The 288,358-nt window shown below is 40.2% G+C and overlaps 1 protein-coding gene and 1 pseudogene across 1 annotated transcript; one reads left to right on the forward strand and one right to left on the reverse strand.

Moving 5' to 3' along the window:
• The first annotated feature begins 8,736 nt into the window (after positions 1 to 8,736).
• On the forward strand, positions 8,737 to 212,088 carry STK33 (serine/threonine kinase 33). Its single transcript, XM_056116336.1, has 13 exons — positions 8,737 to 8,803; positions 144,448 to 144,823; positions 145,943 to 146,053; positions 153,188 to 153,301; positions 161,897 to 162,001; positions 175,352 to 175,490; positions 177,677 to 177,765; positions 179,990 to 180,074; positions 193,338 to 193,413; positions 198,073 to 198,185; positions 198,628 to 198,713; positions 211,279 to 211,476; positions 212,077 to 212,088. The coding sequence occupies exons 2-13, from the start codon at positions 144,602 to 144,604 to the stop codon at positions 212,086 to 212,088; spliced, it is 1,350 nt and encodes a 449-aa protein (XP_055972311.1). The 5' UTR covers positions 8,737 to 8,803; positions 144,448 to 144,601.
• LOC130025650 (uncharacterized) lies at positions 174,270 to 174,365 on the reverse strand (annotated as a pseudogene).
• Positions 212,089 to 288,358: the final 76,270 nt, after the last annotated feature.

Genomic DNA, 288,358 nt, shown 5'->3' on the forward strand with positions numbered 1-288,358 from the left:
ATCAAGAGCTTTTTTTTTTTCTTTTTGCTTTTTTTTTTTCTTTTTGGGTCACACTCGGCGATGCTCAGGGGGACCATATGGGATGCTGGGGATCGAACCTGTGTCAGTCATGTTGGTTGCGTGCAAGGCAAACGCCCTACCCACTGTGCTATCGCTCCAGCCCCTGCTTTTTGCTTTTTAATGCTCAGGGGTTACTCCTCGTTCTGTGCTCAGAAATTACTCCTGGTGGTGCTTGGGGAACCATATGGGACACTGGGGATCAAACCTGGGTCGGCCGTGTGCAAGGCAAATGCCCTTTCTGCTATACTAACTCTCAGACCCCAAGAGCTTTTATTTTTTTAAATAGTATTTTAATATAAGTAGATAATCTGAGGGTAATGCATAACTTGATATAAGTGCATTTGTAAGGGTCAAGTAAGACACAACAGTTTATCTTTGGTTTCATTATGGGTTTTGGGCCAAACCCAATGGTGTTTGGGGGGATACTTTTAGAGGTGCTTGGGGGATCAAACTGAAGTCAGTTGCTTGCAGGCAAGTGTTTTAACCCCTGTAATGTCTCTTCCATCCAAACAAACTGGGAAAATATTTTACAATCTGCCTTAACTGAAGATTAAACAGGTGAGGGGCAGGAGAAAGAGCTCACACATGCCTACATGTAGGAGGCCCTGGGTCCATGGCCTCACCTGAGCTCCCTAGGGGATAGCACTGGTGCTCCCCACGCCCAGTGCTGAGCTGTTGGGTCCCATGAATCCCCTTTCCCAACACTTCTGGGCGTTTCCCCTTAGTAAAAGCAAAGAAAAACACAAGCTAGTGGTTCCCAACATAGCTTTGTATTAAACTCACTCAAAAATCTTTTAAAACTGGTTTTGTGGAATTTGTTTAATCAAAATTTCTGGAAGCATAATCTGTGTATCTATATTTAAACTGAAAACAGAGAGCTCCCCAGATGTCTCTATACAGTCAGGATCAGAACTCACTGACCCGGAGATTACAGAGAAAAGGGCTCATGTGTGAGCCCTTAAAAATAATTCCTAACTGCAGTTTCTCAGCCAGGTTTTTCATAAGCATTAAGAAGAGGGCAGTTTAGTTATTTCTTGGTAAGGATTTGGAATGTTAGCCTTTGTACCTCCTCATTAAAGGCGGAACCATATACTTCACAGTTCAATGAAGCAGATGGCAGAGTTTATCTCCTTTTATTTCATTTTTTGATATTGTGACATCAGTGCTTGGATTCAGGCGGGGTGGGAGGGGGGCAGAAAGAAAATTCTTGTAGGTTATTCCAAACCTTTGTGAAAATGAAATGTTTTATACTTCCTTAGAGCAAAGTCTGGCTGAGACTCCAAAGTTCTACAGTACAGAATATGGTGGGGTTATGTGTACTTGGAAAATTTGCAAAACTGAAGATACAGATGCCTGCTGTGGCCATATTGAGGTAGACTGACCAGTTGCCAAACCGTATGTTCGTCTTGAAGTAATAAGCTGAATGGGCCTCTGTGTCACGTTGTCAACTCTTAATCAAATATATTTTATACTTTCGAGGACATTTGCTTGATATAATAACTACACAAATAGTAGGGGTGTTGAATTTCTTCCCCATAGCTGCTGGAAAGCGTGATCCAGTCCACCCAAGTCATGTCATGTTCAGATCAAAGAAATACCCGGGGGTGGGGGTAGGAGATGGGGGATGGGAGTAGGAGATGGGGGGTGGAACAGAGTTGGAAGTGATGGGTGGGTAGAGACCCTAGTTCCCTCCTAGGTGCCCAGAGCACATCATGGAGGCCCTGTGCTCTTCCCGAGGACGAGACGCTTCTATTCAGAGGGTTCCACAGAAGTGGCCGAAATAGATTTTAATTTATTTCTTTGGTTTTGAGGCCACATCAGGCAGGGCTCAGGACTTATAGCTCTGCACTCAGGGATTATTACTCCGGGCAAGGGTATGGGGCATCAGGTAGGGGTCGGCCACGTGCAAGGCAAGTGCTAGTAGTCCCCGCTGTACTACCCGCTCTGTCCCCCAAATCTATTTCTGGGGATGTTGTGTTAGAAGGCTTGCCCATCCAGGAGGACAAACACCCTCGGGGGCCTCCGGGCAGCACGCGGCCTGCTCGGTCCTCCCTGCCTGCTCCGCGGTGCCAGCGCACGACTGGCTCTCCGTCTGAACGCGCGGGGGGCCACCAGGCGCCGTGCCAGGCGGGTCAGCACGCTCTAACTGTCCCGGAGCACGTCCCTTGAGCTCCAGCAAAGACAGTCTTCGCGGGGGGCCCCCTCTCCGCCGCCACCCGCCCCGACCCCGGGGGGAGCAAGGCCGTCGCAGGGGTCGTGGCGCTTTGTGCTGGAGCGGCCACCGTCCAGCGCACCTCGCCGCTGTGGCTTCACCTGCCCCCCAAAGTTTCCCCAGGGGCGGAATCCAGAGGTCCGCGACGGCGACGGCCAACGCCCAGGCTGCGCGCCTTGAGGGGGGGGGGGCGTGGGGAGCGCGGGAGGGGGGCGCCCGGGCCCTGGGCGGCGGCGGCTGCGGCGGCGGGCCCCGTCGTTGCTATGGCAACGTGCGGCCAAACCGGCCTCCGGGCCTTCCGCCGCCTCGTGAGCTGGCGGCCCCCAGCCGCCGCCGAGGGACGGCCGGGCCCGTCTCTTCCTAGAGCCTCCTGGGGCCGAGACGTTGGGACCCCCCGCCTCTTCCCCCTGGTCTGCTGCCCCGGGTGGTCGCGGGCTGCTGGGCCTCGCCTACACTGGCTCACCTCCACCCCCGTTTGGGACGAGGACCTTTCTGAACATTGACAGCGAGTTTATTACATAGGGTAAGTGGGGTTTGGGAGACGTTCACACGCCCTTCAACGACCTTCGCTGGCGTTTCTGTGTCTGCCCCCTCCCCACCCCACGTTTCCTTCTTAGCCCCCCTGCAGTGCGGCACAGAGTCGCCCTTGGTTCCAGCCCCTGGTGGTGCCCCACCTTGGGCACTTGGCGTTTGGGTCTGGGCCCGGAGGGTTAGAACAGCCCTTTCCTGGCCCTGCTGTCCCGGCCCTTCAGCTGGAAATGCAAAGAAATCCTGGTTTCTCTCGAGGATGCGGGTAGGAAGGAACTGGCCCGTGAAAGTGTTTTGCAGACGGTTCCTGTGAAGCACTTGGGACTTAGGTATGCGGGCTGGTTGCCTGCTGTGCCTGGTTTGTTTCCTGTTGTCGCACAGCCCCACACCCCTAGTTTCCCAGGTCTGTCTTCTGTTCTTTTTTTTTTTGTCCCCCAAACGGTGCCAGTGTCCAACCTGAACATGATGTGGGTCCCGGAGCGGGTAGGGCGTTTGCCTTGCATGCGGCCAACCCGGGTTCCATCCCGGCACCCAATATGGTCTCCCATATGGCACTTCTGAGAGTAATTCTTGAGTGCAGAGCCAGGAATATCCCATGAGCATGACGGGTGTGACCCCAACTCTCCAACTCTATCCCCTCCCCCCCAAAAAAGAAAATGTGTGTGGTCAATGCATTGAAAGAGGGTTCTCAATGTAAGGAAATGCCAACACAATTTGAACCTAAACTTTCTCTCCTTGTTTTAAACACTTCCCCGGGCCCATGGTTTTAAATTACACTCGATTTGCAGAGGGCTGGAGCTATAGCACAGCGGGTAGGGCATTTGCCTTGCAAGCCGACCTGAGTTTGATTCCTCTGCCCCTCTCAGAGAGCCGGGTAAGCTACTGAGAGTATCTCGCCCGCATGGCAGAGCCTGGCAAGCCACCCTGATGTATTCGATATGCCAAACACAGTAACAAGTCCCACATTGGAGATGTTACTGGTGCCGGCTTGAGCAAATCTAAGAACAACGGGAGGACAGTGACAAATCCCTTATGGTTCTGTAAATCAATGTTAGTTACTGCCACACAACAACAACGACAACTACAGCAACAGAAGGAGCCCATGTAATTCTCTCCTGCTCCTATCTTAAGGAGTTGCACTGCCATCCATTGGTTTGCAAGCCGGAAATCCCAGACTTCTCCTTGATAGCAGCCACTCCCACTCTTTTCACACACAAGTCATCCTCCAAGTCTCTTGCTTTTATCTTCAAACTAATCTCAAATCCGTCCACTTATTTTGTCCCTTACACCACAACCCTAACCAAGTGACCATTTCTTGCTTTAGCTCCGTTGTAGTGTTCTTCCTGATCTGCAGATTCATTCCCCTTATCTTTTTAACGTACCCATCCTTTCTTTGCACTATGATGGCAGTACTATTTTGATGATTAAATTTCATCCTGATTTCTAGGGCTAGAGATGATAGTACAGAGATTAAGGTGCTTGTCTGGCTCATGATTGGCCCAGGTTTGATCCTGGGCACTGCAAATGGTCCCTTGAGCACCTCCAGGTATGACCCCCTCCATCAAAACTAGTGAAAATAAGATTCAGAATGATATTTATTGCTCATTGGATCAAGATTCATAAAGATACAAGTCTAAGGAACACGATCTAGATAAGGCTTTAGAGTCTATAAATTGAATGGTGACAGAATTTGTTATGCAGACCAAGATACTTGGGAGAGTAATCTAGTACTTTGAAGTACCCCAGAACATAAGCCTTACCCTGATCTCATTCATTAGGCAAACAGGGCAAATGGTTAAGAACCCTAGAGGTCTCCAAGGCCCTACCTTTTCTCCAGCCTTATCTTTGCACTGGGCTCCCTCGTTTTCCAGTTACATTGGTTCCATTTCAGTCTTTTGTCGCCATTTGCTTCCTACCACAATATATGGACATGTTTTTCTTTCTGCTAGGTCTGTCATACTTACTTCCCTTTACTCTAATTCAATGGTCTTCAACCATGAATTGATAGATAGGTGCTGGTCTGCAGGAGTGGGAAGGTTCAAAACCACTGTCTTGTGCTTTGAACATCACTGCTGGTCTGATCCACTGGTGTCAGATGGTTGAAGAGCGCAGCTCTTGTGAACTCATCAACACAGCAGATCAAGTGTTTCCTCAGAAAACTGCCTCTGACCACTGTGTCTAGAACAAATCCCCTTAAGGTTGAGGCACTACTGACATAAGTTATCTCCTCTTACTGACACTAGTCACACTTGTAATTTTTATTTTTTGGAGTATCTACTACATGTTGCTCAGTTAATAAATACTTGAATGTTTGAGTTACATTCCTTTCATTAAATAGTATCTGAAAATAATCACGTGGTGGTTAAGAATATGGACAATAGAGTCAGACAGTTGTTCACATTTGAATTTTAGCTCTACTACGATTCCTTTTCTGAAACTTGTAGGTTTAGTTATATTTTAAAAACAAAAATGTTTTAGATTATAGAAAGATAACATGACATAGTTACTAATTACTATGAAAGGGGTCTAGGGCAACCACCTTATCAGATACAATCATTTTTCTTTTTCTTTTTAATGAATCACCGTGAGATAGTTACAGACTTACAAACTTTCATGATTACGTTTCAGCCATACAATGATTGAATACCCATCCCTCCACCAGTGCCCTTTCTCCACCAGCAATGTTTCCAGTATCCCTCCTGCCACCCCCCCAGCCCCATACAGTCATTTTTCTGTAGCAGGATCATTTCATATCAATTCAGTTTTGTCATCAAATGGCTTGTTGCAAATTTATGGAACACTTGAATTTTAGAACTTCAGATAAATTCCTCTGTCCCAGTGTAAAGAAAATAGAAATAATAGTGGCACACAAGTTCCATTCCTTTTGTTGCAAATGAGTCAATGAATTAATACATGTTCTCTCCTTAGAACAGTGAATGTTCTTAGTCCTTGTTATGGGAGTCACCTCTTTTATCATTTTTATTAGATCCATAGTAATCCATTACTGTGGAGAAACTATAATGTATTTGCAATTTACTCATTATTGGGTATTTGTATTTCAGGTACAAAAACTATAGTGATGGTTGTCTAGATTTTTTTTATTACTAAAGATCATTTTCTAAAAATGAGATTATAGTCAAAAGGCAGGATCATTGTGAATGCTTTTGAAACGTATTGCAATTTTATAGCATATTGCCATCAGTTCTGAAAATTATGTCAGCATTATTATTTTAAACAAATCTGTGCTAACTCATAGAGAAAAACAAAACCTTCTTAATTTACTTTCATCTTTCATTAGTGTTTAAGGGTTAAAAAAAATCATATTGTTAGCCATTAGATATTCCTTTTTTCTGATTTGTACCCATAAACTTTGAGGGGCTTTATTTTGGATTCCTGTTTCTTTTTATTTTTTATTTTTTTTAATTTTATCAGTTGTTGACTTGTATTTCAGCCTTGCCCAGCTCTTGCAAGACCAGTATGCTGGGCTTTGGTAGGATTTAGTTGGATAAAGTAACATTAGAGGCTGAGGTGAGTTGTTACTTGCCTGTATGCAGTGGAGCAATGGGAGGACAGTTTTGAAGAAAATTGTATTTGGGTAAAATCTGAAATGAAAGTTGTATTTGGGGAGAAATCTGAAATGAAGACCAGGATGACTATTCAGCCTAACAGGGCTTGGAAGAAGAGGGCATTCAGGTAGGAAGCGAAGAACTAAGAGCTGCATGGTAGATTGGAAAGCTGGGAGATAAATTGCAACCTGTCTCTGTCTCTGTCTCTGTCTCTCTCTCTCAGGAAGTCTTGTGACTTCTCGAAAGACAGAAGTGCTCAGGGCACCCCGTCTAGGCCAGACACTGATTTGTGTGCAAATAGAGAAGAGGGATTAACCATTGCTTGGTGGGGTTTTCCCCACAGTTGCCTTTTCATTTAGTTTATGATAGATATTTCACTGTCACTGTCCTCCCGTTGTTCATCGATTTGCTGAGCAGGCCCAGTAACGTCTCCATTGGAGACTTTGTTGTTACTATGTTTGGCATATCGAATACATCACGGGGAGCTTGCCAGGCTTTGCCATGCGGGCGAGATACTCCCGGTAGCTTGCCGGGCTCTCCGAGAGGGGCGGAGGAATCGAACTCGGGTCGGCCATGTTGGCTGCGTGCAAGGCAAACGCCCTACCGCTGTGCTATTGCTCTAGCCCTGATAGATATTTACTTATAAAAATTAAAATAATTTTATGTTGTCTACATACGAGTTCTACCTCCTTTTTGAATCATTGTTTTTATGCGTAGAAAGTTCTTTCTGGGTAAAGACTTAATATATAACTGGGTTTTCTTTTTAAAAAACTGGTATTTTGAGATGTACAAGTCAAGAATTAATTAAACTAAGTAAAAGAGAGTTGAGTAGAATGAGTTCCATTAAAAAAAAAAACCCTAGGATATGATGCTGTAAAAGTGCTATTTGTGTCATCTTCATGTCTCCCTGCAGGTAGTGTAATAGTTTATGTCACCCGAAGGGTCTGCCACACACTGAGGATTTGTAGAGTCTTATCCTTAGAGACATTATCCGGAAGAATGAGAAGATACGATCTCTGAAGAGATTTTTCTACGTCTTTTATTTAACTGATGATCCTGTATAGTATTTGAAGCACCTATAGTTGCTGTATATGGAGAAAAAATTTCCTTGTTTTAAAAAGAGACTTAAAAAAAAGGAAAATAAGGGGCTAGAGAGATTGTACAGCAGGTGGGGCATTTGTCTTGCACAAGGCTGACCAGATTCTAGCCCCTGTGCCACATATGGTTCACTTGCCCCACGAGGAGTGTTGCCTGAGCTTACTTAGAGCCAGGAGTAAGCTCTAAGCCCCTCCAGGTGTGGCTCCAAATCAGAAACAAAAAACAAAACAAAAAAGAAAAAGGAAAATGTAAAGTTAATTGCTCACCTTTTTGGCATTGTTAAACTAGTTACTTTTAGATGTGCTTGCAAAAAGCATCTCCCTTTTAGTTAAACTCTAGTAAGGATCAGTAAGAAGAATTATTTTATTTAGGTCTGTCTCATGGTTCCAGAATGTGGAATGAACATTTATTTATTGTTAAGCTATATTAATATATCTTGTTTTGGTGTAGTAACTAAAATAAATCATAGGATGCTTTATTGTTTTATTTCAACAGGTTTGTAAGGTGATGGGTGGTAACTTTATAATTAATCAGAATATCCTTTCTACTTATAACAGTAATTACTTTTATTAATAACCATTGTCTGGTGAGTTTGAATATCATTGAGGATGTGGTATTAGGAATAAAATGAAGAAAAACACCTGTAATTATGAAGATAGTTGACTTAGAAATATTTTTATAATTTTTAATATTAATTGCTTAGTATAAATCAATTAATTTAATAAATATTTATTAACCTTACCAAGTTTCAGATATAGTTCTAGAATACTGTGTTGTAGCACAGCAGTAGGGCGTTTGCCTTGCACGCAGCCAACATGGCCGACCCGAGTTCGATTCCTCCGCCCCTCTCGGAGAGCCCGGCAAGCTCCCGAGAGTATTCGATATGCCAGACACAGTAACAACAAAGTCTCCAATGGAGACGTTACTGGGCCCGCTCGAGCAAATTGATGGACAACGGGAGGACAGTGACAGTGACTGTACTGCAGTGTCCTCCCGTTGTTCATCGAGTTGCTCGAGCAGGCCCAGTAACGTCTCCATTGTGAGACTTGTTTTACTTTTACATTGAGTAAAAGTATGTTTGCTTTTGATTCAGTATTCTTAGCATGAGCTGTATATTTTTGGAAAGCTGGTGATTTGGACTCACACATATTCATCAGGGAATAAGAGAAGCCTTACAGAAAATGTTCACTCAGTCTCTGAGGTTGAGATGCTGGTAATTGAAAGTTCTCTCTGTTATTTTGTAGTTATCAAGGTGGAATGATCATCTGCAGTGACAGAGCCGGCTGGGAGAGAATCCATTTACCATTTACCAAAGGCAGCGAGCACATCTAAGACTCAGGTTCTTATACTTAAATTCTTTCAAGGCTATTTGTTAGCAAATCTAGCAAAGGCTCCTGTGTCTGCTGTAGGAGCTCGGCTTCTAACTACATGAGATTCTGGGAAAAAAGCAAAAATTTATCCTTGGAAGTTTTTCATGGAAATCAAGTTATTTTTTCTTCTCACTTTATGACAATAAAATTCAGAACTTTTCATATTTGTTATCATGAAGGTAAACATCATGTCCAGCAGTGATTTTCTTCTATTTTTTTATTGAATCACTGTGAAATTGTTACAAAGCTTTCATGTTTGAGTTTCAGTCATACAATGATCGAACACCCATCCCTCCACCAGTGCACATTTTCCACCACCAGTGTCCCCAGTATACCCCCCACCCCCACCCTCAGCCCAACCCTCTCCCTGCCTCTATGGCAGACAGTTTTCTCCATAGTCTCTCTCTACTTTGGGGCCATTATGGTTTGCAATACAGATACCGAGAGGCTATCACGTTTGGTCCTTTATCTACTTTCAGCACACATCCCGTCCCGAACCATCCCTCCAACCATCATTGACTTAGTGGTCCCTTCTCTGTTCCAGCTGCCTTCTCCCCTAACTCATGAGGCAGGCTACCAACCATGGAGCAATATTCCTGTTCCTGTCTCTATTGTCTTTGGGAGTCAGTCTCATATTATGTTATTTTATATTCCACAAATGAGTGCAGTCCTTTTATATCTGCCCTTCTCCTTCTGACTCTTTTAACGTAGCATGATACTCCATGTCCTTCCACTTATAAGCAGTTCTCATGACTACATCTTTTATAACAGCTGCATAGTTTTCCATTGTGTAGATGTACCAAAGTTTCTTTAACCAGTCATCAGTTCTAGGGCACTTGGATTGTTTCCAGATTCTGGCTATTGTGAATAGTGCTGCAATGAACATATAGGTGCAGATGTCATTTCTCCTGTGCTTTTCTGCACCCTCAGGATATATTCCCAAAAGTGGTATTGCGGCATCATATGGAAGCTCAATTTCTATTTTTTAAGAAATGCCCATATTGTTTTCCAAAAAGGCTGGACCAGTCAGCATTCCCACCAACAATGAAAAAGAGTCCTTTTCTCCCCACAGTCGTGGCGCACTTGTCCAGCAGTGATTTTCATCTGAGTTTTATTGCTTCTTTCCCAGATCTCTCTGATTGTATGTACATATGTTATAATATAGGCACATGGCTCCTCTTTAAACTTGTACCTCACTTTTTAAATTGAGATATGATTAAATGTTTTAATGTCTGTAGATGTCATAAAATCACCTTTTATTTTTTAATTTTTAAATTTTTTTTCTATTTTCAGGCCTGTCTTTTTTCATTTCATTTCATTTTATTTTCATTACGTTGTTCACAATAATTTATTATATTTAATATTCAGACACCCATCCCACCACCACTGCATCTTCCCATCACCATATTTCAAATGTTTTCACCGCAACCTCCAAATCCTGGCCCCAAAGCAGGACCTAAATAATTTATTTTATATTGCTTGTTATGAATAATCCACTAAAAATGATCCAAAAAAGTTTCCGTAGAGGAAAGTGTGTGAAGATTGTTATATTACACCCTGGAGCCATTCAAGCCATTCTATAGGAGATTACTAACATGTTAAATGTTAAAAGTCGCCTTTCTAAAGTGTACAGTTTTTAATATATCAAAAGGTTTTGCAACCACTTCCATTAATTCCAGAATGCCTCATCTCTGTGCCACAGAAATCTTGTACCTATTAGCTGCCACTTTCAGTGTATCCCACCCCCTGGCAAACACTCTGTGAATTTGCCCATTTTGTGCATTTCATCCTTTTGCATTTTTATTTCTTAATTTGGCATGATGTTCTCAAATATCATTTCTGTTGTAGTTTGTATCAGTATTTCTTTTATTTTTTTGACCAAATAAGATTCCATTTTATGGATTTACCACATTTTGCTTATCTGGTCATCAGTAGATAGCTATTTGAGTTGTTTTATTTATTTTTTAGGAATAATATTATTAGGAATATTTTATACAAGTTTTTATGTGAATATAGGTTTTCATTTTTCTTGAGTTTATACCTAGGAGTGGAGTTGCTGCTCAGATAGTAACTCAGTGTTGAAATTTTGAACAGTTGTCCAACTGTTTTCCAAAGCCATTGCACTTTTATATAGTTCCACAAGAAATGTTAATGGATTCCTATTTCTCCACATTCTCATCTATCTTTATTATTGTTAGTGATTTTAATTATATGCATCCAAGTTATGTGTGAAGTTATAATTCATTAAAGTTTTGATTTGCGTTTCTCTAATGACTGACAATGTTGTAGATCTTTTCATGTATTTGTTGCATGTTTGTGTATCTTTCTCGAGACATGTCCATTTAAATTCTTTTTAAAAATGGATATGTCTCGAAAGAAAGTTCTTTTTATTAGGACTTTTTTAAATTGTTTAATTGTGAGAGTTATTTTTATTTATTCTGGATACTATGCCCTTATCTGACCTATTATTTGTAATTAATTTCTCCCATTTCCTAGGCTGTCTTTTCCCTTTCTTCATAATGCCCCCTGGGAAACAAAAGCTTTTGATTTAATGAAGTACAGAGTATCTAATTTTTCACTGATTGACTTTAAGTGTCATATCTAAAAGATGTCTTGTGGCCTAGTAAAGGTAACAGGATTTACCTAGATCTCTTCTCATAAGAGTTTTGTAGTTCTCCTTTTCATATTTTTTTAAATCTAGCTTGAGTTAATTTTTGTATATAGTGTGAGGGAGATGTCCAAATTTTTCTTTTGCATATGAATATCACTGTCCAGCACCCTTTGTTGTATACCTTACTCTGAATCAACCTGTAAATCATGTCTTGGGAAAGAAAAATTTGTCTAACTCCTTCTCACCTCTGTTAGCTGCCAGCAAGGAAACATCTGTATCACCAGCAATGACTTTGGTTCCAAATATCTGTTGGCTTATAATTTATAAATGGCTTGTAGGGGCTGTACAGTTCAGATCTGCTTCCTTCTCTTAAATCATAGCCTCTAAGTGGACTCTTTTGGTTTCTTGGGGAGGTAAGGAAATGCCATATAAAGGGGAAAAGGAATTTGGGGCTGGCCCAAAGGGCGAGAGGTGGGAAAGAGTGGAAGTCTTTAAGGAAGTTATTATGGGAGAGTGCATGGAATAATCTGGACAGTGACTAGAAGACTAGCAATGTCTAGCTTACAAAGTGCCTGTTTTGCTGGACTGAGATTTGATATCAATTTTGATGGAGAAGACAGAAGCATAAATTTGTAGTTAAGAAATAACATCTGTGTGCTAAAAGTGGATAAAGGACCAATAGTGATAGCCTCTCAGTATCTATTTTGCAAACCATATGCCCCAAAGTAGAGAGAGAGTATGGGGGAAATTGTCTACCATAAAGGCAGGGGGAGAGGGTTGTGATGAGGAGTGATACTGGAGACATTGGTGGTGGAAAATATGCACTGGTGGAGGGATGGGTGTTCAATCATTGTATGACTGAAACTCAAACATGGAAGCTTTATAACTGTATCTCACAGTGATTCAGTTTAAAAAAAATAAAGAAATAACATCGGGAGACTGGATTGATAGTACAGCAGGTAAGGCACTTACCTTGCATGTGACTGATCTGGTTCAATCTCTGGCACCTTGAAAACAACCAAGAGTGGCTCTTAGCACAGAACCGGGTGTGGACCCTACTTCCCCCAACCCCACCCACACCCTTCCACCCTCCCCAAAGAATTAATGTTAATGTCTGTTTGGGATTTATCTTATTTTAAACCTAGCTTTATAAAACCCATTTCTTTGTTTACAGCATTTTCTCCAAGCATCTGCTACTTTTGGGTTTTCGCTTCCCCAATTTTCTTCATTAGGATCTTGATACTTTAGTATTTTCTGGGATACTTGCCTCTCTAGGAATTTGGAGGGGCAGGAATGATATAGTACAGAGAGTAAGGTGCTTGCTTTGCATGCAGCCAACCTTGTTCGATCCCAGTACCACATATGACCTGCAGGCCACCAGAAATGATTCCTGGTAAGCCTTGAGCTGCGCAGGTTGTGGCCTCCCTCCAAAAAAGCCCCTAGTAGTTATGGAAAGCTTCCTCTGTCACTCTATACTTTTCCCCGGAAGGTAGGTTCTATATCTTTTCCCCAAAGTCTAGTTAGTAACAAAAAAGACCTGTAGTTTTGCTTGGTGTTTGGGGGCAGGCTGAGGAAGGGGGGTAGAAAGTGGGGAGAAAGATAGATACGGAGAGATACACAGGAACTAAGGTGACCATATATATATATATACATATATATATATATTTTTGCTTTTTGGGTCACACCTGGTGATGCACAGGGGTTGTTCCTGGCTCTGCACTCAGGAATTACTCCTGGTGATGCTCAAGGGGCCATAGGGATGCTGCGAATTGAACCTGGGTCGGCCACCTGCAAGGTAGACACCCTACTTGCTGTACTATCACGCCAGCCCCTATATATTTATATTTTATTTACTCATTGAGAGCCTGTAATTTACAATACTGTCAAATGATGGTTTCTCATGTACGTAGTTCCAGCACTACACCACCACCAGTGCATCCACATACCTCCCAGAAGAACCCCCACACTCATCTCTTTCAACACCAACCACCCCCTCCCCAACCCACATCAAATCAATTGCATGGATCAGTTCTCCCATTACATGTTGCAAGATGACACTTTAGACAAGAGAGAATATGAATTTCCAGACCTGTTATGTAGGGTTTTGTTCTGAGATCCTCTGTACACTGAAGGAACTGGCTTTGAAAAGATCTGTTAGGAGTAGGGATGGAGGGGAATCACAGCTGGTTTCAAATATTTGAAGGGTTGCCAAGTATAGCAGACAAAGTAATAGATTTTAGTTTTGAATTCTGGCCCTGCCTCTTACTAGCTTTTTTCTTCATCTATATTCTCTCTAACCTAAAAAATTCTATGGTTCAATAAATATAGCAGACAGTGACTACACCGATTAGATCTGGATTCTTGAGGCAGATTGAATGGCAGTATTTAAGCTTTTTGAGTTCAGCCACTAGTGAATTGAAATTTTAATAGTTGTATTTATTATATTCAGAATTGAATGAATTATTAATAAGCCATTCCTTAGTACCATATTATCTCTGTTTTACAGACTAATTTTTTTCAATAGGATTTACTTAATTGTATCAAATGTTTCATTCCTAGAACTCCTAACATAACATATCTGATTGGTATAATCTCTAGGGAAACTAATAGTGTTAATTACATCTTAGTATTTTTATTTCATTTTATTCTTTAGATGAGATTAAAGGTAATTTATTTAAAAGGCTATGATTACTCTTTATATATCAATGCTTATTTAAAATTTTCAAAGTTTGCCTATATTACACTCACTGGCAAAACAAGTATCTCAGATAATTTAGGTTTTAGGTTAGTTTAGAGCATGGTTAACAGCTTTCAGAATGAATCGCTTGACCACTCAAGGTTGTTTTTTTTTTAATTGACTTCCCTCCATTTTCCTCATTATTCTCATTGGATAACATTGATTCATATTTGTTGTTTATCTGGCCATTTCCATAGTACATGTACACTTTGCTTACAAAGATGCAAAGTGTTCATTGGTTCAACTCACAAACCAAATAGGTGGAGGATTGCTAAGGGAATTGGGGATTAAGGAGGATAACTAGCCTCTAGGAAATATGTCCAAAGAAATTATGTCCATTTTTTTATTTAGAAGAAAGAGACAAGTTGAAGAAGGACCAGGCATCAGTAAGAAGGACATGATGTATAAGAATACTTACAGAAGATTTTGCTGCAGTATATAGGAAAGGATTGTTTTTGGTGTCTGGTAACATGAGTTTCTTAGGGAAGTGAAGAATGGGATCCCTGGCATTGGAGAGCTTTGGACAATATCCGTGTCAGCACCAACCTAGTCAGTCTATGAGAGAAACTTCCATGGTGTACCAGGCGTCCTTTAATGTCCTTATTAATTCGTGGATTTTGCGGTTGCCTCTCCACTCTGGTACTATGTGTTTTTTTTTCTCTATCTGAGGTTTTTCTTTTGTGATCTATATAATCGATTTTATATTGCTAGGTCCTGAAGGCCTTCGGCTGCCGGAGCCCCGGTCGGGGTGGGGAGGAAAGCTCAACCCGCTCCCCTCCAAGGGGTCCCGGCGAGGGACACCCAGACGCGGGGGCAAAAGACTGCAGCGTTCTCGTCCGGGATCTGCATTTTATAGTCTCTGAGTCTGGGCCGCTGATGGGATTACACGGCGCCAGGGGGCCAGGTGGTGGGTGTGACCCCTGCCTGCTGGAATTTGGAGGATCTGGATGGAAGATGCTCGACTCCAATCCGAGTAGGCTTGGAGGTCTCGGCCCCGAGCCACCACCATGCTGAGACCACTCTCCGCACACATGAAGGTACTGGCAGAGGGACAAAGCCACGCGGGTTCCGGGGCCGAGACCTCCAAGCCTACTCGGATTGGAGTCGAGCATCTTCCATCCAGATCCTCCAAATTCCAGCAGGCGGGGGTCACACCCACCACCTGGCCCCCTGGCGCCGTGTAATCCCATCAGCGGCCCAGACTCAGAGACTATAAAATGCAGATCCCGGACGAGAACGCTGCAGTCTTATCAAAACTTTTTTTTATGATATCTTATTATCTCATTCCTACTTTGGACAAACTTGCAGGCTATCGAATGTAGCCTGCTCACAGGGCAGAGTCTGGCAAACTCCCCGTGGCGTACCAAATATGCCAAATACCAGTAACAATGATGGGTCTCATTCTCCTAAAGGGCCTTGAATATAACCTCAGGGCTAGGATGAAAGAGACGTTACTGGGGCCTGCTCGAGGCAATCGACGATTAACAGGATGATGAAAATGAAAAAAAAATGAAAAAAAATATTGCTAGGTTACCATAACCTAGAAGACTGTAATGTAGTGGATAAAAGCCACTTGATAGGAAGCCCAGGGGTAACTCTATGGTAGAACCACCTACTCCATAGACATCACGAATCAATCACGACCATCCTGTTATTCGTCGATTGCCTCGAGCAGGCCCCAGTAACGTCTCCTTCATCCTAGCCCTGAGATTTTTAAGAAAGTGCTATATTCAAGGCTCTTTAGGAGAATGAGACCCATCATTGTTACTGGTATTTGGCATATTGGGTACGCCACGGGGAGTTTGCCAGATTCTGCCGTGTGGACAGGTTACATTCGGTAGCCTGCCAGTTTGTCCAAACTAGGAATGAGATAATAAGATGTCATAATAAGATGTCGCGCGGCCGCAAATGAGGCCGCGCGGTTCCAGGAGCTGGGTTTTATAGTCTCTGAGTCTTGGCCGTTGATGGGATTACACAGTGCCAGGGGGCCAGTTGGTGGGTGTGACCCCCGCCTACTGGAATTCGGAGGATCTGGGTGGAGGATGCTCAGCCCTGATCCGAGTAGGCTTGGAGATCTCAGCCCCGGGACCCGCTTGCCTTTTGTCCTCTGCCGGTATCTTCAGGTGTGTGGAGAGTGGTCTCAGCATGGTGCTGGCTGGTCCTGGAGGTCTTCGGCTGCCGGAGCCCTGGTCGGGGAGGGGAGGAAAGCTCAACCCGCTCCCCTCCAAGGGGCCCCGGCGAGAACAGCCAGGTGCGGGGGCAGGAGACTCTGCGCTGTTCTCTTCCGGGAGCTGGGTTTTATAGTCTCTGAGTCTTGGCTGTTGATGGGATTACATGGCATGAAGCTGTGAATTCTACCACCGTCACTCTGCCACATTCTGAGTCTGATCCTGGCAGCACTGCTATTTGCGATCCCCAGCATAACAGCAAAGTATATGACTTCATATACACTGAAGCCCAAAAGTGTGCAAGAAGCATAGCCAAGTATGCCCTCTCCGATGAGTACTTTAAAGAATATACAAGCATCACAACTCATGTGTTCGCCCCACTGTGAACAACTTAAAAGTACCTGGTGTTGCAACCATGTTTATGACCCCCAATGAACACCTCAATCAAGTGTGTGAGTCCAACAACCAGGGATGTGTAGCTGCCAGTCACTGAAGTAGCAGCAACAACAACTTCAACAATAAAGGGAAGGAGGAGAAAGTAAAATGTTTATTGGGGAAAAAAACCCCAACAGAAACAAACAAACAAACAAAAAACAAACAAAAAAACCCCAACAGTCAGCCTGACTGTAGTTTTTGGGTAGATATTCAATATATTTATACAACCTGTGCATATACTTCTCCATATACATCTTTCATTTGTATAATTAATCATGCTTTATTTAGAATAAACTTTAATAATTTTGTCTTCTTTTTTTATAAAATGATATAACTATATGCTCTAGTGACCTTTGAAACATAAATGTTTGTTACTGTGAACATTTATCAAGTTGATTTAAAAAAATCCAGCTCTGTTAAATCTTTTTAAGACAGGCAACACAGAGCTTTTATGAAGTAAGAATTATAAACTAGTGATTTTATTGTGAGATTATTTGAAAAAGATCTATCAATAAAATAGTATGGACATTCAATTAGCACCTTAGATATTTGAGAATAGGAAGTAGAAGCATTATAGTCATTTTGGAAAATTGTGTTTTCAGACTTACTTACTAATTGGATTGTTGAGTGCAGTATTAGTGGTTTCAAATGGCCTCACAATTCATTGCAGTTCTGACCTGGTTTAATAGATATAGAGATAAAATGAAATCCATCTTCCTGAAGAACTGCTAGTTTTATGAAATGATTAAATCTGCTTTTAAAATAAAACATTAAGTGCAAACCAATAAGAGTTCAAGAAATACTTTCAGGTCCCAAGGAAGAAGATTGAGTGCATTTAGCTTTCAAATGGTTTGCTCATTGAGGATGAAATGCTTTAAATTGATGCAAGTTATTGTGCCAATAAATTAATAAAATAGAGGATGTTACACATCTTCTTTTTGGAATGGGCTAATTCTCCAGGGACAGATGGTTTTCTTCTCAAACAGACTTTCTTCTGAAGTTGGTAAGGCTACATCTGACTTCTGAGTTTCTTTTCCTAAGTCATCAGTAACTTTTTTTCCTGGGATGAACCTAAGCCCAAAGTGGGTGCTATTAAAGCCTTCCTTCATCTAATTTTGATGTCATGGTGTGGGGAAAATTTCACTGGTGAGGACCTAAGTTGCATAGTATATTTAAAATTATAACATTTTAAAGGGTCATGCATATGTGATTATGGTGGATTACATCTCTTTTCCACAAAATCTAGAACCCAGGCCATTGATATTAAGAATATAGGAAAAATTCTTACATTCATTAAGTACTTGGTAATCAACTTAGCAAAAGAAGTGAAAGACTTACATAAAGAACACTATAAATCACTGCAAAAAGAAATAAATAGACACGAGGAGATGAAAGCACATTCCTTGTTCATGGATTGGAGGGATTACTATTGTCAAAATGACAATCTTGGGGCTGGAGTGATAGCACAGTGGGTAGGGCGTTTGCCTTGTACGTGGCCAGCCCGGGTTCGATTCCCAGCATCCCATATGGCACCGCCAGGAGTAATACCTGAGTGTCTGAACCAGGAGTAACCCCTGTGCATCGCTGGGTGTAACCCAAAAAGCAAAAAAAAAAAAAAAGACAATCTTGCCCAGAGCATCATACAGATTCAATGCAGTTTCTGTAAAATACCCATGACCTTATTTAAAGGCATTGATCAGAAACTGTTGAACTTTATATGAGGTAATACCCCCCTTCCCTCACCACATATAGCCAAAGCAATTCTAGGAAAAATGAAGATGGGAAACTTCTCTTTCCTCTACTTAAAATTGTTTATAAAGCTGTAGCAATCAGAACAGTGAGGCACTGGAATCAGGACAGGCTCTCTGACCAATGGAATTGAATGATGTCTCTCATATGAGTCTAGAGACAAATTCTCAATATATTGAAAGGTAATCTGAAATATATTGAAGGGACTAAGAGAATGAAGTGGAGCAAGAAAAGCTCCAACAAATAGTCCTGGGAAAACTGGTTGGTCACATGAAAAAGACCATCCCCCCTCAGAATCCAGACCCCTCTCTAACATCATCATGTACCAAGACAAGTAAAAATGGATTAAAGACCTAAGTATCAGGCCTGAATCCTTAAATTATATTGAGGAAAACATTGGTAGAACACTTTATGACATTAAAGTTAAAAGTATCTTCAATGATTCAATGCCATTGATCAAGCAAATGGAAGTGAAGATAAGCAAATGGGATTACAGAAAAAAGTAAGAAGTTTTGAACTTCAAAGGAAATGATGGCTAGAACAAAAAGACACTCCACAGATTGGAAGAGAATATTTACCCACCACTCACCTGATAAAAGGTTAATTTCCAAGATATATAAAGCACTGGTGGAGAAAAAAACAAGAAAAAAAACAAACCCCATCAAAAAATAAGAGTAAACATTAAAAGAAACTTCCTCAAAGAAAGCATATAGATGACCAAGAGGTATATGTAAAAATGCTGTGCATCACTTATCATCAGCAAATGCAAATTAAAACAACAGCGAGAATCTTATCTCAACAGTGAGACTGGCACACACCGTAAAAAAAAAAAAAACCTAGTGTGGATGTGGATGTGGGGCAAAAGAACCCTCAATCACTGTTGGTGGGAATGTTGACTGGTCCAGCCTTTTGGGAAAATAATATGGACACCTTTTAAAAAATTAGGAATTAGACTTTCAGATGATCCAGCAATTCCATTCTTGGTGTCTACTCCACGGGCCTAAAATATCTGTTTAGAAAAGAAATTTGCATTTTTATGTTCATGCAATACTATTCACAATAGTCGAAATCTGGAAATGACCCAAGTATCCAAGAATAGATGACTGGAAAAAGAAAATATAGTACATGTACACAATGTACATTCGGATATAAGAATTGATGGAATTGGGGCTAAAGAGATAGTATAATGAGTCAGGTGCTTACCTTGAACACAATTTACCAGAGTTTGATCCTCAGCACCCCATTTGTTACCACTGGGACCCTCCAGTAAGTTATCCCTGAGAGCAGATAGAGAAGTAATTACTGGGCACAGCCAAAAATAAAATAAACAAAAGATGAGATAATGCAGTTTGCACTGCATGAATGGATTTGGAGAGTAATGTGCTGAGTGAAGTGAGTCAGAAGAAGAGGGACAGACACAGTGATCTCTCTCATATATGGTACTTAAGGAAACTTAGTAGGAGAATAACAAATGGCTAAAGGCAACAGAAACTGAGAACTGGTCTTCAGTAGAAAGCTTACCACGGTGGGGGGTAAGAAAGCTTTCAGTAGAAAGCTTACCACAGTGGGGGGTGGGGATAATAAGATGGGGATGGGGCTATTGGGACAATAATGGAGGGAAGGGGGACACTCTTGTACAGAGCATGGTGCTGGGTTGTTTTAAGCATGAAACCTTACCATTAACAATGTTGAAAACTGTGGTGCTTAAAATAATAAAAAATAAGATAGAATATAAGATAATATAAGATAGAATACCACTCAGCTATAAGAAAAGATGGAGTCCTGCAATTCACTGCAATGCTGATGGAACTAGAGGGTGTCATGCTGAGTGAAATCAGTCAGAGGGAGAGGGACAAATACCAGATGACCTCTCTCATATGTTGAGTATAAAGAAAGATAGTAAGGGAATAATTGTGGGCCAACGGTAATATTTATCATTATCATCATCCAGAAGATTACCTATAGTACCGAGTTTACCAGGAAGGTTGAAGGGGATCGATTTTAAGGGGGTGGAGGGGCACAGACACTCTGGTGGCAGGCATGGTGTTGGAACGTTGTTTGTCTGAAACTATTACCAACAGTATTGGAAATTATCGTTCCGGGAGGCAAGGGTTAAAATGTGAGTCCATGCAAGATAATATGGTAGTGAATAAGCTAAATTTGAAGTACTTGTAAGTAATCCTCAGTAGATTCTTTTTATGTGGACCTGAAAGCTGAGGAGAGAGATCCTGACTAAATATAAGCCTCAATATATAACCTAGGTAGAACAGGCACTTTTATTAGTATATGAAATATCACAAGTGTTTGTAGAACTGTTTATTTGTGAAACTAGAAGAATCCAAACTGCATATACATTGCTGACTTAGGGAGAATTTGTTCCATGGACTATGACTACATCTTTTGAAGTTGTAACTTGTTAGGTTATGTTAGGTTTGAAGTTGTAACTTGTTAGGTTTATGTGTGACATAAACACGAAGACAGTATTTTCAAAAAAGTTTTAAAAAAGAAAAATGAAAGTAGAAAAAGTTGATGGTGTTTTAAAGATGCATAATCACTGTCACTGTCATCCTGTTGTTCATCGATTTCCTCGAGCAGGCACCAGTAACGTCTCCATTCATTCTAGCCCTGAGATTTTAGCAAGTGCCACATTGGAGGCTCTTTCCGGGTCAGGGGAATGAGACCCATTATTGTTACTGGGTTTTGGCATATCGAATACACCATGGGGAGCTTGCCAGACTCTGCAGTGTGGGCAGGATACACTCGGTAGCCTGCCGGGTTCTCCAGGAGCTGGGTTTTATAGTCCCTGGGTCTTGGCTGTTGATGGGATAACACGGCACTGGGGGCAGTTGGTGGGTGTAACGCCTACCTACTGGAAGATGGGGGGGGAGGATCTGGGTGGAGGAGGCCCAGTCCCAATCCGAGCAGGCTTGGAGATCTCAGCCCCGGGTCCCACTTGCTTGGGTTCCTCTGCCGATTCCTTCATGCATGAGGCTCTTCCGAACATGTGGAGAGTGGTCTTAAACATGGCTGTTGTTGGTTCCGGAGGTCTTCAGCTGCCAGGGCTCTGCTCAGGGCAGGGAGGGAAAAATGCATAAATTCCCTTAAAAAGTAGTCAACATGGCCAGGGAGATAGCTCAAGCGTATGGAGTGCGTGTTTCGTATGCCACGGCCCTGGTTTCAATCTCTGGCACTACACATCCCCCTGAGCACTAACAAGAGAGCCCCCTGAGAACTACACCAGAAGAGCCCATAAGCACTGCTGGTGGGGTTCACTTGCACCCCCAAATTAGTCAACAAAGATTTATTATATGTAGCAGTATACTTTATTTGAGGTTATATGCAAATTCAGAAAAATAGAAAAACATTTTTTTCCCACATCAAATGGGTAATGCCTAACAAGATTTAAGAGAAACATTATTTCTTATTCTTAACTTTTCAAGCTTTAAAGGTTCAGTTCAGGTGAGAAGAACATGAGTATGTATGCAAAAATATTATGGAATGAGAAGATGAGAATTTATAGCATTGTAGACATTGTCTGAATAAAGGTTGCTAAAGATAGAGCCTGAACTAAGGCTTTATGTGAGATGCAGGTTAGATGAAGTCTTGCTTGGAGGTGAAAACTGTGACATGGCAGAGAGTAAGGGCAATCACCCATGGAGGAGCTTAGAGAGAGAGATCAATGAGCCAACAGTTATGTTTGCTTCACTGAAGCTGGGAGCCTGAACTGCCAAATGGAAGAAAGGACAATGGGTAATGGATAATGGGAGAAAGGGTTGGATGGTGATGATTGAAGTGCTTTGCCCACAGTAGAATAACTTGTGTAGACATTTGGTAGCAGATAACAGTTAGAGGGGAGGGTTGGGGGAGATAGAGGGAGAGAGAGAGAGAGAGACAGAGACAGAGAGAGAGAGACAGAGAGAGACAGAAAGAGAGGGGGGAGGAAGAGGGAGGAAAAGGGGGAGGAGGGGTAGGGAAAGGGGGAGGAGGGGGGAGGGAGAGACTCTTGTGGCCAAGGGATCCAACATAGTTTCTGTGAAACAGTCTTGTTTTACATAAGAAATTTTAGATGAGAGAATATGAGTATGCTTAGTGATTTCCTGATAATAATGGACACTTACTGGTAAAGAGTATGGGTGAAATGAGCAATGAAATGAGAAGGTCTGATTTAGGCTTTTCAAATCTTCCTGTCAAGCACAAGACCTTACAAGTCACTGTTTCTTTGACTTCTTTTATTAAAATGAAAACAAAATCTATTCTTCTTTTCTTGGGTATTTGGGATTGTTTCCAAATCATGATTACTGTGAATAGTGCTACAGTGGACATAGGTAGGAGTGCAAATACCTTTACAAAATACCATTTTAGGGGCTTTTAGGGTAGATGCCACTAATAGAATGAGTCATATAGAAGCCTTTTTCTTAATTTTTTGAGAATTAAAAATTTCATGCTGTTTTCCAAAGAAACTAAACCAGACAGTAGTCCCAGCAGCAGTGGTTAAAGGTTCCATTTCCTTCACATCCTTGCCAGCATTTATTATTTTTGTTTCGGTTTTGTTTTTGGTTTGGGAACCATACCTGGCTGTGCTCAGGACTTACTCCTGGCTCTGTGTTAAGGGGTTATACTTGGTAGACTTGGGGGACCGTTTTGGGTGCTGGAGATCAAACGTGGGTCAGCTGTGTGCAAGTCAAGCCCTTGACTCACTGTACTATTTCCTCATAGGGAATTCCCTCATGTCTTGGCCCATGTTTTAATTTTTAAAATTTTTTGATCTATGTTATTCTTGCTGGTTTGAGGTTATATCTCACTATTATTTTGTTTATATTTTCCTGATGATAAGTGATATTTTATTATTTCTTTTTTAAAGTGAGTTTCTTTTTTGTGTTTTTGGTCACACTCGGCATTGCTCCTGGCTTTGCACTCAGGAATTACTCCTGGCAGGTCTCAGGGGACCATATAGGATGCTGAGGATCAAATCCAGGTAGGCTGTGTCAAGGCAGGAACCCTAACTGCTAGTAATATTTCTCCATTCCCTGTGATATTATATTTCTGATTATTTTTCATATGAGTGGATAAGGTTATGGTATATAAACATGGTGGAATACTACTCAGCTGTAAGAAAAAATGAAATAATGCAGTTTGTTGCCACATGAATGGAAATAGAGGATATCATGCTGATCTTATGGGAAATATAATGAAGCATAGTAAGAGAATAACAAATGGTCAATGTAATGGACCCTGAGTCAGCCTACAGAATTGAGTTTGCCAAGGGGTGGTAGGTGTGAGAGGGATCTAGGGACAGGGGTGTAGGGACATAAATATCTTAGTGGTGTTGGAACATTGTATGCCTGAAATGTTGTATTTACTTAGGCTCTTCACGGTGTCTAAATAAAAATGAAAAAAAAAACCTCATTTATAGATGTTAAGACAATAATAGACAATAAAACAATTATAGACCTTTATCCAGACTTAAACAATAATTTCAATTTTAGTTTAGTAGGTTGTCCTTCAATTAAAAATGTTCATCTACAAAAGGGGAATAAAAATATCTGCTCTTCTTGCCTAATAGTTGTTGAAAAATTTAAGGTGTCTTTTAATAGATTTTCTATTTCTGAGGTTCTTATTCCAGGAATTGAGCTAAACTGTTTGAAAATGGTCTATACATGGCAAAGTAAGTACATAAATAAAAATTGGCAGATTTTGTATTGGTAGAAACTAAGTAGATGTATTACTATATAGTGGCATTGAGGGTTGTACTAATGGATTTAATTTGATATAAAACCCATACCAGATGTGTAATGATTCCTAATTGCCTTCTTATAAAATTTGAATACTTTAACTGATTCTTTGGGTCTGGATCTATCTTTAGTGGTTATAAAATGGACATAAATGTTTGGATGAGAGAAGTTAGCAAAATTTTTTCACTAAGAATAAGGAAAAGTGGGGTCAGAGAAATAGTACAGAGGTTAAGGTGCTTGCCTTGTGTGTGGCTAACCCCAGTTTGATTCCCAGTACTACATATAATCCCCCAAGCACCTCCAGTAGTGATCTCTGAGCATAGAGCCAGGAGTAAGCCTGAACACTGTTGCGATTGGCCCCCAAAGCAAAATAAAACGAAAACAAGCAAACAACTTCCCACTCTCAAGGGAATGTATTCTGATGACTCTAACTCTGTGATTTGCAAGTTGCAGTATCATTTAACATTTAACAGTCATTAAAATACTCTTTAGGCACCATGTTAAATGATTTTATACTTGTTTTGATTTAATTGACATAGAAACTTTGATTTTCCCCAATTTACAGATGAGAGAACTGGTACTTAGAGGCCTTGCCTAAGTTCACACATTGGTGAATGGCAGCACTGGCATTAATACCTAGGCCTTCTTATCTATAGAGTTTCTGCATGTAACTGACACTATACATATAGTGTATAGTGTATATAACTGACACAGCGGGTAGAGCGTTTGCCTTGCATGTAGCCAACATGGCTGACCTGAGTTCAATTCCTCCGCCCCTCGAGGAGAGCCCAGCAAGCTACCAGGAGTATCTTGCCCTCACGGCAAAAGCCTGGCAAGCTACCCGTGATGTATTTGATATGCCAAACACAGTAACAACAACTCTCACAATTTGTTTTGAGACGTTACTGGTGCCTGTTCGAGCAAATAGATATACATATACATATATCCTTAATATATGTATATATATATAAGCAATAAGAGCTTAAAGTATAAAAAAGAGAAGAGATAAGGTTATGCATAGTGGGACTGAATCAGTATGAGATATTATCTGAATATCAGCAATTATTCAACAAAATGAAGCTTCCTTTTTTTTCATTTAAAAATTAAAAACAATTGTATTAACGTACCGTGATTTACAAAGTTATTTGTAGTTAAGTCTTAGACATACAGTATTCCAGCACTTACCCACTACCAGTGTCAACTTCCCTCCATCAGTGCTCTCAGGTTCTTTTTTCCCCCACCCCTACCTCCAAGCCTGCCATCTTGACAGACACCTTGTTAAAGTTTGGATCTCATGTTTTCAGTGTTGTTAACTCTGGTCTGGATATTAACTATGCCACTCCTTTATACCACTGTTGTACCTGAATTCCTTTGACCCCTGTCCCCTATTGCTTCCCGCTTGTCTCTTCCCATTTCCTCCCATTTATTTTCCTTCTCTGCTCTTCTCTTTCCTATACTCTGGGACCAAGGATGATCTAGGCATCCTGCCTTCAAAACATTGCATTCCCTTGTCCAATTATTCTAAATACCACATATAAGTGTGATTATCCAGTGTTTTCCCTTCTTCTGGCTTATTTTATTTAACGTGATATCTTTAGCTGCATCCACGTGATTTCATCATTCCTTACAGCTGCATAATATTCCATAATATATCTTCACAATCCATTTATGTATCATGAAGACATCTAGATTGATTCCATATATAAGCAATTTTACTAAGTGCTGTAATGAGTAATGGTGTGCATATGTCCTTTCGAATGAATGTTTTTGTGTCCTATGGGTAGATACCCAGAAGTGGAATTGCTCAATTCTTAGTTTACTGAGAAATCTCGGTATGTTTTCCATAAAGGTTGAACCAGATAATATTTCCACCAGCAACAGGTGAGAGTTCCTTTCTCACCACACTCCTGCCAACACAGATTGCTCCCAGTAGTTTTTATATGTGCCATTTTCATTGTTTATAGTATATAGAATACTTTATATATCTTTGAATATAGGATACTTTATATATTTTTGTGCATTATATATTATGTATATATAAACATGCACATGAAGAATATAATGTGTTGAATGCACATATTTTCTATCATTCAGAGACACTTAAATTTTTGATATTTGTCTTATTTTTAGCCTATATTTCTTTTGCTGTGCAGGAACTCTTTAATTCAATGTGATCCCATTTGTTTATTTTTGATTCTGTTTCCTTTGCCAATAGCATCGGGTCATTGAAGACACCTTTGAGGTCCAGATTTTGGAGCATTCTGTCTATATTTTCTGTGGTGTACTTTATAGGTTCTGGTATGATCTCAAGATCTTTGATGCAGTCAGAATTGCCTTTTGTGTAAAGTATGAGATATGAATACAGTTTTAATTATTGTTTTGTGGATATCCAGTTTTCCCAGCACCATTTGTTGAAGAGGCTGTCTTTATTCCAACAGAATAAAACTTTCTTAAAGAAAAATGACACATGGGACTAGATAGAGTGCAAAGTTATAATAGTGATAGTTAAGATACTTACATGCAGCCAACCCTGGTTTGATTTTCTGCACTGCATGGTCTTCTGATTACCACTGAGGAGCAAACCTCAACCTCTGAGCATGGAACTAGGAGTAGCCACCAGGCATTGCCTGAGTGTGACCCCAAAACCATTACACACACATACACATACTCACACACAGATTCATTACTACATGGAACAACTTCATGGAGAGGCATTGATTGTTTGTCCTTTCTTAGTGTAAATGTTAAGATTCTTGCTCAAGAAAAGTTACCATCTTGAACTAGCTATGACTGTTACCAATGAGAATATCCAGAAATTGGGGAAAGGAAATTTTCTTCGGCCATACCCAGAGGTGCTCAGGGCTTAACTCCTGGAATAGTGCTCAGTAATCACTCCTGGTGGGGCTCAGGGTACCATTTGGTATGCTAGAGATCAAACCCAGGTTGGTTGTGTGTAAGACAAGTGCCCTATCTACTGTAGTATGACCCTGGTGAAGAAAAGGAATTTTTAAGTCTTATAAGTAAATTGGTAGGTTAGGGAAATGAGATCCACATTATGAATGTGGAAAGGTCGGACTACAGCTGAATCTTACGAAGACAATGTTTATGAGAAACAGCCTTGTTCCTGACGCTCTATTCGCTCTCAACAGAACCACCATTTCCGAATGCAACAGTTATATATACCTAGGTCGAGAAATCAACATGATGAATGACCTGGCACCTGAGTTGCGCAGGAGGAAGAGAGCGGCTTGGAATGCCTTCAAGAGCATTGAAGAAATAACTAAAAGGACAAAGAACCTCCAGCTACGAGCACATCTCTTTGATTCCACTATTCTTCCTGCATTAACATATGCCTTAGAGACCTGGACCCTACGAAAACAGGATGAGAACGCTATTCGGGTCTCTCAAAGAGGAATCGAAAGAACTATGCTTGGAATATCACGATTCACTCGAATGAGAGATAGAATCCGGAGTTCTGATCTTCGTCAACGCTCAAGAATCAGGGACACTGTCTCATTTGCCAAGACATCAAAAATCAGATGGGCTGGACACGTAATGAGGTTTACAGACAACCGCTGGACTAGAGCCATTACTGATTGGATTCCACGGGACATCAAAAGATCACGTGGACGCCCACCTATAAGATGGTCAGACTTCTTCGTCAAGACCTTAAATAATCGGTTTGAGGCTCTGCATGTTCCTAGAACGAACAGATACCATTGGGCTACGCTAGCACGCAACCGGGATGAATGGAGACGTTACTGGCACCCGCTCAAATAAATCGATGAATAACGGGGATTAAGTGATTAAGTGATAAGTGATAAGTAAATTGACAGAAACCAGAAGTAACATGTCTTAAAACCTGCAGAACTATAAGAAGGAATGGATGAGGCAGTTTAATCTACTCACATATGCATAGCTTCTGCATTGATGGGGTATAAAGTGAGTATGAGATAAATGCTGTTAGAGCGTACTTTGTTTTAGTGAGTGGGAAATTACTAGTTTCAGGAGTGGTTTTATTTATTTTTTTTTGTGAAATAAGAAAGTTGTTATTAAAATTTATTGTGAAAGATGTGAGGGAAAAAGGGAAGAAGTACATGTTTAGGAGAAAACACAGGCTTCTCCAGAATGGAAATAAGCAAGCATGGAGATAATCAAATGAGATACATGTTCAGTGGAGAATAGGGATTGAAGCATGAGCTGATTCTAAGTATTTTCTTTTTAAAGTTTTATTTATTTATTTTTTAATTTTTTAATGAATCACCGTGAAGTACAGTTACAGACTTATAAACTTTCATGCTTACGTTTCAGTCATACAATGATCGAGTACCCATTCCTCTACCAGTGCCCATTCTCCACCACCAAATTTCTCAGTATCCCTCCCATCTCCCCCATTCCCCCCCCCCCCCCCCATTACTCCCTTCACTGCCTCTGTGGCAGGTGCATTCCCTTTTACTCTCTTTCTCCTTTAGGGTGTTGTGATCTGTAATGCAAGTATTGAGTGACCTTCATGTTCGGTCTATAGTCTACTTTTGGCACACATCTTCCATCCCGAGCGGGCCCTCTAAACACCATTTTCTTGGTGGTCCCTTCTCAGCTACCTTTTCCCCCAGCGTGTGAGGCCAGCTTCTAAGCTGCGGAGCAAACCTCCTGGTACTTATCTCTACTATTCTTGGGTGTTACTCTCCATTCTGTTACTTTATATTCCACAAATGAGTGCAATCTTTCTATGTCTGTCCCTCTCTTTCTGACTCATTTCGCTTAACATGATACTTTCCATGTTGATCCACTTATATGCAAATTTCATGAATTCTAAGTATTTTAAATGACATGAAGAGTATAGAAAAATAAAATTTATATACCCTGATAAATGTGGTAGAATTAAGAAACATTTATATTTTTTCTTGTTATAATACATTGTATAAATGGTCAATAGTAATTAAAGCTTGTGAAAAGTTATTTAGACCTTTAAAATTAGAATAATTACTCAGTTATATTTTCTCTCCGAATATTTTCATTTGTTATATATTCTTGGAATATCTTTGCTATTTTTTATTTCTCTTTTGTTTCTTAGTTATTAGATCTAGAATCTATAGTTAATCAACTCAAGAATACATACTAAAGTCACATTAATTAATGAAAACATTTAAAACTCTTTTCCAGAAGTGTAACTCCTTAGTTTATTTGTGTTATATTTGGAAAGTAATAATTGAATATAATGAGACATACTTTGGTAATTATATAATTTGAAGTTATTAGAGTACTTTCTATTTAACTCCATACTAGACTTAATTCTGGGCTGGAGAGATAGCACAGCGGGCACGGCGTCTGCCTTGCATGTGGCTGACCCGGGTTTGATTCCCCCGCCCCTCTCGGAGAGCCTGGCAAGCTACCCGTGACGTATTCAATATGTCCAAAACAGTAACAACAAGTCTCACAATTTGTCGTGAGATGTTACTGGTGCCCGCTTGAGCAAATCGAACAACAGGAGGACAGTGACAGTGACAGACATATTCTAGACTTCTGTATTTCTCTTGCTTTCCTCATAAATGAATCTTTTCCCCTCACAACCTCTGTTCTGACATTTGAGTTCCTGATGTTGCTAACTGTTCACTTTCAATGTCTGGTTGGACCAGCGTTGACTAATTTGTGCATAGACCTTCTAGCAGTTTGTATTGGTGTTTCTTGCCTGATAAAGGTTAAATGATCACATATCACCTCTTTAAATTTTTTTCTCTAATTTGTTTTGCTTCTCCTCAAGGATCACTCTTGACTGAAAGACAATATGGGGTGCTGGGAATTGAACTCCAGTTGACCACATACAAGGCAAACCTTGTACTCTCCAACCCCCTTATATTCTCTTGCACTTGTATACCACTGTGTAAGAACTTTTTTGTCACACTTTTTCAGTTTCCTGATACTGCCCTTGGGATTACATTTGCACCTTTCCACCATCTGGTCCTTCTGATGGCTATGTTCTTTTTCAGTTTTGCTTTGTCTGTGTCTTCACTTATCTTTGTGTATCTTCTCATTTTGTATGTCCTTCACATTCTTTTTGCTGGATAAGGAAGAAACTAACAAAAGTTAAAAACTTGTAAGATTTGATCATATTTACAGATTATTACTATTCCTATATTTGATTAGTTGTAACATTCTTATGGAATGCTTTCATTTTCATTGAGTCTTATAATACAAATTATTTCATTTATAAAAATGAAACCAACCATTATTATAAATTATTCTCATATTTGAGTCATTAGTTTTTCCATGTTCTAATAATGTTCTGATGATGTTCACCCATGTATTTAGATGCAAAATGGAAACAGTATGATTCTGGGAAACATTTTGATATTTTTGGAAGCTGGGCTTGGACAAGAACTTTTGGAATATATTGGGTTTTGATATCTTAGAGCTGGCATTCCCGGGAACTAGTTGGTAGATACCAATTATGATTCTCATAGCGTAGAAGATTGAAGTGCAAAAGCAGAAGTTTGTTCTGTAACAAAATAGTATGACAGTATATATAACAAAACAGTAACAAAAAGTATAGGAGGATTTAGATCAGAATACTAGTTTACCTGTGGGGTCATGCTTCTTGATATTCTGTGATGAAATAGTTCTAGGACTTTTCTATGTTATAATCATGAGGTTACTTATTGTTTAATCTAAGACAATTAATAGATTACAGTGATATGTAAAAATTGTAATCTTAAATTATGCTATGTGGTATATTTTACTTTATTTATAATAAAATTGTCAAAATGGAATGAGAACTCTTTTTTTTTTAAGAAAAAAAAACACTGTGTGTGGGGGACAGGGGAGGGTGCTGGGGAGATAGCTTATGGGTTAGTGTACGTGCTCTGCATACCAGAGGCCTGGGTTCAATTTCTGGCACCACATACATGGTCTCCTGAGCATTGTTGTTGTGGCCCCCAAACCCAAACAAAACAGACCAAATAAAAAAGCAAAAAAGGGGGAGATGTTTGGCTTATTTATATCTTCATTGCTACTTAGAGTGAAGAGTTCTGAGTAGTAACTTTTGCATTCTGAAACTTGGGAAACATTTTAGTTAATTAATTTTCATTTAAAAATTTTAAATTGAATCATACTGAGATACACAGTTACAAAGTTGTCCAATGACTGAGTTTCAGTCATATCAAGTTCCAGCACCTGTCCTTTTAGCAGTGTACATTTTACACCACCACTGTCCCTAGTTTTTCTCCCTCCCTTTCTGTGCCCCACCTCTCCCCTTCCCCCCCCCCCCCCGAACCTCTATGGCATGCACTTCCTTCTTTTCTTTGTCTCTGTCTCTCTCTCTCCTTCTGGATATTATGGTTTGCAATACAGACGTTGAAAGGTTATCATGTATATTCCTTTGCCTACTTTTAACACTCAGTTTTTGTCTGGAGTGATCATTTCCAACTGTTATTGCTGTACTGGTCCCTTCTCTATCCTAACTGACCTCCATTCCCACCCCCCACCCCCCCAGCACACACACATACACAAACAACACACACACACACTTGTGGCAGCTTATTGGGAAACATTTTATTTTATCCTTTTTTTAAAAAAATTTTGTTCCCTCTTTATGTCATTATGATGACTGGAGATTGTGGTCCTTGTGTGTTTAGTTGTGGTGTTTTCTGGGGGGAGGGGTGTCACACATCAGGTTGTGGTGCTTTCACATTAGACAAAGATGCACATAGGGGTAGGAAACCAGAGTTTGTAGTCAGGAGTTGGGTTGCTCTTTTATTGCTCTTCTCACACACAGATAGTTGCAGTGAGGCTGGAAATGGCCAGCTGGAAATGTCAGACCAGAGCTACCAGCCACAAACAGCAGCACTGCTAGCTCTGTAGCTGCGTGCAACTCACTCAATTGCAGTGCAATGGCACTGGGATTGAGCACACAGCCTTGCAAAGCAGGTGCCTTAGTGAGTTATCAACTCCCATCCCCAAGTCCCTCCCTCCACACTTCCACTGTAAATGGACATCTTTAAATTTTCTAGTTTCAAAAAAGGTGTTTCCCCACCAGAGAACATATTATTACTGTTTTATTATAAACTAGCTACATACAGAAATCCTGAGATTCTTATTGATTGTGTTTACATAGTACATTTGATGCTTCATTTCAACAATACATTTGGTGCTTCATTTCACTTTGCTGCTGAGTCATATCCCCAGCCTGAGGTAACTCAGTGTTTTGTTTTGTTTGTTTTTGGGTGGCACTCACAACCGTGGTTAAGGCTTACTCCTGGCTCTGTGCTCAAGAATCTCTCGTGGCAGGCCCAGGAGACCATCTATAGTGCTAGAGATTGAGTTTGGGTCTTCCACATGCAAGACAAGTACCCCACCCACTATACTATTATTTTGACCCCAGTAACTCTTTTGCAAGAGTCTTGTAGTTTATTTATTTGAGGACACCCAAGTAATGTGAAGAAGTTATGGGGGTTACTTCCGGTGATATTTGCTGACCCAGGTCGAATGGCTCAATGCTCAGTTTTTGTGATATGCCCAGACATTCTGGGGCCACTGGGGCCAGCCTCGTGAGGGTAAGGAGAAATTCAGGGTCACTTCTGACAGTGTTCTGTGAAGTAGTGTTGGGGATTGAAGCACTGGATATTGTGCCCTTGGCTCTACTAGTTCTTAAATTAAACTTGTGGATTAATGCATGAAATTTGTTGGAAGTTATTTTGTTGTAACAACTTAAAGATTCCTAAGTAAATATCTGACATTTACCTAATGTTAGGAAATAAACCCACTTTTCTTTGAAATGATTGTTAGAATCACACAACAGTTGTAAGATATAAAGAGTGGATTGTTCATTCAGTTTCCACCAGTGGTAATGTAATTTATCTAACTATATAAACTATATATTTATAGTTTATCTAACTACATGACAACATCACAACTGGAACCTTGACATAAACACAATTGTCCCTTAGTCCGATGTCACCATTTACATCTTTGATTTAGTGTGAATGTGAATCTGTATGAAAAATCCCTCCTGAAAGAAACCTTTTTTTTCATCATTTAACCCCTGGTAACCACTGATTCACTGACTTTTTTTTATCTTTTCCCTTCCTATATATGGTGTTCGAAAAAAAAGGGAAAACAACAAGAAACAGAGCTAGCAATTCTTAATTTCTTTATGATTAGATGTTCTGAAGTTAATTTTCTAGGTAAATTATTTTTCCTGAACATAAATTATAGTTTCATATACTAAAATGTTGAACTACTAAATCTTTATAGTTGACACATTAAAAAATGCTTGTAATTTGGCTTTCTATGTAAATATATCACCTTTTCAGAAAGACTCTTGATTACTCAAACTAAATTAGGTCTGAGTTACTCTGAATCTCATTGTTTATTTTCATTAAAGCACATAGATATTTTATGGTGTATTTGTATGCCTTTTCCTCTTCATCCTCTTGAAATATAAGTTCAAGAGAGTAGGAACCTTTTTTTTTGTTTTGTATTTCCAGTGCCCATCTATTTTTTATTTTGTATTTCCAGTGACCAGAATGGTTCCTATAAATAAAATGCCATTATTGAATGAAATACTTTTCATAGAATAGAAAGGTTCTGAAAAATATCTTTTAAATGCTAGAATTCTGTATGATAAGTTTTAATTTTTCTGGTGGTTGAATTGTGCTGGCATTTTGGTATATAAGCATTAGAACATTTGAATCATTTTATTATAAGTTAGTCACCATGTCTTATAGTTACCATGTCTTGATTGAAACAATTGTCATGGGTAAGGTAAAGGTAAAGGTAAAGGCCCTCCCGTTGATCGTCGATTTGCTCGAGCAGGCCCAGTAACATCTCCATTGGAGACTTTGTTGTTACCGTGTCTGGCATATCGAATACTCTCGGTAGCTTGCCGGGCTCTCCGAGAGGGGCAGAGGAATCGAACTCCGGTCAGCCATGTTGGCCGCGTGTAAGGCGAATGCCCTACCCGCTGTGCTATCGCTCCAGCATTGTCATGGGTAGGCAGGCAAAATGAATAATTCTTACAAATTCTATCAGGGTTGTTTAAATCAGTAGTCTTTTGTGAATTAATACATGTATCCCTTGCTTCATTTTATAGTATTACAGATCTCTAAGGGTTTGAAGTCTATCTTATCATTTATTAGTTGTTTGCCTTGTTAAGTTGCCCAACCTCTGTGTATCTTGGTTTCATAATCTGTAAAATGGGAATAAAATAGAACCTATTTAAGAGAACCATTATAAGAATTAAGTGAGACAATATTCCCAAAGTACATAGACCAGTTTCTGACATATCAGAGATATTTAATAAGTGTTAGCTATTATTATTCAGTATGGGAGAGTTAGTATCTGTTATAGTCATACATCAAATAGTTGAAATAACACAATTTACAGCATTCGTATAATCAGATAGTAATATATCATAAGAATTTTATCTACAATCTGAAAATGGATTTCAGGTTTATTTGTTTCCTCTTATTACATTAGATGGTTTTATGAACATCAAATAGTTCTGAAAGTGCTAAACGGAAGTGAAATCTTAAAGGCTAGAAACACACTCTTGATTGTTGGTTATAATTCTTTCTTCAAATGAGATAGGTCATCTCAGAGCCCAGACTGTTCTTTTGTGTATATGCAAATCATGACCACTCATATGAATTTCCCAGACTTTGGTTAAATGCTGATTGTGAGAGGCCAGCATGGGGAGTGTTCTGTTTGTTTTCAGTTCCCCAATCAATCTCCCTCTTCAGCTTTTTCCTCATTCCCTTTCTCTCATGCCTGGTTTCTCCTTGCTGCCCTCTAGCACACCATCTTACAAATATTTTCCATCCTATTTGCAAATGTCAGTTTGTTATTTATTGATGAGCTCTTTAAATTGAATTAGTTTCTTTAATATCTTCCCTCCCCATGCCTGGTGGGGTCTCCTTAGCTCCTTTAAAGCTTGGCTTAGCATCTGCCGCCAAGTCTGCATCTTTTCAGATGATTGTATGGGTTTTCCTCTTTAATCGATTCTGATGGTGATTGATTTTTCAGATACTAAGCAAATCATATGTTCCAAGATGAGCTCTACTTAGTCATGATGAATCATTCCTGCTTTTCGTGTGGTGAAAGAGAAAATGAAATAACTAAATTAGCCACTTTACCCATTTCAGTGTACAATTCAGTAGCATTAATCACATTCACATTGTACATCCATCATCACTCTCAGGTTCCAAAAAATTTTTATCACCCAAAATGGCAACTCTGTAATAGTAAGCACAGCAATTCTCTATTCCCTGTTCCTACCCTTGGTGGCCCCTAATCTATTTTCCGTCTTTATGAAAGACAGAAAGAATCTTCAAACTCTTTTATTCTTTTACAAAATAGTGATTATACTGTTTTCCATTTACATTAATCTATTTAAAATATTTTCTATAAGTAAAATTGTATATTATCCTCTTATGTCTGACCAATTTCACTCAGTATAATATTCTCAGGATTTATTCATGCATCAGAACTTTGTTCCTTTTCATGGGTAAATACATTTCATTGTATATTTATACACATGTTGTTGACCCATTGAATTGTTGATTAGACACTTGTTTGCATCATTTGGCTATTGTGAATCGTACTCTAGTTAGCACCCGTGTACAGGGGTCTGTTTGAATCCCTACTTTCAATACTGTTGGTGAGTATATACCTGTGAGTGAAATTGCTGATTATGTGGAAGTTTTATGTTAAACTATTTTCCACAATGGCTGTACTATTTTACACATTTACTGGCAATGTATGCGGGTTCTAATTTCTCTATGGCTTCACCAATGTTATTTTTCTTAAATTGAAGCTATTATGTGCTAAAATTCTATAAAGAAATTTTTTATCCAGTTTCATGTGGAATGTTGGTCATTTTTATGTAATGTTTTCTTTTGTTTTGGTAATAGGTTAGGAAATAGTTTCTTTTGGAGTCTCCCAAACAGTGCCCGAGGGGGCTGGTGATACTGGCCTACCTGGGTCACATGATGCAATGCTGTGGTTCAAGGATGGGCCATACCTGGTGGTGTTTGGGTGCTCCAAAGTATTCAAGGGGTCAGGTGCCAGGGTTCAGGCTTGGGTCCTGGTGCATATAAAACATGTACTTTGGACCTCTGATATATTTCCCCAACTTCAGAAAATGTTATTTTTTATTTTCTGGGAGTGTTTGTATGGAATTTATATTCATATTTCTTTCTTAAATGTTTGGTAGAACTTACCAATAGGGCTCTCTGATCCTGAAAATTATTTTAGAAAATTTAAATTTATATTTATGGTTACAGTATTATTCTTTTTTATCTTTTAAAACTTTTTATTTTGAAATAATTGAAAATTTACAAGTACATACTAACAAATATACAGGGGGTTCCCTGTATTTTTTACCCATTCTCCTCCTCCCCCAATATGAACATCTTGTATAACTGTGGTATATATTATCAGTATCAGGAAAGTTAAATCCACTGAGCTTATTTCTATATGGTCTTTTACATGTGTGTTCCTATGACTTATTTTGTCATACATGGAGCTTTGTGTAACCATCAATACAGTCTGGATAATGAACTGTGCCATCATTGCAAGGCTCTCCCATGCTTCTCCTTGATTGCTGCACCCACCTTCCACTTATTTATTTAAATTTTCCCCCTGCTTTATTTAAACACCATAGTTTACAGAATTGTTCATGATGATTTGTTACGGGCATTCAGTATTCCAACACCAATCCCACCCCCGCTGTCACTGTCCCTTCACCGTTGTCTCCATTTCCCCAACTGCCCCTTAAATCTGCCCCCGTAGCAGACCTACAGTAATTTATTTTATATTGCTTGTTACCACTAAATGACTAATGGAATAATCAAAAAATATTTTAGTAAAAAAAACATTTTGTGGAAATTGTTGAGCTCACCATGGGAACATTAAGTTCTTGTCTGAGGGTTTACTAAGCTGTTGTTGCAAGTTCAGCCTGCTGTGTTAATGTTTTTGTTACTGGAGTTTGGTTGGCTTCTATGTTATACTCTGATCGAATCTGTTCTGCTAATACTGGGATGTCAGTATTATAGAGTTTGGAGATGTTGCTCCAGAAAATGCAGAATATTGAGCTGGGCTGTCTGGCCAGAAGTATGGCGGCAGCTGCTGAGTGTGGGTATGGCTGCTGGGCCTTGGTAGGGAGGCCTCTCCTTTCTGTCCGGAAGTGTTCTAACCCTGTATGAACTCTGTAAGTTCTGTGATTTCTTCGCAAGATGATCTTCTTCCTGCCCACCTTACTTCAAGTCTTGGGTAGGATTTTTAAATATTCTTTTGTGACGTCAAGTATATCAGACATAAAGCATACAATTAAGTGGTATATACCACTTACACCAACTTGTATAACTTTCACCATTTTCTTTTTACAAAACATTTCCTGTCACTCAAGAAACTGTAACCGTTAAACTATGACTTCTACTCTCTCTGCTCATCCTCCTCCTCCCTTCACCCCCCACCCCCCCAGTTATTAACCTTTACTCCACTTTGTCTAGGTCTCGCATATGAGGGCAACTATACAGCCTTTTCACTTTTGTATAGGGCCTGTTTTACCTAACTTAGTGTGTTCAAGGTTCATCCTCTTTAGTGCTGTTGGCCTCATACACCTGTGCATGTCAACTCTTAGCCAGCAATCCCAGGAACCCTTCTGAACCTCTTGAGTTCTCATTCCCTGTGAGTTCTCTCCTTCTGCTAACCTGAAATCTTGGCTCTTATCTTTTTCATTTTCGTTTCTTCCCTTCCCTTGTTAGTGGTAGCAAGCAATATAAAATTGGACTCCCTTCCTTCCTTCCTTCCTTCCTTCCTTCCTTCCTTCCTTCCTTCCTTCCTTCCTTCCTTCCTTTCTTCCTTTCTTCCTGGATAGTGTGTGTGTCTGCCTCCCCTATAGCAATTCTTTTTATTGCTATAAAGTATCAATATCAATATCAATATAAAAATATTACCCCAACGATTGCTTTGATAATTTTTGATTTTGGAAAATAATCTCAGATTCTCAGAAAAGGCACAAAGATGGTAGATATACTATTCCTCATAACTTTTCCCCATTGTGTCCTGTTGTTAGCCCCTTATGTGAACATTACGGATGTTGCCAAAGCTCAGCTATCACACAGGCATGTAACTGTTAACTCAACACCAGATAAGGCTAGTCCCCCTTTTGATTCTAAGTATATTAAAACCAGTATTTGATTGCTGAAGAGTCACAGAACTCACATGTTTATTTTCAGTCTCCCGGGTTTCAGAATCCTGTTATATCCTGTTGTGTCGTATCTGAAAACTGTTATATTCTATATTTTGTCCAGGTTAAGGCAAAAGAGTAAATCTGCCCTGTTATTCCATCTCATTTAAATAGAATGGGTGTATGTATATTTTAACAGTTTATCAATACAAGTTACATACAATATATGCTTCAATTGAAGAGTTTATAAATATGTATATTGTGAAACTATTAAATATCAAGGTAATGAATGTGTATGTCTATCACTCCCTGAAGTTCTCTCTTGTCCATTTAAAATTTCCCTCCTGCCTCTCCTTTCCACTTCCATCCCCTGGAAAACCCTGATAACGCTTTGTCACTAACAGATTAGCTTGAATTTTCTAGATTTTTACTTTGATGTTTGTCAGTATTGTGTATATTTACAATTAATTAACATTGCTGAATAGCATTCCAAAGTATGGATATGCCACAGTCTCATCACCCATTAACCTGTTGATAGACATTTGAGTTGTTACCAGTTTTTGTCCACCAAAAAAAGCTACTATCAGCATACTTGTTTAGGACTTCTGTGGACATGGAATTCATATTTCTTTCATATCTGTTACCTATGATATGCCAAATTGGAATGATCCGTTCTTAGGATAGTTGCTATGAACTTTACAAAAAATTTGTCAAACTGTTTCCTGAAGTGATCTATCATTTTATATTCTCTGTAACAACATGAGAAAGTTCCTCCTCAAAGCTTTGTTTTGTTAGAACTTAACTTTTTGAGATGTGTATAGGGGTATCTCATTGTGATTTTAAGTTACTGCCCAGTAAATATGCATTATAGCACTGTAACACTGTCCTCCCATTGTTCATCGATTTGCTCAAGTGGGCACCAGTAACGTCTCCATTGTCAGTCTTGTTGTTACTGTTTTTGGCATATCGAATACACCATGGGGAGCTTGCCAGGCTCTACCATACAGGCAGGATATCTTAGTAGCTTGCCGGACTCTCTGAGTGGGATGGAGGAATCGAATCTGGTCGGCTGCGTGCAAGGCAAATGCCCTGCCCACTGTGCTATTGCTCCAACCCAGTAAATATGATTTAATGTATTTTTTCACTCATCCATTGTAATATATATCAATGTGTACTTTATTGTTCTTGGATTTTAGGAGGGTTTTAAAATATCTGGTTATAGAATTTGTTATGCTTGTTAAATATAAAATTATTACCGTGTTTATATTACCCACCAGTAGTTACACACTTGACTGTGATGCCTCTGCATACTTTTGGTTGCAGGGCTCACTGGAGGTTTCACACTAGTTGTGGTGCTTTTATACACTTGGTTGTAGTGCCGTGAGGATGACACTGTTTGTTTGTGACACTGTGATTCCAAATAGGAGCTACTAGGATAGAACTAAGGCATGTGGGTGGCACTGGGGATTGGACTCAGGACCTCATCACCCTCACATTGGCAAGACAGATGCTTTATAACTGAGCTATCCATGTTCCCTGTATGCATTATTATCATAGGTGACTTTTGAGAAGCAGAAGTTTTAAACATTGATCAAAACACACAAACAAACCCAGACACACTGTCCTCCCATTGTTCATTGATTTGCTCGAGCGGGCTCAGTAACATCTCCATTATGAGACTTGTTGTTACTGTTTTTGGCATATTGAATACGTCACGGGTAGCTTGCCAGGCTTTGCTGTGCGGGCGAGATACTCTTGGTAGCTGGCTGGGCTCTCCGAGAGGGGCAGAGGAATCAAACCCGGCTCGGCCAGGCTGGCTGCGTGCAAGGCAAACGCCTTACCACTGTGCTATTGCTCTAGTGAAACATTGATCAAATCTAATTTATTTATTTACTCTTATGGTTTTCTATATTTTAAGAAATTTTCTATGTTTTATTTCTATATTTTTGTATTTCTATATTTTATTTCTTATTTTTTATATTTCCTATATTATCCTATTTTTATTTCTATATTTCTATATTTTAAGAAATCCTGAACTATTCTGATCTGAAAGTCATGAAAATACTCAGTATTGAATTCTACATTTTTTAAAAAAATTTGTTTTGGGGCCATACTCAGTGGTGCTCAGGGGTTACTCTTGGCTTTGCACTGAGGATCATTCCTGGTGGGCTTGGGGAACCATATGTCGTGCCAGGGATTGAACCCAGGTTGACCACCCGAGAGACAAGTACCCTGCTTACTGTACTGGCCACTTTTCTAAAATATTTTTTAGTTTTTGTTTTTCATACTGATATTCCATTTCAAGTCAGTGTGTGTGAGGCTAAGATGGGAAATGAAGTTCAGTTGATTTTTTTAGTGTTCATGTGCAGTTGTCAGCATCAGTTGTTAAAAATATGTGTCTAAGTCCTAGAATTACTTTGTCATTTTGTTGAAAATCCATTGATTGCTGTTCTTTCCCATCAGATTATTTGCCCTGGTCACAGAACCATGGATTTGTGATTACAACATCTTTATAGTGAGTTATGGAGTCAGATTCTATAACTCCAACTTTTTTTTTTCAAGATGGTTTTGCCTTTCCTGGGACCTTTCCTTTACAAACACAGTCTATAATCATTTTGTCAGTTTATATAATATTTATCGCAAAGTTGAGAATCACAGGAAAGACACTACCAAATCGGTATGTTCTGGTACAGTTTAAGTTTCATGTGGACCACTCTAGAAAATATTCCTTTGAGGAACTTTGTTTATTCCATTTAAAGTTATATATCCTTTACTTTTTAAAAAAATTTTATTATTGAATAACTGTGATAGATCTTTGCAAAGCTATTCATAATTTGGGTTCAGTCATACAGTGTTCCAACACCCATTTCTCTGCCAGTGTACATTTCCCAGTACCAGTGTCCCTAGTTTCCCTTCCATCACCTCTCCAGACCCACCAGCCTGCCTCTATAGCAGGCACTTTTCTTCTCCATTTCACTTTCTCACTCACTCTCTCTCTCTCTCTCTCTCTTTACTTTTTAACAATGAAGAATTAGGTACTTTCTTTCAGGTCCTTGCTCAGAATCATAGTTACCTTGTCTATTTTAGTGCCTTTGGTAGAAGCAACACTGGTTATTACTTTAATCTTAAGAAATTAATAGTTGATTTAGTACAAAAAACCCCAAAATGACAGCACGTCTTTGAGTAAGTTTATCTGCAAATAATATTGAAGAGAATGAGATTTTTCCTCTCTAATATTGGAATTGATCTTTTTTTTCTTGCTACTTTATAGTTTCTGAACAGGTATCAGTGAAATATTCATAGACAGTTTTTATGACACCATACTTCACAAAATATAAAACCCTATAATAAAGTTGCTTTATTGCTTTTATATTTCCAAATAAATGTGTTTTCAAAAAATTCAAAAAGCTTATTTTTTTGCTGTTATCTTGTAATATATGATTTAATAATGTTACTTTTCTTGAAGACTTTACATTGTAGAGAGAATTATAGTAAGCTTGTATTTTTAGAATTTACCTAACCATGTTACAGTATTCATTTTTAATTATTTTTGAGCTGGGGTTTGTATATATGAAACATTATCCACAGTTTGTGATTTCAGTTACATAAAGTTGTCCTTATTTGTCTCTTAAGAGTACGTACATGAAAATTTTATGAATAAAATCTTGCAGGAACTTTTATGTCATGTTAATTGGTTTATGTTTGAATTGAATGACACAACTTTAATTTTTAATTTCAATTTGGAGTGTTTCCAGAATAAAAAGTGTGAATTAACTGAAATGAATTAGGGCATCTCAGGTTAGTGATGGAAAAAACTAAGAACCATATTCATTTTATTAGAGTGATCATATTGTTTTATGAGAAAAACAAGCCATTTTGCTCTGGGATGACAATTATTTTGTGGTAAAGAAGTACCTTGGAATTATAGATAATTTTTCAATGTTATAGGCATTTCTGTCAGTTGAAAATAATTGTTGATTTGGACTTTCCTTGTAAAAAGGGATAAAATTATATCACTAACTTCAGAAGAAGGCATATTTTAGTTATTAATCAAATATATTGCTCCTGATTCAGTGAAATGTTGTTTTTAAGTTTAAAATTCTGTAACATAAGCCCCAACAAAGACCAAGTCAGCTATAAAAGGTTGTAACGTGTGTGCTTGAGAGAATGTGACAATGATAGAATGTGTACAGCAAGATATGTATGTACCGTAGACAAAAAGTAGAGAAGGAGCTTAACGTCTGATGGATTTAGGTGGGCTGTAATTATAGTTTGCTTTTGGTTTGAAAGATAAGAGTATCTATTGTTCTTTATTGTACCAACACAGGGAAGACAAGGATCATTTTTACAAAACATTAGTCACCTAAGGGAGTTACCTCCCCCTTCGTCGCCCCCATTACCACACACAACAGTTTCTGTAGTATATACTGGTGTAGCTCATATACATACTTCTGGAAGTATGAGGACTATTTGAATTGGAGATATTTTAGTTTGTTCTAGCTGGGTCCCTAAAGAAATGTGTTCTTCCTTTTTCAAGCCCTCTGAAATTATGATTTTTCTTCCAACCACAATCTCTTCCTATTCTAGATAATAACCAATACTTTTATTTACCACAAAGTTTAGCTACTCAGTGGACCCTTGTGCCAATCCTTTGAGATAGGTAATATTTTTTTACCCACTTTACAGAGTGGGAAACTGAGACAAAAATTACAGTTAAAAAGTGACAGAAATGAGCTCTGACCCAGAATCTCTATTCTTAATCCTACTCTGGTCTGCCTAACTGAGATGAAGAAATTCAAGTAAATGATGTCACCCATGTTTTAAACATATTTATGAAATTAAAAATATTTTATTAAAGCACCAAGATCCACAACAGAACTTTAAACATTATTTTAACTGCCCAGAGACCACTCCAAGAAACTTGTTCAATAATTTCTTCATTTCTCACTAGAGGTCAGTCTATTACCTGCCAATGTATGTATTGTCTCTTTTCTGTTCTAGGAAGTGCAAAATTTCAAGTGTACTGAATTACAGAATTATGCTGTGAAAGAGATGGGTAGCAGAATAATTTTTGAATTAGAAATATAATCAAAGAGTAATATTTATAGTAGTTCAAGCATGCAGTACTATTACAAGTCCTAATAGTGATTTAATAGGTTAAATTGTAAGATTTAACCAAAATGCCCTGTGAGTTGATATCTGACACAGAAAAGACAAATGATCTTGACATTTCTTTATTACTTCTAAACTAACAGCACATTAAGACTTAAACCAGTTTTGAACTACTGGTACTCCAAATCCCGTTTCGTGATCCATTTAATTCAATCATGATCATATAACCTACCCTGAGACTAATGAAATGGAATGATTACTTAGTGTTCACTAATAGATACCCTGGCAATTTTAAGGCACTGTGGGTCTAAGAATGTTTTAATGTATTTTCTGATAATTTTTAATGAGTTTTCAGGTTTTAGACATAGGGTATTGAAATAAGATGCAGGAACCACAAGCATCCTTTAGAAATAATATTTTGAGGTAGCTTCTGAAAGTCCTATTTTGGATGAGTCATACATTGTTATTTAGAGAATATAGTATGATTCTGAATAAAATATTATTAATTGACCAATTATTTATTGATATGACACATGATATCAGTTGTATTTAAGCAATGGTTTTGGCTGCTGTAGGTTGAATAAAACCTTTTAGGCATTCTTCAAACTAATAGAAACAATCTGACTTGACTTCAGATTTGTTACACTAGAAATGAATGTCAGTATGTAGAAGAATGAAGGCCAGAGAGAGAAGTCGGACAGGAAAAGTGTATCGGTAGAATTTGTAGATATGGTAGGTAATTAATAAGTCCAGGAGACTGTGGTAGAGTAAAACTAAAAATGTACTGTAGATAGAGATAGATTTTTTTTAAAAAAAAAAAGACAGGATAGAGGGATCCAGGTAGATAAGTTCATTTAAGACCTGAGAGTTCTTTAAAGGAGTCAGTGAAAAACAAATGACCATGAAGGTCATGATTTTTAATTCTAGCGCTACCTTTCTCATTGTATTCTTATTATGTTCTCTATACCCGATAATGTGCTAAGAACATATAAAGACAGATTCTAGGTCTCCATTACAAGCAAGATGGCCGAGGTTCCAAAATGTTTCAGTAGTTCCTCACATGAAGTCATATAACTTGTAAATGGCAGAACTGAGATTTAAAACCGGGACTTTGTGACTTCAGCCATGAAACTAATTGCTTCCTGATATAGAAGACATTTCTGTTCCAGTTTTTTTTTTTCTCTCTTAAATTCTTGGGTCATACCCAGTGATGCTCAGAAGTTACTCCTGGCTCTGCACTAGGAATTATTACTCCTGGAGGTGCTCGGGGGACCACATGGGATGCTGGAGATGTCAACTCAGTCAACTCAGGTTGACTGCATGCAAGGCAAATGCCTTACCCCGTGTGCTATTGCTCTGGCCCCCTCTGCCCCAGTTTTACGCTGCTTTCACTATAGGGATGGTCATACGCTTATGTCGAGTGGGAAATTAACCCCATAGGTAAACCCCAGTTACTACAAAAGTAGAGGGTTATAGCTTCCAGGGAGGTGGAGGCAGTGGTATTTTTGTTATAAATGTGAAGTTTCTTAACCTTTACCTATAAATCACAGCAAAGGCCTATATTCTCCATGTGGCAGTGATTAGATGGTGGTGAATCTGTCCCTTGTAGTTCTTACTACTTTGTTGTTTTTTTTCCCCTTTCTCCTAAAATCCACTAATTATCTTCCCAGGTGTTCTCTCTGTTGGCTTGGATTTTTATAAACGACACTCCTGGAGGTGCCCTCTCAAGGACTTTCTAGAGCCTTAATAGGAAGAGTAGTGGGACAACCTAAAAGGAAGTTTAGGGATCACTAATTTGGTCTGTCAGTATACTTTTGTCACTTTATTTTTACACCTGCAGGCAGCAGTGCTTCTGAGACCTTTTAGTCCTTTAAAGATAGCTTTGATCCTAGATCTCTTTCTGCTTGGGATATGTTTTTGAAGGGATGAGGACAGAATGTCAGCTTTCTTCTCCCAAAGGCACCCGTTGCTGAATTTCCCCTATAATCTAGGGCTTTCATCATTTCCTCCATGTTGATGGTGGCACTAGACCTGGGGAATAGCATTTATCTTTTGTTTTTTGACCTAAGTGACTGGTTAATGGTGAAAGGGCCATCAGCTAAGAATGCTTTTAATAAGGCCCTCTTTTTTTGTGTTCTATCCAGGGTCTATCTATGGTCAACTGCAAAAAGTGTTTTCCAAGTTCTCTCACTTTTTTCATCTGAAGTTGCTTGAAGGTGATCCTTAGGAAGAGTACATCCATGCTGTACAAGGGCAAGCAAATGGAAAGTTCTTCTCTTCATATAGCCTTTAATCTCGTGGGTAAAACTTTGATTTATTTTGACACAATAGTATAGATTCTTAACCTGGCAGTATAATGTAACACTGAATCCTCAAGTGCCTGAATTCTGTAAGATGAAAGTGCCCAGTTTCTTCTATGAGGCTTTTGGAATTACATTTGCTCATCGCTATTGTTCATCCATGAATTCCCAACTTCAACTCTTACTTGCTATTTTAGAGAGAAAGGAGACATTTCATGGGCAATATATAGAATAAAGTCTAGACCTATTTGTACCTTCCACTCTTCCTAACTGGCTTTCCCAATCATATCCAGATTTTTACATTCTACAACTGAAGTTATATTTTTACAAATGTAAATCTGGTTATGTTATCCATTTTTTTGTGGTGCAGTTTTCCCCAGTGGTGCTCAGGGGGCTCCTCCTACTGATTCCAAGTAGACTGGCAGTTCAGTATGGAGCCCAGGATGCAATGCTTTTTAGACATCATAGTGCTTGTGACCACTGGAGCCACTGTGGCAGTGCTTGGGGACCACTGTGCATATAACTGGAAATATTGTGGGGAACATGTGGTTCTGGGGATCAAATCAGGGCCAGCTATATATAGAGTATTTGCTTCAATCCCTGTGCTGATTCTCTGACCCCTCATCATGTCATCCTTAAAATATATTTATTAGTTTCTGTTATTCTTTGTATAAGCTTCAAATCCTAAAGGTTTGTTTGGAGGTTCTAGCCAGCTACTCAATACCCTCCACCAAAGAAGAGTCTGTATTTACTCAGGGAAGGTCATCTCTGACCAAGCATGCAACTTCAGGAGGGATACACATGGAGCAGTGAGAGAGGAAGGGGACTCCTGGTTAGCAGCCAGATCAGCCAAATAAGCCCTGCTGACCAATGGGGTGAGCCACACCACCAGCTTCAGATCTTATTATTTTATTGAGACACTGAATTTGCAACAGCATCAATATCTTTGGAATACAGTGTCATTGTACTGCACCCTGAACCACTGTCTTTTTTAAAAAAATTTTTAATTTTTATTAGTGAAACACCATGAGGTATAGTTGTAAACTTACAAATTTTTGTGCTTGGGTTTCAGTTATACAATGTTTGAGTACCCATCCATCCACCGGTGCCCATTCCCAACCTCCAGTGCTCCCAGCATCCCTCCCCCCCCCATCCCACCCAGCCCCTGTGGCAGGGCATTCCCTTTTGATCTATCTCTCCTTTTGGGTGCTGTGGTTTGCAAAAGAGGCATTGAGTGGCTATCATGTTCGGTCTATAGTCGATTTTCAGCATGCATCTCTCATCCTGGGAGGGTCCTCCCAACACTCTTTACTTGGTGCTTCCTTCTCTATCTGAGTTGCCTTCTCCCTCAGCATGTGCGGCTGGCCTCCAAGCCATGGAATGAACCTCCTGGTACTTATCTCGGCTATTCTTGGGTGTTAGTCTCCCAATTTGTTACTTTATATTCCCCAGATGAATGCAATAGATATCCTTTCCCGTTCTGTCGATTGTCTTTGTATTCTGGTTATTGTTTCTTTTATATTATTCAACCCTTTTGGAAAACAGTATGGATGATTCTCAAAAAATTAGAAATTGAGCTCCCATTTGACCAAGCAATACCACTCCTGGGAATATACCCTGGAGAGGCAAAAAAGTATAGTCAAAGTGACATCTGCACTTCTTTGTTCATTGCAGCACTGTTTATGATAGCTAGAATATGGAAAAAACCTGAGTGCCCGAGAACAGATGACTGGTTAAAGAAACTTTGGTACATCTATGGTACAATGGAGTACTATGTAGCTGTTAGAAAAAATGAAGTCATGAAATTTACATACAAGTGGTACTACATGGAAAATATCATGCTAAGCAAAATGAGCCAGAAAGAGAGGAACAGACATAGAAAGATTGCATTCATCTGGGTAACATAAAGTAACAAAATAAGAGACTAACACCTGAGAACAGCTGTGATAAATACCAGGAGGTTCACTCCATGGCTTCGAGGCCAGCCGCACACTCTAGGGGTAAAGGCAGCTCAGATAGAGAAGGGAGCACCAAATAGAGGGTGCTGGGAAGATCCTCCCAGGATGGGAGATGCATGCTGAAAGTAGACTATAGATCGAACTTGATTGCCACCCAATGCCTCTTCTGCAAACCGCAGCACCCAAAAGGAGAGAGAGGACAAAAGGGAGTGCCCTGCCCCAGAGACAGGGTGGGATGGGGGGGTGAGGGGGTGGGAGGGATTGGTGGGGGTGGAGAATGGGCACTGGTGGTGGGATGGGTACTCGATCATTGCATAACTGAAACCCAAGCACAAAAACTTGTAAGTCTACAACTGTACCTCATGGTGTTTCACTAATAAAAAAAACTTTAAAAATAAAATTAACTTTGTGTATGAGATAGGGGTCCAGATTCATTTTTTAATGTGACTAAGTAGTTTCCCCAGTACCATTTGTTAAAGAAGCTTTTTTGTTCCACCTCCTATATATAGCTTGAGTATGGTTTACCAACTCAAAAAACTCCTGTCCAGTAAATACTCTTTTGATAACATTTACATCTTTGTTTTGTTTTGCTTTGCTTTGGGGCCCTATTTGGTGCTGTGTGAGATTATTCTTGGCTCTGTGTTCAGAAGTGACCCCTGGTAGTGCTCAAGGGATCATAGGTGGTGACTGGTATTGAACAAGGTTTCCTCTACTCTCTCTGGCCCCATATGTAACCTTTCTTGCAATAAGATTTTAGTTAGACTATGTCAGGTTTAACACAACAAGATTCCCTAAATTTGTGTCCCAGGGGATATTCCCAAAAAGACCTTTGGGCTTTGAATTCTTAGGAAAAAGATATTTTTAGGTTGCACACTCAATAATGGTCCTATTATACCCAGATATAGGATATCTACTCATTTGCAACGTGTCACTAAGGGAGGCAACTTAAGCGACTCTGCACAAATAAAGAAAATTAGTTTCAAGGAGACCTTCACCTTTCCTCATACTGTGAATCAACTCAAGAGATTTTATAGCTAAAGTAATTTAATCCATACCTCTTATGCACTTTAGTCTCTGCTTTAACAACCACCTTTTAGCTTACCTATTGAATTATCCTTGTGAGTATTTGTTTACATGTCTTTTTCTGTACTATCATACACACTTGACGAGGATAAGGAGCTGTTTCTTTTTGTTTGCTTATTTTTGGGGGCCATACCTGGCAGTGCTTAGGACTTACTCTTGAATCTGTGCTCAAAGATCACTCCTTGGTGGTGTTGAGGGTACCATTTGTGGTACTAGGCATTGAACCTTCGTTGACTGCATGCAAGGCCTAGTCTCTCCCTGCTGTACTATTTCTGACCCAGGGTAGGAACTCTTTCTGCTTCTTCATTGATAAGTTTCCAGCGCCTCACACATAGGTAACACAATATGCATATTTGATGGAAAAATGTATATTTTCCAAAGTAGTATTTTAATAACAGTATTCTAAGAATTTAAAAGATATTATGAAAATAAAGGCATATTACTTATAGTTGATGACTTAACTAGTTGACATTCAGTTTATAGAATAAGGAAAACAAAAATTTAATAAAACTAAGAAATGATTAAGTTCTAAGCTATATCCTGGTGGGCTGGAGCGATAGCACAGTGGTAGGGCGTTTGCCTTGCACACAGCAAGCCCGGCCGAGCCAGGTTCGATTCCTCCGCCCCTCTTGGAGAGCCCAGCAAGCTACCTAGAGTATCTCCCCGTGACAGCAAAGCCTGGCAAGCTACCCGTGACATATTCAATATGCCAAACACAGTAACAACAAGTCTTAAAATGAAGACGTTACTGGAACTGCTCGAGCAAATTGATGAACAACGGGAGGACAGTGACAGTGACTATATCCTGGTACATAAGAAATAGTGAAATATAACTCAAAGCAAGGGAGTTGCTAAAAGCTGCTATACATTTTTTTTTTTACTGTAAACACTGTGAATTTTATTGAAATAAAAGAAGGGTTTTGAGTGCTCTTTGAAGTTTATGAGTTTATTTAAACAGGCTCATGTGAAAGTTGAGAAATATCTAAGGTAGCTTCTTTCTTACTTCAGAATTGAGGAAGAGATGAATGTAAGTGAATTTTTATTGTTGTTGTTGTTCTGTTTTGGGGCCACACTTGGTGGTGCTCAGGACTCACTTCTGGCTTGCACTAAGGGATCACTCCTGGAGATCCAGAGATCATAGAGGTTACCAGGGATCGCAACCAGATTGGCCACATACAAAACAAGTGCCCTACTCATTGTATCTTTTTATACTTTAAATCTAACCTATAATGAAGTGAAAGAGAAGAAATAATAAGAAATGGCATTGGAGAAGTTGACCAGAATCAAATGAATAGAAATGATTAAGCAATAAAATAACAAAACTTTTATTGGCTAAACTGAATTTGAGTTTGTGCTTGTCCAGTGACTATGCTCCAGTATTTTGGATGCATCTGAAGAACAGATTAGTGTTACATAAAAGTGGAACTCTTCCTTTTCATCTTCCTTGAACCTAGACTCAAATGTGTTTTGCTGGGCTGGGTGGAAATCAGTCTGGTAGGTCTGACTTTGCTTCTGTGAACCTGGTGGATTGGTTTCTCTTGGTTTGGCAAGACACTTGGAGACCCCACACAGAGCAGCAGAAGCTGGACTGTCAAATTTGGCTTTAAAAACAGATTCACGCAGGCACCTTTTGATAGCCAGCAAACTTCTGTATGAAGCATCAAGCAACGGAATTCTTCATCATTTAAATACAATGTCGTCAGCCAAACAATGCCATTAAATGAATTGCTTCCAATTTTGCTGATTGCATTAATACATAATATAATTATTTATGTAGATATTCAATAAGTTTTTTAGTAGTAATGAATGTTAGTATATAGTGAATACATATGGGAGGAACCATTAATATACAAATACAAGAAAACCCTTGCAGTGCTCTATTCTCACTGGAATCCCACCAGTAGCAAGTGACAAGATAGTACTTAGAGGATTTCTTTTTCTTTAAAAACATCCAACATATGAAATATTGATTAACTTTTAGTATCAGTTTGCCAATTTTGATCAAATAATTATTCTTAGCAAGTTTTCTTTTTTGAGTCAGATGCATGCTAAAAGTGAGTCTTCATTTTGTGGCAAAGTTGACTCAGTAAGCTGGATAGAAAATTTAGATGTTTTTAAATACTAAAATAATGAGTCTTCAATCTTTTGAACCTTCCCTTCTATTCTTCTTTGCACTATATTATTGCTCTGAGAAATTTTCTTGATAATATAAACACTGATTTGTGTAGAATAGTGCATATTTTCTCTCTTCTAGGAAGTAGAATTAGTTATTCACTAATAATATGTGGTTTTCCTGATAAGCAACCAGTAACAAAAATGTAAGAAGCATGCAGTCCTTCATAATCTTATTTGGATGCTGTTCAAAAGAGTTTTGTCAATATCAGCTGACTCATTTTTCTTTAAGTGCTTGAACAGATAAACCCTTTATCTTGCTTATCACCATGAACTTTTGTCAAATGTTCATATAATCTTGAAGGCTTCATCACTTTTTTTGAGAAAACTTTTTGGCAAATCAGGCACAAACTTTTGACAAATCAGAGTATTAATAAAGTCATACTTCAAATATTTAGTGCTCTGCTACATTTTTCCTTAGGTTGAGTCATGATCTTAAAAAAATAAACAATATGTTTTATCATACTAAAGGTAAAGTTGATTGCCCTCCCGTTGATCGTCGACTTGCTCGAGCGGGCCCAGTAACGTTTCCATTGGAGACTTTGGTGTTACTGTGTCTGGCATATCGAATACTCTCGGTAGCTTGCCGGGCTCTCCGAGAGGGGCGGAGGAATCGAACTCGGGTCGACCATGTTGGCCGCTTGTAAGGCGAACGCCCTACCGCTGTGCTATCGCTCCAGCCTATTTAACTATCAAAAGACCTAACTATGTAATTGAAAAAGTATAATTTCTCTTTCTGGAATAAAATGTTTTCACAGTAGATGTGCTATTAAAATTAGTAATCATGACATCAAGGGTACAGTAATTTTTGCATCGAACATAAAAATAAACTAAAATACAAATGATGCCAATAAAATAAGTTTTAATTCAGCATTAACTATATGTATTGATACTAAATTGTCAAATATCAAGCAACATTTATCAATAATTAAGAATATACACACTAAAATCAGTTAATAGTTTTAATTTAGCTTTCCCTTACTTAATTATTAGCAATTAATACTATTTATTTACCATTTAATACAGATAAGCCAGTGATAAAAATAAAAGTTAATAGTTAGCAGTTTCTTATTATTTAATTCCCATGTTTACATTAATAATGCAATAAAAATATGACAAATAAATTGGATGTACACTTCAAATAATAGTGTGCTGATAAAAAAATATAAAACTATAGTATTGGATAAGATGTTTTATGTTAAAACATATTATTGTGGACTATATGTTCATAATTTGCTTTGTGTGTGATTCATAAAGATAGAAAGTACTGAATATAAATTAAAAATTTTAAATAATTATTGTACCCACACTACTGTTAACTGCTTGTCACAGAATTCTGAAGTAATCTAAATTAGATTCCATACATGTTGCTTGTTTGTAGCATTGTAAACAAGTCTTTACACACATATTCCTGCTGATGCATTCAGGGCTTGCTTGCCAACACTTGCTTGTTAAGACCTGTTAGTGAACTTGATCACTGATTGGTTAAAACTTACATTTTCTTTGTTTGTTTGGAAAATTAAGCAATCACAATGACTTTAACTATCTTACACCACAGATAAAAAATGTACAGATAGTTTTGAAAAATTTCTTCTCTTTTTATACTTCCAACACCCTCTTAATTTGACTCGACACCCTTCAAGGCTTCCTCCCCCAGTTGAACCTAGGGTTATTACTGCTCTTCCTGCTCCCACTGGTTTATTTCAGCACCCTGCAGGGGGTAGTATCACTACTTTGGGAAGCCCTGGTGGCCCCTGCACATTGTTGGCCAAGCACAGCTGGGAGTGCCCTTCCCCCACCAGAAGAATCTTAATAGGCTTTCAGCCAGAAAAAGGAAGTTAACCAAAAGGGAGGAAATAAATAAGACTGCTCTCAGACATCTTGGTAATGGTGAAAGTCAGAAGGAAGTGGAATAGTATCTCTGGAGGTTTGGTATGGCATACGCGGGTAGACTAGATACCTTTTTGTGCCATGGTTTATGTGTGTAAAGAAAATAAACAGTATTCTCAAATATTCGAAGACCCATCTCATTAAAAATTGCCTTCTGAATTAGAATTATTCAAAAGACTGAGAAAGGTTTTGGCAGGTTTTGAAGGACATATAGAGTCCATTTAACTACAGAGCAAAGTTTAATCTAAATGATTGCCATATTATGAAAACAGACAAAATGTAAAGGCTGTACAACTAGTGATAAAAGAACTATAGCAAAAATATAAGGTGGTGGAAGATAGAAAATGTAGAGAGATATGTGTGAATGCCTCTGTTTTCTTCAGTGGAGAGTCAGTGGATATAGCCTTAATTTAATGAATTTACTGATCATAATTTACTGATCAAGATATCAGATAAATTTAAGTTCACCTCTAGTCATAGAATCTTTATCAGTATCATGGAGATAATAACACTATTACCTAAGTTGTTGTAAAGACTACATGCAATAAAGTATAAAAAGTACTCAGAAAAAGTGCCTGGTCCAGAGTAAGCATTCAATAAGAAATTCTTTTTTCTAATTTTAAGGATAAAACAAGTCAGGTAAAACATAGTTTTCTGTCTCAGGACAGAGAAGTCTAAGTAAAACTGAACGTGTACCAGAAAAGAAAAGATTCATAATTCATAAGAGTTGAAATCTCATGGGCTAGAGGTAGATTTTGGCAGGTAGGGCATTTGCCTCCCACACGGAGGTTCTATTCCTGGCACCACGCATGGTCCCCTGAACCCCATCATGTGTGATCCTGATGTACGCAGGTAGATAGGGAAAGGCCCTTGGCAATGAAACTTGGATTAACAGTTTCATCAGGAGATGAATTCTAGGAATGACCCACCTTGTGGATACAGAAAACAAAGACCTGATAAGACCATCCACAGACCCTGAGGATATAGGCCTCCTCCCCACAAAGTTCTTCTTTTTGGACCTCCCTTTTAATCCGATTAACTTTAGTGATTCAGCCCAAAGAAGACCATCACCACTCCCATCCTCCCTGGTAACCTCCTTAGCAACGGACTTTACCTGGGAAGAAGCCCCTCGTGGGGGCAGGTTGGAGAAACCCTATAAAGACCACCTGGAACAAAGGAAGGGCGCGCATATGCTGCCTGAGCTCATGTGCTGCTCTAGCCCACGTGGCTGAGCACATGTGGTGCCAGAGCACATGTGTCTCTCGCTTCTCCCCTCTTGAGATGTGTACTTTCATGCTTTTGTGTCTAATGCTGGGATGTGTGTAGGGGCTCTCTCTGCCCTCGGAGAAGCCCGTGTTCTCTCTTGAGTACGTTACTCTCTCCCTCTCTCTCCCTCCATACCTAAAAATCCTCCAAATGAAATCTATTTACTTCACTGCTTGTCCACTCCTGAAATTCCTTTCTGCGAGGCGAGACAAGAACCCAGTAACCTGGGTCCTGGGTGGCAGAGGCAGCTGGGGAGAAAGTGACCATCCTTCTCCTCCCCACTTCACATAAGTCACCTGTGGGGCCCACCGACATCAATCCCTGAGAGCAGAGGCAAGTGTAAGTCATAAACACTGCTGAGTGTGTCCCCCCTCCCCCTGCAGCACAAAAGAAAAACATGTATTGAAAGCTTTTGCATGGCAAAGTCAGTGAAGAAATATCCAAATAAGGAATAATCATTTCAGTATAATTGATCAAGAAGAAATGATATTATTGATATTCAGGGATCATTGATAAGTCAATGATAAAAAGAATAGCATATGTTTTACAGAAAAATTAAAATAATAAAAACTTGAAAAATACTCTTGTAACCAAGAACTAGAAATTAAAATGAATCACTATTTATTTATTTATTTATTTATAATGAATCACTATTTAAATGTTTCAAGTTAACAAAGATTAAAATGTTTGAAAATATCTGATGTTAAAAATTGGAGATGGGAAATGGGTATTATTATATCCTTTCTTGAGGGCAGTTTAGCAAAGCTACAAATGCCATACATTTTATCTTTGAATGCAACTTTAAAAAATATAGTCTATAGCCAGGAAAATGGGCTGGGAGGACTGGTCAATGGTTGAACTCTACCACAAGTGTGTGTGAGGCTGAAGTTAGGTAAGATAGAGAAGGGATGAGTATGACAATAATAGTTGAAAAAGATCATGCTGGACAAGAACTGAGTGTTAAAAGTAGGTCTAAAGGGACAACCTTTCAGTATCTATTGCAAACCACAGTGCCCAAAAGGAGGGAGGGAAGGAGGGCAGAGAAGGAGGGAAGAAGAGAGGGAGTGAAGGGGGGAAGAGAGAAAGAAAGAGAGAGAGGAAGAAGAGAGAAGAGAAGAGAGAAGAGAAGAGAAGAGAAGAGAAGAGAAGAGAAGAGAAGAGAAGAGAAGAGAAGAGAAGAGAAGTATTGGGGGTGAGGGGAGGGGAAACTGGGGACATTTGGTGCTGGGAAATGTACTCTGGTGGAGGGATGGATGTTGGAACATTGTATGACTAAAACCTAATTATGTACAGCTTTGTAAGGGTCTATCATAGTTATTCAATAAAAAAGTCTTGGGAAAAAAGAATATATTTTATATATTTACATTAGTATACAAAGACATGTAAAATATTTTTTTCATAGCATTGTTTATAATAGAAACAATTTAGAAGTGATTTACTTGGCTTGATATAAGTTCAATAAATCATGGAATATATATAGTCACGGTCATGGTCACGGTCCTCCCGCTGTTCATCGATTTGCTCCAGCGGACCCAGTAACGTCTCCATTGGAGACTTTGTTGTTACTGTGTCTGGCATATCGAATACGTCATGGGGAGCTTGCCAGGCTCTGCCGTGCGGGCGAGATACTCTCGGTAGCTTACCGGGCTCTCCGAGAGGGGCGGAGGAATCAAACTCGGATCGGCCATGTTGGCTGCGTGCAAGGCCAATGCCCTACCACTGTGCTATCACTCCAGCCCTTATTATATTATCACTCCAGCCCTTATTATATTATCATTATTATATAGTCATCAAAACTAAAATTATGAAAGTATATATTGTGATAATGGAAAATGTCTAGGCTATAACATTTTGGAGAAAAATGAGCTACTTAAAATAAGCATATAGTGTTTATAATATTCATCACTAAAATGATGGATGCATAATTTATTCAGATATAACCATATGAAATTTATAGAATATTAGCATAAGAACATTTAAGACATGGAGATAAAGAATGATAAAGATACTATAAACTTTTGTTTCTATTTTATTCCCTCTGAACTCTTCAGACTTCTATTTTATCAGTTGTATTTTAATGTTATGACAGTTTAAAATAAAAATAAACATTGGTGGTGATGTTGCTTTTGAACATTGATTTTACTATTTGGAGAATTAAATAGCTTTGGATAAATAACATTACCAAGAAAGTGGTTTTACTAATGTTTATTAAAATAATGTAGTAAGCTCTTACTTTGTATGAATCACTACACTTCATTTTTGGGGGGCTTCCCAAGTGATGGTCAGGAGGTCAGGGAGCCCCACCACAATTCTCAGCCAGCGGGTCTTTGGTTTAATGTGAGTGCCTGAAAATGAAGTGTTTCTTGGAGCCTGCAGTGCAGGTACCAGGATACGCAGGTCTCCTCTGGGACTAAGGGCTTCAGAGCCCACCTGTGGTCCTGGGGATGGCAAGGCTCTACTTGGACAATGTGGTGCACATAGGGCATGAGCTCTGACTGCTTTCCTGTCTCCCACTGAGAGTTCCTTTTTTTTTTTTTGCCACATTCTCTCTTTTTTTTAAATTTTAGTTTATTTTTATAAAGTTGTTCACAATAATTTATTACATCCAGTACTCCAATACCAATCCCATCACCATTATACCTTCCCACCACCTTTATTTTGAATTTTCCCAACCACCACCCAAGCCTGCCCTAATAGCAGATCCTAAGTAATTTTATTGCTTGTTATGAATAATTCACTAAAAATTATCAAAATAGGTTCCTTAGAAGAAAGTGCGTGAAGATTGTTATGTCTCATTCTGGAGCCATTAAGCCCTTGTATAAGAGATTACCTACCTGTTGTTATAGGTTGAGCCTTGTGTACATTATAATATGTTTTTAAAACCAAGATTGGTTGCCTTCTACTTTATATCCCATCCTGGTACATCAGTGATATAGAGTATGACACGTCCAGGAATTCTAAAATTTAAAATAGGGTGATACAGCTGAAGGTTGTTTTTTTTTTTTTCTTTTTGGGTCACACTTGGCAATGCACAGGGGTTACTCCTGGCTTTGCTTTGCACTCATGAATTATTTCTGTTGGTGCTCAGGGGACCATATGGGACCATATGGGATCATATAGGATACTGGGAATCGAATCCTGGTCGGCCAAGTGCAAGGCAAGTGCCCTACCCACTGTACTATCGCTCCAGCCCCCTGGAGTTAAATTCTTAAACGGATAGTGACTTTGGGGTCTGGATTTTGCACACTCTTGCTAGCACTTACCTTTTCTGGATTTTTTGATATAGACCTTGCTGGTGTGAGGTAATATGTCAATCTCATTTTGATTAGCATTACCTTGGTAATCAGTAATGATGAATATTTTTTTAACGTGCCTATTGGCTTTCTTTAAGTGATCTTTGAAAAATTGTTTATCTCCTCATTTAAAAAATATTGTCAGTGCTGAGCGATAGCACAGTGGGTAGCCTTGCATAGGGCTGACCCGGGTTCGATTCCCAGCATCCCAGATGGTCCCCCGAGCACCGCCAGGAGAAATTCCTGAGTACAGAACCAGGAGTAACCCCTGTGCACCTCCAGGTGTGACCCTAAAAGCAAAATAAATAAATAAATTTAAAAGCAAAATAAATAAATAAAATTTAAAAAAATATTGCCTATTTTTTGTTTTGTTGTTGAGCCTTGTGAGTGCTTTATATATTTTGGGTATTAGCCCTTTTAACAGCTTTCTTTACTCCCTGTTTAGTGCTTTTACATTAAAATGCTGTTTTCAATGCTGTTTCTTATCCATTCAATTAATAGTTGCATTTTAAATTGTTTCTGTAAAAATATGAGAAAAAGGGTATATTTGGTCCATATGTTTGGTTTCAGGTTGTGTGTGTGTGTGTGTGTGTGTATGTGTGTGTGAGTGTATGTGAAATAACATAGTTTTTATTGGAAGAAATTTACTTAGATGTGAGGGGAAAGTGAGGAATATGTATCCAAGAGAGAATAGGAGCTTCTGCAGAGTGGAAAAATGCCTCAGAGAGAAATAGATACATGTTCAAGGGAGAACAGGACTTGAAAGCAAGCACCTAATAGCTTTTGGAGAGGAAGTTAGATACAATTTCTCCAAATGGTCTTGACTGGACTTCTCTGCATACATAAAAATTAATCCAAGCGTTGTCATAGGGAAAACCCTTGAACTGTTATTGGTCTTTTCATAATCTCATCATGAACTTTTGATTCTTTTATCACTTCCCCTTTTCTGAGTGGTCCACCCTTCTCACAGTAGGGCATTGGATTCCTGCCTCTGGGTGATGCCTTAATTTCTCTACCTGCAAAGAACTCAGGTTTTGCATCTCAATGAGATGTGGTTTTTATGCCTTTGGGCTACTTCAGGGCTAGTGGATTTCTTCTTAAACTTCATTATTTCCCAGATGCTCATTACCAGGGCCCCCTACCAATATTCTTGCAACACTTACCCCTCTAGAGATTTCACTGCCTCAAATCTTTTAGGGGTACTCGGGTGAAGGTCTGTCTTCTGTAACTTCATGCTGATAGTTGTTCACAGACCCTGCCTATGTGGGAAAGTGAAATCTTATGCTAACAGTACTAAATGGGACCCAGGCAATGGTTTATTGGGTTTCAGAGTTGTCAGTCTGAAAGACAAATCAGATAGATTAGACAACTTTAGGTTCTTGGGAAAAGCTTTAAGCCCTGAAGAAGAAAAACATTAGGCCCTGGAGGAGAAAAGTTTTTCCTGGCCCAGGAATTGCATTCCTGCCCACCTCCACCCCCCTTTGCCAGTACAGTAGTAATTTATAATCTGTTCATTATTTTGTTCTTCATAGAACGAATATCTTTTAAATGCTGCTCTGTGTTGCTCTGCTTTATGCTCTGGGAAAACACAGTGATGACTAGAAACAGTTTATCTTTCCCCTCATAATCTAGAGGAGAGGTAGATGTAATCAATAGTGATCAAAATATATCATTATAAATTGTGATGTATGCTATGAAAAAAAGAAAAAAAGCACAAGTTCCTTTGAAAGAGAAAAAACAGGGTGACCTAATTTGTATAAGTGATTAGAAAAAAGTCCTTTCTGAGGAAGTGACATTTAAACTGAAACCTACAGTATAAGGAATTTACTGGAAAGGAAAGGGGTGGAAGGATTTCCAGGCAAAGGCAAGAGGTTTTGTGGTATCATTTTATAGTACTTATGACCTTTTTAGATGCTTATATAATTAGGTACTAGTCTGTGAGCAAGGCAGTTTATAGAGCTGTGTTACTGAAAAGATGCATATAAATTACATTTTTATAAATGAATTCCTGAATTCCTGCAGGCTTACATTATACTCACTGTGCTGTATCATCTGCATTTGATTGATGTTCAGTTACTTCAATTACTGCTAGATTGATTTTTCTAAAGCACAACTTTGATGATGCTTTTTCCTGTTCAGAAATCTTTACCAGCTCCCCAATTATGCTATAAAGCCTAAACTTCTCTGTCTTATGGTCAAGCCCTTCCAAATTAGTCTTAATCTCAATATCATACTTCATTTTTAATTACTGCTCTTTCTACAGTACTCTGTTAGCCAGCAGAATTTCTGGATGAGCATGAATGCTTTCGCGTACATCCTCTTCACTTGCATTCTTTCTCTTTGCTTACAATCTGTTGCCTCCTTCTAAGATTTTCCAAGTCCCATGTATAATTTCAGGTCCATCTCAGATGTTGCCATCTAATCTCTGGGTTTCCTCTGATCACGTCACTGAAAGCCACTTCTTTTTTCCCCTTCTTACTTCTTATGACATTTTATTTGTACAGATCATTAGGCATTTCTCCCATTTAATTTTGAGTTATTTCTAGATGCTTATCTTTCCAATTGAACTTTCAAGCTTGTTGAGATCAAAGCCTGTGAGAAATCTTTGCTTTTCTTTCTCTGCATTCTCTCTGCATATGGTATGCACTCAATAAAAATTGAAGGGAGGGACTTTATAAGTTCTTTTTTGGTTGCTGGATTGCTTTTAACAGGTATTGACAGGTAATGAACACATTGCAGGACTGAATCATTAAAAATTTCTTTTCAATATTAGTGTTCCTAAATCCAGATTTTTTCAAAACTCTTTTGGGATGTTTATGTCTCCTTTTTTGCCCAATTTTAGTGACATTGACTCACAGAGATTATTTTAGATTCAGAAATGGTGCTGTCATTTCCATTTTTGCCTTTCTTTTGAAGGTTTGCATGCTCATTTAGTTGTAAAAAAGAATGAAAAGAACAAACCAACACCCTCACTGGTAGTTGATACCCAGCAGGGAGAAGTGGATTTGAAAGCATTTCTAGGTAATGTACTTATTTTGATTGTTTTCTGTTTTCTAAGGGCATGTGGCTTTAGATGAGTTTTGAATAATCCCACAAAGAATTTCCTTATTCATTGGTTCATTTGTACCTGTATCACTGGTAGAAAACTCACTAAGTTTTTATTAAAAACCATTTCTCTTTGAGAAGTTGTGTCCTTCACCACTGAAAACATTTGAGTATCTTTTATATTGCTCTTCAGTTTATGATTGTAGAACCAAGACATGGCTTTAGTTGATGTAATCCTCTTAAATTGAAATAACATCTCATAATATTTAAATATACAGGACAATGAGATATTTCTCATAGAAACATTAGTCTACTTGAACAACTAAAACAAAATTAGTTGTAGAATGTGTAACTGTTTATGATTGATTTAGTATTTGTAGTTCATTTAACATTATAGTTTTGGCTAGAAGCATTCTTTATTAACTTTTTTCATTTATATTCACATTTTCCTTTATATAAGTGATAGATTCCTTAAAAATATCATTTAGAAATTTCATGTCTTTGTAACTTCCTCTATTATTTTTAAAATTTAAACCTGTATTATATGATTCCATCTAAATTAGTGAGTATATGTGAATTACAGTTCTTTTTCTTTGAATATATCATTTGCTTTTCTTACAAAATTATGTACATAATAAAAATGTTTAAACAGTTAAAAGAAGAATGAGACAATCATTCATGATTATTTATTTTATTATTTGGGGGCTTCCCAGGCAGTGTTCATGGATCCCGGGACTACTCCTGGCCACAGCTGGCTAACTGGGCCAGATACTTCATAGTATGTGGAATTACCTGGGGTGCCATAAAGGCCACAGCTCATGGTGATTTCCACAAACCTCCACTGTTACACCAGTGGTCCTTGTGGGGTTACGAAGTGCTGGGCTTTGGACTAGAGCCCTTGTGCATTCAGAGTGTGTGACCCCGACCACTGAACTTTCTACCTGATCCTATAGTTCTTCCTTTCACACTCATATTACTATGTATTTGCTAATAAAAGTAATCTCCTGCTGGATAAAATATAAAGATACATGAAAATATGAATTAAAAACAAAATCCTGGGGAGATAGCTAAAGTCCCAAAGCTATGCCTAGCATGACTGAGCTCCTGAATTTAACTCCCAGCATCAGATGGCCCCTAAGCACTACCATGCAGCTCAGGCATACCTGGAGCTTCCTCTGGCCGGAGCTCTCCGCATTTGGTCAAGCACATAGTTGGGATGCCCCCTTATAGGAAACCAAAGCAAAACAAATTTCTGATTTCGATTCCATAAGCAGTTTTAATATTAGGTTTAAATTTGGGATACTGTTCAATGATATATTGAGCTAGAAATTGTGGTTTGTTATTAAGGAAACTCATATATCCCCTTTAACCTTTTTGAGTTATGGTAAACATTTTCTAGAGACATTTTTTGTTATTTACTCTTTCATATACTTATCTATATATTTAATTATATATTTAGTTGTGTAATTGAAATACCTTGGCTTATTGACAAATGTTGCCAAATAATATTGTGTTGCAGTTGTAAAATTAATGTACATCATGTGAACTGTAGTTTATAGTGCTCTATTATATATTTGAAACTTGCTGACAGAGCTGATCTTAAGTTGAAAGAATCTGTTTTGTAAGTTAATATGATGATGGATGTTAGTAACTTATTATGATCATTATTCAATATGTACAAATATGAATGATTATATTATAAACATCGGTTTATGGCAGTTATATCTCAATAAATTATTTCCTATAGTTAAAAGGGTTTTTGAGCTTTTCATCACTGAAGGCATTTGAAAATGCTTTTATTTGTTAATTTGAGTGACTACTAGATGGTCAATATAGTGACTTTTTTTTTGGATTTATTAGAACCATATTGAATAAGGTTCTTTACGGACATGTGGTTTCTCATTTGGTCACATATAACTCAATACACATATCCTATGAATGAGTTGATAAAGCTCTTGAGAATAGAAATAGAGTCTAGTCAGCAGTATTTATGTTGGGTGTAGTAAGAAGCTATACAAGATGGAAATAACATTTTTGTTTATTGGCAAAACTTTTAGATAGATACAAAACCAATGTATTGTGGTAAAGGGATATTGGGATTTTGGTAATGGATATAGTGTGGAAACATTGTACCTCTAAAACATAAATATTCATGCTCATAAACTAATATTACCTCAATAAAAATAAAAATAGGATCAAATATTCATGTGTTCAGCATTTTTGTCGTGGAAGATTCTGACCATGATTTTTAATTATTTCGTGTCACTGTCACTGTCCTCCCGTTGCTCATCAATTTGCTTGAGTGGGCCCAGTAACGTCTCCATTGGAGACTTTGTTGTTACTGTGTTTGGCATATCGAATACATCACGAATAGCTTGCCAGTCTCTGCCGTGTGGGCGAGATACTCTCAGTAGCTTGCCGGGCTCTCCGAGAGGGGCGGAAGAATCGAACTCAGGTCGGCTATGTTGGCTGTGTGCAAGGCAAACGCCCTACCCCTGCGCTATCGCTCTCTCTCTCTCTCTCTCTCTATATATATATATATATATGTATATATATTGTTTTTTAGGGTCACACCCATCAATGCACAGAGGTTACTCCTGGCTCTGCACTCAGGGATCACTCCTGGTGATGCTCAGGGGACCAAATGGGATGCTGTGGATTGAACCCAGGTGGGCCGTGTCCCAATGCGAGTGCCCTCCCCGCTAAGCTATCGCTCGGGCCCTGGTTCAGCAAATTTTTATTCATTGTTTAAGCACAAGTGATCATGTGATTAGCATTATTTTAGATCATGGTTTCTTAACCTTGACTCTGTTGACAAAGGCTGGCTGTTCTTTGAACTCTCTGATGCATTGTAGATATTTAGCTGCATCCTTATTTTCTGCCCTCTAGCTGAAAGTGACACGTTTGTAGTTGTGACAAGTAAAACTGTCTCCAGACATTTTCAGTGTCCCTTGGGGGCAAAATCATCGTTGGCTGAGAATCACTGTTTTAGATGAACATTTTAAAGCAACAAATTTTTATGGTTTTTTTTTCAGTTTCCTTATTTCAGATGTTGTAGATGTTCCAGGTGATTTGATCTTTCATTAGTTCTCTATCTGAAAAAAATGATTTATATTTTAGAATATAATATAGAATCAGCCATACAAACTTCTGGAAATACTGAAATAACTTTATATTTTAAAAATTAATACTTGATTTAATCATGATTCTATAGCATTTTTGACAGCTTGGATCAAAAAAATCTATTACCTTTTGATCTGTAGAAAAAGTACTTTGTACCTAAGAACAAATTCCTACAAAGAAACCTTCTAATGCTTGTTATTTTTTCTCCTTTAAAAATGATCCTATTCATCTTTTGTTTTAAAGGCTTTGCAACTTATTGGTACTGCATAAAAATTCCATTATTATAGGGACTGTTCTCTTTGCTTCTTTTGCTGCATCCTTTTCTGAAGTTATGAGAAATGTGAAACATTCTGAAAAATCATTCAAAGCTTTAAAACTTATTATATCCAAGAGAGACAGATTTAAGATTGCTCAGGTTTTTGGTTGAAGTACTTTAAGCAGAAATCCATACTCCATTAGATTCTCTAACATTGTGACCTTAATTTTCCAGATATTTTGCCCTTTAAATTGAAAGCAGTATTTTAATACTATTTAAGCCTTCTGGAAAGGTTTGTAATACCACAGACTTATATTGTAAAACATTTGTGTCTAGTGAAAAGTAAGATAGCAACTGACTTAGGACTGTATAATTTTATATATTTTTATTTCAAAATATATGATTACATAAAACTATACATGAAGCATAGTCAATGCACTGGAATTATTTTAAAAAGATAGCTAATTCTGCTCATACTGTACTTGAGCAGAATTTCTAATTTCTTTGATGGGGTTCTTTCTTGGCATAGACTAAGGGGTTTCTCATTAGTAGTAGTTGTTAAGTTTTCTGAAGTTAGGAGATTTTCTTTGTATAAAGTTATGATCTGGATGTAATGAAAACCTACTTGGACAAAGGCTACTGTGTTCTCATGCTTCACCAGATAAAGTGGGAAATAGAAAACTGTTTTATACTATTGAGTTGTGAAACCAGTAACTTTTTTTTTAAAAAAAAACATAGAAAAGGAGAGATAAAAATGTCCTGTTCTTATTAGTGAATATTGTTGTTTTTAAAATGTATATATTTTTCAAGTAATATAATTTAATCCAATTTCTATCTTAAGGCATAAGAATTGATTCTGTAGGGGTCCTTAGTTGCATCACCTGTTTTCCATTGTAAATGCTGTTTAGAACCAAAGGTGATCTTTATTTTGTGAATTACTAAAAAATTGTACATACAGTTAATTTCTTATTAAGCCACTTTAATCCTTTTTAAAAATTACTTACAGAGGTGTCATAAGTTACAGAAGCATTAATATTAATGTTTAAGACACTCCTACAAACAGAAGGCCAATATACTTTCCTGTCTTGAGTTCCTAGCCTGTTGGCAGTGACAGCACTGTTGACAGAATATCAGGTTTGTTTCAGTTGGCCACTGTCTGTTCTCTTGCTTTGTTTATTCACTCAACACATAAATGATATTATCTGGTATTTATTTTTTTCTTGAATTCCACTTTGCTTAGCATGACACCCACAGTTCTATTCAAGTTGTAATGAAATGCAAGATTTATTTTCATATAGCTGAATAGTATTCCATTGGGTATACATACAACAATTTCTCTATCCACTCATCAGTTTTTGGGTATTTGGGTTGTTTCTAAATCTTTGCTTTTATAAATAGTGCTTTAGTGAACATAGCCATGAATGTATCTTTATGTTTTGTGTTTTGGGGAAAGATGTCAAGAAACAGAATTTCTGGTCATTTAGTAGTTCTTTAAAAAAGTTTTTTGAGAAGTCTCCATGCTGTTTTTACAGAGACTGAACCAGAAGACAGTCCCACCAAAAGTAAATGAGGGTTCTTTTTTCACTGCATCTTCACCAGCTTTGGTTGTTTCAAGGTACTTTGATAACTTTCTTATTCACAGGTGTGAAGTGCTATCTTGTTTTGATTCACACTTCCCAGTTATGATGAAGGTTTTCTCATAAACCTGTTGGCCATTTGTATGTCTCTTTGACAAAGTATCTGTGGAACCTCTCTGCTAAGTTTTTGATCGGGTTATTTTTTTGGTTGAATTTTTTTAGTGCTGTCTGTATCTTGAATATTAGTTTTTTTGTCAGATGTTTGTTGTGAAACTGTCCTCCCTTTTAGCAAGTGTCTTAAAAGTTTTAGTTACTATTTCACAGTACTTTTGAAATTGATATAGCCTTTTTTATTTTCACTGCTGTTTTCTTAGCCAATGGCAATGGATCAATGAAGACATCTCTAAAATCAATGTCATGGAGAATTCTGCTTGTTTTTTTCTTGATATGTCTTATGAATTTGAGTGTAATATTGAATTGCCATATAAAGTTCACCCCACTTTAATCCAATTTGAGTGAACTTTTCTATATGGTATAGATGGATATTTTTCCAATTTTATTTTATTGGAACTATTTGTTCTGTGTTGGGCTTTCAGAAAATTATTTCTTGAAGAGGCCTTCTTGTTTCCATTCAATGCCCCTGAAACAATTCCTATAAATTAACTGTCCACATACATCTGAGGATTTGCCTCTGGGTTCTCAGATCCATTCGTCTATTTTGCATGTATTATAGTTACCATACAGTTTTGCTTACTATAGCTTTATAGTATAGTGTAAAGTCGGGTAATGTGATGCCTTCCATCTTTTTTCTTACGTTGCTTTGGCTGTTTGGGGGTTTAATGGTTCTATACAAATTCTAGCAGTATTTGTTATATGTTTTTGAATAATTCCATGGGAATGTTGATGGTGATTGCATTGAATATGTTTAATAATTTGGGTAGGATGGTCATTTTAATGATGTCATTTCTTTCAATTCACGTATAAGGAATATGTTTCTATATTCTCACTTTATTTTGCGCGCCTTCCAAATAGTGCTCAGGGGACTCAAGGGGCTCAGGGAGTACTCTAAATGATATTTAGCCAATCAGGGTAGGTGATTTTTTTTGTTGTTGTTCTGTTAGTTTTGGGGGATGCTTTCACTATTATATTCTTGAGCAAGCATTCCATGTTTTTGTCATTTTGTGTTTAGTCCCTTTATTATGTTTTTTAAATTTTTTTTTATTAGTGAGACACCATGAGGTACAGTTGTAGACTTACAAATTTTGTGCTTGGGTTTCAATTATATAATGATCAATTACCCATCCCTCCACCAGTGCCCATTTCTCACCACCACGGATCCCAGTATCCCTTCCACCCCCATCCCCCCTCCCCCATCCCTTTATTATGTTTTTTAATGTGCCTACTTAGTTTTCCAGTTCAGCATTTACTGATTTTAAGTTTTATCTTATTTTTCACTTTCCTTGTGATTTATAATAATTTTTTCATCTATCATTCTTCCCAATTCAGTAAACATTCTTACCATGTCTCTTTGAAGTCTTCATCAGGGAATTTAGAGAGCTCTTATATGCTTAAGGTCCCACTCAGGCCTTTATTTTTATCCATTAATGCAGATTGAAATTCCTCTTTTCATTGTGTTTGGTGTATTGTGAAGCATACATGGCTTTGTGAGGTCTAAAGTGAGGATCTAGTTTTGTGAAAACCTAGGTAGCCGTGTATGCTTCCTGTTTGCAGATTCTAGTCAGAGACTGGTGCTGATTTGTATAGATCTGGTGTGACTTTATCATCACAAATTTACTGGGTCAGCTGTAACTCTTGAATGTAAAGACCACTGCTGCTTGATACCTGATCATGACTGTTAGGGCAGCAGATGTGATGTGGTGCTAAATAGTGTCCACACTGCCTGACACCTCCAAGCAGGCCCAATTTTCACCAGGTTGCCTTTGTATGCTCAGACTCACCTACCCATCAAACTTAAGCCAATTGAGAAGGATCTGTGTCCCAATTCTCCCCAAAATGCTGACCCTGGACTCCATATTGAGGCACCGGTTGACTCGTCCGATACCTCTCCTGAGCAAAGCTCATTACCCAGGATTGTACTCCTTAACTGTGATTTTGGCAGCTGCTTCTCCATAACCCATGGTGGAGAATCTGCTAGAGTTGGTGGCTGGTCTCCGTAATATAGTGTGTGTGATCTGTTTTCTCCTGTGTCATTTGTTCAGGGGATCAGGAAAGAGCTCTCACTTTTCTCTCTTTTCTGCTGTTTTTCTAAATTATTCTTTGTTGATCTGTAAATGCTTTAAATTTATATTAGCCTCTTTGTGTATTACTTTATGAATTAGCTATCAAGAAGATATGGTGACCTCATTAATTTCCTTTGCACTTACTAATGTTAGTAAAATGCCTGATTATCATGTGTTTTTTTTTGTTAGTTGTGAGTAATTCTTGTAGGGACATGGAGAGATATTTTAGGGTCTAAGGCATTTGCTTTGAATGTGACCAACTCTTATTAAATCGTTGGCACTGCTTATAGTCCCCAAATCACTTCCAGGAGTCATTCCTGAGTACAGTGTCAATACTAAGCACTGAGCATCACTGGTTGTGCCCCTTCTAATAATATTTATTGAGGAAGCACTGGTTTATGAAAGTATAAATGTTTATATAATTTAGAGGTGAACTTTGCTGGAGCGATAGCACAGCGGGTAGGGCATTCGCCTTACAAGCGGCCAACATGGCTGACCCGAGTTCAATTCCTCCGCCCCTCTCAGAGAGCCCGGCAAGCTACCGAGAGTATTCGATATGCCAAACACAGTAACAACAAAGTCTCCAATGGAGACGTTACTGGGCCCGCTCGAGCAAATCGATGATCAACGGGAGGGCCTTTACCTTTTTACCTTAGAGGTGAACTTTACAATGCCCAACATCAAATTGCCAATATCTCTCCATTACAATCTACTGGACCTTTCCAGGCTACTTTACCACTCCCCCAGTAGCCCCCATTTTAAAAAATAATTTAATATTTAATTTAAATTATTTAAAAAATTTAGTCACTGAGGATTACAAAGTTTTTTGTGACTGTGTTTAAGGCATGCATTGTTTCAGCCCAATCCCTTCACCAGCTCCATTTCCATCCACCATTTCATCCATAATATTTTACCATCTTTCAGCAGGCTCCCTCCCCTTGTTGAACACTTCCCTCCACCATTGTAGTGTTCTCTGCCCCATCACTCTTCTGACCCTCATTTCTGTTATCAGAGTCAAAAGAATTTTTTTCCCCCTTTGGCCATAGTCTTTGCTTATGTTGCTTTAGATCTACACACGATGATATCAACTGACACCTCTCTCCTGGTTTGTCTCACTTAGCATGACTCCTTCCTGTTCCACATGTGTAGAAAAAGGCAAGGTTTGATCATTCTTTAGGAATTAGTAGTTTTCCATTATGTATATATACATTACATTCTCTTTACTCATCTAGTGTTGAGATCATGACTATTACAGTTCTACATTGAACTTAGATGTACGCATATCTTTTAAGTAACTGTTTTTGTGTTTTGGATAGACACTTAGGAGTGAACTGCTGGATCACAGGATCACATGGTATCTCTATTTTTAATTATTGCAAAAATATCCTTATCATTTTCCATAGACTCTGAACCAGTGTGCATTATCACTAATAGTGATAAAGAATTCCTTTTTTCCCCCCACATTCATGCCAACACTTGCTGGTTTTGTTTTAATATTAGTATATTAGATCTTTCTCATTGTTGTGAGGTAATAGAGGTAGTATCTCATTATCATTATCATCAGCACCTCCCTGATTATTAGTGATGATGAGCACTTTATCATATGCCTGTTAGTATCTGCATATATTCTTTGGAGAAGTGTCTATTCAGCTTTTATCTCCATTTGCATTTTTTATTGTTTTGTGAGTGCTTTTTTTTATCTTGAATATTAACCCTTCGTCAATGAATGATGTGTGAATGTTTTCTCCCATTTAGTAGATATCTTTTTGTTTAAGTAGTAATTCCTTTGTAGTGCAGTAACATTTTAATTTAATATAATCCTCTTTATTTTTACTTGTGTTTTGCTAGCCCGTGTAGTCTGATTACCGAAAACATCTCTGAAGCCTCTAGAATGACTCGCCTATTTTTTTAAAAAAATTTTTATTTATTGAGTTTGTTTGTTTCTTTGGTGCTCAGGGGCTACTCCCAGCTCTGTACTTAGGTCCCACTCCAGAGAATTCTTCCAATACCAAGTAGTGCTGAGCATTCAGCTAGCCTCCTGTATGAAAGCTGGTGTCACGGTCCTTTGAGCGAACTCTCAGGCCAGTTAGTACTAATTTTTATTTATTTATTTAATTTTTTATGGTATTAATTTTTATTTATTTATTTTTGTTATATTTATTTATTGAGTCACTGTGGGAAATGTTACAAAGCTTTCAGGTTTAAATCTCGGTCATACAATGATCAAACACCCTTCCCTTCACCAGTACTTATTTTTCACCACCAAGAACCCCAATATACCCCTGCTCCCACCCCTCCTGATACCTGTGAGGCAGATGATTTCTACTTAACTCTCTCTCTACTTTGATTACATTCATTATTTCTACAAAAGGTGCACAATTATTGTTTAGAATTTCCCCCCAACAATAAGAACTGCTGAAAAGGCATTGTGAAATAATTTGTTTTCTATAGCTGGTTATGAGAACCAAATGATTTTGGATTTCTGATATTTTGTTAATTAAGTCTGGAGGGATTTCTGCCAAGAGCCAGATAATTACAAGATTGGTTTCTGTGCATCTGGAGCTATGATTGTGCTGGAGAGCCACTCATGGGGGGCAACTCGTGACCTTGGTAGGGCGTGAAGGATGAGCCGGTACCGCCCCCATCCCATGAGGCTGCAGTTGCCCCGTCACTGCCGGCTCATACCTGGCTTTCCAATAAGCTCTGAGGTGATGGCCACCTTGCTGCCCAGGGGGAGGAGAAAAGGGGGAAGGCGGAAGGGACAGACACCCTTTCCCTCCTGGGGAGGCATGGCGCCATAGTTTAACTCATAGTCCATTCACTTTTCTGCCGCAAGCTGCTGGACTCTGCATTAAGTCCTTGTGCCTCTGGAACCATGGCTGTGCTGGAGAGCCACTCATGGGGGGCAACTTGTGACCTCAGTAGGGCGTGAAGGACGAGCCGGTACTGCCCCCATCCCATGAGGCTGCAGTGATTTGCCTATGTTTTCTTAATGTGTTTTGTGAATTTTATCTCTCATCTAAACCTTTAATCAACTTTAGCTTTTATGCATGATGTGAAATAGCGATTCAATTCAATTCTGCTGTGGCTGTCCAGTTTTCCCAGCACCATTTGTTAAGAAGACTTTTCTTTTACCATTTTATGCTCTGGGCTCCTATATTAAAAATCATCTGTCCACATATCTCAGAGTTTATTTCTGGGTTCTCAGTTCTGTTCTTTTGGTTTGAATATCTGCTCTTATTTCAATTCCACACTGTTTTGATTCATTAACTATACAGCACAGCTTAACGTCAGGGAATAAGATGCCTCCCATCCTTTTTCCCCCTCAGGATTTATTTTGCTATGGTATTGATATGAATTGCCTTTCTATATAATGCTTTTCACAGTATGGTCATTTTAATGTTAATTCTAAAATATTAACATATTTCTGTTTCCCTGTGTCTTCTTTTTCCTTTAATAGTAAATTCCAGTTTTTGATGTAAAAGTTTCTTACCTCCTTAATTAATTTGATTTCTAGGTACTTGACTCATTTTGGTGCAGTTGTAAAAGTGATTGATTTCTTTATTTCTTTTTGTTCTACTTTGTTGTTTGCATACAGAAATAGAGCAGATTTATGTATATTGCTTTGGTAGCCTGCCACTTTACTATATTGGTTTGTTTTTAATGTATTTTGTGGAGGCTTTAGGGTTTTCTATTTGTACTATGTTATTTTCAAATAGTGATAGTTTAACTTTCTTTCCAATTGGTTACATTTTCTTTTCTGCATATACTTTGTGATTAGAACTTCCAGTATTATATGGAATAATGGCGGTAAGATTAGTCATGTCTTACACCTAATCTTAGAAGAAAAGCTAAACTATTTCTTTTTCTATACGTAAGTATGATATTGGTGAAGAGGTTATCATGTATGACCTTTCTTCTGGTAGAGTGTGATTCCTTCTATCTTAATTTGTTGAGATAGTTTCTTCCCTATTTTCTGGTTTTGTAATTAGACCCAGATATGCTTAGGGATTATTCCTGATTATGTGCTTAGAGGTCACTCAAGTAGTGCTTGGGGAACCATATGTGATACTAGAGTTTGAATGAGGATTGGCTGTATGCAGGACATTTATATGAGACAAGTGCCTTACCTCATGTACTTTCCAGTCCTGAGAATTGTTTTAAAATCATAGATATTTAATCGTCAGAATTTTTCTCTGCATCTATTGATGTTATGTTATTTTTATTTTCTATTCTTGATGTGGTATGTTGTTGAATCATCCTTGCATGTTTGGAATAAATCCCTTTTGGACATGATTCTATTAATGTTGTTGAATTTAGATCACTAATACTTTTTGAGGAATTTTCACCTGTGTTAATTAGGGAGTTGGTTATAGTTCCCTTTTAAAATTTTTCTTTATTGGAGAGAGAGAACACAGGGGATTGCCCTGCCACAGAGGCAGGGGGGGATGGGGGGATGGGGGTGGGGGGATATTATCCATGGTGGTGGAAAATGGGCACTGGTGGAGGGATGGGTATCTGATCATTGTATAATCGAAACCCAAGCACAAAAAATTGTAAATCTACAACTGTAATAAAAAAAAAGAAAAAAAATTTTTTCTTTATTAAAACACTGTGATTTACACAGTTGTTCATAAAACAGTTTCAGCCATTTAGTGTTTCAATTTCAACACCACCAGTGTCACCTTTTCTCCATCAATGTCCCCAGTTTACTTTCCAACCCCAAACCTGCCCCCTTAGACACATAACAAATTTACTTTCTATTGCTTGCTTCAAAAAACTTAAAGAAATGACAAATAGAATGATTAGAACACAGAGCAGTCAGAACCAGTTTTTGGTTGCTATATGATTTTAACCTATGTAAATAAGGTAATTAAAGCCATTTAATGCAATATAATAAAATGTCTCTTCTCATTTACAAAAGTAAGTTTTCAACTCTGGAATCTAGATCATATTTCATAAAATTTTATTTTATACTTGGATCTCATTATGGTAGTAACTTGTCATTAATAAAACATTAAAAATTTTGTGCTAATATATTTTGGAGTTTACATGAAATAAGTAAGACCTACATATATAAAAATTCCTCCTTACACTTTATTTAACCACTGTGGTTTATAGTGTTGTTCATGATGATTTGTTATTCAATATTCCAACACTAATCCCACCACCGTTATCGTCTTCTTTCCACCACTCTCTCCAATTTTCCCAACCACTCCTCAAGTCTGCCTCCATAGCAGGCCCAAAATAATTCATTTTACATTGAGATAATTACCAATAAATTGCTAACAGAAAATAGTTCCTTAGAAGAAAATTAGTGTAAATCATTATACGCCCATGGAGACATTAAGTGCTCGTATGAGGGATTACCAAGATATTGTTAAAAGCTAAGCTTTCTATGTTGATGTTTTGTTAGTGGAGTTTGGTTGCCTTCTAAGTTACATCCCATCCATTTTGGTATGCTACTACTGGATTGATTATCAGTGTTGTAGAATTTGAAGATACTGCTCCAAGATGTCCAGAATTTTTAAGTGGGATGTACAGGTGGCTTTGGAATGTGGACATGACTGCTAGGGCTTATGGAAGTACAGGACAGCGGGGGTAGGGAGGTAGCCAGTCCTGATTCTGAGAAAGCCTTGGAATTTAAGTCACAGAAACCCACATACCTGAGTTCTTGGGAGGTTAATTTCTCTGTGAGTCTTGATCCTGAGACAATGGAGTCCAGCCGGCGGCATGACAGTGACTTTAGACTGTGAGAGTGAGCAGCTGTCAGGCCTTTATTTGGGTGGGTGCTGACCTGCCCCCATCTGGAGAGCTCCAAGTGTCTCAGCAAAGAATGGGCATCTGAAAAAGTTTTGTGACTAGTTGATCTCTTTAGAGATTTATTGAAGAGTATCTGGAGCAAGGCTGTTAGATGAGCTTACATAGTGCTGGGGGTAGCTTGTGGGCGTGACTGCTGGGACTACTGAAAGTACAAGGAAGTGGGCTGTAGTTTCCTTTTTTGAGATGCTTCTATTTGCGTTTGCTATATGTATAATGTTGACCACATAGAAACTAGAATAATTCTTGTTTCTTTAAATTTTTGTAAGATCTTCAAATTTGGTGGAACTGCACCAGTAAAACCATCTGTACCTGGATTTTATTTTTCAGAAGACTTTATTTTTGCTTCAATTTCCTTGCTTATAATTGGCACAGTCAGGTTTTTCTTTTCCTCATGGTTTAGCCTTAATGGTTGTAGGATTCTAAAAATGACTCAAGTCTAGGTTTTTCTGTATAGAGGTACAAAGTTGTTCATAGTAGTCTTTGTAATAATATTTATGTAGTGCTGTTGTAATTTCTCCTGTTTTGTTTCTGATCCTTTTTCCCCTTTATGAGCCTATCATCAATCTTGTTTGTTCCTTTAGAAAAATACTTCTTGGTTTCATTGATCTTCTGTATTGTCTTTTTTATGTCTCTTTGTTTATTTCCACTCTAGAGTTTTATTATTTCTCTTCTTGTACTGACTTTGGGCTCTATTTACTAGTTCCTTAAGATAGGAAACTAGATTGTTTATTGTAGCTTTATTCTTGTTTCCTGATGTAAAACTGTATCACTATGAACTATCATCTTAGTACTTCTTTGCTATTTCACAAGTGTTCAGATAGTTTATGTCTTCTTTCTTGCTCAGAAAATTTTCAGGAATTGTCCTTATTCATTGATTTCCTCATTTAACCAGTATTTATTTAATAATCTATTGTTTAGTCCGAATGTTTGAATTTTTTGCAGCTTTCTTTCATAATTGATTTTAAATCTAGTATTGTGATCTGTTGAGGGAATTATACTAGAGACCAAGCCCTCGTAGGAAGTGACCAAGCTCCTAGAACACAGGACCCAGGCACTGTTTCTGACTCCGTGAGAACTGGTATCCAGAGGCCCATCTCGACTTCTACTTCTCAAAGCAGGGCACACCGAGGTCCCTGTCCCTATGGCATGGCAAAGCCTGGCAAGCTCCTCATGATGTATTCGATATGCCAAAAACAGTAACAAGAAGTCTCACAATTTCTTGTGAGTCGTTACTGGTGCCCACTCAAGCAAATCGATGAACAATGGGAGGACAGTGCTACAGTGCTACAATGCTATTGTGATCTGAGGATACTTAATATTATTTTAGTTTTTGTATCCCAATACAAGTTTATCCTTAAGACTTGATTTAATAGCTCATTGTTGTTTGATTTGAACTTCCCTGATTATAAGTGATGAAAAGGTTTTTTTTTTAAGCATCTATTGCCCATCTGTATGTATTCTTTGAGAAAGGGTATGTTGATCTCTGCTCCCCATTTTTTTTGAGTGGGTCCTTTGTTTTTTGTTGCTAAGTTTTACATATATTGGATATTAACCCTTTGTCAGATGAATAATAGGAAGGAAGAATGTGTTTTAGAAAAGAAGTATTTGTCTTTTCTGTAGGAAGGGAGTCGGAGAGCCAAATGTAGGTTTGTTTCCTTTTGGATTTTCTTTCTGCTTGATCTGTCCAATATTGTGTGAGTGTTATAGTCTTCCTAAATTTAATACTAGTATTGTATTTCTGTAGATGCATTGCTTCTTGTCTGTTCTATTTGTAAATGATTATCAATTCCTCTTGATATACTGAGTCCTTAATTATTATACAATGTCTATAAATCCCTCGTTACCCTTTTTAACCTGAAATCTGTTTTCTATGCTATCAATATGTTCATATCTGCCATTGTTTAGGCTGCCATTTACCTTTGTGATTGTTTTCCAGTGTTTTGCTTGGCAAATTCTCTATTGTGTTTTTCCTGTTCAATGCATAGCACCATTGAACTTAATATCAGACCCATAGTGTCTGGTTGTCCTGTGTTTAGTCAGGGTAATATGGATTAGTGGTTTCAGATTCCATCAGACTGGCACTTCTCTTGTCAAGTTCCTCTACCAACATATCTTCATTCATAGTTATTCAGTATTATGATAATTGATATGGATTGTTTTTTGTGAATTTTTCTGTGAATTGTGTGGTATCATTTCATTTGGAATCCATATTCTTTGGATAAATAGATCATGCTAATTTATTTTTTAAAAAATACTTTATTGTCTTTCATTTTCTCACTTCTTCCCTTGGGCTCATTATTTAAATGTTGTCACTTCAAACTGATCCTTTAATTTTATCATTAATTCAACCTCATTCTCCATCTTTTGGGTCATTGTTGTTTACTTACTAAGACTTTCCCACATTTAATGTCTAATTAATTTACTTGAATTGCTTTTGTTTTCACATTTGACTCCCACTGGTAAAAGTCTGCCCTTTTTTGTACCTTCTTATTTCATATTTTATAATATCTTTTGGCTCTTGAAGAATAATTTTCATATAATTGGTGTAATTTTCCTTGCCTTCCCCATTTTTTCCCTAATTTTATTTATTATTTTTCCTTCTTATATTTATTTATTGAAACACTGTGGGAAAAGTTACAAAACTTTCAGGTTTAAGTCTCGGTCATACAATGATCAAATACCTTTCCCTTCACCAGTATTCATTTTTCACCAACAAGAGCCCCAATATACCCCCTCTCCCACCCCTCTCAATGCCTGTGAGGCAGATGATTTCTACTTAACTTTTCTCTACATTGATTACATTCATTATTTTGACAAAAGAAACACCATTATTATTTAGAATTTCCCCCCAATAATCAAAATTGCTGAAAAGGTATTGTGAAATACTTTGTTTTCTATAGCTGGTTTTGAGAATCATATAATGATTTTGGATTTCTGCAAAGAGCCAGATAATTACGAGATTGGTTTCTGTGCATCAGAGAGCCACTCGTGGGGGGCAACTTGTGACCTTGGTAGGGCATGAAGGATGAGCCAGTACCGTCCCCCTCCTTCCCATGAGACTGCAGTTGCCCTGTCACCACCGACTTATACCTGGCTTTCCTATAAGCTCGGAGGCAGCAGCCACCTTGTTCCCCGGGGCTGGGGGGGGGGGATGGGGAAGTGGAAGGGAGCAACACTCTTTCCCTACCGGGGAGTCATGGCGCTGTAGTTTAACGCATGGTCCATTCACTTTTTTGCCACAAGCTGCTGGGCTCTGGATTAAGTCCTTTTGCTTCTGGAGCCACGGCCGTGCTGGAGAGCCGCTTATGGGGGCAACTCATGACCTCGGTAGGGCGTGAAGAACGAGCCGGTACTGTCCCCCTTCCCATGAGACTGAAGTTGCCCTGTCATCGTCGGCTCATACCTGGCTTTCCAATAAGCTCTGAGGCGGCAGCCACGGCCATCCTGCTGCCGGGGAAGCAGAGGGGAGGCGGAAGGGAGCAACACCCTTTCCGTCCCAGGGAGGCATGGCGCTGTAGTTTAATGCATGGTCCATTCACTTTTCAAGCTGCTGGGCTCTGGATTAAGTCCTTTTGCCTCTGGAGCCATGGCTGTGCTGGAGAGCCGCTTGTGGGGGGCAACTCGTGACCTTGGTAGGGCGTGAAGGACGAGTCTGTACCGTCCCCCTTCCCATGAGACTGTAGTTGTCCCGTCACCGCTGGCTCATACCTGGCTTTCCTATAAACTCTGAAGCGGTGGCCACCTTGTATGTGGTCCAGATGCGTTTCTGCCAAAAGCCGCTGGGTTTCGAGATTTGTTTCTGAGTCTTTAGGATCATGGCTGTTAATCAGCTTTATCAGGAGCCAGAGAGGCTGTTTGTAGGCGGCGACTCGGGGTCTTGTTGGGATGGGGAGGAAAGGGCCGGTTCCACCCCCATCTGGTGAGGCCTCACCTGTCTCGTCACTGTAGGCCCAAACCTGACTGTCCAGTGGCCTCTGGAGGATGGCAGTCATGAAACCTATTCCCACCTGGAGTGGCCAAGTGCCACGAAACCTATTCCCATCTGGAGTGGCCCAGCGCCAGTAACTTACTGCAGGAACAGGACGCATTTCTGCCAAAAACCTTTGGGTTCTGAGATTTGTTTCTGAGTCTCTGGGATCATGGCCATTAAGGAGTTCGATCAGGAACCAGAGAGGCCATGCTTCCAATTATATAGCTGAGCCAGTGGTGGTTTGTGGGTGTGTCTCCCACATTCCTAACTTTTGGCCGTTTACTTTCTTGGTAAATTTTGCCCTAAGTTTTTGGGGTCTGGCCAAAGGCACAGCAGCAATTTGGGGTATCTGAAAGTCTGATGGTGCCATCAGGCTGCTGATGCACTCGCCTCACAGGTACAGATTGACCTGCTGGTGGCACCATACCCCCGACCTTCCCCATGTTTTCTTGGCATACCTTTCCCCCCATTTTGCTTCTGTTCTACTTTTCACCTTACAATAAATTGTCTATTTATCCTTATCTATACATTTCTATTTAATCTCAGTATATTAAAATTATACAAGTTCTGTGTCAACCAGTAAGGGCTTGCCTGCTAATGCTCATAAGTACTATTTTTTTAAACATTTTTTTAAAAAGATTTTTTAAAAGATTTTTTAAAAAAGATTTAAAAAAAATTTTATTAGTGAAACACCATGAGGTACAGTTGTAGACTTACAAATTTTTGTGCTTGGGTTTCAGTTATACAATGATTGAGTACCCATCCCTCCACCAGTGCTCATTCCCCACCTCCAATGCTCCCGGCATCCCTCCCATTCCCCCATCCCCCATCCCATCCCACCCCTGTGGCAGAGCATTCCATTTTGTTCCCTGTCTCCTTTTGGGTGCTGTGGTTTGCAAATGAGGCATTGAGTGGCAGTCATGTCCGGTTTATAGTCTGCTTTCAGCATGCATCTCTCATCCTGGGAGGATCCTTTCAACACCCTTTACTTAGTGCTCCCCTCTCTATCTGAGCTGCCTTCTCCCATAGCATGTGCGGCAGGCCTCCAAGCCATAGAGTGAACCTCCTGGTATTTATCTCGGCTATTCTTGGTTGTTAGTCTCCCATTTTGTTACTTTATATTCCCCAGATGAATGCAGTCTTTCTATGTCTGTCTCTCTCTTTCTGACTCATTTCACTTAGCATGATACTTTCCATGTAGTATCACTTGTATGTAAATTTTATGACTTCTTCTAAAAAAGATTTTTTAATTGAATCACTGTGAGATAGATCCTTACAAAACTGTTCATGATTAGGTTTCAGTAATACAGTGTTCCAACACCCATTTCTTCACCAGAAGGTTATCATGTACCTAGTTTTTTTTTTCTTAGTTTACCTAGTTTTAACACTCAGTTCTTGCCCAGCATGATCATTTTCAACTATTATTGTCATACTGGTCCCTTCTATATCTTACCTACCTTTAGGTACTGCTTTGATAACTATGTGGAGAGGAAGGAATCATTGTATGTCAGTATCTATACATCATTTTTGTATGTGTCACGCAGTTTCTTCAGTGAGGAAGCTCTAGTCCTCTGCCAATGGGTTTTAAATATGACTCTTAACATTCTGCAAGGCAAGTAGGGAAAGAAAAATGGGTAATCTAAGAATGGTGCTTCACTTTACATCTCAGATATAGTTGAATCGCAAGCTAGAAATCATTAAATAAAACCTGAAAAGTGCTTTAGTAAATTTGGGTGAATCATGTGTCATTTAAACAGTAAAATGCCAACTGGGTCACCTAATTATTTTCAAAAGATGATGGTTTGATATGTTACAAAGTTGCATCTAGCCACTTTTCATACCTCACAGCATTGGCTTTGAAACTTTCAATTTTTTTTATTATGTTTTTTGTAGGGGGCACAATAAGCAGTGCTTAGTTGTGCCGGGAACTTGAACCAGGGTCATGGCCACTGCAATGACCTACCTCCAGTTACTCTCTCTATAGCCCCAGTTGTAGTTTAGATGAAACCCCAGCAAGTCAGTGTCTGGAACATTTTTGTTTATTGCTTTGTGAAGACAATACAAGAGAGGACAGTATGGGATGGGTAGCTCTTTTGACTAAAGTATAATAACATATTTACCAGGTTATTTTGTTTCTTTAATTTCTCCCTAAAACTCATTATTGTATCACATTTAGGTATGAGTTTCTGTATTCTTCTTTCCCTAATATCTTTCTAAGATATTTCTATGTCCCAGGAAAATATTGTATTCTTCTCATTCTTAAACATTTTATTCAGTATTTTATATTTCTTTAGAAACACTGAACTGTATGCAGGTTCTTTCAGAAATAACCTCTTCATAGTCCCTTGTCTACAAGAATCTTGTAGTGATATACTTTCATTTATGAATATAGCAGATTATGGTTCTTTAATAATAGAAATTTTATTTTGGGTGGATCATGTGTCATTCAAACAGTAGAATGCCCACTGGAACCACAGAACACCTAATTATTTTCAATGGATGATGATTTAATATGTTACAAAGTTGTACGTAGCCACATTTTATACCTTAGAGCAGTGACTATCAAACATTTTGATCCAGACTTCATATGAAAAATTTAACCTACAGCTCTCTCTCTCACACACACACATCTGAATTCGATTTGAAGAAATAATACCATTTTACAAGTGCTAACTCTCATATTTTCCACACAAATGAACTACAATGTGTAAATCACTGCAGTTGCAAGTCTTAATATTTGGAAGGTAAAATAGGCTGTGGATACATTGACGAGAGTATGGGAACCTCTTTGAAGAAAAGTGTACTACACACACATTTTTAAGTATCCTTTAGGAAAAAATGAAAAAAGAGAAGTGTCTGGCACAGAAGCAGGCTGCAGGGAGAAGGAAAACTAGGGATACTGGTGGAAGGAAGTGGACACTGTTAAAGGAATGGGTGCTTGAACATTGTAGACAAAAACTCAATCATGGATAACTTTGTAACTTTGCATGTCCTTACTGCTGGATAGTATTTTATTGTGTAACTACACCACATCTTCATGATCCACTGTATCTGTAGTTGGACATCTATGTTGATTCCAAGTCTTAGCTACTGTACTGAGAGCTACAACGAATAATGGCGTGCATGTCTTTCTGAATGAATGTTTTTCTGTCCTAGGGAATACTGTATGGCAAAAACCCAACTATGAATGGCTTTTAACTCACAGTGCTTCAATAAAACGCAATTTGAAAACAAAAAGAAAAGAAAAAAATCCTCAAGTACCGAAATGGGGGAGATTTTGAATCTTCTTGGCTCTGTGTGCTCCCGGCAGGAACATGAAAGATCCTCGGATATTAAATAAAAATAAATAAATAAATAAACAAAGAAATTAGATATTTATTCATATCCCGTATGGAGGTTGAATAGAGTCACAGCTTTGGTGTACGAATTTCAGCCTTCCCTTCCTTGCACCTTTTATCCCTTCTGCCCTTCCTTCCACAAATATTTGAGTTCTTTTTAGGTTCCACATTTTGTTAGTGTAAAGAGTAATAAGTGTCTGCGTGGGTCTGACCAACCTTTTTTGGGCTCTCTTTCCTGTGCTTAGCTCTTGTCTGCCACCATCAGTGGATTCTGAGTGTAGCCCTGCACTTTGCTTCTTACTTTCATGGGATTTGGTTTGTAACTTTCTTTCTTTTTTTAAAATTTTTATTAGTGAAACACCATGAAGTACAGTTGTAGACTTACAAATTTTTGTGCTTCGGTTTCAGTTATACAATGATCAAGTACCCATCCCTCCACCAGTGCCCATTTTCCACCACCACGGGTCCCAGTATCCCTCCCACCCCCCATTCCCCCCATCCCACCTTGCCTCTGTGGCAGGGCATTTCCCTTTGTTCTCTCTCTCTTATTGGGTGTTGTGGTTTGCAAAAGAGGCATTGAGTGGCAATCATGTTTGGTCTATAGTCTACTTTCAGCATGCTTCTCTCATCCTGGGAGGACCCTCCCAACACCCTTTATTTGGTGCTCCCTTCTCTATCTGAGCTCCCTTTTTCCCTAGCATGTGTGGCTGGCCTCCAAGTGGGAATGTCGACTGGTTCAGCCCTTCTGGAAAACAATATGGACGATTCTCAAAAAGTCAGAAATTGAGCTCACATTTGACCCAGCAATACCACTCTTGGGAATATATTCCAGAGAGGCAAAAAGGTATAGTCGAAGTGACATCTGCACTTGTTTGTTCATTGAAGTACTCTTTACGATAGCCAGAATATGGTTTGTAACTTTCTTGCATGAGAAATTTTCATCTGCAATTTTCTTCTGGCTAAAGCAACAAACAGATATGTTTATTTTCTTATGAAATATGTATATATGTATTTTTTTTGTGTGTGTGATGCTCTCTGTATTCTAATCTCCATGGTTGCAAAGTCTCCCTTCCATCCTATGAGGTGAATAGAAATTAACATACCTGTTCAATGCCTGCTCACTCCAGCTTATCTGAAGCCAGGGAGACCAAATTGTCCATACAAAAACACACTGTTAGGGTGGGGTGGGGCAGACTATGTGGCAACTTCTGATTGCTGCCATAACAAATTACCTCAAAGTTAGTGACTTAAAGAACATGAATTTATTATCTTATTGTTATGGAGGCCAAAAGTATGAAATCAGAAATCAGTTTCTCTGGAGTGTCAGCCGGTTTGTATTTCTCTTGGGGTTCTGAGGAGAATGTTTCTCCATTTTCCAGTTTCTAGAGGCTGTCATTGTCCTTGACTTGTAAGCCTTCACTGCCTTCCATAAGTCTTTCTCATACTTCATCATTATAACATTTTTCCTTTGACATTATCTCTTATCCACTTGCCTCCTAATAAGAAACCATGTGATCCTTGAGGGACCATTGGATAATCTAGGGTAATGTTTCTATAATATAATATAATATATAATAATAATTATCTCTATTATTATTTTAAATGTTTTATAGTTTAGAAAATTACAATAGTGTCAAGATTATGGTGTTGATATGCAAACATAAACTTACTACTCCAGCCACCAAAGTGCTATGACTATCTACATCTCTTCTAGTCTGATGCGCACCACCCCCCATCCTCCTCCATCTGTTTGGTAATTGATTCTTTTAACCCACACACATCAACAAAGTCCCTTTTGCTACCTTAAGATAACATTTTAATAGTTTTTGGGAATTTGGATGTGAATATATCTTGGGAGAAAGCATTATTTTTTTTTATTGTATTATTTATTATTTTCAGGATCAAGCTTTTCCTAAAAACAGTGAATACTGATTCTTATCCCCTGTTTTATTTGCATCTGATTCCCTCAAGTATCATTTGACTTAGCAGAGAAAAGTCTTGTGCCAGATTTCTCTGAGATCACAAAGGATCTGAGGTCCTGTTTATACCTTCTATGTTCTGCCTGCCTACTAGCTCCAAACAGGGAATTAATTGAATTGAAGTCAGAAGGGGCAGCAATTATGTTTTCAGTATAACATTATCCTAGACTCTTTCCCCCTGTACCATAAGTAAATATTTATTGAATAAATGGCCATTTATATTAAGCATTGCTAGACTAGCAGAAAAGGTAGTAGTTTAGTAAAAGACTTCTGGAATCAGACTGTTGGGATTCAAATGCTAGTCTCATTACTACCTGTGTGACCTTATGCAGGTCACAGCTACACTATCATCTTGTTTCTACATCTGAAATAGGGATGATGATGATAAAGCTTCTTTATTATTTTTATTTTTTTAAATTTTTATTAGTGAAACACCATGAGGTACAGTTGTAGACTTACAAATTTTTGTGCTTCGGTTTCAGTTATAGAATGATCAAGTACCCATCCCTCCACCATGCCCATTCTCCACCATCAATGATCCCAGTATCCCTCCCACCCCCTCCACCCCCATCCCACCTGGCCTCTGTGGCAGGGCATTCCCTTTTGTTCTCTCTCTCCTTTTGGGTATTGTGGTTTGCAAAAGAGGCATTGAGTGGTAATCATGTTTGGCCTATAGTCTACTTTCAGCATACATCTCCTATCTTGGGAGAATCCTCCCAACACCCTTTATTTGGTGCTCCCTTTTCTATCTGAGGTGCCTTTCCCCTAGCATGTGCAGCTGGCCTCCAAGCCATGGAGTCACCTCCTGGTACTTATCTTGGCTATTCTTGGGCGTTAGTCTCCTATTTTGTTACTTTTTATTCACCAGATGAATGCAATCTTTTTATGTCTGTCCCTCTCTTTCTGACTCATTTTGCTTAGCATGATACTTTCCATGTAGTACCAATTGTATGTAAATTTCATGACTTCATCTTTTCTAACCACTGCATGGTACTCCATTGTGTAGATGTACCAAAGTTTTTTTAATCAGTCATCTGTTCTTGGGCACTCGGGTTTTTTTTTTCCAGATTTTTGCTACTGTGAACAGTGCAGCAATGAACATAGAAGTGCAGATGTCACTTGGACTGTACTTTTTTGCCTCGCTAGGATATATTCACTTAATCACTTGATCACTTAACTTCCCATTAGTCATCGATTTGCTCGAGCAGGTGCCAGTAATATCTCCATTTGTCCCTGTCGCATGCTAGTGTAGCCCAATGGCATCTGTTCGCTCTGGGAACATGAAGAGCCTCAAACCGATCATTCATGATCTTGATGAAGAAGATAAGCGGAACTCTCTTATCTAAACGTTGGACATGGGAGTCTCCCGGTGGACGATTCCACAACGAAATAGACCACATCATATTCTATCGATGGTTTTGCTTGACCTATGTCGCTGTTGTCCCAAAATTCCAAACAGGATCAGACCACCGTCTCCTTCGTGCAAAATTCTACTTCACAGAGCGGGGAGAAAGGGCTGCAAAGTTTAAAAAGAGAACTCCCAGAACGACCACCAACTGGGAGCTCTTTGTCACTATTGCGGCAACATGGGAAGATGCCATTGTTGACAACATTGACGAGGAATACGATCGACTGGTTCAACACCTCCATGATTGTGCGAGGAACACCAAGAGAGAGATAGCCACAAATAAACGCCTATCTTCGAAAACTCTTGAGCTTATTCGCCAACGTGGTTTGGCGCATGCCTCAGGCAACCGCAAGCTAACGTCCGAACTCGCAAAGCAGTGCAGAGATGCGATCAAGGAAGACCTCAAAGAGAGAAGAGCAGAAGTGCTGGTAGATGCGGCAGAAGCCAGGAAAAGTATTCGTAACGCCCGCCTGTCCTTCGCCAACTACAAGACCAAGATGACTGCCCTCCAACGTCCTGATGGATCTATCACATCTTCCAGAAGGGCAATGGAGAAGATTATCCATAACTTCTACTCAAATCTCTTCGATAGGCATGTCCACTTGCCGACATACCAAATTCCACAGGATGGATATGTCGTTCCCAACGTTCTCCCTTCCGAAATCCGACACGCCATTTCCTCAGTAAATAAACGAACAGCACCCGGCCCAGACAAGGTCAGACCTGAACACCTGAAGAACCTGCCATCAGTACTCATCAATACGCTGGCTCGGCTCTTCACACGCTACCTGTCTGAATGCAAGGTTCCGTCCCAGTGGAAAACCAGCAGGACCATACTACTGTTCAAGAAGGGAGACATCCATGACATTGGCAACTATCGCCCGATCTGCCTATTGTCTGTCATCTACAAGTTGTTTACTCAAATCATCCTATATAGGATTGGCAGAACACTAGATGAAGGACAACCATGCGAGCAAGCTGGGTTCCGCAAAGGATTCAGCACCATGGACCATATCCACACGATAACCAAGCTCATTGAGGTTTCTCTGGAGTTCAAGATGCCGCTCTGTTTAACATTCATTGATTTAAAGAAGGCCTCTGATTCTGTTGAGATGGAAGCGGTCATTGAAGCCCTAGCCAATCAGGGCATTCAAGCCCAATACATCAAGATCCTCCGTGAACTGTATTGCGGATTCACTACCAGGATCTCACCATTCTACAAAGAAGTAATCATTGATGTCAAGAGAGGGGTTCAGCAGGGTGATACCATTTCACTGAAACTCTTCAGTGCCACCCTTGAGAACATCATGCGATGACTGGAATGGGAAGGAATGGGAGTGAAGATAGATGGTCTGCAACTACACCACCTCCGCTTTGCTGATGAAATTGTTTTAATAACACCAAAGATCAGCCAAGCGGCACAAATGCTGGCCGACTTTGACCGTGAGTGTGGAAAGGTAGGACTACAGCTGAATCTTACGAAGACAATGTTTATGAGAAACAGCCTCGTTACTGATGTCCCATTCGCTCTCAACGGAACGACCATCTCCGAATGCAACAGCTATGTGTACCTAGGTCAAGAAGTCAACATGACAAATGACCTGGCACCCGAGCTGCACAGGAGGGAGAGAGCAGCTTGGAACGCCTTCAAGAACGTCGAAGAAATAGCTAAGAGGACGAAGAACCTCCGGCTCTGGGCACATCTCTTTGATTCCACTGTTCTTCCTGTAGAGGAATTGAAAGAGATATGCTTGGAATATCACGTTTCACTCAAATGAGAGAAAGAATCCGGAGTTCCGACATCCGTCGACGATCAAGAATCAGGGACACTGTCTCGTTTGCCAAGGTGTCAAAAATCAGATGGACTGGCCACATAATGAGATTTAAAGATGACCGCTGGACTAGAGCTGTTACCGACTGGATCCCACAGGATGTCAAAAGACCGCATGGCCGCCCACCTACCAGATGGTCAGACTTCTTCTTCATATTCCCAGGAGTGTTATTTATTGCTGGGTCAAATGGGAGCTCAACTTCTAATTTTTTGAGAATCGTCCATACTGTTTTCCAAAAGGGCTGAACCAGTCGGCATTCCTATCAGCAGTGAAGGAGGGTCCCTTTCTCACCACATCTGCACCAACACCGGTTGCTTTTGTTCTTTTGGATGTGGGCCAGTCTCTGTGGTGTGTGAGATGATATCTCATTGTGGTTTTGATCTGCATCTCCCTGATGATTAATGATGTAGAGCTTCTTCTCATGTGCCTTTTTGCCATTGAGATTTCTTCTTTGTGTAAGTTTCTGTTCATTTCCTTGCCCCATTTTTTGATATGGTTGTATGTTTTCTTCTTGTGGACTTCAACCGGTACTTTGTATATCCTTGATGTCAACCCCTTGTTTGATGGGTATTGGGTGAATATCCTTTCCCATTCTGTAGACTATCTTTGTATTTTGGTCACTTTTTCTTTTAAGGTACAGAAGCTTCTTAGTGTAAGATAGTCCCATTTGTCTATCTGTTTTCATTTGCTTGGCCAGTGGCATGTCATCTTTGAAGATTCCGTTAGCTTCAATGTCGTGGAGGGTTTTGCCAACCTTGTCTTCAGTGTACCTTATGGATTCCGGTCTGATGTTGAGGTCTTTAATTCATCTTAATCTTACTTTTGTATATGGTGTTAGGCAGAGATCTGAGCCCATTTTTTTTACGTGTAGCTGTCCAGTTTTGCCAACACAGTTTGTTAAAGAGGCTTTCCTTGCTCCACTTCACATTTCTTGCTACCTTATCAAAGATTAAATGATCATATATTTGGGGGGAGATGTCAGTATATTCAACCCTGTTCCATTGGTCTGCAGCTCTGCCTTTGTTCTAGTACCATGCTTTTTTAATCATTAGCACAGCGGGTAGGGCGTTCGCCTTACAAGCGGCCAACATGGCCGACCCGAGTTCGATTCCTCCGCCCCTCTCGGAGAGCCCGGCAAGCTACCGAGAGTATTCGATATGCCAGATACAGTAACAACAAAGTCTCCAATGGAGACGTTACTGGGCCCGCTCGAGCAAATCGACGATCAACGGGAGGGCCTTTACCTTTACCTTTACCTTTACTGCTTTGTAGTAGAGTTTGAAATTAGGGAGGTTGATTCCTCCCATTTTCTTTTTTTCAAGAATTGCTTTAGCTAGTCGTGAGGGCTTATTGTTCCATATGAATTTCAGGAGTGTTTGCTCCATTTCTTTGAAGAATGTCATGGGTATCCTTATAGGGATCACATTAAATTTGTACAATGCTTTGGGGAGTATTGCCATTTTGACAATGTTAATTCTTCTGATCCATGAGCAGGGGATATATTTCCATTTTCTCGTGTCCTCTTTTATTTCCTGAAGTAGCGTTTTGTAGTTTTCTTTGTACAGGTCCTTTACTTCCTTAGTTAAACTGATTCCTAGGTACTTGATTTTTTTGGGCACAATTGTGAATGGGATTTTTTTCATGTCACTTTCTTCTCTCTTACTATTCGCATATAGGAAAGCCAGAGACTTTTGGGTATTGATTTTATAGCCTGCAACATTACTATACAAGTCTATTGTTTCTAGGAGTTTCTTGGTAGAGGTTTTAGGGTTCTCTTAGTATCATCTCATCTGAGAATAGTGAGAGCATGATTTCTTCCTTCCTGAATGCCCTTAATATCTTTTTCTTGCCTGAACACTATTGCAAGTACTTCCAGTACTATATTGAACAGCAGTGGAGAGAGTGGGCATCCTTGTCTTGTCCCTGATCTTAGAGGGAAGGCTCTCAGTTTTTCCCCATCGAGGATGATGCTTGCTGTAGGCTTGTGGTAGATGGCTTTAATTATATTGAGGAAAGTCCCTTCTATACCCATTTTGGCGAGGGTTTTCATCATAAATGGGTGCTGGATCTTGTCAATGCTTTCTCTGCATCTCTTGATATGATCATATGGTTTTTATCTTTTCTTTTGTTGATATGATGGATTATGTTGATTGATTTCCAAATGTTAAGCCATCCTTGCATCCCCGGGATGAATCCCACTTGGTCATGGTGAATGATCTTTTTGATGAGTTGTTGAATTCTATTTGCTAGTATTTTGTTAAGAATCTTCTCATCCATGTTCATCAGGGATATTGACCTGTAGTTTTCTTTTCTTGTGGTATCTTTGTTTCCTTCTGGTGTTAGAGAGATATGGGCTTCATAGAAACTGTTCAGGGAGAGTTTCTGTTTCTTCAATTTCCTGGAAAATCTTGAGAAGAACTGGCAATAGGTCCTCCTTAAATGTTTGGAAAAATTCGCTAGTGAATCCATCTGGACCTGGGCTTTTGTTTTTGGGAAGACTTTCGGTTACAGTTTGAATATCCTTGATGTTAATAGGACTATTCAGGCACTCTAGATCTTGATTCAGCCTTGGGAAATTATAGGAATTCAGGAATTTAGCCATTTCTTCTAGATTCTCTTGTTTTGTGGCATACAGACTTTCAAAGTAGTCTCCGATGATCTTCTGAATTTCTTTGGTTTTGGTTGTGATATCCCCCTTCTCATTTCTGATTTGGTTTATTAGGTTTCTCTCTCTCTCTCTCTCTCTCTCTCTCTCTCTCTCTCTCTCTCTCTCTTTGAGTCTTGCTAGTGGTTTATCTATCTTGTTTATTTTCTCAAAGAACCAGCTCTTGGTTTCATTGATCTTTCGGATTGTTTTTTGGGTTTCCATGTCATTGATTTCTGCTTTAAGTTTTATGATCTCTTTCCTCCTGCCTGGTTTGGGCTCCTTTTGTTGGTCCTTTTCTAAGATCTTGAGCTGTGAAGTCAAGTTGTTTATGTGGGCCCTTCCTTCCTTCCTGAGAAATTTCCCCTTAATACGGCTTTAGCTGCATCCCATAGGTTCTGGTAGCTCATGTCTTCATTCTCATTTGTTTCCAGGTATCTTTTGATTTTGTCCTTGTCCTCCCTCCTGACCCACTCGTTGTTAAGCATTGAGTTGTTTAATTTCCAGGTGTTTGATTTGGTTCTCCGTGTCTGTGTGTGATTGATTCACTTCTATCTTCAGTGCATCATGGCCTGAAAAGATTGTTGATACTATTTTTATCTTTCTGATTCTATTGAGGTTTTTTATGTGGTCTAGCATGTGGTCTGTTTTGGAAAATGTTCCATGTGCACTGAAGAAGAATGTGTATTATTTCTTTTGGGGGGTATAAAGCCCTGTATAGGTCTATAAGCCCTCTCTCTTCTATTTCTTCTTTCAAAGCCAATGTTTCCTTGCTGAGTTTCGTTCTTGTTGATCTATCCAGATGTGATAAGGCGCCATTGAAGTCTCCGGCTACTATTGTGTTGTTAGCAGTGTCCTCCTTAAAATCTGTTAGCAGTTGTTTTAAATATTTAGCTGTTCCCTTATTAGGTGCATATACGTTTAAGAGTGTTATTTCTTCCTGTTTTATGTATCCCTTAATGAATAGAAAATGGCCTTTGCTGTCCCTTCTAATCTTTTTCAACCTGAAATTTATGTTGTCGGATACTAGTATGGCCACCCCAGCTTTTTTGAGAGAGCTGTTTGCTTGCAGGATTGTTTTCCATCCTTTAACTGAGTCTGTGTTTGTCCTGACTTTTCAGGGGAGTTTCTTATAGGCAGCAGAATATTGGGTTCTTTCTCTGAATCCATTTTGCCCCTCTGCGTCTCTTAATGGGTGAATTTAGACCATTGACGTTGAGAGAGATTATTGTTATGGGGTTTTGTGTCATCTTTCTGTAAGGGTCTTTTGTGCTTGTAGGGTTTGTCTTGTCTTGTAGTAGCCCCTTTAGCCCTTCTTTTAGGTTTGGTTTTGAGTCTATGAAGTTCCTGAGCTGCTGTTTATCTAGAAAATAGTGTACCGTTCCTTCGAGTTTGAGTGAGAGTTTAGCTGAAAAGACTATTCTTGGCGAAGCGTTCATTTCGGTGAGTTTTTTTTTTAAACTATATCCCATCATTGCTTTTGGGTTTGGAGGGTTTCTCTGATACGTCTGCTGTGAATCTATGGGGTGCTCCTTTGTATATGTGATTTCCTTCTTTGACCTTGTTGCTTGCAGTATTGTGTCTCTATCCGCGGCATCCATCATTCTAACTATGATATGTTTTGGAGTGTTTTTGTTAGGGTCTCTTTTAGCTGGCACCCTTCGGGCTCCTTGAATCTGAATGGCTGCATCGTCCAGCTCTGGGAACTTTTAGCAATGATTTGTTTAACCATGGCTTTTTCATTGGGATTGTTTCACTGACCTTCTGGTAGTCCAGTGATTCTAATGTTGTTCCTCTTAGAATCATCTCTTAGGACTGTGATTCGCTCTAGAGCTATTTTGAGGTCTCTTGCCATTGTTTGTTGTTGCCTATAGGCTTCATGCAGCTGATCTTCCAGCTCACTGATTCTGTCTTCAGCTGTGGCCATTCTATTGTTGAGGGCACAGACTGAGTTTTTTTTTATTTCATCTACCAAATCTTTTATTCGTGACATTTCTGTGTGTAGCTTTCCAACTTCTGCTCTCATTTCTTTCTGGATTTTCTCGATTGCCTGATCCATTGTTTCTTTCTTCTTTAATTTACTGGATATCTGTCTCACTGTTCAAGTTCATTGAACATCATCATTACTTGATATCTGAATTCTATCCCTTAAATGAGTAGCACCTACTGAGGCTTTTGGACTCTTCATCATCCTTCCCTTGTGGTGGGGATTTATGTTGTTTCTTCATGTTGGTGTGGAGGTATGGAGACAAATGTTACACGAGATTGCTGGGTATGAGTAAACTGCCTGCGGTGGCCGTGTGAGCAGCCACCATACCAAAATTAGGCCACGTCCACTTCTGAAGAGGCCACACCCCCTACGGGTACCTGGTGTGTGTGTGGGGGGCGGTACGACCTGGGGGAGGAAGAAGAACGGGCACAGCGTTGGGGATGAACAGGAAGAGACTCAGGAATGGAGAGTGTCCCAAGGTCCTAGAGTATGCCTGGGGCGCATACACAGAGAAAACCAAGTCCTGGGTTCGAGTAGTGGCTGACCTGGGGCCAGAAGACTGGGCACAGCGTTGGGGGATAATGTTTCTTAAATAATTTTGTTATGGAAATTTAATATGAATTTAAATTATAGTAATATAACATACAAATGATAGTGTAACTCAGAACATTGCCTGGCACATATTTTTATTTTATAGAAAGAACTAAGATAATTAGCTTATATAAAAGTAATTCAGTTTGTCTTCTTGTATCTTTTGGGGCTTGCCTACTGACACTGTATATTCTAGCCCTATCAAAAAGCTCACTGTAAGCATTTTAAATTAAAAAGCTCTTTCTTACTGTGATGCAGAGGGATATGACAAAAGAAGGTAAGAGGTCTTATTCATTATGTTGGTGAATTGACTTATGTTCTAGGCTCTTTAAACTTTTATTAGGTTCTAGCCTAATAAATATTATCTTGTCTGTCTTCAAGAATATTTTAGATTCAAGATTAATGGTAGATTTCAGTAAAACTCATGAGCAATTCATATTTTAAGCCAGAATGCTAATTTATTAATTTACTGAATAATGTTACTGGCTGATGGACATTATACTTGTGTGATACATCTGGCTGATAGACTCTTTCTCCTAAGGAAACATCTTGGAGAAATGCATTATAAATAGAATATTGTCTGTTGGGTGTAGAATCCAAATGGGATAATTTATATAATTTGAATACTTGATTAGTTCACCTGTGATCTTCAGTTGCATCCATTTCTAGGACACTGCTATTGGGATTCTTATCAGAGCAAATGTGCTGGTTGAAGTTTCTTGGTAAATAGCTCTTCTCAAAAATACCTGGATAGTTATTATTAGAGTAATTCTTTTTTATATTTATATTTTAAATATATAAAAATGGTTTATATTTATTTATGGACTAGAGCGATAGCACAGTGGTAGGGCGTTTGCCTTGCACGTGGCCAACATGGCCAACCCGAATTCAATTCCTCCGCCCCTCTCGGAGAGCCCGGCAAGCTACCAAGAGTATCTCGCCCGCACGGCAAAGTCTGGCAAGCTACCCATGACGTATTCAATATGCCAGACACAGTAACAACAAGTCTCTCGATGGAGACGTTACTGGGCCCGCTCGAGCAAATCTATGAACAACAGGAGGATAGTGACAGTGATTTATTTATATCTCATTTATATGGAAACTTATAATTTATACCATTATATTGTTGGTTATCGTGCTCTCATATGAGAACCATCATCTCTCTGCTACATGTTCCTTTTTTATAATTTCACATTCAGAAGAGTACAATATTTAATTTGAAATTCTTGCTAAAAGTAGCTTACTTATGAACTATTTATACTTATCTTCAATGTAATACATTTTTTCCTGGGATTTCCCATTGGAACTATTCAAAAAACCTTTTTTATTGTAAAACATATCTCCAAATGGAAAAAATATAGAAAGCAAAAATGTATAGCTTGGTGATCATAAATGCCCATTCAACTATCCAGATCAATAATAAAACATTGTCAGTATCTCAAAAACCCTACTTCAAGACTCTCTCAAACACTAAGGCCTTCTTTTCTACCTAGAGGAAATACCTTTCTTGACTTTTGTAATATATCTGATATAATGTCTATTTTCTCATTTGCCATTAAGTATACATCTCTAATTTGATAATTTTGTTTTTCCTTTAAAACACCTTGAAAAAGTTGAGTCTAAAATAGGAACTTTTTTTTTTTCCCCTTTATTTTATTTTATTTTTTTTAAAGTTGTAGATTTACAATTTTTTGTGCTTTGGTTTCAATTATACAATGATCAGATACCCATCCCTCCACCAGTGCCCATTTTCCACCACCATGGATAATATCCCTCCCACCCCCATCCCCCCATCCCCCCGTCTCTGTGGCAGGGCAATCCCCTGTGTTCTCTCTCTCCTTTTGGGTGTTGTGGTCTGCAAAAGAAGCATTGAGTGGCAAACATGTTCAGTCCATAGTCTACTTTCGACATGCATCTCCCCTCCTGGGAGGGTCCTCCAAACATCCTTTATTTGGTGCTCCCTTCTCTATCTGAATAGCCTTTCCTCTAGGATACCCGGCTGGCCTCTAAGTTATGGAGTAATCCTCCTGGTGCTGATCTCAGCTATTCTTGGGTATTAATCTCATACTTTGTTACTTTATATCCCCCAGATGAATGCAATCTTTCTATGTCTATCCCTCTCTTTCTGACTCGTTTCGCTTAGCATGATACTTTCCATATTGTACCACTTGTATGTAAATTTCATGACTTCATCTTTTCTAAGAGCTACATAGTACTCCATTGTGTAGATGTACCAAAGTTTCTTTAACCAGTCATCTGTTCTTGGGCATTCAGGTTTCTTCCAGTTTCTGGCTATTGTAAAGAGGGCTGCAATGAACAAATAAGTGCAGATGTCACTTCGACTATACATTTTTGCCTCTCTGGGATATATTCCCAGGAGTGGTATTGCTGGGTCAAATGGGAGCTCAATTTCTAATTTTTTGAGAATCGTCCATACTGTTTTCCAGAAGGGCTGAACCAGTGGACATTCCCACCAACAGTGAAGGAGTGTCCCTTTCTCGCCACATCCACGCCAGCATCGGTTGCTTTTGTTCTTTTTGATGTGGGCCAGTCTCTGAGGTGTGAGATGGTATCTCATTGTGGTTTTGATCTGCATCTCCCTGATGATTAATGATGTAGAGCATAAAATAGGAACTTTTAAAGCCATCTACCACAAACCTACAGCAAACGTCATCCTCAATGGGGAAAAACTGAGAGCCTTCACCCTAAGATCAGGGATGAGACAAAGATGCCCACTGTCTCCACTACTGTTCAATATAGTATTGGAAGTACTTGCAATAGCGATTAGGCAAGAAAAAGATCTTAAGGGCATCCATGCAGGGAAGGAAGAAATCAAGCTCTCACTATTCGCAGATGATATGATACTATACTTAGAGAACCCTAAAACCTCTACCAAGAAACTCCTAGAAACAATAGACTTGTATAGTAAAGTGGCAGGCTATAAAATCAATACCCAAAAATTCATGGCTTTCCTATATGCAAATAGTGAAAGAGAAGATAGTGACATGAAAAAAACAATCCCATTCACAATTGTGCTTCAGAAAATCAAGTACCTGGGAATCAGCTTAACTAAGGAAGTAAAGGACCTGTACAAATAAAGCTACAAAACGCTACTTCAGGAGATAAAAGAGGACACGAGGAAATGAAAAAATATTCCCTGCTCATGGATGGGGAGAATTAACATTGTCAAAATGACAATACATCTTAAAGCACTGTACAAATTCAATGCGATCCCTATAAGGATACCCATGACATTCTTCAAAGAAATGGAGCAAACACTCCTGAAATTCATATGGAACAATAAGCCCTCACGAATAGATAAAGCAATTCTTGGGAAAAAGAAAATGGGAGGAATCAACCTCCCCAACTTCAAGCTCTACTACAAAGCAGTAATAATTAAAACAGCATGGTACTGGAACAAAAGCAGAACTGCAGACCAATGGAACAGGGTTGAATACACTGACATCTCCCCCCAAATATATGATCATCTAGTCTTTGATAAGGTAGCAAGAAATGTGAAGTGGAGCAAGGAAAGCCTCTTTAACAAACTGTGTTGGCAAAACTGGATGCATGCAAAAAAGTGGGCTCAGATCTCTGCCTAATGCCATGCACAAAAGTAAGATCAAAATGGATTTATGACCTCAACATCAGACCGTATTCCATAAAGTTCAATGAAGACAAAGTTGGCAAAACCCTCCTTGATATTGAAGCTAATGTTATCTTCAAAGATGTCATGCTACTGGCCGAGCAAGTGAAAACAGAGATAAACAAATGGGACTATCTTCAACTAAGAAGCTTCAGCACCTCAAAAGAAACAGTGACCAAAATACAAAGACAGTCTGCAGAATGGGAAAGGATATTCGCCAAATACACATCTGACAAGGGGTTGATATCAAGGATATACAAGGTACTGGTTGAACTCCACAAGAAGAAAACACCCAACCCCATCAAAAAATGGGGCGAGGAAATGAACAGAAACTTTCACAAAGAAGAAATCCAAATGGCTCAAAAGCACATGAGAAAATGCTCTACATCACTAATCATCAGGGAGATGCAGATCAAAACAACAATGAGATATCATTTCACACCACAGAGATTGGCCCACTTCCAAAAGAACAAAAGCAACCGATGCTGGTGCGGATGTGGCAAGAAAGGGACCCTCCTTCACTGCTGGTGGGAATGCCGACAGGTCCAACCCTTTTGGAAAACAGTATGGACAATTCTCAAAAATTAGAATTTGATCTCCCATTTGACCCATCAATACCACTCCTGGGAATATATCCCAGAGAGGCAAAAAAGTATAGTTGAATTGACATCTGCACTTGTTTGTTCATTGCAGCACTCTTTACAATAGCCAGAATCTGGAAAAAACCTGAGTGCCTGAGAACAGATGACTGGTTAAAGAAACTTTGGTACATTTACACAATGGAGTACTATGTAGCTGTTAGAAAAGATGAAGTCATGAAATTCACATACAAGTGTTACTACATGGAAAGTATCATGTTAAGTGAAATGAGTCAGAAAGAGAGGGATAGACACAGAAAGATTGCATTCATCTGGGGAGCATAAAGCAACAAAATGGAAGACTAACACCCAGGTGTGGCCGAGATTAGTACCAGGAATTTTGATCCATGACTTGGAGGCCAGCCACACGAGCTAGGCGAAAAGGAAGCTCAGTTACAGAAGAGAGCACCAAATAAAGGGTGTTGGGAGGATCCACCCAGGATGGGAGAAGCATGCTGAAAGTAGACTATAGACCAAACATGATTGCCACTCAATGCCTCTCTTGCAAACCACAGGACCCAAAAGGAGAGAGAGAGGGAACAAAAGGGAATGCCCTGCCACAGAGGCAGGGTGGGATGAGGGGGATGGGGGGTGGGAGGGATGCTGGGATCAGTGGTGGTGGAGGATGGGTGCTGGTGGTGGGATGGGTACTTGATCATTGTATAACTGAAACCCAAGCACAAAAAATTGTGAGTCTATAACTGTACGTCATGGTGTTTTACTAATAAATAAATAAATAAATAAATAAAATAGGAACTTTCTGTATCTGGGTATTTTTCCATTACAAAGCTTGTGAGATTCATCAGCTTTGATGCCACATATAATTATATATCTTCATTTAATCACTTAATCACTTAACTTCCCGTTAGTCGTCGATTTGCTCGAGCGGGCGCCAGTAACGTCTCCATTTGTCCCTGTCGCGTGCTAGTGTAGCCCAATGGCATCTCTTCGCTCCGGGAACATGGAGGGCCTCAAACCGATCGTTCATGATCTTGACAAAGAAGTCTGACCATCTGGTAGGTGGGCGGCCACGCCGTCTCTTGACATCCCGTGGAATCCAATCAGTAACAGCTCTAGTCCAATGGTCGTCTTTAAATCTCATTACGTGACCAGCCCATCTGATTTTCGACACCTTGGCAAATGAGACAGCGTCCCTGATCCTTGATCGTCGACGGATGTCAGAACTCCGGATTCGTTCTCTCATTTGAGTGAAACGTGATATTCCAAGCATAGCTCTTTCTATTCTTCTTTGGGAGACCTGAATGGCGTTCTCATCTTGTTTGCGTAGGGCCCAGGTCTCTGAGGCATATGTTAATGCAGGAAGAACAGTGGAATCAAAGAGATGTGCCCGGAGCACATCTTCAAACATTCAGTATTTTATACATCTGTTGTATGAATACGGGTACACCTGAGTGATACCAGGGGTTTTGTTCTAGATTACCACACCAGAATCTCTATATAATGATAAAGCAAGTCATAATTTTTTAAGTGCATATATGAATTATATTTTAAGGGTTGGGAGAGATAGTATAGAGAGTAAAGTGCTTATCTTGCATTCAGATGGTCTCAGTTCTGATCCCTGGCACCACATATGGTTCTCCAAACACTGCCAGGAGTGATCCCTGTGCACAGAGCCAAGAGTAAGCTCCTGAGAACTGCTAGGTACCACCTCGAAATTAGAAAGGTATTTTATAGTATACTTTTAATTTATATTTATCATTTATCATTGATACTTTTGTCATTCTATACCAGTTTTGCTTCGGTTTCATGTAAATGTGTTATTTCCTCTATTTTTCTCAACATATTTTTGAGATTCATTTGTTATTTTGTATCCCCTTGACTCATTCCTTTATATTGTTGAGAAGTTTCATTTTGTGTGGATGCATTATAATCTGCTTTTTCATGCATCTTTTAATAGACAATTTAAACTTTCATTAATTTGTTTAATAGACAATTTAAACTTTCATTAATTAACTTTCATTAATATGTGCAATTAATTTTGCACATATATACATAAATATAACTGCGATGAACATGAGTATTGGTTTTTGTGTGGTCATGTATATTTTAGCTTTCTTGGGTAGATACTTAGGAATGGAATTGTTAAGAAATATAGTTAATGTATTTTTGATTTGATAAGAAATTATTCAATTTTTAAAGGTGGTTGTGCCATTTTATATTTCCACAAGTGATATGTAAGGTTTCATTTTTAATATTGCACTAAATTTTATTTTATACTTAGATCTCATGGTAGTAATCATGTCTTACCTGTCATTAATAAAACTTTAAAAAAAATTCTGTGCTCTTATATTTGGGAGCTTATGTGAAGTAGGTAAGGCTTACATATGTAAAATTTTTGTCTTCTACACTTTATTTAAACACTGTGATTTACAAAATTGTTCACGATGATTTGTTACAGGCATTCAATATTCCAACATCAATCTCATCATCATTATCACCTTCCCTTCACCCTGGTTTCCAATTATCCAAACCATCCCTTAAGCCTGCCCCTGTTGCAGGCCCACAATAATTTCTTTTATATTTCTAGTTACCAATAAATTGCTAACAGAATCAAAAAATATTTTCTTAGAAGAAAATTAGTGTAGGGTCTGGAGCGATAGTACAGTGGATAGGACGTTTGTCTTGTACATAGTCGACCTTGGTTTGATCCCCTGCATCCCATATGGTCCTCTCAGCACCACCGTGTAACTCCTAAGTGCAGAGCCAGGAGTAACCCCTGAGCATTGCTGGGTGTGACTCAAAAGAGCCAAAATATAAAAAGATAAGTAGTGGTGTCAACTGTATCATTCATGGAGGCATTAAGTCCTTGTATGAGTAATTGCTAAAATGTTGTTACAAGTTAAGCCTTCTGTGTTAATATTTTGTTAGTGGAGATTGGTTGCCTTCTAAATTGCATCCCATCTAATCTGGCATGTTACTATTGGATTATTAGTATTGTAGAGTTCAGAGATATTGCTCCAGGATGTCCAGAATTTTTAAGTGGGTGGTACAGCTGGAGTTAATTTTTAACTAGGCAGTGGTTTTGGAGGTGTGCACGTGACTGCCATAGCTTCTGGAAGTACAGGGAAGTTGGGGGAGGTAGCCAATCCTGACTCTGAGAAAGCCTGGACATTTCAGTCACAGAGATACGCATACCTGAGTTCTTGTCATTTTAATTTTTCTGTGAGGCTCAGTCATGGTAATGACTTTGTAGTGTGGGAGTGAGTGGCTGTCATTTTTTTTTTTGAGTGGGTGCTGGCCTGCCCCCACTCTGGAATGACCTGAATCTCTCAGGGTGGAACAGGTTATTGAAATTTTTTTTGCAGCTAGTTGATCTATTTTGAGATTTATTTATGAGTTTCTGGAGCTAGACCAGTAGGTGAGCTTACATGACAGCAGAGTTGGTTCGTCTGTAAGGTTTCTAATTACCCTATATCCATAGGATACTTGGGATTTTCAGTCTTCTAAATTTTAGCTGTTCTCTTAGCTGTCCATCTCACTGGGCATATAATTTGCATTTCCTTGATAATTAATGATGTTTAACTTTTTGATGTGCTTAGTGGCATTTGTACATATTCTTGGACTATAATTTATCTCATAATTCAAATGTCTTTTTTTATTTAAATTTTTTGAATCACCATGAGAAAGTTACAAGCTTTCATGTTTGGGTTATAATCACACAATGATTAAACACCCATCCCTCCACCAGTACACATTCCCCACCACCAATCTCTCCAGTATATCCCCTTCCCCACCCTCCTCGTGCCCCCATGGCAGACAATATTCCCCATACTCTCTCTGCTTTTGGACATTATGGTTTGCAATACAAACACTGAGAGGTCATCATGTTTGGTCCATTATCTACTTTTGGCACACATCTCCCATCCGGACTGATTCCTCCAGCCATCATTTTCTTAGTGATTTCTTCTCTATTCCATCTGCCTTCTCCCCTCTGCTCATGAGGCAGGCTTCCAGCTATGGGGCAATCCTCCAGGCACTTGTATCTACTGTCCTTGGGTGTCAGCCTCATGTTATCTGAATATTTAAGGGTTAACATTGTATACTATAACTAACAGTAATTAACTTTAACAGTCACTTGATCACTTCATTTGATCACTTGACATCCCCTTACTCATTGATTAGCTCAGGCGGGTGCCAGTAATGTCCCCATTCCTCCCTGTCGATTGCTAGTGTAGCCCAATGGCGTCTGCTTTCTTCAGGAACATGGAGAGCCTCAAACCGATCATTCAGGTCATGACGAAGAAGTCTGACCATCTCGTAGGTGGGCAGTTACACGATATTTTGACATCCCATGAAATCTAGTCAGTAATGGCTCCAGTCCAGCAGTCATCTTCAAATTGCATTACATGTCTAGTCCATCTGATTTTCAACTCCTTGGCAAATGAGACAGTATCCCTGATTCTCGATCGTTGACGGAGGTTGGAACTCCGGATTCCATCTCTCATTTGAGTGAAGCGTGATACTCCAAGCATAGCTCTTTTGATTCCTCTTTGGGAGACCTGAATAGCATTCTCATCCTGTTTTTGTAGGGCCCAGGTCTCTGAGGCATATGTTAGTGCAGGGAGAATGGTGGAGTTGAAGAGATGTGCCCGGAGCTGGAGGTTCTTCATCCTCTTAGCTATTTCTTTGATGCTCTAGAAGATGTTCCATATCACTCTCTTCCTCCTATACAACTCAGGTGCCAGGTCATTTGTCATGTTGAGTTCTCGACCTAGGTACACATAACTGCTGCATTCGGAGATGTTTGTTCCGTTGACAGCAAATGGAATGTCAGGAACTATTTCGTTTTTCATGAACATTGTCTTTGTGAGATTCAGCTGCAGTCTGATCTTTCCACACTTACGGTCGAAGTCGGCCAGCATTTGTGCCGCTTGGCTAATGTTCGGTGTTATTAGAATGATGTCATCAGCGAAGCAGAGGTGGTGTAGTTGCCAACCGTCTATCTTCACTCCCATTCTTTCCCATTCCAGTTGTCGCATGACGTTCTTGAGGGTGGCACTGAAGAGTTTCGGTGAAATGGTATCGTAGTTTATTTAATTTTTCTTTTTTAAAAAGTTATCTTTAAACAATTTCTGTGTAGAAATCATATCCCGCATGATTATGGCTTATGATTCATTTGATGTATTGGTGAATCTCATTTGCTAAGATTTTGTTGAGGATCTTTACGTTCATTTATCAGGAATTTGGTCTGTAATTTTATTTTTTTAAAGTGAGTTTCTGACTGCTTTTGGTATCAGAGTAATGTTGACCTCATAGAAACTGTTCAGAGGAACAATCATTTCTCTGATTTGGAGAAACAACTTGAGAATGATAGGTCATCTTTGACAGTGAACTTGAATGAACCGAGATTTTGCTTTTGGAGAGATTTTTGATTACTATTTTGATTTCATACTAGTAAATGCTCTTTCAGGTTTTCTATTTCCTCCTGACTCATTCTTTAGAGTTCCTAATTTTTAAAAAATATATTTAAAAGTTTTCCAGCTTAGTGGTCAGAGATTGTTCATATTATTTTTGTGGTATCTGATATAACTTCTTCCCTTTAATTTTTTAATCTAATTTTATTAGAGTTTTCTTTTTCTTCATCAGTCTAGCTAAGGATTTATAAGTTTTGTTTATTCTTTTGAAAAACCAGTTATTGTTTTCATTGATCTTTTGTGCTTTTAAAAAGCTTTATCACCAACTTCCCCTCTATTTTCATTGTTTCTCTCCTGCTTACTTTGACCTTCCTTGGTTGGTCTTTTTCTAATTTCTTAAAATATGAGGTTCAGTTAGTTATTTTTCTTGTTTCCTGGAGAAAGTCTGTATTGCATTGAACTTCCCTTCTAATAAAAGTTTTGATGTGTCCCATATCTTTTGTTTTTATAAAAACATTTTTTGTGAGTCACACCCTGTTCAAGGTTTATTATTGGATCTCTGTGCTCAGGGATCACTTCTGACAAAGCTTGAGGACTAAATTCAGGGTCCATGGCATGTGAAGCAAATGCTTTACCCCCTGTACTAGCTCTCTGGTCCCTGCCCCAGATGTTCTGACAGTTCATGTCTTCATTTTTGTTTGTTTGTTGGAATATATTCATTTCTCCTTTGATTTCTTTTTTGGCTAATTGATTGTTCAATAGTATGTTATTTAGTTTCCAAATGTTGATTTTTCTCCACAGTTTTCATTTTGTGGTTTATTTCTACCTCCATTGTAGTCTTAAAAGATTCATGATTTTATTGTGACAACTTGTATTGTGTTTCAGCATGTATTGTGTCTCAGTCTACCCTGGAAAATGTTTCACGTGCATTGGAGAAAAATATTTATTTGACACTCTGTAGGTGGAGAATCTATACATGTCTCTTAAGTCAAGCTTTTATTTTTTTTCATTAATTCTATAGTTTTCTTATTGATTTTTTTGGGAAGTTCTGGGAAACAGACCCAGGGTGTCACATACGCTATGCAGATGTTCTGCTACTGAGACATATTTTCAGCTGCCTTATTATTGATTTATTGTTCTGGTTGATCTATACAATTTTGAGAGGAGTTGAGAGGATAGATATCAAATGTATTCATTATAAAATAACATACTATGAGACTGACACCCAAGGACAGTAGAAACAAGAGCCAGGAATATATAGATGGAAGCCTGTCTCATGAGCTGGGGAAGAAGGCAGCTGGAATAGAGTAGGGATCACTAAGTCAATGATGGTTGGAGGAATCGCTCGGAATGGGAGATGTGTGCTGGAAGTAGATACAGGACCAAACGTGATAACCTCTCAGTATCTATATTGCAAACCATAATGCCAAAAAGTAGAGAGAGTATGGGGGAAATTGTCTGCCATAGAGGCAGGGGGAGGATTGGAAAGGGGGGAAGTGTACTGGGGAACTGGTGGTGGTTAATGTGCACTGGTGGAGGGATGGGTGTTCTATCACTGTATGACTGAAACTCAAACATGAAAGCTTTCTAACTGTATCTCATGGTGAGACTATTATCCAAGGCCAGGAAAAACAAAGGTCAGAAGGACTTGTCAGTGGTTGGAAGCTTGCCACAAGTATCTGTGGGTTAAAGGGCAGTTATGATAGAGAAGGACCAGTATATTGATAATAGAAGTGATTACAAGAATAGAGTGTTGAAAGTAGGTAAAGGGACATACATTATGACCTTTTAGTATTTCTGTTGCAAACCATAATGCCTAAATGGAAGGGAGGGGGAAGAGAGAGTAGGGGGTGGCTCGGGGAAGGGAGGACAGAGAGGGAGAGAGAGAGAAGAGAGGAAAGAGGTGAGAAGGAAGAAAAGTGCCCTTCATAGAGGGAGGAAGAGGCAGTGGATGGGAGGGAAACTGGGGACCTTGGTGTGGGAAATGTACACTGGTGAAGGGATAGGTGTTGGAACTTTATATGACAAACCCAGTCATGAACAAATGAACAGCTTTATAACTCTCACTGTGATTAAAAAAAATCCATTTGATGCATATAAATTCATAGGGGTTTTTTTGTTGTTGTTTTGTTTTTGGCCTTTTGGGTCACAACTAGCGATACTCAGGAGTTACTCCTGACTCTGCACTCAGGAATTACTCGTAGTGGTGCTCAGGGGACTGCATGGGATGCTGAGGATTGAACCCAGGTGGGCTGTGTGCAAGGCAAACGCCTTCCCTGCTGTACTATTGCTCCAGCCCCAAGAGTGTTAGTCTCTTGATGTATTGATTCTTTCTTCATTTTATAGTGTCTATGTCTGCTTTATATCCTCTTTATTCTGATAAATACTCTCTCTAATTAAGGCCATCAGTCTTTATTTGGCTAACATTACTTATATCATTGTTTCCAGCCATTTACTTTGAGCCTGTGCTTATTCAAATGTGTCTCTTGTAGGCAGTATAAGGTAGGATTTAGTTTTCCAATTCATCTGGCTCCTCTGTGTCTTTTGATTGGTGAGTTAAGGGCAGTCATATAATGTGAAATTTTGTAATAAAGGAATTTATTACAAAATTTTATAGAAATTTATTACAAACTTTTTATATGGATTGTGTGTCTTTCTAAAGTTTGTTTTTGTTTCTGTGGCCTTCTGTTTTCTTCCCCTGTATGTTAATATCTGCCCTGTATGTAGTGATCAGGTGCAAGTTCTTTTTACTGCTTCTTGCTGTGTCTTTTATTGCGATCATAATCTAGCTTACCTCAATGTTTGAGCTAATATCATCTATTAAGGTCAAAGTATGTGAGTCTCAAATTCATTACAAGAGACCCAGTTATTATTCTTTTTGGGCCACACCAGACAGTGCTCAGTCATTACTCCTGGTTCTGTGACCAGGAAGGCTTGGGAGACCATATGGAATGTGAGGGATTGAACCTGAGTTGGCCACATGCAAGGCAAGAACCCTTCCTACTGTACTATTTCTCCAGCCCCAGAATTCCCCACATTTTTTGTTTTTAGTTTCTTACTGAGAAAAAGGCCTTAAAGAAGGACTTTTATTCTGTTGAGACTGAAGTGGTCATTGAAGCCCTAGCCAAACAGGGCGTTCAAACTCAGTACATTAGGATACTCTGTGAGCTGTACTATGGATTCACTACCAGGATCTCACCATTCTACAGGGAGGTGATCATCGACGTCAAGAGAGGAGTTTAGCAGAGTAATACCATTTCACCGAAACTCTTCAGTGCCGCCCTTGAGAATGTCATGCAACGACTGGAATAGGAAGGAATGGGAGTGAAGATAGACGGTTGGCAACTACACCACCTCCGCTTCGCTGATGACATCATTCTAATAACACCAAACATTAGCCAAACATTAGCCAAGTGGCACAAATGCTGGCTGACTTCGACCGTGAGTGTGGAAAGGTCAGATTGCAGCTGAATCTCACGAAGACAATGTTTATGAGGAACAGACTTGTTCTTGATGTTCCATTCACTCTCAACCGAATGAAGACCTCCGAATGCAACCGTATGTTTACCTAAGTTGAGAACTCACATTGAACCACACACAGTGGAGGAGCAGAAGTAATCACCTGCATTCATGAATGGAGACAAAACCTTGGGGAGACCCCGAGCACACAAGAGCTCTCTAAATTCCCTGATGAAGATTCATACTGACATGACAGGTGACACTGATTTGAGAAGTTTAGTAGAAAGAGCTCAAACGAGAAAAGAGAAGGCATGAGAAAAATTTCAATAACAAGTGACCAAACTGAAGAAAAAGATAAACTGAAAATATAATAGATAGACTCAACAGCTGTATAACAAAAGCTGAAGAATGTGCAAAGATAAGACACTTGGAACCGTACAAAAAGGACATAAAACTGTATAAAAAGGATAAAAAAGAATCAAGAAAAAAAAGAAAATAATATAACGTATTTATGGAAAGCCTCAAAAGGAATGACATTTGCATTACAAGATTTCAGGAAGGAGAAGAAAGAGAATGAGGAAGATGTACAGGTATAAGACTTTATAGCCAAGAGCTTGGCTAGTCTGAGAACTGAGTCTTATACCCAGATCAAAGAAGCTCAAATACTGCTTCAAACCAAATAAAACCAAACAAATAACACCAGACACAATGTAAACACATGTCTCATATATATATATGTGTGTATATATATATATATATATATATATATATATATCACCCAGTAAGAATCACAGTAGATCAAGGAAGTGAAACCCTACAATCCAGCAGGGAATGTTATGATATAACCAACATGTTGAATGAAACAGACATACAACCAAGGATACCCCACCCACCTAGTTTATCAATTAAATTTAAAGGAGTGATGCAAAGTTGTATACACAAACAGTTAAAGAAGCCCCTGGCTACCAAACTGACTTTGAAAACAACTTTAAATGATCTCCTATGAAAGAAAGGTAAAGAAACCTGATTTGAAAGCAGTAAGAAACCTGATCACTTGATCACTTGACATCCTGTTACTCATCGATTTGCTCAAGTGGACACCAGTAACATCTCCATTCCTCTCTGTTGCATTCTAGTATAGCCCAATGGTGTCTGCTCACTCCAGGAACATGGAAAGCCTCAAACCAATTGTTCAGGGTCTTGAAGAAGTCTGACCATCTCGTAGGTGGGCGGCCACGCGATCTTTTGACGTCCCGTGGAATTCAGTCGGTAATGGCTCTAGTCCAGCATTGTAGAAGTGAGGGTCTAGTTTTTCACAGACCTAGGTGGTAGTCTGGGACTTACATTCACTAATTCAGCCCAGAGACAATGGCTTTGGGCTGTGTTACTTCTGAACACCGTGGGAATCTGCACTTAAAGTTTGCTGTCTTAGCTATGTACCCAAAGATGGTCAGACCAGTGCTGTTTCCCTGAGTTTACAGTTGCTAGGGCCTAACATTTGTTGTAGAATCAGTATCACACATTTGGGCAGAAAATGGAGGCTTGTATCAGGAGTGCCCAATAGTGCCTACATCACAAAGCGGACTGGCATCTATTAGAATGTCTGCATTTTCTGGTGCCTCTTTTGTCAGGCTCAAGCTGACCTGGGAAGTGTCCTGTGGTCGAAGGTTGAGTAATTTTGAACTCTGGTTCAGTTCTTCAAGTAAGGGTTCCACATGGGCAGAGCAAAACAGGTAATGGTAGGTTTGTAGGTTCTGCCAGCCCTTCCTGACTCTAGGCTCTCATTTCTTTTTTGTTCATTTTTTCCTTTGGGCTGCTCCCAGCAGTGTTCAGGGTTTACTCCTGACTCTGAACCCAGGGATCACTCCTGGGAGTGCTTAGTCATATATGGAGTGCTGGGGATCAAATCTGGCAGGCCGCTTGCAAGACAAATGCCTTACCCACTGTGCTATCACTCTGGCCCTGCGAGGCTCTCATTTTTCTGCTTGTGATCTCTCAGATGGGGATTGGCCGGGGTTGCTTTTGATGTGCCTGGGACCTGCAGATTCCACTTAGCCAAGGATTCTTAAATTTTTCCCACTCAGTACCTCTTTTACCAGAGAAATACAACATGGCCACTCACTTTCAGAACACCTTAAGTTCAGTATGTGTTTGATCTTGAATTCATGTCTGATCATTGTACATTCAGGAAGTTTATCCTGAATTTCAGGAAAACAATAGCTTTTACTGTTGTCAGATATGGCCCTGTGTTTTTGGGACCACAGATCTGGGACTGAGCCCAAAATGCTCCAATCTTGGCTTGGTAGGGTGGAATATGCCTCTGGCTGCTTCTCATTTCAAAAGGGACCCAAGTTCCTTGTCACCTTTCAAGGGTGACGCAAACCTTGTAATGTGTGACAGCCGCGAACAGCTGTCTTGGGCTCATTCTTGTGGAGACAGTTAGGTTTTGTAACAGAACAGTTTTAAGGCAGCGGTGCCAGATATTGGCTCTCCTCTCCCTTCTTCCAGGTCTCAGTTCTTTGCCTTAATCTGTACCCTTCCTGCGAGTGTGTCCTTAGCTTTCAATTGGCTGCTGTTTCTTATCCCATAATGTAGAATCTCCTGGAGATGGTCGCAGGGTTCACAGTGAACTTTCTCACTAGGGACCCATACACAGTTATGAATTTAATTCTGATTTGATGAAGTTTTATTGAGGGGTCTCAGGTCACTTTATTGCTTTTTCTGCATCTTGGCCCCAACTTCTGACTTTTCTTTTTTTATTTTGTTTAATGTGGCCAGTTACATTTAAAAATGTTTTGGTTTTTCATGATTTGGTGTCATAGTTTCAGCCATATGATGTTCCAACACTCATTTCTTCACCAGTGTACATTTCCCATCACCAGTGTCCCCAGTTCCACCCTCCCCCCCCCCACGTTCCCCTCCCCCATTGCCTCTCTGACAGGCTCGCACTCTGTCTCTCTGTTTCTGTCTCTGTCTCTGTCTCTCTCTCTCTCTCTACCTCTCTCTCCCCCTCTCCCTCTCCCTCTCTCTCCCCTTTTGGACATTATGATTTGCAGTACAGATATTGAAAGGTCATCATGCATATATATCCCTTTCCCTACTTTCAACACTCAGTTCTTGTCCAGAGTGATCATTTCTAACTATTATTGTCATGCTGGTCCCTTCTTCTCTATTCTAACAGCCCTTTGCCTCGCACATACTTGTTGCAAGCTTCCAACCATTGAATAGTCATCTGGACCCTATATTTCCTGGCCTTGTTCTTATGCTATTTTTTTTAATGTCCCAAAATGAGTGTAGTCATTCTATATCTGTCCCTCTCCTTCTAACTCATTTTACTCAGCATGATACTCTCCATGTTTCTCCATTTATAAGCATGTGGCCAATTACAGTGCTTGCTTTCTGAAATAATAAATGCTCTTGCCTTTCTAGAATAAACCCAAATTAATTCTAAGTAATTCTAGGTAATGTTTTGTCCAGGATTTTGTATCTATGTTTATGCTCACCATAACATGAAAGTGATTTGTATCAAGATTTTACTGTCCTGATAAAAACAAATTAATGTGTGCTCTCTTTTTTGTTGTTGTGTTAAAGGGTTTGTATAAATTGGTGTTAATGTTTTTTAAACTGTTTAGTTAAATTTATTCGTGAAGTCACTTGGGTCTGATGTTTTCTTTGGGGGGAACAATTAGATTTTTCAAAAGTTTATGGACTTATTTAAATTATCTATGATTCTTAAGGATTTTGATGACTTTATTCTGTATTTTTCCCTTTTCAACTGCATATTCAAATTTATTGAGATAAGTTTATTAAAATCCACTTAATCGTTTTATTTATACATTTGTACACTTTTTACCTTACTTTTGATTTGGGGCCCACATGCAGTGATTCTCAGAGGCTTCTACTCCTGGTCCTGGCTCAGTCCTGATTGTGTTTGGGGGAATAAGATACTGTAGAGAATTGAAAATGAGTTTCCTACAAACAAAATGTTTAACTTTCCTACAAACTTAAATGTGTAACACCTCTAGAGATCTTACCTTTTCATTCCTGATCCTGATTATATGGGTGTTCATAAGATTTATATTCTAAGATTTATATTCTATTAGCCTTTCCCCCCAAGAGAATCAAGTTTTTCCCTTCTTGATATTCTCTATTGGGATTTCTTTTCAGTTTACCAGTTTCTCCCTATGCTTTTTGCTTATTATTTTCCATTTACATTTTAAAGATTTAATAAGCTGTTCTTTTAAAAGTAATTTCTTTGAAAAGAATCTTAGAACTTAGTTCCTAAGTTACTAAGTTTTTTCCCATGTGGGGAGTATCTTTTCCTCTACCCTTTACTTTCCAATAAACCTTTCTACTTCACATGAATACCAAAAAAAATCTTTTTAAAAAAAATTTTTTGTTAGTGAATCATTGTGAGGTACAGTTACAGTCTTATAAACTTTCATGCTTGCGTTTCAGTTATACAATGGTCGAATACCCATCCCTCCACTAGTTCCCATTTCCCACCACCAATGGTCCCAGCATCCCTCCCATCACCCCCACCCTGCCCCCTTCAGCCCATCGCACCTCTGTTGCAGGGCATTCCCTTTTGCTCTCTTTCTCTTCAAAAAGAATCTTAGTGAGGGGCAATGCTTATAGTGTGCCCAGTTTCCTTCAGTTCCTGGCACAGCAAGATCACCAACACATCACTACGGTTTTGGGATTCTCCTTGCACTACTGGATTGGCCTGACTGTTTTCGGCACTCAGGGTCTGAGCAGCATCATGTCCTCTGGGCCCTGGGCTGAACTGCCAGCTTGGTTGGCCCAGTCTTACTGGTGGAGGCCCTCTGACCTCTAAGCACCACTTGGGAGCACCCCACCACTGCAATGAAAAATTCTAAGTGATTATTTTTCTCAGCCTTCTTTCTTTTTTAAAATTTCAATATATATCTCCTTTTATAGCACAGCAGGTAGGGCATTCGCCTTATAAGCGGCCAACATGGCCGACCCGAGTTCGATTCCTCCGCCCCTCTCGGAGAGCCCGGCAAGCTACCGAGAGTATTCGATATGCCAGACACAGTAACAACAAAGTCTCCAATGGAGACGTTACTGGGCCCGCTCGAGCAAATCGACGATCAACGGGAGGGCCTTTACCTTACCTTACCTATATTTTTTATGAAACATGATACCTATATATTATAGACCTCAATAAAATATTTTATTAATTTCAGAGAATTTTCTGAACAGTGCGCTAAAGTTCTGGATTTCACCCTCCATGCTTAGCCTAGTAGTGTATTGGTCTATGCTAGGGCCCAGAAATATGGTGGTCGTTGGTGCTTGTGATGCCAGGGACCTCTTGGACCACCCCAGTCGTGCTTGGGAAGGTTGTATGGTGCTGGGAATGAAATTGGGATTTCACGTATATGTGCCCTCAATCCCTGTGCTATCTCTTCAGCCCTTTTATTAACTTTCAACTTAAATATTTTTTAATTTCATGGGGACTGGAGATTTAGAACAATAGGTAAAGAACTTGCTTTGCCAATGACTGACCTGAGTTTGATCCGTGGCACCGCAGATGATCTTCTGAGCACCAGCAGGAGTTATTTCTGAATATAGAACCAGGAGTAAGCCCTGGGTACCTCCACGTGTGGCCCAAAAACTAATAAATTAATTAATTAAATAAAATAAAATATTTTGAATTTCATTTGTGACTGACAGAGTTTATTAGAAGAGTAATTTTTAGCTGAAGTATGTTGACACATTATTTTAGTTTCAGGTGCACAGCTTAATGATTCATAATTTGTTTATATTATGAAATCATAATCACTCTAAGTTTATTTACCAACCTTTCTTAGCGACTTTCAAATTTACAGTACAATGTTAATGATTATAGCACCCATGCTGTACATTGCAGATCCTTCACCTATTTTTTTTTTGACAAAATGATATCCTTCACCTATTTTTGTAACTGGAAGTTTGTACTTTTGAATAGCCTTATTTATTTATTTTTGATTTAAGGACCTCTAGAATTTATTTATTTATTTATGTATTTTTAAATTTTTATTAGTGAAACACCATAAGATACAGTTGTAGACTTACAAATTTTTGTGCTTGGGTTTCAGTTATACAATGATTGAGTACCCATCCCTCCACCAGTGCCCATTCTCCATCACCAATGATCCCAGTGTCCCTCCCACGCCTCCATTCCCCCCATCCTACCCTGCCTCTGTGGCAGGGCATTCCCTTTTGTTCTCTCTCCTTTTGGGTGCAGTGGTTTGCAAAAGAGGTATTGAGTGGAAATCATGTTCGGTCTACTTTCAGCATGCATCTCCCATCTTGGGAGGATTCTCCCAACACCCTTTATTTGGTGTTCCCATCTCTATCTGAGCTGCCTTTTCCCCTCGCATGTGCAGCTGGCCTCAAAGCCATGGAGCAAACCTCCTGGTACACTTATCTTGGCTATTCTTGGGTGTTAGTCTCCTATTTTGTTACTTTATGCTACCCAGATGAATGCAAGCTTTCTATGTCTGTGAATAACCTTTTTAAAAAATTAACTTATACATGTAAGGGATTTTGTTGTAACTTTTTATCACAATGTTACTGTGGTCAGAGAATACTGTTCAAATGAGATTGTTTACTTAACCACTGGTGGGTTTTACGTTACATTCCTTACATTCCTATCCAATCTGTATGCTAATACTGGGACATCAGTTTTGTAGAGTTTGGAGATGTCGCTCTAGAAAATCCAGAATATTTTATTGGGCAGTCTGGCTGGCAGCACAAGGCAGCTTTGGGGTATGACTGTGGCTGCCAGGGCTTTGTTAGGGCAGAAGCTGGCCTGCCTCCCTTCTGAGATCGTCTCAGAGGTCTCAGCCAGGACTAAGTATCCATGAAATTTTTGCAGCTATTTGATCTCTTTCAAGTTTTATTATGAGTTTCTGGAACAAGGCTTGTAGATGAGCTTATAGGGCACGAGTAGTGGGATGTGGGTGTGGGCTGCCAGGCCTTCTGGAAATACAGGGAGGTGGGGTGAGGCCACCCATCCCACTCTGAGAAGGTCTGGTCTTTTCAGTCCTTATTGTGGTTTTAAATTGTAGTTTCCTCATAATTAGTGATAACAAGCAATATAATAATAACAGCTGTCCATCAAGATCTTCTTTGAATAAAATGTCAGTTCAGGTCACGAGCCCATTTTTAAATGGAATTTTTCAAACAAATCAATTGTATTGTTTCCTGATTTGTATAGAATATTTTTCCTCATCAGTTACATGGCTTGAAAATATTTTTTTTTCTATTCTCTAGGTAGCTTTTTAAAAGTTTGCTGATTATTTCTTTTGATGTGTAGAAGCTTTTGGCTTGTCAATTGGTTCATTTTTGGGTCATATCCAACTATGCTCAGAGTTCACTCCTGACTTTGCTTTCAGGGATCTTTCCTGGCAGTGCTAAAAGGATAATGTATGGTGCTGGGGATTGATCCTGGCTTGGCTACGTGGAAGACAAGTGCTTTCCCCACTGTACTGTACCTACAGCTCATTCTGTGGCTGGCACTTTTCTCCTCCCCCGCCCCCCCTTCTGAGCACTATGGCTTGCAATACAGGTACTGAGAGGTCATCATATTTATTTTTTTTACCTCCTTTCAGTACAGATCTTATTCAGAGTGATCATTTTTAAGCGTTGTTGTCCTCATGGTCTCTTCTCTATCCTAACTGCCCTTCTTTATCAGCACTTGTGGCAGGTTTCCACCATAGACCAATAAATTGTTGTATCTCATCATGGAGACAGTAAGTCCATGTATGAGAGATTACTAAGAAGTTGTTGGAAGATTACCACTAGTTCATGAAAAAATAAATATTTAAAATATTCATGCCATATTTTAATATGGTTCAACATATTTTAGTAGGATATTTGTTTTAATGAAGTAGGTATGATTATATTTGTTATATGCTGCCAAGGGGGAAGACTGAAGGATGGCAAGGACCCTGGGGACACTAGTGGTAGGATTGGTGTTGCAACATTGCATGCCTAAAACAATTCTATTATGAGCAGCTTTGTAAATCACAGTAAAAGTTTCTCAAATAAATAAAATATGGTATGACTAAAATATTTTAATTTTGGAAAAATAGCTCTAGTGTTTCCTATAAAAGTTCAACTGGTTTCTGGTCTCACTGACAATGAGTGAGATATTCCATCCTGTATAGCCCATCATAATTTGCTGTTTTTATCCTTTTTAATAGGTTATCCTCACTAGTGTGAGGTGATATCCCATTGTCATTTTGATTTACATTTCCCTGATAGTGATGATAAGTGATGTTTTCCCCCATAAGGTTCTAGTGTGCCTCAATGGTGATTTATGAGCAATTTTATTCTATTTAAGGTTTATTTAGATCATTAGATGTGTAGTTTAATACATTTAAAAACTTTATCAATCTTTAAGTATTCTTTCCTATTATTTCTTCAACCACACACATATACTTTGGGTGGATCCCAAGCAATGCTCAGGGGTCCGTTGGACCCTTTGGGTGATACTCAGAAGACTGGGTTAGCCAGATCAATGCCTGGCTCAAGGATGAGGAACTGCTCAGATTCTGTGGTGCCAGGAACCATCCGATTTACCTTTATAGTGCTCAGGGGCCACCAGGGCTCACCCAATGATGCTAGGTGGGGGGCATGCAGTGCTGGGGATCGAGCAGAGGTTCCAGGCATGCAAAGCATGCATCGCTTACTCCTGAGCTATCTCTCCAGCTCCCAAATACATATATATTTTTATATCTAGTTATCTCTTTTGTCTCCTCCTGGGATTACGATTACTATGATTGCAAACTTCCCTATCATATTTCATATATTTCTCTCATATTTTTCTGTGTTGTCAATTTTCTTCAGGACTCAATGCTTTTTGTTTCCCTCCTCCAACTTCTCTTTTAGTTCATCTGTATCTCACCTATTCTTATATCGATCCTTAGGGTTTAAAAGGATTTAATTTTAGCTTTTCATGTCTTCAATTCCCCCTCGTTCCTTTTTCTACGTAGCCAAATTACTCTTGTTTATATCTTCTTGATAGGTATTTAAAGTCTGTATCAGTAACTTTAATGTCTGGAATCTCAAAGAATTAAATATATTTCTGCTTTATCATGATTTTTGTCTACTTTGTGCATTTTGAAAAGTTTAATTGTGGGAAGGGAAATGCTTGGTGGCAAATGCGCCTGCCTTGCAAGCCTGAGGCTACAAGTTTGATCACTGACACTGACCACACGTTGATACTGTCCCAGGGTCTATGCTTTTTGAAATCCCCTATACTGCAACACAAATTTGTGATTTTTATTTTCTTTTGGAGAAAATACTTTATGTTTGTTCTCCCATTATGTTACTTTATATTCCACAAATGAGTGCAGACATTCTACGTCTTTCCCTCTCTGACTCATTTCACTTAGCATGATACTCTCTCCATGTCGACATATTCATATGCAAATTTCATAAATGTGAGATCTTTAATCTACTATAGTGAGCATCATAACTGAAGGGAGTGTGACCCCTGATGAGTACACATACAAACTCTGCAACTAATGAGCATCACAACCAAATATGTGAGTGACTCAACCAAGCATTTATGTGACCTTCTATCTGATCATTGCATAAGAACAGTGAAGGGAAGGAGAAGGAAACAAAATGTGTGTTCCAGATATTATATATGTGAATTTTTTTGTTTGGGGAGCTGCACCTGCTATGCTCAGGGATTACTCCTGGCTCTGTGCTCAAGAATTACTCGTTTGCCCGGGGACTGTATGTTGTGCTGGGGATTAAAGCCGGATTGGCCATGTGCAAGGCAAGCACTCTACCTGCTGTACTATTGCTCCAGTCCTGAAATGGTTTTATGGAGGTCATCTGAGGTCTAGGTTAAAGCTTTCCTCCAGCAAAGGATTATGTTTGTCTGTGCTTGTGCCTAAAACACAATCAACATGTCAATCCAGTTTTAGAGACAGAAGATTTGATGTAAGTGTAGGTTGTAAGTTCTTCAGAGCTCTAAGGAAAAGTGTTAGGGCTTTCTCAGGAATCTGCCTATGTGTAGGATAACATTGGGTTTGTCCTTTCAGTCTTACCGTAGGGAACTTAGTTTACCTTAAAGTAATGTCTTTTCTCTGTGGACACAGGAAGACAGTTAATATTATGCTTTGTAACTTGGGAGTTGATTGACTCTGAATAATATTTACTACTGGGCATCTGCTTTCTCGACTCAGTAGCCCTTAGTTCCTAGCACCCCAAAAGCAGTGTCCTAATGAGGGACTGAATGGAAGGGCAAGCTGTGAGCTACCTGGCATCAAAATGGGCCAGGCCAAAGTGCCACAATATTCAACTATAAGTTGAGAGCATGATCATGGACAAATGCTCTCATGATCCAGAAGTAATGACGAGATTAGGACCCAGCTGGGGTTAGGAAGACTGACCTGTCCTGAGGACTGTGGTTTGGAATATAGAGTGAGATGTCCTTAGGAAGAACCAAACTTCCCCTCCCCTTCCCCGCCCATGGTCATTTTCTTTCTTTTTTTTTTTAAATTTTATTATTTATTTATTTATTTTTAATTTTATTGAATCACCATGAGATAGTTACAAGCTTTCATGTTTGGGTTACAATCACACAATGATCAAACACCCATCCCTCCACCAGTGTACATTCCCCACCACCAACATCCCCAGTATACATCCCTCCCTCACACCCTCCCCTTGCCTCCATGGCAGACACCATTCCCCATAATTTCTCTCTAGTTTAGGGCATTATGATTTGCAATACAGACACTGAGAGGTTATCATGTTTGGTCCTTTATCTACTTCCTGCACACATCTCCCATCCCAACCGATTTCTCCAGCCATCATTTTCTTAGTGATTTCTTCTCTATTCCAACTGCCTTCTCCCCTTTGCTCATGAGGCAGGCTTCCAGCTATGGAGCAATCTATCTGTCCCGTGTAGAAGAACCAAACTTTAAGTTGATATATCTCTTACTGTGCTCATACAGAATGACATTGCTAGAAATATTAGAAGTAGATTTACTACAACTATTCAAGCGGATTACTAGCTGAGGAAAGAAGAAAGCGACACACCCTGGACACACCCTGGATGGGATCCTGCCCTTAAACAGATCTCCTAGTAATCTGGAGTAATCTCCTTGGATGAGATTTTATCCTTGAGTTAATCTCCTGAAGGAGAGGTCTTACCTCTCTTTGTTGATTTATTAGTGTTCAACCCACCTTTGTATCACCACCCTATGTGATTGCTATATAAGCTAAGACTGTAAGATCTGGGGCAGAGTCAGAAGTGAGAGCAAGTTGAGAATCCAGAGAGAAGCAGAAAGGCTCCAGAGAGAGAAGCAGAAGGGCTCCAGAGAGAGAAGCAAAAGGGCTCCAGAGAGAGAGAGATCGGAAGAGACCAGAGGAGAGACTACAGAGACAGAGTCAGATAGAGACAGACAGAAGAGAGCACAGCGGCACACACAGAAGCAGAGCACAAAGGAGGAGCCATCCCGATCCGGTCCATAACAGCAGCTAGAGAGCACCGAACGCAGTGGAGAGAGAGAGTGCCCCAACACACATCATCACAATGTCCCTTCCTCGCATGCACATGCAGAATATTTTTTACACCTATGGAGGGTCTTAGTCTCTAATGCTTATTTCCCTAGCTGTAGCCTCTGCCAAATGATATCAAACCACTCAGTCTATGAATTATTTTGTCAGGGATTGGCAAAAACTCACCTCTTTACATTGCTGTTCTCAGTACTATTTTGGTTTAGTGATTCTTTTCTCTTCTGTTAGCTCTTTGATGCTTTGGTCTAACCTTTTTAGTTGTTGCTGGCAACAGATACATGGCTCAGAATCACCTAGTAGTACACCATCCAAATATTAACTCTTAATTAAGTCTTCTAATACTGCTCAGTTGAATTAATTGTTCTCACCACAGCCTTTTTTGTACATTTTATGGCATTTGTAAATCTATTTTATTTATAACTTCTCTATATTCTTCTGCTACCACAAAAAATAACCCCAAAACTTGTGATCTTCTTAAATGAATTCAATATTTTAAAAGATACTGCATTATTTTCTTTTTTGCCTTGTGGTCAGGCAAAATGTTTTTTCTGTTGTCAATTCTACATCTTTAGACAAAGCTTATAAATTAATTTCAACCTAATTTTAAAAAAGCCCAGAATGTGTTTTTCCCCATAGCTAAATTTCCAATATGACCCACAAAGATTGGTGAAGCTAAAATGAATTTGTAGAAAATGGGTTAGCAGTGGTTATATTAATCAAAACCAGAAATGGTTTGAGTCTATAAACATTATAGAGGTTCTGTATGAAGTCTAACTTCACAATCAGCTTTATGGTTTTGTTTTTGATTAATACAGTAATATCAGTAGTACTACAGATGAAATCATTTCCTATGAATAGTAGTCCCTTGCATTTTGTGTGATTTTACCACTGTGCTGAAAGTGCCCTATTTTGAAAGAAAATGAAACATGTGAAAAGAGAAAGAGCATTTTGATGTACCTGAGCAAGGGTTGGAAATTAGGTGGTATGGGGGAGGGGCTAGAAAAATTCTTTTATATAAGGAAGTGATTATTTTAATTAACTGTATTGTGGTAATGAAAAAAGATCCATTGTTGGGTGAGTGGAGGCACAGTTCTTGCTTTTTCTGGTGGGTAGAGGCTATAAAGTTGGTTAGCTCTACCCACTCTCATGATGCAGAATTCCTTGCTCACTTTGGCAGGTAATCTTGAGTAAGTGGCAAAGAAAGTAATAGTATACATTAGCAGCTAATACATATAATTATAAGACTGCTGCTTATAACTAAAGGCCCAATTACCATTAAAAATGAAGGAATATATAATATATGAATTTCATCAATTATTAAAAAATTTCCCAATTAGTGCCACATTATTAAGTTCTTTGAGAAATCTGATGTGAAAAGTAATTCTAGTCCTAAACTTGGGGACACTGAATATATTAAATGTAATGGGAAATTATGAGACACAGTAAAAAGGAAAAATAGGGAAATAGGGCAATTGTATTTGAAGCAGACCAAGGTCAAATTTTCTCATAGTGTGATCACAGATTGACAAGTGCCATGTTCCTTTTATTTTGGATTCTTTATTTTTCATGTTATCAAAATCAGCTCTCCCTTCTCTGAAAGCCCGTAACATTTGACATACCTGTGTATATATTGAATTCTACTTTAGATGACATTTATTACTCTATTTTTTGGTATCTTGATCCTCTATTTCCACAGGGTGAAGTATAGAATTTTATATGAATTAGATACCAAGTAAATATTAACTACAAAGAAATGGAATTATATGTGTCCATGTGAATTTCTACTATTTATAGAGAAAACCATAATTATTAGAAAAAAGCTTGGATAAAGTTGGGAGAAATAATGGAAATTTAATCTACAGATTGTTAGTTCAACAGAAAACTACTTTGTTATGAAATTCATTACTAGTTAATAGGAAGTACTAGTTAATAGGCAGTCTATTCTTTATTTGGAATTTTGATTGTAATGATAGTTGGTGTGGAAGGAATCATGTGAACATTTAGTTCTTTACCAGCATCTTACTTTGATCATTTTAAGGAATTTCCATTTTTGCAGCTTAAGGTAACTTCATATTAATTTATGTGTAAAATATTATTCAAAATATTTCTAGTTTATAATTGAAGGTTATGAGATAATTATATTTATTATTATGCTCAAAATCTACCATAAAATTTTTAATGAATATGCTTATTTTGAAATATATTCTTATCTTATTTGAGTGTATTTTTCATGGTGTAAATGTTCTGTATGCTGTGTTAATTTCATTGAAAAATTCCAAAAGAAATATTGCATGCTTTGGGCATTAACCCATGTTAGATGAGTAGTGGGTAATTTTCTCCCATTCTGTGGGGTGTCTTTATTTTGACCACTGTTCTTTTTTTTTCAACAACTAGACTTTATTTTATCTATTTTTAAAAAATTTTATTAAAGAGTCATGATTTACAAAGTTACTGATAATTGAATTTTAGGCATACAATAATTCAACACCAATCCCTCCACCAGTGTCAACTTTCCTCAACCAGTGATCTCAGTTTCCCTCCCCATCCCACCCCCATTCCGCCGCTGCTTGTCAACTTGTGAGTCACATTAAAAAGTTTCAGTGGTTACCGCTTAGCTCTCATGTTTTCAGTTCTGGATATATGTATTTTGGACATACGACTATCCCCCTCACTTATATCACTGGTGTAAAGGGAGCCATGATGCCTGTTAATCCATTACCTCATGTTCTCTTCTTTCCAGCTTGGTTTTTTTTCCTCTCTGACTGTCTTCTCTCTAAATACTGGGGTCAAGGATGATCTAAATATACCCTATTTTACTACAATAATTCTAGTCCTGTAGCACTGCACTATAGCACTGTCCTCGCATTGTTCATTGATTTGCTCGAGCAGGCACCAGTAACGTCTCCAGTAACGTCTCCATTGAGAGGCTTGTTGTTACTGTTTTTGGCATACTGAATACGTCATGGTAGCTTGCCAGGCTCTGCTGTGTGGGCGGATACTCTATAGCTTGCCGGCTCTCCGAGAGGGATGGAGGAATCGAATCCGGGTCGGCCTCATGCAAGGCAAATGCCCTACCATTTGTGCTATTGCTGTGCTATTGCTCCAGTCCAAATTCTAGTGCTAAATACTAGAATTTACTTCCTCATCCAGTATTCTGTATTCCACAGATAAGTGAGATCATCCTATGTTTGTCCTTCTTCTGGCTTACTTCACTCAACATGAGATTTTGTAGTTACAACTATGTTGTAGCAAATTGCATGATTTAATTGTTCCTTGCAGTTGCATAGTATTCCATTGTGTTTATATACCACATCTTCATAATCCATCCATCTGCCATTGGACATCTAGGTTGATTCCATATCTTAGCTATTGGACTGAGTGCAGCAGTGAATAATGGTGTGCATGTTCTTTTGAGAGAGCATTTTTATGTCCTGGGGATAGACACCCAAAAGTGGAATTTCTGGGGCATATAGCAGTTCAATTCTAAGTTTACTGAGAACTCTTCATACTGTTTCCCCACAGGTGTTGTACCAGACAAGTTCCCACCAGCAGTGGATAAGAGTTCCTTTTCCACCACATCTCTGCCAACATAGATTATTCCTATAATTTTTGATATGTGCCATTCTCACTGGTGTTAGATGGAATCTCACTGTCGTCTTGATTTGGATTTATCTAATAAGTGATAATGAGGATTTTTTCATATGCCTACTAGCCATCTGCTTGTCTTCCTCTGCAAAGTGTCTATTTGTTTCCTCTCTCCATTTGTTGATAGGGTTTTTGAAAATTTTTTTGTTGACCTGTGAGTACTTTATATATCCTGGATATAAAAACTTTATCTTATGTGTTGAATGCACACATTTTTTCCCCATTCAGTTAGCTCTCTTTTAGTTTTAGCCAGTGGTTTTTGTTGCCATGCAGAGGCTCTTTGATTTTATGCAATTAAATTTGTTTATTTTTGATTTTGTTGGCTTTGCCAAATAAAAGGTCACCCAAGGAACCTTTCAGGTCCAAATCTTAAAGTGTTCTGTTTATATTTTCCTCAATGTACTTTTTGCTTTCTGATCAGATCCCAAGGTCTTTGGTCCACTTTAAATTGATTTGTTTTAGGTTTAAGATATGGATCCATCTCTAATGAAATCAACAAGATATCACAAAAATTACACACCCTAATCAAGTGGTATTCATCCTAGGTATGCAAGGATGGTTCAACATATGCAAGTCAATTAATATATCAGATTAATAAAAGTAAAGATGAAAATCATATCATAGAAATTAATGGAGATAAAAGCCTTTGCCAGTATCCAACATCCATTTATGATTACAGCCCTCAATAAAATCGGGGTGGAAGGAAACTTCTTCAAGATAATAATGGGCATCTATAACAAGCCTACATCTAGTATCATACTTAATGGTAAAAGACTGAAAAAATCGCCTCTGAGATCAGGTACAAGGCAAGGATGTCCACTCTCTCCACTTCTATACAACATTGTATTAGAAGTCCTGGCTGCAACAATCAGGAAAGAAAATAAACAAATCAAAGGGATCCAGAGTGGAAAAGAAGAATTCAAACTATCACTATTTGCAGACAACATGATAATATACATAGAAGACCCTAAATAATCCACAAAAAAGCTCTTGGAAACAATAAACCAATACAACAAAGCAGCTGAGTCAATACAGAGTGATGGGTCTATACAAAGTCAATACACAAAAATCAGACGCATACTTATATATAAAAAATAAAGCTGAGGAGAAAGCAATCGGGTCTTTCCCATTTAAAATAGTATCCCAAAACATCAATTATCAAGGAGTCAGCTTAACAAAAGACATGGGAGTTCTATACCATGATAACTTTAAATCGCTTAAGAAAGATAAATGAAGACCTTAGGAAGTGGAAACATATTCTATGCTCATGGATTGGAAGAATAAGGTAAAGGTAAAGGTAAAGGCCCTCCCGTTGATCGTCGATTTGCTCGAGCGGGCCCAGTAACGTCTCCATTGGAGACTTTGTTGTTACTGTGTCTGGCATATCGAATACTCTCGGTAGCTTGCCAGGCTCTCCGAGAGGGGCGGAGGAATCGAACTCGGGTCGGCCATGTTGGCTGCGTGCAAGGCAGACACCCTACCCGCTGTGCTATCGCTCCAGCAGGATTGGAAGAATAAATATTATTAAAGTGACTATCCTACCTAAGCTATTTTATAGATTCAATGCAGTCACCATTGAAATTCAGATAACATTTTTCCAGCATCTAGAAATTCAGTGGAGCGATAGCACAGCGGGTAAGGGCGTCTGCCTTGCACGCAGCCAACATGGCTGACCCGAGTTCGATTCCTCCGCCCCTCTCGGAGAGCCCGGCAAGCTACCGAGAGTATTCGGTATGCCAGACACAGTAACAACAAAGTCTCCAATGGAGACGTTACTGGGCCCGCTCGAGCAAATCGACGATCAACGGGAGGGCCTTTACTTTACTAGAAATTCAGTAAGAAAGTTTGTATGGAATCAGAGAAGACCGCAGAAAAGATCGCAAATAGCCAGCACCATACTGAAAACTAGGAAATTGGGAGATATTTCATTACCTAATTTGGAACGGTATTATAAAGCTACAATGATCAAAACTGCATGGTACTGGAATAAAGATAGATCAATGGATCATAATTGAATACCCTATTACAAAACCCCCTATATATGGGCAGTTATTTTTCAATAAAGTAGCTGAGAACATGAAATGAAGTAAAGATAGCACCTTCAACAAATGGTGCTGGAAAAATTGTATAACTACACGTAAGAAACTAAAGCTCGATCATCATTATTTCTTTTTTGGTACAGAAGCTTCTTAAACATACAGAAGTCTGATGTAATCCCATTTGTTTATCTTTACTTCCATTTGCTTGGCCAATGTCATTGAATTATTGAAGATAAACCCTAGATTCTATGTCATGAAATATTCTGTTTTCCTCAGTATAACTATGGATTTACATCTGATATCAATGTCTTTAATTCATTTGGAATGAACTTTTGAGCATGTGTGAAATAGGGAATCTGAGTTCATTTTATTACATGTGACCGGCCAGTTTTCCCAGCACCATTTGTTAAAGAGGTCTTCCTTGCTTCCATTTCATACTTCTTTTTTTTTCCTTTGTTGAAGATTAGCTCTTTATATACCTGAAGATCTGTCTCTGACCTCTCAATTCTGTTACATTGATCTAAGAGTTTGTCTTTATCTAATTACCACAATATATAACTGCTTTATAGTGTACTTTAAATTGAAGATAAAGAGGCCTCCTGGGGGCCAGAGAGATAGTGCAGTGAGTAGGGCACTTGCCTTGCATGCAACCCACCTGGGTTCGATCTCTGACATCCCATATGGTTTCCTGAGCACCACCAGGAGTGACTTGTAAGTGCAGAGCAAGGCATAAGCCCTAGGCACATCCTGGTGTGGACTGAAAAACACCCCCGCCTCCCTCTTCCCAAGAAGACTCATCTTTTTTCCTAGGATTTGTTTGGCATTTAGGGACTTTTATTACTCTATATAAATTTCAATAGCGATTGGTCTCTGTCATTTTAAAATGTCATGGGTATCTTTATAGAGACTATATAGCACTTTGTATAGTACTTTGGATAGGATTGTTGTTTTAATAATAATAATCGCTTCAATCAATGAACAGGGGATCTATTTCCATTTCCTCTGTCTTCTTTGATTTCTTTTAGTAGTGATTTATAATTTTCTTTACATTGCGTAAGTCTTGTACACATCACAAAGAACAGAAAACAACAGGTTTTGGCATGGCTATGGGAGAAAAAGGAACCTCATGTGCTGCTGATAGAAATGTTGACTGGTTAAACCATTTTGGAAAACAATATGGATATTTCCCCAAAAACTAAGAATTGAGCTTCTATATAACCTATAACCTATGTCATTTAGCCTGAGGACCCAAAAACTCTTCCAAAAAGACATATTCACTCCTCTGTTCTTTGCAACACTATTAACAATAGCCAAAATCTGGAAACAACCCAAGTGTCCATTACACCTTCCCAACACCATATTTCCACCCCGAACCCCAAACCCTGACCTCAAAGCAGAACCAAACTAATTTGTTTTATGTATCTTGTTATAAACAATCCATTAAAAATGGACAAAAAATGGTTTCTTAGAGGAAAGTGTGTAAAGATTGTTGAATTTTACCCAGGAGCCATTAAGCACTTCTCTAAGAGATTAGTAACATGTTGTTAAAGGTTGAGCCCTGTGTGCTTATGTCTATATCTGTATAAATGTATTTCCTTCTAAGATTGGTGTACTTTCTACCTAATCATATATAGTGTGCTACTTTTCGTACTTTGGTGGTGTCAAGTAGGAGAGTCGAGGCCGCATGGCCCAGGAATAGATTGACTCTTGAGTGAGGATCGTCCAAGTGTATAGAGAGTGGCTGTGAGCAGTTGAATTCTGGTGGTTTTCTGCTATTGGGGCTGGCTCTGTTGGGGTGGTGCAGGACAGGGCCTCACTGACCCCCCTTCCAGGTTGCACTGGGGCATAGGGTCCTGTGGCGTGGCTATGGCACATCGTTTTATGCTCTCTTCCAAGAGATTTATATTGAGTCTTTAAATCATGGTGGTTAATGCAATTATATGGCTCCAGTGGCAGGTTTTTAATTAAATAATGTGTGTTTTGAGGGTGGGGTGGAGAGATAGTGCAGAAATTAGAGGATGCTTGCACAGTCTGGCCAAGTACCAACAGAAGTAACCCTCAGGCCCCTGAGGAATACTCTTATGAAGGATAATAAGAGGAAGCTAGTTCACTGAGCAATGAAAAGAGTGTCTCCGAGGTGATCATACTTAAACACATGATTTTTAAAAATAAATCACTATTGAAAATACAAGATGAAATTTCATACAAAGAAATGGAAAAAATTCCATGTTCATGATTTGAAGAATTAACACTGTTAACATTACCATCCTAACCAAATCATTGCTCAAATTCAATGTGATGCCTACCTGTACTCCAATGTCATTTTTAAGGACATAGAAAAAAATACTATCAAAGTTTGTATAGAACCACAAAACCCTAAGTAGCATAAGCAGTTCTGACCAAAAAGAAGATATGAAGTTTCATTCCTGATTTTAAGATGATCTATAAAGTTTAACAGTACAAACTGTGGTATGGAATAAGAACAGATACTAGAAGATTGCAATAGAACTGATAGCTTAGCATAAAAAGAAACCCCCTACACAGACAGTTAGTTTACCACAAAGGAAGCAGACCATAAAATAGTGGAAGAAAGTTCTCTGAAACAAAATAGTTTAGGGAATATTGGTTAGCAAAATTCAAAATAATGATGTTGGACTACTTATATTTCACACCATGCACAAAATTGATCAAAGACTTAGATATTAGACCCAAATTCACAAGATAACATTTTAAGAAAACAAATCTAAATGGTCTATGAGATTGACTTCAGAAATGTCATCAGTGATTGGACTGTACTGAAAGAGAAACAAAACTTTATATAAAAGTAAAACTTTGTGAAACAAAACAATTCTATTCATATTGTATCAAAATGTCAAGTGTCTAGAACAACCTAACAAGGGAGTTGCAAAACTTATTTACTGAAACTATTAAGCACTAATGAAAGAAATAAGAGAAGACATAAAAAGATTGAAATGTAGTTATATTCATGTATTATAAACATTAATGTAGTCAAAATGAACATTGTGTGGAAAGCATTTTACAGATGCAATCCATTCTCCATAAAAATTTCCATGACAGAGATGGCAGCCTCTTTGGAGCTTTATGGAAATCCAGGTATGAGCCAGTTGTGACGGGGTGACTGAAACCTCATGGGAAGGGGGGTATTTCCGGCTCACCCTTCATGCCCTACCGAGGTCACGAATTGCCCCCCACGAGCGGCTCTCTGGCATGACCATGGCTCCAGAAGCACAAGGACTTAATGCAGAGCCCAGCAGCTTGCGGCAGAAAAGTGAATGGACTATGCGTTAATCCATGCCACCATGCCTGCCCGGAGGGGAAAGGGTGTTGCTCCCTTCCGCCTTTTTCCCATCTGGAAAGAAAGATGGCAGCCACCTCGGAGCTTTTTGGAAAGCCAGGTATGAGCCGGTCATGATGGGGCGACTGAAACCTCATGGGAAGGGGCGTGTTCCTGGCTCTTCCTTCACGCCCTACCGAGGTCATGAGTTGCCCCCCACGAGCGGCTCTCTGACATGGCCATGGCTCCAGAGCCACAGAAACCAATCTCATAAGTATCTGACTCTCAGCGGAAATACTTCCAGGCTTAATTCGTAAAATACCAGAAATCCAAAATCGTGCGGCCGCAATGCCGTGAGACATCATTTGATTCTTGTAACCAGCTGTAGAAAACAAATTATTTCACAATGCCCTTTCAGCATGTCTGATTTGGGGTGTAAACTCTAAATAATAATGGTGCATCTTTTGTCGAAACAATGAATCTAATCAAAGTAGATAGTGTTAACTAGAATTCATCTGCCTCACAGGCATTGGGAGGGTAGGGAGGGAGGGTTTATTGGGGTTCTTGGTGGTGAAAAATAAGTATTGGTGAAGGGAAATGTGTTTGATGATTGCATGACCGAGACTTAAACCTGAAAACTTTGTAACTTTTCCCACAGTGATTCAATAAAAAAAAAAAATTTCCATGACATTCTTCACTGACATAGTATAAATATTTTAAAATTTGTATGGAACATAAAACTCCCAGAATAACCAAAGAGAAATAAGATTAGTGGCATTGCATTTCCTGATTTTAAAACATACTACAAAACTGTAGTGTTCAAAACTGCCTGATACTAGAATAAAGACAAACTTTCAGATCAGTGTCTCCGAGTGTGATCATTATGACAGAGGGACTAAGAGCATGATGTATAGCAAGGAAAGTTTCTTCCACTAATGGTGCCGTGAAAACCGGCTAGCCTTTCTTTCTTTCCTTCTTTCTTTCTTTCTTTCTTTCTTTCTTTCTTTCTTTCTTTCTGGAATTAAACCCCTATTTCACACCATGCATGAAAGTTAATTGAAAATGGATCAATGATCTTAACGTAAGATCTTCTCTATTAAATATATCAAAGAAAATGTGGCAGAACTATCCACAATATGACCCCAAATAAGGTCACTGGCGAAGAAACCAAAGTAAAATAAATGGGACTATGTCAAACTCACCAGCACAGTGAAAGAAATGATGCCCAAAATAAAATGACAGCTTACTGAATCGAAGAAAATATTTGCACATGATACATTGAAGAAAAGACTGATTTCCAAGACATACAAACATTTACAAGCACCACCAATGAGGTACTACCTTACAACAGTAGAAATGGCATACCAGTGTAGGAACAGCACAGAGGTATCTCAGAAAAACTTAAGGTGAGAACTTCCATACAAATCAGCAAATCCTCTCCTGGGCATCTACTCTAAGAAAACTAAAGAGTGAATCCATAGACATATGCATACCTATGCTTTTTGTAGCATTATTCGTACTAGCCAAGATTTGGAAAGAATTCTAGTGTCCAGTAATAGATGAATGGCTAAAGAAATTGTAGTGTAGATGCACAATAGAATACTTCTCAGTTGTAACAAAAGATGAAATCCTGAGTTTACTAAAGCTTAGGTGGAACTGGATACGCAAAGTGAAATGAGTCAGAAGGAAAAAAAGATAAATACCAGATGATCTTTCACTCAAATATGGAATATAATGAAACTACACAGGAATAGACAAACCCAATGGAAAAAAACCCCGAGAATGCCAGTGGAACAGTGAATTGAAGCTGCAGAGTTCAGGGATTTGGAAAGAGAGAAGGAACCTTGAAATAGTGGTGGAGAGATGTTGACACCCTGGTGGTAGGGTGGTGAAGTACCATCGCAAGTATAATACAATGATATGGAAACTATTGTAAACCATGTTACCTCAATAAAATTAAATAGAAAACTAGAAAGATTTTTAAAGAAAGAAATTTCACTTAAGAAAATAGAAAACACCTTAATTAATGGGAGAAAATATTTGTACACCAGACATCGACAAAGAGCGAATATCCAAGGTATATAATTCATCACAAAACATAGCATCATACCCCCAAACCCCATAAAAATGGGCAAAGGAGCTAGAGACACTTTTCCAAAGAATACAGATGGCCAAAATGAACATGAAAAAAATGCTAGCATCACTGATTATCAGAGAAATGCCAATCAAAATGACAATTTTATCACTCACACCAGTGAAAACGACCTATATAAAAATGTCAAATATGACAAATGCTGATTGATGTGGAGAATAAGAAATCCTCCTCATTCCCTGTTGGAAAAATATAAACTGGTTTGGCATTCATGGAAAAGCATACTCATATTTCTCAAAATGTTAAAATAAAACTACAGTATGACCCAACAATTCCAATCTTATGTATATATTTAAAAATAAACACACAAAAACTCAAATTCAGAAAGATATGTATGCAAACTTGTTTGAAAGCTTTGTTCAGCTTCAACGTAGATGAATCCAATTTTTGGTGTAAATTTTGTCGTAATCATGGAGGTATAAACACAGCCAGAGAGAGAATACAGTAGATAGGGTACTTGCTATGCACGTGGCTAACCTGAGTTCAATCCCTGATACCACATATTGTCACCTGAACCCTGCAAGGAGTGATCCATAAGCACAGAACCAGGAGTAAGCCCTGAGCACTGCTGTAAGTGGCCCCTGAGCGTATTGGTGTAACCCCAAAGCAAAAAATAACAAAAATTTGGCATACTCTAAAATTTAGCGTTCTTTGGACTTGAAGTTCTATTTAAAAGTTTATATTTCATCACTAAGATATGAAAATAAAATCACCGATCATTTTTGCGTAAGAGGTATGGGTATTTTCAAGCATTTATATTTTGATTGTGTGGACATTGCAAAAATGATAATCCAATCATCTTTGTTCCCTGAACATTTCTAGTATTTGTTAAATTGATATGTGGTTGGATACAGTATTGTTAAATAAAAGTAGCTTTCAGCTTTATTGTAATCAGAAATATCGACCTATATATATTTCAACAAATAAATGACATTTTCATATTAGTATTTTTAAGTGTTACAGAGGACACTTTTAATTTTCACCATAGAAAACAGACATGATGATTTTCTTTTAATTGAAGAGAAAAATCCCTTGGCTCCAAATAAAGAAATCTTCCCTAGTCTCAGCTGCCTTTAAAAATCTTGAACCTGTCAGTGAAATTGTGTAATCTAGTAATAACATGCCTAAGGCTTATTGCCTTTTCTTGGGAGGCAGTATCAGCAAATGATGTGCTCTATCGATTTTAATCACATTGTTTTTACAGTTCCATTGTAGGCTTTGAAAACTCACCAAGTAAATAAATCTGTGGATATAAAGGCCTTTTTTTCTTGAGAAGCCTAACAATTTATATATTACTCCTTACTGATTGGTTGTAAAGGTGTAATATAAACTAGTGTTCTGTGTGCTTCTGATTAGGCTAAAATGTTTTGCTTAATACTTTTTTACATATAAAAATCTCATCAATATGATATTTGAGAACCTATGGCATTCAGAATCCAACAAATAACAAGTTGCTTCTAGGTTAGTCTGGCATGCTGTTCCTTTACGACTCAACTGCATGTGCTCAGTTTGAGCTTCCAGAAGCTAGCTGTGGGCTTGCTAAATGGAAATATTTGGAGTATTACATTGATAGATTATGACTGATAACAATAATTTTCTGATGCTAGTATCATATGATAGCAGATTGATGATTAGTAATAAATATATACATTTATTAAATGTATCTAACATATCAGGGCTTTACTAAATTATATTCTATATTTCAGTGATTTCTGTCATGTAAGTATAGGGTTACCGTCTATGTACTTTGTGTATGTTAGATAGTTACTCATGAGAAATTTCACCCTTGGTCTGTCTTGTTCTGCTTATAAAGGACAGGACAGTTTCATTTAATATTTTGGGGTAAATGTATACAATCCTCTGGATGAAGAAATAATTGTAAAAATAATAATTGAAAATAATTTAGAGACTTTAATGCTCATGAATTATTTAGAAATTTGGGGGTCAGAGGGTAAGGTGCTTGCCTTGCATGTGCCCAGTTAGGCTTCAATCTCAACACCACATATGTTCCCCCAAGTACTTCCAGGAGTGATTCCTGAGAACAGAGTCAGGGGTAAGCCCTGAGCATCACTGGATGTGGCCTAAAATACTAAATTAAAAAAAAAAATCTAGACTTTAGGCCCTAAGTGGTAGAATACCAGTGTTTTGTTTCTTGAAGTGGTTTGGCTTTGGTTATAGTAGTGCTGAATTCAGAGTGAGGATCCGTGTGTGTATGCGTGCGTGTGAGTATGTGTGAGCACGCACATGTGCATGCATGTTTGTCTGTGTGTGTCTCTGTGTGTAAGAGAGAGAGGGAGATGGAGAAAGAGAAGGAGAAGGAAAGGGAGAGGAAAAAAGGGAATAAATAACACTGCTATGAACATAGGGTGCATATATCCTTCCATATTTGTATTTTTATACTTTTAAAAGTAAATCCCTAGGAAGGTATTGTTGAGTCATGTGTTATTTCTATGTTTTATTGCTAAGTCATAGAGTATTTCCATTCTTAGATTTTTGAAGAAACCCTCCAACCATTTTCCAGAGTCTGCTCCACTTTACATGCCCACCAAGAATGTAAGGGAGTTCCTTTTTCTCAACATCCAGGCCAATCCCTTTCTGGTGTTCTTTGTTACATTGTTTACAATAGCCAAATCATTGGTTGGAGTGATAGCATAGTGAGTAGGGCATTTGCTTTGCACGCAGCCAACCCAGGTTCGATTCCTGCGCCCCTCTCGGAGAGCCCCGCAAGCTGCTGAGAGTATCATGCCGACACGGCAAAGCCTGGCAAGCTACCCATGACACATTCGATATGCCAAACACAGTAACAAGTGTCACAATGGAGATGTTACTGGGCCTACTAGAGCAAATTTATGAACAATGGGAGGACAGTGACAGTGACAGTGACAGCCAAATCATGGAAACAACCCAGATGCATTTTAGTGGATGATTGGATAAATAAATTGTAATATATTTATACTCAACTAAAGAGATGAGAGCTTGGGCTGGAAAGATAGTACAACGGGTAGGGCACTTGCTTTCCATGAAGCCAACCCAGGTTGAATCCCTAGCGCTCCATATGGTCTCCCAACCTGCCCACCCCCACCCCCAGGAGAGAGTCAGGAGTAAGCCCTGAGCACCACTGGGTGTGTCCCCCAAACAAAACAAAAATTGGGAACCTTTCTGGTAGAAGCCATGGAATGGAATTGTTGGGTCATATGGAAGCCCAATTCCTAATAAATTCTTTCTTACTTTAAACGTTCAGTACGGAGACCACATTTAAGACTGTTTGTACACACTACATCTTAATCACTGAGAAATAATATATAAATTAAAATAAATAAATACCAATAAACGTTTTTATCTCTGAAATAGTTTAAATTTAAAATATGCTATAAATCCTTTTATAAGATAACACTCATCTAACTTATTATGTTCTTGAAACAGTAAACAGATGCTGGTCTCCTTAATAATATAACACTATGTTCTAGAATCTCATTTTGACCTTAAGTTCTGTGAGCATGCTATGAAAACAAGTAGTTTAAAAGTGAATATACAGTCAGTTACCTTGGACAATCCATAAATTTGGTTCTTTTTTCATTTAAATAGAACACATTTTTGACTGAATTGACTTTTACTGTCTAGATAGATACCTTGTAGACACAGTCTTGGCAAAGAAAACTTAAAAATTGCTTTTGGGGAATAAAATTGTAGCTAGTTATATCTCATAAAAACACTCTTGTATTCATTTTCTTGGGGAAATTGCTCTAAGTGTATCTTCTGGGGCCAACATGAAAGAGACCTTTTATGCTTCAATAAAAATTCAGATTTTCTGAATCAGAATTGTTTCATTGAACAACTTTGTTCTGAAACTAAAGTGAAAATATTAACCAAAAGAATACTTACATTTTAGTTAAATGCCAACATGATTTTAATTTATTTTATTTGTCTACCTTGTTTAATTCCTATGTATGCCCAGTCTTTGGAGTCACAAAGAAACTCTTGCATGAGGAGCTTTTTAATTTTCAAATACACAATTTTTTAGTATCTCGAAGTTCTGTTTAACATAATTCCTTTATTCTATAGGAATAAAGTTGTTATTTTTTTGTGTTTACATAAAGATATGTTAGGTTTTCAATACTACCTAAATTTTTGCCTCTAAGATATGAATGACATCATTCATCCTGCTGAATGGTAGATTTATTAACAAATCTTTTAGGGTGAATTATAAAAGATAAATAAATGTTAAGATTTGTCCTTTTTTAAAATCTGAAATATTTATAATCCAACCAGCCAAAAATAAATTAAATTTGAAATCTAATTCTTATCAAAAATTTTGCATAAATTTATACAAAAAATTTATCCAACTTGTTTTTTTTTTAAATTGCTGTGGTGAGAAAGTAGAACATTATTTTGGCAAAAATAGATTGGAGAATAGAAATGAAGTTTTTTTATAATAAGAGTGTCTTTGCTTTCCTAATATAGCCACTAAATTATTCTAGTGCAATTGATAAATAAGATACTGTAGAAAATTCTCAGAGGGCTATGTCGGTGTCAATGATATTATGGTAATTTGATTTATTGAGGAATTGACAAAAATAAAGGAAATGCTTGCTGGACAGAGGGAAAAAATAATTTAGATGCATAAAAATCCATGTTAAAATGGGAAATTTGATATTTAAAGATTCTGTTGAAACTTTGTTAGGTAGGTATATACATTTTGTAAAGGTTGGAGGATATGGCAAGTGTCCATTTAGGAGTGCTATTTATAATGAAGGAACTCAGCTGCTGTTTAAATAAACCTTTACATTATGAAAATTTCTTTCAGTTTCATATAAAAAGTGCTTTAACATCATTGTCCTTAATACATGTGTAAAATGATGACTTACACATTTGACGTGGAGCTTTTCTACACCTGCAGAGAGAAAATACTGTTTTTCCTAAACAGAAAGGCTGTTATTTGTAGATCTACTTCACTGCTCTAAGTCATTGATGGTTACAGGCTTTATAATTTAACCTGAAATGCAAAAAGCATTTTCTTTCAAGGTTTGAAGTTAAATCATTTTACAATGTGTATACAGATACATTATGAGTTTTCTTTGTCTTGCATGTACTTGAAAAACAAGGCCAAACATTGTAAGCAGAGTGTGTGTGTATGTGTGTGTGTGTGTGTGTGTGTGTGTGTGTGTGTGTGTGTGTGTGTTATATCAACTGAGTTCTTTTTTCCCTCTGCTTCTCTGAGGAGGGAGGGTACTTTTTATACACCTTTTCCACTGCTCACCACTATGACTTTTAATCACAGCAGGAGAATTTCTCCCTATCACTTTGATGAAAGGTCATAGTTATTGGGGCTGACTTGTTCATAATTTCTAATAATCATATGTTATACTATACACATTATCTGGCGTAAATAAAAGCATAGTATTTAAACTTTTGTATCTATCCACAAATGAGATTGACTTATAAAGTCTTTTCCCCTTTTGATTTTGCTGCCATGGTCATATTTTATTTATTCTAAGTAAATAGACTGGATTGCTTTTCATTACTTTTAAACAGTTTATATGGGAACTCTCTTTTCCCTAAAAACAAAAAAGAACTCTGGTACAGAACTTGCAGAATAAAATGGTAAGTGCTACAAGTAAATGCAAAATGAGTAAAGGAATGGAATGATAGTGCATAAAAAGGTTAGAAAAATTCTCTCCAGTGAGCAGAATACATTGGGAGCGGAAAACTTTGTGGAACAAGAGACTAAGGCATGTCGATATCTAAGAGAAGAGCATTCTAGGCCAAGGAGGCAGAAGGATAAAGCCAGGAAGGGGTGAAGGGGAGTATGCTTGGAATGTTCATATCACAGCAAGGTGGCTGGAATATCTAGAGTAAAGGAGAAAATGATCAAATATGAAACAGGCGATATTGTAGGAGGTCAGTGTATTTGGAATCTTACAAACAAAATTTAACAAAACTTCCATTTCTTGGTCATTTCTGTTCATCCTGTTTTTGTTCCTTAGTCATATTTGTCTTTTTATTTGACTTCCTATGTAATATATCTTAATTCTTTCTTTGTGAGATTTTTATTGTTTATTTCTCTTCATTGTTATTGCCACTGTAGTGATGTCCACAGGTTGTGTGCTTAGTTGCACTGCTTGTTTGGGGATGCAGGGTGCGGGGTGGTCACTCATGGTGCTCACACACACTTAGTGCCCTGGAGATTGTTTGTTTGTGGTGATGTGGGGAATCACAGTGATGGTGCAGGTGGGACTGCACTTGGTGATAGGGGTGATGCAGGGATCAAACTCATGGTTTCACCCCTGTGAGGGTTCCAACATTTGAATTACATTCCTGAACCCTGCATATATATATATGTATATATACATATATGTGTGTGTACATCTATATATATACATAATATGCTATTATTTACTCATATATATGAGTTAAAAATACCATTGATTTATAATGTTATATATGTTTCAGTTTTATAATTGAAATTTTTATATAATAAAGATTTAAGTATATAAGTTTTCTTCTATATACCATTTCCTTGTATTCTAAAAGGTCTTCCAACCTACAGGGAGGATGGAAAATGGAGGATTTTAATGAGCATATTGCTGTGCTAGACAAACTCAGGATTCTGTTAGTAAGGAAGAATAGGAGACTTCAAATATTGGGTGGATTACTACCAATATTTCACAGAAAATCTTATGGGGTTGGGAGAATTTTCTGGAGATACCATGATATGAAGATTATTACCAAACATTGTGAAATGGGAAAATACTCAATTTATTTTGTGAAACCAGTCAGAATTTTCTATCAAAACTTAATAGAGAAAGATAAAAAGGAAACTTTTGAGAAACAGTTTAATTTATCATTTTTACTAAAATACTCAAAAAACAAATGTCAAGTCTTCAGCACATTAAGAGAATCACCTATTGTGGTTGTATGAATTTTATACTATAAAAGTACTAATGCTTTAATATTAGGAAAACTTGTAACAGCAAGGGAAAAAATTAAATAAGAAAATATATAATCACAGCATTTCATATGACTTTGTATTTATGATTAAGAAAGCTATCTTATATAGTTAAAACTGCAATGGTGTTTCTTTTTTTTTTTCTGGTGGGGGTCACCTCCATAGCGGTTTTCTGCTTGGTGGTCCAGAGGCTGATTGGTGATTCTCTACCTACTTGACCAGTGATTCAGTACAAACAACTGAGAATGAGATGCTGCATGCTGCTTGGGCCTTGCAGTGCTAGGGATAACCAGACCAATCCGATGGTGCTGAAGGCTTCTAGGGCCACACCTGGCAGTGCTCAGAGTACCTTGTGGTGCCAGGAACAAATCCAAGTCTGGCACATCAAGTATATTTTGGCCCCTGAAAAACTATTTTTTTGAGAGGGTGGTGAAGAGGGTGGCAATGTTCTGTTGGGCTCAGGTCCTACTCCTAGTTCTGTGCTCAGGGATCACTTGTGGTGGTACTCAGGGGACTATTTGGGGGTTCTAACTGGATTGGTCACATCCACGACAACCTCCTGCCTCCTGCACTCTTTTGCAAACTCCTACAAGTCTTTTTTTTTTTTTTTTTTTTTTTTGCTTTTTTGGGTCACACTTAGCGATGCTCAGGAGTTACTCCTGGTTCTGCACTCGGGAATTACTCCTGGCGGTGCTTGGGGGACCATATGGGATGCTGGGAATCGAACCCAGGTCGGCCACGTGCAAGGCAAACGCCCTACCCACTGTGCTATTGCTCCAGTTCCTCAAAGGTATTTCTTAATGAAATAAAGATATCTATCTTCAGGTTCTGAGCGTTTATTTTAGTTCAAAGGACAAAGTTATTATCTTCTATCTCCAGCCTCATTTATCCATCATTGCAAAAAAGAAAATTTTAAATAATGTCTGCAATAATAGCACAAAATCATAGTAACGTTCTCCCTTTTTTTCCCCCAGAAGAAATTTGTCAGTTCTTTCCTTTGTACTGCAGAACACATTCCTTCTTCCTACTTGGAACTACTACCTTCTTTTTTCCTCCTTTCCAACTTGCCACCATACAGCTAAGACAGGTAGAATGCTGAGCATATCTATTCTATACTAAGGAAAATAGCATTCATGTTCATATTTTTGCATTTATTCATAAAAATGAGAGGCACCTAATAGACTTTGCACTTTGAGAATTAGATCATTCTGTAAAATCAAATTATCTCTTTTATGAAGTGTGTAATAAGCATTTGTTCAAAAAATAATAAAAATTTCACTGAAGTATATGTTTTATATATAATTTCAATTCATTTTATTTACTATTTGTTACTGTTTGCTCGAGCGGGCCCAGTAACGTCTCCATTGGAGACTTTGTTGTTACTGTGTCTGGCATATCGAATACTCTCGGTAGCTTGCCGGGCTCTCCGAGAGGGGTGGAGGAATCGAACTCGGGTCGGCCATGTTGGCCGCTTGTAAGGCAAACGCCCTACCCGCTGTGTTACTATTTGTTACTGTTTATGCTTTTGCTGTACAAAATTGCTGTTTCTACCACCACCATGGTACCTAACTGTCTCTGCCACTGTCTTTTTCACTTCTAGTCCTTCGCATCTTTTCTCCAGACTCCAGTACTTTCCCACTCCCATATCATCCTTAGTGGTAACATGTTATGTTATCAGAATCCAAGGGTTTATTTCCATTTACCTCTGTCCATTCTCTTTTCTTTTTTAAATGTAGCACATATGAGTGAGATCATCCAGCATTTGTCCTTCTTCAGACTCACCCCCCCTAAGATGACAACATTTAGTTCTATCCAAGTTATAGAAAATTACTTTTTTTCTTTTTAAGGGACTTCTCATGTGATGTTCATGGAGTCCTGGGGGCTATTCCTGGTGATTCTCAGCGAATTTGGCCATCGAGTTGGTGCTAGGGCCTGATGAATCATTGCTGCTTGTACCTTGAGGTTCTGGAGACCACCAGGGCAGGGTCACTATGGTGATGTTTGGGAGCCTCTACGGCCATACTTAGTGATACTTAAGGGCCTATGTGGTACTGTAGTTTGAACTTCTGTTTACCTAGCCTAATACCACAATTTCTTTTCTTTTTCTTTATTTTTTGTTTTGTTTTTGTTTTTTGCTTTTTGGGTCACACCCGGCAATGCACAGGCTGGCTTTTCACTCAGGAATTACTCCTGGCAGTGCTTGGGGGACCATATGGGATGCTGGGATGCAACCCGAGTTGGCCACGTGCAAGGCAAACGCCCTACCCGCTGTACTATCACTCCAGCCCCATCACAATTTCTCTATCTGCTCATTTGTCATTGAACATTTGGGTTGTTTTCAGTTCCTGGATACTGTTAATAGCTTTAATTAACATAGCTATGGCTATTAACATAGCTGTGTTCTTTTAATAAATTCATAATTTTGTGTTCTTGGAAGTGAAAGCTTCAATGATTTCACTCCTGTCAATGCCCAGAGTTTGGAGATCTAATCTGGGTAGCCTGTGTGCAAGATAAGCACCTTATCTACCGTACTATTTCTCCAGTCCCTCTCTGGACTTAGTTTTTAAGAAGATAGAAATGTTTATAGGAAAGTAGAAGAGATAAAGGAGGAATACTCCACATGGTAAGGTATTTAGAATAGGACTAAGTTTCTCTACACTTTTGTATACACGCCCGTTCTCACTGATGTGTGAAGTGATGTCATGTTGATTTGCACTTAATAAGTGATTATGAGCACTTTTCTATATATCTGTTGGCCATCTTCTTTGAAGAAGTATCTGTTCATCTATATCCTCCCCCCATATTTTTATGGAGTTTTTGTTGTATTTTGCGATTTTTTAAAAATCTTGGATGCTAGTCCTTTGTGAGATGTATGATGTGTAAATAAATCTCCCATTTATGGGTGCTTTAAATTTTTTGCCCAGTTTCTTTCATAGTGCCTAAGCTTTTCAGTTTTATGTGTCCCCTTTGTTTATTTTTGCTTTTACTTTCATTGCCAGTAGAGTAAAATCAATGAAGACAATGTTGAAGTCAGAATCATGGGACTTTTTAAATTTATTTTTAAACTTTATTTTGGGCACTGTGTTTTACAATAATGTTAATGATAGGGTTTCATGCACAACACAGTCCTGCATCACATACCTCCACCTGAGCATCCTCTTCTCTCTACCATTGTCCCACTGTCCCGGGGAGTTCTACCCATATTTATTTCAATATATTTCTATAGATTCAAGTAGAATTTCAAGTTGTGTATAATGTCAGGTGGGATCCATTTTTGGAGAAAGGGCCATGTAACCAGTTTTCCTTCACAGTTGTTGAAGAGGGATTCCTTCCTTTACTTTATAGTCTTGGATAATTTGTCATAAATAAACTGTCCAGACTTCTGAGAGTTTACTTCTGGGCTCTGAATTGTATTCCACTGGTCTGAACTACTGACTTTATTCCATTATCACACATTTTGGGGTAATATAGCTTTCCAGTGTATTTCAAAGTCAGGAAATTTATGCCTTTCATCTTTTATCACAGAATTACTTTGACTATTCAAGTTTTTGGGTTTCATGCAAATTTTGATAGTGCTTGTTCTATGTCCTTGAATAATGCCAATAGAAATTGATGGCTATTTCATTGAACCTGTGTGATGATTTGGGTAGGATGGCCATTTTAACATTGCCAATTCTTCCAATTCATGGATGTAGAATTGTTTTCATTTCCTTTGCCTTCTTCTGTTTCTTTTAATAAGTGTCACCTAATTTTCAACAAAGGAGATGAAAAACTTAAAACAAACTTATGGATTGCTAGTACCCTGGTGCTCTAATTTTTAAGTTATTTTTAGTATTTACTTCTTACTTGGGGCTTCATTTGTTCTTTCTAATTTCTTGAGATGGTAGTTAGGTTATTGTTTACTTGAGGTTTTTCTTGTTTCTGATGTGTCTGTATTACTATGGAATTCCTTCTTATCACTGTTTTTGCAGTATCCCATAGATTCTTATAGTTGCATCTTCATTCTCATCCATTTACAGGAATATTTTCATTTCTTCTTGGGCTTTCTTTTGATCGAATGGTTGTTCAGTAGTGTGTTTGCTTTTAAGTGTTTGAATTTTTATGAACTTCTTTTTATAGTTAATTTCTAATTTCATGGTATTGGTTCTGAAAAGATGAAGTTCGATTCATTGGCATTTACAAAAATTATTAACATAGAGGAATTATTTCCTTTTTTCTATGAAGATTTGGGAATTTTTTTTTGTCATTTGTCTTTGTTTCTTTTATTTTTCCTTTGTTTTCTCAGCTTTTTCTTTGAAAGTGACGTTTGATGTTCTGATCCACTTCCATTTGCCTGTCCTGTTCATTTCTTCTAAGTGTTTTTCCTCTGAGTTTTATTATTTAGTTTACCTGTGAAGTTCTAAGCTTATTTTCCTTTTTAAATTTAAAGCACGTAGTCTCAGGTCCATTCTTGGAGTTCCCCTTATTACTCTCCTTTAAGCATTTAAAATTTTTAGAAATATAATTGTCTGCTTCTGACTAAGGTTTCCTTTCCTTTTATAGAAGACCATTCAGTGTTTCAGAAGATCTGGTTTAAAAGTAATAAATGTGTCTAACTGGTGTTTGTCTGTAAATGTCTTTAGCTCTCCTTTAAATCAGAGTCATAACCTTGCAAGAAAGAAGATTCTTGGTAAGAACTTATTTTCATTCTAGACTTCAGATATAAAACAAACAAACAAACAAACAAAAAAACCCCACTGTCCTCCCGTTGTTCATTGGTTTTGCTCGAGCATGCCCAGTAACATCTCCATTTACATTCTATTTGTCTTGTAGAGTTTCTTGAGAGATCTGAGATGTCTTAAGAGAGGCTCCATTATATGTGAGCCTGCTTTGCTATTATGAGTCTCTCTGTTTGGTTCTTGCCATTTTCATGACAGTGCATCTTGGTTTTCATTTGAGGTATTTTATTTTGCTTGAAATCCTTTCTTCCTTCCTTCCTTCCTTCTTTCCTTCCTTCCTTCCTTCCTTCCTTCCTTTCTTTCTTTCTTTCTTTCTTTCATCCTTTAGTTCTTTCACCTTTCGTTCTTTCATCCTTTCTTAACTCTATAATATGGTATTAAAGAGTGTGTTTTTATTGAGACAGCAGTTTACATGATTGTATATATTTAATTTAATGAATTTACTTTTTAATAGAGTCATTGTGAGATACACAGTTACAAAGCTGTTCATGATCACGTTTCAGTCATACAGTGATCCAATACCCACCCCTCCACTAGTGTCATTACTTACCACCAGTGACCCCAGTTTCCCTTCTGCCACTCCCTTCCCCCAGACTGCCTCTATGGCAGGCAGGCTCTCTCTCTCTCTCTCTCTCTCTCTCTCTCTCTCTCTCCCACCCTTTCTGCCCTTCCTCCCTCCCACCCTTCTGGGCTTTGTGGTCTGCAACACAGATACTAAGAGGTTATCATGTTTGTTCCTCGATTACTTTCAGCATGCCTTTCCTATCTGGAGTGATCATTTATTTGGCATAATGGTTCCTTCTCTATCCCAAATGCCTTCTCCCCCAGTACTTGAAGCAGGCTTCCAACCACGGACTAAACCTCATTTCACTCATGTCTATCCATGTCTATCCATTTATAAATGAATTTCATAATTTCGGAAACTTTTTCTTAGTCAGGGTATATACATATCCTCCTTCAGATTGTGGAAATTTCCAGAAATGATTTCTTCCACCAACAGTTTGCCCCCTTTCTCTTTCCTCTCTGTTGGAAGGCCAATGATGCGAATGTTGTTCCTTTTAATGCTGTCCCACAAATCTCATGTTTATTTTCATGGTTTAGTTTACATTTTCTTTGCCCTCTTCTTATTCTACTTTGTCCCGGAGGTCACTGATTTGAATTTCAGGTTATTCCTGAATGGAATTCCTCTATTGTGTATTTTAGTTCAACTCTAAACTTTTTAAGCTCATTTATTTCTGTTTGGAATTATTCCTCTTTTTCAGAATTTCTATTGATGTTCTCTCATATTAATTTCTTCATTTCATTAAGCATTAGTAAGATTGTTCTTGTGAAGTCTTTTTTGGAGAGTTCAGAAAGATCTTTGTGTTATTTTTTTGTTATTGTTGCTTGAAGATCTTCCTAGGTTTTTGTCCCCATTGATTGATGTAGCTGAATTCCCCCTGTGCAGGCACAAAATAAATAAGTGAATCGATGGTGGCAGTGGTGCTCTCTCTCACCCGCTGCATGCCTCGGTGGCCATGAGGTCCTTCCCCCACCCCTACCTGCAGCCACCACCAACAGATGCATAAAGGAAGGAACAGGGCCACCAGGCTGGTTGGTGATCAGTTGCCGTTTATTCTATTCTCCCCACGCACCTGTTCTAGTCACACTAAGTGCCCCATTCCAGTCTCACACTGCCCCTTATTCCTATCTCCTCCTGTCCCCCATGCTAGTCTCTCCATGCTCAGTCTCTCAGCCTCAGTCTCGCCCCCAACTTCCAAGCGTTGGGGGTAGCAACTACACCCAGGTCAGGTAGCACAGTCAATATGTGAAAGCCTTCTGAGTGAAGCTCTTCTAAGATAAGACAAAGATCTCCTGCAACCAGGAGTTAGCTCAAGGGTGAAATACCTACCACCTAGGGGTGTGTATCTCCTTTCCTTAGTCCAATAACCATCTTAGATTTATTTCTAAATAATTTTTCGACTCATTTTGTATGGACACAGTTAAGAGATTATATATATATATATATATATATATATATATATGTATATATTAAGCTTGTAGGGTGGCTCTCACTGGGAACATTTCGCTATAGATCCCAGACTACAGTGCTCAGGCCAGATTAGTCTTTCCTAACCTTAGCAGGGTCCTAGTCCAGTTGATATTCTTTGGATCATTACAGAATTTGTCCATGACCATGCTCTTATAATTAAGTATTATGGTGCTTGGCCTGGCCTGTTCGATGCCAGAGTAGCTCAAGCTTGCCCTGGGTCCATCCAGTCCCTCATTGGACCCCTGCTTTGGGGGAGCTAGGAACTAAAAGCAACTGAGGCTTAAGTCGAGAAAAAAAGATGATGCCAGAGTAGCTCACAACTTGTCCTGGGTCCATCCAATCCCTTGTCAGGTCCCTGCTTTTGGGGTGAAGGAACTAAGGGCAACTGAGGCTTAAATTGAGAAAACAGATGCCCAGGAGTGAACATTATTCCGAGTCAGTTAACTCCCAAGTTACAAAAGCATAGCATTAACTGTCTTCCTGTCCTATATAAAAGGACATTGCTCTGAAGTAAACTATGCAAAAGGACATAAAGAAAGGAGAAAAGCAATATTTTACTTAAGAATACAAGTCCGGAGTCCTTTGAAGGATCTGACCTTACAAGTCAACAGAGTCTAATTTGGGGATAAAGCTAATTGAACAGTTGGGGAAGCAGAGCACAGAGAAGAGGTTACAGATAAACAGAGAAATGGGAGTGCCTTGGGAGCACAGTGATGGGTGTAACCCAATAAACTGAAACTTCCTGAGGTCAGGGAGAAATGACAAACCAATGTTATCCTACATCCCTACCCCCCTCTGTATTGTTTTATGGACACACTTGGTGGTGCTTAGCTGTCACTCCTGAATTGATCGAACCTGAATTGATTGTCTCCAGCACCTGAATTTCTTGTTATTTTTTAAAGAAAATAAAATTGTTAATTGTACTTGGCAGCCAAAGAGGGCTCTGGATGGAGATCAGAATGCAAGCTGGCCCGAGTTATTCACATTCACAAATCAAGATAGTGTATCTAAGATTGTGTGTACCTGGATGTACACTCAGGATTTGTGGTCACATGTGAACTACAGAAGGCTGCAATGCTCCTGGAAATTTTGCAGTCACATGTTTAGTTTGTCAAATATTTCCCTAGGTTCGGGCAGGCTGTGCAACATGCCAGGGTTCACAATTGCTGACACCTGACAGGGATTCTGGCATCTATGCCGAACAGGCCTGGGTAACAGCTGGGCTTGATGGTAGATGGGTAGCCAACAGCATCTGTAGCACCACGCAGATCTGGTATCATTGTGGATTTGCTTTTCCTGGTGGCTGCCAGTCTGTGTTGCCCAGGTCAAGCCAACCTGGGAAGCACCTTGTAGTCCCACCCTAAATTTGACCAATCCTGTGCTTCAGCCAGTTGCTCTGTTGTTCAGACAAGGACTAAACTTGGGCACAGCAGTCAAAGGTAAGTCTGTTGCTAGCTTTTCTTAATCTCTGTAGAAAATTTCCTTTCTGAATCTAGGCTTTCGTTCCACAGATTTCAGTCAGTCAGATGCAAGTAAGGCGGACTTATTTTGTTTGGTTAGGTGAAGGTAGATGTCACTCAACCCACTGCAGCTTGGATCAGTAGAGTTTGCCTTTGGGTTGGTGCCTGTTCTGAAAGGGTTCAGAGCACCTTGCTGACTTGTCAGGGGACTGATGAAGCTAGAAATATCTTTCCCGGTTTAGGTCTTACCCCTAGTCAGGTTTTGTAAGCCTAGAGTTTTAAGTATGGGGTGCCAATTTTCAGTTCACCCCTGTTTTTTGTTTGGGGGCCACACCCAGCACTGCTCAGGATTTACTTCTGGCTCTGCACACAGTAATCACTCCTGGCAGTGCGTGGAGCAGGGGAGGGGGGGTGGGGGAGCATTTGGGGTGCTGGGGATCGAAACTGGGTCAGCCCTATGCAAGGCAAGCACCCTACCCAATGTACTATCTCTCCAGCCCTATCATTTCTATTTTTCCTCAGAGCCAAGTACGTACCTCCTTGCTTCTCTTATATTCTATCTGGGATCACTCTCCTTAGCTTTCAAACTGGGCTTTTCTACATGCTCCACAGCAGGGAATCTTCCCTAGATGGTGGGTGGGTTCTCCAGTGAGTTTTCTTAGCAGGCTCCCATTTTAATTTAGGTTATATTTTTTTTGAGGGGGATGGGCAGGGCACACTCAGTGGTGCTCAGGGCTTACGCCTAGCTTTGTGGTCACGTATCACTCCTGGTGGGCTTGGGGAACCATATATATATGGGGTGCTAGGGATCAAGCCTGGTTCAGCTGTGTACAAGGCAAGTACCGTATCCACTGTACTATCTCTCTGGCCCCTGTATTTAATTTAGTTTTGATACTGTTTTGTTACCATGAAAAGGCTCTCAGATTGCTTCCTTTTTGTCCCATCATGGACCTATCTATACACAAATACTTTAAATTTTAAAACATTTCAACCCACATTAAGAAATACATTTTATATTGTGATGAGTTTTACACACACAGGCATGTACATCCATGCAAGCATATTCAACACATATATATAATTTTACTTATATAATTAGAATTATATAATTAAATGTATTTTAAAATATTCATAGAACTATGAAACTATTTTTGCACCACATCTAGCAGTGCTCAGGATTTACTCCTAGGTCTTCATTCAGGGACCACTTCTAGAGGGGTTCAGGGGACTATATAAGGTACTTAGGATAAAACCCATGCCAGCAGTGTGGAAGGCAAGTGCCCTACCACTGTACTATCTACCCAGTACCTATGAAAATATTTTAATGTTACCTATTTTACTTTGGGCCAGAGTGATAGCAAAGCGAATAGGGCATTTGCCTTGCATGCGGCCGACCGGGGTTCGATTCCTCTGCCCCTCTCAGAGAGCCTGGCAAGCTACCAAGAGTATTCCGCCTGCACAGCAAAGCCTGGCAAGCTACCCATGATGTATTCGATATGCCAAACACAGTAACAACAAGTCTCACAATGGAGACGTTACTGGTGCCCGCTCGAGCAAATCCATGAACAATGGGAGGACAGTGCTACAGTGCTATTTTACTTTATTAAAAACTTTATATGCATGCACAAAATTAATTTCCTTAGGTTTTGTTGTTCAGTAGTTTATGGTTCAGAACAAAAGAGGGCAATTTTTTGATTGCTAAATAAAGTGTCTGGAGTAGAAGTATTCAATTTGAAAGATAAGAACCAATTGTGTTTAGAAATGTTTTAGTAGCACTATTTTATTTTATTTTGTGGTAAATAAAAACTTTTAGGGCTGGAGCGATAGCACAGTGGTAGGGCGTTTGTCTTGCACGCAGCCAACATGGTCGACCTGAGTTCGATTCCTCCGCCCCTCTCGGAGAGCCCAGCAAGCTACCGAGAGTATCTCGCCTGCACAGCAGAGCCTGGCAAGCCACCCGTGACGTATTCGATATGCCAAACACAGTAACAACAAAGTCTCCAATGGAGACGTTACTGGGCCCGCTCGAGCAAATCAATGATCAACGGGAGGACAGTGACCAAAAACTTTTATATACTTCTTATTTTTTCTAGGATGGTTATAGGTTAAGAAAGAATTTCCTAAATGACAATTTTTCTTTTTTCCCTACAGTTCTCATGTGTGACTATAAGTCTAGTACATCATTACCCTAAGGATATCACCATTTAGAAGTTTTCAACATCAGCTTAGTTTGTCCTTTTTCATCTGATTCTTAAACAGAGGACACATCTTTCTTTCAAGTTACTTTTGTGGCCAAATTAAGCAAATGGCTGGAAGTAATTATGGCAAAAAATTTATGAAATGCCCCAACTGTTCCTCTTCTCAGAAAGATGAACCTTCTGTATGTACCTGTAAATTAGTTCAGCCTCTAGTTTCAGACACGGAAATATCAGAGTCATCAAGCATTAGTAGTGTAGAATTAACAGGCCAAAAAGAGAAAAAAAAAGGAAAAAAACATTTTAAAGAGAATACTTCTGCAACAGATTTGGTAAGTACCAAAATTTTTCTTGCTCAGTACAGGTTGATATTCCATTCCCCAAACTCATTCTAAGTTTCACCCTTGCCCTTGAGTTCTTGTCAGCTAGTTTATTGCCTCTTGACAATAAAAGGAATATTCCTTTCCCGTGTAAGAATTTATCAAAACTACTATTAATGTTTAAATAATATTTCAGAAATGACCAAATTGGTTTCCTAGGTCATAAATGCATCACAATATTATTCCAGCTTCATTTAAAAAATGGATTATCTCATGATGTTTCATTAAAAAACTTTTAAAAATGGATTATGCATAAATTAATTACTTTTAAAGTTGAATTAAGTCTGAATTGGGGAGAATTTTCTTCAACTGATAAAGAATGAGATTTATGGTTGTTCTTAAATGTAGGGTGCTTTTTTGTTTAAAAAACTTCCTACTTATCTAGATGAAAAAGCTATGTATTTTGCAAAATCATTCTTCTTCACTTTCAGTCTATGATTAACGAGTTAGACTTGGTTTGGGTAGAATCACCTTTATAGAAAAGAGGCAACATGGGAAATTATAATAGGTAAAACATGATTTGGGGGATTGGGAGCAGTAAATTAGAGTCTCAGCACCCAGTGTTGTACCTTTTTTTTCAAATTTCTCTGAACTCTTCCTTCCATTTTGTGTTATGGTATAATCATTGCTATATAGTAATCTCTGAGTGAGTCATTATTATATTCATTTTCATTCAAAGTACATTTTATGACTGTTCAGCCAGTACTTCTTTCAATTGACAATGTATTCAAGATGATTGCTAGGTTGTGTGTTTTTTTAAAAGTTTATTGAGAAAGCATGAAGTTGACTTTTTTGTGATAAAAAATATAGCAGGTAAGTTCTGATATACTGGGTTATTTTATAGACTTGTCTAGAAATAAAAACTTAGATTTAATTACTTCATAAGGTATCTTTTAGCCCAATGAGCAAATAAATCAATGAAGACTTTGAATTTGAAAAATAGAGTAAATCAGTTTATACACTATTAATCTCATGGCATACTTTAAATATTTGTCAGAATAACTAGAGTATTATTTTATCAATAATTATATTGTCTTAAATTTAATTTTTTTATTTCTTTTTGATTAAAAGGCCTTAAGAATCTCAAACATAGAGAAAAAAATGTCTCAACAGTGGAATCGGGCCAACATTACAGAAGGAAAAGTTCCTCACACAAGGATAGATAATGGAGCTCTTATTGAGGTAGATAGAAAACAAATTGAAGCTATGGGAATTTAAATTTTTTTTCTAAATTAATGGCAAAAATGACTTTTAAAAAAAGTGTCTGTGATGAAGAAGGAAAGACAAAAGTAAACTTATCATTTTCAAAATCTTACATCAAAATCAAAATCTGTACTTGATCATTGTATAACTGAAACCCAAGCACAAAAATTTGTAAGTCTACAACTGTACCTCATGGTGTTTCACTAATAAAAAAAATAATTAAAAAAATCTTTGCTAAAGAAAATGAAGATTAGTTATTTTTTATTTCTAGAGGATTAAATTAGTTTTAATTTACTGAAGAGCATTTTTATTAGATAAAATGAGAATATTTTGTTCTCCATAATCACCTATTGTTAAGGGCAATCAGGGAGCTCTTTGTAGATCTCTTCAAGATGCATAGACCAGAAGACCTGAATGGTTTGTCAATTTCCTTGACAGTGTGTAGTATGGCTAGAATTAATTCCTAAATCTCTCAATTGTTTTTAGCTTATTATTGGATAAACACTGATATTTCTTTCAGCATTTTAATTAATATATAATTACAAGTTAAGTATTACAACCATTTTAGAAATTAAAATGCATTTTAACTATTTAATTAAAGATATTATAAGAATAACTAAAAGAAGAAATTTATTTAATGTTAAATAATTTTTAATGTTTTAAGAGATATTTGGAAAGTTATTTGAAGTAATAAATTTCCTAAGAAATCTGACTTGAAAAATTTAACTGTCTTCCTTTATTAAAAAATACACACAAAAATAAAATAAGATAAAATGTACACAGTTTACTGAGTTTTAATTTAACCATAAGAACTTCCATAAAAACAGACATGTTCATTACCAAAAAAAGTAGGAAAATATAAAAAGAGAAGATAAAATCACGATTCATGTGGGACAGGTTTAAACTTACTTTCTTTATTCTTTTCTTTTTCCATGCAGGTACGTCTTATTAACTTTTTTTTAGTTTTTTCAAATTATGAAGTATTTTAAATATATATATCTATACAGATCTATACACACACACATATATATACATACATACATACATACATACCATGAGAAATAATTTAGGAGCCAGGAACATAGTACAGTGGTTCAGGCACTTGCCTAGCAAGCTGCTAACCCCAGTTGAGCCTCAAGCACCACGTATGGTCCTCCAAGCATCCCTGAGCACAGAGCCAAGGGTAAGCCCTGAAAACCACCAGGTGAAACCCCCCCCCCCAAAAAAAACAAGCAAAAGAAATAACAATATGGTTTAATTGAAGTTTCTGTTTATCCATTAAACTGACTCATTTTTAATAATTCTGAAGGGAAATTACAATTTCATTCCTGCTACATTTTAAAAGGAAGTTATAACTACTCAAAATTCTACTACCTAGCAATAACTCCTCTTAATTTTTAATAGGAACATCTTTCTAGACATTAATGTGAGCATCTCCATCACATTTGTACTTTTTGATAATGTGATCATGTCATGTAGGCATTCATACTGTGCACCATTACTGATTACCATTTTAATAACCTTCTCTTAGAATGATTATAAACAAGAAGTCATTTTCTCCTTTCCTTTCCTATTTATTTATGTTAAAGCAGTTAACTGAAGAGAAATAGTAGTTTATTTAATAAAAGCTAGATGAACAATTGGGTTTTGCTCTACCCATTTTTCATTTTTAAAATTCTACTTTGACAGTATCAAAATAATGTGTCCACATGATGTTCTGTGTAATTAGAGGGAGAAAATGAGAGTTTAATTTTTAAAGAATAAGAAATTTGGAGAAAACATTATAGAATAGAATATTTTTGTGTTGAAAATGAGTAAACAGATTTAGTTCACTTTATGTAACATATAGTTGGGAATTGCCTACAAATAGAATATAAATACAAAACAGGTTGTCTAATTTAGTTATCTTAAGCATATGACTTTGACTTTCACTGTTAAATGATAGCAGAAGGAGAGGAGGAACGGAAGTACCCACGTCTGTGTTTTTGACACTGCGAAGGTATTGTCTAGGAACAGACAATGACCTGGGCGGGATATGTCTGTGCCTGTGTCACTGTCCACTGTCCTCCCATTGTTCATCAATTTGCTCGAGCGGACCCAGTATCGTCTCCATTGGAGACTTTGTTGTTACTGTGTTTGGCATATGCCATTAACAATGTTCAGGACGGCTTCTCCAGGGTACAAATCCACATGCCCAGTCTGTTATTTCTCTTATACATGTATAGACAGCAACATGCGGCAACATGGGAAGATGCCCTAGTCCATGACATCAACAAAGAATACAGACTGTTTCAGTACCTCCATGATTGTGTGAGGAACGCCGAGAGAGAGAAAGCCACAAAAAGACGTCTGTCTTCGGAAACTCTCAAGCTCATTCACCAACGTGGCTTGGGGCCGAGCCTCAGGAACCACAAGCTAACATCCGAGGTCGCAAAGCTGTGCAGAGAAGCGATAAAGGAAGACCTCAAAGAGAGAAGAGCAGCAGTGCTGGCCGATGCGGCAGAAGCCAGGAAAAGTATTCGCAACGCCTGCCTGTCCTTCACCAACTACAAGACCAGGATGAGTGCCTTTCAACATCCTGATGGATCTATCACATCTTCCAGAAGGACAATGGAGAAGATTATTCAAGACTTCTACTCGGATCTCTTTGATAGCCTCGTCCACCTGCCCACATACCAAATTCCGCAGGATAGATATGTCATTCCTAACGTTCTCCCTTCTGAAATTGGACACGCCATTTTGTCAGTAAAGAAGTGAACAGCACCTGGCGCAGATACGGTCAGACCCGAACACTTGAAGAACCTACCATCAGTACTCATCAATACAGTGGCTCGGCTCTTCACATGCTACCTGTCTGAATGCAAGTTTCCATCCCAATAGAAAACCAGCAGGACTGTTCTACTGTACAAGAAGTGAGACATCAACGACATTGGCAACTATCGCCTGATCTGCCTGTTGTCCGTCATCTACAAGCTGTTCACTCAAGTCATCCTGAATAGGATTGGCAGAACACTAAATGAAGGACAATCATGCGAGCAGCTCAGATTCCAAAAAGGATTCAGCACGTTCGACCATATCCACACAGTGACCAAGTTCATTGAGGTTTCTTGGGAGTTCAAGATGCTACTCTGTCTAACATTCATGGATTTAAAGAAGGCCTTTGATTCTGTTGAGACTGAAGCAGTCATCGAAGCCCTAGCCAAACAGGGTGTTCAAACTCAGTACATCAGGATCCTCCATGAGCTGTACTTTGGATTCACCACCAGGATCTCACCATTCTACAAGGAAGTGATCATCAATGCAAAGAGAGGGGTTTGGCAGGGCGATACCATTTCACCACTCTTCAGTGCCACCCTTGAGAACATTATTCAACAAATGGAATGGAAAGCAATGGGAGAGAAGATAGATGGTCAGCATCTGCACGACCTCTGCTCCACTGATGACATTGTTCTAATAAAACCAGACAGCCAAGTGGCATGAATGCTGGCTAACTTTGGCTGTGAGTGTGGAAAGGTCAGACTGCAGCTGGATCTCACGAAGACAGTGTTCATGAAAATGGACTAGTTCCTGATGTTTCATTTGCTCTCAATGGAACGAACATCCCCGAATGCAGGAGTTATGTGTACCTAGCTCGAGAACTCAGCATGATGAATGACCTGGCACTTGAGCTGCGCAGGAGGAAGAGAGCAGCGTGGAACACCTTCAAGAGCATCGAAGAAATAGCTAAGAGGACGAAGAACCTCCGGCTCTGGGCATATCTCTTCGACTCCGCTGTTCTTCCTGCATTAACATATGCCTCAGAGTCGTGGGCCCTACAAAAACAGGATGAGAACCCTATTCGGGTCACCCAAAGAGGAATCGAAAGAGCTATGCTTGGAGTATCATGCTTCACTCAAGTGAGAGAAGAAATCTGGAGTTCTGACCTCTGTCGACGATTGAGAATCAGGAATGCCGTCTCGTTTGCCAAAGCATCGAAAATCAGATGGGCTGGACACGTAATGCGATTTGTAGATGACCACTGGACTAGAGCCGTTACCGACTGGATTCCATGGGACATCAAAAAATCACGTGGCCACCCACATACAAGATGATCAGACTTCATCATCAAGAACCTGAACGATCGGTTTGAGGCTCTCCATGTTCCTGGAGTGAGCAGACGCCATTGTGCTATACTAGCACACAACAGGGAGGAATGGAGACCTTACTGGCGCCTGCTTGAGCAAATCGATGAATATCGGGATATCTAGTGATCAAGTGATGTATAGACAGAGATGGTTTCTGGCTAGCTTATTAACTAGCTTGTTGATTGTATTTATTGAATCATTCTCATGTCAATTTCCTCATTCATTTCACATTTGTATCACTGTTCCTTTGGACTGTCATCCTTACATAGCTTGGGTTATAGGGGAAAATTCTCAAATAATTTTTGCCTTTCTTTCATCACATGCTAATTTCAAAAGCTACCTTTTTAATAATGTTTTTCCGTATACTCCGAGTGCTTTAGCCCTGATTTCTGGTTTCAGTGTCATTTTGCATTTTCTAAATTTAAGACTTTATGGCTTAAGTAATAATCTTGAGTAGATTAAAAATCCTGAGAAAACAGAAATTACGTTTTATTCATCTTTGTAGCTGTCAAAGTATATACCAAAAGGAAGATATAATAAAAGTCTAAATATGTTCAAAGGAATTTTCATTTTTTTCTTCTCTCCCTTCTTTGTTGCCCCACACCCTCCTCCTTATTTCTTCTAATGCACCTACTTAAATATTTTTCCCCGTGTGATTTCAGACCAGACTTTTCAAAAACACATAAAAAGAAGCAGTTGTTGGGCTGGAGAGATAGTCCAGCAGTTAAGGCACTTGTTTTAGACCTGGCTGGCTTGGATCCTATTCTTAGCACCCCAGAGTGTCCCCTAAGCCTGCCAGGAGTAATTCCTGAGTGCACAGCCAGGAGTAACCCCTGAGCATTGACGAGTGTGACCCCAAAAAGAAGCAAAAAAAGAAAGCAGTTGTTTATTTTTTTTAAAAAAAACTCATTTTGGTTATTTTTACTATTTTTATTTCATTGTCATACAATGTAAATTTCTAGTATTGTTAAGTATATAAATATAATAATGTATATTATCATATCATAATATTTTAAGAATTACTAATGGCTATCAGGCACTGACAGGCTAGCATTGTGAATCTATTCTAATGCTAAGTCTCTCCCTAGAATTTTTGTCTATTTATGATGGTGACTCATTAGGTGTTCCAGTTATATCAAATTGTAAATTTCAGGGTAATTTCTCTACCTTTTAAAAAAGTCACTGTGGTTTATAATTTTATAGTATTATTAATGGTAGGGTTTCATGCATATAGCATTTCAACAGCACCCCCCACCCCCACTGGAGTGTTCCATTTCCCTCCACCATTGTCTCAGAATCCCTTCACTCCCCTGACCAACTTCAACATTCCCTTATTCCTGCCACTCCCCTCCATATCTTTACCATGGTCAGTTCAGTTCCATAACCAGTTCTTCAATTCTGTAGTAGAAGCAGTTTCTTTTCAAAAAAATTATTTTATTTTAGGCATCATGATTTATGATATTGATAATGGCAAGGTTTTATGTAAAAAACATTTCAACATCATACCTTTCACCAGTGTCAAGTGTCAGTTTCCCTTTACCATGTTTCACTGTGCCCCTCCCCCATATTATACCCTGATCTCCCTGTACAGTGATATGCTTCCTATTGAAGACCAGTTTCAGTTTCTATTGCCTTTGAGTATTTGTGGTTTTCAACTGTTGTCCCAGACTGATGACAGTCCACAGAAATCCCTGCTGTCCAGCAAAGCATTCTTAATTGTTTAGCACATGGTATGCAAAAATCCTGTAGTGAAGGAGAGCAGGACAATGCTGCCTGCAGGGATGAGTCTAAACAGCAGTGTTGACATTGTTCGCCAGTTTGCAAAATCTTTCTTTATTTTCACCAGTATGTATGTATAAACATGTTGAAATCACTGTTCTAGACAATAAGCCAAATTGCTTTGTAAGCAAGAATGTAATTCTAGTGTTTGAGACCTAATATGTAACATATTTAAGGCTATAGGAAACAAAGAATCATCACTTCAGGGCAGAGAGAATTAGGCAGAGAAGTCCTTCATGCAGGAATTAAGATCTGTAAGATAGATTTTTTAAAGTGCCACTTTAAGCCCAGTGTTGTAACATAACTAAATTTCCCATAGATGGACAAAATCAAGAGTTTTGTTTTGATAGTATATTTATGCTCACAGAAACCTCATAAAATTTTAACAAAACAAAAATACTTTTAATATTAAACAACTTGTTTTCATTCATTCACAGTTTTCCCAGTTTAGGGTCATGGGTTTGTTATCCTGGAAGTTCAGCGTGCAGAGCAGTGCAAAGTAATTTTGGACTAAGAGGCCCTTCCTTTGGAGGGTGTATGCACATATACCCCACACTTATCCCACCAGGACAACTGAGCCATGCCAGTGACTCTAACCCTTTCTTTGGGTATGGAGGAACAGGTGTGTTACTGGAGTAAATCATGTTGACAGTGGGAAAATCGTGCAAGCCCTACATAGGGTGTCCAGACCAAACTCTGGTTAACCATGTATAAGGAAAGCAAGATTCTTAGTCTGGATTAGTGTAGGAATAGTTTTTAATTCTCTTCTTAATGCTGATTTATGTTAAATTCTGTTACATATTTTCTAAAATAATAAGATCAACCAAAGAAATTTTCATTTAAAATAATGATGGAAAAGAGTAATAGCACAACAGATAGGGCATTTGCCTTGCACACAGCAAACCCAGGTTCAGTCCCACGCATCCCCCATATGGTCCCCCAAGCCCACCAGGAGTAGTTCCTGAGTGCAGAGCCAGTAGTAACCCCTGAACATTGCTGGATGTGGCCCCCAAACCAAACCAAAACAAACCCCCCTGAAAATAAAATTAATGTACGTATAATAAAATGCTGAAACAAATATAAAATATTTAGAGTCTTTTATTTTACCCCAGAGCCCAAGATTTCTTTCCTGAGATAGGTGTTTGTCAGTATTGTGTGTTCATCTCATGTTTGGCAGAGAAACATAGAAACTTTTTTTTTTTAAATTCAGGAAATCTATACGTTTGGCAGAACACTGGGGAAAGGGAGCTTTGGACTGGTCATTGAAGCTACAGACAAGGAAAAAGGAACTAAGTGGGCAATTAAAAAAGTGAACAAAGAGAAGGTAAGACGGCGGCAGCCTGGAGGCACTGGGCAGGTTGGGTGAGGTTGGCAGCACAGTTTCATGCTGAGCTCCTGGGCCGGACTTCTTATTTCCTAGCTCCTAGATCTTTGAAACAATTTATAGCAACTTATGTCTAGCTTCCTGGGAAGGGATTAATTCTTGAACTCTTGTAGACCAATGTGGATAATCAAAGAATAGCACGAAGATAACCAATACCACCAAGTACAGGTCAAGGTTTCTAGCACGTGTAGATTGTATGGCTGTAGTGTCTCAGCTAGAAATACGGCCAGGTTCTCTCTCTGCCGATGAATTCTGTACTTTGCTCTTACCCTCGCCTTCTTCTGATTCCTCTGTTTTCCTAGTGTTTATCTATTATCCCTTTCCAGTTTGACAGTTTCCTTCTCACTAGCTACTATTTTCTTTACTTCTGTCTGCTTTTGTCTTCACTTTTTCTCCCAGTCTGGAATGGTCTAGTCTGAATCTCCAAGCTTTACATTAACCATTTCAACTTTTAAAAAATTCTGTGACTAGTTAAAAAAAGAGATGACATGATGGTGCTTTTCCCTTGGATTTATGATAAGTAACACATTTACTTAGTAGTAGGTCTTTGAAACAACTTATTGCAAGATATGTATCTTCCTAAAGTATGCTAAAACTACAAATCTTCATCAAAAGAGAGTGGGAAGATCATCAGCAGGGCCCAGGGCATAATCCAAGCTCTTTGCTCAGAGATCACTCCTACTGGGGCTCAAGGAACTGTAAGGGGATGTGCCCTACCCACATACATCCAGACCCAAAGTTGATTTTTAAAGTCAAAGTACCACAAAGTGATATAATGCATGCTTAAGTGTAAAATAAAATCTTATTGTATATTTTTATCTGTCTAGTTTGATTTATACACACACACACAAACACACATAGAAACCAAAACAAAACAAAAGTAACAACTTTTTCCCCCCTATTTCCATTCTATTCTTTTCTTCATCTTTTTTTGGTTTGGTTTTGGGATCACATCTGGTGATGCATGTAGTTACTTCTGTCTCTGCACTCAGGAGTTACTCCTGGCAGTGCTCGAGGGACCAGATGGGATGCCAGAGATTGAGTTGATCCCATGTAGGGCAGATGACTTACCCACTGTACAATCGCTCTGGTTCATGATTCTTTCTTTTTGATCAAGGTTCTGTGATGTATAATACTGCTAATGATGGTTTTCCATGTACATAATTCTAAAACCAACTTGTATCTCCATTGTACCCCTCTCCCTCACCCAAGGACCGTTTTAAGCTCCTTACCTGCAATCTTAGTTGTGTAAACCAGTTCATTTCTGTTGTGTTACCTTTAGTTTTTTGTTACTACTTTGCTATATGTCTTTAAGTCTTTCCTTCTGACTGATTTCACTTGGCATGATTTTCTCTTGTTCTATTCATGTTGGTGCAAATTGTGTCTCCTCCCACCCCCACTTTGAGCTTTATAGTATTCAATTGTGTAAATATGCCACAACTTCCTGTTCCATTTAACTGTAGTTGGGCATTTGGGTTGTCTCTGTATCTTGGATATTTTAAATGCTATGATGAACAAACATGTGCATATATATCCTTTTGAATGAGTGCTTTTGTGTTTTAGGGAGAGATGTCAAGAAGTGGTATTGGTGGCTCTTATGGGAGTTCTATTCCTGTTTTTTTTTTTGGAAAGATCTCCATAGTTCTTTTCAAGAGGCTGAACCATATGACACTCCCACATGGACAAGGTTCTTTTTTCACCACAATCCCACCAATACTGTTTTCAAACAGTGCAGATTCTCACTGGCATGAGATGATATCTCAGTGTTGTTTGCTTTGAGTTACATTTCCCTATCATGAGTGACTATGAGAACTTTTCTATATGCCTACTGGCCATCTGTATGTCTTCCTTAGGAAAGTGTCTGTTCATCTTTTCACCCCATTTGTGGAAGGGATTTTTGGATTTTTGTTGTTGAGTTTTATGAGTGCTTTATAGATCTTGGGTATCAACCCTTTATCTGATGTATTGTGTGCAAATATTTTCTCTCATTCAGTTGGATGTCTTTATTGTAGCTTGAGTTTCTTTCGCTACTACCTTAGTGTATTGGATTTTTTTTACATTTTTTCTTTTATTTTGCTTATTATTTTCAAGATGCTTTGGGTTTTTAAATTTTTTTAGTGGAGTCTTTAGGGTTTTCAATGTATAGTAGTATCATGTTGTCTGCAAATAGTAGTAGTTTAACTTAAAAGTAAATTAAAGACCTTGAGATTACACCAAAATCTATAAAATACATTGAGGAAAATGCTTGTAGAACTCGCCAGGAAACTGACCACAGAGGAGTCTTCAATGAGATCATCACAGAAGCAAAAATAAAAAAAAACCAACAAGAATAAATAAATGTGACTATGTAAAATTAAAAAGCTTCTGCACAGCAAAAGAATCTCAGTAATTTCCCCTATCCTCTCTTAAATTTTTTTCTTGCTCTCTTTTTTTCTTGCTTTTTTTCCCCTGTATATTTGAGTGCACCAATTTCCTTTTCCGCTTTATCCACACTGCTTTTAAGGCTTATTATTGCATTCTTAAGTTCTGTTACTTCTATTTGGACAATTTCTTTCAGTTTTTCCCACCAACCTCTCCAAGTTTATTGATTCTCTGCTCAAATGTTGTTTTACAGATTGTTGATCATTGATATGATTGTTGTTCAAAAGGCTTCTTCAGGCAGATGACAGAGGTCCAGTGTCACTGTTGATCGCACTGGGCTTTTGTTGGCTTCTGTTATCATCTTTGTTATTTTGTTTCCCCATTGTCTTAGAGGCTCCCACCCTTTAGTGTTTGGGGTGTTTGTTTTTTGTTGTTGTTGTTGTTTTAAGTATAGTTGTCATGTGGCTAATTGTGTGTGCAGTTTTAGCTTTTGGGAATAACTAGCCGCACACAAAGTCTGACTGGGGTTAGGATAGGTGGACCAACCTGCAGATACCTAGGAAAGATGTCTCGATGAATTTTATCATCGAGATACCAGGAGCCGCACTGGAGCTCCAAGAACTCCTGAGCTGCGATGTGCAGCCTCAAACATTTTGCTTTTTTAAAAATCTCCCTTGGTTGATATCCCTGGAAGTAGATTTTGTTTTTATTATGCTAAAATTAAAGCATCATCAAGATTTTTAAGGAAATATAAGTAAATATACTACATTTTTAATAATGTTTGAAGGGCCAGAAAAATAGTCGAAGAAATAAGTGTGACTTTTATGTAACTAAAAATTGGACAAAGGTGGCTGGAGATGTAACATAGCAGTAGAGCAATTGCCTTCTTATCTTATATGTGTGAGATCTTAGGTGATCCCCACTACTTAAGAAAATTGGACAAAGGAAAAATATGCATAATAAAATCTTACAAAAATAACTTACATGTTAGTTTTCAAAGTTATTTATATTTTAATATAATACTCTTGGTAGCTTGCCGGAGAGCCCGGCAAGCTACCGAGAGTATTCGATATGCCAGACACAGTAACAACAAAGTCTCCAATGGAGACGTTACTGGGCCCGCTCGAGCAAATCGACGATCAACGGGAGGTCCTTTACCTTTTATATTTTAAAAAATAGAATCAATATAATTGTTTTCCATATGCTGTAATGCTACACCTTGCCCACAATCAGATTATGCTGTACCTTTACATTTATCCCAAGATTCCTTCCTGTGCTACCACTGACCAACCCTAGGACCTTTATATCACAGTCCTGTGGACCACATCTCAGGATTTTTTCTACTCGGAATTGATTCCTTGCTTTTCCCCCTTATATCCTGCAAATCAGAGATTGTCTGTTTCTTTCTGACACACTTCATTTGCATCACTTTAATTCCATCCAAGTTGCAGCAAACTGCATGATTTCATCTTTTACCTGAGTTGAGTAGTATTCCTTTGTACATATGTATCCATTAATCTGTTTTTGGTCACTTAAGTTAGAGCTTTGCAATTGTAAGTAATGTTACAGTGAACATGCTGTTACAGTGCATTGCTGGAGCCTTGCTGTGCATTGCTGGAGCAATAGCACAGCGGTAGGGCATTTGTCTTGCGCTGCCAGCCGGCCGAGGTTCGATTCCTCCGCCCTTCTCGGAGAGCCCGGCAAGCTACAGAGAGTATCTCGCCTGCACGTAACAACATGTCTCATGATGGAGACGTTACTGGGCCTGCTCGAGCAAATCGATGAACAACGGGAGGACCGTGACTGTGACCGTTACAGTGAACATAGTGTATATGTTCTTTTGGATTCATGTTTTTGGAGTAGATGTTCAAGAGTGGATTACAGGGTCAAAGGAAGGCTCTGTTCTTGATTTTTGATAAATCTCCAAGCCATTTTTCAAACAGGCTGAACCAAGGAACAATCCTACCAGCAATTGGTGAGTTTCTTTTTTGCCATATTCTTGCCAGGATTTATTGTTCCTAGACTTTCTGATGCAGACCATTGTCTCTGCTGTGAGGTGATACCTCATTGTCCCTTTTTTGTTGTTGTTTTTGGAGCCCTACCTAGTGATGCTCAGGGCTTACTCATGACTCTGTGCTTAGGGATCACTCCTGGCAGAGTTTTAGTGTGGGGGACTATATGGAGTGTGATAGATCAAACACAGGTTGGCTATGTTCAAGACAAGCACCCTGCTCTCTGTACACTCTCTCTGGCCCCTGTATTCTCATTTTAACTTCCATATCCCTGATAATCAGTGATAGTAAACATTATTTTACACTCCTGTTGATCATCTTTAAGTCATCTTTGAGGAACTGTCTGTTCATCGACTCCCTATTTTGTGATGGGGTAAATTTTTGTTGCTATTGTTGAACTTTGAGAGTGTTTTATGGTTCTTTTTCTGATGAATGTTGTATGAATTTTTTTCCCTAATAAGTTGGGTGTTATTTTACTTAAGGGCCATTTCTCTCACTGGAAAAATTTTTTATTTTGTGTTGTCCCATAGTTTATTTCACCTTTTTAAAGGAGCTTATCAATGAAGACTGCTCTGAGGCCTAGATCTTGTAGAGTTCATCCTGTATTTTCAATGTATTCTAGAAATAGATTTGAAATGAACTTTGTGAATGGTGTAAGCATTATAATCTGATAGACTACTTGATATAATTTCCATTTTTTTTATTTTATGGAGTCTTGTTCTGTGTCTCAGCATCTAGTATATTCTTGAGAATGACCCATGAGCACTGAAGAAGAGAGTATATTCAACTTTTTTTTTTTTGGCTGGGGGGTGATGAATCCATTCAATGGTGAAAATGTGATATTTTCAGTAGTCTCCTACTACTGTTGTGTTACTATTGATATTTTACTTCAGACCAGCAAGTTTTTTTTCTACATATTTTAAGGATCCTGCATTTGGTGCATATATGTTAATAAGTATTAAGTCTTTTGATGTATACATCCTTTGATCATTATAAATGTCCATGTCTGTGAGTTTCAAAGAAAAAGGCGCAGGCACACGAGGGACTCCAACAATCGGTAGCTGAGAACCACCTCCCCAGGCCGGTCCACGGGCGACAGCAGCAATGGATGGACAAAGAATGGGGGAACGGAGACACTGGAACTAGGTCCCAGGCTAGTCAGCAGTTTATTTTTCTCTCCTCCCCAGCGTCATCCTATCTCTCCCCTTATGGCACAGTCGTAGTTGTAGTTTTGGTTGTAGTCCCAGTCATCATAGTTCCATCATCGTAGTCCCCTAGTAGACCTCAAAGACCTCTACTTCGTTGTACCTTCTTCCTCATCTCGTTTTAGTCTCATAGTCTCCTCATAGTCCTCATATTCTTGTCCTCAAAGTTCCAAAGTCTCTGTTCTCCTCCTCTACTTCTCAACGTCTAGTCCCAACTTTCTAGTACCCTCTTACCCCTTACAGCATAGTTATATAGAAATCATGAAGGGTGGGTATATACAAAGGCGGGGTTGAACATTATCATAACAACAAGCGGAGGTAAAGCCACTCCTGCAGGAGATTTACTCAGGGACAAAATCTCATCTGAGGAGTCAGCACTCCAGATTACTAGGAGATCCACTCAAGGGCCGGATTTTATCCAGGGTGTATGCTTTATCCTTTCCTCAGCTGGTAATCCATTTAAGCAATCATAATAATTTTACTTCTTATAATATTTCTAGTCATTTTGTGTGAACACACTAAGGAATATATTAAGCTTAAAGGTTGGCTCTTCCTGGGGACATCTCACTGTATATTCAGACCACAGTCTTCAGGCCAGGTTAGTCTTTCCTAACCCCAGTAGGGGTTATTTCTTACTTCTTACTTATTCAGTTATTTCTTTTTGGGTCATGACAAAATTTGTCCACGATTATACTCTCAACTTATAGTTAAGTATTATGGCACTTGACCTGGCCCATTTCAATGCCAGGGTAGATCATAACTTGCCCTGGGTCCATCCAGTTCCTCATATGGACCCTGCTCTTAGAGTGATAGGAACTAAGGCAACTGAATCTTACAGTCAAGTAAATATGGATGCCCAGGACTAAATATTGTTTTGGAGTCAATTTACTCCCATGTTACAAAGCATAGCATCAACTGTCTTCCTGTGTCTATACAAAAAGAACATTGCTAAATAAACCATGGAAATGACATAAAGGAAAGAGAAAAGCAATATAAGGTTATTAGTGCTTGATGGAACTGGGTGTGCCTCGAAGGTACTCTTGTGGGTGTAGCTCAATAAACCTTAAGCTCCCTGAGGAGGAGCAAGGACAACCCAATGTTATCCAACACATGTCTACTGTTTTTAGACTAAAGTTGATTTTTATTCTGAAATAATACTAGCTTTTCCTACTCCCACCCTTTTTTCCCCTTGTTTTAGCTTACTATTTGCCTGTACAATTGTCTTTGTCTTTTATACTGAATCTGTGCTCATTGTGACAATTCAGGTGTGTCTTATGTCATTGGGAGGAGTTGGTTTTGTTTTTCTGATTCTTCCAGCCACTCTGTACTTTTTGTTTGGTGCGGTTATTGACATTTAACAGTTATTGAAATAATATAATTTAATACCACCTTTTTATATGGATTTATTTTTTAATTAGACTTTGTTTGATTCACCTGTAATATGAGACCATTTAGTGCTTTTTTCCAATGCTCATTTAGTGACCAAGAATTTTTTTTTTAGGTGTTGTCAGTGAGATTTTGTATTATACCATTTAACTAGAATATTAACCTTACTGGTAAGATATTTGTGTTTGTATGCTTATTTTCGGTCACGGTCACTGTCATCCCATTATTCATCAATTTGCTCGAGTGGGCCCAGTAACGTCTCCATCCTGAGACTTGTTGTTACCATGTTTGGCATATCGAATACATCACGGGGAACTTGCCAGGCTTTGCCGTGCGGGTGAGATACTCTCGGTAGCTTGCCGGGCTCTCTGAGAGGGGCGGAGGAATCGAACCCGGCTCTGCCAAGCCGGTCGCACACAAGGCAAACGCCCTACCACTGTGCTATTGCTCCAGCCCATGCTTATTTTATTACTGAATAAATATATCATAGATATATCATGCCATTTCCTTTTTACCTTCTGGGTTTCATTCAAAAGATCTGTGAATTTTATGGAGGCTCCATTATGCTTAATTTTTGGGTTTTCTCTGACTACCCTTAATATAGTTTTCTTTGGCTCTTGTCATTTTAATTGCTATGTGTCTTGGAGTATTTCTGTTTTGGTTTATTTTATTTTCTATTCCCTGAGCTTCCTGAGTTTTGCCATCTAAGTTGATACTCAAATTGGTCAAGTTTTCTACTATAATCGGTGTTGCCATAACTTCTTTCCCTATCTCTTTCTTTTCTTGGGGCCCCTGAACCCAGAAGCTATTTCTCTGTAGACTGTTCCATTGTTCTATGATATTTTCTTAACTTCTATTTGTTCCTTTTTGTTCATTTCAAAAAGTTTTGCATTTTTCCTTCTATTTCACTGATGTGTTCCTTTGCTTTTATCACTCCACTCATTTTCTTTATTGTATTCTTTTATTCTATGTTCTTCAGATTGGCAATATCTATTTAGAGTATCCTCATAGATTTTCCCTTGTTGAAATTCTCCTTTATTGTTTCCTTCAACAGTTATCTTAATCACTGTGATTTTGAAATCCTCATTCATGAGATTAAAGAGAACGCTCTGCTTGGGGTTGTTATTGTCCTTTAATATAGGTGGGTTCCTCCACTATTTTATTATGTCTGAGGCCACAGCTCCCTCAAAAGGTGGAGAAGAACTTGGCAGAAGTCCTAGGTGGGGCTTCAGACAGATTCTGGGGAGATTCTGAGGAGTCCAAGCATGGGTCCTCACCTTGGAAGGGGTAGAAGGTGGTGGACATTAGGAGAGGCAAGGTAGCACACATGGAGACTAACAAACTGGGGCCGTGTGTGTGTGTGTGTGTGTGTGTGTGTGTGTGTGTGTGTGTGTGTGCTGGGGGTGGGGAGGATTCCAGGCTTCTGGAGACTCCAGACAAAGGTTCTTGATAATCTTTGATATGGAAACTTCTCAAGAAAATGTTGAGAAAAATACAAAGTAATTGACTTTTAAATTGAGCTTTGTAATAGTAACATTCATATGTAGAGCTATATTTCCTCATTATTTAAGGCTGGAAGTGGTGCTGTGAAGTTACTTGAACGAGAGGTGAACATCCTAAAAAGTGTGAAACATGCACACATCATACATTTGGAACAAGTGTTTGAGACTTCTAAGGTAAGGCTTTATTTTGTGCTGCATTTTGAAATTTGTCTACAAAATGAATCTCATCCCCTGGGTTGGTTTTGTCCTTGGCCTGGTCTAACACTGAAATTTGGTGAGAGCATTCCACAGGATTTTGTTGTTATTATGTAGGTGGGTATCAGATGATTAGATATGTATTTTTTGTTATATTTCTGTTTTTTTTGGTTATATTTCTGAATGGCATGTTGAAAAAAGTTTAAAATTAAAACTTCATACACAGCTAAACAGTGACTAGAACTTTCTTAGAAGTGACTTTTCTATTGTTTTGGTTCTTGCTTTTCCCATTAGAATCTCTGGAAATGTCATAAGTTTGCAAGGTTAGCTTCATGATAAAGTTGACGTGGGTGTATTTAAAATTATGTAGAAGATATTTTGTTTCTGTACCTATACTATTACGATTATTCTCCCATCTTCCCTGGATGTTTTCCATTCCTCTCTCTAAATGCCTATCATTTTCATTTAGAAGCTTGGGGTATTTGCCCTTTGGTCCCTAGATTATTTACTGCTTAAGGGTTTGGATGTTTTTCTACTTAAAGGCAGTGTAGTAAAGTGACACTTGGGGATTTTAAGGTCAGATTGTCTGTATATTTGAATTTTGCCTTTGTTACTATAAGACCATTAACAGATTACATAATAACTCTTTCTAACTTTCCTCATCTATAAAGGTCACGGTCACGGTCCTCCCATTGTTCACCGATTTGCTCGAGCGGGCCCAGTAACGTCTCCATCATGAGACTTGTTGTTACTTACTGTGTTTGGCATATCGAATACGTCACGGGTAGCTTGCCAGGCTCTGCTGTGCGGGCAAGATACTCTCGGTAACTTGCCGGGCTCTCCGAGAGGGGTGGAGGAATCGAACTTGGGTCGGCCATGTTGGCCGCTTGTAAGGCAAATGCCCTACCGCTGTGCTATCGCTCCAACCCAATATATGTCCTCATCTATAAAATGGGTCTAATAATATTGACCTTGATAGTTAAAGGATTAAATAAGAAAGTGTATATAAAGCTTCTTTTTCATTGTTAGCAACTGTTCATAATTTCTCTTGTCAGTCTCTAAAGCACTGTCATTTTAGGTGATTACATTGTGTTTAATTCATTAAGAGCGCTTAGTAGCTTAATAACGATTAAAGACTACAGTTATCCTACAGGAATAAAGACTACAGTTATCCTGTAAGAAAATAATTTTGGGCAATGATACCAAAAGTCTCTTCTATTCTTTCTAGTTTTAGAATTGTGGTTTGTTTACCCCTAATTATCTTTGTTTTACTCTTTATTATCAGTTTCAATTAATTGGTTATGTTCTGTCTTTGTGTCATTTTCTTAAAGGTAAAGAGACTTGTGAAATAAAAAAAAACCGAATAGATAATAATAAGAACAAAAAATGTCTGGATATTAAAACTTTCAGGAGAGAAATAGAAGGCAGTAAAGAACAACTAGCAGAAGTGATAGTAGTATAGAACCTGCTGTTATTAAAAGGGAGACTTGTACTGCCTCTTGTGGTGGGATTCATTAAGTCTCTTAAATCTGTGAGTTTGTTATATTTACCAAATTTACCTAAATTTGGTTTTTATTAAGTTTTCCTTTGCGTTGTCTCACTTTGAGTACTCTAAGGACACATCTTAGGTTGTTTGATATAACTCACAGTATACTGATCTTCTGTTCATTTATTCAATATTGTTCTCATCTTATTTCACTAAGCACAGTTTTTGTTTCAGTGTCTTCAAAGTTAGTAAAAGGTAAAGGTAAAGGCCCTCCCGTTGTTCATCGATTTGCTCGAGCGGGCCCAGTAACGTCTCCCTTGGAGATTTTGTTGTTACTGTGTTTGGCATATCGAATACATCACGGGTGGCTTGCCAGGCTCTGCCGTGTGGGTGAGATACTCTTAGTAGCTTGCCAGGCTCTCCGAGAGGGGCGGAGGACTCGAACTCGGGTCGGCCATGTTGGCTGCATGCAAGGCAAACACCCTACCACTGTGCTAGTAATCTTTAAAAAAAAACTGTTTTTTGTTTTGTGGTGATACCCAGTGATGTTCAGGAGTTACTCCTGGCTCTGCACCAAGGAATAACTCAGAGGTTTGGAGGACAATATGGGATACTGGGTTGGCTTCATGCAACGCAAGCTCCCTACTCATTGTGCTATCGCTCTGGCCCCAATCTTGTTTATTTTTTGTATCATGGGCTGGAGCGATAGCACAGCGGGTAGGGCGTTTGCCTTGCAAGCTGCTGGCCCACCGAGCCAGGTTTGATTTCTCCGCCCCTCTTGGAGAGAGAGCCTGCAAGCTATCGAGTATCTTGCCCACACGGCAAAGCCTGGCAAACTACCCATGATGTATTCGATATGCCAAACATAGTAACGTCACAATAGAGACGTTACTGGGCCCGCTCGAGCAAATCGATGAACAACGTGAGGACAATGCTACAGTGCTACCATGTGCTGTTTATTTCCTCCAGTGGAAATTTGATATGGGTCTTTTAAAAAATCTTTCCTGTTTAAACATGTCCAATACTTCCTCCTTAAATATAATAATAAGAATTTTAATTTTTTTCTATTCTATTATCTATGTTATTTCTTGATTGGTTTTGTTATTTTTTTCTCCCGGGTGCACGCGGCTGCAAATGTGGCCACGCGACATCTTATTATCTCATTCTTACTTTGGACAACCTGGCAGGCTACCAAATGTAACCTGCCCACACAGCAGAGTCTGGCAAACTCCCCGTGGCATACCCAATATGCCAAATACCAGTAACAATGATGGGTCTCATTCTCCTAAATCTGAAAGAGCCTTGAATATGGCACTTTTCAAAATCTCAGGGCTAGGATGAAGGAGACGTTACTGGTGCCTGCTCGAGGCAATCGACGAACAACAGGATGATCATGATCATAATTTTTTTCTGTGTGTTTGGTATTTTTTGCTTCTGTTAAATTTTAATTGAATGTTGAATACTTCATCTTTATAACTTTTCTTGAACTTTATTCCAGGAAAGTTAAGTTATTTAGACATAGTTTGGAACTTTTGAAGCTTGTGTTAAGCATTGTTAGGTGGCACTAGAGAAGCCTTTGGCCTAGGGATAAATTTTTTTAATAATCTGATAAGAGTCTTGTATGGATCCAGTGCCCATAACTATAAGATTTTCCACTCAGGCTAATAGGAATACAAACTCTTCCTTGGCCATGCAACCCTGACTGTGTAAGCTTCAGTGAGTGTTCCTCTATTTTTGCATGCATACCCCAATTCCCATCCCCAGCTTCAGTTCATTTCCTTAAACACGTGTACTAATAATGCACTCTGCAGAAGACTTAAGGAGGACCCTCTACAAAACTTCAGTTTTTCTGTGTGTAGTTTTCTCATCAACTGTCCTTGAACTTTAATTGTCAGCCTTCTTGGACTACTCAGCTTCATCTCCTCAAGTAAGAGATTTCTGGGCTTGCTCAAATGGCCTAGAAATTCTCCAGACAATAATCCAGGATTACTCTGGGGTCTATCTCATATCTTTCCTATTTCTCTTGGATTACTGTTGTATGTTGTCTGTTATATGAAAATTATTGTTCTATATGTTTTGTTCATATCAGGGGGCTCTCAAGTAGTGCCTAAAGCACTGCAGTACATTCCCAGTGATACTCAGTCTGCCTGTGTGAACCTAACAGTTCAGTGCTCAGATCTGAGGGATATAGTACCACTTGTGCTCAATGGTGCTGGGGCCACCTGGCTTATACCCAGTGGTGCTGGCTAGGAGGGTCATGCAGTGCCAGGAATTGAACTCAGGGTCTGGTTTATATCATGCATGCACTTTAGCCCTTTGAGCTTTCACTCCAACTATTTCTTAAGTTTTAGGAGGAAGGGTAAGTCCGGTCTTGCCATTACTTATCTGGACACAAGTTGGAGTGGAGGCTATGGAATAGTTTTGAGAACAAAGGGAACTATCATCTGTGATTGTCTTTTAATGTATTGCTTGCCATTGAATCACATAGATCAGACATTCCTTCCCTCTTTCCCCCATCTCACATAAATGCTACTTAAACTTTCCACTGAAACTGTCTTAAAAATTAATAGAAGAGGGCTGGAGTGATAGTATAGCAGGTAGTGCATTTGCCTTGCACTTGGCTCACCGGCGTTCGATCCCCAGCTTCTCATATAGTCCACCGAGCACTGTCATGAGTAATTCCTGAGTGCAGAGCCAGGAGTAACCCTTGTGCATTGCCGGGTACGACACAAAAAAGCCAAAAAGAAAAAAAAATTAATGGAAGTTACTTAGGTCATAGCACAGCTACTGAGCAGTCTTTGTTACAAGTTGTCCGTTCAAATGTTGTCCATATATACAAAATTATTTTTTAATTATAAACATACTTTTAATAAAAGACCCTCCCGTTGTTCATCGATTTGCTCGAGCGGGCCCAGTAACGTCTCCATTGGAGACTTTGTTGTTACTGTGTTTGGCGTATCGAATACTTCATGGGGAGCTTGCCAGGCTCTGCCTTGTGGGCGAGATACTCTCGGTAGCTTGCCAGGCTCTCCGAGAGGGGCAGAGGAATCGAACTCGGGTCAGCCATGTTGGCCGCATGCAAGGCAAATGCCCTACCGCTGTGCTATCGCTCCAGCCCATACTTTTAATAATTTGTATTAATATAAGTTTTTTTAGTTTACATATTTAAAATTAGTCATTTAAGTTGTTAACTTTGCTTTTCCAACTGTTCTTCTCTATAGTTCATCATTCAGTGATCCCTATAGTGTTGTCAGTGGGGAAAAGTCTGACCTAATTCAATAGCTTATTTTTGTGTCAGACTTTGCAGAATTATTTAATTTTGAAATTCTAAAGCATGTTGAGGTTTAGTGAACCAGAGTTTTGACTACAGAAAAAAAGGACAGTCACCTTCTCTTTCTGTTTTTCATGCTTGCAAATTGAACAAATATTTGCATTTCAGTTGACTGTGAGTCTTATTTTTGACAGAAGGTTCAGCGGGAGGGTCTTATTGGGAGAGGTGTTGGGCCACACCCAGCTGTGAGTCTTTTTGACTCAACAGGTGACTGTTGAAATAACTAAAGCAATGTTACCCAAAACAGCAAATACGGGATGAGTATTTTGTTCATGGCTTTTTATTACTCATATTATATTTATTTTAAGTCCTTTTGTTTCTTACTCCTAAATATTTTTCATATACTTTTCTCCTTTACTTCTTTTTTAAAAAATATTTTATTTTAAAAATTAGTTCACAATATTTGGTTACATTTAATATTCAAACATCAATCTCACCATTATTACACCTTCCCACCACCTTATTCGGGATGTTTCCATCCTAAACCCCAATAACTCTCCCAAAGCAGAAACGAAATAACATATTTTTGTATTGTTTGTTATGAAAAACCACTGAAAATGCTACAAAAAAAGTATTCATAGAGGAAAGAGTGTGAAGATTGTTCTATTTCGATAGGGGCCATTAGGACCTTCTATAAGATATAACTAACATGTTGTTAAAGGTTGAGTCTTGTGAACTTCCGTGTATATAGCACGCAGCCAACATGGCCGACCCGAGTTTCATTCCTCCACCCCTCTCGGAGAGCCTGGCAAGCTACCAAGAGTATCTCGCCCGCACGGCAAAGCCTGGCAAGCTACCCATGTTATATTCAATATGCCAAACACAGTAACAACAAGTCTCACAATGGAGACATTACTGGGCCCGCTCAAGCAAATCGATGAACAACGGGAGGACCGTGACCGTGATATATATATATATATATATATACATATATATATATATATATATATTCCCCCTCTATGATTGGTTGCCTACTACTTGAAACCCATCAAATATGGTGTGGTATGGTATTCTTAGAGTATGGGTAGGGTGTGTCTTATGATGTGTCCAGGAATAGGTTGACTTGTGCTTGAGGCTCAGCGTGAGCATGTGGGGAGCTGCCTTAAGCATGGCAGTGGTTGGGTTCTGGAGGTTTTTCAGCTGCCGAGGCTGGGTCCCTTGGGGTGGGGAGGGCTCTCACCTGCACCCCCCCCCCGGGGTGCCCCTAGTGAAACAGCCTGGCGCAGGGTCCGGTGGCATGGCTATGGCAGGTGTCATGTTATGTTCCCTTCTGGGAGAGAAGAACATGCAATCTGGATGGTCGTCAATGACAAGATTATCTGGCACCAGCCAGAGGTGGCTTATGGGTGTGACTGCTGGGTCGCTGGAGACAGAAAGAAATGGGCAGGGGATCTCTGCTCCGGGTCCCGTTGAACCCAGACTTCTCAGTCACAGAGTCTTCTTTATTCCTTGACTTAGTTCTACACCTCACATCTACCCTTGATAAACAGATAAACATGCACACTGTGGCATATGAGACAAATCTCAGCTGATGTTTAGAGTTTTTGTAGGCTATAAGCTAAGTTTCTTATATTTTAATAGCTGAAAAAATTAAAAGTAATATTTCATGACATGTATAACTTTATTGGAAAGTAAAATCCTAAAGTCCATGAATAGGGCTGCTTCCAGACCCATCACAATTCTAGCAGTAGGAAGCAGGGGTGGCTGCTCAGGCCTCCATCCATCTCCATCCAGCCGCCGAGATGCCTCAGAACTAGCCGGTGTGATGTGCAAGAGCAGCAAGTCTCATGAACAAATGGTGACACTTTTGACTTCAGAAATCTTGGATAAACTGAAAACCAAGTCAGAAAAACATTACATGTGAAAGATGCATGATATATCCCTGAGAAACTATCTTATTGCTAACGGTAAAGACGCTGCTAAGTAGGAAAATACACAAAACCATCTAAACTTTAAAAGTACCATAGATTGTCTATTCTAAAATCTCTGCTCCCAAATAGCTTGGAGCATGTTAGTTCGTTATCGTGGCATTACAAAGTAACCAAGTCAGAAAAGGATATTGGAGATGGCCTGATTGTCATCCTTCTCATTTTGTGGTGGCAATTCTGATTCATAGATGTTGGGAGACTTATTTGGGATCATGCCACGCATGGCAGCAACTAGTACACACATATCTTGCCTCTTAATTGATCTTTATTCTGATTGTAATGAAAGTGATAATATTTCCACACTTCTGGAATTCAGGGCATTACCTTCTCATCCATTTTCCAAGTGAGAGAGGAATACAAAAGCGTTTTCTGCATATTTGTATGGCTTGAGTATTTTATAAGAATAAATAATCCAGAGTCGCATTTGCTATTTCTCACATTTTAACTTTAATGTTTTTATTAAATAACCAGGAATTACAGAGTTAATCATGATTAAGTTTCAGGTGTTCAAACACCAGTCCCATTAGTGGTCACTTTCCTCCACCAGTGTCCCAGTTCCCCTCCCACTCCCTGCCTGACACTATGACAAGCATTTTTTTTTCACTTTTCCCTATTAGGCACAGTGATTTACAAAACTGTTACCAAGAGGGTATCAAAGAGAATCATTTTGCCTCGTTTAAGCACCCACTTCTTGTCCAGAGTGACTACTTCCCTCTCCCAGGGTCATAGTCCTTTTACTGACTGATTTTCCCTCCCTTCACAGAAGCAAACTTCCTACTAAGGACCACTTCTCCCGCTCTTTATTTCCATTGCCATTGTTCATTAGTTATTCCCCTCCTATGCTTCTTTATATCCCACCTAGGAGTGAGATCATTCTGTGTCTGTCCTGCTCCCTTTGACTTTCTTCACTCAGCATGCAACTCTCCAGAGCCATTCATATATCTGAAAATGGCATGACTTCATCTTTTTCTTGCAACCAAGTAATATTCCATTGTGCACATGCAGCTTCTTTATCCAGTCATCTCTTCTTGAACACTTAGGTGGTTTCCAGGTTTTGGCTGTTGTGAACAGTGCTGCAATAAACATGACGATCATGACCATCCTGTTGTTCATCGATTGCCTCGAGCAGGCCCCAGTAACATCTCCTTCGTCCTAGTCCTGAGATTTTTAAAAAGTGCCATATTCAAGGCTCTTTCAGGCTTAGGAGAATGAGACCCATCATTTGTTACTGGAATTTGGCATATTGGGTACACCACAGGGAGTTTGCCAGACTCTGCCATGTGGGCAAGTTACATTCAGTAACCTGCTGGGTTTGTCCAGAGTAAGAATGAGATTACCGGTGATGCCTTCAGGGTCAGGGGAATGAGACCCATTATAATTACTGGTTTTGGCATATTGAATACACAATGGATAGCTTGCGAGGAGAGGCCAATAAAATCTCAAAGCCGAACTAGGCTGCTGGCGTACATGCTAGCACCAGATGCATCCATCGAGGACCTGATGCTACAAGCGCGAAAGATCAAGTACAACATCATTGGTCTAACCGAGACAAGAAGGCACCAATCTCATCACGCTGTTTTCAACACTGGAAAAGAATTGTTCCTTGGAACATGCGACAAAAGAGGTGTCGGAGGCATAGGTGTCCTTGTCAACACAAATGTGGCCATGAGCATTGATTCATTCAAATGCCTAACAACCGGAAATGGACGTTTACATTTGAATAGATGTGGCTCACTGCTGACAGTTTCTATCTTCCTTGTCTATGCACCAACATCCAGTTATGATGAAGGAGAAATTGAGAAGTTCTACATGGAGCTGGAGAAGTTCTAAAAGAAAACCACACCTTCTAAAGGATCATTGTGGGTGATTTTAATGCCAAGATAGGACCGAGAAGATCAGCCGAAGAACTTCACATCGGGACCCATGGCCTAGAATGGAATGAATAGCGTGAGAGATTGTCTGAGTTCATCATTTCGACCAAGACCATGCATGGTAACTCAAGATTCCAGAAGGCTAAATCTAAATTTTGGACATGGGAGTCTCCCGATGGATGATTCCACATTGAAATAGACCACATCATATTCAATTGATGGTTTTGCCTGACTGATGTCGCTGTTGTCGCAAAATTCCAAATGGGATCAGACCACCTTCTCCTTCGTGCAAAATTCTACTTCACAGAGCGGGGAGAGAGGGCTGCAAAGTTTAAAAAGAGAACTCCCAGAACGACCTCCAACTGGGAGCTCTTTGGCACTGTTGCGGCAACATGGGGAGATGCCAATGTTGACAACATTGACGAGGAATATGATCAACTAGTTCAGCACCTCCATGATTGTGCGAGGAATGCCAAGAGAAAGATAACCACAAAAAAAAAAAACCACCTGTCTTCGAAAACTCTTGAGCTTATTTGCCAATGTGGTTTGGTGCATACCTCAGGCATCCGCAAGCGAACGTCCGAGCTCACAAAGCAGTGCAGAGATGCGATCAAGGAAAACCTCAAAGAGAGAAGAGCAGAAGTGCTGGTAGATGTGGCAGAAGCTGAGAAAAGTATTTGTAATGCCCACCTGTCCTTCACCAACTAGAAGACCAAGATGACTGCCCTCCAACGTCCTGATGGATCTATCACATCTTCCAGAAGGGCAATGGAGAAGATTATCCATGACTTCTACTCAAATCTCTTCGATAGCCATGTCCACCTGCCGACATACCAAATTCCACAGGATGGATATGTCATTCCCAATGTTCTCCCTTCCGAAATCCGACACGCCATTTCCTCAGTAAAGAAACAAACAGCACCTGGCCCAGACAAGGTCAGACCTGAACACCTGAAGAACCTGCTGTCAGTACTCATCAATATGCTGGCTCGGCTCTTCACACACTACCTGTCTGAATGCAAGGTTCCATCCCAATGGAAAACCAGCAGGACTGTACTACTGTACAAGAAGGGAGACATCCATGACATTGGCAACTATTGCCCGATCTGCCTATTGTCTGTCGTCTACAAGCTGTTCACTCGAGTCATCCTTAATAGGATTGGCAGAACACTAGATGAAGGACAGCCATGTGAGCAAGCTGGGTTCCGCAAAGGATTCAGCACCATCGACCATATCCACACGATAACCAAGCTCATCGAGGTTTCTCGGGAGTTCAAGATGCCGCTCTGTCTAACGTTCATTGATTTAAAGAAGGCCTTTGATTCTGTTGAGACGGAAGCAGTCATTGAAGCCCTAGCCAATCAGGGCATTCAAACTCAATACATCAAGATCCTCCGTGAGCTGTATTATGGATTCACTACCAGGATTTCACCATTCTACAAAGCAGTAATCATTGATGTCAAGAGAGGAGTTCGGCAGGGTGATACCATTTCACCGAAACTCTTCAGTGACACCTTTGAGAACATCATGCGATGACTGGAATGGGAAGGAATGGGAGTGAAGATAGATGGTCGGCAACTACACCACCTCTACTTTGTTGATGACATTGTTTTAATAACACCAAAGATCAGCCAAGCGGCACAAATGCTGGCCGACTTTGACCGTGAGTGTGGAAAGGTAGGACTACAGCTGAATCTTATGAAGACAATGTTTATGAGAAACAGCCTCGTTCCTGACGCTCCATTCACTCTTAACGGAACGACCATCTCCGAATGCAACAGTTATGTGTACCTAAGTCAACAAGTCAACATGACAAATGACCCGACATCCGAGCTGCACAGGAGGAAGAGAGTGGCTTGGAATGCCTTCAAGAGCGTTGAAGAAATAGCTAAGAAGACGAAGAACCTCCGCTCTGGGCACATCTCTTTGATTCCATTGTTCTTCCTGCATTATCATACGCCTCAGAGACCTGGGCCCTATGCAAACAGAATGAGAATGCTATTCGGGTCTCCCAAAGTGGAATTGAAAGAGCTATGCTTGGAATATCACGTTTCACTCAAATGAAAGAAAGAATCCGGAGTTCCGACCTCCGTCAACGATCAAGAATCAGGAACGCTGTCTTGTTTGCCAAGGTGTCAAAAATTAGGTGGGCTGGTCACGTAATGAGATTTAAAGATGACCGCTGAACTAGAGCTGTTACTGACTGGATTCCATGGGACATCCAAAGACCACGTGGCCACGCACCTACCAGATGGTCAGACTTCTTCATCAAGATCATGAACGATTGGTTTGAGGCTCTTTGTGTTCCTAGAGCGAACAGATGCCATTGGGCTACTCTAGCACACGACAGGGACAAATGGAGATGTTACTGGCGCCCGCTCGAGCAAATTGACGATTAACGGGAAGTCAAGTGATCAAGTGATCAAGAATGAGATAAGATGTTGCGTGGCCGCATTTGCGGCCGTGTGATTCCGGGAGCTGGGTTTTATGGTCTCTGGATCTTGGCCGTTGATGGGATTACATGGCACCAGGGGGCCAGTTGGTGGGTGTGACCCCTGCCTACTGGAAGGTAGAGGATCAGGGTGGAGGATGCTCAGCCCCAATCTGAGCAGGCTTGGAGATCTCAGCCCTGGGACCCACATGCCTTTGTTCCTCTGCCGGTACCTTCATGCATGTGGAGAGTGGTCTCAGCATGGTGGTGACTGGTTCTGGAAGTCTTCGGCTGCCGGAGCTCTGGTCGGGGAGGGGAGGGAAACTCAACCCGTCCCCCTCCATGGGCCCCGGTGAGGACAGCCAGGAGCGGGGTCAGGAGGGGGCAATAAACATAAGAACGCAGATGTCTTGTCTGTATTGTGCTTTTAGGTCCCCCATTTTTTAGGTCCTTAGGGTACATTCCCAGGGGTTAAATTGCTGGGTCATTTGAAAGATCCCTTCCTACTTCTTTGAGAAATGTCCATATTGAGTTCCAAAAGGGCTGAACCAATCTATATTCCCACCAGCAGTAAGTGAGGGTCCCTTTTCTGCCACATCCTCGCCTTGCCTTGTTGTTCTTTTTGATGAGTGCCAATCTCTGTGGTGCGAGGTGATATCTTGTTGTTTTGATTTGCATTTTCATGATGATTCATGATAAACTGCATCATTCCATATACCTTTCTTTTCATTTGTGTTTCTTCTTTGAGGAATTTTCTGTTCATCTCTTCTCCCCATTTTTTTTAAGGGTTTGAATTTCTCACTTTTGAGAATTTGCTCATGACATTTGCCTCTTAGGAAATAACTAAAATCATCAAATCTGATAATTCCTATGAATCTCTATAGATACTTTAAAGAAGAAGGACCTGGCCAAGGATTCAGTTATAGAGAACAAACCTTGCATGTATCAGGTCCTGCATTCTATCCCCAGCACTCCATTTCCCTCCTTAACCCCTCAAAGATGTTTGTAAAAGTCTACCAGTAATCATATATGTATAAAAGTTTCAAAAATTGATAATGAGTATCTTTGTTTTAAAAAACAATCCCCTCAGATAAAAATTCATAATAATTTTTTATGGTTTTTTTATGAGTGCTTTCATGTTATAAGAATTGGTTAAATAGTTGCTAATAAGACTGAATGACCTGCAAAGTCATAATTATTAAATTTCTTTGGTTCTAACCGTATGCGTGTTGCAGGCCGAAGCCTCTTCCATCCTTGTCAAGGGGAGTGCTAACCTTCTCTCCTTTCATACAACACGCTCTAGGGCTGGAGCGATAGCACAGCGGGTAGGGCGTTCGCCTTACAAGCGGCCAACATGGCCCACCCGAGTTCGATTCCTCCGCCCCTCTTGGAGAGCCCGGCAAGCTACCGAGAGTATTCGATATGCCAGACACAGTAACAACAAATTCTCCAATGGAGACGTTACTGGGCCCGCTCGAGCAAATCGATGATCAACGGGAGGGCCTTTACCTTACCTTTACCTTTGGTTCTAGCTATTTTTAGAATGTTCATTTAGAAATGGAGCATTAATAAGAGCACACACCTCCCCCCAGAGCCCTACTCTCCCCCACATCTCCATCCTATGTCGCCCCACCACATACACATATTCCAGGCACTAGCCCAAAAATATTTAGCGGCTTCTTTATTGCACACAGGAAGAAAATACAAAAAAAAATTTTGCAACGGTGCTTTACGACCTGGCACCCAAGGTTAGATAGCTCTTGTCTGTCTAGCCTTTCCCCTTGCCACTTGTGCTCTTTCCTGCCCTATCAACCTTCCAGTGCTATTAACACCAACAGATTTGTTACTCTTAAGAGATATTACCAAGATCCCAAGCCTGAAAATAGCATGTGTTATTTCTCTTCTTGCCTACATACATAATCCCAGTTCGGGCACTCAGACCTACCTTTTATGTTGCTGCTTCAGGGAGCATTTCTGCAGTAAAGGTCCCCTTCCTGTATAACCTCCTGCACTGGGGATATGCATCTTACATCACATGATATTAAATGATGACGGATCTGTGAGCTCTTGGAGTGGAAAGACTATGTTTTGCTGCTCTTTATTCCTCTACAGTCCTCCACTCTATCTTGTATTTGATAATACATATTTTTGAGTGACGGGGTTGGTGATTGACTGACAATTTTCCTGCTCTCTGTACATGTACACACATGTGTTTATGCTATAGGACATTTTAAAGATACCAACTATATAAATCGTTCTCTCTTTAAATTTATAATTTTAAGGAAATGTACCTTGTGATGGAGCTTTGTGAGGATGGAGAACTCAAAGAAATTCTGAATAAAAAGGGGCATTTCTCTGAGAATGAGACCAAGCGGATCATTCAAAGTCTTGCATCAGCTATTGCATATCTGCACAGTAATGGTAAGAAAAGGCTTATCAAGTTCAGCTCACTGAATTCTTGCATGCAGATATTACTTTTGTCTAAAGGCTAATTGTACTCAGTATTCATAGTCACATAAATATAGATTATGTTTACCATTATAGAATATTTTTATTCTTTTTAAAAACGTTTAAAAATTAAAGTACTGTAGATATATATTTAAACTTAAAATGAAGCAAGTTGACAGGTGCATTGTACATAGAAAAATAATACATAGTACTAGTCAACAGTTTGTATCTAAAGCACCTATCGTTATTAAATCAAAAGTAAACAATAATAAAAGTAAAATGGTGGGGGGCAGGGTCCGGATGATAGTACAGTGGGTAAGGCACTTGCCTTGCATCCCAAATCCCCAAATTTATGTAGCCAAAGAATTTGTGTATTATTTTTAAGAGTTAGTTTTAGAGATGTGTTAGTATAACAAAATTGGATGGCTAATCTAGAGATTTTGCCACATACATCTGTCCCTACTCACATAAAACCTCTCCATGATCAGCATTTCCTAGAGTGAAACATTGGTTGCAGCTGATGTTAGTATATCATTGTCACCCAGCTCCCATAGTTTACATTAGGACGTTATGTTGTTAGTGCTCATTCTATGGTTTTTAAATTGATAACATATATTCGTCATTAAAATCAGATAGTTTCACTGTGTTAAAATCCACATTTAAAATGTTTCTTACTGTACTAATTACTCTTTCTTGGTATTACTTTTGTTGGTTTTCTTCGTACTTCTCTTTGTCTTTCAAGGTGAGGTTGGTTTATATGTAACTTTAGAACCATCTCACCTTACAGGTAAGAATAAACTTGTTCCAAAGAGGTGAAATCAAATGATTGGATATGACAGAGCTAGCTCTAGAACCAATTCAACAGATATTTCCGAAATTCCTACTGTATGGTTGGTCCTAGAGTAACAAAGATTAATAGATGAGACTGGTGGGAGGCTGAATATAGAAAACATTGTAATTCAATGTGATAATTTCTCCAGTGGAGAAACATATAAAGTTCAAGGAGCATGGTAGTGCAAGTGCATCATTTGGCTTGGAGGACCAAAAAAGAATTCACAGGGGAAGCAAAATTTTGAGCTTAGGAATACAAACTGGGATCAATAAAGAGACAGACCTTCCATGTAGAAGGAACAGTTTTTGCAAGGGTGAGAAACCAAGTTTAATTATGCCATCACTTCTCCTTAGTAAGCTATAAATTAAGTATATTTCCAAATACAATCTTAACATAATTTTTCATAGAACTTAATAAGATTATTCCAGCAGGAGTGGGAATGACAAATAAAACAGTGGAAAAGAAGAACAGTGGAGGCAGCAGGGAGACTCACCCTGCTTGAGGTCAAAAATATTATAAAAATATATGAATTAAAATTGTGTGGTATTTCTGTAAGAAAAAGAGCAATAAAAACAATAAAAATTCTGACAACAAAGGCTGGGGACTATAAATGGCTAAGGTATAATTGGCAGTCCAGGGCTCATTCAAATGCATTTTCCCCAGCAATTATACATATAACTTTTTAAGCCTAGGGAAATAGTATTATGGATATAAACTGAACAGTTATTTGCAAAAGAAGTGTTTGGTGCATGATAATTTGCATGTATATAAAATCCTACCTGACATTAACCTATTCAACTGGAGATTCAACAACAAGATTTGTTTGTTTTTTTTTTCTTTCAACATACGGAGTTGGAAAGTGTACAGCTGAGGTTGTAGAAAAATATACTGAAATAGATCCAATTTGTAACCAAGTTGCAGTATGTTAAATGTTTCTGTAGGCATTGTTTTACATTAAAAAAAGCAGTTCCTTCCTTGAAGACCTAAGGATATAGAAAACCTTTCTGGGCTAGTAACTTGAGTCATATTCCTCCTCCTGGGAGTACCTAACCTTGAACAGACTCATTTTCCACAGTGATAGGGCACTTGGCATAAAGAGCAGCCATTGGGCAGCAGAAGAATGGGTGATGAGGGAGCCTAAGAAATGAATCCTAAAGGTTAGAAACATGGAGAAAAGGGATTTAAATATAAAGGAATGGAAGAGGACAGAATTGTGCTTACTCTCATTAAATTTTTCATCATTGAACGTTAATTTGTCAAATATATTTATAACTTCTATTTGTATCTCTTAAGTATGTTCCCACTATTTGATTTGTTTTTTTGATAGATATAGTACACAGAGATCTGAAACTGGAAAACATAATGGTTAAAAGCAGCTATATTAATGATAAAAATGAAATGAATTTAAACATAAAGGTAAGATATTAGAAATCGTGCTCAATGATTATAAATGGCTTTATAGTAAAATGCATCCTTTATAAAGATACATTTTGATAGGTTCAAGCAGAAAAATGTGCTTGTGCTTAAAAACTGAAAATTTCACAAAAGGTGTAACTGACAAGAATAATTTTGCAAGTTAAGTGGTTCTATTGAATTTTTTTAAAGTACATATCCATTTGGGTAGTTCTAAATCATTAGTTAATAGGGAGCAAACAGATGCTCTGAATTCTAATTAATTTCAAAATTATGCCTGGTAATTTGATGTAAATGTGTTACAGATTTTGAGAAAAACACACCTCCTTGGCTATGCTTTTGATTCTAAATTAGTGCTAAAGTCCGTATTTCTCATTGAAAATTTTCCTGGGTATTAATATTTATGTCTTACGCACAATTAATGTGCTAAGTGTTTATTCTTGAAGATTTTATTCAAATTAACCGTTCCTTAATGTCAAATAAATGATAGGATACATTATTTATTACTTAGCACTTTAATAGTGGCTGCTTCCAAAATATATGAATGTGTTAATTTAGGAATAAAATGTCTGTGAATAACTTGCTGTTACAGAAGTTAAATCCCTGTGTAATTTATAAAGAGAGGTTTAACAAGATTGCTGTTTTACCCAAGAAAAACCTCCTTAGATTGTTTCATTGTAAATGCTATGAGAGTGGGAGTTATTTAAGTATTATTCATTGCTGATAACCTGGAATAGTACCTGAACCATAGTATGTGCTCACTTAATATTTGGTGAATGACCTGGGGATAAAGCTCAGTAGTACAGCACATGCTAACATGTGTGAGACCCTAGGTTCAATCCACACATGGAGAAATAACAATAGTATCAGTGAATGAAAAAGAAAAGCTTTTTCTGCAGAACTGAAATGGGCCATGAAACCTTTTTGTGTATTTGATATCTGTATAGATTTTCCTATGGAGAAACACACGTAAGTACACGTAAATATTTAATATATCACAATGCTCCTAGTGTGATAATTTTGAAATTTTCTCATGAAATTGATTAAGCAATTTAGACAGTGATACTACATATTGATTATATATATATGTACACATATATAGTTTTTCTGATTTGATTAGACACTGGAATTTCTGCACTCAGGGTCTGTGGCCCAAGAAACTATTTTTGGTTGTATGATCAATAAGTGTGCCTGTTTTTCTGCTTTCAGCCCAAGGCTGTTCTAACTTGGGAGATAAGACCAAGGGCACATGCTGAATATTTAATAACCGCATGTTTAATGACCAAGATTTAGAACTAAGCACAAAGACTGCAGTGCAGCAGGCGCTCTCCAGTGTATTTGCAGTTATACTGTTTATTTAGTTTTCCATTCATTTGCTTCTCAGAGTTTTTAATGGTGTAGTAATTATTTTAATCAGGATACTCTAGAAGCACTAAAGAAATAATAGTAAAGTTGATATTTATCAGGAATAGTATTTTGTTGTTGCTGCTGCTGCTGCTGCTGTTTTTGTTCTTGTTGGAGCCTCCCAACAAGAGACTCTTGTTGGAGTCCCACCAGCGGTTCTGGCCAAACAGGCAAGAGTTCAATGCAAGAGCCTGAGGCTGCATGGCTGTTCCCTATTGGGGGCCTCCAGGGCTGCACCGGGCAATGCTGGAGAGATTACCTGGTGGTGCTGGGATCCAAGATGGGCCAGATACAAGATAGGCTGGTGCCCTCACCGCTGTACCATCTAGGGCCCCCAAAATGTTTTAAAAATAATCACAAAAGTGGGAAGTTTCAATGAATGCTATCAAGACCATGATTTGCATTTCTATCAGTGCTTTACACTGGAGTACAGTTCAGGAATCAGAAATAAGGATACTAAATATACTTAGTCCAGAATGTATTGTAGAATGGGTGAACTTTTTAAAGCATTTTTTCATTAAAAAAAAAAATAAATATAAGTCTTCTTTCAAAATACAGCTTCCTGGTGGAACTGCTGAATAATGGGTGTTTTCTCAGGATTTGAGAAACCAGGTTTCTTTTAAGTTTTGATTTCACAAAAAAACAAAAAAAGGAAGGTGAGAAGAGAAATCAAGATCGTTACTAGTAATACAAATAAAAAGCAGGAACATTGCATTCTCTAGGAACCCCCCTACATTAAAATGTATTTACAGTGTGGTGAAATCCTCCCCTCAAAATGAATGAGCTCTGGTACAGGAAAATATGATTGGGTTTCTTCTTCTAGGTAACCGACTTTGGCCTAGCAGTGAGGAAGCATGGTAGGAATGAATCCATGCTGCAGACCACGTGTGGCACACCTATCTATATGGGTAAGAACATTGGAATGAGCTGTCTTTGTGTAAAGTAAGGCAACTAATATGCATGAACAATGAAAACTTGAGCCATTTGTTTTTCCCTCAATATTTCGTGGCTCTGATTGGGCTGCTTTTTTACTTAATTAGATCAAATATTTTCAGTTGTTTGAGCATTTTCCCCATAATTCTTATTTTTAAAAATTATAGTTTTTATTGTTTCTCTGGTTTTGGTTTTCTGATTTATTTTGTTGTAATTTTATTGTAATGTAGTATAATATTTCACTTTATTATAAATTAATATATGTTATTATTATATTTCTTTTTATTTAGTGAGGTTGGTGCATGAGACTGTACATTCTAAGGATACAGTTTCACACCTCTTCAGAATAAATGCTCCTACAGCTCACCTACTTCCAAAGTATCAAAATCTCTATACAGTAGTCCAGTAGATTTCCTCCCTTCTCTCACCCTCTCCCCTTTCCTTCTCTGTTTGATAACCATAGTGATAACAGCGGGTAGGGCATTTGCCTTGCATGCGGCCAACCCGGGTTCAATTCCTCCATCCCCCTCGGAGAGCCCGGTAAGCTACCGAGAGTATCCTGCACGCATGGCGGAGCCTGGCAAGCTCCCCATGGCCTACTGGATATGCCAAAAACAGTAACATCAAGTCTCACAAAGGAGACGTTACTGGTGCCCACTCAAGCAAATCAATGAACAGTGGGAGGACAGTGCTACATGCTACAGTTCTGTGGTCAAAGTACAAGGATATGTTTTCCTTTGTTTCTCTGAATCCCACATATAACGGGGTTCACCTGATATTTGCCTTTTTCCTTCTGACTTTTTTGTTTAGCTTCACTCTCATGAATTTCAGTTATGTTGTTGCAAGAGACAAGATTTCATCTTTTCTGATAGCTGAGTAGCATTTCATTGTGCATATCTGCCACATCTTTATCCATTCATCTGTCATTGAACACTTGGGTTGTTTTCATATCTTGGTTATTGTAGAGAGTACTGCAGTAAACATAGATAGATGTGCATGTATCTTTTTTTAATTAGTATTGAATCCTTTTGGCCAGTAGTGGCCTTACTGGAATATATGGTGAATCTATTTAAAATATTTTTATTTTTGATTTTTCATTGATTTATAATTGACTTGCAATATTAGGGAATTTTAGGTTTTTTTTCAAGCCTTTGTATGTATGTAATTATCATTACTCATCATTGAATGTCAGTGCCATCCCATGACCAAAACTATCCCTCTCTTTACTTCTCTCAGCTACTTTCTTAGTGGTAACCAGCCTGGTATTGATAAAGGCTAGGAGTCAGCTTTGTTGTTTCTTGCCAGTTCATTTACTTTAGTAAATTAATTTATAGATTCCACATGTGCTTTGTTCCAGATGGAGCAAATCTGACAAGTGTCTTTCACTTCCTTTTTTATTTCATTTTGCATAATCACCCATATCCATTTTGTACCAGAAGGGACAATTTCATCTTTTTTAATGGCTGAGTAGTATTCTTTTGAACACACACACATACACACATATTCCTATGAACATATATATAATAATTTCTTTATTATGTCATCTACTGGCAAATATTTACATTGAGCCTATGTTTGGACTATTATGAAAAATGTTGAATTGAAAATAGGGGTTTTGATAGCTGTTCAAATTGGTATTTCATATCCCTTGAATAAATGTCTAGAAGTGGCATTGCTGGATCATATGTCATTTGTGTTTTCTTTCTTTTTTGTTGCAAAGGATTCCCAAGCAGTGCTCAGGAGGCTCTCGGGCCCCTCCCAGAGATTCTCAGCCAAAAGGTCATGGTTCAGTGCAAGGGCCCAAGGACTTGGGGGTTATCCTAGGCATCCTGGTGGTACTGAGAGAGAGGAAGGACCACCTTGTTGTGTCTGGGGTCAGTGGGGCTCAACTACATGCAAGACATCTGCCTTAACTTCCACTTCTCTCTCTCCAGCCCCTCCATTTTTGTTGTTGTTTTCATTTTCATTTTATTTTTATAAAGTTATTCACAATAATTTCACTTAATCACTTAATCACTTAACTTCCCGTTAGTCGTCGGTTTGCTCGAGCGGGCGTCAGTAACGTCTCCATTTGTCCCTGTCGCGTGCTAGTGTAGCCCAATGGCATCTGTTCGCTCCGGGAACATGAAGGGCCTCAAACCGATCGTTCATGATCTTCAGGAAGAAGTCTGACCATCTGGTAGGTGGGCGGCCACGCGGTCTCGACATCCCGTGGAATCCAATCAGTAACAGCTCTAGTCCAACGGTCGTCTTTAAATCTCATTACGTGACCAGCCCATCTGATTTTCGACACCTTGGCAAATGAGACAGCGTCCCTGATCCTTGATCGTCGACGGATGTCAGAACTCCGGATTCGTTCTCTCATTTGAGTGAAACGTGATATTCCAAGCATAGCTCTTTCTATTCTTCTTTGGGAGACCTGAATGGCGTTCTCATCTTGTTTGCGTAGGGCCCAGGTCTCTGAGGCATATGTTAATGCAGGAAGAACAGTGGAATCAAAGAGATGTGCCCGGAGCCGGAGGTTCTTCGTCCTCTTAGCTATTTCTTCGACGTTCTTGAAGGCGTTCCAAGCCGCTCTCTTCCTCCTGCGCAGCTCGGGTGCCAGGTCATTTGTCATGTTGACCTCTCGACCTAGGTAGACATAGCTGTTGCATTCGGAGATGGTCGTTCCATTGAGAGCGAATGGGGCGTCAGGAACAAGGCTGTTTCTCATAAACATTGTCTTCGTAAGATTCAGCTGTAGTCCTACCTTTTCACACTCACGGTCAAAGTCGGCCAACATTTGTGCCGCTTGGCTGATGTTTGGTGTTATTAAAACAATATCATCAGCAAAGCGGAGGTGGTATAATTGCCGACCATCTATCTTCACTCCCATTCCTTCCCATTCCAGTCGTCGCATGATGTTCTCGAGGGTGGCACTGAAGAGTTTCGGTGAAATGGTATCACCCTGCCGCACCCCTCTCTTGACATCAACGATCACTTCTTTGTAGAATGGTGAGATCCTGGTAGTGAATCCGCAATACAGCTCACGGAGGATCCTGATGTATTGGGCTTGAATGCCCTGATTGGCTAGGGCTTCAATGACCGCTTCCGTCTCAACAGAATCAAAGGCCTTCTTTAAATCAATGAACGTTAAGCAGAGCGGCATCTTGAACTCCCGAGAAACCTCAATGAGCTTGGTTATTGTGTGGATATGGTCGATGGTGCTGAATCCTTTGCGGAACCCGGCTTGCTCGCATGGTTGTCCTTCATCTAATGTTCTGCCAATCCTATTCAGGATGACTCGAGTGAACAACTTGTAGATGACAGACAATAGGCAGATCGGGCGATAGTTGCCAATGTCATGGATGTCTCCCTTCTTGAACAGTAGTATGGTCCTGCTGGTTTTCCATTGGGACGGAACCTTGCATTCAGACAGGTAGCGAGTGAAGAGCCGAGCCAGTGTATTGATGAGTACTGACGGCAGGTTCTTCAGGTGTTCAGGTCTGACCTTGTCTGGGCCGGGTGCTGTTTGTTTCTTAACCGACGAAATGGCGTGTCGGATTTCAGAGGGGAGAACGTTGGGAACAACATACCCATCCTGTGGAATTTGGTATGTTGGCAAGTGGACATGGCAACTTCTTAGAGGGACAAGTGGCGTTCAGCCACCCGAGATTGAGCAATAACAGGTCTGTGATGCCCTTAGATGTCCGGGGCTGCACGCGCGCTACACAATAATTTATTACATTCAATATTCCAACACCAATCCCACTGCCATTATATCTTAATGGCATCAATATTTCGCACCACCAATATTTCAAATTTTCTTCACCAACACCCAAGCCTACTCCAGTAGCAAGCCATAAATAATTTATTTCATAGGAGCAATAGCACAGCAGTAGGGCGTTTGCCTTGCAAGCAGCCGGCCCCAGCCGAGCCGGGTTCATTTCTTTCGCCCCTCTCGGAGAGCTTGACAAGCTACCGAGAGTATCTCACCCACACGGCAAAGCCTGGCAAGCTACCTGGGACATATTCAATATACCAAACACGGTAACAACAAGTCTCACAATGTAGATGTTACTGGGCCTGCTCGAGCAAATCGATGAACAATGGGATGACAGTGCTACAGACAGTGCTTGCTTGTTGTAGGATAACAATTGATTTGCCCTTTCTCCCTTGCCTCAAGGAGCTTAAGTTAGTCGGGTTACACCCATTATAGTGCTCCCGAGTCACTCCCATTCCTTTGTTTATCTGTAACCACTTCTCTATGCTCTCTTCCCCAACCAGTTAATCAGCTTTTCCCCTAATCAGAATCTGTTAATTTGTAAGGTCAGAACCTTCTAGGACACTGAACTTGTATTGTAAGTTAATATTGCCTTTCTCCTCTCCTCATGTCTTTTGAATAGTTTAATTCAATGTCCTTTTTGTATAGATACAGGAAGACAGTTAATATTACGCTTTGTAGCTTAGGATTTAATTGTCTTTGAATATTATTCATTCCCAGGTATCTGCTTTCTCGGCTTTAAGCTTCAGTTGCCCTTAGTTCCTAGCACCCCAAAAACAGGGTCCCAACGAGGGACTGAATGGACCCAGGACAAGCTATGTGTTACCCTGGCATCGAGATGGGTCAGGCCAAAGTGCCATGATTCTTAACTATAAGTTAAGAGTTTGTTCATAGACAAATGCTGTCATGATCCAAAGGTAACGACGAGCCTAGGACCCTGCTAAGGGATACAAAAGACTATCTGGCCTGAGCACTGTAGTCTGAGATCGAGATGGCCCTAGGAGAGCAATTCTATAATCTTAAGGTATTTTTTATTGTGTCCATACAAAATGATTTATATTATGTATGCTTATATGTTTGTTGGACAAGGAGAGGAGAAACACACCCAGGGGATTCTGTTCTAGGGTGGGATCTGCTAAATGAGAATCTTTCCTAGAAGGGGCTTTCCCTGAGAGAAAGAACTCTACCCCTATTGATTGTGACCACACCTATGTGTAATTGTTACCCCAACCTGTTGGGGCAGGACTGAGCTGTCAGGGTGAGCCCTTGTAGACTGCACTGCACAATGGGCAGGAACATAGGGACCCATGAAAATGGGCGAGATTTCTCGTGTGTCCTGACTAGTTTGGATGAGGCTGAACATTTTTCCCCTTCAAACTGCCTTCAGTAAATAATTTCAGTATATTGTAAGAGGCAGTTTTCCTTTTCTCACAGAAACCTGGATGGTCTTTGACATGCAGATCTCAGGTGCTAGCCAGGCCTGATCTTTGAGATGTAGATTCCATGCTCTAGCCAAACTAGTCTTTGCAAATCCACACTTGCAAATCCAAGTGCTTGTAGCCCAAGAAAGGTTTCAGTTTTGGTTTTGTATCTTCTTTCCAGAGGCCAAAATTACTGGCCTGCAGATGTAAAGAAACAAGATATGTTTTGCTGCCTCAATGTTCTTTCTGTAACTCCTTTTGATGACGTCACTGCATTGCGCCCTTTAGAGGTACCATGATCGATAAAAGGAGATTTCAGGGCTCTCTACAGGGGATAGGTCTGAAAGAACCTGGGCCCTCCATGACATAAATTTCTGGAATGTAATGAGACTGTAAGAGTGTGCTGGGGGAGGCAGAGGAGAGTAAATGGAGAGAGGATTGGAATAAACTGCAACTAAGACCAACCAGCCTGGCCCTTGTTTCCTTCCTTCACCTGCCCATCGCCATCAACTTCCCTGGAGAGGAGGAAACGACCTGAGACTATGGAACGCGGGCAGCGGGAGAGATACTTCTGTCCTTTTGTGTTTACACACTTGTTATGAATGATATACTAAAAATGATCTAAGTTTCCTTAGAAGAAAGTGTGTGAAGATTGTATCTCAGCCTGGAGCCATTAAGCCCTTGATTGAGAGATTTACTAACATGCTGTTACAGGTTAAGCCTTGTGTGCTTATATAAATATTAAACACACACACACACACATATATATTTAAATCAAGATTAATCGGCTTTTACTTTCTACTTTACACCCCATCCAATGTGGTGTGCCACTCCTAATATATCCATCGTGTTGACTATGAGATGTCTCATGGCTGTGAATGTGGTCGAACACTCTAGAAATTCTAAAATTTTAAACAGCTGGAGTTAAGTTTTTAACTGGATAGTGACTTTGGGATACAGACTTTGTAGCTTATTACTCTCTTCCAAGATTTATAGCCGTTAACGGTTTTATGTGGTGCCAGAGGCAGTTTGTGGGCATGACTGCCAGACTCCTAGATGCACACCACTGTACTTGACATTCCTGACTCCATGAGATCTTGGAGATTTCAGGCACAAACCTCGCATACCTGAGTTTTTCAGCATATTCACTCATGGATGAGGCTTGTTTGAGTCTGTGAAGATCTGCTGTGAGCATGGCGGCCATTGAGTTCTGAAGGTTTTTGGCTGCCAGGACTCTATTGTGGTGGATGAGTCCCCTTACCTGCTCCCCTGAGAGCTGCCCCAGATATGAGGTTCAGCCTGGGCGGGATCCGGAGGCGTGTCTCCACCTTTGTTTTGGGGGGTGAAGAGTACTCGGGATCTATTACTGGCTGTGTGCTCAGGAGTGACTCCTGCTGGTGTTTGGGGGACTATAGATAATATTGGAGGGCAATCCAAAGTTGGCCACATGCAAGGCAAGTGCCTTGACCTCTATATTATCTCTCTGGTACTTCGTTTTCATTTCATCATCATTATTATCATTATTATTATTATTATTATTATTATTATTTTGAATTTGATTCTCACCCAGTGGTGTTCAGGGCTTACTTGTGGCTCTACACTCAGATCACTCCTGGCAGCGCTCAGTAGGGCATATGGTGTGCCAGGAATCAAACCCAGCAAAACTGTATGCAAGGCAAATGCCCACTGTGCTATGGCTCTGGCCCCCACAATATTCATGTTTTAAAGGTCTCTTTTTTCAATAGAAGTCATACCCATTTACATTCTCATCAGTAATGTGCCACAGTTATTTTTTCTCCACATTTTTGACAACCCTTATTGTTTCTATTTTTTCTTTTGATGTAGGAAGCTTTCATGAGCATGAAGTGATGTCTTTTTGTGGTTTTGATTTGCATTTCTTTAATAATAAATTACCTTGCAAAATCTTCATACACTTTGGGACATCTGATATCATTTTTGGAGAATGTCTGTTCAGATATTGTGTGCGTATGTTGTTCAGGTTGTTTATGTTTTGTTGGTGTGGTGAGTTGTGTGAATTCTGTATACATTTTGGATATTGACCCCTGGTGAGATATATGCTCGACAAATACGTTTTCCCACTTGCTAGCTTGCCTTTTTTTTTTTTTGATAGTAGTTTTACTTTGCCATGTAAAAAGCTTTTTAATTTAATGAGCCATTTTGTTTAGGCTTACTTTTGTTTTCTTCACCACTGTACTTGACTCTCCAAATAACATCTCTCATGTTGGACTTCTGGGGTATATCTGTGTTTTCTTCTATATACTTTATGGTTATGGTCTTGGCTTAAAATCTAAATCTTTTTTTGTGCATGCTATTAAATAGTAATCAAGTTTTTGTTTTTCTTGTTTGTTTGTTTTTGCATTTTTGAGGTCCAGTTTTCACAGTTCCATTTATTGAAGAGACTTCTTTCTTCAGTGTATGGGTTAGATTTATTTTTATTATGCATTAGATGACCATGTATATGTGTGGGTTTACAGATAGCATCTTCAGTTTATTTTGTTTATTTTTTTGCAGAAAGGGAAGCCATTTAAGCAGTAATCAGGGTCCCGGGGGGGCCACTCTTGCAGTATTTCGCAAATCAGGCTGTCAATTCAATGCTAGAGCCTAAGGATGTGGTGTTGCTCAAGCCAGGAATCCCTTGCATGACAGGGACCAACCAGCAAGGTATCCTCAGACTCTCAAATTGAACTGTTAGCCTCATTGGCAAAAGCCCTACTGGGGTTTTCTGGTGCAGAGAACTATGCTAGGTATGAAATACCTTTCTATTCACTTTTCTTTACAGACTAGACCTGTTCCCTATCTGAGTTCAGTAGACCTTTCCTCTAGACCCAGCAAAAGGGTCTGCTGATGCTGATGGTGTAATCCAGAAGTATATTATCATAAATCAAAGAGTTATGATAAATTGGGAGAGAAGTCTCAGCCTTCCACGCTTTGCTATTTCTCCCTTTGTAAGGCTTGAGCTAATATCACTGTTGGACTGGGGCGTGGAGCTGAGGAGTTCCCCAGGCTTCTTCTGCCAGGCTATATCTGCTGAAATCTTTGGGACTTTTGTCTAGCCATGGGTGGATTGCTCCCTTAACAACTTCACAGATCCCTTTTTCCTCCATAAAGGAGGATTCTTGTACCCCAAAGACTTACATATTCCCACTATATTGGTAATTTCCTTGTTTGGACTGCAAACCAGCAGAGCTGTGAGAAACCCCCTTCTGACAATAATGTGGTAGATGGGGGTCAAGGGTTAACGGTCAGTAAGGGATAACCTGCAACACTGTCTGCCAGAATATCAGTATTCAGAGTACCATTTCGGAAACCTAATAGGCTTTTCCCTTCAGGTACCCAGCAGCCCTGCACCTCCCCTTGCTAGGTCTGCAGTTTGCACCAAAGTGGTTGTAAGCCCCTTTGTCCAGGCCATCAGAAGAGCTCGCCCAGCTTCCCCTATGCCACCAACCTCACAGGTCATTAGCCACCCATACACAAAATGCAGGTACTTGTCATGATCAGTTGTTCTCTGGTGATCAACTTCTATGAGTTGTTTGAGACAAATTGTTGTTTTATTTTCAGGGAAGATTTTTTCTATCAAGATTTATTTCTCCATGTTCTGGGGGTGACTCTTTTTAATGTCTTCAGTGAGATATTTATATGAATAGATGTTTTGAATGTTGAACCAACCTGCCTTTAGGGATTAAATTCTATTTGCTTTAATAAGCTGCTATATTGCTCTACTTAATTTCTCACTACCTTATTTTGGAGTTTTGAGGTTAGATTTCTTTCTTTTGTGCTGTTTTTATTATTTTAATGTTAGGGTTATAATTTTTTAACTAGTGTTCTATTTAGCACATAAAAATCCTCACTTTTTCTTTACTTTTTTGAGGGAATGGCCTCTCTGGCAATCTGGCCTGATACTTCACATAGTGAAGGAACCCCCAGGTCCATGCTGGCAGTGCTGGGTTGAGGGACACATGGTGCTGGGGATTGAACATAAATATGCATTTTTATTCACTTATAATTTTTAGATGCTCCTATGTATCTGTGGTTATAGCTTTCTATTAATTCCAACTACGTTTAACGAAAGTGAAATGATGTGATATAAGCTTTAGGGGCTCTACAGTCCCTGGCTAACTTAGATTCTAGTTCTGCCCTTTACTCTATTAATGCTCTATTAATTAATAAAATTAGCACAGAGAGTAGGGTGTTCGCCTTACAAGCGGCCAACATGGCCGACCCGAGTTCGATTCCTCCGCCCCTTTCGGAGAGCCCGGCAAGCTACCGAGAGTATTCGATATGCCAGACACAGTAACAACAAAGTCTCCAATGGAGACGTTACTGGGCCCGCTCGAGCAAATCGACGATCAACGGGAGGGCCTTTACCTTTACCTTTAATATGTTAGAAAGAAGTGAACAAGAAAGAAACATAAATCAGGGAAAGGAAGAAGAAACATTTAGGATGGTAATCAAGGAAACAAAAGTACATAAGAAAATACTTATCAAGAAAATACTTATCATGGAAACAAAAGTACATAAGAAAATATATATACCTAGCACAGCATATGTCTCATAGTGTTAAGTTTTAGTTCTTCTAATAATACAAGGCATTTTTTCCTGATAAAATTTATTAGTAATTAGGGCAGTTTATTGGACTTTCAAATAACCTGCTAATTCTAATGTTATTTGCTTTATTACTTAAAAAATTCTTTCATCTTGCCTGGATTTTTTGGGTTTATTTTTAACTGCCAAAGCTGAACATTTATTAATGTTTAGACTTTTTAACTTCTATTAAATCCATCTGAGGCTATTTTCCTCTAAATAGTTTGTTGACCACAATAGTTTGGTGACCATTTATTTTGTTATACAGTGTTCTATTTATTGTTAATTTAAAAAGTAGACTGTAGTTTTAGGTTTAGTTTTAGTTTTACTCTTCTCTAAACCAAAGTTTGTTTGGAAATGGTTTGAGAATTTTCCTCTAGGTTTTTAGGCTGTGATTGATACTCTTCTGAGTGTTAATTTTCTTGGCCTAATTTTTTTTTTTTTTGGTCTTGTTTTCTTCATTCCACTGAGCAGTTTAACTGTGACTTAAAGGTTTTCAACTTTTAGAAATTTTCTTTGTGATTGAACATGCAATTAGTTTTCTAATACTACATTAGATATTTTTAAAACTGTGCATTCCTTGTTTGTTGAGTTTAAAAATTCCCATGTGTGTGTTTATGAAATCAAATGGAAAAGCTCTCTGTCAAATTTCCATATTGTTCATTTAATTTTGCTTTCTTCTGTTTATTTCTGAGAGACTGAGTTATTAAATTCACCCACCAAGTTAGGGTTTTGACAAACTCTTTTGTACTTATAGATTTCTTTTATAAATTACTTTATTGAAATATAAATTATATGCAATAAAATGCACATGTTTTAAGGGACATGTTCCATGAGTTTTGACTAATGCGTATACTTGTGTAATGACCAGCTAAAAGAAGACATGGAACATTTCTGTCACCCTAGAAAATCCCTCTGTATTGTGCTCAGTTAACCCCCATCTAGACTTCATTAGCTAGTATTGGTTTCTTTCTCATATCTTATGTCTGTCTTGTCTGTGTTATGTAATGATTTCAAGACATGTGCTGTTGTGTATAATTTATTCATTTTTACTGCTGAGTAATTTATTCATTTTTTATTGCTGAGAGGTAAATCTAGGGTGTCTCCCTGCCCACACTACCTACTTGATGTATGAAGTTTTGTAATTGTTTTATCTTATTTGAAAAGAGACTACTTTAGATTCTGTTCATATACTCCTGTTGGCGAAAGACATCTGGTCTGTAGTTACATGGGGAAAATATATCCAATCACCCTGAGTTTTATGCCTGCTTATTAGTTGTCTACACTGATAACAAGTGAGAGAACAAGAGAGAAAACAGATGGTTTTTAGAGCTTTGCTGACTTCCTAAATGGCTCTCTGGCACTGCTACTCTGGCCTCTGTTTCCCTTTGAGAACTGTGATGACAGTGCAAGTAAAAATACCCCCTGATTATTAAGACAATTCTGAAAAAGTGAAGACCAGGAATTCTGAACTCCTGCCCTGTCATGCACCTCTCTGGAGATCTTTCCAGAATCTAATCACCAAATTTGTTCTTGCTAGAGACACACAGCCCTAGGGAAACTTGAACTTGAATGAGTAGGTGTTTAAAGTTAAAGAATACCAGTAGCTGCTTAACCCACTTACTCCAGTGCCGTCATTTGTGGTAAGTAAACCACATTCAAGTTTGAGCCACTGGTGATACACACAGATGTCAACATGTTTAAGGAAACTAGTGAATGACTTTCAAAAATTAGGGACTATTGTTTGTTAATTATCAAGAGGTAAATAGAAGAATGATAAAAGGTTATATTTCTTTGCTTCCCCGTTCCCCCCCCCCCCGCCCCCTTTTCCAGATTCTTTAGCAGTAGCACTGGAAATGAAATTACATTTACTTTTAGTGGTTATGAAAGGTGTGTGTGACTTGGAGTATGTGTGGATGGGAGAGATTGAAACCACTTTCTAAAATAAAAACATTCATGGAAGGTGCTGTGAAACTTTCTTTTACATATATATGTGTGACTGAATATATCTAAACTAGTTTTCTCATTAACAAAGGGAGTCAAATGCCTAACAAAGACCAAAGTAGCTGCAGTGAGCAAAGCTCTAAAAACCATCTGTCTTCTCTCTTGTTCTCTCCCTTGTTATCAGTGTTATCACTTGTTATATTTATTTCACAATATCAATACTTACATAGAAGTATACTATTAATTTTAAAGTTTACTTGAATATACAAATATATTTTATTGTTTATAGCTTGAATTATAGGAATATTTGGCTTCTAATTGTAGAGATACAGCAGACATTCCTTAAATATCAAATGTGACTTAGAAAAGTCAATCATTATTTTTTAAAAAATTTAGTTATGGGGATTATCATTGGGCTGGAACAATAACACAGCGGGTAGGGCATTTGCCTTGCACGCAGCTGACCCTGCTGACCTGGGTTCGATTCCTTCCCCCCTCTCGGAGAGCCTGGCAAGCTACCGAGAGTATCTCGCCTGCGCAGCAAAGCCTGGCAGGTTACCAGTGACGTATTTGATATGCCAAACACAATAACAACAAGTCTCACAATGGAGATGTTACTGGGGTTGCTCAAGCAAATCGATGAACAACAGGAGGACAGTGCTACGGTGCAGTTATGGGGGATGGCAGGAGGGAAACATTGGTGATGGGAAATGGATGCTGGTGGGGGGATGGGTGTTGTATTATTATATGACTGAACCTCCATCATGAGTAGCTTTATAACTGTGTAACATGATGATTCAATTTTTAAAAATCTAATTTAAAAAAATAGGTACCTTAAAGCAAAACAAAAGAGTTCTACTTTGGGAAGGTTGTTTAAAGGAATATATTGCAAAGCAAGGAATAAAGATTTAGTAGCACAGAATTAAAGAGTTAAGAACACCTGGATTTGAGTTCTTGTCCTGAGACTCATTGACTTTTTGACCCAGTTCTGTTGAAGATTTCTTGCTTAACCTTAGATTTCTGGTTTAGTAAATGTGAGAAATAATTCATATTCTATCACAGGAATTCTGTGATATTATTTTATTATTGTTTTGCTAAAATGATGTCTAACCATTTATCTTGGGCTTTTTGTGAATCTGGATTTCTGCATACTGGGCTTGCTTTAAATTACATCCATTTAAAGCTTATATTCTTTTCTACTCTGAGTTATTGTTGTCTTCTGTAATGATATAATCTTTGCAAAGTAATTTCTTAACGATTTCAAGGGAATAAAGAGTTGTACATGTAGTTATATAGTGTGTGCCATCATTTTATGAGAAGCTAAAAGAGAAGAGCGACATCAGTTGTTAAGACCTGTACATTATTCATTTAACATCTGCTGTGGGTTCTCTTTTTTCCTATTAGGGGAATAAATTAAAACATAGTCAGTACTTTTTATGCTTTGTGTTGAGCATTCAACAGTCATTTATTCTATTATTAATATTGTTTTATTTCTGATTATTTGGCAGCCCCAGAAGTTATCAATGCCCATGACTATAGCCAGCAGTGTGACATTTGGAGCATAGGTGTCATCATGTACATTTTGTAAGTAGCTTGCTAGCTGTATACTTTAAAATAAAGTAATAGTCTTTCAGAGTAGAATTATATCAGTTCTGAATGAAAACTAAACAATATGATTTTATTAAAGTGATTGAAAAGAACACGGGGAAACCATTCTTACAGACCTCAACAGTTTTCAGGTACATCCATTAGTTTCTTAGCACTATACATTTATTCTGTTTTGCTTTGTGTTGATCTATAAATACTGCAATATGTTGTTTGATCAAAGTGCAGAACTTGCTCTGGTCATTTGTTATATACCACAAGCATCTTTGTATTTTCCCAAGAGATGATTTGTAGAGAGAGTAGAGGAAGTACTGGCACCTGACGGTAGAACTACCCTTCTTACCAGGGCATATATGAGAATGGATGCTTAATAGAGATATGGTCCAGGATCCAGGGAAGTACTGCTGCTCCTAATTCTCTTAAAGCTGCTGGAAACATTGGTCCTTCTTGCTCTTCTCTACCATGCATGTTCAAGGGTCAAAATCCTGTCCTGTTAATTTTTTTCTTTTGCAGTGTCCTCACATATTCTTTGATTTCTATTCACTGGTACCATTTCTCCTTCTGATTTCTCTTCTAGATGATTACAATGTATTTTTGACTGTTTTTCCTCCTTTAATCACTCTTCCTACTTTATTCTTCACATCACTATCTTTCTCCCTTGGAATGTGAAAGAATCTCAAAATAGCCTATAATAGCAAGTCTTTGATAATTGAAATTTTCTAATTTTTTCTTTTAACCACGAAGAGCAACTTTCCCAAACTTGGTTGGAGGTGTGTTCTCATGTACCTACCTGATACATGGCAGTTCTAGGTCACTCTTGTTTGTTTGGGTCACACCCAGCAGTGCTGGATCATGGTCAGGGAGTGCTCCCAGTGGTGCTCAGGGACCATGTGGTGCCAAATATTGAGCCTGGGACAATGCCAAGTATGCATTCCAGACTCTGAATGGTCTCCCTGGCCTGGTCACTCTTTATTACCCACACATTTCACCGTTGCATGCCTCTTAAATTTTGTTCACACAACTACTCCAGCCTCAGAGGTTCTTTTTAGCCCAATCATCAATGCCTTCTGTTTCCTACTCAACACCAGCAGATTTACTGTATTTGTGATGTTTACTTTGTCACACTATACAAGGAATTTAAAGCAATAGGGACCAGTGAGAGGTGCAGTAGGTAAGGCACTTGCTTTGCATGTAGCAGCACCACCTACGGTCACCAGAACAATGCCCAAAGTGATCACAGAGCACAGAGCCAGGAGAAAACCCTGAACACTGCTGAATGTGGCCCCCAAACAAAAGAGCTTAAAGCAACATACCAAAAAATGCATGTAAAACTGTTACATTGAAAATAAAATTAATAGCACACATGCTGCCCGAGCCCCTGTGCTGCTTGCGCCCATGTGGCCGAACACATGCGGTGCTTGAGCACATGTGTCACCCGCATGTCCCCTCTGGGGATGTGTACTTTCATGCTTTTATGTCTAATGCTGAATGAGTGTAGGGGCTCTCTCTGTCCTTGGAGAAGCCTGGTTCTCTCTTGAGCGCATTACTCTCCACTCTCTCTCGCTTTCTCTTTCTCCCCTCCTTCAAAACCCCCGAATAAAATCTGTTTTACCACAAAAATAAAAAAAGAAAATTAATAATAAAAATAAGAATATTTAACTTGGAATATTAGTACATTTATAAAATTGATAGAATTGTTCACTTCTCTGTGTTCTCATGGAACTTTTAAAAACGTTATTAAAATATGATAATGTGAATATCATAGGATGTATATTGTATCATTTTTCTTGAATCTAAATTTCATAGTGGGCAGAGAAATTATTCATCTTTGCATCTCTGGTATCCTGTAAAACAGTAGGCATGTAGTCAGTGCTCAAAATATGTTGCTTAAATTGAATTAAAGTGAATTTTCTAAGAGGTGTTTTGAAAAGTTAGTGACCATTGATCTGCCTCTTGGTGAATTTGAACATTTTTATGTTGATGCAACATTAATTTTATGGCCATATTGTAGATTTCACTGTGCACTACCTCTTCCAGATCGTTTCTAAATATTGACATCACAGTAGTTACATTTTCACAGTTCTGTGAAATGGAATACACAGGCAGTAGAAATTGGATGATATTATTGTAGCTTTAACTCAAATGGTCAACACACATCACTGCTTAGATTGTATAAAGTATAAACATAACCACAAAATTCTTGATCATTGTCTTGTGCTAATTAGAATCATATAAAAATCTGAGCTATGTCTTTAGTTAGAAATATAACTATTTTAAATTAGTACTTTATACTCTAACTTTCTAAATAACACGAGTCAACCATAACATATATAATCTAATATTACACAATTGAAATAATGTTTGCTGCCTTCTTAGATTGGATTGAGTGTGAAAGAAAGTGATCAGTTTTATAGTCACACATATATAAACATTTTTCCTCTTTTTATAAAAGATTATTTTAATTTTTATACTTCCAGAGCAAGACTGCATATTATCATCCTGGCATATATTTTACTTTTTCTTTACTTACCTAATCAATTCCTATTTATTAATCTGCCTGAACCCAGTAGCCTGATAAATAATTCTGTTCACCAAGGAGGCACATATATTGCCTTCTTGTTATTTCCTATTTATCAATTGTCCCTCAATCATTTCTGTTTAATCAAACAATGAAAACATACAATGCAAGGTGAAATTTACATAAATGGTCTTTATGGGTGACTTTCTTTTGTTGTTTTGATTCCTGTGAATACAACAGAAAAGAAATAGGAGGAAGTCTTTAAGAGGCATCTTTTCATATCTTGAATTCCCTTTTCTGAATGTGCAGAAAATTGCCGTCATAAAATTTCATATGCTGCTGATTGACCAACCATTAGATACATTTTTGTATAAGTAAAATTGTAAAGGACAGAAAAAAAAGTAGAATTTTTCAAACATAGCCCTCAAGCTATATTGCATGATAGTAATACAGCTTGCAATGCAGGAACATCTAAGAAATTGGTAAATGTGCATTGCACTGGCTGTTATAGACCCAATGAGCTGGGCCTTTGCTGGCCTACACTTGTAATAGATAGTAATTGTCCATAAGGCCATTTTTCTGGTTTTCTTTTCATTGTATTTTAAAACTAAGCAATAGCAAGGCAAGCAAGATAAGAGAGAAGAGGGGTCAGAATGAGCTAGGTAAATTATATTTAAATAATTTGCAGTACAATTTGGTAAATATTAATTTATAATTAATATTTAAATTTTAATAAGCTATTGATTAATGAAAAACATTATTGTCCTATTGGGTTTGATAAACTACTAGGAATAAAGCAATGTTTCTCCCTAGGAAAATCCTCATTATAATCATCATCAGGTAAAATATTTAACAAGACTAGACTTAATCAGTAAATACTTGTGGTAATTATTTTTAAGCTTTTAAATATCAGTAAAAAATTAACTATTAAGATACTTAGAGATCATTGTATGCCATAAATCAGCACTTAGGAAGTCTAATGGAATTATTTTATTCTTTTAGCAGTATAATACTAAGATTTAAAGACTAAACATATACTATTTGAGTCCATGTCCATTTTCTGTCTGGTTTCATTGTTTACAGGGTTATTGTCACATGTTGGGGTTGACCGTAATAAGGAAGGTTAGCACTTGTAGAACATGGATTCAACTTTTTTTTTGAGGGGGAACAATACCGAGAAGTTCTCAGAGTTTACTCCTGGCTCTGTGCTCAGGGATAAGTCCTGGAGGTGCTTGGGGATCATACGTGGTGCCAGGCATCAAACCAAAATTGGCTCTCTGCAAGGCAAGTGCCTTAACCCCTGTATTATCTTTCTGGCTCTACCAAGATGGATTCGATTTTTAAGCATATGTTTATGCTTTTGAACTGGATTATTTATTGGAGCACAGTTTTGCAGTGCTCTTTATGAACTATATAGTACAAAAATTTCTTTAAAAAGTGCTAAAGACATATAGTTCTTGTATTACAAAGTATGCAAATAGCTCATAGTTTTGTAGACTCACATGACTCATAATTTTACTGATGTTGAATGTTCTGTATGCTGAAATCCCACCTTTTCAGACAGAAGGATCAAATGAATCAGCATTGTCTGACTTTTCTTATCCAGACCATCTTTATTTTGTATGTCAGTTTTGAAGAGTTTTGAAGAGTTTAATGTGACTTTGGCTTTGACAGAGCTATTAGACTTTCTCAAAGTTAATTTTGGTTTATTTCATTATTATTAATCCTTGCATAACATTTTATCATGGATAAAAGATTTTTGTGCCTGAAGGTTTTACCTTTTCTTTGCTTACAACAATGTGTGATTTCTGTCTTATCTGCCACTACCACTATGCACTTCATCTCATACACTGCCTGTGTTTTAACCCCATTTAAGCATATTTCCTCAAATGGGACAGCCCTAGGCCATGGCAGATCAGGAGGTTTCACTGTATTCAAAACCTTCCATTGATCTTGCAAAAACCTGCTACTTCTGTGGAATCCTATTCCATCCAGAGAGGCACCCACCACTTCTCAGCCTTCAGTTAAATAGGAAGCGCCACTGCTTCTAAGTTACATGTAAATTTAATTATTTTTCTTAGCTTATAAAAATGTAAACAAGATGATTGCCTTTATTGTAGATTATCTGGAGAACCACCTTTTATGGCAGTCTCAGAGGAAAAGCTCTTTGAGTTAATAAAGAAGGGAGAACTGCATTTTGAAGAACCAATCTGGGACTCCATCAGTGAAAGTGGTAACTATAAATTAATTGGTTACTATCTATGTCTTATAATATAAAAAATTCATCCAATAATTTAAATTCTTTAACATCTGTGTATTCATAAAATATGCTTATAGTAATAAACCATTTACTTGTGGAAATCCATCCCTTATAATTGTTATGGTCAAAACATCCAACAAAAATTAAAAATATATAGTAAAAGTTGAAGAGAAAATTTTTAGATTTCTAGATTTATTTTTACTGTAGGCAAGTAAAAATTGGGTAATCAATGTAATAATACCTCAATTTAGGCTTTAAACTTTTAGCCAATCTTTTAGACATTACTGTTACTGTGTCTGGCATATAAATAATTGGCATCTTTTCTTCATGTCACAGACCTAATCCTGAATAATTTGGAAATATAATAATTGTAGCTAAAATAAATAAAATTTTCAAGATTTTCCCCTTTTTGCAGCTAAAAGTGTGTTGAAACAACTTATGAAAGTAGATCCTGCTCACAGAATTACAGCTAAGGAACTATTAGATAACCACTGGTTAACAGTAAGTCACAGTAGCGTTTCTTTTTTTCTTCCTTTCTGATAAGTTTTCATTGCTCATTTTGTTTTCCTCCTGGTTTTGTAGTTTATATGTCTTTTTTTCCTAAAATAGCCAAGCAGTTTTATCTTCTACAAGATAAAAGAATTATTATCTTGAGTTATTAATAAATTGGATATTTTCTAACTGTTGCAACATTACCAGAGTCGTTTAAGTATTTTATAGAGATCTAAATGAGGTTTAAAGTTTTGAGATTTCAAGGCTTTGCTTGAAAGCTTACTTCTAAGTCATGCAGTTATCAAGTCCAGTAGACTAGAGTTGAAAAATCTTCACTGGTAAAACTGTAAAATATTGAAGCAGTCTGTATAGTTTATTTATGTAAAGCACTGAAATCATAAAACACTCTTCTTTCAATTCTTGGGATATTTGAAAATCCATGAGGACACAAAAAAGTCAAGGACTCCTAACAATGGCGCATCAAATGCCCTTAATTTTACTAGTTAATGTAGTATCCCTGTATTTAGAACATTACCTTGTTAACTATGAAGCAGCTTATGCTTACTTCTCAATATTTATTCTCTTTCCTTTGAGAATGGAGATCCTGACTTTATTGAAAACACTGCTGTCTGATTTTTCTTTGATAGTTATCCCCTGTCTTTGCTAGTTATACTAGCACTCAATGAGATATAAGTGGAAGTGACTCCTAGATAATATCTTTAATTAAAGGAGGGTAATGGTATGAAGATATTACATTATATATTAATATTTACTTATATATTATTTTATTTAACTATACATATTTTAGGTATAGTTCGTAGGACTTTCTTATATCACAAGACATGAAAATAAGGGAGAAATAGGAGATGACTTTTAAATTAGGCTTTAGAAGCTAGTTGAATTGTGGTGCCATTTATAGAGGATATGGAAAATCATAGAAAAAACAAGAATTGTTTTCTGGAGGAAGGGTGGGGAATCAAAAGTTCCATATTAGACAGATATCAATTAGATCATTGAAGTTTTGAATCCGGGAACTAGAAAAGTCTGAACTGGTGATATTAACTTGAAAATCCCATATACATATAAAACCACTGGGCTGAAGATATAAATTAAGAAAAAGATACAGAAAGATAAAAGAAGAGGACCAGCACCCTGCCCCTAAATACTGAGATACTTTGAAGAAGAAAACCTAGTGACCGAGTTTCATGGAGGAGGAAAATTAGGAGAAGTACAGGGAAGTTAAATGAGAAAAAAAAAGTCAGAGATAGCCAGAGTGCTCAGCGTCCAGGTAAATGCTGCTAACAGGTCAAGATATGCAGGAGTTTTCCTGAGACATGCAGGCAGACAGATTTATGCTGGTCCTGATGGCCAGATATGTGCAATATCATACATTTATATTGATGTCACTCTTAATAAGCATTTAATTTATCTTTGAAAAATTTTGAATAATATTTTTCTTTAAGGACTAAAAATGACCTTTCCTCAAAAATGAGTTGTATCTGTTGTCTTCTGTGAATGTGCAGATCTCTCAAATGATGCTTTGCAATAAATATTTCTGGCTTAAAGTAATTGTGCAGTTGAGCTGGCAGTCAGATCATTGCAAGTACACTGAGTAGATCTGTAGCACTGTAAGATCAAAAAACTGCAAAACAGATGGTCTTCCTTAGAAATTCATCTCTTTTCTGCATTACACAACATTCGTGTTTGGCCATTTAATTATTTGTTTTCTAATTAGTACAACTTTATTTCTGGATTTGGTCATTTTTCCCATAAATGTCCAATTTTGAGCCTCTGTTACATTTGTCTCTATGTAGTCTTTGCCAAATAGATGAAGAAGTAAGATAGTGTGTACTGTGTTGGACTATCCTAAGAAGATGAGTGTATAAAGTTTAGAATACTGGAATTTTATAAACTTCTGAAAGGCAAAACTCTTTTATTCTTAACCACTTGAAGTCTTACTTTCTATGTACTCTGAAATAACCTAAAGAAAATGTGTTCGTTCTCTCAGTGCCTTGCTGCTTTATAGAGCTTATCTTTTGCAATACCTAACACAGAGAGACTTTTTCAAAGTGTTTTATTGGATAAAGAGTTGCTATATTTTAGCCCACGTATTGTGCATTTTGAAGCATGGTGCCCTATCTAAAAAGTATTCTGAGAAAATAACCATTGTTTCTCTATGTACATTTAAGTGAATGGAACTCAAATTTATATTGTTATCCTGATTTTAAAAGTTAAAGATTATATGTAAGGGGAAAGAGCCAAAAGATGACTTTCCTAGAAAGGAAGTTTTTGATGGTGACCCATTGTAAGGAGTCTACTTGTAATTCTTACATCTGTTTCTTAAATCTTATAGTTTCTTCCTTTTTGGCTTACTTACTATCAACAGTGGTTCAGAAATTTACTCCTTCTTATCAGATAATTAGTTTTCTCTTGACATCCCTTCAAGTCCCTTATAACAATTTACATCAAAATTTTCATTTTTAGGGGCCAGAAAGATAGTAAAGTAGGTAAGGTGCTTTTTTTGTACCTGACAGACCCACGTTCAATTCGCAGCACCCCCTGTATGGTCCCCTGAACACTTCCAGAAGTGATCCTTAATCATAGAACTAGAAGTAAGCTCTGAGTAGAGTTGGCTGTGGCCCAAAATTATGAACAACAGTTTCATTTTTTAACAAACTATCAGTTGTTAAAATTTATGTTCAATTATATTTAAAAATCATTGTTTAGGAAGCATATTTCTTCTATAGCTTGTCAAAAATTCTTTTCCAGATTTGGGCTCCATTAGTATTATTTACAAATTAGTTATTACTATTATTGTTGTTGTAATTTGGTGCTTTCCAAGTACCACTGTCCTATGCTAAGTTCATAGGTATGTATACATGTAAGTATATGAGATATACATACACATAGATAACGAAAAAGAAGTTACATAAGACACAACACTAGAGAAAATTGATAAATTATATAAGAAATTGCCAAATTTCTTGAAGCATAGAGGCAAGAAAATGTGAAGCAGAAAGTTCATTTGACTTGCAGACAAGGAATGAAACTTTAAGAAAAAGAAATATAATAGTCAAGGACATGAGTCTCAGGCTAATAGGATAGTGAAGATCAATCACGTGCTCCTTGAAATGAAGGAAATTGTTCTAGTGTATCAATTTTTTCTAGATGGTTTACTTACTTGAAATAGCAACAGTTATTTCAATGCCAATATTGATTTTACTAAGTATTTTTAAATGTTATTCCATAAAGTATATGGGGGTATACAGATGAATAGAATAGTCCCTCCCTTGAGTAATTTGCCTCAAATTACTTTGCAAAGGCATTTGTAATTAAATTGGAGTGTCTAATTTCAGAATAGTCCTCATATGCGAACAAGACTATTGTTCATTAATGTACAAATTGTTTTTCAGGTTTGTTCATTAGCTTTTGACACTTAACCTTAACATATACACTCTACAGAAGAGTATAAAAATGTCTTGTTGAATATTTTTTCACCCTAAACATTTTTATCTAAGTATATTAAAACTGTACCTTTATTTTATTATATTTATTATTAAATTCTAATAAATTATTTATGTGGATCTCTTGAGTCTCTACTTGATAAATATTCTTATATAAAAATTAGTCTAAGATACTTGGGCTGGAGCAATAGCACAGCAGGTAAGGCGTTTGCCTTGCATGCAGCCAACATGGCCGAGCCGAGTTCTATTCCTCCGCCCCTCTCGGAGAGCCCTGCAAGCTACTGAGAGTATCTCGCCCCCACTGTAAAGCCTGGCAAGCTACCCGTGACATATCCAATATGCCAAACACAGTAACAACAAAGTCTCACGATGGAGACGTTACTGGGCCCACTCGAGCAAATCAATAACAGCGGGAGGACAGTGACAGTGATATATTTAATGATTAGACAAATATTTATTCAATTATTTCTATGTACTCTGAAGGACACAGGATAAATCTTTCACAATTCTTGCCTAAAGCTTGCCTACTGTCTAATATAGGGTTTAAAACAAAAACCCAGGAGACAATGAGTTTATAATGTGTGTATATATATATGTGTGTATATATATGGTGGAGATTTAGTATTGATAGTAGTAGTCCTAGCAGTAGGTTTTTTGGAGGAAGAGTTAGGACACAGCTAGCAGTGCTAAGAGTTTACTCGTGGCTCTGGGATCACTCCTGTAAGTTCTCAGGGGACTATGTGGTGCTGGGGATCAAATGTCAGGGTTAGTCACATGCAAAGGAAATTCCTTAGTTCCTTGAGACTCCAAAGTAGTTTTTTAAAGAAAATATCTATTGTTCCTTTGAGGAGATTATAAAAACTACTTACAGAGTAGGTAATATGAGATTTTGAGAGATAGTAGGGGCTGAGGAATTTGCCTTGCAAATAGCTGGTCTGGGTTCAACCCCCAGCAGACCATATGGCTCCCTGAACCCAACCAGGAATGGTCTCTGAGCACCGAGCCAGGAATAAGCCCTGATTATGCTTGGTTATGCCACCTACCCACCCACCAGCAAAAGAAGAGGAAGGAAAGTAGGTAATAAGTGTCATTCAGCTCTAAGAATAGGTAAACGTAAAAATGAATGTTGGAGTCATGGTAAGAAGGTGACATTTAGATTAAAAGAACTTCACAAATGCATAAAAACAACAACAACAAAAACTATTCAGAGAATAGTTAGTTTTTACAGAACCATAGAAGACACGTGAGGAAGTAATCTTAGAGATTATCCTCTAAAACAGGTTAGAGTTATTGCTCTAGACCTTGACATAATAAGTAGTGAAAAATGAAAGGAGTTTTGACACGGTCTTGTTACTTCATTGTTTCTTTGATTCTGTTTTATTTCTATGTCAAAAACTGCCTAGTGAAAGGCCAGTTGGAGACCTTATTGAATTAGCACTGGGAATTAAACCTGGACTGACTTTAGAGATAAGCCTCGTGATACCAGAATTCAGAGCACAGTGTACCAAGTCTCTTCAAAGACAAAGGGAGAGTTTGACCTATTGTGCATAGTGAGTGAGACCGCTGCTTGGGCAAAAATAAAAATAGGACAAAACCAATCCAATTCCCTTTGCCTCTTTCCCTTTTCCTTAGAATGTTGGTTTCTGTTCCCACATAGGGATCTGGGGAAACGGACAATCAGAGCAATACTGAAACTCTTTAAAAAGCTAAGCAAATAGAGAGAGTTAACAAGTTTTACACATTAATTTCTTACCCGTAGGTCTCCACAGCCTAGAACTGGTAGAGTGTTTCCACTTTCAGGAGGGTCTTCGCTTGAGTTGTCTCTTCTAGAGGAGGCTAACAAAAGTAAAGCCTAGAACTGAGGCCCTTCTTTGGTGCCAAAGGGTTTCCCTGCTTCTCTGCCTTGAACTTTGAGGATTTAGGTCTGGGTATGGCCCCAGACCCATTCCCTGTTCTCCTGGGGAGACAGTGGTGCATGGGAAATATATTTACAGGTCAAGATTTCAAGTACCATTAAAAAATGAACAGTCTGAGAATTTTTTAAAAATTGAATTACGGTAATATACACATTTACAAAGTTATTCATGATTGAATTTCAGTCATATAATGTTCCAACACCCGTCATTCACCAGTGTACCTTTCCCACCACCACCAATCCAAGTTTCCCTCCCCCCACCTCTGCCTGCCACTATGGCAGACAATTTTCTTCTCTCTCCCTGCCCCCGAACCCCGCGCCCCTTTGGGGCCTTATGGTTTTCTTTTCTTTCTTTATTTTTTTTAATAATATAGTTTCAGTTCCTCCGTCCCTCTTGGAGAGCCTAGCAAGCTACCGAGAGTATCCCGCCCACACGGAAGAGCCTGGCAAGCTCCCTGTGGCATATTCGATATGCCAAAAACAGTAACAAGTCTCACAATGGATACGGCACTGATGCCTGCTTGAGCAAATTGATGAACAACAGAGGACAATGCTACAGTGCAGTGTAGGAGTACTGCTATTTGTTCAGCCATTCAGCCATTGATTCAGCTGATTGAATTGGGCATGAACTCCACATCACTTTTTTTTAGTAGAAATATAAAATGCAGTTATATAGTATATATAATTAGTATATGGATTTTCTATTTTAAAGTTGTTGAAAGATTTAATCTTAAAAGTTTTCATCACAAGTTGAAAAACACTTGAAACTCCGAGTGGTGATGGATGTTAATTTTCATTATTATTTCACAATAAATAATATAGGTTCGATTCCTGCATCCCTCTTGGAGTGGCAGGCAGAGGGCGGGAGGGAAACTTGGACTGGTGGTGATGGGAAAAGTACACTGGTGAATGACGGGTGTTGGTACATTATATGACTGAAATTCAATCATGAATAACTTTGTAAATGTGTATATTACCGTAATTCAATTTTTAAAAAATTCATTTTTTAATACGATACGATCACGGCCATTAATAGGGCTGGAATGACTTAATAGGGCCATTTAATAGGGCTGGGCAGCAGGGCGTTTGCCTTGCATGCAGCCAACATGGCCGACCCGAGTTCGATTCCTCCGCCCCTCTCGGAGAGCCCGGCAAGCTACCGAGAGTATCTCACCCACACGGCAGAGCCTGGCAAGCTCCCCGTGACGTATTCGATATGCCAGACACAGTAACAACGAAGTCTCCAATGGAGACGTTACTGGGCCTGCTCGAGAAAATTGATGAACAACGGGAGGACAGTGACAGTGACAGTCATTTTTTAATGGTACTTGAAATCTTGACATGTAAATATATTTCCTGCCCCCACACCTGGCTGTCCTCACCGGGGCCCCTTGGAGGGGAGCGGGTTGAGCTTTCCTCCCCGCCCCGACCAGGGCTCCGGCAGCCGAAGACCTCCAGAACCAGCCACCACCATACTGAGACCACTCTCCACACACATGAAGGTACTGGCAGAGGAACAAAGGCATGAGGGTCCCGGGCCTGAGATCTCCAAGCCTACTCAAATCGGGGCTGAGCATCCTCTACCCAGATCCTCCAAATTCCAGTAGGCAGGGGTCACACCCACCAACTGGCCCCCTGGTGCCGTATAATCCCATCAACGGCCAAGACCCAGAGACTATAAAACCCAACTCCCAGAAGCGACATCTTATTATCTCATTCTTACTTTGGACAAACCTGGCAGGCTACCGAATGTAACCTGCCCACATGGCGGAGTCTGGCAAACTCCCCGTGGCGTACCCAATATGCCAAATACCAGTAACAATGATGGGTCTCATTCTCCTAACCCTGAAAGAGTCTTGAATATGGCACTTTTTAAAAAAATCTCAGGGCTAGGACGAAGGAGACAATACTGGGGCCTGCTCGAGGCAATCGATGAATAATAGGCTGGTCGTGATCATGATTACAATAAATACTTATAGTAAATAATTTTGTTGTACACCTGAAACTAATATATCAATTATACCTAAATATAAACAACAAAAATTCTTCAACTTGTGGGAAAGAGCTAAAGTGACAATTAATTGTAGTACAAAATACTAATTTCCCTAAGCAGACAAATGTAAGCAAAAATCCCATGGAAGAAATAGAATGAAAGTTTGTCCCCTCTGAAAATAAAGACCCAGTATTCAATAAAACTTTATTTAACTTTACATATTTTGCATAACCATTACATATTTTGAGAAATCTATGATTTTTTATTGTGATAACTTAAATTCACACAAGTATATAAACCAAATCCCACATGTTGGTTATGCCATGTAGTATTTTTTGAAATATGTCAAATTGTGTATTTCTATGCTTAAAGCTTACTAGTGCCCTTTCCCTTGTCCAGGACAAAAAGATTCAAAGAAAAAGAAATTTGTAGTTTTAAAATCTCCCACAAAGAACACACCAGGCCCAGGTGATCTTTATAGATTATTTATACCATTTTTTCCCCTAAAATTTATAACTCTCTTCCACACTCCAAAAATAGAATTTTTTCTAATTTATTGAATATATTATAACTACATATTAAAAAAGGCAAAACTAGACCAATGATAACCAAATTTATAAAAAAGGAAACCAATCTATTTCATGTAAAAAACTCTAAGTATTAGTGAACTGGACCCAGTTATGTATATAAGAAGATAATGCCATATAATCGAATTATATTTTTCCTATAAATAAAATGATTGTTTTTAAATTTCAGGAAATCTAAAAATCTATTCCCACATTAATATATAGGGAAGAAAAGGCATATAATAGTTTTTTAAAATGTAATAAAACTCAACCTACATTCATAACTATAAATAGATAAAAAATTTTTAATTTTTTAATGGAACACCGTGAGATACAATTACAGACTTACACACTTTTGTGATTACGTTTCAGTCATATAATGGTCGAGTACCCATAATCTGATAAAAGATTAAAGCAGATATTTTAAATAAGAAATGAGACACAGTTTTCTTTTTTGTAGCTATCTTATTTCACTTTATTATTTTTCCATTTTACTTAAACACCGTGGTTTACAAAGTTGTTCATGATGCATTTGTTACAGGCATTCAGTATCCCAACCCCAATCCCATTACCTGTGACCTTCCTTCCACCATTGTCCCCATTCGCACACACACCCCTCAAGCCTGCCCCTATAGTAGGCCCCAAACAATTTATTTTACATTGCTTGTTATTACTAAGTGGCTAATGGAATTATCAAAAAAAAAGTACTTTAGTAAAAAAAATTTTGAAAATTGTTACACCTCAGCATGAAAATTGTGCCATGAAAATTGTAAAAGAAAAAAATTATTATTTACTGTAATATAAACAAGTCATAATACAATTACTTGTAGTAATAGGAAATTGAAGGAAGGTACCTGAGTTTATAGTTGATATACATCCATTATAGAAATATAGAAAACGAATATATTCTTTATAGCAAGGTGCATAATGTGTGTCACTTATATCAATAAAGCTGAGAAGAAGATTAATATACAAAGGTCAGTTGCATTTCTACTCACTAGCGATCAACAATAGAAAATGTTATATAAACAATTATATCATATAAAATAGTATCCAAGAAAAAAATGTCTTAGAATTAACTGATTCAAAATTAATTAATTTATAATTAATTATGGACTGGAGTGATAGCACAGTGGGTAGGGCATTTGCCTTGCAAGCGGCCATATGGCCGACCCTAGTTCGATTCCTCCACCCCTCTCGGAGAGCCCGGCAAGCTATCAAGGGTATCTCGCCCGCACGGCAAAGCCTGGCAAGCTACCCGTGACGTATTCGATATGCCAAACACAGTAACAGTTGTCACAATGGAGACATTACTGGGCCCACTCGAGCAAATCGATGAACAACGGGAGCACAGTGACAGTGACAGTGATAATAAATTATATTACAAATCTGCAATAGATTTGTAAGATATGAAGACAGTTATGAAATTTCAATGGAAATCTTTGAAGATGATTAAAGTAAATGTACACACATATCGCAAACATGAACAGTAGACATAAAAATGTATTTCTCTAGGGGCAGAGCAAGAGTACAGTGGGTAGAAAGCTTTCCTTGCATGCAGTGGTCTAGGTTCGATCCCAGCATCCCATATCATCCCCCGAGCTTGCACTTCCGAGTGCAGAGCCAGGAGTATTGCTGAGCCAAAAAAAAAGACCTCTCCATATTGACATCCACATCCTATGTAATATGTAGTATCAGTGAAAATTCCAAAAGCTTTCCTGACCCTAAAAGTTATAAGGAAGCATAGCACTGTAGCACTATCTTCCCGTTTGTTCATCAATTTGCTAGAGCGGGCACCAGTAACATGTCCATTGTGAAACTTGTTGTTACTATTTTTGGCATATCGAATTCACCACGGGGAGCTTGCTAGGCTCTGCTATGTGGGCAGGATACTCTCGGTAGCTTGCTGGGCTCTCCAAGAGGAATGGAGGAATCAAACCCAGGCCAGCCACATGTAAGGCAAACACCCTACTCGCTGTGCTATCGCTCCAGTATAAAAAATAACCAAGGCATCTCTCAATGTTTTGCTCTACCAGACATTAAGACATATGACCCTGTTTTAATTCACACTGTGTTAATGGTGTAGTAAAGAAAATTGACCAATAGATAAATAGGAACTTTTCTAATGTTAGTATTATGGCATATTAGTGAGAAATGGAGAGGGGCTATCCAGTAAATGGACCTGAAATAAATTAGAATAACTGCTATTGTATTGCTGTCAAAAAACAACCACTACAAATGAATCAAGGACTTATATATTAAAAACTGAAACTTTTAGTAGAAAATGTACATCAGTATCTTTTAGAGTGGACTGGAGCGATAGCACAGCAGGTAGGGCGTTTGCCTTGCATGCGGCCAACCCGGCTGACCCGGGTTCAATTCCTCTGCCCCTCTTGGAGAGCCTAGAAAGCTACCAAGATTATATTGCCTGCATGGCAAAGCCTGGCAAGCTCCCCGTGGTGTATTCGATATGCCAAACACGTCTCGCAATGGAGACGTTACTGGGCCCGCTCTAGCAAATCGATGAACAACAGGACAGTGCTTACAGTGCTTATCTTTTGGAGTGTGTAAAAAGTGCTTGATTAGCAAGACATCAAAGGCATTACGGTGAAAGGGTCAGGCATTTCACAAAAGAGGATTTACCTTTGGCTAATAAACATGATAATATGTTCAATTGCAAAAATCTTCAGGGAACTACAGGCCATGACCTCAGGGAAGTAAAGCAGTCTGACAATAATAGTTGTTGGAAAGGCTATGATTAAAAACCATTGCTTAGTCATTGCTCTTGGGAGCATTATTTGGTGCAGCTACTTTGGGGAAAACATCTAATGTTATCTTGTAAAATTAATAATTTACATAATCTGCCACCAAGAAATTTCACTCTTAAGAAAGTTCCCAAGAGGAACCATTGCAGATGTATAGGAGGAGATGAACACAACAATGTGGATAGCACTGTGTAGGGCAGCAGAATCCCAGAATCAACCCAAATGCCTTTGAGGGTAAAGTGAATAGACTCTGGTGTAGTCTTAATAGCTTTCCATATTTTATCCTTTGGACTTTTAATGTTGTGAAATATTTTGAAAATTATTGAAATGGCAATGTGTGTGTGTATCACTTTGTTAAAGGCATGTTCACCAGTTTCCTCATTTATGTTGATAAATTCTCCTGTGCTCGATTCTTTCGCTTCCTTATCTAGGCTCTCTGTAAGAATTATCTTGTAAAATTATCCTATGGGAATGTCCTATCAACATTCCCATGACCTTTTATTTTATTTCTTCTTTTATTACCTTATATTCAAATTTCACTTACAGCAGTTATCACCTGTAAATTTTTTTGCTGCACTTGAATCCTTTTTTTTTTTTTTTTTTGGCAAATTCCCGGGGAGATTAGGTACTTGGTTTATTTCTAGCTCTTAGCTATTATAAATAGCTCTGCAATGTTTTATTGTTTTTGTATTATTAGGGTAGAAACCTAGTAGTTGAACTGCTGCATCTCATAAAAGTTCCATTTATAATTCTTTAAATACATTTTCATAATGTTTTTCCATAGAAGCTGAACAGTTTATATGCCAATAGCAACAAGTACATCTTGTTCTCTACATCCACACCAGCACTTGTTTTTATTTTCAATATTTTTTTACAAGGACCATTCTTACTGGTGCAAGGTGATAATTCGTTGTTTTGATTTACATTTCTCTGATTGGCAGTACTGCTGAGCGTTTTTTTTTTCTTTTTAATATTCTTGCTGGCCTCCATATGTCTTTTCTGGAGAAATCTCCAGCTCTCTTTCCTGCCCACTCTACCCCAATTTGTTGACAGGGTTGTTTGGTTTCTGTTGTTGTTAAGTTTTATGAATTCTTTTTATACCATGGATATTAACCATTTGTTAGGTCTAGAGTGTGTGAATATTCTCTCTCATTTAGTATATCTTCTTCTGTCTTTTTGTTTTAATTCTAGTTATTGTTCTACCAGATCCAAACTTCTTGGCCAAGATTTCTCTACTATTCAAAATTAGGATCAAAAAGTATTTAATTTTTAAATTAAATTTTTTAATTTTTAAAAATTTAATGGTGTACCCAGTCTATCACAAATCATTTGAGACAATATTCATGTATTTCTTGGCATATTAAATGGAATATCATTTTTTAAAAATAAACTGAAAAATGATCAATTTTAATACAATATAGTAGTCAACTAACAGCTTTCAAATCAAATAACTTTATTCTTGGACTTAACTGAATTCAGAAATTTTTACTTAGACATTTTAATATTATATAGGTTTGGCCATAGAGTTAGACCTAATTAGACTTTGGGAACTCTATTTAAAAGAAAACATAAAAGGGGGCCTTTGGATTCATGAAACTTCTGTGCCTAGTTCCTTTGCATATCTCTCCCATATCTTCTTTGCATAACTTTGAATATCTCCCCCATAAATTGATATATTGTAAAGGAAATTTGTCCAGATGTGTGAGTCATGTGAGTACTGGGAGTGTGCTCCAAAGGCCTTCAGAATTTTAGCTATTATCCAGTATTGTCATTTTTCTATATAACTTACTAATTTATAAAAACAATAGTAAAATATGTGAGATTCGATCAAATTTTCTATGTTTTTTTTAACACCAAAATTCATTGTTTAGGGCAAAATAGCTGCTTCAATGAGACGAAGCAATGTGTTAGAAATGATGAAGGAGTGGAAAAATCGCCCAGAAAGTGATGAGGAAAACATAACAGATGAAAAGGGTTACAATCCTGCTCAAGAAAAATCAGGAAGTGACCAAATCAAAGGAAATGACCATAATATCATTAGCCCTACAAATGAAGAGGAGGCTGATCAGGTAGGAAGAAGTTATTTCATTTCTCTAAAAGGTAAAATACATTGCTGACATTTTAAAGGGTTTGGGGGAGAAACTGTCTCTTTTGATGTTCGTTTGTAAAATTAGTTAAGCTCTGACCTCCAGACTCATGATTTAATAATAATGTGACTTCAATGTTTTTCTTAATATCCAAAATTAGTACATTTCAATCTTAAGAAGATAGTACAGAGGACTGAAAGCATTTCCAATGAGGAACAGACAGTAAATATTTTATTCTCTGTGGGCCACAGTAGTCTCCATTATAGTCTCTGTTATATAGTCTCAAGTGTGATGCAATAGCATGATAATAGCCATCAACAGTAAATGAATGATTCTGTTTCAGCAGAACTTTGTTTACAAAAACAGATGGTATGATAGATTTAGCCCAAGGTCAGAGTTAATCCTCTTTGTGATTTATCAGGCTATACACTTCTAAATGGGCTTATTAATTACCCAGGAAAAGATAGCACTTTATCAAGTTATTTGCTCCTAATTTTACGAGAGCAAGCTCTTTATAAATTTTTATCATTTTAGCACATTAGATAGGAATGTGGTTTTATTCTTTTGGTCTTTAATAATTAGACATCCTACTAGTGGAGACTGTGTTCACTTCTGGGTTACCGAGACATTTGTGAGAAGTTGCTATTTTTTTCATTCTCTGAAAAGCCTAAAAATAAACTGAGTGAAGGAGGGACTGAGACAGTCACAACTTGGCCTCACCCAGGACAGTGTAGCATTGAAGCCCTACTCCTTTACACTGAGGCTTTTGTCCAACACCTGCAGAAAGGGACCTAGTCAAAAGGTCTTCTGGTTGATTTTTATGCACTGGAAATTACATCTGATAGTCACTTACTATTTATTAAGCTTAACATTTTAGTTATTAAGGTGCTTTTATAAATAATCCTATTTCCACAATATAGACTGTTTATTAAATCCCCTTTGTCTTCTCTAGTCTGTTAACAATTCCTGCAATATTTAGAGCAGCCATCACATCCTCTTGCCTTGCACATGGCTAACCCAGGTTAAATCCCCCGCATGCATATGGTCCCCCAAATCCCATCAGGAGCAACCTTGAGTACAGAGCAGGAGTAAGCTCAGAGCACAGCCAGTGTGGCAGAAAAAGAAAATAGAAATCTTAAAATCCAATTTTTAATAACTGGATGATGGAATGCAGTGATTCAAAGGGAGAATACCTAGATCACCCTTGTTCTCAGAGCAGAGAGAGGGGAATGAAAGAAATAGAGTGGAGGGGAAAAGGAGAAGAGATGAGAAGCCAAGGGGAGCAGGTGTCAAGGGGATTCAGTTGCATGGGTGGTGTTAAGGAATGATCATTAAACATCCAAACCATTGAGTCAACAACACTGAAATTATGAGACCCACACTTTAATAACTAAAGGTGCCTATCAAGATGAAAGGCTGGGACAAGGGACGGGGTTATGGGAGGGAACCTGAGAACATTGGTGGAGGAAAGTTGACACTGGTGGTGAGATTGGTGCTGAAACATTATATGCCTAAAATTCAACTCTGAATAAATTTATAAATCACAGTGCTTTAGTAAAATAAATAAATATTTTTAATTTCTCTTTTTAATAAAAACATTTAAAAATTTTTAAATGAACACAACCAGTAGTCAAAACAACGAAAAACTCAACAAAGCTAGTGTGTGTAACTTTTGGAAAAAGTTATTAGTAACAAGTTATCACTGATCTATTTTAATAGTCATTACCGATTATCAACAAAATTGCTGAATTTCAAATTAAGTTTTAAATTCTAAAAACCCCTAAAAATCCTTGTTTGAATTTCTTTACTGAACATAATTCCAAGATTGTTCTTTAATGGTCTGGACATTTTATATATGTATACAACATAATACACATGCTCTCTCATGTATGTACACATGCCCTCCACACAAATATTTTCATTTTTATTTACAGACATACCCATAGGTGTACATATATATAAGTACATGCTAGGCACTTTTTTGTCATCTTGAATCTTAGCTGTGGTTGTCATGAAGTGTGATATAAAATATCTTTGTGGAACATATGATTAGTTGTCTGTAATATCTTTTTTTATTGCTCTGCTGTGCTTTTCACACCTCTACCTCCTTCCCTGCAAGCCACACACGGTGGAGAAGAGGAATTAGAATTGGAGGTACTTGTAGCTGCTAGAAGTATAAGAATATAGATTTCTACTCATCAACAGGAAGAACCTTTCACAACAAGGCTTACCAGTATTAGTTGGACCATGAATAGAAAACCCTACCTCCCAGTCATTTGGTACATTCATGCAGGGTCTAGAAAGCTACTTATTAGAAAAACCTTAGCAAGAATTCTTCTAAGATGAATAGGAGTTTGTCATAGAGGTTCTCCAAGAAATATTTGTTCCTTAAGTTTTAGCTATGACATTGTGAGAGAAGTACCTTATTTTATTTAAATTTTATGTGTAAAAGATTATGCCATAAAAAGACTTCTCATGCATTTGACATATTAAGCTTTTTCATGAATGTTTATAAATAAATGTTACTTTGTTGCTTATATTGAAGTTGATTTTACACTAAGAAATTACTTGGGTTTTTTATTGTTGTTGTTTTCTTGCAAATCTCCATTAACAGTAAATGCAGTACTAAAAGTTCTAAAGTAATAACTGAAAATGTGATTGGCCATTTACTCTCAAATCCACACAGGAGTCACATTATAATTAATGTTCATAAAAGTGAGATTTTAATTTTAATAAAATTATTCTATAAGCACTGTAATATTACCCATGGGAAAAATTGTTATTTGTTAAGGTTATATTACATGGTTAATTTGTTGTGATTATATAAAAAATTTGTATGTACTAAATTAAGAAAATGTAGATGGGTCTTCATTTAAATATTTGGAATTTGGCTATAATTGCCATTGAAATCTCCCAGCATTTTCAATTTATCATTGTGTTGTCTTTTTTTTTTTTTTTTTGGTCACACCTGGCTGTTCTAGGGGTTTACTCCTGGCCCGATCATTCCTTTCTCTGGTGGGGGTGCTTCCTAGGTATAAAGAGTACCCAGGGCCCACAGGCAACTCGCAGGCATTCAGGCCATAGGTTCTACTCAAGGATTCAATGATGAGATGCTGCTTTGATCCTTCAAGTTGGACATACCCTGGCCATGTGGTGCTAGGGATAGAACCCTGCTACAGCATAAGCCAAATATGCACCCTTACTGCTGTACTGTCTCCTGGTCTCTCATCAAATTGTCATTTTTTCCCCCTTGACAATCTCATAGATCCACATAAAACACCTGATTTGATATATTTTCCGTAACAAGGTAATCATGCTTTTAGATAAGTGGCAGGGCTCTTGTAAAACTAGTAGAAAAAGCGAAGATTTATTAGAAACAAATGTGCTCGAATTAAGCACCTTTATATTTACCTAAGCTACTCAGTTCTAAATGCCCAGGACATCATGGAAAAATGCTGCCAACATTATCTCATTGTTCACTGTATATCACAAATTTGGTTCCAAATTGTTGGCATTTGATGATGTCCTTTTTCTTCACCTTTATATCCCCAATTTTTAGCCTATCTTAGGTAATCATGTGCTCAGGGATGGAAACAATTTTCTCTTTGGTGATGGTGGTAACTGTGTACACCAAGATCATACATGTCTACACTTATAAATATATTATCTCAATAATAATAATTTTTTAAATGTTCTCATGTATATCTTTCATTTTACAAGCTGGTTTCATATAGATATTACTTGTGTTGTTAGTAATCTTTTAAATTCTCTTCAATTGGTTCTTAATCTTTTATTTTATCAGGAAAAAACAAGACTTTAACACTTACAATAGCAGTTCCTCATCCTAATTTGAACCAGCAGACTATTGCTTAGTTTGGTAATATACCTTTTAATGTTTCTCAGTGAATTCTTGTGCGTGCCATAATACTTTGATTATTTATTAAACTCAGAAAACAAGTGAATAGAAATTAATGTCTAATTAAAATACTTTCTTATAATCATGGAGAAAGAGACTAAGAAACTCTGGATGTGTTAGACATGTATTTGCATAAAAAGGTTCCTTTTTTCCTAATGGAGAAATTTACGGTAATTAAAGTAGGGCCAGAGAGATAGTACAGCGGGTAGGGCATTTGCCTTGCATGTGGCCGACCCAGGTTCAATCACCGGCATCCCGTATGGTCCCCCAAATACTGCCAGGAGTTATTCCTGAGTTCTAGTGCCAGGAGTAACCCCTGAGCATCGCTGGGTGTGACCCAAAAAGCAGAAATAAATAAATACTATGAAAAAATATGGAATGAACATTAAAAATAGTAAAGTGTCTAGCACACTATTAAATATATTTGCTTATGAAAATAGAAGATTTTGTGGTATTGACTTTCTTGTATTAGTCATGATTGTTATGGAAGATTATACATATGATTTGTTGTTACTGTTTTTGGCATATTGAATACATCACAGGTAGCTTGCCACGCTTTGCTGTGGGGGTGAGGTACTCTTGGTAGCTTGCTGGGCTCTCCGAGAGGGGCAGAGGAATCGAACCCAGGTTGACCGCATGCAAGGCAAATGCCTTACCCGCTGTGCTATCGCTCATAAGGGATGTGATGTAAGCAATATACATATATATAGGCAATATATATATAGCCAATACTTAATCTAGGCTTGACAAGAGAAAGACTTTGAAAAATTACTTTAACATATTCATGTGTTTCAAAGATTAAAAATTTTAAATTGAAATAACATTGAAAGGAAACAATTGATTGTGGTGTGTAGATGGAATTTTATGTGAAAAAATAATTTTAGTGGCATTTTATTTGTGTGGGATAAACAGTTTTGCTCTTGACAGATATCTCTTACCCTTACTTTTTGAGTCCTGTGCATATTTGGCGGTGCTTCCACAATTTTGCTACACCTTTTTTCTCCAATACTGAAGCATTAAAATATGGTATATATTCCTAAGCACTGTGCTTCAAATATCTTGATGGCTAAAAGCAAAAGCTTCAGACTGAAGCTGTGAGGACTCATCTTTTGACTTCGCCACTTTTAGGCTCCATGAGCTTGAGCAAGTATCTCGGTCTCTATTTTCTCTATTCTTTCTTTCTTTCTTTCTTTCTTTCTTTCTTTCTTTCTTTCTTTCTTTCTTTCTTTCCTTCCTTCCTTCCTTCCTTTTCCTTTCTTTCTTTCTGCCTCTTTCAAGGCTACTTTGGTATAGGTGTGAGAATAAGCTACTTAACAAGCTAAGGAGTATCATTTTCAAAGGTCCAATCTACACATCCTTTGAGTTTGGTAGCATATGGGTACTGTGATAGGTTGGATTCCTTTTTCTGATTCTTTAATCCCTCTGTGTAAGGTATTTATACATTAATAATTTTTTGCTTTGTGACTTTGCCTTTCAGAACAGATAGAAGATATTTTCTTGTCCCATTAATGTTCTTAGTTTTCTTTAGCTTTTGGATCATAATAGATGTGATGTAAGCAAAGACTGTCAAAGCAACTATAATATCTTGGCTTATTTTTTTGCATTTGTGAAGTCTGTGGTGAGAGTAGGCCTGCAGAGAACTCTAGTTCCCAGAATTATGTAGCTTTGTAGAATAAACTTAGCACTAATACAAAACCTGATGTGTAGGCTAGCTTAAACAAAAACTTAACAGATAACAAATTATAATATTTTTGCTATAAGATACTGAAACTTTTGCAAATGTTATGTAATTGTACAGAAAAGACTTAACATACCAGTCCTGATAGCCTTAAAAGCTTGCAAAGTTGGAAAGTCCCTTGGTTAACTTCTGGAAATGTAGATTTTGGGAGGATTGTTACTATTCACTGTCTCACTGTATCACTGTATCACTGTCATTTGAGCAGGTGCCAGTAATGTCTCCATTTGTCCCAGCCCTGAGATTTTAGCAGCCTCTCCTTACTCATCCTTCCCAAAGTATTGGAGGCTCTTTCAGGGTCAGGGGAATGAGACTTGTTTCTGTTACTGTTTTGGGCATATCAAATATACCACGGCTAGCTTGCCAGGCTCTGCCATGTGGATGGGATACTTTCGGTATCTTGCTAGGCTCTCCAAGATATATATATATATATATACATATATATATATATATACATATATATGTATATATATATATATTTCTCTGTCAAATATGGTGTGGTAATTATGGAATGGGTAAGGAGTGTCTTATTGGTCCAGCAATATGTTCACTCATATTTGAGGCTCTGCCGAGCATGTGGAAAGTGGCCTGGAGTGTGCTAGGTTGTGGAGGTTGACTGCCGGGACTGGGTCCCTTGAAGTGGGGAGGGCTCTCACCCATCCCCTCTGGGGCGCCCTGGTGAAAACAGCCTGCCTTGAGTCCATTGTAACTATTAGCTGCCTAAAATGATTCATTGTCCTTTAATCTTTATGGTAACAGTGTAGTTTATGCTGAACACCTGTTTTCGTTCTGGCAGGCTGAGACTTTGGTGAGCGCAAGGCAGAGCTAGTGTACAAGTATCTCTAGCTCCCAGTACAATCCCTGCTGCTGTTTCTAAGAACTTCCCTGATTGGCAACATTTACATGTGTTGCCACAACTTGTTGCCTGGGTTATTAAATGCATCTCCTGTGACACCTGAGAAAGGACAAGCTGACACTTGAATCTGGACTTTGCCTCAAGTGCATTTTTCTGTCACTAATTGTACTTTGTAGTGTTGCACTGAAATAAATCATAGTCTTGAGTACAACTACATGATTCTGTGGGTGCCTACTGATCGCGGGGAAACTTCAAAACACAGAGGCCTAACTGCTTCAATAGCTTACTAATTCAGGTACAAAGAATTGGTTGTGCTAACATGAATCCTAACCTATTTAACTTGCTCTTCATTTATTTTTTTCCTTTTTTTCTTTTCTTTTTGTCTTTATTATTTTTAAATATTTATAACTTTTTAAGTCATTAATTTAGTTACAGAAGTTCAGTAATTCAACACCGATCCCACCACCATTGAACCTTCCCACCACCATTATTTCCAAATTTCTCAACCATCCTTTAAGCCTTCCCCCATAGCAGATCCTCAATAATTTATTTTATATTTCTTTTTATAAACAATTTGCTAAAAGAAGGATCAAAAACTGTTTCCTTAAAAGAAAGTTAGTGAAGATTGTTGTATCTCACCATGGAGATTACTAAGATGTTTTTACAAGTTAAGCATTCTGTATTTATATTTTTCTAATCGAGATTGGTTGCCTTCTACATTATATCTTATTCAATCTGGTGTGCTACTCCTGGTTTATCAGTATTGTAGACTTTGAGATGTCACTCCAGGAAGTCCAGAATTTTTAATGGGATTATACAGCTGGAGTGATTTTTTTTCCCTTTTTGGGTCACACCCAACGATGCACAGGGGTTACTCCTGGTGGTGCTCGGGGGACCATATGGGATGTTGGAAATTTGAACCCAGGTCAGTCGCTTGCAAGGCCCTACCTGCTGTACTATTGCTCCAGCCCTGGCGTGAAATTTTTAACTGGGTAGCAGCTTTGGGGCATGTGAATGACTGCCAGGGCTCCAGGAACACAGAGAGATGGGGGAGGTAACCCATCCCTGACTCTGAAAGCCTGGAGGTTTCAGTCACAAAACCTGCATTCATGAGTTTTTCCACAGGTTAATTTCTGGATGAGGCTTGTCTGAGTAGTGGAGTCCAGTCAGGAGCATGGCTATGATTGTTGAGTGTCCATTTTTATATTTTATATTTGAATCATATAGTTACAAAGTTGTTCTTGACTGGATTTCAGTCATACAAGTTCCAACATCCGTCCCTTCAACAATGTACATTTCTTATCACCAATGTCCCCAGTTCCCTACTGCCACCACCCCATCCCCCAATCCCCACCCCCATTTCCCAATCCAGCCTGCCTCTATGGTAGGCTCTCTCTCTCTCTCTCTCTCTCTCTCTCTCTCTCTCTCTCTCTTTCTCTCTTTCTCTCTCTCTTTCTCTCTCTCTGGCATTATGGTTTGCAAAGCAGTTATGGTTTGCAATGCAGGTACTGAAAGGTTATATTACCTATCCCTTCAACTAATCTCAGCACTCAATTCTTGTCCAGAGTGATCATTTCCAACTATTATAGTCATGGTAGTTCCTTCTCTATTCTAACTGCCCCCTCTACTTATGGTAAGTTTCCAACAGTGGACCATTTCTCCTGGCCCTTGTTTCTACTGTCCTTGGATATTAGTCTCACACTGGGTTTTTCTTTTTTATATCACACAAATGAGTGCAATTATTCTATATCTGTCCTTCTCCTTCTGTCTCATTTCACTCAGCATGCTATTCTCCAAGTCTGTCCACTTGTAGCAAATTTCATGACATTTTTTCCTGGTGGCTGGATAGTTTCCATTTTGTAGATGTACCATAGTTTCTTTATTAAGTCATTTGTTCTTGGGCACTCAAGTTGTTTCTAGGTTCTGCTATTGTGAATAGTGCTGCAATGAACATAGAGATGCATATGGCATTTCTATTCTGTGTCTTGGGACTCCCAAGGTATATTCACAGAAGTGGTACTGCCTCGTCATACATAAAGAAGCTCAATTTCTAGTTTTTTGAGAAATTACCACATTGTTTTCCAAAAGGCTGGGCCATCTGGCATTCCCATCAACAAAGAATGAGAGTTCCTTTCTCCCTGCATGTGTGCCAGCACTGGTTGTTCTTGTTCTTTTCGATGTGTGCCAGTCTCTGTGGTATCTCGAGATGATATCTCATTCTTTTGATTCCATTTCCCTGATTATTAATGGTATAGAGCATTTTTTCATGTGCCTTTTGGCCATTTGTATTCCTTCTTTGAAGAAGTTTCTGTTCATTTCTTCTCCCCATTTTTTGATGGGATTGGATATTTTTTATAAAGTTCTACCAGTGCCTTAAATATCTTGGATATTAGCATCTTATCAGATGGATATTGGGTAAATAATTTTTCCAATATTGTAGGCTATCTTTGTATCTGGTCACCATTTCTTTTGAAATGCAGAAGGTTTTTAGTTTAATGGAGTCCCATTTGTTTATCTTTGCTTCAACTTGTTTGTTTAGTGGTGGTTTATCTCTGAAGATGTCTTCAGCTTCAATGTCATGAAGGTTCTACCTACATTTTCCTTCACATACCTTATGGATTCAAGTCTGATATTGAGATCTTCAATCCATTTTGATCTGTCATTTGTGCCTGCCATTAGAATGAGGTCTGAGTTAAACTTTTTGCATGTGGCTGCCCAGTTTTCCCAGAACTATTTGTTGAAGAGGCTTATCTTGCTCCACTTCATATTTATTGCTCCATTATTAAAGATTAAGTAATTATATATTTGAAGATCTCGGTTGATATGTGGGTTTGTCTTTATTACAACACCATGCTGTTTTAATTACTATTGCTTTGTCGTACAGTTTGAAGTTGGGGAAGGTGATGCCTCCCATCTTTTACCCACAAGGATTGCTTTAGCTTTTCATAGGGATTTATCATTCCATATGAATTTCAGGAGTGGAGTGTTTGATCTATTTCTTATAAAAATGGCATGGGTATCCTTGTAGGGACTGCATTGGATTTGTATAATGCTTTGGTTAGTATAGCTGTTTTGACAATGTTAATTCTCCCATTCATAAGCAGGGGTTGCTCCTTTATTTTCTCGTGTTTTTTTTTTCTTGAAATAGCATTTTGTAGTGTAATCTGTTATTTTTTGCTGTGTCAATGGCTCATTTGGGTTCTAAATTTTCATAAATAATAAAGTTTTTGCCACTTTTTCTATTCCTATTGGAACTTCCTATGTAAGGCCTAGGTTTCACCACAGGCTTGACCGGACTCTCAGGGTTGAGGGACTATATTAGTGAATGCTTTCAAATAATTTCCCTGTTCTCACAAGCCTGACTTTTCCTCATTTCCCTTAGGGACTGAGCTGCTAGGATATGCTATGCATATCTTTTCCCCATGGAAAACTGTTCATTCTGCTAAGCTATAACAAATATTGCTTTGATGCTAAATGTGTTCATTTGGATCCCATTCATCTTTTATCTTGACTTTAAGCTATAATTGTCGTATGTATTAGGTTTGTGGAACTATAAATCCTACTAACGGTATTAGAATGTTTGCTTTAAATAATAATATATATTTCCAATAAGTAAAGATGAATATTTGTCTATTTACTCAGACAGTCGCCATTTCTGGTGTTGTTTCATATCTAAAAATTCAGGTTTCCATATGGTGTCATTTTTCCACCAGCCTGAGGAGCTTTATTTATATTTATTATATCACGTTTCTGCCAACAATAAATTATCTCAGGCTTCTTTCATCTGAAAATATATTTTCCCTTAATCTTTGAAGATTTTCTACTGTTTACTGATTTCTGGATTATAAGTATTTTAGGACCACCCTTTGCAGAATTTTTTCTACTACCTTTTGGCTTCAAGTTTTTCTGATGGCTTAATTAAAAATATTATTTCCCTATATATTATGTTTTACTGTTCTGTTTTTTTTCAAGACTTTCTCCTTAGTTTTCAGTAGTTTGATAATGAATATTGCTGAGCACTGTAATAGCATTCATTAATGTGTTCTTCACGTTTATCATGCTTGAGTTTTGCTGAATATCTTGAATCTATAAATTTGTATCCTTGTCATCTTTAGCACTATTGTAACTGTGTTACCTAATCAATAAGAATTTTTTTCAAAATAAAAATAAGTTCATAAGTGCATGGGTTAGTCCTTGCTTTTTTGTTTTATTTGGCAGTCAAGAATCAAACCCAGAGCTTCATACATGCAAAGCATGAGATCTACCCTAAATTAGATACCTGACCCTTTTATATTTTTTAATAACAACTTTATTAAAACACAATTAAAATAACATGAAATTCAAAATTTTAAATATACTAGTATGTTGCAGAAAATATTGTAAAAGCCATTTCCTACTCCAAAAAGGAACTCACTGTTAACTTTACTCCCCAAACTTTCCTCTGCACAGCTCCTGGCCACATTAATGACTTTCCGTTTCTTTATAGTTACCTGCTCTGAACCTTTCATATAAAGAAAATAATATGTTAAACTATTAACTATATGTTAAACTATATGTTACAATTTTAAATACATAAATTTATGTCTTGCCAATTTGGTGAATTTTGTAATTTAAAAAAAAAAAGAGCCACCAATACGGCAGCGTTAAGAAGGATGAGAAAGGAGAGGCTGGCAGATAAAACCTCAAGACCGACTTAGGTTGCCAAAACGAAGGACTAAAACGACTGTCTGTACTTTCAATGCATGTATGCTGGCATTGGATGCATCCATTGAGGACCTGATGGTGCAAGCACGAAAGATCAAGTACGACATCATTGGTCTGACGGAGATGAAAAGGTATCAATCACATCACACCGTTTTCCACACTGGAGAAAAACTATTCCTCGGAACATGCAACAAAAGAGGCATCAGAGGTGTCGTGTCCTTGTCAACACGAACTTGGCCATGAGCATTGATTCATTCGAATGCCTAACAACCCGAATTGGACGATTACACTTGAATGGATGTGGCTCACTGCCGGCAGTTTCTATCTTCATTGTCTACGCATAAGCATCCAATTATGATGAAGGAGAAATTGAGAAGTTCTACATGGAGCTGGAGAAGGTCTATGAAGAAGACCACACCTTCTACAAGACCATTGCCGGTGATTTTAATGCCAAGATAGGACCGAGAAGATCAGCCGAAGAACTTCACATCGGGACCCATGACCTAGAATGGAATGAACAGGGTGAGAGACTGTCTGAGTTCATCATGTTGACCAAGACCTTCCATGGTAACTCACAGTTCCAGAAGGCCAAATCTAAATGTTGGACATGGGAGTCTCCCAATGGACGGTTCCACAACGAAATTGATCACATCATATTCAATTATCGGTTTTATCTGACCAATGTCACTGTTGTCCCAAAATTCCAATGGGATCAGACCATTGTCTCCTGTGTGCGAAATTCTACTTCACAGAGCAGGGAGGAAGGGCTGCAAATTTAAAGAAGGGAACTCCCAGAATGACCACCAACTGGGAGCTCTTTGACATTTTTGCGGCAACATGGGAAGCTCCCATCGTTTACAGCATTGACGAAGAATAAGATCGACTGGTTCAGCACCTGCATGATGTGTGAGGAGCGCCAACAGAAAGATAGCCACAAAAAGATGCCTGTCTCGAGCTCATTCGCCAATGTGGCTTGGCACAAGAGAACATCCGAGCTCGCAAATCAGTGCAGAGAAGCCATAGAGGAAGACCTCAGAGAGAGAAGAGCAGCAGTGCTGGCAGATGCGGTAGAAGCCGGGAAAAGTATTCACAATGCCCGCCTGTCCTTCACCAACTACAAGACCAAGATGACTGCCCTCTGACGTCCTGATGGATCTGTTACTTCTTACAGAAGGGCAATGGAGAAGATTATCCATGACTTCTACTCAGATCTCTTCGATAGCCATGTCCACCTGCCCACATACCAAATTCCGCAGGATGGATATGTCATTCCCAACGTTCTCCCTTCTGTAATTCAACACTTAATTTTGTCGGTAAAGAAGCGAACAGCACCTGGCCCAGACAAGGTTAGACCCAAAAACCTGAAGAACCTGCCATCATTTCTCATCAATACACTGGTTCGGCTCTTCACATGCTACCTGTCTGAATGCAAGTTTCCATCCCAATGGAAAACTAGCAGGGCTATTCTACTGTACTAGAAGGGAGACATCCACAACATTGGCAACTATCGCCCAATCTGCCTGTTGTCTGTCATCTACAAGCTGTTTACTCGAGTCATCCTGAATAGGATTAGCAGAATACTAGATGAAGGACAACCATGCAAGCAAGCCGGGTTCTGAAAAGGATTCAGCACCATTGACCATATCCACACGGTAACCAAGCTCATTGAGTTTTCTCGGGAGTTCAAGATGCCACTCTGTCTAATGTTCATTGATTTAAAGAAGGCCTTTGATTCTGTTGAGACTGAAGCAGTCATCGAAACCCTAGTCAAACACGGCGTTCAAACTCAATACATCAGGATCCTCTATGAGCTGTATTCCAGATTCACTACCAGGATCTCACCATTCTACAAGAAAGTGATCATCCATGTCAAGAGAGGGGTTCAGCAGGGTGATACCATTTCATGGAAACTCTTCAGTGGCACCCTGGAGAACTTCATGCGATGACTGAAATGGGAAGGAAGGATAGATAGTCAGCAACTACACCACCTCCACTTTGCTGGTGACATCGTTCTAATAACACCAAACATTAGCCAAGTGGCACAAATGCTGGCTGACTTCGATTATGAGCCTGGAAAGTTTGGACTACAGCTGAATCTCACGAAGACAATGTTCATGAGAAACGGTCTCGTTCCTGATGTTCCATTCACTCTCAACAGAACAAACATCTCCGAATGCAACAGTTATGTGTACCTAGCTCGAGAAGTCAACATGACGAATGACCTGGCACCTTGAGTTGCACAGGAGGAAGAGAGTGGCATGGAACGCCTTCAACAGTGTCGAAGAAATAGCTAAGAGGATGAAGAACCTCCGGCTCCGGCCATATCTATTTGATTCCACTGTTCTTCCTGCATTAACATATGCCTCAGAGACCTGGGCCCTCCAAAAATAGGATGAGAATGCTATTTGGGTCTCCCAAAGAGGAATCGAAAGAGCTATGCTTGAGTATCGCTCTTCACTCAAGTGAGAGAAAGAATCTGGAGTTCTGACCTCTGTCAATGATGGAGAATCAGGGACGCTGTCTCATTTGCCAAGGCATCGAAAATCAGGTGGGCTGGACACGTAAGGCAATTTGGAGAGGACCGCTGGACTAGAGCCATTACCTGCTTGATTCCACAGGATGTCAAAAGATCGCATGACTGCCCACCTACGAGATGGTCAGACTTCTTCATCAAGACCCTGGACAATCAATTTGAGGCCCTTCAGGTTCCTGGAGTGAGCAGACATCATTGGGCTACACTGGCATGTGACAGGGACGAATGGAGATGTTATTGGCACCCGCTCAAGCAAATCGATGAGTAACAGGATGTCGAGTGATCAAGTGATCATAATTGTAATTTTTCTGAGACTATACACGGTAGGTCATTTGACTAGTTTTATAGGTCCCTGAAGCACTATTAATCTTTTTCAATTTATTCTTTATTTTTGTTTGGGTGGGTGGGACACAATGAGTGATACTCAGGAGCTAGTCCCAGGTCAGTGCTTAGGGATCACTCCCAAGGTGCTTCACGTGGTGGGGGTAGGAGGGTGGGCGAAGTCAAGTGATGCCACGCATCAAATCCATAGCTCCTTCATGCAAACTATATGCTCCATCCCTGAAAACCATCTCTTAAGGCCTACATCTGTTATTTCTTCTTTTCTTTTCTTTTCTTTTTTTTAAATTTTTTTAATCTACACTCCTGGCAATTCTTAGGGGACCATTTGTTGCCACGTATCGAACCTGTGTTGCCATCAAGTAAAGTGCATCTTCAGCCTGTTGAGCTGTCTCTGGTCTAGTCAATCTGTTCTTTAAGGGAATACTTTTTTTTTAAGGGAATACTTTTGTTGCTTTGACTTCAGGATTATTCTTTCCTCTGTTTTCTTATTTTTAAAATCTGGTGAGTATTTATTTCAGATATTTATATTCTAGAATGCCTATTTGTTCCTTTTCATTTTAGTTTCTATTTAGACTTTCTCCTTAAGTAATATTTTCTTCACATCATTGATAATTGTGATAACTGCTTTAAAACTTTTAAAGATAAAGCAAAACACCCCTCAACACCCCACTAACTCAACTGTGTGGATCAGTTCTCCCATTATATTGCCTTTGGCCCTTTGTTGCTACCTTCCTGTATATCTTTAAATCCCACATATGAGAGAGTTCATTCTATATCTACCCCTTTCTTTCTGTCTGACTTTATTCTGCATGATTCCCTCTAGTTCCATTATTTTGCTAAAAATATTTCAAAGATGATCCACCATCTGGGTCATCTCCGGGTCTCTGTTTGTTGATTATTATCTCTGTGAAGTAATTTTGTATTGAATTGTATAACATTTGAAATGTTATATTGTGCCAAGTTGTTATATATTTCCTCCAAAATATATTGATGTTGCTGTTTTAACAGACAATTAATGGCAATGTTGGTTGGACAGACACTGCAAATTTTCTTATAGCAGCTCAAATCTCAGGTTGGTTCAATTATCGTTAATTGAGCAGAATTTAGGGTGATTTTCTTCTGACTACTCCTTTCATGAACTCACTCTACGTTTTTTTTCCTTCTCCCTTTCTTTCCTTTTTCCCTCTTTTAAGTGCTGCTTGTTGCTCAGACTCTATCCTATGATTCTTTAGAGCACAGAAAATATCTTTAAGATTTTTTCTTTATTGGTTGTGATTCTGTGGTTAATAATGGTTTTCCATGAACATAATTCCAACACCACTTCCATCACCAGTGTATCAACAGTATACCAACCTTCTTCCCTGAAGGACCCAAACATTCCTTTTTTCCAACCTCCCTAAACCCCACCAATTCACTTGTGTAGATCAGCTCTCCTTTATGCTGTCTTTGGTCCATTGTTGCTACCGTGCTGTGCATCTTTGTGCTTTACATTCTGTATCTATCCCTTTCATTCCTAACTGACTTTATTCAGCGTGATATCCACTAGTTCCATCCATTTTACTGAAGGTTGCTTAATTTTGTTCTTTCTTAGAGCATCATAATGTTTCATTGTGTTTATACACCATAACTTATTGATCTGTTTATTCATAGTTGGGAATTTGTGTTGTTTCCCTATCTTATTTATTGTACAAAGTGAAAGATGAACTTAGGTTATATATATATGTATATATATATATATACATATATATATAAAACAACAAACAAACACTGTCCTCCCATTGTTCATCGATTTGCTCGAGCTGGCCCAGTAACATCTCCATTGTGACACTTGTTACTGTGTTTGGCATTTCAAATACATCACGGGTAGTTTGCAAGGCTTTGCCGTGCGGGCAAGATACTCTTGGTAGCTTGCCAGGCTCTCCGAGAGGGGCGGAGTAATTGAACCTGGCTCGGCCGGGCTGGCTGCGCGCAAGGCAAGTGCCCTATAGCTGTGCTATTGCTCCAGCATATTGTTTTGAATGAAAAGGTTTGTATTTTGGATATACAAGTCAAGAAGTAATATTGCTGGGTTGTATAAGAGTTTTATTTTTTAATAGATCTTTATATTGCTTTCTCTAAGCCAAACAGCATTTCCACCAGCAATGGACAAGAGATTTTTTTTCTCACAACAGCACTGACTGTTTCCAGACTTTTTGATATGTGCCATTCTCACGGGTGTGAGATTCTGTCTCAGTATTGTTTTGCTTTACATTTCCTTAATCATGAATGATGATGAATACATTTTTATATGCCTGTTGGCCATCCATATGTCTTCTTTCTCAAAGTGTCTGTTCATCTCCTTGCCCAATTTTGGATGAAGTCATTGGTTTATTTGTTGTTCATGAGTGCTTTATAGGCCTTGGATATCTGCATTTTTCTCATGTATTGTGTGATGTAAGTATTTCCTCACATTGAGTAGGATCCTTTGATCCAGTTATCAGTAGCCGGGCATTTTTATTATAGCTTGAGATTATTTTGCTGTGCAGAATCATTTTAAGTTGATGCAGTCCCATTTGTTTATTTTTGTTGTTGTCTTTGCCACTGTGAGCATCTTTCTGAAAATTCCTCTACACTTAATTTCCTGCCAGAAAGTTTTCTTCATATACTTTTTGGCCTATTATAGAGATCTTTATTCTGCTTTAAATTTACTTTTGTGAACGGTGTAAGTTATGGTTCTAATTTTATTTTTTATATATAACTGTTACTGTTACTGTGTCTGGCATATCCAATACTCTCGGTAGCTTGCCGGGCTCTCCGAGAGGGGCGGAGGAATCGAACTCGGGTCGGCCATGTTGGCCGCTTGTAAGGCGAACGCCCTACCCGCTGTGCTATCGCTCCAGCCCAGTTTTCCCAACACCATTTTTTTGAAGAGATTTTCTTTATTCCACTTCTTGCATCTAGCTTTTTTTGGTCTTAGATTAGCTGTCATAAATCTGGGGGCTTAATTAAAGATGTTCAATTCTATTCCGTTGGTCTTTGGGTGTGTCTTTTTCCAGTACCATGCAGTTTTGATTATTTTAGCTTTGTAATATACTTGAAAGCTGGGAAATGCAATGCCCCCATTCTTCTTCTTTTCTTAAGATTTCTTTGCCTTTTAGGAATTTTGTGGTTCCATGCAAATTTTAGTAGTTTTTTTCTATGCCTTTGAATTTGAATGGGCATTGTGTTGAATCTTTGGGTAGGACAGTCATTTTAACACTGTTGATTCTTTTGTGGCCAAAGAGATAGTGTATAGGACAGGTTGCTCACCATACACATGGCCAACCAGTGTTCTACTGCTGGCATCCCATATGGTCTCCTGAACTCTTACTAGGAGTGATCCCTGAGAGTTGAGCAAGGAGTAAACCCTGAGAACTGCCAGGTGTGCCTCTCCTCACTACCACCCCCTAAAAAAAAGGAGAAAGCCAATGTTGATTTTTTCAATCCATGAACAGGGAGTGTCTTTCCATTTTCTGGTGTCTTCTATTTCTCCTAGCTACAATTTATAGCTTTAACTGTATAAGTCTTTCCCCTCCCTTATAAGCTTGGCTCATGTTATTTGGTGTTTGGGGAATGATTTGGAAGGAGGTAGTCTTTTAAATGTCTTTTTTGAGATTATTATTTGTGAATACAAATACCATCAATTTTAATTTTGGGGGGTCACACCTGAAGTATTTATGAGGGCAATGTTTCTATCAAAGAAACAGAATTTTGTTTTTTAAAACAGATATACCCTTACAAAGCTGTTCATGATTAGGTTTCAGTCATACAGTATTCCAACACCCATCCCTCCACCAGTGTACATTTCCCAACCCAGTGTCCCCAGTGTTCCTCCCATCGTCCCCCGTATCCCCTCTAGCCTGCCTCTATAGCAGGCACTTTTCTTTTCTCTCTCTCTTTCTCTCTCTTTTATATATGTGACATTTTAGTTAATAATAGGAATGATGGAATCCAGAAAACAGTGGAATGATATATTTAAAATCCTAAGAGCAAATGAAAGCAATAAACACCAACCTAAAATACTTAATGGTGATAGTTTTCTCCAAACTTAAAGATTAAAAAAATTTTCAGATATGTAAAAGGTGATAAAATGTGCTTCCAGCATACTTTTCTATAATGAATACTAAGACAAAAATATCACAGTAAAGAAAAACAATCCCAGATAGAAGAACTGAACTATAAGAAGGCATGAAGGCACCAGCAAGGGTAAATATGTGAGTAAATACAAAATCCCGTTGACCAAAGCAATAGTAATAAAAATAAGACTTAAGCTTTCTTCTCATAAGCTGCAAATATTGAACAGAAATAGAAGAAAGAAAATGATAAAAAAGAAGATATTATGGATATTGTGGATATTAAGAATGACTTAATATCAATTGGAAAATTTATATGAAATATTTAGCTTCCTTTTAAAATGCCAAGACAATCTGAATATTTCTTCATTTTTAAAAATATTTCTGCATTAAGTTTTGGTTTTAGGGCCCGAACAATGCTCAGGGTTACTCCTGGCTCTGCACTCAGGAATTACTCCTGGGGGGATCATATGGGACCATATGGGATTAAGTTTGGATCAGCCTCATGCAAGGAAAATGCCCTACCTGCTGTACTATCACTCCAGTCCCAATTCTGTATTTATTTTAATGAATCTGTAGTTAAGAGCCTCCTAAATAGGGGTTGGAAGGACTGGTCAATTGTTGGAAGCTTGCCACAAGTTTGTTTGGGGCAAAGGACAATTAGAATAGAGAAAGGACAAAAATGGCAATAATAGTTAGAAATGACCACCCTGGACAAGAACTGAGTATTGAAAGCAGGTAAAGATATATACATTTACAACATAAAAAAATTTGTTTTGCGAACCATAACTGTGTTTTGTAACTGTGTTCTTCACTGTAATCTAATAAAAAAATGAATAATTCTTTTTTTCAAAAAAGAGGTTTTTTTTTTCTAAAGAAAACTCCAGTCTCAACTGATTTCACTGTTTGTAGTACTTCTAAGTATTGGAAATTGGATATTTCCTATACTTAAAAAAAAAAAACAAGAATAAAAAACTAGCTACATAACTCTTGAGAATATTTCCCAACTCATTTACAAGGCAAATATAACACTGATATCATACCATGACAGGTATAAATTATAAATATTCCAAAACACCAACACCCAACCTGGATTTTAAAATATGTAAAATACGCTTAATGCTCAAAATGATGTATATATTCCAGTAATATATTTCATGAAAGTTTGAATTTGCATCCAAATATCAGCTAATATGATTCAACATATTAGTAGGTTAATTATAAAAGCCACCTCCACTTCGCTGATGACATCATTCTAATAACACCAAATATTAGCCAAGCGGCACAAATACTGGCCTGACTTCGACCGTGAGTGTGGAAAGGTCAGACTGCAGCTGAATCTCAAGAAAACAATGCTCATGAGAAACGTACTCATTCCTGACGTTCCATTCGCTCTCAATGGAACAATCATCTCCAAATGCAGCAGTTATGTGAACCTAGGTCGAGAACTCAACATGATGAACGACGTGGCACCTGAGTTGTGCAGGAGGAACAGAGTGGCTTGGAATGCCTTCAAGAGCGTCAAAGAAATAGCTAAGAGGAGGAAGAACCTCCAGCTCTTGGCACATCTCTTCGACTCCACTGTTCTTGCACTAACATATGCCTCAGAGACTTGGGCCCTACAAAAACAGGATGAGAATGCTATTCGGGTCTCCCAAAGAGGAATTGAAAGAGCTATGCTTGGGGTATCACACTTCACTCAAGTGAGAGAAAGAATCCGGAGTTCCGACCTCCGTCGATGATGGAGAATCAGGAACGCTGTCTCATTTGTCAAGGCATCGAAAATCAGATGGGTTGGACACTTAGTGAGATTTGGAGATGACCACTGGACTAGAGCTGTTACCAACTGGATTCCACGGGATGTCAAAAGATCACATGGCTGCTCACCTATGAGATGGTCAGACTTCTTCATCAAGACCCTGCACAATCAGCTTGAGGCTCTTCATGTTCCTGGAGCAAGCAGACACCACTGGGCTACACTAGCATACAACAGGGATGAATGGAGACATTACTGGTGCCCACTCAAGCAAATCGATGAGTAACGGGATGTCAAGTGATCAAGTGAATTATAAAAGCCACATAGTTATCTAAATAATTTGTTGAAGCAATGATAAAACCCTCAGTAGACTAGAAAAATATGGGGACTTGTTTTGTATATTAAGAATTTTTTTTAAATGCTAGGGGCCAGAGATAGTGTACAGCAGTTAGGATGTTTGCCTTGCATGTGTCTGACCCTTGTTTGATCCCCAGCACTGCCTAAAGGCCCTTGAACATAGCCAAAGTAAAACCTGAACAAAGGTCCAGCAGTAAGCTCTATGCTACTATGGCCGCAAACAAGACAAAATAAAATTTAAAGAATTTTTGTTAACGTATTTCTTAGTGGTACAAATACTAGCCACTTTCTTACTGAAGATAGTAGAAAGACAAGAATCTTCTTTCTACTTGAGCATTGTACTAGTGATCTCAACTAATGCATCAAGGCAAGTGAAAAAGATACCATTAAATACATTAGAAAGAAAGAATAAAACTATCTCTATTTACAGATAACATGATTGTATATATAAAAAATCTCAAGGAATCTACGAAAGGTAAACATGTTCCCCTATTTCAGAGCTCTATACAAAAATTTACTGTATTTTTATTATTAACAATGAACAATTGAAAAACAAATGTCCCCATTATTATTGCAAAAATAAACTAGTGATGGTTCTGACAAATGTCCCCATTATTATTGTAAAAATAAACTAGTGATGGTTCTGACAAAGTGTATAAAAATATTTATACTAGCCCCCACAATTTTGCTGAGTGAAATTAAAGGAGACCATATGCTTCTTATAGAAGCAACAGCAGTAAGGGTCAAGGGGACCAAGGTAAATTGATAACATTAAGGAACGATAAAGCTAAATAACCAAACCACAGAGTCAATAACACTGACATCACAAGACCCAAACTTTAATGACCAAATTTAAAAGGTTCCTGTTAAATGGAAGACTAGGGCTGGGTGGGGGTGAATAAGGGAATATGGGAACACTAGTGGAGGGAAGGTGACTCTGGTGGTGGGTTTGGTGATGGAAGATTGTATGTCAAAAATACAACTAGAGGGGCTGGAGCAAGAGCACAGAGGGTAGGGTGTTTGCCTTGCACACAGCCAACCCAGGTTCAATTCCCAGCATTCCATATGGTCCCCCAAGCACCACCAGGAGTAATTCCTGAGTGCAGCACCAGGAATAACCTTGTGCATCGCCGGGTGTGACCCAAAAAGTTTTTAAAAACCTGGAAATAACTTTATAATTCATGGTGCTTCAATAAAGTAAAATATTGAAGAAAAAAAGCATTTTCAGTTCCAAACTACTTGTAAGAGATTAGTAGTTTGTGCATTCCAATTAATCTTGCCAAACCTTAAACCATCAGAACTCAAGAATCAGTGTCTGTTTTCTGGTGATAATTATATTTTTGCACTGTAAAAATAAAAGCAAAAAATAAAGAAAAGTATATGAAGCTGTGATCAAGTTCATAGATTGGAAAAATTTGATGTTGTAAAGATGCCAGTTTTCTCCAAATCAGTTTACAACATTAGAGTGATCTAAATGGAAATTTGGAGCCTTTTTTTTTTAGTGGTAATTGACAAGATACTTTTAAAATTTATTTGTAAATATGTAAGTCCTATCACAACAAAAATAACCCAAAAGAGTCTCACTGGAGAACTTATGCAAACTGATTTCAACACTTACTGTATTACTACTGTAATCAATACAGTGTGGCATTGGTGTAAGAATAGACAAATAAATCGATGAAATAAATTGAGAGTCTAGAAATAGACCCACATTATGCAGTTAATTGATTTTTGACAGATTTCAAAGTCATTCAATGAGGGAAAGGATAGCTTTTCAATAAGTTGTGCTAGAAAATGAGGATATCTAATGGGAAAAAATTAGCTTTGACTTCCTGGCTTTTTATACTCAAAAATTAGTTTGAAATAGGATAGTAGACCTAACACTCTTAGCTAAGCTGATAAGCTACTAGGATAAAACAGGAAAATATCTTTCAAATAGAGTAGTCAGAGAGATCCTTGAACACAAGCAGTTTTTAAAAACAAATAAAATGGGGGCCAGAAAAATAGGACAGCTCGTAGAGTACTTGTCTTGCATGTGGCCCACTCGAACTCAATCCTTGTCATCCCATATGGTCCCTAAAGCAAAGTCAGGAGTAATTTCTGAGTGCAGAGCCAAGAGTAACCCCCTGAGTATGGTTGATCCTGTTTCCTCCAGCCCCTGCTCCATCAAAAACAAACAAACAAACAAACAAACCCTTGATAATGGATCTCATCAGAAGCAAACCTTTTTTAAAGAAGTAACAAATGTCTAGAGATGACAGACCCAGAGAGTTGGTTTACAAAACTGAGTTAGCCAAGAGGTTAGAATGGGAGGCTGATGAAACCTTGAGGCCTTGGTGAAGGTGCTGCCACTCTTGTGGCGGGTGTGGAACATTATAAGCATAAAATTTATCGTTAACAGTGCTGTGAATCATGGTGCTTAAATAAATATTGGTGAAAAGACAGTAAAAATTAACTACAAAAAGGAGTGTAGGGTGTAGAGCAATAGTACAGTGGGGAGGGTGGTTGCCTTGCACTCTTAGCTAGGGCTTAATCCCCAACATCTCACATGGTCCCTTGAGCATTGCCAGTAATGATCCCTGAGTGGCGTTGGTATTCAGAGCCTGAGAAAAATCATATCTTCGTATTGAACCAAAACTGTATTTTTTTTAATCAGTCTTTCTTGCTCGAGCGGGCCCAGTAACGTCTCCATTGGAGACTTTGTTGTTACTGTGTCTGGCATATCAGATACTCTCGGTAGCTTGCCGGGCTCTCCGAGAGGGGCGGAGGAATCGAACTCGGGTCGGCCATGTTGGCCGCTTGTAAGGCAAACGCCCTACCCGCTGTGCTATCGCTCCAGCCCAGTCTTTCTTAGTCATAGAAAAAAAACATATTGCATTTGCTAAAAATACAAGTTCTTGCTCAATAAATTTCGAAGAACCCAGGTTTTTAAAGTAAATATTTTTAATCAGTAAAGCAACAAGCAGGAAAATATTTTCCAAAAATATATCTGACAAAGGGCTTGTATCCCTAATAACTCAATAATATCAATTCCATTCAAATTTTAAAATAGGCATAAGGCTTGAGAAGACATTTTAGATAGGAATATGTACAAGTGATCAAAGCCTGGGTGAAAAAATGTGCATCATTAGTCATCATGAAGATACAAATAACCTCAGGAAAAGTCAGAATATCACTATGTACTTTCTAGAACAGTCAATAATTTAAAAAAAAATTTTATTAGTGAATCACCTTGAGGTACAGTAACAGACTTACAAACTTCCGTGCTTGTGTTTCAGTCATACAATAATCGAGTACCCATCCCTCCACCAGTGCCCATTGTCTACTACCAATGGTCCCAGCAACCCCCCCCCACCTCCATTCCACCCCCCCATCCCACCCTGCCTCTGTGGCAGGGCATTCCCTTTTGCTCTCTCTCCTTTTGGGTGTTGTGGTTTGCAATAGAGGTATCGAGTGGCCATCATGTTCTGTCTATAGCCTACTTTCAGCACACATCTCCCATCCCGAGCGGGCCCTCCTAGCACCCTTTAATTGGTGGTCTCTTCTCTATCTGAGCTGCCTTTTCCCCCATCGTGTGAGGCTAGAATAGCCAATAATTTTTTAAAAAATGGCAAGTACAAACTCTGGCAAATATTATAGCAATTAAAAGTATCCTACATTTCTGATGGGGATAAAATTATTACAGTTTCCTTTGGTACAAAATTGGGCAATTTATTTTGAAATTAAGCATTAATTTACCATTTACCCCCAAACCCCAAATTTTAATTCAAAGAAATGGTTTCTAGAATGTTTTTAAAGCAACTTTACATATAAAAGAGTTCCAGACTGAAAATAGCCCTCAAGTTCACTAATAGAAAAGTAAATAAACTTTGTTATATTTATATAATAACTACGTGGCCATTAGCAGAATGAACTACTATTATCGGGATGAATTCAAAATGCATGGTACAATAGCTTTAGGGTCTATAATTATCTCAAAAATTTTAATATTTAAGAGAATTAATAAACAAAAGAGCACACACTACTTGCCATTTCATTGAGTTTTAGAAGAGACTAAACTATTCTAAAAACATCAATACATTTGTGGCCCATGGATGGGAGGGAGCCGACTGGAATGTGACTCATTGAACTTTCCTGAGAACCTCGGGCTCTTTGTGGTGGTGTTGGTTATAGAGGTCAGTGCATAGTCAAAACACATCAGACTCTACACTTGAAATTTTTGCACTCTTATGTATATAAATCATACTTTAATTAGAAATATACTTATCTCTTTCTCTTAATTTGAAAGTCAGCTTTCATTTTCATCAACTCTATCAAAGACCCATGTTCTTTATGTGGATTTTTTTAAATTCATGTGTTTGGGAGTCAGTTTATCTAATTTTCCTCTCTTTTCCTTGCTTCTTCCTTCTGAAAACCACAGGAAAGCGAGAGAAACTAGGGAACCATTGAAAATAAAACTATAGTCAAAACTTGCACATCAGAATGTTCTGTCACTTGGACCTGTGCAGTCCTATAATTTGAATGTGTAACTCTAGAAATGGTTGCTATGGTGATAAACCACTTTACTTAAATAGCATGTATTTTTCTCAAAATTCAGAGAAATGGTAACAGTTTCTAGTAATCATGCACTGGTATTAACTTGTAAGGATATGCCTACAGCTTACAGGTTTTGCATCCATTATCAGCCGATGAATCCATCAGGTTAAAGTTATGCCAGGAAATTATGAACTATGTATATTTAGCCCAATTTTCTTGTTATGTATCTCCCCTTACACACAGGGAGCCCCTTTTAAAATTAATAACTTGGGCTGGAGAAAGCAGCTAAGGGTGCTGAATTACAAAAAGATGCTACTGGAGGGAACCTTGTAAGGTCATCTTTTCCATCATACTGCCTCCAGTAGGACTGACTATTCTTCAACAGTCCCAAATGGTAAGAGTCTGTCAAAGCTGAGGAACAATTGAAACGCTGCCTGGGGCGGCCTCCGTGGCACCAGCCTGACTGCAGCATCCGGAATTGCTGACTCGCTGCACAGTGTGGAAATCTTTCCCCTTCTTCATCTTATAGATTGTGGTTCCATATAAATAAATACATATTCTCTTACTCTTTATTTTTAGAGCTGAAGAGCTTTCATAAAGAATCCTCCACTCATCAGTCATATTAGTAGCTTGTCTCTAAATCTTCTCTGGTCCCTTTATCTGTTCAAACTGGTTGCAGTGTCTCAAATATGAATTCTTCATGATTTTATATTTGGAGAGAGTATCATATTTCTTTGATTTCTACAATTCTTTCCGATGATAGCCAGATTTTCTCGGTCATTATACCAGCATCTTCAGTGAGCAGCCTACAGGAATCTTTTTTAGAGCCTCCCTTAGATTGATCATGATGATCAGCAGTCTCTTATTGATCACTTAGATTCTTTCCCTTAGAATTGAATATTAAAATTCCTCTGTCATCTTTCTCCCCTTTTGTACAATCTTGTATGAACTCATCCTCTTTTATTTGCCTTGCATGACCTAGAAGATCTTAGTAACCCTTCCAGTCTTGACAATTTCGCTTTTCATTTCTCTGTCCTATTACTTACAAAACTGTAAAATTGCATCAGTGACAGGACAGATCTCAGAGGAATCCCATCAACCATGAGTGAAGAAAAAGCAAAACCTAAAACTAAGAGAATCTATTCTACAAAAGAAATTCCTTTTAAAAATTAAGATTTATTTTATCTTAGAGAGAAAAGGCCTGGAAGCTGAAATTTGCCTTGGCCATTTAATTTCTTAGTTGATGAAAGACTTGGTTCTTGATGCAGAAACTGGTGCTCTGCCTGAAGTACACCATGATTGCAAACCTATACCCATGTTCTGTGAGCAGTAGAGAACATTCTAAATAATGGGATGTTTAATAGGGGAGAATCAGAATTTTTAGAAAAACTATGATTTTGAATCCTAAAAAACAGAATTTTAAGCTTGATGTAACTGAGAATTTGCAAAGAGAAATAGGCACACACAGTTATGTATATACATGAAGGAATGTATATAGAAGGTACATACACATAGAATCCTCAGAACTTGCAGAAATATTTGCATAAGAATAAGTAGATTTGCACTGATAGAACCAGGGAGAGAAGAAGTAAATATTATTGTCTACTTCAGTGCAGCCTATTTTAGGCTGATTTTAATTAAAATACAGTTAACCGTATTCATTTTAGTATGTGTTAAATGTCAAATTAAAAAGAAAAGATGCATTCACATGTTGCTAGTAAGTATATGAGTTTGTACTACTGCAATATTGGCAATATCTTAAAATACATATAGATATGTATATAACTTTTGATACAAGAGTTCAATTTCTAAAAATATCACTTATACAAAATTACATAAATATGAGATATTTTGCTACTTGTGCTAGTAAAATATTAAAAATACCTTCAGTTTAGCTAATGACTAGGTAAATAAATTATGGCACTGTACATTCAATCAAGGAAATACTGAGGATAATTTTTGTGTACAGATAGTCCCAGGCTATATATCTGTGATTATATTTTTTTTTACTATATGATAGTATAAAAGCAAAATGCCTTCAGTATAAACTATACGTGAATTTTGAATTAGGGAATTTTGTTTTTCACATTTACTAAAGCATTCAGAAATCACATGAGCTATGCAATACTTCATTATAAAAGCATGCTTTGTGTTAGATGAATTTGTCCAATTGTGAGCTAATATAAGTGTTCTGAGCATGTTAAAGATAGACTAGGCTTGAGGCGGGAGCAATAACACAGCAGGTAGGGCCTTTGCCTTGCACGTGGCTGACCCGGGTTTGATTCCCAGCATCCCATATGGTCCCCTGAACACCACCAGAAGTAATTCCTGAGTGCATGAGCCAGGAGTAACCCCTGAGCATCAGTGGGTGTGACCTCAAAAGCAAAAAAAAAGGTAGACTAGGCTCAAGTGGTTTGGTGTACTAAGTGAACTCTTAACTTACAATTTTTAATATATAATAGATTTATGAGGGTGCAAACCCATCAAAAGTTAAAGAAGACGTGGAATAATTCTCAGATAATTTATTGCTAGAAAAAAAGACATACACAGCAGCTTACCAGTTTTGTTAAATAAATAAAAGTAGACAAAACTGTATTAATCTATTAATTTAAATCAAACCATATGAAATTGACATTACTGGAATTTTTGAGATGCACAAATGATGATCAATTCCTTTGGTTCCATCTAATGTTTGTGTAAAGATATGTAAAAACTGTCTGGGAGGGCACACTGTACTTGGTAATACAGATTGTCTTTTATTTTCGAAAGAATTGTTCACAGTAATTGATCACATCCAATATTTCAACACCAATCCCACCACCATTACTTATACCTTCCCATCACTTTTATTTTGAATTTTCCTACCACACCCAAGCCTGCCCCAAAGGCAGATGCTAAATAATTTATTTTGTATTGCTAGTTATGAATAATTGACTAAAAATGATCCAAAAAGTTTTCTTTAGAGGAAAGTGTGTGAAAATTGTTGTATCTCATCTTGGAGCCATTAAGCTTCTGAATTTGAGATCATTAACATGTTGTTAGAGTTTGAGTCTTGTGTGCATATATATATATATATATATATATATATATATATAGTGCTAGAACAGGAGTTAAATTTTTAAAAAAAAAACTGGACAGTGATTTTGGGTTCCAGAGGAATATCTGCAGTGTGCTGCTCTTTTCTGAGATTGGTTTGTGAGTCTGGATCATGGCTGTTAATACGCCTAAATGGCACCCAGAGGCAGCTCATGGGTGTGACTGCCAGGAAAGGGGAAGCACAGGGAGATGGGAGGAGGGAGCCAATCCCGACTCCAGAAGCCTGGTGATTTCAGTCACTAGCCCTCATACCTGGCTTTTTCAGTGGATTCAGTCTCGTGGGGGTCTCGGGATGAGCTGTGAAGGAAAAAGAGAAAGTGGTGACCTCTCAAGCAGTGGTCAGTCGGTCAATCAGGGAGGGTCCCAGTAATGGGGCCAGGCTACAACCTGCAGTTCTTGTGTATCCCTGACTCCTGAGCTGTCACTACCTCACTGTCACTACCTCACTGTCTCCACCTCACTGTCTCCTTTTCTGGCGTCATACTCCTACTTCTACTGATAGAAAGGCTACTCTCCTCTACTATGGATAGAAGGACTTTCTGGAAAGTGGGGTATATTCATTATTACTGAATGCTAATGCATTCTAAATTTTTTAAATTTAAGCCAGGTTTGCAGAAAATCATCCACGGCAAGTTGGATTGGATTCAATCCCCAACAGCAAGTGACTCCCCTGAGTGTCACAGGGTGTAGCTGGAAGCCCTTCCCACAAGCACCACTGGGCATGGCCTTGGTGACCCCTTCCCACCCAAGCACTGCTCAAGTGGCCCAGGTAATCCTCCAGAACCTCAGGATAAATGGAAATTGTCTAGAGGGATCCTGGGTCTCCTGAGCGTCACTATTGAGCTCCTCCATCACAAGAAGATAAAAAAGTAATTACCTCACACCAACTCAGAAGGACTGCTTCTGAGCATTCTTTCCTGATGACTATGACTTATGAATCAACCTTAATACTCATGTATGTTAGCAAATGGGATAATGAGAGACAATGGAAATGGTGAGCCAGATGTGAATATGAGGCATGAAGAAGAAAACAAGGCTCTCATCCTATTCTGTATAATATGTTGTAGTACAGATGTTGAAATATTCCTAAGAGGGATAAATGCCCAAACAGAGCATTACACTAAAATTAACTTTTTAATAGCATTTTTATGTCAAGCTAATTTTTATGAATTGAGAATTCCAAGATAGGTTTTATGTTTCAGGGGACAATAGTGTACTAAACGGAGCAACTTAGCTTCAGTCAGATACTAGAACATTAGGGTATTGTATCACCCTACACCTTTCCAGAAAATGGAATATATCAATTATTACTAAATGCCAGTGCATTTAAATTTTTTTAATTTACACAAGACTTTATTGATTAACCATTGGTTTAGTATCTTGTAAAATTTTGATAATACAATTTGAGATTCTCTATGTGTATTGCCTCATTTCTTCATCAAGATCATGAACGATCGGTTTGAGGCTCTTCATGTTCCCAGAGCAAACAGATGCCATTGGGCTACACTAGCACGCGACAGGGACAAATGGAGACATTACTGGCGCCCACTCGAGCAGATCGACGACTAACGGGAAGTTAAGTGATTAAGTGACCCACCACCAAAGTTCTAGAGCTCTCACACCAGCCTTTACCCCTCCTTGCAAACAGTCCTCTTTTCTTAATTTTTGTGTCTTGACTATTTGTTTTCTATGGTTATTCTATTCCATATATAATCATCTTTTGTTCCCTACCTTACTTTACTCATCACAATCACCTCAGGTTTCATCCATGTCGTCACAAAGGACCTATTTTAAGTAGCTGCATAACATTCCATAGAGTTTATAAGCCACAATTTCCTCATCCAATCATCTGCCAATGGTGTGTTTGTGTTGATAATATGTTTTGGCTATTATGGATAATACTGCTGTGAACATAGGAGAACATGTATTTCTTTCCTTTGCTTAAGTACCTTCTGTTTCTTGAATGAACTCACAGAGAAGCGACTCAGAAATTTTCTTTGAGTGGAAAAAAAGGACAATCTTTACAATTTAAAATGTATGCAGATTAATTTTTTATTGTATAAATGATTAGCTCAGTAATCAGCAGGCACTGTTATAAAGTCATATATGAGATGTGTTCTGAAGTAGTTATAAATGTAAGAGCTGTCAGCAGTAAGCCAACATTGGGTAAATATTCTCTTTCTAGAAATACATGTATGAAAAATCATAAATGAGGTCGAAGAGATGACTCAAAGTGTTAAAGTACAATATTTATAAATTACCTGATTTTTTTCTGTAGTCCTGGGATGTCATTTATTTATTGGGCAAAAATATATTAAGTGCCTTTTACTGTATAGAAAACTGTTTTCCATTCCACCACTTTGCCTGAGTGTCAGAGGAACACGAGATTTGTTTGTTTCCTTACATATGATTTTTTCACACTAAAAAATTACTAACCTGATTATTAATTCATATGTGTGCTTTTAAATTTCCAAGAGTATTAGATAGACAAACCCTTTCTCAGGTCTGTATCGGAGTGCTTGCTCTAGCTGTACACCCCTGTGTATCATCCTCTAGCCTGCTTGCGTCGCTCGCTTGAGACATTCTCTGCTCCTTTTGGAACTCAGTGTTCAGCTTCATTTAATTAGAAATGATCACTTTTAAAGTGGGTGTAAGGTCAGAATGGACTCTGGTCCCCTCATGGCAAGGAGACTAGAGACTGTTCTCCTCTGCTGTGGGGTGAGGTGACCCAAGAAAATCCAAGTGCCTTTAGAAGCCTTTCTGCTTGTTACATGCTCTAAAGCTCACCAAGCACTTTCCTGGCCACCATCATTCATTCACATAATAAAGCCACACAGTAAATGCGCAAATGCCACCCCCCACCCCCCCTTTAACAGTGAGGCACCAAGACTCAAAGAGCTCAACAGACCGGCCCAAGTTGTGTGACTGGGATGAGAAGCCTTGCCTGGAAGCATGCAGAGAATGGTTAGACGAAGAGGAATAGGCCATATGCGGCAGCTTTGTACCCAAGCTAGAAGAATAGCCATCATATGCTTTTCAGAGTATCCACACAGCTGTCAAAGTTTCTCTAGAAGTCTTTAAAGATTACATGAATACAGCATTTCCAAGCTGCCTTCCTTATGACAATATTTCCACACATTTATTTTCATTTTTCATGGCAGAGGACTTAAAATTGTGCCCATAGTTTGCTTGACGCTAAACTCTAAACAATTCTGTTTTCATAAAGGTGCTAAAGGAGTTTTCTTTGACATTTAATAACAATTTTACAAGATTGCTTTCTATCCTATGCCTGCAGAGTGTTTGATCCTGAACAGTTTTGTAGTCCTTCACTCCTTTGAATTGTGTACATGGCTTTGTGTCGGAGCATTCATGTAGACCTTTTCTTCTTAGGCCACTGTTTCTGAAACTAAACTCTCTTCCATGAAGAAGGAAACTCTGGACAGCCTGGACCCTGTGTATTCAGCTTCCATGCCTAGCAAGTCCAGTCCAGCCGGAACAAAGGGTGAATCCTCTGTGACTTCCAGCAAAATCACTACCAAATCCTTCATCATGCCTAAAACCAAAAAGAAACTCTAAGCTTCGCATCAGTGCTGAAAGGTACGAAAACTGCGCCGCTTTTTCTGGTGTGCAAATGAGGAGACATGGAGGAAATGGACAGCATTGTTTTGAGATCTTAGTCCTTTTGTTCCACTGAGTCCTGCCATGTATGGGCACCAGTGCAAGACAGAAGCTAGCCATCTTCCAAACAGTACAGCCACCAACTGCTGCTAGCTGGCCATGTGGAAATCAAGTTCGGCTATCCTCCGAGTTATTTAGAGGAGCTGATGCCCTCAAAGCAAGGCTAAGGACAACTTGCTCAGATTCACTCCAAATTCTTGTATTTGGGTGTAGTTATATTTTAGGGGGAGGTGAGAGCCAAATCTAGTAATTGAGGTCCAAATTGTTATTGTGCGCTTTCCACTAGAAGACTGTGCTAGGGAATTGCATAGGCATAACAGCACAAGTTCTAGTTACTCAGGTGTCTTTTGTATATTTAAGTTGCTAATTAAGGTAACCACAGCACAAGTTCTAGTTACTCGGGTGTCTTTTGTATATTTAAGTTGCTAATTAAGGTAACTTATTTTAAGTGTAGAAACAGATTTTTAAAAAATTTTTATTAGTGAAACACCTCGGAGAGCCCGGCAAGCTACTGAGAGTATTCGATATGCCAGACACAGTAACAACAAAGTCTCCAATGGAGATGTTACTGGGCCCGCTCGAGCAAATCGACGATCAACGGGAGGGCCTTTACCTTTACCTTTAGTGAAACACCATGAGGTACAGTTGTAGACTTACAAATTTTTGTGCTTGGGTTTTGATTATACAATGATCAAATACCCATTCCTCCACCAGTGCCCATTTTCCACCACCATGGATTCCAGTATCCCTCCCCCCCCCCCATCTGACCCTGCCTCTGTGGCAGGGCATTCCCTTTTGTTCTCTCTCTTCTTTTGGGTGTTGTGGTCTGCAAAAGAGGCATTGAGTGGCAATCATGTTTGGTCTATAATCTATTTTCAGCATGCATCTTCCATCCTGGGAGGATCCTCCAAACGCCCTTTATTTGGTGCTTCCTTCTCTATCTGAGCTGCTTTTTCCCCTAGCATGCCCGACTGGCCTCTAAGCCAAAAACATAGTTTTTTTTTAAACACTTGCCACTAACTTACAGCTAAATCTCCAAGTATTAATCAAATTATTTTTTAAAGTACATGTTTCCTATACTCATTAATTTTTTAAGTACAAAAGTGCTCTTTATTTATTTATTTTATTAAATCACTGTGAGATACAGTTACAAAGTTTTCAGTCATACTGTGATTGAACACCGATTCCTCCATGGACTCCAGTATCCCTCCCGCCACCCCTACCTCATCCCACCCCTCTGTGGCCTTCCCTTTCACTCTCTCTCTACTTTTGGGCATTATGATTTGCAATACAGATACTGAGAGGCCATCATATTTGGTCCCATATCTACTTTCAGCACACATCTCCCATCCCATGTGATCCCTCCAACCATCATTGACTTAGTGGTCCCTTCTCTATCCCAATTGCCTTCTCCCCCAGCCTGTCATGAGACAGGCTTCCAACCATGATGCAATCCTCCTGGCCCTCGTCTCTACTGTTGTTGGGTGTTATTCTCATATCATGTCATTTTATATTCCACAAATGAGTGAAAGTGCTCTTTTTGAAACTGAGATAACATTATTTTATAAGAGAATTAGATTTTTTGAAATTAATATTGTGGTAACATCCTTTCCAATAATGTTTAGGCTTTTGTTATACAGTGTTACTCAGGCACAAGAATTTTTGAAGTTAATCAGAAGTAAAATATATTAGGGCTCCTAAGCCCCTGTTGCAAATTATGGGGTTGGCTTTTGGTTGCAAAGGTAGACACTGGATGGCTCTTGGTGCTACAGGCAACTCCTTCCACCAGGACAAATAATTTGACTATATGAGGCCATTTGAGGATGAACAGATGCTTCCCTTATCCTCCCAAACTGATTGCAAACTATTGCAAATTGTAAGCTAGTTTTATTCCAAACCCCATGGGATTGTCAGGTTTCTAGAATTACCCATACCTGTCCAGCTGAGCATATTCTTATTGCCTAAAAATCTACTCAGTGGTTTCTTGAGATTAATTTAGAGGACACTGTTGAAAGGTGAACTCTGGAGTGGGTGAGTAGCGCAGCCAGTATTTTCTTAATGTCCAGTGTGCTCCCTCTGGGAGAACTACCCGCCCACATGCTATCACTTTAAATTGGCCAGGCTTTATTTTCAACCTTTCTCCCTTCTTGATGCTGGCTTCCAGCCCTCTCAGGAACGATAACCTGTCGCCTGCCCTCGAAGCTCCCTCTCTAGGTCAGTGAGCCAGTCTTGGGAGAGCAGATCTGTTTTACCCTGGAAGCCTGGTGTCATTGACTCAGTGCAGATTCCCTTCACTGGAAGTTCCCCTGGGGATGGATAGGAGCTGATTGCTACTCTTCTTGCAGAGAAACCAGTGGAGGCAGTGATTCTGTACAGCCCCGGAGCCTGAAAATGGAATCTTCACTCTGTTCAAAATGCCCTGACTTCCTTTTGTATCACAAATGGGAGGATTCTAGTATCTAATTGAGTACTGACCAAACTTTTCAATGTTTTTCTTTGTTCTTAAATTAGTTATTCCACTCAGTAAGCTTGCACAGGGTTCAGATCGTCTAACATTGCACTTCCTGAGCGCAGAAGTCATTTTATAGTTTTTGACACTGTCTACACCTTTTTCCACCCCCATCCTAGGCCTGATTAACCTTCTTACCATGATACAACTCAACCTAGTATCCCTCCTCTATCAAGAGAATCATTTTATTTGTGATAAAATGAAAACAAAGTTGATTTGAAAACTTAGCTTGTTTTTCCTAAAGGAATTTTCCTATCATTTTTATCTCTCATTTGCCTGTAAGGAACACCCTTGGGTCAGGTCAAGCCTGAGCTTCATTTCCTAGCTACTGTGCCTCTTTAATAACTGGGACTAATGGCCTGGCTTTCTCCATTGGCTTTCATGGCTACTCTTCAGTTTCAGGCTGGTTGGAAGGGCCAGCGCCGATGCATCACTGCTCTCACTCTGACAGCTCCCACACACCCCACAGAGCCCCGGCTCTGTCCTGACCCAGAGATTCACACTGTGGCGGACAGTACAGAGTAGGTGCGAGTTCCAAGGATCACATGCTGTGCCACACTCCAATCTGACTAACGGACAAGTAAAGGCAGGAGAAACATGATAAAAGTCATAAATGCAGGCTTGAGGCTGAGGAGAAGTTCAGCTGAGGAGAATAGAAGATGATATAACCAGAGAAGAGCTTAAATCTGAGAAGGAAAATGAATGAGGGAGCAAAAGCTATCTAATAAGAACACTGATTGGGGACTGGAGTAATAGCACAGCGGGTAGGGTGTTTGCCTTGCAGGCGGTTGACCCGGGTTCGATTCCCAGCATCCCATATGGTCCTCTGAGCACCTCCAGGAGTAATTTCTGAGCGCATGAGTAACTCCTGTGCATTGCTGGGTGTGACCCAAAAAGCAAAAAAAAAAAAAAAAAGATTGGCTAGTGATCCCTGATTCTGCCAAAGGCTGAAGCACATCAAGGAAGGAGGGGCTCATCCTCCAGTTGTTGATGGCCTGGTCCCAGTTGAAGTCATACTGGCCCCTCTGGTCAGTGCACAGCATGCCCAGGTGGAGGCAGGGATGAAGAGTCCAAGCTGGGGCCATGGAAGCTGAGCAGGCAGTGACTTTAAGAGCTGGTCATAGGACAGTCCTTCAGTTTTGACTCAGAATGCTCTGCGAGGGTGGGGGGGGGGGGAGAGGCGGTGGGGTGGGGAAACCATAACATTTTGTGCTTATCACTGAAACTCTTTGTTTAAATAATTCTATTTGACTCCAAAATGTAAGTTCCAGGTTAGACAGATCAAAAGCAGCCAGTCCTGAAAATGAAGCTTTTTAAATTCTAGTCCTGCTGTTGGAATAGAGAATAAAGGCTTTGTTCAAACATGCATTCCCAGCAGTAAGCAGAGCTTTGAAATTGGCCAGGGGACTTGTGTCCCATAATGGCCGCACTTGGCTGGAGCCCAAACAGCCATGGCCGCCGGGAAATGACCCTGGACTGGATATTTTCCATCTGCCCCTCCAGAACCACCAGGCCCCCCTGGACTGTCTCTCCCCAGAGAGACCAATCTTTAGGGACTGCATTAGTGCACTGGTGCGGCCTCCGGATTTGTTGGTGATGTGTCAGTGGGGGCACCAGCAGGCTCTCAGAGGGCAGCAGAGGGGGGCGGAGATACCGATTCCCCCACTCCACTCCGCGCTGAGTGGCTTTCTCTTGTAGCCGCTTGTCCTATTCCTGCCCCTTCCGGCTCACACCAGAGCGCACTCGGGCCCCTCCATCCTGTCTGCCTCCTTATTAAACTCTAAGATGTTCCATTTGACAGTGCTAAGGGTCTCCTCCTTGGACACAGAGTCACCCCACCTACCCTGCTCAGTGCCGCATTGTTCTTGCCCTGGGAAAGTTCTCTCTGGGCTGGGGAACAGCAGGGGGCATCTCCAATCAAATAGCAACAAACCGAAGAGCCCTACACCAACGTGAGTTCCTCCTCCAACAAACTGAGGCACCTGGGTGGTCACTAGCAGTTGAGATAGGGCACAGCAGAGGGGAGATGGTCCAGGTTGAAGCTCAGACAGAGCCAAAGAAAAACTGGCATTGCCCAACCCAAGCTGAAATTGTCTAGACCCAGATTTGCATTTCCATTTCTGACCATGGCCTCTGGGAGCCTGCAGAAAGCAACGCCTGACTTGTTGCACCCAAGCTGGCCTTGGACACAGGCTGCCTCCCCATCTCCTGACTGAGGCAAGGGCACAGCCGAATCCTTGGCGCCCCTGAAGCAACGGCCAGCCAAGCACCACCGTTTCCCTGGGCTGAGCATTTGTTTCATCTCTCTGAGCACTAGAATCACTTTCCAAAGCATTTTCAAGTAAAAATTTCACTGTTCAAAGGTCTCCCATAGTTCATTTTTACTCTTCAGGATCCTATATTTTTCTGAGTGGGCTGGCTTAGAACTGATTTTGATTTCCGCTCAGTACATTGTTATCACTTAATTCTCCTTGGTGTGCCAATTTTCCTAGCCTTTCTTCTTCAAAGGGAGGCCAGCTTCATTCAGTGGCTGTCTTGCGTTTGTGCACTGCCTTCCTCAGTTGCTAGTATAATCAACTCAATGTTTCTCTCTCTCTCTCTCTCCCTCTCTCTCTCTCTCTTCCTCTCTCTCTCTCTCTCATTCTCCCTCATTCTCCACATTTCCCTCAATTATCTGGAGCATCCCTCAGCAGGAATGACAGGGATTCCCCCTCTGCCCCTGCAGTCTCACATCAGGCAGCGACACACACGTGGCATTGGTCAGTGTAATTGGTCACTGCACTTGGGCATTGTGGTGCTGTGTCTGACCGCCTTAGAGATTGTCCCTCTCTGTTGCCTGTGCCATCTAGGTGTTGTAGCTGGACTCTGAACCAGAGGAAGAATCTTGATGGGCCCCGCCTGTAGCCTGTAGCATGCAGTGTGGCCATCTCCTGATTGCAGTCTTCAGCGTTTTCAGGCTGAGGTTCCTTGGCATCCACACAGGCCACATATATTTTCCTGGATTCAATGTCATTCCGGAGAGCCATCCCCCCACATTGTGCTGTGTCCTAACACCTAGTGTTGTTTAGGAAATATCTCTTTATCATTTCTGGGTCAAACCCAGTGATGCTCAGGGCTTATCAGGAATTACTCCTTTGGTTGCATGGGGACTATATCGAATGTTGGGAATCAGACCGCAGTTCTGCGCCATGCTAGGCAAGCACCCTACCCACTGTACACTCTCTCCAGCCTGAAAGATCTCCTTTTTTTTTTTTTTTGCTAGAAAGTTGTCTTCAGTGCTAGGGTGACCACGAGGTGGGAGTCGGCATTTCTGGGGCGAGGCAGGGGCCAGGCAGGTAGAGTTGAAGACAATGGACACTCCCTGGAGACCCTGAGAAAGTCCCTTGTGCGGAGGTAGCCACTGGTGGTGTTGTCCAGCCCAGGTCCTGAGTGAGCTACACGGAGACATTGCAATGTTCTTTTGAGCCCGACCTGGGGATAAGTGAGCGGTTGGATTTGTCTTTCAACTCCTGCCCCTCTCAGAGCGTGGGTAGCAGCAACCGAGGCAGCAGCCAGAGCTCTTCATTCTCGCTTCTCTCGCCCTTATGTTAATAGGTGAGACCTGTGCTTTCGTCCTCTCTTTAGAGGAATAAAGTGAGGTACACAGAGCTTCAGAAACTTGCACAAGGTCACACAGCTCAGAAGCGGAACCGGGCTTTGGAGCCAGCCAGCAGCGCCCAGTGTGTTCCAGTGGCACTGCATTCCCTGGAAAGCAGTTGTCCTTTGGTCTGAGACGGCTCTCAAGCTTCACTCCAGACTTCCAGAGAAGCCAACTGGCTTCTGGCCCCTTGATCTTCAGGCTGGAGCGGAAGATCCAGAGTAGTGTTGGCCACCTCCACACGAGGGACTTCCTCAGGGTCCTCAGGAAGTGTCCATTGTTTTCAACTCTACCTGTTTGGCCCCTGACTCACCCCAGAAATGCCAATTCCCACCTCGTGGTCACCCTGGTACTGAAGACAACTTTCTAGGTGGGACTTTAGGTGTCAGAGAGAGGTGGGCTCTGAGTCAGGTCTGACCACGCCCTGACCCTGACCTGGAACGTCACTCTCCCAAGGGCTTGGCATGGTCAAATCATATGCCAAATGCTGTGACCACTTTCTGTGAGGAGCAGTCACTCGGAAGCCTCTGAGTGCTTTTTTTATCCCACCCAAGAGAGAAAAGAGGCTCCTTGGGCTCGCATAGGTGCAGACTGGATCGACTGTATAGCCCAGCGGCCGAGTGCTCTGCTCGCAGGGAGGGTGGTCGGGATTACACATCCCAGTAATGGTTGCACTTCCCTTTTTCTTCATCAGGTCGAGTGTGTAGCTGTGCCTGAAAACTCCAGAGTTCAGAAATCAGCTGCGAGTGTTTCTCCACTTGGCCTCTATCACCGCTAGCGTTTGCCATCGCTCACTGCTTTAAGATAAAGATAGGTGGGAAGGTGCTTTCTCCTCGTCTGACCCACAGCCCCCTGTTCCAAGGAGCAGGGACTGTTCTCAAGGCTCAGGTCCATCCCGTGCAGGACAGGAAACTTCTATGCTGGGGAGAAGCCCAGCTGCCTGGGCTGCACCGCCTGCCTGTCTCCCATCTGCTGCCCGCTGCCTGGTCTCTGGAGATGAGATGGGTTCTTCTGAGGATCCGAGTGGTGATTTTGGGACTTTGGAAGGAAGGCCTTATAGAGGGAAAGCTCCCAAAGCCCATTAAATGCATGATTTTTTTTTACAAGACTGATCTCTCCTTTAAGTGTTCGTCTGGGGGCGGGAGATATAGCAAAGCAGGTAGGGTATTTGCCTTGCATACTGCTGACCCAGTTTCTATTCCTGACCCCCCAGATGTTCCCCCTGTCCTGCCAAGGAGTGTTCCCTGAGCTCAGGGCCAGGAGTAAGCCTTGAGCACTGCCAAGTGAGTCTCCCCTGCTCCCCTCCCACCTCACCATCGAAGAAGTGCTTGCATGATTGTGGAAGGATTCTTTTTCCAGATCAGAGTTTTCTAGCCTCTTGAGTTTCATACAGAACTCTGCTTGATGATGCTTTTATCATTGCCTGCTTTCCTTCCCTCCCTCCCTCCCTCCCTCCCTCCCTACTTCCTTTCTTTCTTCTTTCCTTCCTTTCTCTTCCTCCCTTCCTTCCTTCCTTCCTTCCTTCTTTCTTTTCTTTCTCTCTTTCTTTTTTTCCTTTTTAATTGTTTTTGTTAAATCATGGGCCAGAGTGATAGCATAGCAGGTAGGGCATTTGCCTTGCATGCTGCTGACCTGGGTTCGTTTCCTCCGCCCCTCTCAGAGAGCCCGGCAAGCTACCAAGATTATTCTGCCTTCACAGCAAAGCCTGGCAAGCAACCCGTGACATATTTGATATGCCAAAAACAGTAACAACAAGTCTCACGATGGAGACGTTACTGGTGCCCACTCAAGCAAATCGATGAACATTGGGCAGACAGTGCAGTGCAGTGTTAAATCATAGTGAGATACACTTCTTCCTTCTTCTCTTTCCTTCCTTTATGTCTTTTTCTTTCTCTTCTTTCTCCTTCTTTTCTTCTTTCCTTCCTCCTTCCCCCTTCCTTACTCTTGTTTTGGGCCACTCCTGGCAGTGCTCAGATCTTCCTGAGCTGCTCAGGGATTACTGTGCTCAGAGATAACTTCTGGCAGGACTTGGAGGAAAATATGAGGTGCTGGAGATAAAATTTGGTTGGCTTCATGCAAGACAGGTGCCTTACCTGCTGCACAATCTTTCAGTCCCTCATGTCAGAGGCCCAGGAATCCCTCCAAGTCATTCTAAGCCAGCTGGGCCACAGTTCCATGCAAGGACCTGAGAATGTGGTGCTCCTTGGGGCCTGTAGTGCTGGGAATTACCCGGGGTGGGGGGACACAGCAGTATTTGGGGAGCTTACAGAGATGCACCTGGCAGTGCTTGTGAGACTCTGTGATTCCAGGGATCGAACTGAGGTCATCCACATGCTAAGCGTGCCCCTGTACTAGCCCCAGCCCTCTATTAGATTTGATAGTGGCTCCCTAGCCATGCTAGCAGCACATGGGCCACTCCCAGCGGCTCTCAGTAAGGAGGGGCAGGCCTGACTGTGGTGTGCTCAGATTGGTGCTGTCATGGCAAAGGGAAACTCAGGCATCCCCTCAGGAAATCTAGATTGTTCATCTACACTGTGATAGGCACTGGACATGAACTGATGTACAAGACAGCCAGGGCCATTGCCCATAAGGACCCAGTAGTCAGGAGGAGAGGGCAGACTAGGTGGAATGCTTCAGGAGAGTGAAATAATAAGTGTGGTTAGGAAGGAAGGAGATGAGTGGAGGGCCGACGAGAGATGGCCAGGGGAGGGACCACAGAAAGCCTTTCTGAGGACACAGAAAGCCACCTCCTGGGAAGATGCTGTAGAGGGAGGAACTCAGCGGGAGGACTTGGTCCGCAAGCAAAGGGGACAAGGCAGGTGCTAGGTCCTGAAGTACCTGGGGGGTGGGGGGGGTCACAGGAAAGATTCCAGTTTTTCTAAGCTCAGCTTTAAACTGTTGCCAAACTTTCTGCTGGGGGCAGACTCTCTTTGCAGAAAATGAGTCCAAGTGGAGCAAAGGGAGAAGCAAAGTCATTGATAGGGGAGGTAAAAGAAGTGGGCTGAGAGGAAACAGAATTTAGAAACTGGATTGATAGCGTCCAGTGATGGTTAGATGTGAAGATTAAAATAGAAAGGGGTGGGGGGGTCACAAAAACAACTCTGCCTTCAGAACCAGACTGTGGTGGTCTCACACACCCAGGAAGGCCATGTTGGGCCTGGTGGTGGTGAGGGAAGTCCCCCAGGCATGGTCAGCTGAGCCCTTACTTGACAAGAGATGGCCCAAGAGTGCCACAGGATACAAAGGGGAGAAGGGGGAAGCACCCACAAGGGGCAAGGATTGAAGAGAGGCCCAGTGTTCCTAGTGACCCATGCACAGAGCTGGTGTCACAGAACCCGGGTCCCAGAGACGCAGACCCCATGGCGCCATCCTGCTCACTTGGCAATTGTTGTTCCCCCTCGTGGGCCAGGCAGTGGCCATACTTTACTGAGAGCGAGACTGAAAGTGGAGTGGGGTGACATGAAATGCCATCTGGGGAAGCACCCCGAGATGAAGTGTCCAAACTCCTTAGAGCTTGATTACTCCAACCTGCAACCAATAGGTAATAGCCCGCAAGAGCTAAATCCCAATTCCCTGAGTCTCCCTTCTGTAGGAATGCAGAGAGCATGGGTCAGTCACTTTCCCCAAATTTGCAGTGTCCTAGGCTGTATAAACTGTCCCTGCAGTGGGCCTCTCATTCAGGGCAAGGACACAGGGACTTATCCACGCAGCTGTGGCCCCTCAGGACCACGTAAACCCTTGGGAGCATGAGAGGGAGAGGTGGGGATAGGGAAGAGGGACTTCCACTTCCCTTCCAGCAGGTGGAATCTACTCTGGAACATACAGGTGCTAGAGAAGTATAACAGTGAGCAGAACCCTCTCCTCTCCGGGCCCCACAGCCTCTCCTGTGGAGAGGTGACATAGTTGCCAGGTCTCTGAGAGGAGCCCATCACCCCCTAGGCCTCAAGACACATGAAGTATGGGGTAGGGGGTGTCTGTCTCAGACCCGTTGTTCTTTGCCTCAGTGCTCCTTGGCGCTCTCAAGACGTTCAGGACATGACATCCCTGAGGCATGTTTATATGCTTGTTTACTTGTTCCCATCCCTGTGGTGAGCTCTCCGTGGCCTTGGTGTGCTACCACATGCTACCACAGAGTGTGTGGGATGGGGAGCAGGGCCCGGAATTGGGGTTGCGGGGGTGGGGGGGTGGCAGAGGGGGTTGGGGCATGAAGCCCGGAAATCACCTGGGAAGGCAGCCTCATTTTCCTTAAGTGTCTGCCTTGCTAATTACCCCCCAGCTCAGGGGGGAGCTCTCGTGACTCACAGGCCTGCCTGCCAGAGAACGCATTAGCGGCTCAGCTACCACTGGGGTGGTGAAAGGCTTGGCAACCTCTCTCTGGTCCCGGATCCTCCAACCAGCGGCATCTGCGTCTGTGCAACAGAATGTCCCCAAGCCTCCCTAACTGCAGGGACACGTTAACACCTACACCAAAATTAAATGGCTCTGAGCAGCAGTGACCCTCCCACCCCTTCACTGGCAAGAAGCAACACCTTTCTCCTTCCTGCCTCCCCGCACCCAACATGCTGAGAACCGCCCCCAGGGGCGCTCAAACATATCCTGGCTGCTCCTTGCCTGGAAGTGGAGCCTCAGCTGCAGCCTTGAGACCCGAGCAGACCATCTAGCCACCCCACCTCACTTTCGTCTCTGGGATGCTCTGCCCCAGCTGTCTGGAGAGCAGTGACTGGCAGCAGCTGCCCAGGGAGATGCCCTGTGTCCCGAGTGAGGGGAGTCACACCCAAATCCCAGGCATGCCTTTACCTCTCAGATATGGTATGACGAAGCAGCCCACCCTGAGCATCTCTGGCCACAGACACCCCCGTTCTGTGTCCCCACCCTTGTATCACAGGCAGACATGGGGAGCCATTATGTTGGGGTGTGTGAGGAGTGCCATGGCCTGGAGAGGCCCAAGTGGCACCATCCCTCAGCTCTCTCAGCCTACCTGGAGCCCACTCCTGGGGAGCCCCCCGAGGGAATCCTGACTCGCAGCTGACTTGGTGCTTACCTCAGTCCCAAAGCCCAGGGATTTGCAGCCATTTTCAAATGTCAGGGAACTTAATGGGAAGGCTTGCTACCTCAGAGGAATTACTCTGGCTAGATGCAGATGTCAAACTTTGACTTATTGTCAAGTTGTCAGTTTGGCTCAAACTGTCAAGAGTTGACCTGTTCTTTCCAAATAGAGAGACCACCTGAAGAACCATGATGGGCATCTTTGGAGGTGTAAGGAACAGAAGCTGGAGCCGAGCCCTTCAGTGTACATACAGCAAGGCTGAGTGAAAGGGGATTTCTGGTTCGGTCCTGCCAAGGTCAGGAGGGGTGCTGGGCTGGAAGCAGATGTGGGAGTGAGGGCCTAGGAAGGGCGTCAGAACCTGCATTCTGGATGGCCCTATGAAGTGAACATTCTGCTTCCCACATGGGGGCCAGGGCAGGTACCCACAGCTCCTCACCCCACAGCCATCCCTCCAGTCTTGTCAACAGTAGGAAACTCTCCTTGACCCTCTCCTAGCAGAAGACCAGGCAGGAGATCCCTGGCTGATGTGGATTTCCTGGACTCTTCTTTATCTCTCATGAAGGGATCACCATCACGCCCTTAGTGGGCTAACACTGAAAGTGAGGTTATTGTAGCTAGACAGTTTTAGGGGACCTTCATTGGGGACAAAAGTGATCCAACTTACTCAGGATCTAGTACTCAAAGAGGGAGAGGACATCGCCTTAACTTCCTTATGGAGAAGCCTTTTCTATCCAGAAAGAAGCCTTTGGAACTTCACGAACAGCAGGCGCCAACATGTGACAGCTGGAGGGCATGGTCTCAGTTGTTTAAAAATTTGGAACTGGGGCTGGAGCCATAGCACTGTGAGTAGGGCATTTGCCTTGCACACGGCAGACCCTGGTTTGATTCCCGGGATCCCATATGGTCCTCCGAGCACTGCCAGGAGTAATTCCTGAGTGCATGAGCCAGGAGTAACCCCTGTGCATCGCCAGGTGTGACCAAAAAAAGCAAAAAAAAAAAAAATGCAGAACAAAGCCTGCTACATAGGACCTCACAGAAGCTTCTCAGGTTTCCTAGTTGAGCACTGAGGGGAGCGAGAGATGGAGCGCTTCTAAGCTTTGCCTGCCTACTTCTCATTCCCAGTTCTAGCTCATCCACCCCACCTCAGACACATCAAAACTCACACTCATGCTCAATTTCCCCTGCCCCCAACTCCAACCCTATTCATGCCTCTGGGCACTTTCTGGAACATTCCATAAGTGATTGGTTTGGGATGGAAGGAAGGCAGGACACAAAGAGAGAAGTCTGGAAATTCCAGTCTGCAGTCCCCAGGGAAAGTATTCCAACGTGGAATTCCTCCTTTAGGCCTCCTGATTTGCTCTTCCTTTGCAGAGGCAAAGAATTCGCAGGCCACTATATTGTTATTTGGTGCCTGTCCCAAAGTAGTTGAACATCCCAAAACAAGTAATGCCACACCAAGAAACAAAGACTGAGGAGGATGTAGTTTTTGTGGTGATGAACACTGTGACAGATCTTCTTTCTGTGGAGTGTTTATGTGATTTGCTTTTGTCCATAAACTTCTGAGTATAAAGTTAAAGGTAAACAGTGTGTGATTTTATGCCTTTATCTAACTGTCCTGTAGACATGAGACTCTGGGATTTCCATAATTGTGTCCTGGTGTCCTTGCAGTAGCTGACCCCCACCTGGGGCATGTTCTGTTGACCCTTAGATGAATGACAAACTTCTTTAGCAGGAAACAAGACTGCTGGAGTGGGGTCCTTGACAGGAGGATCCAGGCCCCTGTGGAAGGGATCAGGGCTTGAGAACCAGAGGGGTTCATTAAAGAGGGATTGACAAGCCTAGAGATACGCAGAAATGACTGGCACATGCCGGTTTCTTCTTTAGTATTCACAATGGTTTCTTGTTAATTAAGAAGAAAAGGATCCCCAGAGGAACAGTGAGCCTGACATTCTGGCACAGGTATGCCGGGCGGGTGCCCATCCTGGACTTTCTGGGACTGCGGGTACAGCAGATGCCCCAGTGACCTTAAGGAAATGGACTGAGATGCCCTTACCCCCAGGGCACCGCCCCAGGGGGGCTGCAGCATTTCGGGTTTCTTACTTTTGAATCTATGTGGCGGCTGGCTCTTGAGGAGAAAGACACTGTGGCTTGCCAGATAGTTCTTACCACAAGCTTGATAAGGAAAATGAGGTTGTGCAGAGGGTGCAGTTTAGCCTCCTGTTAGTGTGGTGGAGAAGAACTCGCACCCTGCTTCCTCAGCTGAGACCCCCACACCTCCTCCTGTCCCCCTTTACCTCCTGTAAAACCAGGGCTGAGTTTGAGCCCTGGGCTGGGTCGCTCGAGATCGTGGAGGTAGGTTCCTGGGAGTGGAAGTCAGCGGGTCTTCTTTGTCTTACCTGCGACACATATACATGCACTGTGTGTATCATTATCTGTGTGATGTGTGTTGTGAATGTATTTGAGTGTGTTGAGTATCTTGGACAAGCTACACCACATCTCTGACTAACGCTGTTCCCTTTATAGTTTGCAATGAGGGTTCCATGACTGTGTACGGCGCACCACATGTGCTTGCTAGAATTGCCTTGCTCAGGCAGCACCCCTAACCCTTCCTCCTTTCCTACCCCATCTGCCAGTGAGCCGCTCTCAGCCTTCGAGACCTGGAAGACGGTCAGGCAGCTTCCATTTCAAGTCACAGTACAAGAAGATCATCACGCTTAAAAGTCTGAGCTCCTGACCAGAGCCCTATCCTTCGCTGTGCCCCCTTGCAAACAGCAGAGGGTGAGCTCTACTGCCTAGGCTCTTCACAGTCTGCACACCAACCTACACGTCATCTGTCCATGTGTCCTACCAACCCCCATTGACTGTTGTGCACATAGAAGAGACAGTCCAACAGCTACATGTGTGAACAATGTGTGTCCTTGATGTTCACAGGCGCAGAACCTTTGCACACACACAGTGCACCCTGCCCTACATTGTGCACAAACCTAATGCAGAGGCTGAATTTGTGTGTACACGTCTTGTACACATGTAATGCAGATTAAATAGGACTGCAGTGCTTCGTACATGTAGACAAGATTTATTCTTTGCATCCATTAATGCCTTCAGTACACACAAGACATACATGTGCAACCACATCTGGAGTCCACTGCAATGGATGAGTATACCCTACAGACACAAGGCAGCTCCAGGATGGCGCACACACACAGAAGCTTGTCATCCTGGGGAGAAGCCACCCTGAGCCAGTGTCCCCTCCCTTTCACCTTCAGCGCTGAAGGCAGCAGGGGACCCACAGATGGGGAATTAATTGGTGTCATTAACATGTGGCGATGATAATGACTTCCCATCGATCCCAGTGGCAGACGGATGGCCACCCCAAGGTGGAGTTGGGAGCTCAGGAGTGGGGGGCCAGGCCTCCCTTGCAGAGCCCTGAGTTTTGGTGGCCCTGCCTGGAATCCCTGTACCACTTCCATGCTCCTCAGGCCATAGTGAGGCCAAGGCCGCCCATGTGCCCATAGAGCCTGGGGTGATGGAGGGTGGGGAGATGAAATCCAGGAGAGGGAGTTTTCCCAGCCTGCCTAGGGCTTCTGTTGTGCAGGATGCCAGCCCCTCCCAGCTGACTTGCCTTGACCTTCTGCCATTTCCTGGCCCCTATTTTCAGTTCTCCTCCTGCCCACCCCTCCTGTGGGAGGCACTGCACTCTCTCCTCCAGTCTCTAGCTCTCTCTCCTGGGAATGGCTCTGTCCCGTCTCTATCTTCATTCCCCAGCCTTTGCAATGGAAAGATGAGGGTCTGTGTTGCAGTGAGAAAGAAGAAGGCACACAGGTTATTATCAGAACAGACAAACAACCTCCTATTTCTCCTTTAAGAGGCTGCACCCTCCAGGAAGCCTCCCTTCAAGGGCCTTACCCCTGGGTTCTGGGGGCTTTACTTTTTTTTTTTTTTTTTTTTTTTGCTTTTTGGGTCGCACCAGCAATGCACAGGAATTACTCCTGGCTCTTCATTTAGGAATTACTCCTGGCAGTACTTGGGGGACCAAATAGGATGCTGGGAATCGAACCCAGGTCGGCCACATGCAAGGCAAATGCCCTACCCGCTATGCTATTGCTCCAGCCCCTTGCTCTTCTTTAAATTCATCCTTGTCCTCATCTCAAGTCCCAAGATATATGTTTACTCATATCCTTCCCATCTGCATAAGTAGCCCTTGGCTCACAGACTTACAATGTCTGCCTCAAATTTAACCCAGAACAGGCAAATGGTAGGGACCTGATGTATGTTGAGTAAATGGAAACAGACAGAGAGAGACAAATATCCAGAAAGGCTGAAGCCAGGACTGGGAGATACTCAGTTGAGTGTTGGCAGGCGCGTGCTCCAGGGCGGAAGGGCGGATGGGTCTTGGAGCACTGAGACCTACAGGCTGGGGGACCCTGTCAGGCAGTTTGAGCTCTCTGGGTTTCCTAACAACGCAGAGGTTCTTTTTCCTACCTGGGATCAAGTTGCGCCTTTTTGATCACCACAGGGGAAGCGTAGGTGAGGACCCTGCAGAGGGTAGGTGGGGAACAGTGTTTCCGTGAGTTCTGAGGGTGATGATTCAAATGCAAGAGAAATATTTGTACATGGGGACAGAACTGGGCTCATTCCTGCAGCTCCCCAGGAATCACAGCCTGGGTCAGGCCCCTGGGGGACGCCTCAGACTGCCTGGTTGCACTGAATTTGTTACTGTCACTGCATTGCCAGGGTTTCTAATGAGCTGCTAATGAACTGTCAGCTAATTATGAGAATTAAGTGGGGCAGCCAGGCCGGGCTGAAACGGGGCTGAAAGCTTGGGAGTCTCAGGAGGAGACCTACCACCCCAAATCTGACCTCAGCCCCCTGTCGATGGGGAGGAGGTATTTGCCTAGACAGAATATCCCAGAAGGCCAGCAACAGGCCCCTCTCTGGGTGGGGCTAAACCTGGATAGTACCGGGCAGGTAGAAGAGGCACCCCAGGACTCTGTGATGTTAGGCAAGACCCATGTTAGGTCTGGAGGAAGCAAAGGGTAAATCCAGGGGGTCCCCACAGGCATCTCTGCTAACTCTGTCCAGCAGTGATCTTGTGAACCCCCCATTTGCAGGCCTGCTTCAGCTCTATAAGGATAGGGTCTTGGGTCAAAGGAAAGACTTGGTGAACATGAGTGACCGTTAACCAAATAAACAAGAACCTGTGTTAACAGAGACGGGTGCAAGGATGTTTACCACAGGTTTATTCATGATAGAGGCAAATCATGAACAACCCCAATGTCCACTAACAATGAATGGGATAGAGAAACAGTGATATATTTGTACAATTGAGTAAATCACAGCAACAAAAAAAGAATAAACCACTTGTAGAGTTCATCTTCATTTGACATTGCTCTAATAACAATATTCTCCCAACAACATGGTCCAATATTTTGTTCCTAAGAAAGACTCCAGTTTGATATTCAGTATCTCATAGGGTCCCCAAAGCAGAAGTGATCCCTGATTACTGCAGTGTGGCCCAAGTCCCCCCAATAAAACAGCCCCCCAATTTTAGTTACTTCAGTGCATTAACTGTAATTGCAAAAGTACAAACTTCTCTGTTAACGCTTCAGTGCCCAAGTGACTTACATAAATAGTTGCACCCCAGCCTGAGATGTCTTTCAGCATCTCCACTGAATGGTCACTGGCCACCAGTGCTCTTTCCAGGCCTCCACAGTAAAGTGCCATCATGCTGCCTCCTTGCCTCTGGGTTGTAAACCCATGTGCCGTTCACAAATAAAGTCCCTGAAAGAATTGTCCACAAAGAGGAAAGTGCACTGAGGAAATGAAAAACTATCATGCTGGAACTGAAATCTGCATCAAACAGTGAGAGAGCTGACCACACGAATGCTGACATGGTACCATGGCTGACCCCAGGTATCAGAAAAGGAAATAAGTGGAGGCAAACCTAGAAACAGCAGCATCAAGTAGGAATGTGGTGATGGTGAGAAGTGACAATGACATCTCGGAAAAGTGATGCTGGCCAAAAAAAAAAAAAAACACTAAACTTGCAGAGGAAGTTGAAAACACAAAGGATAAACTGTAGGAGGCAGATCAAACTTTAAAAATCTTGTACAGACACTTGCTCTATAAGTTAGAGAAGGAACACTCACTATTCAAATTGCTCCCTATAAGTTTTGTTTTGGTTTGATTTGACCACACCCAGTGATGCTCAGGACTTACTCCTGGCTCAGCACTCAGGGACTACCAAAGTGCTCAGGGGACCATATGGGATGCCTGAGTCTGCTTGTGCAAAGAAAGCACCCTACCTGCTGTGCTATCTGTGCTATCTCTCCAGTTCCTCAATAATTTTTGCAAAGAAATTATACAGCTTAGTTGCATACGACCTTACATATGTGAGACCTAAGGCCAGTCCCTGGTCCCACTTACCCTGCTTCCCCAGTAGCATCTTGTGTGACTTAGTGACTCCTACACAGCACCAGTTGCAAAGAATCTGCCAAGAAGGCCCTTATAATTTTTAAAACACTATTTTTGAGGAAACATTGGATTATAAGAGTGTGAATGTTTATATGTTTTAGGGCACAATATTACCATACCACACCCACCACAAAGTGCTGATACTCTCTCCACCACTGTTCACCTCTGCCACTTGGTAACACCAGTTCTGTCCTCTAAGGATGCGTTTCTATTGGACTATGTCTATTCCATTACCTCATTTTGTTAGATGACACACATGAGTGAGATCTTTCTACTCACTAACTCACTAACACATATAAGTGAGTCTTTCTCCTTCTGACTCACTGACTCTTTTTGCCCAGAATATCTTCTCCAGTTCTACCCAAGCTGTAGTAAATGACAACCCTCATCTTTTCTTCTTTTCTTATAGTTGAGTAGTATTCCGTGATATAAATATGCCACATCTTCTTCATTAATTCATCTGTTGTTGAATACTTGGGTTATTTTCAGATTCTTGCTGTTGCAAACAGAACTGCTGGGTACATCAGTGAAAAACTCATTTCTGCTCTCTTTTCTTTTTTTTTTTTTTTGACCGGGACCAGGGGGCAAAGGTGGGGTGTGGGTTGGGTCACACTCTACCGTGCTCAGAACTTACTTCTGGCTCTGTGCCAGAGGTCCATATGCAGCGCCAACGATCAAAACAATCAACCACATGCAAGAAGGGCCTTACCCCTGTACTATCTCTCTGTCCCTTGATTGGAGAAATTCTGCAAATGCTTCAGAGTTTTATGCAACTCTAACTTCTAGAAATTTACTACATCTAACACAACTGATATTTTCCTCCTCTCCAAACTCTTTCCCTACCTGACTTCTGTGCTCCATTCCTCCACTCGCCCCAGATTTCCTCCTTCCCCTTGACTGCTCCCGAGTGCTAGGGGTTGCATCTTTCGCTCCTCCCGTATCACTCCTCACCTCCTAGACTTGTCCTGCCTGAGAAGCCATGCTCTATCCTGGAACCCTGAGCATCCAGAGCCCTCCCTGTCCTCAGTGTGTCCAGATGTGGTCATGGGTTAGCTCCAGCATCCTGTCCCTGCAAAGGGCAGAGGGATAGAAGGTTTGGGACTGGGAGAGAAGCTGTTAGGGAAAAGGCATGCAGGGCACAGCTGCTCAGAATGGATTTGAGCCTGATCCCTGCTCTGTAGAAGTGATACCCCATTAATGCCTTCCCAGCCACCCAACGCATCTCCTTGATTGAGTCTGGAACTCCGCACTATTAGCCTCAAATGGCATTTTAAAATGGCTTTTTTTTTTGGGCGAACCCCAAAGACATTGCTAAGATTTACATTTTCAAATATATGCTGACCTTTTTTTTCCTCTTTCTTTGAGTTCATTTGTCATCAGTGTATAATTGAATCAATATATTTCCCGATCAGCCCCAAGATTGAATAAGGTCACAGGGAGCCGTGTGTGGGCATTAGACATCATTATTTCACTCCGAATGAGCGGCCATGGCACGGAGCATTCCGGGCGCCAAATGAAATTCTATTAGATTCTATTACACTTTTACAATTATAGAGACGTTCCAATATTACAAGGGGAAATGAAGTCATAATAAAAAAGCCCAGAGGTGTATTACAGAGAAATGGGCACACTATTTTTCTAGTTAAAAACTTGATGGAAGGAGCTCTGTTGGCTTTAGGTTGCCGGGATGTGACCTTGTTCTCCAGGCCCCTCAGCCACCACGCCCTCCCTTCCCCAGCTGCTGTGGCTGGAGATGGGTTCAGCCCCCCCAGACTGGCTGCCCCTCTCTTCAAACTGAGTCTGGCTCTGGGGTCCAGAAGATACCAGCATGTTCCAGAGCAAGTGATTCTGGGAAGAACGCCAGAGTGTGGAAGAGGCAGCAAAGCAGCCTGAGCAGGTAGGAGTGAAGATAGGCTTGGGGACAGTTCTCTGCAGAGTCACATGAGGTAACATTGGCATGGCGGGGGAGGGGGGGGATTTGAGCACTCCCTCCTGCAAGAGCATCTCACACACCACTATGTAACACCATCCTGAGGTAATGCCAGGAAGCCCCAGAGTAGGGATAAGATCGGGGAAGAGTCAGCATGGTAGTCTTGTAGGGTTTCCGGTGAGGAAAGCTGACAAGTGAGGCCTTGCAGATAGGGATGTGTGGAGACTGGGATAAGAGAGCCAGACTCTGAGGGTCAGGAAGAGGAGGAGCTGTGTGAAAGGCCAGAGGTAGGAAGAACCTGTGGATGGCAAGGCAGGAGTAGGCGCTGAAGGGAAAGTCAGGGAGCCAGCACCAGAGTGAGTAGCCGGCCAGTGGGTGAGCCCGTGTCCCACAGTGGAAGGACACTTTTGATGAGAACTTGGCCCCATCTGGCTTACAGCCCGCCCAGAAGGGGCAAATCAGGGTGAAGTGGAAGCTGGACAACTGCTCCAGCAAGATAGGACAGGGAAACAAGGGTGGTCCTTGGGAGGGTCCCTGGAGCTTGGGCAAGGGTCACCTACCAGGCCTAGGCCCAGCATGGGAAAAAGCATTAGGGAGTGGGTCTAGGGACTCCACAGATACAGAAAAGTGCCTAGTGGCCAGATAAACTTTTTAAGAAAGTTTGCTGTAGCGCTGTGATAGATAAGATCAATGGTTAAGAAACTTTTCACTCACCTCTTTGGGAAGGTACACACCTTCCCATTTTTCTCTATAAATGTTGGGCTTGCTTTATGGAGAGTAATATGGGGATCTAGGCACAAAGTAAGAACCTAGTTCTTATTTTTAAGAACTATCATATTCTTATTTTTAATAACTACCATTATTTTAGTAAGAACTACCATACACCCTAGTGATAACACTTCTTGGCATCTGTCCCCAAAATGCAAAAATATTCATTCAAAAGGACATATGCACACCAACATTCATCACCTCATTTAGTACAATAACCAAGATATAGAAACAACCCCAATGCCCAACTATATATGAATAGATCAAGAAATTGTAGCATATCCATAATATATATGTGTGTGTGTGTATATATGCAATGGAATACTATGCAACTCTAAGAAAGAACAAAATCATACAATTTGCAACAAGATTCATGGAACTAAAGGATGTCATATTGTGACTGTCATCAGAAAGAAAAGGATAGACACAGGATGATCTCTGTCATGTGTGGGACTTAAAGATACACAATAAGGTAGTAACAAAGATCCAAAGGCAACATAATAGGAGAAACGATCCACACAGTTGAAAGGGACATTGAGGCCCTTGAGGGAAGGAAGTGAGTACACTGGTGATGGGTGTAATATTGCAATTATATGCATAATAAATTATTGTTAACAGTATTTAAGCCACAATTTCAATGTTTTTTTAAATATGAAAAAATAATGTTGGGTTTGACTATGGGTGGTAAGCAGAATTCTAATGATGCCACTCTACCCTCAAGGTTTCTGAGCCCTATTCAGTGACACATGATGCAGGCATACTGCCAAGAAGGGATTTGGCAAATGTAACTAAAGTGCCACATCTTCTGTCCTTGAGATGTAGATTTATCCAGGTAGGCCTGACCCCAATCGGCTGAAACTTTTATTTTTTTAATTTAAAAATAATAATCGTTATTTTATTTTATTCTTAAGAGTATTGCCACCACAGTGCCAAGATCTTTCCACCTGTAATCCAAAGTCCCTTCTTGCTCCAATACCTCCCTTTGATGTTTTCAAGGACATAGAACAAATGCTTCTAAAATTTGCGAGGACTGGAGAGTACAGGGGATAAAACATTAATTTTGCCAGCATCCAATCCCAGCTTGAATCCCTAGCACCATCAGGAGTGACCCTGATCCCGGAGCTAGGAATAGGCCCTGAGTACCACCAGGTGTAGCTTTACACACACACATCCAAAACACACACACACACACACACACACACACACACACACACACTACAAATTGACAGGTGAGCAGGTGAGCCCTTTGGCCAGCCTAGTGATGGAGGTGGCCATGTGACAGACCGTCAGGCAGCTTCAGGGACAACAGCACAAAGAGTATTCTCAAGCACAGGTGCAACTAACAGTGAATGCTGCATGCCAGGTCAGATTTCTGGTCTTCTAACAATCAAGGCATCTGCCCCCAAGCTCCGGGGTCAGGGACCATGTTCCCTCAAGAACCCTCTGAGAGCTGCTGGCACAGGGACAGAAATAGAGACACTCTGTGGTCTCTCCACAGATATCCTGACTCACACGTCCTCCTTCTGTCTCTGACTTTCCCCACAAATTGACTGGAGAGTGGTGGTGGGGAGAAAGGCCTGGGCCCCTCTGGGCCTCCTCCCGGCCTGCCTTGCCCAGACCAGCTCCTGCCTCCTTTTGAGCACTGGCAATGGTACTCTCGCTTTCCCCAGTGTTGGCCTCCGTCCATTTTAAGTTTGATTTTAATTTTGAAATAACTTGAGCTTGTAAGAAAAGTACCTATCCTTTATTTACCCTTGAGAGGAAGTTTTCTACAGAATGTCCCCATACCAACCCGCCACAGGCTCTAGCGCCCACATTCCACAGGACATTCTCTGATGTGACCCAGGGCCACCAGCACACTGACATGGAACTACCATTTGTTTGTGGGATACCACTTCCGTTTCACCGACCCTCCAGTCAGGGTCTTGAGCACAAAAGGAGGCAGGATTTGAGTTCATGTGTCTGTGTCAGTTGTCATATTTTCTTTCCTCTCTTTCCATTAAGAACAGTTCCCCAGTCTTCCTCTGGCTTGTCACTTGTGAGATAACAGGTTAGTTATTTGGTAGCATGTCCCTCTGCCTGGGTTCACCAACTGTTTCTCGAGGTTCGGTTCAGACTGTGCTTTTGGGGAAGAAAGTGACAGGAGTGATGTAGGGCTTTTCTCGCGGCGGTGGTGCACAACTGTGATTTGTTCCATTACTGAAATTCACTTTGATCACTCGATTAAGATGGTGTCTGCCAGGCGTCTCCACTGTAAAATGACTCTTTTTCCCTTTGTAATTAATAACTATGTGGGAAGGTACTTTGAGACTATGTAAATATCCCATTTCTCATTAAATTTTCAATTTATTCATTTATGTCAGTACGGATTCATGGTTTCCTATTTTATTCAATGGGTTATAAACTGCTGCTATCATTATTTATTTTGATGTTTAAATTGCCCCAGATTCGGCCAGTGGGAGCCCATTCAAGCTGGCTTTTGCTTCCCTTTGATACATCCCCAGCTTTATGTGAAGATGCACTTATTTTTTTGGTACACGTTCTAGATTCATCTCCTACATCCCCTCCTCCTGCCCAGGACTCAGGCATTTCTCTAAAAATTCCTGGTTCATGCTAACAGGCAATTATCTTTAAAACTCTAGATCTGGATATGTCCTTTGCTATTTGAGTGACACTTCCCCCACACCATTTCAGTTAAGGATGTGTGAATAGGAATGTATTAATTGAAAAACCCTATTTCCAGCTACGTATTTGCTCTCTCTCAAATCTATATTGCAAACAGTTAGTTCACAATGAGTGATACCTCCAACTCTAAGCCAGGGAACATTCTAGTTTCTCTCCATGCATGTTATGCTCTTCTCCCACAGTGCCACAGATGCTACCACCAGCATCCACTGATGTATGGACTTGACCAGATTCCTGGGTGTGATCACACTGTTCCTTGCCCTGTCCCTGTGCCCTGTCTCCCCATGACAGTCCTGCATGCCCACTTGTCTGGAATAGAACATTCTGCTGAGACCCACCATGACCTCCTCGTGCCACTGGTGCAGACATTGATCTTGCTTAGCTAATGGCTTTTGAACTTTCCTACTTGTTCCCAAAAGAAAGGGAAAGAATGAAGAAATAAAAAACAAAATGGATTACTTGGGATACTAGATAATACTTTACAAGGTAATAGCATTACCTGGAGTACCAGGCACCCCTCTCTGGTTTGGTTGATACAGGTTCCTCCACCTCTGTGAAGAAACACACTACTCAGTTGCAAAACCTCAGCAAATCACCGCCTAACTTTCCAACTAATATGCATGTTGTTGCACCAGTCAGAATTGGACAGCATTTCAGCCTAACTTACACAGCACACCTGGGTAAGAACGATCCTGTCTGTTCTTTGTATCTAAAATCCTCCCCATTTGCAGCCAGGTCCCAGCGAGACTCGGGCCTGCACCCGGGTCTGTGTCTACAGGATCAAATTCCAAATTAACTCTTTGCTGTTGATGTCAAACTCCCCCAGGTTTTTCTACTTTCTTGAACAATTAGAGGGAAACGCAAGAAGAAAGTGGAAAGTGGAGAAACCATTTAAAAGCCCTCTTGATGTGGTGAGAAAGTAATCCTTATACAATATTAGTAGGAATGTCATCTGGTTCAGCCACTATAAAAAACAATATGGAGACTTCTCAACAAAAAGTTAAAATAAAGCTTTCCTATGACCCAGCAATTCCACTTCTTGGCACCTACTCCCAACACAAAAACATTAATTCAACAAAATATATGCACACCTATGTACATTGAAGCACTTAGGACTAATAGTCAGGATATGGAAGCAACCCAAATGTCTAACGATAAATGAATGGATAAAGAAGTTGTGGTCTACACACACTGGAATACTAAGCAACTATAAGAAAAGATAAAATCTTGCCATTTGCTGCAACTTGGATGGAAACAGAGGGCACCATGTAAGTGAAAGAAGTCAGAGGGAGGACAAATACCAAATGATCTCACTCACAGGGAAACAAGGGAGTAGACAATATCAAAAGATAACAACCCCTTGGCATTGGTTGCAAAACTGAGTTGATCAAACAGTGGGGTGAGAGGTGAGAGGGAATGAAGAGGGAGACTAGAATGGCATAAAGCCAGTGGTGGAGAGTCTCATGCATTTTGGTGGTGGTGAAGTTATGGTAATTTTGTACATTAAGACCATAAACAATGCTATAGTTAGCCATGACACCTTATCTACAACAAAACTTACAAATAAACTAAAAGCCTCTGAGCAGTAATGGAGGTCAGGCTCTTTCCCATGGCACCCCTACACACAGTCATTCTGCAGACCTTGGGATATCAGAGTGCTGAGTCTTCCTCCTCTTCCCTCTACCTCTGCTCTCTGTGCCTCTGCCTGTTCATCCACCAAACGGAAAGAGCCGTCGCTCCAGCTCAGGCCCTGAAGAAGCCCAGGCTGGAGGCCCAGGTCCTAGCACTCCTTCTGGAGGGACCTGTCCCAGGCCTTGTCACAGCTCCCTGCTCCTGCTCACCATCCTAGCCTCCTGGCTTTTGCTCTGAGAGAAGCTCAGTGGTCAGCCTTGCACCCTCGCCTACCACTCTAGGCAGCACCCTGAGGCCCTTTCAGACTTTCTGGGCATGGAGAAGGCCCAGTGGCAGCGGCATCAGAATGGAGGGTGTCCACCCAGATTCCGGGGAAACAAGAGAGAGGCCCTAGTGACTCAGGAGCCAGAAGTTTCTCAAACCACACAGACCCTCATTCAAACTGCAGAGCAAACAGCCAAAGCAGCCACGTTTTTATTCTTTTCCCACAGTCATAGGGGCAGGTGCATGGTGGCAGAGGTGGAGCTCTGGTCCCACACTGGATGGGAAATCTCTGAACCCTCAGAGGAGCCATGTGGGGACTGAGCCTCCAGGAGGACACATGTGCCCTCAGAGGCCCTACAGGGGGCTATAGGCCCCACTTCTCTCCCAGCTGTCTCCTGGTGGGACGAGGTGTAGAGACAGAAGCACCCAGGGGTGTGCAACCCTTCCCTGCAGGACTGGCTCCCTGTTCTTTCCTTGATTCGGCACCCAGGTACTAACTGTAGAGACCCAGAGCCCAAGGCTAATTGTGAATTAGGAGCCCAATTATGGCCAGCAGAATTGGCTCTGCACTGCCTCCTCTTCCCGACAGACATGTATATTAATAGTTGGCACTTATTGAACCAAATATGAATATTCATCTTCATTTATATTTCAAGGCCTTTCCTCCTGGAGGCCCGCGGGGCTGCGGCCAGCTCCAGCCCCATCACGGAGCTGACAGCTCGCACTCCTGGGCCCTGACTCCTGGCTCTGCGGGGCCGAGGCGCGGGCCTGGCTCCCAGCTGTCCACAAACACTCATTAGGGGGCTGGACCCAGCGAGCTGCGGAGAATGTGTAATCGCGCTGCGCGCTGCTAATTAGGGAGCTGATGGGGCATTGAGGGCGAGAGGACGAATTCTTTCAACAGAGGACGGAAACTTGAAGAGCTGTAATTACTTGGAGCAGAGTTCATTTCAGAACTTGGGAGCCAATGAGTCTGACGACAGCCTTGCTCAGCGGACAGTGGGCAGCTGGGTGGCAGGGGGAGGAGCCGGCGGCTGCTGGGCACCCCAACTCCTGGCCTCCAACAATTCCCAGTGGAGAGCGTTTGTTTCTCAGTTCAAGACAGCTTTGTGGGGTCCATCGCCTTTCGGGAACAGCTTCCTCTACCTCAGGGTCACTTCGGGGCCAGACTCCGGTCTCTGCAGGGCACCTATGGCCTTGCCGGTAATCCCAAGGGCCTTGGATAGCCACTGATTGCCCAGAACAGTGAGTGGCACATGCTCCAGTCATCTGACTGTGGGTGCTACTCTTTTGTGGAGAGATGGTGTGGGGTGGGGTGAAGAAACTTCAGGCTCCCAAGATCCTGAGGCTGGGACTGACAGGAATTAGCTCTGGCACTGTTGCCAAGGTCACTCCCTCTAGAATCTCTCAGGCAGTATGGATTCCAGATCCTCCACTCTTTACCTGGTCACACTCCACCATGGGTCTCCTGCAAACCTTGGTCTGTAGCCCAGCCCTTCTTGGGAGAGCCTCATCATGTCAGTAGGAAAGCGAGCCTCTCCTGCAGTCCCCTTGCCCAGGTTCCGCATCGGTCATTCATTTGGAAGCATCTGGTGGGGACCATTCTCCACCCTCCCACTTGTCCTCCTGGTTAAGGTCCAGTGCCCCCCCCAGCCTGTGTGTCAGAGGACAGCTGTGAGCAGGAGTGTCCCAGGCCCTTGGTTAGAGGGGATGTGAGAACTTTGGAGATAACGTTCTGTCTGTCCTTACTGGGGTGAGCTTCATGACTTACTATCACTTTAACTGTGAATATTTCCATCCAACACTTGTACACACACCCAAATTCTTACCCAATTTATGCAGAGGTTCTGCATCTGCTGCCTGAAAGAATACATTCCCCCAGTTAGCACTGGCTACAGTCACCTTGGGCTCTTCTCCCATCAGCCTTTGCCCTGTTACTCAAGGGGACACACCAAATTCAAACTGCATTTTATAGGTCTGTAGACCCCAATAGGAGAAAAAAATGACCAAAAAATATAAAGAAGTGTGTAGAACTTCCGTATTTTGTTGCTCACTCCATGCTAACTATGATGAGGGCAGTGGTAAGGGTCATGGTAAGGATGGTGACATTGTGGTGGTGGTGCTGGTGAAGGTGGTGAGGGTGTGGTGATGATGTGGCTGTTGGTGGTGATGGTGAGGACACTGATGATGATGGTGCTGAGGGTGATGATGACTGCGGTAGTGAGAGTGAAGATAAAGATGATGGTGATGGTAAAGGTATTGGTGAGGATGGTGAGGATGGTGATGATGAAGATACTGATAGGGGCAATGAGGATGGTGATGATGAAAGCCTTGATGGTGGCAGTGAGGATGCGGATGAAGGTATCGGTGGCAGTGAGAGTGGTGATGATGGTGGTAGTGATGGTGGTGGTAGCAGCAAAGGCTGCCATTGACCAACTGCTTCCTATGAACCAGACCCTGGTCTCAGTGCTCATTTATGTAACTCATTCAAACCTCAAAGCAGCCCTAAGAGTAAAATAAGTTATTTATTTCCCCCCTCCCCACCCTCATCTCACAGAGAAGATGTAGAATGCTGAATGGCTTGATGAAAAGTGGCAGAACAGGGACAGATTTGAACTCTAGACCGTGGGTGCCGAAGGAGAGGAAGGGAATCCTGTGTGCATGGGTGTGCAGGCTAGGACAGAGTCAGGGCAGAGCCATGGGGTTCCCGGGCCCCCCCCCACAGCCTGGGCTGCCTACTCCTCACTCCTGCCTAGACCTTCCCTGGCTAGCTCTGTGCCCACCGCCCACGTGCACTGTTTCCAGCAACTTCATGAAATGACAGTTCAGGTGGTCGCAGTCCTATGAGTCCTCCCGGGTAGAACCCACACTGCTGTCATCAGTGCCCCATGCAGAAGATCAGTGCTCCTGCTAGCTCAGGGAAGAGCGGAGTTCTACACCTTCAGGAATCTTCCTGCCAGCGCCCTGCAGGGCCTGGGAGCAGTGAGCAGTGAGGGAGTGCCCAGCAGGGGCCCCAGGGAGGCACGGGGTTGCCTGCCGCTCTCCGCTCTCCACCTGCTCGAGCCCAGCCGCCTCCCTCCAGCCTCAGAAGCTGCCATTAGCCGGCAGCAGAGGCCAGGACGCTGCTTACAGCAGCTTTGCTCTTTTTTCCTGCAAAGGAGATTAGAAACAGGCGTCCCCACTGTGCCTGGCTCTCCCCTCTCTCGGCATGAAGTCTATGCCCAGCCCTGGCAGACTTGGCTTCCAATTAGGAGAGCGGGAGCAAGCTGCTGCCGCGGAGGTGCCGGCGCCCAGCCAGCTCCCCACCTGGCCCCCTCCCCGCTAATCAGGGCCTAATTGCTGCGGGCTTGCTCGGCAACTCCACTTGCTTGCAGGGGCCCAGCTGCCACTCCTGCGAAGGGGCTCGGCCCTTTGTCCCCGCAAGTTGGAAACCATCTGGACAGAAGGTGGCAGCCCTGTGTCCACGGTGCTCTGGACTTCCGCCAAGTGCGGGGTCAGATTGGAGGGGACTGGTGAGCAGGAGGGGTGGGGCTGAGCAAACATGGGGGCGCCAAGGGGTGTCCCTATGAGTTCAGATCTGACTCCTGGGTACCAGATCTGACTCCTAGATACCGAGTCTATACCTAGGACTTCTGTATCCGCGGAAGGGAGCATGCGGGTTGGAGATAAGGCCTCAGGAGGGGTGGAGGGAGTTCCAGCAGAGGTGGGCAGGGGTTTTCTGCCTCCCACCCCCACCTCTACTCTGCCACCTCATTATTGGAGGTGATCCATGATTTAGGTGGAGGAGGACAAGCAAGGGAGGAGGGACATGGTGTCCTCCTCTGGGCACTTCACCCTCTGATTTGCCAAATACTCCCTCTTGCCTTATTCCCCCAGTTTTGGGAAGCAGGCAGGGCAGGACTGTCACCCCCATTCTGCAAAAGGAGAAACTTGTCCACCTGGACAAGGAGACTACTCTGCTTGGGGCACACAGAGTGAATGGTAGAGTTAGAAGCTGACGTTGAGCCTCTTCCTCCTCAGCCTAGGGCCCAACCTCCAGACCCGTAGGCAGTGGCCAGTTCTCTGCCAGAGAAATACCAGGGCCCAGTGCCTGGCTATGTCACTCATTTCTCATTCAGAATGGCCTGGAGCTGGGCTGGAGCTGTTATTTTATTCAGAGCTTCAGGCACTATGGCACTAGGAGTTTTCTGCTCTTGTCCATTGGACAAGGCATTCCAATGAACTCTACTGTTCTGAGAGGTGCCTGGGAGGAATTTAGGGCAGCCTGCCAAGGCAAAGTGGTATCCTAGACACCCCTTGGCCCCTTAGGGAAGTTTCCTTCTCTGAGACAATTGAGAATAACAAAAGGAGACTTGAGGACATGAAATCCTCAAAAGAGGATTTCATTGGAAATACTGATTTCTTTGTAGGAACTTAATGATGGAAGAACGTGAAGATTGGGTGGGCTGGGAGTGTTCTGTTGCTGTTGAGGCTGCCGTGTCTCCGCACACACCCGGGGGCACCAGCAGGGCTGGCAGAAGGCTCATGAGAGCCCAGGGTATAGCAGAGAAGGGAGGTGCTGAGTACAGCCTGGGGGAACCCATTCAGGTCCAGTTCTAACCTACCCCAATGGTTCTGATGGTTGCGGCTCTCCAGCATGACCAGAAGGAGAAACCCTACACATGGTGGAATGAGACCCAGGGGGCTGCTGACTGGGCGCAGCCCCACCCTCTTCAGGCAGAACAGAAAGTCAGGAGAGAACAGAACTGGACAGCATCGAGAAAGAGGGGCTTCACTTCTTGCCATCCATGCCACATCTTCCTCAGACAGCCCCCTCCAACCTGCGCCAAAGGGATTGGGCCAAGCTTCTGGATTTGCAACTGAGATACGTTCAGACCCACAGTCACAGCCTGAGTGAACCCCAACTCAGGCTTATGATCTCTTGCTAGGCCTGAGGGGGCACAACCAAGTCCTCAGACCTCCTACACCCAGCTTATCCCTTCTGATGCCTGACTGGGTGGAAAAGCTAACTTCCGGGATCCTCCTTCCTCAGGTCCTCCTGAGGCACTGATGCCACACTCAGACCGGCCCCCTGAGAACCAGGAGCTCCCCATTCCCTGTGCTCCCGTCCACCACTCAGCAGTGCCTGAGTGGCTGCTGATGGTGCAAAGCTCCGGCTGTTGGTTGGCTCTTGCTCCCCAGCCCTGCACTGGGAGGTGTCAGCACCCAGAGTCACACAGGCCTTCCTGGGTCCCTGGCTTAGTCACACAGGCCTTACTGAGTCTGCAAAGTCAAGTTAGGCCTTCCTTGGTCCCCGGCAGAGTCACGCAGGCCTTCCTGGGTCCCTGGAAGAAATCATTGCTAATAGCACCGTCACCTCACCCTTCACCTAGAATGGTTATTAACATATTAATTAATATTTTAAAATTCATTATGTCTTGATGATGGCTTCTTTACGCTGCTTTTATATTAATTGCAGCCACCCAGGAGCAATAATCATCCTTATGTGGCAAAATGGAGTCATTCTACTTAATTACTGAGGAGGTTTTACAGGCGGTTTTCAAAGCCCACAAACAATCAGACAGTGGATGTGCGGCGTGGTGAAGCTTTCCTCTCAGAGAAGCTGCCATGCGGGGAAGAGGCTGAGATGCCAACTTCCTCTCATTCCCTCCCCTCTCCCTCTAATGCCAGGCAGGAGTCTAAGGAGAGCCTGATTCAGGGCTGTGGGACCAGAGAAGGATGCGGAAAGGGGCGTTAATAACCTCCATGTGCCCATGTGCCCATTGACCCACAGGTGAGACCCAGGTCGGGAAACCCTTCTCCCCAGCAGGGTTCTCATCAGAGCCCAAGGCAGAGACCTTCATTCTTTCACCGTGGTTCACAGCTGCCTTCTGCCTGAGGAGCACCTTCCACCATTCCCTGTGAGGCAGTGTCCTGTCCGGCTGTGGTCATGGTCCCCATCCTTCAACCCTTCCCCCAGTTACCTGAAACCTTGTTCCTGATCCAGGTTAGGGTTAGGTTTAGGGTTAGGTTTCGACTAAATCTGTGCTTGGTGGTAATGTGGGTCCTGTAGCCACTCCCACAAGCTCTGCCTCCTGTCCAAAGTATCCGGGGACCCCAGGAGAGCCCCCTCCCCCAATTCACTATAAAGAGCAAAGGTGAGGGGCAAGTGGCTATGGCAGGAGATCCCCAGCCTGGGTCCCCCACAGCTCTGAGGATCTTAAACTCCTGCTCTTTCCTGAGGCGCAGCTGGGCAAGAAGCCTCCACCTGCTGCCTTCAGGCTTCAAGGTGACAGGGATACTAGCAAGGAGCATCGCGACCCGGTGTGGGACCCCAAGGCCTGATGGCAGCAACAGGTGCCATCACCCGTTCACAATCCTGGTCAGTCCTGCTGGGCCTGGGCCTGAGGAAGCGCTCAGGGCAGGACCGTCAAAGGGCCAGGAGCAAGCCTGGCTCATTCTGCTTTAAAAAGAGAATGATGTGTTGGAGAGGTAGTACAAGGGGTAGGGCATTTGCCTTGCATGTGGCCAACCCGAGTTTGATTCCCAGCATCCCATATGATCCCCCAGGGACCACCAGGAGTAATTCTTGAGTGCAGAACCAGGAATAACTCCTAGGCACTGCTGGGTGTGACCCAAAAAGCAAATAAATCAATACATAAAAATGGGGCGAAAGTGGGGCCTATGGAAAGTGGGACTTCCCTTCTTCCCTGCTGCTAGGTGAGCTGGTGCCCCAGAGCTCACCCCACCCCCGCCCCAGGCAGGGCAGCCTGAACCACCACTGTTCTACCAGTGCCCTGAGGCAGACAGAGGCTACCAAGAGCTCAGCGTGGTCTTTCTGGATGAATGAGATGGAGAGTTTGGGCACATGTAGGCTAAGGGCATCCCAGGGCTGAGCTTGAACTGAAGGTCACGGGGACCTGACAGGTAGGACGAGGGTGACGTTTGTGCTGTACTGAGACAAGCAAGGAGTCAGTGAGTTGCATGGGGAAAGATGTGAGCTAAAAAGAAAGAAGTTTCTGTCACTGGCCACAGAGCATAAAGGCCTGAGCAGTGTGGCAGTTGCAGGCACGGAGGCCTGAGGAGACTGTGAATGAGGCTGGCACCCATTCTCAGGAGAGGAAACGCTTTCACAGGAACCAAAGGGCAGAATGAGAACATGGAAGGAGCCCCCCCAAAAGGTCAAAGCTCTTGTCTCTCGACAACACCCTGGCAACAGACTTTACCCAGAAAGCCCCACACCAGGACAGTTTGGAAAAATTCTAAAAACAACAATAAAAGTGATTTTGTAGGCTGGAGAGATGGTATAGGGGCTGAAGTCCTTGCCTTGCATCAGTGACACATGATTCCTGGTTCCAGAGTGACCTCTGAATGCAGAGTCAGGAGTAGACCCAAGCAGGGAGAGCATCGCAAAAGTAAGTGGCGGGCATTTTTGGAAGCTGCCACTTCCCAACTGGAGATGGATAATTGCTTCTAGTCTGTGGGGTTTCCTCTTCTCTCTCTTTCCCGTCTCATATTGCCTCCACAAGACTGTTTTATTGCTTTCTCTGTGTTCTCCAGAAATTCCCTGTGACCCAAAGATAAAAACCAGAACCCAGTGGAGAGAACTGATTCCTTTTATCGGGGACCTCCCTGCACCCCCACCCACTCACCCACACCCCCCGCACATTCCGGTACTCTGGATCTCAGCTAAGACTGCTTCTAGATGATGTTGCACCATCACGTTCCAGGGATGGAACATCCTAGTGTAGGCGGTCATCGGGGAGGCATCAGGATTGGGGAAGAGAATTTAAGTTTGTTTGAGGGGACAACACATTTTTTAAAACTGTCCAACCAAGCATGCTGCTCTAGGGGCTGCCCCAATCTCCGCTCCCCACCCCCAGGGGAGCCCTAGGGCCTTTCTTCCCTCATTTCCATCCCCTCCAGTATCACTCATTCCCCATCCCCCTCGTCTCAGGCCCAGTCCTGTCCCCATCTTTCCTCAGGCCCTAAACCCTGCCCCCCAACTGCCTACTGCCATACCTTCAGCAAGCCATGGGGCCACCCCAAATTCTAATGTCCCCATGTGTAAAGAGGGAATGAGAATGAGATCCATGTCCTCTGTGGCTGCTGGCTTCATGCGAGTGCAGTGCACACAGCAGGTGCTCCATGAATAGTGCCCCCTCTCTGCCTGTCTGCTTGTGCTTTCAGCTCTGAGGGGGTTAGGGGTTCTTTGTAACCCAAGGAGAGGCCCTCAGAAGCATACCCTGAGTCGAGAATGCATGAACAGTAGCTATCAAGGTTCCAGGGAGCAGCCTGTATTGTGAGCACGGTGGGGAGCCAGGAAGGTTGTGTTAGAGGCTACCGGAGTCCTTTGGATCCCTGGAATATCGTGTTATCCTGCCCCAGGGAAATCTCTAGCAAAATGCCACTTTCTCTTTGTATATGCTGGGATCCAGGGACCAGACTTTCATGTGCCTGTCCTCATGGGTCTTTGGGATTTTTTTAAATTTTATTTTATTTTTATAAAGTTGTTCACAATAATTTATTACATTCAATATTCCAATACCAATTCCACCATCTTCCAACCACCATATTTAGAATTTTTCCACTCTGACCCCCAAAGCCTCTCTCAAAGCAGGACCTAAATAATTTGTTTTGTATTTCTTGTTATGAATAATGTGCTAAAAATGATTTTTAACAGTTTCTGTAGAGGAACGTGTGTGAGGATTGTTGTATCTCACCCTGGAGCCATTAAGCCCTTATATAAGAGATTACTAACATGTTAAAGGTTGAGCCTTATGTGCTAATATATATTTATATTTATATATACATATATGTGTGTGTTTGTGTCTGTGTGTATAATTGAGATTGTTGTCTTCTACTTTACACCCCATCAAATGTGTTGTGCTACTCTTGGTACATCAGTGATGTAGCTTATGAGATGTCACGCGGCTGCAAAAGCAAGTGTTGTCATCCAGTCTACAGAGTGCCTGAACCAAACAAAAAGGTAAAGGAGGGTAAGAAAGCCAGAAGATGGGTGTCTGCCTTAAGCTGAGACACCCGTGTTCCCCTACCCTCACACCCTGGTTCCTGGGCATCCCGATTAAGACCAGCTCCCCAGCTTCTCAGGCCTTTGGGCTTGGGCTGAGTCACACACCAATTTCTCTGATTCCCCAGTTTGCAGATGGGGCTACTTGGCCTCCCTAATGATGAGACAATGTCCATAAATCTCCCTACGCTTGTACGTGTGTGTCTATATATACTTTTTTTTATCTATAGTCATTTAGATCTCCATAAAAATGACCTATCTATCTATGAAAAATATCTAGGCATTTCTCCTCTAAGCTCTGCTTCTTCGGAAGCATACAGAACTGGCAGCTCTCTCCAGGACTGTTAGCTCCAGACACTGGCTCCACCGTCCTATTGACCCAAGAGATCACTGCACACGAGGTAGCCAGAGACACATGCTCTTCAAAACAAACAAGGATCAAACAGATATGTAAAGATCAGGGCAGGGCAGAGAGATAGTACAGCAGCTAGGGAGCTTACCTTGAATGTTGCCAACCCCGGTTACATCCCCAGTACTCCATATGTTCTTCTAGGCAATACTAGGCATGATCCCTGAGCACAGAGCAAGGAATGGTTCCTGAGTACTGATAGCTGTGGCCCCCAATGTATATGAGAGGACCTACCCAGGGCACCTACAGTTCCACTATGGTGATCTTAGATGTGAGATCCAATTCCTGGGGTCTTGGGGTGGTTTTGACGCAACCCACTTGAAATGTAGTAAGAATTAGCCAACTCCACACTGAACAGACCCAGATGCTGAGGAGGCGGGCTTCAAGGTGCAAAGACTTTCCCAGATGGCAAATGTGGGGGGTGGGGTGGGGGACCATGGATAATGGTAGTATAAAACACTTCACATTTCCCCTGGGTCAGGGACTGCTTCAAGGGATTTGTATGATTTAATATAGCAATCCTGAGAGATACGGGCTATTATTACACCAATTTTACCAACAAGGAAATGAGGCTTGGCAAAATCTACAAACATGCCCAAGATCACAGCATAGGGTGTGAAAATGGCCAGCAGGATGCAACAGAGAGCAGAGAGGAGCAGCAGAGAGAATGGGGGTGCTGGTTGTGCCATGGCTTCTTCAGGGTTTCTTCTAGGATGTTCCATTAGGTGACTTGCTCATGGTGCTACACCTTTAGATGACATTTAAATCAAAATTAGAGAAACAATACCTTTTAGAAACTGTCATTTGTTTTTTTAAGAGCCACTCCCAATTCCACTCCTTTCATTCTGTGGGAGGCACACGCTGCCTCAGGGAGGTGAAGTTTGTTAATGTAGGAAGCTGGGAGAAGAGAGACAGACAGGAAGAGCAAGAGAGACCTCCTTGAATAGGCTTTCTAAGTAGGACCTGTGTGCAAGATGAAGCAAACACGTTTCAAGTCAACCTTGCCTGAGAGAGAAAAGATTTTCCGAATTCCTATCACTCCACTGACATAACTGAAGCAATTCTGGTGGACTCTGCCATAGCACAGGGGAGTTACAAGCAAAAAGACACCTGTGACCAGAAGAGGAAATAAGGGAGTATAAGGGAGTTGGAGCAGGAATAGGGAGGCAACAGGTCAGCCTTTGCAGCACAAAGTTGCTTCCTGGTAGAAGCACAAGGGCAGCAGGGCTCAACTTTCCAGATAGATTTGAGGGTCTCCCAGGGAGATAGATTGCCTCATCTTCTCTAGACTGGGAATCATAGCAGCTCCTTAGTGAGGCAAAGTTCTGAAGATGCCACTCAGGTAACCGATTAAAAATGGCAGAAAGGGACCAGAGAGACAAAAACAGGAGGTATGGCACTTGTCTTGGGAGTTTGAATATTTAGCACCACAAATGGGCTCCCGAGCACTGTCAGGATTGATTCCTAAGCACAGAGCCTGGATAAGCCAGCTATGACCACTCCACCCCATCCCCACCAAATAAATAAATAAATAAATAAATAGCCATATAAATGACAGAAGAAAGTATTCAGGTGGCTGGCTAAGAGCAACCTTGCAGGGCCTCCCAGATTCTGACATGGAGGGGTGCGAGGGAATTACGGGAAACTCAGACAGATTTTGGGTGGGCTAGATACTGGAGGCTGAGGAACAGGGCCTTGTTCTGGCCTTCATGAGTGCTGTGTGTTCAGTGTTTTGGTTTCTCTGCCTTTCCTGTCATGACTGAGCATCTGTCAGTGGTGGGATGACATGCCTAGTTTTGGTCAAAATCATGAAAAATAATACGTGCTGCTTCTGGGAGGAGCATTTAACCACTTGAATGAAATCCTTTATAGCTGTTTCTTCCTTCTGCTGGGGGCCCCAGCAATGTTCCTGACGGTGGCTGCTACAACAGCTTGGGTCCAAGAGAGAGGACCATGATGATGTGGACTAAAACGGACACTCAATATGAGCAAGAAATATACCTGTATTGCATGTCCCTTAGCTGTGGGAACTGTTTTGCCACAGCCCAACGTAGAGACTACAGACGTCATGACCAGAGGCAACAAGAGACAGAGTTAAAAGATTCTGCTCCTCAGTGAGCAGCAGGAACCAGTGTAGCAACACTGACTGAGACCAGTACGAAGAGCCCAATGAGCCACTCTTGAGACCTTTCCCCTTGTTACCATGAAAGGTGGCATCATCTCCAGTGGTCACAAGGAAAAAGGAAGTAAAATGAAGGTGCTTTGAAAGAGAAAGAAACCATGCAGAGAGCTTGGATTTTGAAAGACATATGAGTATGCAAAAGGTGTTGAGTTAAGCTGAAAGAGACTACTTTCAAGGGAAAATGGCTGAGCTGTCATTAATTGGTAAGTTAAAGGATCTCCCGCTCTCCTTTCCCAGTCATCTGTGGGAATTCATGCTCAAGCACAAGATGAATTATAGAAAATAAAGGGCTTTGATTTTTGCGCATCTGAATGTATAAAATTTCACAATTTTACACCTGCTCAATTCTGTTCTCTCTGCCTCTGCAGCCTTTTCCTACTGCTCACACTCCCTAAAATCCTGTCCTCAAGGAGGAAGGCATCTCCAGGGCTGTGTGCTTAGCCCAGAGTTATGGCGGCTGAGAGATGGGAGCTGGGGGGAGGGGCTTAAGGCTATTTCCTGTTACAGGTTAGTCCTTTGTTTCAGAACCAAGAGACCAGGAGCAAGACCATGCAGTTCCTCCAGGTCTGGTAGCTGGTTGGGTTCTGGGGAACTCCAGGGTGGAATTCAGGGCCCCACCTCACAAATCCTTCCCTCCTTTCTCTTCACCTAATGACAGAACAAACATCACCACCATTTGCCACCAATACCGAGGCCAGAACTTGGATGTTGACTCCTTGACTCCTCGTGCACATTCAGTTCCCAAATCCTTTGGCCTTGACCATGTGTGGGAACTGCCACCTGCAGTGCCCTGGACACTGGCCATAAGGACTTCCTGGGTGATGTCGTTGCTACTCTCCAAGCTCCTCTTCCCATGGACTCACTGGGTCACTGTAGCACCACCCAGCTCTCCTCCCCTAGGGTTCCAGGAGCTGCAGGCCCCCTATCTCCTGCCAGGCTGGGGTGAGACTGGTTCCCCAATCTTCTTAGATCCAGCACACACACAGTAATTTTCTTTTTTTTTCTTAGCCGGTTGAGATTCTGTGGTTCTGTTGATAATGGTTTGTCATGCACATAATTCCAACACCACACCTATTACCAGTGTACCCACCTCCCTCCCCCAAGGACCCCTCTGAAACCTGCCTCCAACTCAATTGTGTGGATCAGTTCTCCCATTATGTTGTCCTTAGACCTTTGTTGCCACCTTGTTGTTACCATTAAGTTCCACCTATGAGAGTATCATTCAGCATCTAGCCTTTTCCTTCTGACTGACCAGCTAATCTATGACAAAAGAGCCACCATGGTTCTTTTTTTTTTTTTTTTTAGTGAATCACCATGAGGTACAGCTACAGACTTACAAGCTTTCGTGCTTGCATTTAAGTCATACACTGATCGAGTACCCATCCCTCCACCAGTGCCCATTTTCCACCACCAATTGTCCCACATCCCTCCCACCACCCCCATCCCATCCCCAATCCCCCACCCCACCTCTGTGACAGAGCATTTCCTTTCTCTCTCTCTCTCTCTCTCTCTCTCTCTCTCTCTCTCTCTCTCTCTCTCTCCTTTTGAGTGTTGTGATTTGCAATAGAGGTATTAAGTGGCCATCATGTTCAGTCTATAGTCTACTTTTAGCAAACATCTCCCATCCTGAGCGGCCCCTCCTAGCACCCCTTACTTGACCACCATGGTTCTTTGTGGTTCCTCTTGGCCCTGCTCACAGCTATGGCAAGAGTCTGATGATCCAGTATCCACACCCCCACTCTTCACCCTGTCCCAGGACTTGGGGGCCATCTGCTCTCTGCCAGGATATGGCCCCAAGAATCTCCCTGAAAGGATTTCTGTGAGGCTGAGATGATGACTCCAAAGCACAAAGGTAAGAAAACACAGGCACAGTTGTTGCTCATGCACTGGAATCTGGGATCGGCTTAACCTACTACCTAAACAAAAAATGTGGAGGCACCATTTATTTCTGTCCCTCTGTCACTCTGTAAGAGGGCATCATTATCTTCCTCCTTACCATTGAGAGTGTCCTTCCTGGGGGCCAGAGAGATATAGTATGGCAAGTAGGACACTAACCTTGCCTGCAGTCTCTATCTCCGGCTTTCCATGCAGTCTGCTGAGCCAGCCAGGAATAATTCCTGAGCCAGGAATAGCCCCTGAGCACTGCCAGGTGTGGGCCCAAAACAAAACAAAAAAGCCTCCAAAGTTGAAACTGTCCTCCTGGACCCTCCCTCAACTCTCCCTTCCCACTTTCTTTTCTTCTGGAGTTCTTCTTCCTGAGATCCCCCTCATCACCATGCTCCTCGGCTTAATCCACAGCACCTTGGTGACATCCAAGTCACTGACTATGCCTCACAGGCTCTTCCTGGCCATCTTCTTAAGTCACACACATAACCCCTTCCTGGGGAACCTCCTCCCTCAGCTCCTTTCAACCCATGCTCTCATTCTGTCTGCTCTGGATGGGTTCTCTTGGCCCCCTTTTTGCCTGGCTGAACCCCATGAAGATGAGAATTCTGTCTTTTCCAATACGTCAAAGTTCCCCAATCATTCAACATTGGCCAGGGCCTGAGACAAATGCTCAGCACATCACTGTGGATGGGAGGGAGTGAGGAGGAAATTTAGTGTGATCGTCTTTGGGCCAGGCCCTGGGTACATTATCTTCATTTATCTGGTCTTTCATCATGCTGAGAGAGACACTAGTTTTTAGACTGTTTGTCAGAAAGTTCAAAGTTAAGAGTAGAGGACTGGGGGTGCCAACAGTGGGACTCTGGTGGTAGAGACTAATGAGGCTCCCCAAGTCCTCTTAGGGAAGCTCTTGAGCTCCCTGTAGTCCTGGGGCCCAACACCATCCTTCTCTAGAGCCAACTCTGTTGAGGATAGATGGAGGAGAGGAATTTGAAGAAGATACTTAACTGTCCTTACTCCTAGAATTGTCATGTTTAGCCTGAGGGTAACTGCTTGGCAGGTCTAGGGACCCATAGGAATCTGAAAGGCCAGGTTCTGGGAGAGAGGGTGGGGGGTGTAACATGTCAACTTTACAGGCTGAACCCTACAGGATGCTTCTGTGATGCCGTTTTGGCCTTGAGTGTGGGGTCAGAGTAAGGCTCATCAGCCAACCAGGATGTGATATGCTGTCTGGAGTCAGACTGTCTAGGTTTGCATAGATTCCATTTTTTACTAGCTGTGTGGCCCTGGGAATATCATTTAACCTTTCTGTGCTTAGTCTTTTTTTAAAAAAATGTTTTTTTAATTTGTTTGTTTGTTTTTATTGAATCACAGTGAAATAGACCTTTACAAAGCTGTTCATGATTAGGTTTCAGTTATACAGTATTCCAACACCCATCCCTCCACCAGTGTACATTTTCCAACACCAGAGTCTCACCCCCATCCCCTACCCTGCCAGCCTGAATCTATGAAAGGTGCTGTTCTCTCTCTCTCTCTCTCTCTCTCTCTCTCTCTCTCTCTCTCTCTCTCTCTCTCTCTCTCTCCCCTCCCTCCCTCTCTCTTTCCCTTTTGGACATTGTCATTTGCAATACAGATACTGAAAATTTATCAGGAATATCCCGGGCAACTCAAATGAGTAAGGAAGGGCTGAAAGGGCTGCATGGGAGCATGGATTGAGGATTTTAAAAATTCTGTTTTTGTGGAGAAGAGGAGAGTGGTGGGCACCTGGAGCTCTGGGAGCAGCCCTGCTTTCTAAAGTAGATTGCTGTTTGTAAGGGGGAGATGGTGAGGAGCAGGGACAGTCCTGGTGCCCAGGAAGGAACAGGGGATGTGGCAGGTGAACATAGCAGGCTAAAGAGATGAGCAGAAGTCAGAAGAAAGTTATCACCAGGGCCGAGGTCTGGGCAGTGCTGAGCTCTGGGGTCCATCTGGGGCTGTCAGGTGGGAGCACTCTAAAGGGGGTGAGCACAGGAAGGCCAGTTCTAGGCTCACCCCAACCTTGGTGAGGACTTCGGGGCACCTGGAGAGGATGATAGTGCCTACTCCAGGGACTCAGGCCCCTCTGTCTCCCTTTTCTGGGGTACACCCCTCATCTGCTCTGGTCCAGAGCATCTTTCCCTGGACTTCAGAGTGATGAATTATTGGTTTCTACAACCTTCCCTTCCTTCTCTACTTCCTCTCAGACCTCTGCTCAGCCCACTGCGAGGAGACTGACTGCAACAGAAATCACAATACAGGGGCCAGAGAGATAGTGCAGTGGGTAGTACACCACTTTGTAAATGGCCAATCTGGGTTCAGTTTCCGGCATCCCTTATGGTCCCTTGACGCCTGCCAGGAGTGCTCTGAGCACAGTTTGGCATAGCTCAAAAGAACAAAGAAATCACAACACAACTGACACTGAGTCAGAGTCCTGAGCGTCAAGGTGCCAAGTCACAGTCTGAGGCTTTTCTGAGGCAACTTCTGCCTCAACTTCCCTCCTGAGGTGGGTTGACCCACACTTTGTCTCTCCATCCCCTTTCAATAGGAAATCACCAGCCAAGACAGTAGGAACTTTCTAGGCCCCGGATGACATTCCTAAGAAACTTCTTTAATAATGGATTCTACTAAGAACACTAACTCTCCTCGATCCCCCACCACCATCCCTGGCAAATGGAACCTCTGCACTGCTCTGAATGGCCAGAGGCAGCCAGGAATGGGGGCTGATCCTGTACATTGGGGTCAGACCACCTGGTGGAATCCTGGTGCCCCACTTCCTAACAGTGTGATGCTCAGCAGAATACTCAGCATCTCTGGGTCTCAGTTTCTCCACCTGTAAAATGGGTATAACAATACCTAATTTATCTGGTGTGAGGCTGTGAGCAGGTCCAGGTTTGGACAGGTGAGGGGGTGCAGCTTGCCTCTGGTGCTCTGTGGACAGTGGGGACACAGATGTGTAAGCAATGTGCCAGTGAGAGAAAGTGCGTGGTGCGTTAGGAGTACCAGGGAAGCCTGGGGGATGGGAGGAGGGAGCAAAGAGAAGAAGGATCATTCAGGGGGGCCCACTTCATTCCCATCTGGACTGGGAATGGCCTCTTTTCAGGAGCCTGGCTGGTGGCGGTTTGAATCTGCTCGCACAGTCCAGGATGGAGAGCTCATTGCCACTGACGGATTGGGTTGCTGGACTCTGTAGCCCCGCCTCAGACAGGCACTGTGAAAGGCACCCTTGGTCTTGAACAAAGCCCCTGGATCTCCATGGCCCAGGTCCTCTTAGGTGAAGTCTCTGTAGACCCCCAGTATCTGCAGGCGGATAGTCCAGAAGTAGCACCTATGAATCTGGGCTACAGGGCAGTTCATGGAGCCAGACTCCCTGGTGCCTCCCCAAAGTGAGGTGTCTTCACGACCTCACTTTGAAAGTGTGGGGTTGCCTCTCCATATATGGACTCGGCAGTCAGAGGGCCCTCTGCCTTGGCCGTCAGGATGGAAGTATACTAACCCCATCTATGGAGTTTTCTCACAGCACACACATGCTCCCTGAAGGACCATCTCCCATATTCTCAATATGGCTCTGATCTGGCTGGGCTTGCCCCCATAAGCACCTTTTCTAGGTTCTCTTGTCTGGGCTCTGGAGTCCAGGGACAAGGTTATCTGGGATCTAAGTCCCAAGGGCCATCCTTGGCACTTGTGTAGCGCTGTCTTCCCGTTGTTCATCGATTTGCTCTAGTGGGCACCAATGACGTCTTCATTGTGAGACTTGTTGTTACTGCTTTTGGCATATCAAATACACCACGGGGAGCTTGCCAGGCTCTGCCGTGCGGGCAGGATACTCTTGGTAGCTTGCCAGGCTCTCTGAGAGGGACAGAGGAATTGAACCCGGGTCATCCGTGTGCAAGGCAAACACCCCACCGTTGTGCTATCACTCGAAGCCTTATGTACATCTTCATAAAGACGCAATACGTGCATCAGGCTGCACGTCAATGCTCCATTCAGAAGCATCAGTGACAGGGCTTCACCCTACAGCCCCTCACACGTATCAGGTGCTTACCAGGGACTGGTGTATTGCAGCCTTTGGAAGAAGACCTACTAGCTGTGTGACCCGGGCAAGAACCTTACAAGCTGTGTCTCAATTTTCTGATCTCTAAAATGGGAACAAGTACCCACCTTGCAGATCAAATGAGTGATTGTAGTGATTGTAGTGTAAGTATTCAAAAGTTGGTGACCGTGAGGACCACACAACTTCACAAGAGCTTCCGCTTGTTGTGCTGTTTTACAGTAAGGGATCCAGCTGCAGGAGCAAGTCTGGCTATCAGAAGCTATCAGTGGGTCCCCTGACCCTCTACTCCCCATGTAAATCTGCTTACTACAACCCCCCTCACACACACACACAGTGCTCTCTGGCACATTCTTGAACCCATCTTCCCTTGCCATCTGCCTCTAATTCGACCAGCTCGTGCCTTCATGTTATTTCATGAAACATGCTTCTTCCTTTAATCAGAAAGTGCCCGAAATCTTGAAGGAAGCAGAAGATGCTGAACAGGTGGGAGACTTGATATGGGGAGGGGACATCTGGGGGCATTTGGAAGCCCAGGGGTGGCCAAAAGATGGGAATGCCGTGGAGATTCCCCCTTTAGAGGCTTCAGAGCTACTCAGGTTTGGGAGGGGGCATGGAATGACCCGGGAGTAAAAGCAGAGGCAGTTTCCCTGACCCCCAGCGGGGTTTCTGTCCTCTGAAAATGACCTTTCCAATCCAGGTCCCCAAACACTGTGACTCCAAGAGAACAAAAGGTGGGGTTGGGGAGCCTAGTCATAAGTTCTAGGCTGCTTATTCATGCTGAAGAGCCTGGGCTAGAACCCCTGGAAAATACAATCTGGGACATAAATTCCCCACTCCCCCAACCCCCGTGATTCTACATCCCTCAGCTTCCTTGACTAACATGCAGGTGTGTAGCCAAATGTGCTCCAGCCACCTTGCTTACTCCTAAGCGTCTTTTGAGGGTGGCTCCACACACAAAAAAGAGGGTTTTTTTTAAACTATAGGAATCTTTTAATTTGTTTTAATTCATTATGTACTCATAATAGTATCACAGTCTATTTTACAAGTTAAATGTATGAGAATGTATAAAATAGAAACGTTGAGAAAAAAAAAAACTAACCAAGGGTCAGGAACATAAATGGTCCCAAACCAGGGGCCAGGGGATGGCGCATTAGCTGCAGGGCCCAGGAGTGGCCGGGAGGGGCCGGGGGCAGCGCTGCTTGTGGAGTGTGTGGCCCTGTTACACACCCTCTGCGCTGTTCTGGGGGCGGGAGTTTAGTCTGGCCAGGGGAAGGCAGTGATTTGGGAGAAAAAAGCCACCTGGTAACCTACAAGGAGCTGGTCCCCAGGTGGCAGTGGTGGTGCCACAGAGGGAATTCGGGAGGAATTTGGAGGGTGACCTGAATTCCAGGAGGGATTGGAGAGTGGGAGATTAAAGGCCCAGCTCCCAGCCCCACTCTGCCTCCGGTTCCCTCCATCAGCAAGCTTGTTTCTCTGATTTCAAGGGGGAGGCAGAAAGGGAAGACGAGGAGGAGGAAGAAGGGGAGAAAAAGGGGAGGAAGAAGAGGAGGAAAAGGGGGAGAAAGAGAGGAGAGGAGGAAGGGAAGAAGAGAAAGGAAGAGGAAAGAAGGAGGAGGCACTCATAAATTTTCATTCTCAAGAGTACTTCCAGGGCCGGAGCGATAGCACAGTGGGTAGGGCGTTTGCCTTGAACGCGGCCGACCCGGGTTTGATCCCTGGCATCCCATATGGTCCCCCAAACACCACCAGGAGTAATTCCTGATTGCAGAGCCAGGAGTAACCCCTGAGCATCGCTGGGTGTGACCCAAAAAAGAAAAAAAAAGAGTACTTCCAACTCTGATGTTCTGTAGGATTTACTTTGCTCACCTGAAGACAAGCGGTGAGAAACAGTGGAGGAGAGCACCGAGAGCAAACTCTTTTTTTTATTTTAATTTTATTGAACCACCGTGAGATAGTTCCAAGCTTTCATGTTTGGGTTACAATCACACAATGATCAAACACCCATCCCTCCACCAGTGCACATTCCCCACCACCACCATCCCCGGTATACCCCCCTTTCCCACCCTTCCCCTGTCTCCATGACAGACAATATTCCCCATACTCTCTCTTTACTTTTGGGCATTATGGTTTGCAATACAGACACTGAGAGGTTATCCAACTCTTAAGTGTGCATCTATGTGGAGTTACCCAGGCACTGTTCAAGGCTCTAGGACACCTCAATGAAAGAACCTGAAACCAGGCTGCAGACCAGGAATAGGCCACGCACAGATGGGAGGCTCTGAGTTTCCCCATTCATTCAAAGGGGAGACAGGGGCTCTCCCAGAAAACCAAGATGGACTCCCTTTGCAGAGGAAGGAGCCCTTCCCATCTTGCCTGAAAAGAACGCCAGTTTTTATAAATTATGTGTGCTTAACAGGAAGTGATCAGAGACCAACCAGTTTCCAGGCTGTTAGAAGTCCTCATTTGCATATGGAGATGCTATTTATAAATGCAGTTCTATTCATTAAAGCCAGTTCCCCACGGCCCTCAGCTGCTCTACAAGGTGCTAACTGAGCAGGCGCCCCTTCCTGGCCTGGTGTGCTGCTATGAGTCCCGGCACTCTACCCATCACCAGGGGCACAGAGAAGGTAGCTGAGAGCAAGCGCAGGGGGCGGCGGGGTCTGGTGGCGCAGAAACGAGCACCTCCCCTGTGGAGGGGAGGGGTGGGCAGGTCAGAGGGGGTCAGTGAAGAGACAAGAGAGGCAAAGACTGGGGCTCCTCTGGG

Source organism: Sorex fumeus, unplaced genomic scaffold (genome assembly GCF_029834395.1).
Source record: "Sorex fumeus unplaced genomic scaffold, SorFum_2.1 ptg000030l, whole genome shotgun sequence".
NCBI lineage: Eukaryota > Metazoa > Chordata > Mammalia > Eulipotyphla > Soricidae > Sorex > Sorex fumeus.

What these genes read in the sequence shown, in the direction of transcription:
- STK33 (XM_056116336.1), top strand. Translation starts at nt 144,602, where the DNA reads ATGGCTGGAAGTAATTATGGCAAAAAATTTATGAAATGCCCCAACTGT. An exon ending in AAGTGTTTGAGACTTCTAAG is followed by an intron (nt 162,002 to 175,351) that starts GTAAGGCTTTAT and finishes TATAATTTTAAG; the next exon opens with GAAATGTACCTTGTGATGGA. An exon ending in TAGATAACCACTGGTTAACA is followed by an intron (nt 198,714 to 211,278) that starts GTAAGTCACAGT and finishes TTCATTGTTTAG; the next exon opens with GGCAAAATAGCTGCTTCAAT.